The 264,335-nt window shown below is 44.1% G+C and overlaps 6 protein-coding genes across 9 annotated transcripts in view; 4 read left to right on the top strand and 2 right to left on the bottom strand.

Moving 5' to 3' along the window:
- ppa2 (inorganic pyrophosphatase 2) overlaps positions 1-7,021 on the bottom strand; it is a 22,179-nt gene extending 15,158 nt beyond the window's left edge. The window contains exons 1-5 of the mRNA XM_056280084.1: positions 6,688-7,021; positions 3,672-3,736; positions 2,439-2,477; positions 2,284-2,337; positions 773-892 (exon numbers count right to left, since the gene is read on the bottom strand). Of these exons, the coding sequence (XP_056136059.1) occupies positions 773-892; positions 2,284-2,337; positions 2,439-2,477; positions 3,672-3,736; positions 6,688-6,868 (459 nt within the window). The 5' untranslated portion in view covers positions 6,869-7,021. The remainder of the gene's footprint in view (positions 1-772; positions 893-2,283; positions 2,338-2,438; positions 2,478-3,671; positions 3,737-6,687) is intronic.
- Positions 7,022-21,956: 14,935 nt separating this feature from the next.
- LOC130113237 (rho guanine nucleotide exchange factor 38-like) lies at positions 21,957-45,790 on the top strand. Its single transcript, XM_056280799.1, has 4 exons — positions 21,957-22,323; positions 44,919-45,106; positions 45,395-45,512; positions 45,639-45,790. Exons 1-4 carry the CDS (start codon positions 22,107-22,109, stop codon positions 45,788-45,790), a joined length of 675 nt encoding a protein of 224 aa, XP_056136774.1. The 5' UTR covers positions 21,957-22,106.
- Positions 45,791-46,208: 418 nt separating this feature from the next.
- LOC130112949 (rho guanine nucleotide exchange factor 38-like) lies at positions 46,209-52,957 on the top strand. Its single transcript, XM_056280471.1, has 4 exons — positions 46,209-46,386; positions 52,203-52,336; positions 52,565-52,669; positions 52,805-52,957. Exons 1-4 carry the CDS (start codon positions 46,209-46,211, stop codon positions 52,955-52,957), a joined length of 570 nt encoding a protein of 189 aa, XP_056136446.1.
- A 7,281-nt stretch (positions 52,958-60,238) lies between these two features.
- ints12 (integrator complex subunit 12) lies at positions 60,239-65,503 on the bottom strand. Of its 4 annotated transcripts, none has more exons than XM_056280851.1 (7): positions 65,259-65,503; positions 64,813-64,976; positions 64,324-64,485; positions 63,920-64,104; positions 62,752-62,911; positions 62,446-62,598; positions 60,239-61,103 (listed from the first exon to the last, which is right to left on the bottom strand). In XM_056280851.1, the coding sequence occupies exons 2-7, from the start codon at positions 64,966-64,968 to the stop codon at positions 60,531-60,533; spliced, it is 1,389 nt and encodes a 462-aa protein (XP_056136826.1). In that variant the 5' UTR covers positions 64,969-64,976; positions 65,259-65,503; the 3' UTR covers positions 60,239-60,530. The 4 variants fall into 4 exon arrangements, with proteins under 4 accessions (XP_056136826.1, XP_056136825.1, XP_056136827.1 ...); XM_056280850.1 differs by having other exon boundaries at positions 64,813-65,007; positions 65,336-65,503; XM_056280852.1 differs by having other exon boundaries at positions 65,336-65,503.
- Positions 65,504-65,794: 291 nt separating this feature from the next.
- Positions 65,795-169,340, top strand: gstcd (glutathione S-transferase, C-terminal domain containing). The gene is made up of 11 exons (XM_056280620.1): positions 65,795-66,346; positions 67,250-67,702; positions 70,018-70,284; positions 77,495-77,588; positions 139,277-139,392; positions 139,686-139,730; positions 140,075-140,203; positions 152,507-152,640; positions 163,132-163,162; positions 165,803-165,872; positions 168,732-169,340. The coding sequence occupies exons 1-11, from the start codon at positions 65,936-65,938 to the stop codon at positions 168,887-168,889; spliced, it is 1,908 nt and encodes a 635-aa protein (XP_056136595.1). The 5' UTR covers positions 65,795-65,935; the 3' UTR covers positions 168,890-169,340.
- Positions 169,341-185,929: 16,589 nt separating this feature from the next.
- Positions 185,930-224,719, top strand: npnta (nephronectin a). The gene is made up of 11 exons (XM_056280769.1): positions 185,930-186,027; positions 195,547-195,639; positions 204,422-204,541; positions 206,281-206,400; positions 209,289-209,423; positions 210,569-210,691; positions 212,415-212,879; positions 217,829-217,918; positions 219,077-219,175; positions 221,725-221,984; positions 224,343-224,719. The coding sequence occupies exons 1-11, from the start codon at positions 185,940-185,942 to the stop codon at positions 224,451-224,453; spliced, it is 1,704 nt and encodes a 567-aa protein (XP_056136744.1). The 5' UTR covers positions 185,930-185,939; the 3' UTR covers positions 224,454-224,719.
- Positions 224,720-264,335: the final 39,616 nt, after the last annotated feature.

The following is a 264,335-nucleotide window of genomic DNA, read 5'->3' as shown; positions in this document are numbered from 1 at the left end:
TATTTGTATATGAAACTGGTTGTTGGTTTCTGTCATTATGCCACTGTATTGTTTATAATGGTGGGGATGCCTGCACAGTTTAGACTCATTTCATCACTCAGTTGAGTGATGAAATGAAACTATCAATAAACATACCAGATGAATTGATTCAACCTTCTTTTCTTACCTGGATTATTGAGCATGCATCAATATATAAACAATAATCAACGGTAAATTGTCTTCACTATACTCTTCACTCACCTAGTAGAAGACCTGGGCAGATGACATGTAACTATCAAACATGTTTCATGATGTCCCGTCAGTCAAAAAGCAGTTCAAAGCGGTAACGAATGGATCTGCTAACCCTTCAAACTACCAGATAATCACTGCCAATCATCGGTCCTGAGAAGCCTCAATATAAGGTTTTCCCCCCAGATTGTTGGGAGTGGCTGATGACGGGACAGATCAGCCAAATTTATTCTCTAATGTGGGTTAAAATTAAGTAATCACTCTGAATATACCCCTTGAAATAAAAAGCTTTTGGTTAGGCGATGCAGTTCTAGGAACCTGCTAAATTTAATGAGTCACCAAGTGTTTAATACATCCTCAATATTAGTCATTAACAAGAATTAAAGTCAATATAGCCCAAAGACAAATGACAAGTACACACAGACCCAACATCTTAGCATATAAAGTGTTCTTTCTAAAACTGGAAAAAGCACAATCGGGCTAAGAAAGGAACAGAGTTTGATGTAAAAAAAAAAAATCCCCTGACGTTGGACTTTTTCCTCACCTGTGGAAGTGCTCCGTAGTTCCAAATGTAACCTTTGTGAGGAAACACATTGGCCACAAATCGCAGTTTGCCTTTCTTTACATCTTGTTTGATGGGGTTCAGTGGTTCTTTTGTTGCAATCTAGTGCAGCAATAATGAACAAATCACAACATTAGATAAAACAAGCTAATGTCACCTCGTCTTAAAGGCTACGGAGACCCTGATCTGAAATGTTTGGTTTCATACTACATTGCAATAGGATATGTGTGTAGCACTGAACTTGAAAACGATGGCCAGTGGTGGTGCAGGGAAAATCCGAGTTTCAGCCAGAGGAGCCTGCTCAACCAGACACTGTTGGAAAAAACGCCTTCCTGCATAATTTATGTTGTGCGTGGCAAGTTACCCAGGGTAAGTTTTTATAAGTCTATTCAATGGTGAGTAATGGAGTATGGTAACTACTTTTTCAAAGTGTTATGTACACTTTAGCATCATCTGGTTATCTAAGAATTCTCTTTTATTTTTGGTCATATTAGATACAATTTCCGTGGAATATATTATTTATCATAGCGCTTTTTTTTGGGGGGGGGGGGATTTTTCTCCCTTTTTCTCCCCAATTGTACCCGGCCAATTATCCCACTCTTCCGAGCCGTCCCAGTCTCTGCCCCACCCCCTCTGCCGATCCGGGGAGGGCTGCAGACTACCACCCTCCAATACATGTGGAGTCACGAGTCACTTCTTTTCACCTGACAGTGAGGAGTTTCGCCAGGAGGACGTAGAGCGTGGGGGGATCACGCTACTCCCCCCAGTTCCCCATCCCCCCTGAACAGGCACCCCGACTGACCAGAGGAGGCGCTAGTGCAGCGACCAGGACACATACCCGCATCCGACTTCCCACCCGCAGACATGGCCAATTGTGTCTGTAGGGACGCTCAACCAAGCCAGAGGTAACATGGGGATTTGAACCGGCGATCCCCGTGTCGGTATGTAAAAGAATAGACTGCTACGCTACCCGGATGCCCCCATAGCGCTTTTCTGTCTCAAACTCTCTCCATCTCCCCTCATCACTGGGTGTGATCCTGTAGAAAGTGCCAGATGACTGCAGACAGAGCGGTAAGTTTTTGTAAGTCACAAATAATGTCGCTCTAATGTTTTATAATATCATATCATAAACTATGTTGGAAATAAATGTAGCTACATAATTTAACCGTTTGTAGTTAATGTGTTATAGGGGGACTGGAAACAATACAACTTGGACAAACATTATTTTGACATTTTTTTAAGATTTAGGATGACAGAGATCTCTGTATCATACACATTGCCCTGTGGCTGAAGAAATGTTAAGCTAAAACTTGGCACACTGCAGATAGATTAGTGAAAAAATGTAATTTTGGCTTTCCAATACCTTTAGAAGTAAGATTGGAAGTATTTTTTTTAATTTCATTTATAAAAAGCACTTGCTTGCAATGTTTTATGCTAAGTGATAAAATTAGGAGCAAAGAGTTGCAACTCAACAGATATTCAAGTGTACTTACCTCCATTTTAGCATTTGACCATCGGGGTACCTCCACAACCATGTTGAACACCATCTGAAATTAAAATACTGAAGAAAATTTACATGCAATTTGGGCTAAACTTTTCCAACTACTACATTTTTTATGATGTTTATTTATTTTGAGTTTGACATTACCTCACTCTTCTTAAGTTTTTTAGGTGGCACATCATACTCCTATTGCAAAACAAAAGCAATCATCAAATGACAAGAGGTTGAGCCAGACCGAAGGTTTAGTATTATGCTGAACCAAGTTTTACTAGACAGGTACATTACATAGGCTCCCCAGCAGATAAAGGAGAAAAATGAATCAAAATTGAAATAAAAGCAGAATCTATGTCACCCCCAGGCCACTACCCCTCTCCACCTCCAGCAGAGTGCTGCATACACTCCACCCTGGAGCAGATACAGAATATTGCTTTGTGCAACATGACGCAACCCACATTGGCGCCAAGGTGAAAGTATTATTTTTTGCAGTCAATGACAGACGGTGTCTATACCATAAAGTGATGTTGAGTGAGGAGGAGGTAGAGTGGAACAGATAGTGACTACTGTGGCATTATATCAGCGGGCAGCAGACTGTGCAAAAACGTGTAGCTCCAGAGGTGGCCAACATCTAAATGGACCAGATGTTGAGCTACACCCATTAATAGGCAGCAGCTGCAACCATAAAAACACACACCAGTCTCTCTTTTTCAAGCCAGATTTGTATTTATTTTGTGTGCATGACTGATCTTTATAGGAGATTGAACATATAGGCCTGTAACTGAGTATGTTAGTCAGCTTACCCTTACCATCTATGTACACTCTAGCTACCTTATCGCCGGTTATCCCCCTAGCAGTGCAACATATCTGCACAACATTTCTGTGTGCAATTTCTCTTGAATCATAACCTCCATTATCCAGTCTTGTGAATAAGAACAAATAAAAATTGGCAACAATAACAAAATCAACTTAAAGGTAGCGAATACATTGCACATCTGAGATATTACACATAGAACCTCTTAAGACTGGTTGTTTTTCTGTATTATCCGGCAACATACACTAATCCTTGGGGTATAAATTATTTGTCCTGAATGTTTATGAGGGATTGGGTGGGCTTGACCTATTTGGAAGAAGCCATTTTATGACCCAAACGCTGAATAAAGGGCACATTTGCAGACCAGAAGGAAAATTGATTGACTAGAAGTTCTGTTCCGGCTTCCACCATATCTTTTGACCTAACAAGAGTATGCCGGCCAGGTAAAAGGAGAGTATCTTATATATTGTATACCTTTAATTATTACATTTCAGGCAGTTCAGACTTTTACCACACAAGACCATTTTATCAATAGAGGAGAACTCTGAAACCAGCAGCATCATAATATTTACCTGTTCTGTGTCTGCAAAAAGTGGAATGTCATGGAAGGGAGAAATGTATTTTCCTTCAGATGTTTCTGAAAAAAAAAGAAAAAAATCCCTTGAAAACCCCAAACTCAAAATGTTTCACATAATAAAGTGGGAAATCCAACTCAGCTTGTTCATAATAAGGCTGTGTCTTGAAAATCATACATATTTACAAGACATGCAAAAACTAATGTAGCATTATTTGCAGTTTAGGTTATTACATATGAAGATAAACAAATGTTAAAAATGGGACCATAACATACACCTTAAACAGAACTCTACCCCTTTAATATTAATGCCATGTACTTAACTAGATTTAAAATACAGCTCTACCTTTAATCTTTTTATACTAAGAGTAAAATAGGTCAATGACCAAACAGTTAGTCATTGACCACTTGAACTTCGCTTCACTGCAAAAGTCTCAATTCGAGAGAGCAAGCCCATTTTTCTGAGTTGACATCCTGACATTTAATAGTTTTGTAGTTACAGAACAGTTTAACAGCTATTTTTCTCTGTCATTACACCTGTAACTTGTTGGGTTGTATTTTTTTTTCTTCCAAATGGGTTTTTGTGTTTTGATGACATTACTGACACTGGTCTATAATTGAAGAATGGACCACGATGCAGGACAGGTCTACAGCTTTTTCAACAAAGATTTGATGGTAAGGCTTTTTTGTGATGTGCTTCTTTGATTTTGCTCTCCTACCTCTAGATTTCAACCAGGATTTGCACTAAACTCTCATGCTGTTTTACCTGCCACCACCCCCACCCCAACAATTCCCTTCCTAAGAAAAACCATGGAAGTCAGGTGTCTCACTGGGCTGAGCAGACTTCTATGAAGCAATTCACTGCTTATCCAGGTAGACATTCATCCTGGCTTAACATTGGCTGGCAGGTTTCACACACATTTAATTGTTGCCACTCAAAATTCATGGCTTTTGCATGACTTCTCCATAAACCACTGCAACATTTACATGTACACATCTGCAACTTTATAATGTTGTAGCACTCATGACATTAATCCCAGCTAAGGAAATTTGTGATTTTGTCAATATCTGTGAAGAAAAACAATAAAGAGCATTCTGGCACTAAACTAATAGCAAATTATGGAAAAAGAAGTTGTGACTTTTCCCCAAGGCTTTAAATCAATATTTTTTTTCCACAATTTCCAAAATGCTTGTAGTATTTCCCAGATTTAAAGACTGTTCCAGGTTTTCCACGACTGGGGAAGTCCTGCTGGACAGGCCTTGCCTTTTCTCTACACAGGAACATCGAGCCGAACGTCGACAAAAAAACAAAAACATTGCCTGCTGGAATTTGCTCCGCTCGTCATCAAAAACACAGACACGGAACATTTTATTATCCGTTATGGTCCGATGGTAAATCTAACCTGCAGTGTGCAACATATTCAACGAAAGGCACAAAACACAATCGATTATAACTTCTATAACTAGTTAGGCTGCGATGCGCTCTCAGTCCATCAAAAACACAATGGGAGGCGGGTGGGGGATAGGGACCAAGAACTAGTGTGGGTGGGAGCGGGCTACTGTCAATTGTGTTCTAAGCAATTGTGTTCTATGCAAAACTGTTGTAGAGATTTGAAAAATAAAAATAATTTTAAAAAAAACCACACACACACAATGGGAACCTTTGAAGTTATTCCCAGAGTTGCGCTTCCGGTGTGGGAAGACGGTCGCGCGAATTCTCGTTGGCAGCGGCCTCACCCAGTGCCGGTGTCGGAAGATGGCAGTGCGAATTCACATTTGCGGCGGCCTCACCCAGTACCATCCATGCAGTCTTTGCCCACGTCTGCGTCCAAGTTTTGTCTTTCTTTGATGGCAGGGAGAGCTGGCGCTGGATGGGCTGGGAGAGCTGGGAAGGCTAAGCTAACTGCTAGCCCATGTAGACCGGCCGTTCAGATAACACCGAGGGCGGTCCTGGCAGCAGCCTCACCTGGCGTTGACTGTGGTGTTTTTGATGTCGTCCGTGAGGAGTGCGGGGAGGTGTTTCGAGGGTGTCTGGCTGGGAGAGCTGGTGCTGGATCGGCCGGGAGAGCTTGGTCTGCTTCGTCCGGTGGGCCCAGGGACCATGGCCCCCGCTTGGAGCTGCACCTGAGGAGGAAATGCCGAGGGCGGTCTGACAGGACGCGGAAGCGGGGCGAGCAAAGCTAACTGCTAGCCCATGCAGACGGCGGTTCCGACATTCAACCTGGACGTTCCCTTGGACAGAGATTTTTTTTTCTTGGATATATGTGTTAGCTTGGATATGTGTCTTCTTGTAGTTTTTGGGTGTGTTTTTGTCTTTGTGCTGTACTGCTGTGGGCTGGGGGAAACGGAATTTCGTTTCATTTCATAGGCTATACGCAAATGCATGAAGTGAAATGACAAATATAGTGTTCCTGATTCTGAGAGTTGAATCTGTTCATCTGGCCACGGTTCACCTGGATTTCTTTACCCGCGATTACTGAACATGCGTCAAAACGTTTGAAGTTATTTTGTTTAAATAGCTGCCAGACGTGTTTTATACTGATTAGTTTCAAGTTCCGAGTTATATGGCCATACTGTACCATTTATTGTTGAGCTTTTTCTTTTCCTTTCTACCTGGACAGGATGCACGAGACTCTGCCAGCTATGAGGCATGTGACAGCGTGACCGGAAGTGACAGTGACACGTGAAACGCTACTCCTTCCGCAACCTCGTTAGTAGTGACAAGCCGCCGACGGTCCCCCATGGCGAAACAGGCGAGATTCAATCGTTAAAATAAAATAAATAAATTACAGCAAGAATGCCACCAGCTGATGAAAAAATGCATGATGATCCCGATAAACGAATAAGAAAAGTGCAACATTTGCCCTTCGATGGTAAAGCGTCTGACGTGACCTCGATCAATCAATCAAGTTGCATTTTTATACCTCGACGCCGAAAGCGAACTGGCTAACCCGTAATAACCAGAGGACCTCAATGCTTAAGAGGCACTTGTACGAGCACCAGCATTGACTTACTAAAAAAGATCCTGTAGTCGGGGGAGTTCGGGTGTCCTCTCTCCTCCGTGTGATAATGGGCCATGTTTCTCAGATACAGGGGCAGACCTCTGGACTTAAAGAGAAGTTTTGTCTGAGAGGCTGGAGGTGGACGGAGTAACGACAGCACGTATCCGAACGAAGAGCGCAGCACTGGTCTCATTGTGACTATTTCAATTCATTCAGTTCTGCTTCCTGTGAACTTCCCCTTCCGAGCTGATTCGGCACTGTTATCATTCAACGAGTCTATTTAGCACTTCTGGATGGCGCCTTTCAAAATGAAATTGTCGACGACGTACATGTTAAAAAAAAAACAAAAAACATATGACGTGGAAGGAGGGAAGTGCCACAGAAAAAATAATTCGAAGGCATATCTTTATTAAAATATGATCGTTGTTCTGTGACGCTTGTTCTCTGACGCGTATATGTTGTTGCTCACTTTTAATTTGAAGGCAAAATCGTTTCACCGGAAATGTACTCTCTCACCCACTAACTTGATGGCGTTATCAAATTTCACTTCTGTATTCTTGCCACTGCACCGTGAAGGTCAACCTAGTTTTGCTCCAACCTACCTCGCTATAAGAAACCACGTAAGCTCTGGAAAAGCAACACTTTGCTTGATTTTATTTAACCCAAAAGTGACGGACGACGGAAATCAGGAGCTCATTTACAAAAACCAAGCAGGCCTGCATATAGTTTAACATAAGCACAAGGAATTGCTATATAGTTTTCCTGACACAAATGTAACAATTAATTCGGGCCAACTTATTCAACATGCCTAAATCTTGTTTCATTATTATTATTCTTTACTCTTAGTAAGCAGCTTGTCTGTACTTTGCCACTGAAAATGACAGTCACAGGTTCAGGATGAGACATTTCCACTGCATAAGGGACATCATTCTAATCTCGTTGGATGTTTCTTATTTTTATTCCTTTTCTGCAAGATTGAGTAAGGGATATAAAGACACCTTGGTGTTACTTTACCTTGCACCGATTTCTTTTATCCTTCAAGTAATATAGTCTCCATATATTTGTTTTGCATCTAATACCAACTGAAAGCAATCAGTTTTATACTAGTTCTGACAATGCATTAAGATAAAAATCCTGCATTTATCGTACAATAAATAGACCTTGCGCCAGCTGCCTTCGACCTATACTTTGTTGTTTGTTCAAGCAAAAGTTACACATGCTGTGCTGTATCAGGAGGCATGATAAAAGTCAGGCTCCCTGACATCTCCAAGTGCTCTCATGCCCCTGATAGAGACCATTGCTAAAATGGCTTTGATGTGACTTTTGGCGAACTGAAACAAATTCCCTTGATTTCCAATTACATGCTCCGTGTATTCCAACAAACTGGGAGCAAAGCTTTTGAGCAAGAGACGTGTCATTCAGTGGTTTTGACTGCCTCAACTCATGGGATAAGGTTGAACTGTGTGGACGTTTTTTTAATTTTATTTATTTTCCATTTCCCAATTTCCCCTCGGGGATGAATAAAGTATTCTGATTTTTACTCTCTAGGTTACCTTTTAAAACCGAATCAAAGAATTCAAGTTAAGCCAAATTTATTTGTTTTGCCTTGAATTGCAGTTACAGTGTCAAAGGGTTTTATACTCACACGATGAAAAACAGGCAGACTACGTAGACAATGGCTGACCCAACGAACTGAAAGAATAACCGTCATCAAAATGCTTTTAGATAGATTGAACCCAGGGTTCGACATTAACCATGGCCCGAGGCCATAAAAAGTCACTCTGTGGCCACCATATATCCCCAGTAGGTGGCCCCCTGTGGCCACCAAGTCAAGGTTGAATAAAAAAATTTTTAAAAATACCCATCGCCTTTCGTAAACGCAGTGTCACAGTTCCACAAACATCCTGATTCATTCGTGCCTTTTAATTCAACATTCTACGAAAACAGCTAACAATAACTTAATTGTACTCGTCACCGGCTAGCTGCCGATATGTCGGGGCTGCTAAAATATGGGTTTACTAGAAGAACCCCGCTACAATGTAGCGGTTTGGTTATCCACCCATCTAAATCTCCCTCCTCTTCATCCTGCCAGCTAACCGCCTTCCCCCTGCCCCTAACCCCCCCCCCACTCCAACTGCCCCCCCAAATGCTCAGAATGATCTAAAACGCTGAGAAAAGTGGTTTTTAGCCATTTTTAGAAAATGCATATTTTGCATAATTATAATTATTTTAATTTTCTGCTATTTTTCTGGTCCTCTCTGGAACAATACCTACCACCTCCAAAAAAAATGAGGACCATAAGTGCATTTTTGCAAAAATGCATATTTTGCATAATGCCAAAACATTTCTAAGTCCCAGAAATTTTTTTTATATAGGTGAAAAAAATCAAAGATGCTCAGAGTCATCTGAAATGCCGAGAAAAGTGGTTTTTTAGCCATTTTTAGAAAAATGCATATTTTGCATAATTATGCATAATTTTAATTTAATGTTCTGCTATTTTTATAGGTGCCCCTGATCATCCCCAATAAACTCCAAAAAGAATCAAGGCCCCAAGTGCTTTAGTTTGGCCGTTTATAGACTCTCACACAGACACACACCACACACCAGACAAACATTGTGAAAATACAGGAGCAGACTAAGCCTAACGTTACTCAAGCTGCAAACACGATCCCTGCAGAACCAGAAACACAAAAGGTGGACTATGAAAAAACGGAATGGCAACGAAAATTTAGGAGCGAATGGAAGCAGGACTTTAAGTGGCTAGAATACGACACATCTAAGGACGTAACGTACTGCGGTGTGCCGCCAGTTTCCTCAACAAGCCGAGGAGTCTAGCTAATTTTTCATCGGAACAATGCCTTCAGGAAACACCACATCACAAGTCATGGAAAAGGTGGACAACACTTAAGGTGCACAGTTGCACACCTTGCAGTTACATCGCCTGAAAATACACCCATGGGGAGACAAATACGTCAAATGGAGGGTGGGTAACGGGAGAAAATGATTAAAAGGTTCAACATCGCATACTATTCTGTACGCAAGGCTCAGCGTTTTTGGTTTTTACCGATTTTCACCGAAAAATACCCAGATTCTTTTAAAAGGAGTAGATCGGTTTAAACTGATTTCACGCGGATTTTATGTTTCCACGGATCCAAAAGTTCCTTTTCGTGTGAGGTTATGTAACGGTGTCCTCTTGTGGCCAAATTCGGCACGCTGGATGGCTTTGAAAAATAAAAACCGAAAAAATTGAGCCTTGTCTGTGCGTAACAAAATCGCATTCAGTGCTTCCCCTGGGCTTATCGAACTCCATATCAAGAACGGCGTGGACATGGTGCATGGATATGCAAACGACAAAGCCATGGCAAGGTGGGTTGGTTTAATTCCAATCTAGATAGCTAGCTAGCTGGTTAGCTTTATATGCTGCAAATTAACGTAGTGCTAATGCTACTAAGTAGAGCAGCTACCTACATTTATTGGATAAATAATGTAACGTTAGCTACTCTTCATCAGCAGTAGGCTATTGTTGGCTGGCTGGCATAGCATATTTTCTGTTTGTATTGCAGCTAGTTGCTCATAGTTAATGGTGTTAATGTTGTTGTCGGCAACTTTACTGCTATAGATTCATTCCCCAGAATCCCCACATGTTAAAGTTTGTGGAAGACCCCAAGTGCACGACACCAGACAGAGATGGGGTTAGCCGAAAACTGGCGTACTTTATTCCTTACTCGTACAAATAGGCAAATACAGGGAGGCAATGAGCGACAAGAAAAACGGAAAGTCCAAGGGAAAAACTCGCGGGTAATCCAAAAACGGGAACACGGCAGGATGCTAAATAGGATACTAAAACATAAACCAAGGGCTGGGGTGAGTTCGGCGAGAAAGGGACCGTGAGGGAAGAGTAGCTGCTACTGCGAGGAGGTTACAACGCGAACTGACAACGGGCACGTGGGAGGCCACCAAACGTAAGCCCAGCCCTGACGGCTAAGCCCGGCCCTGATGAGCTGATTGGCTGCCGGCGCGGGGTGGGCGAGCCGTAACAGTACCCCCCCCTCCACGGGAGCCACCAGGCGACTTGACCGGCTTGTCGGGATGGGAATGATGGAACTCAGTGAGCAGCCCAGGGTCCAGGATGAGCTAGCGGGAGACCCAGCTACGTTCCTCCGGACCATAGCCCTCCCAGTCCACAAAATACTGGAACCCCCTTCCTTGGCGCAGGACGTCCAGCAGCCGGCGGACCTTCCACTGGGGGTGCCCATCCACGATCTCAGGGGGAGGCGGAGCCGGGGCCGGAGGCATCAGAGGACTGTGGGAGACAGGCTTAACCCGAGACACATGAAACACGGGATGGGTCTTCAAGGAAGCCGGAAGCTTCAGACTCACCGCCGCGGGGCTAAGAACCTTCCTGATCTCAAAGGGCCCGACAAACCGGGGGTTCAGCTTCTTCGCGGTGGACTGAAGCGGGAGATCCTTTGAGGACAGCCACACCCTTTGGCCTGGTTGGTACGTAGGCGCTGGGGACCGGCGTCGGTTGGCTCCCAGACTGGCGCGCTCAGCTGCCCGGAGCAGAGCAGCTCTGGTCACCTCCCAGGCGCGACAACACCGGTTCAGATGGGCCTGCACGGAGGGAACTGCCACTTCCGACTCCTGCGCAGCAAAGAGAGGCGGCTGGTAGCCCAGGAACACCTCAAAAGGTGAGAGGCCGGTGGCAGAGCTGAGCAGGGAGTTGATGGCATACTCGACCCAGGGGAGGAACCGGCTCCAGGAGCTGGGCTTCTTGGCAGCCACACACCGGAGGGCAGATTCCACGCTCTGGTTCATCCTCTCCATCTGCCCATTAGTCTGTGGGTGATAGCCAGAGGAGAAACTAACAGAGGCACCCAACGCCTTACAAAAGGCCCGCCATACCTGGGAGACGAACTGGGGCCCTCGGTCCGAGACGACGTCCAGGGGAAGGCCGTGGAGACAGAACACGTGGCTCGTCAGGAGGTCCGCCGTCTCAGAAGCCGATGGGAGTCTGGGGAGGGCCACCAGGTGCACTCCCTTACTGAAGCGGTCCACCACTGTCAGGATCACAGTGTTACCCTGGGAGGGAGGCAGTCCGGAGACAAAATCCAACGCCACATGGGACCAGGGCCGGCTTGAAGCTGGGAGGGGCTGCAGCAGACCCGCGGGTGCCTGGTGAGAGGCCTTGCTGAGAGCACAGACGGAGCACGCCCTTACGAAGTCCCTGACGTCGATCCTCATGGTGGAACACCAGAAACGCTGACCCAGAAAGGTGAAGATGCGGTGGACACCCGGGTGGCAAGCAAACTGACTGGCATGGCCCCACTGGAGAACCCGGGGCCGGACTGCGTCCGGGACGAATAGGCGGCGTGGAGGGACGTGGCTCGGGGCGGGATGGGAGCGCAATGCCTGCCTGACCACGGTCTCAATGCCCCAGGTATCCACGCCAACCACCCTGGCCTCAGGAAGGATGGGAGTCGGCTCCTCTGTAGCTGGCTCCCTCTTCGGGTGTTGTCGGGACAGGGAGTCTGCCTTCGCGTCGCGGGACCCGGGGCGATAAGTCAGCGTGAAGTCAAACTGACTGAGGAAGCTGGCCCACCGTGCCTGCCGACCATTGAGGCGCTTGGTTGCCCGGATGAACGTCAAGTTCTTATGATCCGTCCAGATGGTGAACGGCTGTTCCGCCCCCTCCAGCCAATGGCGCCACTCCTCCAGAGCAGCCACCACTGCCAGCAGCTCCCGGTTCCCGACATCGTAGTTCTTCTCGGCGGGGAGGAACCGGCGAGAGAAGAAGGCGCATGGGTGGACCTTCTGGTCAGACGCTGACCGCTGGGAGAGGACAGCCCCCAACTCGGTGTCCGAAGCGTCCACCTCTACGATGAACTGCCTCTTGGGGTCGAGGTGGAGCAGGACCGGGGCGCTGGTGAACCTCTCCTTGAGGGACTGGAACACAGAGCGGGCAGCCGGGGACCAGATGAACGGCTGGGAGGGGGCGGTCAGCCTGGTGAGAGGTTCTGCCACGCGGCTGTAGTTCCGGATGAACCTCCAATAGAAGTTCGCAAACCCGAGGAAGCTCTGTAATTCCTTCCGTGATGCGGGATCGGGCCAGTCCACCACAGCCTGGATCTTGCGGGGGTCGGCCCGGGTCTGTCCCCTCTCAACGACGAAGCCCAGGTAGTCAACAGAAGGGGGATGGAACCGGCACTTCTCTGCCTTGACGAAGAGCCGGTTCCGGAGGAGACGTTCGAGTACCCGGCGGACATGCTGGACATGTTCCTCAAGGGTCCTGGAGAAGATGAGGATGTCATTGAGTTATACCACCACAAACTCGTCGCGTTTGTCGCGGAGAATGTCATTCATGAGAGCCTGGAATACCACCGGGGCGTTGGTGAGGCCGAACGGCATGACCAGGTACTCATAATGACCCCAGGGCGTCTTAAAGGCTGTCTTCCACTCGTCCCCCTTCCGGATCCGGACCAGATGATAGGCACACCGGAGGTCCAGCTTAGTGAAGACTGTAGCCTGGGTGAGGGGCTCAAGGGTGGAACTCATGAGAGGAAGGGGGTACTTGTTTTTGATGGTTATCTCATTGAGTTGGCGATAGTCAATGCAGGGTCGGAGGCCCCCGTCCTTCTTCTTCACGAAAAAGAATCCAGCTGCCACCTGGGAGGACGAGGGCCGAATGGGCCCCGCTGCCAAGGACTCGGAGATGTACTCGTCCATCGCAGCCTTCTTGGGGATGGTCAGACTGTACAGATGACTGCTGCGAAGGGGTGCCCCAGAGTGGAGGTTGATAGCACAGTCATATGGCCGATGAGGAGGAAGAGATTGGGCCCGGGTCTTGCTGAAAACCTCACCTAACTCATGGTACTCAGGGGGAACAGAGGAGAGGTCGGGAGGCGGGGCACTAGGGGCACGTCGGGGGGATGGGGCGGGAGCAGCCTGGAGACATTGGGCATGACAGGAGGAGCTCCACTCCATGATGGTACTGGAGGCCCAGGCGATGTGTGGCTCATGCTGTACGAACCAGGGGCGCCCTAGGATCACAGGGACTAACGGGGACTGGATGATGTAGAACCGAAGTCTCTCCACATGGTTACCTGCTATGGTGAGAGAGACAGGGTGGGTGCGTTGGGTGACGCTGGCCAGGCAGCGCTCGTCCAGCGTGAAGGCCTCCATGGGCTTCTCCAGCGTCTCTAGCAGGATGTTAGCCTGGGCAGCAAACTCTGAGTCCAGGAAACACTCATCAGCCCCCGAGTCGAGGAGTGCACCCACCGTGAGCCACTGGTCAGCCCAGGCCAGGGTAATGCTAACTAGATTGTTCTGTGGGGCAGGACGGCAGGAACAGGAAAGGCGGCTCACTAGGATCTCCCGGGGCCCCAGTGAGCCTAGTCTTTTGGCCGAATGGGGCAGCCGCTGATCAGATGTCCCTTCTGGCCACAGTAGAGGCATTGACCCGCCTTGAACCGGGCCTCCCGTTCAGCCGGACTAAGGCGCGTGCGCCCCAGCTGCATAGGTTCCTCCCCCGTCATGGTCTGGGGCGCGGGGGGAGAAACGGCCACAGGGAAAGTGGGACGAGCAGGAGTAGGGGTCCTGTTAGGAGTGTTGGACGACTGGGGAATGGACAGGGATCCACGCAGGGCTCGCTCGCGCCTCCTCTCCCGGACGCATCCGTCGATGCGGATGGCGAGCTTGATCAGGTCCTCGAGGGGGGTGGGCTCCTCCCGGGCGGCTAGCTGGTCCTTGACAGCCTCGCTGAGACCTCTCCGGAAGGTGACCCGAAGTGACTGGTCATTCCAGCCGCTCTCAGCTACGGCCAGCCTGAACTCCACCGAGTAGTCTGTGACACTGCCACTGCCCTGCTGGATACTGCTCAGCCGAGCACCAGGGTCCTGGCCACCGACTGGATGGTGGAAAACCTTCCGTAGTTCCGCCTCAAAGGCCTCGTAGGTGAGGCAGAAACTGGCCTTCATGGACCAGATAGCAGTGGCCCACTGAGCTGCTTGGCCTGTGAGCAGGTTGGTCACATAAGCGACCCGGGCAGCATCAGATGTGAACATGCTGGGTTGGTGCAGGAAGACCAGCTCACACTGCATGATGAACGTGGCACAGGTCTCAAAGTCGCCATCAAATGGTCGTGGGCTGGAGAGGCAGGGCTCCCGGGGAACTGGGTTGAGCCCCACAGGGTTAACCGCCTGCTGGCTTGTTAGGTTACCCACACAGGCCTGGAGGGGCTGGACCCGAGTCTGAAGATCTCTCACCCGGCGGAGGCCACCTCTAGCTGCTGGGTGTGGGAGTTAGTCAGTTTGATCTGTCCGATGACAGCCGCTCGAAGCGGACTGGCCGGTACGCTCTCTGTGTCGGCTGGGGTCGTCATGGTCAGCTCGTACTGTTAAAGTTTGTGGAAGACCCCAAGTGCACGACACCAGACAGAGATGGGGTTAGCCGAAAACTGGCGTACTTTATTCCTTACGCGTACAAATAGTCAAACACAGGGAGGCAATGAGCGACAAGAAAAACGGAAAGTCCAAGGGGAAAAACTCGCGGGTAATCCAAAAACGGGAACACGGCAGGATACTAAATAGGATACTAAAACATAAACCAAGGGCTGGGGTGAGTTCGGCGAGAAAAGGACCGTGAGGGAAGAGTAGCTGCTACTGCGAGGAGGTTACAACGCGAACTGACAACGGGCACGTGGGAGGCCACCAAACTTAAGCCCAGCCCTGACGGCTAAGCCCGGCCCTGATGAGCTGATTGGCTGCCAGCGCGGGGTGGGCGAGCCGTAACACCACATCTACAATGACATCTGAGAACCAACACTGGAGAAGCTGTGCCAAGCCCACTATATTTCAGTTCTTGCGGATTATAATTCTACTGCTTTTTGTAATGTTTTTATTGTACACGACTGACGCCGGGACAATGCTGGGAGGGAGGGAGCAAGCAAGCAAGGGAGAGAGTGTATGAGGCAGAGGGATGCGAAAAAGACTGAACTGAGACTGTGAGAGAATATATGTACCATATGTTTACAAAAACTTGAGTTTTCAATTTAAATAATTATATAAAAATATTAATTCTGCCCATGTATTTTGACAACTTTGGCTACAGTTAGAAGTATGTGTTATAGGTTTTCCACTGCTTTTTATAATGTTTTTATTGCAGGCATGACTGACAGGCACAATGCTGGGAAGGAGGGAGGCAGGGATGGAGGGAGAGAGAGAGAGCGTGTATGAGGCAGAGGCATGGAGGGTGTGTGTGAAAAAGAGACTGAACTAAGACACAGTGAATATGTGTGTACGTTTGTGTGTATGACAGAGAATATGTGTGTATGTTTACAAATGAATTTTTAATTTAAATAAATAGTTATATATTTTCATTTTGTTGATGTTTTTTCGTTTGTTGATGTGTCACAGTGTTAAGTTGTGTTAAATTGCCTTTTCTGTGTTTTTACATTTGGGCCACCAAATGTAGGGGCTTGGCCACCAAATTTAGGGGCTTGGTGGCCCATGGGGCAGGTGCTTAAAAATATTAGCGTCTATCCCTGGAACCCCAAAAGTTCCAATGGTTGTTCAGTGGGAAGCAGTAACTATCATAGCCGTGGGAACATGTTTCAAGTGGGGGGTGTTGTGGGGATGACGTAATAAATGGGGGGGTCCTACTCTGAACACATATGAAAAAAGATCTCAATTATATATGCTGCAAATGTATGTTTTCTTACATGATTACGTTTTTTGAAAATAATACTTTGATGAACATGAGCCAACAACAGCGGCTGGGCACTGGCTCGAAAGCCAAACATTGATGATAAAATAGTGACTACAGACACTGTTACTCGCAAAGCATACGATGATCGCATATACAAACACTATACAACAACAGCTATGCACTGACTATTATGAAAGCCAAATCCACAAAATAATAAACGCATCGACCACTGACGTAATGCAAAACAACCACTGACACAGGAGAAACAACGGCATCTGCTCTCAATACTGTAACGTAGCTCAATCAACGCCCGCTGCGGTATTCGATCCGAGCGCCCACGCGCCTCTGGGCGCATGCGCTTCCGAGAACCTCACGGTCTCACCATTCCACTTCTGACACCAATGTAACATAGCTCAATCAACGCCCGCTGCGGGACTCGACCGACGCGCACTGCATCGCAAGGCTACACCTCTGACCGCTCGGCCGACCGGCCAGTGAGTGTCTTTTAGTTTACAGTAGTCACCTTCTCCTGGAAGCGCGCCCTCGCGCTGTCATTCCACGCTCCGAAGAGACTTCTGAGGATCTGCACGCTTCCGGATCCCACCGCTGCCACCAATGTAGCGAATTAGGGGGGCAGCCCAGGAACCGCCACAGCCGGGACGCGAACCCGTGTCTCCTGCACCACGGGCGACTACGTTAACCAGTCGACTAAAGGATCCGACCCGTTAAGCCAAGGGCTAACGTGTCTACTTATCCGTGCACGTTACACTACTAATAATAGCAATAGTAGGCTAATGTGCAGGCCTACTGTACGCGGCGGTGGTGCATGAAAAAAAATGGTCTTACCTTATGTTGATACTCCGAATGTGTTCTTGCGCTCGGGATTCATACTGATGAAACTTTTCATTATGTCCTGTATATCCAATTGTTCAACAATGTCTTCGTGCACATGCGTGAATGTAAGGCGTGTAAGTCTCTTCTGGGACATGCTGTTCCTCAACCAGGTTTTAAGGCGTCTGAGTGTAGAGAAACTTCTCTCCGAAGATGCAACTGATATTGGTAGGCACATGCAGAGTTTTATTAGTTTCTCTGCTTCTCCAAAAAGAGTTCTGGCTTGAGGATTAAGTTCTGAGAGACCTGATGCAACCTCTTGTACTGTCTTGTGAACAGTCTGTTTAAGGACATATTCCAGCATCTGGAGCTGCAGTTGCAATCGGCCTAGGTCACACACCATGGGTAAATTGCGAGACTGTGCGTCCAGTACTGCCACCGGTTTTCCATTTGCTGTGTCGAGGACAATCTTCTCCCTGAATGCCGCTACTGTCATTCCATCCTGGTCGAATCTCCTGCTGAGCTCAGAGTGAACCAAATCTACGGCCTCGTAAAATGCAGTTCTCCATCTGAACTCATACGTTGCCTGTAGCAAAGATTCAGCCTCTCTGGTTTGACGATACCGGGCAGGTGTTTTGCTTACCCTGGATTCACCTTCGTCGGGCATTTTTTAGACCATTCTGGGTAGCACTCGCTTTTACTTCGTTGATCATACCGGTCACAGCGTTATCAACTCGCAGGGCTCAATCAAACGGTTAACACACTCAATGGCACCGAGAGCAATAGCCTTTTTGTTCTGCAAGGTTTTCACAACAGCTTCGCAAGAGCCAAACAGCGCTTCACATGAGCGAAGGCTGAAAAGAGTTTTGCCTTTGAGTGCGATTATGAAGTCCGGCTACTTTGGCCCCGGTATCCCCTCTAACGCCCCCCTTCAAACGCTCTAGTGTTGCCAGTAAGACATAGTATGATGCGCAACAGCGCTGAATTGCTTTGGTTCGCACACACCATCGCGTTGGGCATAAACCCAGAATGTTAACGATGACGTCTTCACAGCCAAATAATGATTCAAAGAATTGCTTGCGTTTCGCCCACTCTGATAATCACAGCAACACCCTGCACAAAATTTAGTTCTTCTACAATCAGGTCACGTCACGTGCGACTTCCTGGAGTACAAGATCCAGGGGGCGATTGTAACTGTACATACAGTGAGTGTGTGTGGGCTCACTTCTTTCAGCCGGGCCTGAACACCGGACAAACTGCCTGACATATTCGAGGCACTGTCAAAGCAATACCCCTGAAGATGAGCAATGGGAATGTTCAGTCTCAGTAGAATGTCTTTCAAACAGGTAAAAAGTGTCTCTGCTGTAGTGTCTGGGCCGTTATAAAATCCTAAAAAGTCACAGTGTCTCCAGATTCTTGTCAACATACTGAACTGCTCCGCATCGCTGATATCTGTTGTGCCATCAGCTGTTAGTCCGTAAAAATCACAGCCTGATGCAAGGGATACCACTGTCCTTTGAACCAAATGCGCAAAATGGGCGATAATCTTTTTTTTTTTGTATTCTGTTGCTAACCCAGTTGTCTCGCCTCATGAGCCATTCTCTTTCTTTGGGTAAATTATACGTCTGCTCCAGCATTAATTCGCAGAGAATGCCGTCGCGCATTATGTCTCCTCTAAATGGCAATCCCTTTCTTCCGAGAAAAGAAATTGAACGGAACAAAATCTCCACGACACTTCTTGCCGTCTGTTGTCTTTTAGCTACACTATCTGAAAGAAGGGCACTTATTGGCGTTTGCTGTAACCCAGACAGTGTTCGGATAGCATCGGTGTGTATTGGCGATTTCTCGTACAAACTGAATTTAGCAGTTGGTTTACTCCAGTTGGAAAATCCCCTCTCCACAAAATGCCTTTCACCATGCTCTGAAGATACTAGCCTTTTCTACACAGCCTGGAGGCATGCAAAACAAAAAACGCGGTCAGTCTCTGCACGGTAGCGTAGCCATCTCCACTTATCAAACCAGCCAGGTTGAAAAGAACGGGGACAGTTTTCCTCTCCAAAATGCCTACCATGGAAAACGTGGTTACGAGGCTGGCACGGATGCGTTAACGTTGGTTCTTCTGCAGCTGCACTTGGTTTTGAGGCGTTGCCATTAGCTCCCCCCTCTCCTCTTTGCACTTTGGGGGCTAGCGCTAGCTTCATCCCTTTCTTGACAAACGTCAACAACGTTAACGTTAGCTCCGTGCTCTCTTGGCAAATAAGTACTTGGGCTTGAGCTACTACCAAGTATGCTATTGTCCGTGGTCGTTTTGGATGTCGATTTGGGTCTTTTCGTGGGATTCAAAAAGAAGTCCAATATTCGCTTTTGTGCCGCCACAACGTTATTGGACTGACGTAATTTCCGTTGACGTAATTTCCGATCTGTCTACTCCTGACGTAACTTTCAACCGGACTGAAAATGTGTAACATAAGCTCGTCTATAAACCACATTCTATATTAAAATGTCATCAGAATATGAACATAACCAACAAAATTGAACGAATTTTTTTTATTTATTATATTTTTATTTATTGTTGTGGACGTGCAGATCCCCTATCCTCCATCAGGGAGTGCTGCAGCACCCTCAGCACCCCTACTTCCCACGGCCTTGGTAACTATACATGATTGCGCCGTAATTCTTTGGGACGTTTTTCAAACTTTTTTTTTTTGTTAATTGTAACTCCCATATTTTGCAACTACTGCCATGGGCTTTCGCTGTGATAATAAAACGTGAGTTAGCTTGCCTGGTTAAAGAGTAGTTTGATAAAAGGATTCTTTTAGCATTGTTCTTTCAATCAAGACTTTTGTTACAAGGCTTATCGTTTTAAACCTTTGATGTCATGTCAAAGGATTAAGATGATAAGGCTACAATAAAAGCAGTTGAATTAAATTCAAATTGCTTTATTGGCATGACCATAACAAAATACAGTACTGCCAAAATCATTTGTATTGCACGTTAATTTGCCTCTATATTCCTTAACATGTACCTTAATGACTCATCGAAAAAGATATATAGGTACCAAAATAATTATCTGTGGCGTTTGTGGTTTTTGTAACATTTAAGGACGATTTTGCCAACCCTCTCTCTTGAGTATGAGGTCATTGGAAAGTGCACTCCTGCCTTTGAGCAGCCTGTAAGTCAAACCTGAACCTCCACAATCCTTGTTACACCAGGCAGAGGCTCCCTCAGGCATAAGGAAAGACTTGCATAAAAGGAAAAACTTTTTTTGCTAAGCATTTTATGCCAGAGTATTTGACATGTATGTGATTGCGCAATACATTTTTACATGCAAATTCCACACAAATGATTTATATTGATGCCATCACTCATCCTAACTTGTATTTATTGTCTCATTGAGTAGAAATGGAAATTCAGTGAAATACTTAAAAGTGAGAATGGCTGGCTGACTGGTAATAGTGAGGCATAAATGCACATCCTTGCAGCAATCAAGTGGAAGTCAAACAGGTGTCCTATGAGCATACTCCGTGGTGATCTGGAAACACAATATGAGCCCTTATTATTAACCGTGCCTTGGTGGGGAGGAAAATGCATCCATTCATTGTTCTGGGAGGAATGCCGTATCTGGTTGCTATGTCCAGATATGATTGTTCCAGCTTAGCGTTGATGAAATACCTGTCTAACTAGATTTGGCCCTTGATGGATGTGAGCTTGTGATGTTATTACAAGTAATGATACAATGGATAAAGTAAGAAATGAGCTTTGTATCATGTAATGTGTACATTATTTTCTTGATGTATTTTTGATAACGTTTTGCTCAAAAATTAACACTTTTCGGCCAAAAAAACACATAGAAAATAGACTACATTCTTAATAAAATTCTATTTTTTGTAATATAATATATGCACATCATTTTAAATCATGTCCACTGTCACTAGATTTATCTATTCTTAAGATGGAGCTGTGCTATCCACCCTGATGTGTTTTTGCAGATCGTCTACCTGCTGAGACATCTGTCAGGCCATCATGGGGGATCATCACAGGGCATATGTGTGTAGGTGAGAATACACACCTTGACACTTGCTAATATGTCTTTATCTGTAGTCTAAGAGAGAGTTCATAATCCAAGTTAGGTGAAATAGAGTAGCATACATAAAAATAGCTATTTTTAAATATTTTGTGCAGCTTTTGTTTACATTGAGTCTGTGATGTGAAAGTTTCGGTTTTCCGGTACAGAAAAAAAAATTCACGACATGTTGAATCTACATATCTAGCTCTAAGTAGATCAGGTAGCCTACTTATATCATGAGTTAATTAGAGTGATATTGTTTTAAATGGTTATCAGTACACTTTGGTTTTCAGAGCTTTTGATATATTCAGTTTGGGACTCAACTTATTCATTGTTCTGTAAATGATAAACAGCCACCCCCCCCCCAAGTGACATTTATATCAAGCACAAATATGCAAATTGCTCTACATTTGGCACATAGTAAATTGAGATACCGAATTATGCATTGCATGATGTCTCTTGAAAAAACATGAAGACCAAAACACCACATAGAGGTGCTGGGGCCATTACTTTGTCCACCTGTCCTCTTCCACAGCGTCACACTCTCTGTCTCCCTTCCTGGATGTGTATACGTATGCATAGTTGAGCAGTGTAGGGGAGTGGCTACATCGCTCTCCTGTGGCAGGTAGTCAGGGGGAGGGACTAGCTTACCTGTGCACAACTAGTACTCAGTGCACTGTGAACAGTACACCTGTTACACTTCCCACACTTTCTCTCCCTCCTCCTGTCCCGCTCTCTTCCCTTGTTTTTTTTTTTTTAATTTTTATTATTTTATTTTCCCCTTTGGCTGGTACGATAACACAAAAGAGTTGACGGCTTCATCATAACTATGGATCCCAAGGAGGCCAGCGGGCCTGAGAAAGAGAAGGAGAAAGAGAAGGAGAAAGGAATAAAGAGGAGGAACAGGCCCGTGTTCCTGCGCTACCTGGAAAGGAGGAAGACTGACTCGATAGTGGCCGACGACATGGCCAAAGGTGACATCAACCTGGGAACGCTGGTGAGGAGGAGTCAGTCAGACAAGACAGAGTACAGCACAAAACTTAAAGGTACACCAGCTAATGACGCCTCTGGGGCATAAAACTATGGCAACAATCTGCACACACTGAGTACACCAAGTTGAAGATGACATTTTTTCTGACAACTCTCTCACTTCTTTTCTACCCAAAACTGACCGTAGATAATGTATCAATGATATATATCAACGGGCATTCATTCATTGGCCTTTCAATCCAAAGAAGTATCTGTGGATTGAGGGCAAAGAGCCACATACATAGATGCAAACATAAAGAAACACGCACGCATGCGTACATGCATGCACGCACAAGCACACACACGGCCTGCTTGCTCTGGATACTTGGCACCTGTTGTGTTGCTATGTGTTGAGGCCAAGATATTCCCACAGGGATGAGGTCACATATGCAAACCATGCTCCCATCTTGTACACAGTGGAACAAATGTAGAGTAGTCCCCGGCCGCCTTGTATACAAATGCTATGCTACAAGTGAATTTTTAAATGAAGGGCTTTCAAATACATTTTTTAGCAATGAGATTAAGTAATAAATTAGCATTAAGAATGTTTAAGCACAGAGGCTACAAAAGTGTGTGATTCATAGGCTTTGGTTCTTCACATCTGAAGGCAGGAGTTTTAGAGCATGTCACGGGAAAGAGATTTTCATGGCTGGTAAAGTGTCTCATTAAGGCTGCTGACATGGTCTTTTTAATGATAAGGCTGATATCCGCATTCTTGGATAACCGGATTGATCATTTCTTATTGTCTTTTTAAAGATTGGAAATATTGCACTTGAGGCAAAATGAGTCACAGCGCTGTGACAGTAAAATGAGTGACTGCGTACACATAGAATGTAGATATTCTTGTGCCACTAGTTCCTTATATTCTTCCATCAATGAATAATATGCCCCACCACACTACAATAGTCCAACATTGGCGCCCAGTTCACCGCAAGTAACACGATTTATCCATCGCTTAAGATAACAACTTTTCATTTAGTATCACCGTAGCATGATATACCACATGCCCCCGCTGTTTTACTGAAACAGAAGGACTCTACCTATTAGCACTTTCTGTTTTCTTGGCTTGTGCTGCCGACCTGCATCAAAATAAGAGTTGTCAAACAAAACCAGGGGTGTTTTCAGTAAACCAATCACCCTCCCTGCTCTGAAAGGACTTTAGCCTTGCTCAGGCCAAGCGGCATTACAAATTCACTGCTGTATTATCATTGCAAATATTGACATAATGATGACTTCACTGAAAGAGGAAACATGTGAGTTGTTGCTGAGCAGTGAGTTCTCATCTGTCTGTCAAACAGGTTGGTCAAGCCATGAAGCCCCAGTAACCTGACATTGAGTCCACCAACTCAACACAATACTTTTGATTTTCTGTGACATCATTTCTTGTCCTCACTATTATTTCAAAACTAATGCATGACACACATTAATGAAGTTTTCACACAAACTGAGAAATGTATGTGTTAAGGCTTAAGGGCTTGATAAAAAGAGTATGTTTACTTTGTATTTTCATTGTCTGGAAACTTATTGATGACTGAATATACCCACACTGCTCATACATTCGCATTAACTGAATGAAAACGAATAAATAAATAAAAAAGTTAATAAAACTGCTCAACAATATTTTCAGTGTAAACATAACCCCCAGCAAAAGATATATAACATTTATGCATATACCTGAGCTGTGACCCTTTACAGTTTTTTTCTCGACAGCAACACTCACAATTTCCCCGTATATTTTACTAAATATATTCTCAATGTTAAAGTCCATTGTGCTCTCAGCATAGTGACAAGTTCTACCATGTCATTTTTCCTGGTGGTGACACATGATATACTGGGCCTTGTGTTATGAGGCCTTCCGTTAGATCCCTTTCAATGGGCTAGACAGTGAAAGGGGCCTGTATCCACTTTCATGGGAACGCTGTGCCAAAAGCCATACCTCACTGCTGACAGTGTTTACAAATGGGACGACTTTGGGGATTTAAGTTAACCAGAGTTTGATTCCATCTCTCATTGAGTTATGATAGGCTATTGCTATACTGTGATTACATTATAACAATGCAATGGTTTTATATCAGTGAATCTTTTTAATGCCAAGCAAAAGTTGAAGAGTCTTGTCCGCAGGCATATGAATCACTTTTAGACAAACATTTTGTTTTTTTATGAGAAAGTTCTTAGTAAATGACAGGAAAGATTGGAAAGTGATGTATGACAGGGCTGTAGCCAGATTTCAATCCCTGAATTTCTACATGTGTGGTTTCCACTCAGTTCTATGATTCACCATTGGTAGAGGTTTACATACAGTGCATCCGGAAAGTATTCACACCCCTTCACTTTCCCCACATTTTGTTATGTTACAGCCTTATTCTAAAATGGATTAAATTCCTTTTTTTTCTCTCATCAATCTACATACAATACCCCATAATGACAAAGTGAAAAAGGTTTTGTAGAAATTTTTGTAAATTTATTAAAAATAAAAAACTGAAATATTGCATGTACATAAGTATTCACACCCTTTACTTAGTACTTGGTTGAGGACCCTTGGCAGCGATTACAGCCTCAAGTCCTCTTGGGTATGAAGCTACAAGCTTGGCACACCTTTATTTGGGGTATTTCTCCCATTCTTCTCTGCAGATCCTCTCGAGCTCTGTAAGGTTAGATGGGGAGCGTCGCTGCACAGCTTTTTTTCAGGTCTTTCCAGAGATGTTCAATGGGGTTCAAGTCTGGGCTCTGGCTGGGCCACTCAAGGACATTCACAGATTTGTCCCGAAGCCACTCCTTCGTTGTCTTGGCTGTGTGCTTAGGGTTGTTGTCGTGTTGAAAGGTAAACCTTCGCCCCAGTCTGAGGTCCCGAGTGCTCTGGAGCAGGTTTTCATCAAGGATCTCTCTGTACTTTGCTCCATTCATCTTTTTCTCGATCCTGACTAGTCTCCCAGTTCCTGCCGCCGAAAAACATCCATTAGCAAGGTGATGAGAAGTGCCTGGTTTCCTCCAGACGTGACGTTTGGCATTCAGGCCAAAGAGTTTAATCTCGGTTTCATCAGACCAGATAATCTTGTTTGTCATGGTCTAAGAGTCCTTTAGGTGCTTTCTGGCAAACTCCAAGCGGGCTGTCATGTGCCTTTTACTGAGCAGAGGCTTCCGTCTGGCCACTCTACCATAAAGACCCGATTGGTGGAGTGCTGCAGAGATGGTTGTCCTTCTAGAAGGTTCTCCCATCTCCACAGAGGAACGCTGGAGCTCTGTCAGAGTGACCATCGGGTTCTTGGTCACCTCCCTGACCAAGGCCCTTCTCCCCCAATTGCTCAGTTTGGCTGGGCGGCCAGCTCTAGGAAAAGTCCTGGTGGATCCAAACTTCTTACATTTACGAATGATGGAGACCACTGTGCTCTTCAGGACCTTCAAAGCTGTAGACATTTTTTTGTACCCTTCCCCAGATCTGTGCCTCGATACAATCTTGTCTCGGAGGTCCACAGACAATTCCTTTGACTTCATGGCTTGGTTTCTGCTCTGACATGCACTATCAACAGTGGGACCTTATATAGACAGGTGTCTGCCTTTCCAAATCATGTCCAATCAATTGAATTTACTACAGGTGGACTCCAATCAAGATGTAGAAACGTCTCAAGGATGATCAGTGGAAACAGGATGAACCTGAGCTCAATTTTGAGTGCCATAGCAAAGGGTGGGAATACTTATGTACATGCGGTATTTCAGTTTTTTATTTTTAATAAATTTGCAAAAATTTCTACAAAAAGTTTTTCACTTTGTCATTATGGAGTATTGTATGTAGATTGATGAGAAAAAAAATGAATTTAATCCATTTTGGAATAAGGCTGTAACATAACAAAATGTGGGGAAAGTGAAGGGGTGTGAATACTTTCCGTATGCACTGTAGGTTCTGGGCCTTTTTCCAGGTGTTCACTGAAGACTTAACGGTAATGATAACGCGTGAAAACATAGCAACATTTCTATATTATATAATACTCCTTGTTTCTCGTTGACCAGATATTCTAATTGTGTTCCTCTTAAAAGATATCGCAAACTATTTCAATTACACATTTCTTGTGAGTACGAGGTTTAAAGGTCTAGTAATATTTCTGTAAAACATTTACAGTAACGCCTCGTTTTTTTTTCCATTAAAGCCATTAAAGCCACAGTCCTGAAGATTAACTTGAGAGCATATGTCGTTGTTTTTTATATGTTCTGTCGCTGTTATAAAAGCTGATCCACAAATACTCATATAATAAATATCTTTGCAGTTGCTCTTTAGAATAGTTAATAGTTAATAGTTACAGACTTTCCAGAGGAAAAAAAACAATCACATGGCATATAGCATTTTATGTCTTCAACAATGCAGCCAAATGTGGCAGAAAAAAAGGCAGACATCAGTGAAATTGTTGTGGCCAACTAATAGATGTTGGAGACCAAGCTGGTAGAGACCAGCAGATGCTACAACACCAAAAGGTAAAACTTAAGGCCTCTACACACCGTGGACATGACAAATAAACAACACGAAAATACATAATATTTGTCTGAGAATATTTCGCATCAAACATATACTGGTAGCGATACAAATTTGCGACAGAAACACAGCTGTCACAAATTCACTGGACGCGAGGGGTACACAGGCTACGGTCACACATGCGCGAATGCATCGCCTGCCGAGGCGAAATCCGTATTTTGTCTTGTTGAATGTGGGCAGTGCAGGATGTGACGCAACCGGAAATCAGTTTGCTGTTTTGTAGTCCGTTTGATTAGTTGCTGTTGGTCACACGAGTGATTGTTGGTTTTGCGATGGGAAAATGTATACTGAAGTCCAGACAAAGATAAATATACACTACCGTTCAAAAGTTTGGGATCACCCAAACAATTTTGTGTTTTCCATGAAAAGTCACACTTATTCACCACCATATGTTGTGAAATGAATAGAAAATAGAGTCAAGACATTGACAAGGTTAGAAATAATGATTTGTATTTGAAATAAGATTTTTTTTACATCAAACTTTGCTTTCGTCAAAGAATCCTCCATTTGCAGCAATTACAGCATTGCAGACCTTTGGCATTCTAGCTGTTAATTTGTTGAGGTAATCTGGAGAAATTGCACCCCACGCTTCCAGAAGCAGCTCCCACAAGTTGGATTGGTTGGATGGGCACTTCTTTGAGCAGATTGAGTTTCTGGAGCATCACATTTGTGGGGTCAATTAAACGCTCAAAATGGCCAGAAAAAGAGAACTTTCATCTGAAACTCGACAGTCTATTCTTGTTCTTAGAAATGAAGGCTATTCCATGCGAGAAATTGCTAAGAAATTGAAGATTTCCTACACCGGTGTGTACTACTCCCTTCAGAGGACAGCACAAACAGGCTCTAACTAGAGTAGAAAAAGAAGTGGGAGGCCGCGTTGCACAACTGAGCAAGAAGATAAGTACATTAGAGTCTCTAGTTTGAGAAACAGACGCCTCACAGGTCCCCAACTGGCATCTTCATTAAATAGTACCTGTTAGAGCCTGTTTGTGCTGTCCTCTGAAGGGAGTAGTACACACCGGTGTAGGAAATCTTCAATTTCTTAGCAATTTCTCGCATGGAATAGCCTTCATTTCTAAGAACAAGAATAGACTGTCGAGTTTCAGATGAAAGTTCTCTTTTTCTGGCCATTTTGAGCGTTTAATTGACCCCACAAATGTGATGCTCCAGAAACTCAATCTGCTCAAAGAAGTGCCCATCCAACCAATCCAACTTGTGGGAGCTGCTTCTGGAAGTGTGGGGTGCAATTTCTCCAGATTACCTCAACAAATTAACAGCTAGAATGCCAAAGGTCTGCAATGCTGTAATTGCTGCAAATGGAGGATTCTTTGACGAAAGCAAAGTTTGATGTAAAAAAATCTTATTTCAAATACAAATCATTATTTCTAACCTTGTCAATGTCTTGACTCTATTTTCTATTCATTTCACAACATATGGTGGTGAATAAGTGTGACTTTTCATGGAAAACACAAAATTGTTTGGGTGATCCCAAACTTTTGAACGGTAGTGTATGTGTTCACTTAATTGTCTCATCCGTACATGTTATAATAGTTTCATAGACAAATACAGAGGAAGAACATTGGTGTACAAGTTATATTTGTTTGCTAGCTTAGCCAAGTTAAGCTAACTAACAAATAACGCGAAACTGAAATCAGAATTGGGATCATGTTTATTGGCCATGTAGGTTTGCGCATTCATGGAATTTGACTCCGGTTTCGTGGAATCGTGGCTCTCTCTGTGTACGTAACATAGAATACACAACACAACAATCTTCAGATATACGTATACACAAGGATTGACTATATACATCCAAAATAAGAGGCGATAAAGTGCAATGGTGAAGAGAATATACCAGAGATCTCATCTCATCTTCAGCCAGGTTGCGGTGGCAGCAAGCTAAATAGGGCACTCCAGACGTCCCTCTCCGCAGCAATGCCATCCAGCTCCTCCTGGGGGATCCCAAGGCGTTCCCAGGCCAGATTGGACATGTAGTCCCTCCAGTGAGTTCTGGGTCTACCCCAGGGTCTCCTTCCAGTTGGCCGTGCCCGGTAAACCTCCAAAGGAGGGTGCCCAGGAGGCATCCTAGTCAGATGCCCGAACCATCTCAACTGGCCCCTTTCGATGCAAGGAGCAGCGGCTCTACTCCAAGCGCCCTCCGGATGTCCGAGCTCCTCACCCTATCTCGAAGGCTGAGCCCAGACACCCTACGGAGGAAACTCATTTCAGCCGCTTGTATCTGCGATCTCACCTTTTCGGTCACTACCCAAAGCTCATGACCACAGGTGAGGATTGGAACGAAGATTGACTGGTAAATTGAGAGCTTCGCCACAACGGTCCGGTACAACGTCCGCGTTACTGCTGATGCTGCACCAATCCGCCTGTCAATCTCCCGCTCCATCCTACCCTCACTCATGAACAAGGCCCCCTGAGATACTTGAACTCCTTTACTTGAGGCAACAGCTCATCCCCAACCCGGAGGGAGCAATCCACCATTTTCCGGTAGAAAACCATGGCCTCAGACTTGGAGGTGCTGACTCTCATCCCAGCCATTTCACACTCAGCTGCAAACCTCCCCAGTGCGCACCAGAGGTCGCATTCTGATGAAGCCAACAAAACCACATCATCTGCAAAGAGCAGAGATGCAATTCTGAGGTTCCCAAAACGGACACAATCCTCACCTTGGCTGCACCTTGGTGAGGAGGATATACCAGAGATAGTGAAATAAATGTTAGCAGGTTACTTACATACATACCTGAGGTAGATGGACATGACAAAGTGTACCAGTATACGTACAGTGTACAGTACAGTATATACAAATTGGTTGGATTTATTTGACAAGGTTAATCGTTCATTTGAAAGACAGCCCATGGAAAGAAACTTTTTATGTCTGGTTGTTTTGATGTACAGCACAGCGCTGGTGTACAGTGCTCTGTAGCGCCTACCAGAGGGGAGGAGTTGGAACAGGTTGTGACCAGGGTGTGATGGGTCTGCAGTGATGTTGCCTGCCCGTTTCCTGACTCTGGAGGTGTATAAGCCCTGAATGGAAGGCAGGTTGGCACCAATGATTTTTACTGCAGACTTAACTGTCTGGGGCGGCACGGTGGCACAGTGGTTAGCGCGGTCACCTCACAGCAAGAAGGTCCTGGGTTCAAGCCCCGGGGTAGTCCAACCTTGGGAGTCATCCCGGGTCGTCCTCTGTGTGGAGTTTGCATGTTCTCCCTGTGTATGTGTGGGTTTCCTCCAGGGGCTCCGGCTTCCTCCCACAGTCCAAAGACATGTTGGTCAGGTGAATCGGCCATACTAAATTGTCCCTAGGTATGAATGTGTGTGGATGAGTGTGTGTGTGTGTATGTTGGCCCTGTGTGATGGTCTGGTGGCCTGTCCAGGGTGTCTCCCCGCCTGTCGCCCAATGACTGCTGGGATAGGCTCCAGCATACCCGCGATCCTGAGAGCATGATGAGTGGTTCGGATAATGGATGGATGGACTTAACTGTCTGTTGTAGTCTGTCCCAGTCCTGTTTGTTCACCAATCCAAACCAGACAGTGATGGGTGTGCAGGGGACCAACTGGGTTATTGCAGTGTAGAACTTAATCAGCAGTTCCTGAGGCAAGTTGAAGTTCCTGAGCTGGTGGAGAAAGTACATCCTCTGCTAAGCCTTTTGGACGGTTGTGTCTCTGTGCCCACCTTAGGTCCTGGGAGATTGTGGAACCCAGAAATTTGTAGGTTTTCACCACAGTTGAGTATGGTGGAGGGGGGTAGTGTTGGGGGCTCCTCCTGAAGTCCACTGTCACCTCCACAGTTTTGAGCATGTTCAGCTCTAGGTTGTCATGGCTGCATCAGAGAGCTAGCTGTTCCACCTCCTGTCTATATGCAGACTTGTCACCATCCCTTATAAGGCCAATGATGGTTGTGTTGTCTGCAAACTTCAGGAGTTTAACAGATGGATCAGCTGAGGTCCAGTCATATGTGTAGATGGAGAAGAGTAGAGGGGACAGCACACATCCCTGGGGGGTGCCAGTGCTGATTGTCTGGGTGCTGGATGTAATTTTTCCCTGCCTCACCAGCTGCCTCTTGTCTGTCAGTAAGTTTTTAATCCATTGGCAGATGGGGGCTGGTACAGTGAGCCAGGTAAGTCTGGAGTGGAGATATCTGGGATGATGGTGCTAAATGCTGAGCTGAAGTCCACAAACAGGAACTTTGCGTATGTCCTGAGTCAAGGTGCTGGAGGATGTAGTGCAATCCCATGTTGACTGCATCCTCCACTGACCTGTTTGCTCGGTAGGCAAACTGCAGGGGTCGAGCAGGGGGCTGTCATTTCCTTCAGGTGGGCCCAAAGGAAATTATGTTATTAATAAATGTTCCATTTGTTTACGTTCAATGCCCCTCTCCCGACTCAATTACAGCCAGGGACACGGGAAGGTATTTTGAGTGGGGGTGCTGAGGTGCTCTCTATCTAGGCTAGTATTTATTTGCCAAGGAAATATCCATCCCTCTCTCAGTCTCTCGCTCACGCATGCTCACACACGCACGGTGGCACAACGACAGACCCCAGTGCACTCGTACAGTATAACTAAGCACGCACACTGTGTGCGCGCACACACACACACACACACTACAAAGACGTAATGTTAAATATTTTACCAACAATGTGTTGGAATTTACAGTCAAATGAGAGGTAAAAGGAAGGGAAGCTATTCAGAATTAATTTTAGCACTCTGGGATGGATGTAGTAATGTAAACAGCTACATGGTCGATCAAATGACACACACGCATGCCCATCATTTGACATACCAAAATTCTAATAGGCCCATATCAGTTACGCACACAACTACTACTACTACTACTACTTTCGGCTGCTCCCATTAGGGGTCGCCACAGCGGATCAACCGCACACAAACACATCTTTTTCACGACAACACTGCTAGCCGAAAACATGCCATTAACACAGACACAGGATATTCATTAGGCCTACATTAAGAACAGTCTGCGCTGCGCATATCAACTGGTGTAATATCAATAATGTGAAATTGCCTTTCCTGCTAGTTATTATGAATGTCATTTTAAAGTATGCCACTCAGCTCATAGCATTGTCTATTCCTGGCTACCTACATAGCCTACTACAAACATGACATTGACGGTTCTGGCTACAGTCTCGCACGGTCCAAAAAGAGCCTCACAGCTCAAAAGGCCAAAGTATGTTCTTGCTTTTGTAGCTTGTTTGTATAGACCAGATATTTTCGCCCGAGTATCTCCCCTTACTGTCTTAGTCTTGCTCTAGCACCTTCAGTGTCTCCAAAAGGGGTGTATATGAGGAGCAAACCCATGAAATAGCCCTTGTGTGCACAACCCATCAAGTCGGGCATAATGACAGCAAGTTGCTGACCACCTCGTCACTACCAAACGTAGACTGGAACAGCGTCTTACGCTTTGAGGACTCCCCTATCACCACTGAGACATTCCGTACAAAGTTTAGCATGTCTGCAACAACACGAACTCCCCTCGCCACTTTGTGTAACACCAGATCTAGTGAATGGTTACTGCAGTACACATAGAGTTCATTTTGACACTGCTCTTTCAGTTTTGCTTGCACGCCTGAGATGCAGCCTGGCATACTATTAGTAGCACCATCGAAGCAAAATCCCTTTAGACGTTCCAGTGGCAAATTCAAGCGCACAAAATCATCTTTAATGCAGTAAAAAGGGTTTCTCCAGTTGAATCGGGTGCATTATAAAACCCGAGGAATACTCACTGCCTCGAGTTTTGAATCCACATATTGCAGACTACAGGACAATTGCTCTGTTGTACTTACATCGGTGGTCGCATCTGCAATTAAACCATAGAAATAATGCTCTCTCGCTTCGGACATGATTTCTCTTTGAAGAGCATGGGCAAATATTTCCAGTATTTCATTTTGAATTGTGTCCGAAATCCAGTTGTCTCTTCGCTGTAGCCACTCGCGGGATTTAGGCAAATCATATGTCCTCTCCATCATTAGTTTCCAAAGCACTCCATCTCGATTATTATGGCCTCTGAACGGAAGCCCTTCACTGCCGAGGAATCTTATCGATCTAAATATCAGTTCTAAGACAGTTCTGGCAGTTTGTTGGTCTTTCTCAACACTGTCTGTCAGTAGAGCATTAATTGGAGTGTTGTTGAGCGAATCAAGCATCCTCACTGATTCTGAATGTATGTCTGACATCTCGTGCTGGCTAAACTTTGTGGTTGCTTTACGGCAGTTACAAAAGCCTCCTACTGTGAATGAACTCGTCTTTCTATCGTGATGTCTTAATCCCTTCTCTACGGCTTTGCCGCAGGTGAAGCAAAGAACGGTGTCTCTCTCCGTGACACAGTGAAACCATTTCCACCTGTTAAACCACATTTTTTGAAATGACCGCTCGAAGGTCTCTGTTCCAATTCTCCTCCCAGGAAAACGCATATCTGCTCGACAAGGCTCGTCAAATCCTCTCACACTCACCTTAGCTGAGCGGCCTGGCCTGGAACATGTAGCTGCTGAGCCCGCTGAGTCCTGCCGGTCTGTGTTTGCTAACGTTAGCTCTTGGGTGTTAGCAGCCGCTGACCCGCTAGCTGCACTGTCCGCACTGCTAATATCCTCCTGGTGATCATCAGTGGGGAATGGGGACAGTAGAAGTAGGCCGAGGTGCTGCTGCTTTAGCAGCATCTTCTAACTTGGTAGTCCTTGCTGTTTTCACATTTTTAGAATTGAACAAGTCTAAGATTAGTTTTTGCGCCATGTTAAGTTACCTCGTCCGACGGCCGTTTGCCAATCAATGCCTCGTGACTGAGCGTTTGTATCAACATCAGAGTGACAGCGCCGTGAACCCGTAGGTCTGTGATCACTAAAAACTAACGAACACATTTTGATTTTTAAAATCTGTTTTCTTCCCCAAAGCAACATTATTTATTATATCGTTTTAATATATATACACTACCGTTCAAAAGTTTGGGATCACCCAAACAATTTTGTGTTTTCCATGAAAAGTCACACTTATTCACCACCATATGTTGTGAAATGAATAGAAAATAGGGGCAAGACATTGACAAGGTTAGAAATAATGATTTGTATTTGAAATAAGATTTTTTTTACATCAAACTTTGCTTTCGTCAAAGAATCCTCCATTTGCAGCAATTACAGCATTGCAGACCTTTGGCATTCTAGCTGTTAATTTGTTGAGGTAATCTGGAGAAATTGCACCCCACGCTTCCAGAAGCAGCTCCCACAAGTTGGATTGGTTGGATGGGCACTTCTTGCGTACCATACGGTCAAGCTGCTCCCACAACAGCTCAATGGGGTTCAGATCTGGTGACTGCGCTGGCCACTCCATTACCGATAGAATACCAGCTGCCTGCTTCTGCTCTAAATAGTTCTTGCACAATTTGGAGGTGTGTTTAGGGTCATTGTCCTGTTGTAGGATGAAATTGGCTCCAATCAAGCGCTGTCCACTGGGTATGGCATGGCGTTGCAAAATGGAGTGATAGCCTTCCTTATTCAGAATCCCTTTTACCCTGTACAAATCTCCCACCTTACCAGCACCAAAGCAACTCCAGACCATCACATTACCTCCACCATGCTTAACAGATGGCGTCAGGCATTCTTCCAGCATCTTTTCATTTGTTCTGCGTCTCACAAACGTTCTTCTTTGTGATCCAAACACCTCAAACTTGGATTCATCCGTCCACAACACTTTTTTGCAGTCTTCCTCTGTCCAATGTCTGTGTTCTTTTGCCCATCTTAATCTTTTTCTTTTATTGGTCAGTCTCAGATATGGCTTTTTCTTTGCCACTCTGCCCTGAAGCCCAGAATCCCGCAGCCGCCTCTTCACTGTAGATGTTGACACTGGTGTTTTGCGGGTACTATTTAATGAAGATGCCAGTTGGGGACCTGTGAGGCGTCTGTTTCTCAAACTAGAGACTCTAATGTACTTATCTTCTTGCTCAGTTGTGCAACGCGGCCTCCCACTTCTTTTTCTACTCTGGTTAGAGCCTGTTTGTGCTGTCCTCTGAAGGGAGTAGTACACACCGGTGTAGGAAATCTTCAATTTCTTAGCAATTTCTCGCATGGAATAGCCTTCATTTCTAAGAACAAGAATAGACTGTCGAGTTTCAGATGAAAGTTCTCTTTTTCTGGCCATTTTGAGCGTTTAATTGACCCCACAAATGTGATGCTCCAGAAACTCAATCTGCTCAAAGGAAGGTCAGTTTTGTAGCTTCTGTAACGAGCTAAACTGTTTTCAGATGTGTGAACATGATTGCACAAGGGTTTTCTAATCATCAATTAGCCTTCTGAGCCAATGAGCAAACACATTGTACCATTAGAACACTGGAGTGATAGTTGCTTGAAATGGGCCTCTATACACCTATGTAGATATTGCACCAAAAACCAGACATTTGCAGCTAGAATAGTCATTTACCACATTAGCAATGTATAGAGTGTATTTCTTTAAAGTTAAGACTAGTTTAAAGTTATCTTCATTGAAAAGTACAGTGCTTTTCCTTCAAAAATATGGACATTTCAATGTGATCCCAAACTTTTGAACGGTAGTGTATATACTTAAAAAAATAAAATAAAATTGCAGTCAGCAGTAAGGGCGTTCATCCTGCCTGCAGCTCCTCCTCCCTGCAGTTAGGGGGTGCTGCAGCACCGTTAGCACCCATCTTCCCGCGCCCCTTCTTACAGCGTCTCTCTTGTGGGGCAGTTTGTAATTTTCATAAGCAATGGCGTACAAAACCGGCTGGTTAGACACAGCTACAATCAAAGTCTCCTGGCTCACTAAGAAAACTACAGCCAATTGCAGCCAAGTGGGGTCAACAACATCCACTTCTTTGCTATTGGTTGAGGCTGCGAGTTCGCCGGTCAAAGTTCACTAAAGTTTCGCCACTGGAAGCGAATGTTAAATTCGCCCCTTCGCTGGCACAGAATGGAAGTGATCGGGAGGCGAACATTTGCCAGTGCTAATTTCGTGTATGTGTGACCTGTAAAGTTTTGAAATAAAAACTCAAATACCATGAAGTGCATTTTGGGAATCTTTAGAGACACATTTGCATAACAACAACGGTACATCTGCTCGTGCATCTGCTAGCCATGGCTACTAACACTGTTTACCAGCTCCGCTACTTCCAGGCTTAACGTGAACCAAGAGCGTTTCACATCTACAACACTTAACCTAGAGCGCCCTCTTGTGACCAGAATAAACATTAAAACTAACACCAGAAACATTACTAAACATATTACAAAGCATGGAAATTACAACCCTCCCTTCCTTAGATTTTTTTTAACAATAACTATTAACCAGTCCAACTCAAACTTTCTCTTGCATTATACCTTTTAGTCAGTTCAATTTAAAGTCAGTGAGGGATGACAGGGGTCTTCTGTTTACCCTGACTGGGTATCTCTGAACAGGTGACTGTGGCCCAGGGGGGTTAGGGACTAAGGGATCTGGGATTTGTTTAGGGTGGATTTCGGTCCAGTCCACGCCTTTCAAACCACATTGCCGAGAGTGGTGATTTTCAGCTACAGGGAGGATCTTGAAGTGGGATGAGTTTCTGGTGATGACATGGTTATTGTGTTTGGCTGTCACCATGGAGCCTTTGATGGCGATGACCCTGTATGGGTGGGGATTGTAAGCAAGGGCATAGCTTCCCTTCCTTCTTTTGATGACACAGGACCCTGTGGCCTACTTTCACAGCCAAACGAGCAGCATGGCGCATCCTGTAAGCATTGTGTCTCATCCTGTTCTTTGCCACTGCATCTGCTTGTCGTAGCTTTGCATCAGCCTGAGACTGGTAAGGAAGAAGAGATTCAGGCAGCTTGATTCTGAGGGGCCTACCAAACAGCACATCTGTAGGCGCCATTCCAGTTGAGCAGTGAGGCGTGTCACAGTAGTTGCGGGGGAATATGTACAGAGTCTGTTTCCATGGGTGACCTTCAATGTGGGCAGCACGTATGGTCTTTTCAAGAGTACACATGAAGCGTTCAGCCTCAGCATTGGCCTGAAGTCACATCGGAGTTATCTTCCTATACCTGAAACCCAAGTATGTAGAGAAGTCTGCATATTCCCAGCTTTGGAAGGGCGGGCTGTTGTCAGTTTTGACCTCCAGTGGAATTCCCAGTGTAGAGAATATTTTGTCGAGTTTAGGGATCATGGTTCTGGCTGATGTGGACTGCAGAATCTCTACCTCTGGATACCTGGAGTATTCATCTATGACCACCAAAAGGTAATCACCAGAAGTGAATGGACCACAGAAGTCCACACCAATTTTGTTTCCCATGGTGAAGATGGTAGCTCAGACATGAAGAGAGGTTCTTGCGTGTGATGAGGCACAACAGCCTGGCATGGGATGCAACCAGCTATCATGGTTTCTACTTGTCTGTCAATGCCATGGAACCAGACTTTCTCTCTGATCAACTTCTTAGTTTTGACCACCCCCTGATGGCCTTCATGTGCCAGTGACAAGGCCCTGATTTGTAATGAATGAGGGACAATGATCTTCGTGCCTCGTAGCACAGTGTCATCCATAGTGGTCACAGTTAGTTCATCGTTGATTTTCTTGAATGACATTAGAGCAGCAAAATCCACTCCATCAGAAACATCTTGTTTTTTGGACAGTGACTCCCATGAGCCTTCTTTGATGAGTTGAATGGCTTCGCACAGAGTGGGGTCAGTTTTGGTCGCCTCTTGAATTCCACTCAGTGTCATTGCCGTGGGGACAGCATTTGCTGTAATAAAGTTGACATATTCTTCTGCTCGTCTTTCATTGTCTGAAATGTCATGAGAGATATGTGATACTCGTGCAGGGTGGTGTGACATATAGTCTGCTAGGCTGTCCTTACCAGACTTGTAGCGGACTGTGTAGTTGAAAGGCTGCAGATGTAGACTCCAGCGTTCTATACAAGTAGGTGGCTTGGATTTGGGGTTTTTGAAAATCCATTCCAATGGTTTATGATCACTGATAAGTGTAAAGGGTGCTCCGTAAAGGTATCTGTGAAAATGTTCACAACCCCACACAATCACAAGTGCTTCCCGTTCTCTTTGTGAGTGTTTTTGTTCAATGGGGGACAGCGCTCTACTTGCATAGCTTATCACTGTAGCTGGTTCATTGGGGCCATTCCTTTGTGCCAACACAGCCCCAAGACCTACTGGACTTGCGTCAACTACTAGTTTAGTTAGTCTGTGTGGGTCAAAGTAGGTCATCACTGTATCACTTGTTAGACTTCGTTTCATCTCATCGAGAGACCTCTGGTGCTCTTCCGCCCAGGTCCAATGAACAGTCTTTTTTGTAAGTTCTCTCAGAGGTTGAGTTATTGTGGCAAAATCCTTGATGAAAATAGCACTGTAATTTGCCATGCCCAGAAGACTGCGGACCTCACTGGCATTAGTCGTAGCAGCAGTGTCGTGAAGTGCCTGAACCTTCTTGGGATCCAGAGAGAATCCTCCATCTGAGAATGTGTATCCAAAGAAGTCCAGAGTGGTTTGAGCGTATGAGCACTTGGCCTTGTTGAGGGTTAAGTTCTTCTCCCTTAGTCACTGAAACGTTTATTCAAGAGCTAGGTCATGGGCAAATCTTGTTTTCCCAAACACTAATATGTCATCACTTAGGTTGATTACTCCTGAGATGCCATCCAGGGCTTGTTGAATGGCATTTTGGAACACCTCTGCAGCCGATGAAACTCCAAAGCTCAGTCTTTTGTAATGTCGCAGCCCTACATGGGTGGAGAATGTTGTGATATATCGAGAGGTTGACTCTAGTTCTAGCTGATGATACCCACTGTTCAAACCTAGCTTTGAGAAGAACCTGGTTCCATTGAGTGATTGTATCACATCATCTACTGCAGGTGTGAGATGTCATTCTTGTTCGAGGGCCTGATTTGGTATCCTCATGTCTACACAAATGCGCACTGCTTCCGGGTCTTTTGGTTTTGGAACAGGAACGATTGGAGAGACCCAGGGAGTGGGACCATCCACCTTCTTGATGATGTCAAGGTCCTCTAGACTTTGCAGTTCAGCCTCAATTTGCTTCCTTACATGAAAAGATACTCTTCTGTGAGATTGTGTGACGGCAGGGACATCTCTCTTTATGTGCAATTTGACTTGAAAGTTGTTCAGTTTTCCTATCCCCTGAAAGAGGTCTGCATACTCAGTGAGGAGATCATCCACTGCCCTCACATCTGTCTGGTTTGAAGTTCTTGTGGGCTGCTCTGGCTGCTGTGGAGATGTGTGAAGAGCATTGGTGATTTTGATTAGTCCCAGTTGACTGACTGGCAGTGTCATGGCCCAGTAGACTGCCATTACGTTCTTGTATAACATGGAATGTTGCATTTGTGAAGCGCGATTTGGATTTGACCAGTGAGGTGAATTTTCCTAGGGCAGGCAGTGGTGTGCGTGAACCATAAGGAAATATGGGAACTGTGCATTTGGTGAGTGAGGGCTTCTGTCTAAGTCTCTGGTGAGCTGTTTCATCGATGATATTCATAGTTGCCCCTGTATCAAGCATCACTTTTCCGTCGCGTTATATTCAGGCGCCGACACCTACGAGCGGGCTAGTCTGTATCCCAGTATGTGGCTGATCTACGAGGCTTAGCCAGCGTATGCAAATTTCAGGCGCTACAAGATGAAATGGTACATGACCAACTCATTTTACACAAAAACTGTGACAGAATCAGGGACAAACTGTTGCTTGAAAATGATGACCTGACACTAGCCCAGGCTCTTAAGATAGCACTGCAGGTCGAGTCTGCATTTGAATGTGCGGCCAGTCTGTTTTCTCTCACCTCGCTGTACCTGAATGATCAGCCAATGGGTACAACCCAGCCATAGACACAGACACCAACTCCCCTCGCCAGTGCTGTTAGCAGCCCAGACAGTGTACAAGTAGCCTCACAACCCCATGCTCGCTCACAGCAGTGATGTGGGGACTGTGGCTCTCCCACACACAATTCAAGAGCACAACCTGTAATGGGAAAATCTGCTCCAACTGTGGAAAGCTCAACCACTTTCACAAAGTCTGTAGGTCTGCCCCAGCCAGAGCCCACCGACAACACCCAGCCACACCTGCTCCTGCAATAATAATCCATAATGTTAGCTCAGGATGAGTGTCATTTAAAACATGTTCATTGATGACATCACTCTACCTCTCCTTCTTGACATGGGGGCCACAGTCTCACTGCTTAACTTGGCAACTTGGAAATGATTCTTCTCCCACATGCTGCTGGGAAAGCCCTCCATGACCCCACGCAGCTACAGTAATGCTGAAATTGACATTGTGGGCTCTCTTCAGTTGCCCGTGAGGTATGGGGACAGGACTCTGCTGATGTTCACGTTTCACTTGTCACGCCACAGGGCCAATCTCCTTGGCCTCGGCCTCTTCAGCAGCCTAGGTTTCACCCTGTTAGACACTACTGGCACAGAGATTCACACTGCTACCAACCCCTGGCAGCAACAGCACTGTTTGATGGGCTGAGCTGTCTCACTGCCTTCACCCACCAGCCCCTGTTAGACCCAACAGTAACGCCTATCATGCAGCCACTCCACCGCTCTCCTCTGGCCCTGTGCAATGAAATTTCCTCTGAACTACAGTGCATGCTTGATGACAGCAAACTGAGCAGGTGAACACTTCACCTTGGATCTCCAATTTGGTTGTGGCTAAGAAGAAGAACGGGGGGCTGCGCATTTGCGTGGACCTGAAAGCGGTAAAAAAAGCCATAATACCTGATAGATACCCCTTGCCAATGACAGAGGAGCTCACTGCCCAGTTCCATGGGTCGACCATTTTCTCAAAACTTGACCTCCGCCAGGGCTATCTCCAGGTGCCTGTACACCCTGAAAGCCGCAACATCACCACCTTCATTACCTACAAAGGGGTTTTCCGCTACACACGTATGGCTTTTGGGTTGATTCAGCTCCAAGTTGTTTCCAGAAAATCATGGCCTCCATCTTTGCTGGGATCCAGGGCATGGCCATCTACCTTGATGAGATCATTGTCCACGGAGCCACCACCGCAGTGCATGATGAATGCCTCCACAGCATACTTGGTGCATTAGCTGAGCACCACCTCACACTAAATGGTGAAAAGTGCATTTTTGGGGCCTCAGCCATTGAGTATGTGGGGTTCCGCCTCTCCGCTGAAGGTATTGCCCGTTTCACTTGAACACAGAAGCCATCCTACGTGTCCCAGAGCCCACCTCGCCCGCCCAGGTTGCCTCCTTCTTGGGCATGACAGTGTAATATCTCCGCTTTTTGCCGCAGTACTCCGACACAACAGAGCCGCTGCGCAAACTGTAGAGGACAGATGAGCCCTGGCTCTGGACACCAGCCTGCTCTGACACGATGCACTGCCTGAAGTCACAGCTCACCTTACCACCAATCCTGGTGCAGTTCAACCCAGCCAGCCCAACCCGTCATCACATGCGACGCCTCCGCCATCGCCATTGGTACCGTGATGCCCCAGCTGCATGGGGGAGTGGAAAGGCTGATTGCTTTCACCTCCTGAGCATTCAGCCCCACAGAACAGAGGTACTCAGTAGGGGGGTGAGAGGCTTTAGCATGCCTCTGGACCTGTGAACACTGGCACATGTACCTTTATGGATGCAAATTCACCTTGAGGACAGACCATCAAGCGCTCACCACCCTCCTGGCCACATCAGGCACTGGCCACAAACTACTCCGCCTTCACCGTTGGGCTGACCGCTTACAGTAGTATAATTATTGCCTGCAGTTTACGCCAGGCCAGGACAACGTGGTGGCTGACCTGCTATCACGTTCGATCCCCAACCTACCCACACCCCTGGTTCTGGCCTCTGAGCATGACCAGGCAGAGCATGACCTTGTCCAGCTTCTCCACATACCCCTTCAGGGTATGATGACATCGTTGTCACTGATGGAGCTCCAGGATGCCTCAGCAGCTGACCCTGTCCTCTCCTCAGTTTCAACATACTAGATCAGGCAGGGCTGGCCCGCGAAGGTGTCGGATGAGCTGTCTCCCTACTTCAGGATCCGAGAGGAGCTGGCATGCGAGCATGACACTTGTGTTGCCAGAGGCTGCTGCACTGTGGTCCCAAGTGCCCTTCCTGCACGCGTCCTTGCTATGGCACACAAGGGCCACTTGGGCATAGTCAGGCTCAAACAACAATGCTGGGACCTCATATGGTGGCCAAGGATCGACAGAGACATCGAGACCCTGGTCAAGGACTGCACTGCCTGTCTGCTCAGCGGCAAGACCAGGGCTCCAGCCCCACACCCGCCCATGCAGTTCCTGAACTGGCCGTCCCAACCCTGGGAGCATCGACAACTCGACATCTACGGTGAGCTGCAAGGGGTACCACACCACCAGCAATTTCTTGTTGTGACCTATGACCTCCACTCTAACAGCCAAGGTGTTAACTGATATTTTAGACTCCCTGTTCTCATGATGGGGATTGCCCAAGAAAATCATGACTGATAATGGGCCCCAGATGGTCTCACACAAACTGTCCTCCTACCTGGAAGGGAAAGGGATCCACCATATTCGCACAGCTTTCTATAACCCAGCTGCCAATGGGGGGAGGGGTGGTGGTGGCGGAATGAATCAGTCCTTAAAGAACAGAATCAGGGCGCACCTCGCCCAAGGGTGCACAATCAATAACAGCCTCCTCCAGACACTGCTACACTATCATGCCACCCCACATGCCACCACTGGAGTCTCTCCAGCCTCCCTCATGCTGGGACGGGAGCTTCAGCTACCTCTGGATAGGCTCCACCCTGCCCTGGCCTATACTCCAACTCACCCAGTTCAAGCCACAGTCAATACACATTAGAACTAGACGAAGAACTGGTTCAACTTGACATGACGAGCCAGGCCTCCTGCCATTGTCACTTACGACTGGGTCCGGATCCGATGACCTCACTGCGACAATAAGCTACAGTCATTCTGGTCAGATCCTGTCCAGGTCAGCCGACAGCTCAGCCCAGCCGCATTCAGGTTCATGGATGGCACTCGCTGGCATGCTAGCCGCCTGCACAAGGTACAGGCCCCTCTTGGGCCAGGATTGGGTGCAGCCCCTACAGTAGCCCTACCAGTCTCACAGCTTGACACCTCAGCATCCCCAGTGCCTCTGCACTGTGACACCTTAGCCCCTCCTATCCAGCTAGGAGTCATGGAGCCAAACTCTGAGGCTAGTGCTGCACCTGTGCCCCACACAGTCCGTGCACGTACCCGGCCTGTGCACCTGCGTGACTTTGTGACCGAGTATCACACTTAGGTTCTTGTGTGTGTGTGTGTGTGTGGGGGGGTGTTATGTCTGGCATTGCTGCAACAATACCATGTTTCGATCCAGTTAAAAGTTTTTACGAGTCATGTGAGTGAACGTTGTGAGTTGTGTTGTTTGATTGAAGAGTACGCCCCGACTAGAGCTTCGCCTGTTGTCTTTTTTTCCACAACATAACACCACAATTAATTACCAGTATTGCCATTAGTGTCAGCGAATTAAATAAAAATGAAAATCACTGTAACTTGACAGTTCGCATGCTAAATTGACAGTATGTATGAATGTCAATGTGTGTGTGCGCACGAGTGCACATGTTTGTGTGTTTTCCTGTAATGAGCCAACACTCTGTTTAGTATATCCTCCTGCCTTGTGTAAAATGCCTGTGTTACAAATACAGTAAAATAAAGGTCTTCTTCAGGACTAGAGTATGAGGAGACTGGCAGTTTCTTTGTCTTTTTTTAATTATCATTATTATCATTATTATTGGCAGGGTGTTTTGATGAGTTAAATATTGGACGAGATATAATGCTACTCTTTTACAGTCAATATTTTGTCAGAGTCGCAGGTATTGGCTGGACCAGGGCTTGAATTCCAGACCTGCGTAGACTTCCCCTCTCTCTCTGTGTCTCTCCAAATGAATGGCATATCATTTGCAGATTTTTAAATTTGCCATACCAGGCATCTGAATCTTTCATACACGTTGTGCTGTGTATGAATCTGCGGAAATGTACAGTAAGCACCTGTGTTGTAGAATTCACTAGACTGCGTATAGTATATCTGTCATGTATATATGTGGCGATGCACTGAACAAGCAAGTAGATCGATGGACTTTTAAGGCGGAGATTGGAAAAAAATTGTGTGTGGGTAGATGTGATTGTACATACAATTCTATACTCATGTAAGTCTTGTCTGTGTCCCGACATACGCAGACGCTTGTGTTTATCAATGTATGTAGAATCCCCCCACCCCCATCTCCACCACATCTGCCTCCACCCCAGCAGGAACAGATGGAATGCCTATGCACGCTTTAGCATTACATCACCAAAATGATTAGTTCCGTAACCCGAAACGAGCCTTGCCTCTCTCTCTTGCTCTACCTTGCTCTCTCTCTTTTCATTCCCCCCAGAGAAGGAAGTGGTGCGTGCAGGCGATTAGGCGGTGAGGAAGCATCCAGCATCCCTCTTCCCTGAACACAGACTCCTGCCTGCCTTGGCTGTCATGCAAAGCACAGAGGAGCCAGAGACTGATTAGGCTACAGAGCGATTAAAAAAAAAGAGTGAGAGAGCTGGGGGGGGGGGCAGAGAGAGAGACGCAGAGAGAGGGGGAGGGAGAGAGAGAGAGAGAGAGAGAGAGAGAGAGAGAGAGAGAGAGAGAGAGAGAGAGAGAGAGAGAGAGAGAGAGAGAGAGAGAGAGAGAGAGAGAGAGAAAGAACCTGCCTGGCATTTTAATTGAGGCCTTTTTGGCGTTCAGTCAAAAATAATGACACTGGTGTGAAATAGCAGTGGCTGTCTTGAAGTCAAGGAAAATGTTAGGGAAGATGTTAGGTTTTCCCAAGCATGCACAGCCATGAGAGGGGTGTGTGTACAAAATGTTTGCGCAAATGCATAAGATGGAAAATGCATCACTTTCAGAACTGCAAATTTGAGCAGAATAAATCAAATAGGTTTAATTTATTGTGACCTTTAATTGCTAATAACCTCATCAGGTGTGCAGCTGTGCATGCTGTCTGTGTACGTGTGGATTTCATGAGAATTAATCAGGAACAAAATCTATCACCTCTAAGGTTTAATTATGCATTTTTAATCTTATAACCTTACCCCTGTTTCCTCAGAGAGAATGACGCCGCATGAGCTGTCATCCACTTCCTCTCCAACCCCCCCTGACCCTGAGGAGGTGCGCACAAGAAAAATGAGCCGTAGGGCAAAGGTCATCCAGGAGTTAGTGCAGACGGAAAAGGACTACTTCACAGACCTGGAGCTGTGTATCAGAGAGGTGGTCAAGCCTCTCAGAGGTCTGCAGGTAGTAAACCATTTTCTGTCTGAGAGAAGCAGCTTGATGATGTGTGACTTCAACCCCACTTACCTGTTCAGACTATTACCAGAGTTAAAGACAAAGTAGTGGTATTTGAGGTATGTTATTGGTTCCCTAAAGGAGAAAATCTGTATTTTTTCCCCTCTGGTGGGGGATATCATTGGCTTTTTACCACTGCGGATAAAGCAGTCCTTACCGTCGTTTTTTTTTTTTCGAAGAAAATAATAAAGCTGCTTGATTAAATTCAGATTTTTGTATACTCTCATCTCCTGTCAGGTGGTGGATGTTGACAGGCTGTTTAGCAACATGGAGACAGTGAGTGAAGTATCTGCAGCACTCCTTCAAAGACTGCAGGAGGCCACTGCTGAACCTGACCCCGATACAATTATTATTGGTAATGCCACGATACTCACATCATCCAGATGCTTATTGTAGAAATTACTTTACTTTTACAAATATGTCTTATACATGGACAGGTCCAGCTCTAAATCTAATGGCTTTTTCTTTTCTTTATATAAAGGGGAAGTTTTCATCCAGGCCAAGGCAACCTTGGAGGACATTTATAAGATTTATTGTTACCATCACGATGATGCTAATTCATTACTAAAATCATATGAAAAGGAGGAAGAATTAAAGCAGCATTTCATCAAGTGTGTATTAGCCCTGAAGTAAGTTAACTCAGCTCCTCCACACTTATATCCATCAGAATAACTTTATGCTCACTATATTGTTTCCATTGTTCTGGAGATCCTAACTCACTATACATAATGGTTTTTACTGTGCTTTCTTTGTATTTTCTTACAGGCGAATTTATGACCAAGAGTAAGTACTATGTAACATCATATTAACAGTTTTGAAATTGTATGTATTTATTATACTATCTGTACAGCCTATACCCATACTGTGTAATGATCTTAAACCCATCTAACATGGCTGATTAGCTTTGTTTTGCCATCTTTTCAAGATTTTTTTTTGCATTATAATTTATGCACCAACATTCTGTAGTTCATCACAATCTTATCACGTAGGCTATATTTAACTTAGCATACTATTTTTTATTGACTGCAGGGGGAAACCCAACCTGCTGGACATGGGGTCACTTCTTATCAAGCCGGTTCAGAGAGTAATGAAGTACCCTTTGCTACTTGGAGAGTTGTGGCAGGCCACACCCAATGACCATCCAGATAATCGGCCACTCCTGGAAGCTCTCACCGCCACTAAGATCATCAATGTTAACATCAACGAGTTCAAGAGGCGGAAGGACATAGGTGAGAATCGATGATGGTGTGTTCTTGGGTATTTATCATCACCAAGGGAATCCTTCATCATTTCTGTCTGTCAATAACTTAAATAAATTCCCATGTGTGTGACCATGGCTCAAGGTTATAATGAAGTCTTTATGCAGGACTCTTCTGCCCTCGGCTATATGCCCCTACATAGCCTAGACAGCGAGCTAAACCAACGGCTCCAGTAAGTACTCAGGAGACCGTGTTGAGTTCTTCAGAGCTTTTACTGAGAAACCATATTTTGTAAAACTGTAACAGAGAAAAAAAATAAAGATATTGTAACGTGCATGGATAAGTAGACACGTTGGTCCTTGACAAACGGGTCGGACTCTTTAGTCGACTGGTTAACGTTGTCGCTTGCGGAGCGGGAGACACGGGTTCATGTGGCGGTTCCCGGGCTGCCCCCCGAATTCGCTACATTGGTGTCAGAAGTGGGACGATGAGACCGTGAGGTAATGGGAAGCGCGTGCGCCCAGAGGCGTGAGAGAGCCTTCCCAAAGGAGGGGGGTAGTGTAACGTGCATGGACAAGTAGACACGCTGGTCCTGGACTAACGGGTCGGACCCTTTAGTCGACTGGTTAACGTTGTCGCTTGCGGAGTAGGAGACACGGGTTCACGTGGCGGTTCCCGGACTGCCCCCTGAATTCGCAACAATATTTTAACAGACTATTCTGTGTAGACATACATAAAACACACATCAAATCATTACATTCTTCTCTTTAACCTATGTAAGCCATTTTCTTAATAACAGGTAAGCTGTGGTGGACACGTATTGGGGATAGAATTCACCCCAGGAACTAAGGGTTAAGTCAGGGTTGCCCTGGCAGGTTAACGCAGGGTTAAGTTATGGTTGTTCAGCCAGTTTTCTGGTTATTCTTGCCGCCTCCGCTCAGTCGAGCTGTGGTTTTGTTGTCTCTCTGATTTACCGTTGATTAAAGAAAGTTGCCTACACGGCTAAAGTGTGAACCTACGGTCTTCTCCGTTCCTTCGGCTCTACACTGGTGACCCCGACGTCGGTTTTCGGATAAGTTTTCTGAAACCACAAACATTATGGCTACGAACGCCGTTGCAATTAAACTGCTGGAGTTTTGGGAGTCTTCCGCGGCTACATGGTTCGCGCAGGCTGAGGCACAGTTCGCGTTCAGAGACACAACAGCAGACGAGACCAGGTACTACTACGTAGTGGCAGCGCTGGGGGGCGCTACGGCTTCCAGGATAAGCGGTTTCATAACCAACCCACCGGCCGATGGTAAATATGCCGCACTTAAAAATCTCCTCCTTGAAACTTGTGAACTGTCAACAACGGAGAGAGCACGTCGCCTCTTTGCAATTCAGGGCTTGGGAGATGGCAAACCATCGGAGCTAATGAGCAGGATGTTAAATCTACTGGGTCAAGAAAAGCCATGTTTCCTGTTTATGAAGCTGTTTCTGCGGAACATGCCGCCCCACGTCCAGACTGCGCTCGCTAACTCCACCATCACTGATCCCCGTGAGCTGGCAAAGGAGGCTGACCGATTCTTCGTCGCTACACAACGTTCCTCCCATGCCGGGGTGCTGGCTCCTACCTTCACTGGCCCCCCGCCGACATCGCGGGCGTGGCCCGACGGTGGCGCCACAGCGTCAGACCGCTACAAGCCCTCTGGACTCTGTATGTACCACGCTCGATTTGGTGCGAAAGCTAAACGGTGCCGTTCCCCCTGCAACTACAGGCCGACGGGAAACGAGAAGACCAACATTCAGTAGTGGCCATGAGTGTTGGCGATACGATGCAGGCTACTCTTCATCCTCGACACCATCTCCGGTCGGTGATTTCTCTATGACACGGGCGCACAGAGAAGCGTGCTCCCTGCTACTGACGTCGACATCATGGGCGGGGAGCGGGGCCCCCAGTTGGTGACGGCTGACGGCAGCCCTATCCACACCTACGGCGTGCGGTCTGTAGAACTGTGTTTTGGTGGACAACGCTTCAGGTGGGAGTTCGTCATGGCCAATGTAACGCTTCCCCTCCTCGGAGCTGATTTTTTTGTGCGCTTACGGTTTGCTAGTGGACATTCAGAACAGCCGTCTGGTCGACGCCTTAACCTTCTCCTCCTTCGCATGTACGCGGGGGGAAGCGGCCTATGCAGGTCTAGCCAACTCTCTCTCAGAGGCAGACAAGTTCAACCGCCTCCTTGCTGAGTTCCCTGACCTCACCCAGCCTACCTTCTCTGCACCCACTGCTAAGCATGGGGTGGAGCATCACATTGCTACGAAGGGGCCCCCGGTCTACGCCAGAGCCAGGCGTCTCGACCCCACCAAACTCGCCATTGCCATGTCTGAGTTCGAGCACCTGGAACGCATGGGGATCATCCGCCGCTCTAACAGCCCGTGGGCGTCCCCACTCCACATCGTGGCTAAGTCTGATGGAGGTTGGCCCCCATGCGGGGACTACCGCCGACTAAATGACGCCACCACGCCCGACCGCTATCCTGTCCCGCATATCCAGGACTTTTCTGCAAACCTGTCTGGCAAACGCGTCTTCTCAAAAGTCGACCTGGTCAGGGTTATCATCAAGTTCCCGTGCACCCCTCGGACATCCCCAAGACAGCGGTGACTACCCCATTCGGAATATTTGAATTCCTACGAATGCCATTTGGACTCAAAAACGCGGCCCAGTCCTTTCAGCGGCTGATGGATTCAGTGCTCCGTGGCCTTCCTTTCATCTTCGTCTATTTGAACGACATACACCTGTCCCATCTTCACGCCCTCTTCACACGCCTCAGCCAGCATGCGGTGGCGGCATTTCCGCGCCCCCAAACAGCTCGTGCGCTCAGGGAGTTCATCGGGATGGTGACATTCTACCACCGCTTCATTCCCCGAGCCGCCTTTATCATCCGGCCACTGTACGAGGCGCTGAAAGGCATGTCCCCCAACCAGGCGGTCGACTGGACAGCAGAGCGGGACCGTGCGTTCACCGAGACTAAAGCTGCGCTCTCCCAGGCTACCCTGCTAGCGCATCCTTCACCCACAGCGCCTATTTCCATAACCACGGATGCATCGGACTATGCTGTTGGTGCGGTTCACGAGCAGTGGGTGGGGGGGACTTGGCAGCCTTTGGCCTTTTTCAGTCGCCAGCTTACACCCCGAGAGCGCAAGTATAGTACTTTTGACAGGGAACTCCTCGGTCTCTGGCTCGCCGTCCGGCATTTCCGGTTCCTGCTAGAGGGCCGCGAGTTTACTGCGTACGTGGACCACAAGCCCCTCACGTTTGCCATGTCCTAGACGGCCAAGCCATGGTCCGCTTGCCAGCAGCGACAACTCTCCTACATTTCGGAATTCACTACCGACATCCAGCACGTCGCTGGTAAGTCTAACCAGGTAGCTGACTGCCTCTCTAGGGCAGTGATTGGAGCGGTCCACCTAGGCCTGGACTATGCACAGATGGCCGCTGACCAGGCCACGGACCCGAGCATCCTCCGTCTCCGGACCTCCGACACGGGGCTCCGCCTGCAGGACGTTCCTTTCAGCGACACAGGTGTCACCCTCCTGTGTGACGTCTCCACAGGACAGCCCAGGCCCATCGTCCCGGACAGCTGGAGACGCCCCGTGTTTAAAGCTGTGCACGGCCTCTCTCATCCAGGTGGTAAGCCATCCGTGCGTCTGACCTCTGCTAAGTTTGTGTGGGAGGGACTTAAGAGAGATGTGAAAGCGTGGGCCGACTCGTGTGTTGCCTGTCAGCGGGCTAAGATACACCGCCACATTAAGGCGCCCCTGGAACGCTTCGCAGTGCCGGAGAGACGATTTGACCATGTCCACGTCGACCTGGTTGGTCCCCTACCCCCCTCCCATGGGTTCACCTACCTCTTCACTGTGGTGGACAGGACTACGCGCTGGCCGGAAGCTGTTCCCCTGGCATCCACGACGTCTGCTGATGTGGCCCGGGCTTTTATTGGGTCGTGGGTCTCACGTTTCGGTACGCCTTCCGACCTTTCATCTGACCGCGGGCCACAGTTTACCTCAGAGCTATGGAATGCTGTGGGTGAGGCTCTGGGCGTCAAGCTTCATCGCACTACCGCCTACCACCCTCAGGCGAACGGCCTATGTGAGCGCTTCCACCGGTCCATGAAGGCTGCGCTTCGGGCTACTCTCAAGGACTGCAACTGGGTCGACAAGCTCCCATGGGTCATGCTGGGCCTGCGGACCGCCCCGAAGGAAGACCTACAAGCCTCCTCTGCGGAGCTGGTGTACGGCACGCCGCTGCGAGTCCCAGGCGATTTCCTGCCCAACGTAACGCGTCCCTGGTCAGCTGTGGACCAACGAGCCTCCTTGCTGGACGGGGTCAGAGCTTTCACACCCGTCCCTACCGTCCAACACGGCGCTCCGGTGTCCCAGGTGCCCCCAGGTCTGCAGTCAGCGGACTACGTGTTCATCCGTCACGACGCACACCGCCCCCCTCTGCAACCCCCTTATGACGGCCCCTTCCGCGTCCTGGAATGGGGAACTAAGCACCTGGTGGTGGATTTTGGGGGCACGGCCGAGCATGTTTCAGTGGACCGAGTTAAACCCGCACACCTGGACTTGACGCAGCCGTTGGAGTTAGCCCAACCTCCTCGTCGCGGTCGTCCCCCGGCTCCGCCCGTGGAGGCCCGCGCTGCCTCTTCTGCTCCTCAGGCCGACCTCCACAGGCCCGCGTCAATGCCTCCCAGAAACACTCCGGCCCCTGTTACCCGGAGCCGCCGCGGACGGCCTGTCGTCCCCCCGCGCCTGCCTGACTTCGATTACTAGGGCGAATTCTGGGGGGCTCATGTGGTGGACACGTATTGGGGATAGAATTCACCCCAGGAACTAAGGGTTAAGTCAGGGTTGCCCTGGCAGGTTAACGCAGGGTTAAGTTATGGTTGTTCAGCCAGTTTTCTGGTTATTCTTGCCGCCTTCGCTCAGTCGAGCTGTGGTTTTGTTGTCTCTCTGATTTACCGTTGATTAAAGAAAGTTGCCTACACGGCTAAAGTGTGAACCTACGGTCTTCTCCGTTCCTTCGGCTCTACAAAGCCATACATGTAACGGTAAAATAATTCTGCCACGCGCGCGGCTAACATCTAATGACATTCTTGGTTACGGTAAGTTAGCAATCAGTTAGCTCATGCTATCCGAACATGTACATGCAGTGTAAAAGGATGAAACTCGATTCATTTATCTACATAAAGCTAGAATATATAACAAAACTTCATTATCTAGCAGTGAACTTACAGGTTATTCCGTGTAAGGGCAGTAGACGAAGGAAAAGACAGACGCACGTAACACTATCCGTCCACTCCGTATGCTCGAACTTAAATGGCTTCCAAAACACAATTTACTTGTAACGTAAGCTTTTCTACCACTAGGTGGGAGTATTGACCACAGAACTGGGAATAACGTCAGCTTCCTGACACCGGTAGAGCATTAAAGCAATCGTTTGCTAAATCTATTTTAATTCTATCAATAAACGAACTAATGACTATGAAAATATAATATGAGGGACAGAATAAGGACAGTGCCAGTTGTGATGCATTGCAAGCTCTCTGCTAACCCATCATCTCAATATCAATATTCCCATTTCAGTGTTAGAAATGCCACCCTGGGCTCCATTAAAAGACGAGGCATGGGGTCCGCTGGCCCCGTCCGTGTGATTTAGTGCAATATCGCTTTTCAAGTCTGAAGCAACCCCCGGTTTGGGACCCCATGAAATAAATGTGCTCTACATTGTTTTGCTCCACTAGCTGTGCCCCTGTTTAGTAATATTTAAAGTTTGGTTGAATTAGCGACATCTTGCTGTGTTTCAGTCATGAAGTATAAGCGGACAGAGGATGAGGGGAACCTGAGAGGAAAACTGAACAAGTTCAACATCCATTCTATTCGGAAGAAGGGCGACAGACTCACTGGCTATCTCAAGATACTGACTGGAGTTGAACCACAGGTAAAATACATTGGAAAGAGGCATGTGTCTTAGCTTAACCCGAACTCAACCGCACCTACATAATGACTGTGTAAAGGACATACAAGTGGCCGAGCCTGGGAACTTTAACCGAAATGAAAAATGTCTTTTAGCCATAGTTTGGATACTGTGGGTGTTTGGAAGGTCAATATTTGTTGGAGCAGGAAGTGAAAGGCACAAACAGTTAAAAGTTAGCTTTCATTTCCATAGGTGAGGGATGAGGCATTTGACAAAGCGGAGAAGCTCTTCAGAAGTCTGGAGAAAGCAGTGAGACAGCTGGTCAAGAATGTTTCCTGTTACCTGCAGCACACCCAGGTCTGCCCCCCCCCTAAAAAAAATTACATACAAAAAAATGTCTGTTATCCTGAACTGTATGTGATTTCATACTGTGTATGATTATGTGTGTATGATTTCTATATTTTCTATATTAATTTACATTTTTCCCCACAGGAGATGGTGTCTGTAGCCATCCAGAACGTCCAGGACCTGGAGAACATTATTAAGGATCCAAACAAAATTGACACAAATGGTTCACTGCACAATAAGAACAACGACCCATATAAGCACTTTGTAAGTGTGATGCTTGGTTGTAATAAGCAGTAAAGCTTGGTTATAACAAACAAAGCACAGGTAGTATTCGTTTTGAAGTGTCTTTCTTCCATCTCTGATACATGATTTATCAGGTCTGTCTCACTTCTGTCCTAGTTGTGCCCTCTTTTGACCTTTCTCCTTATCCCTTTACCTCTTTGTATGTCATTAGAAATCCAGCTATAGCAAGCAAGCAACATTTTATTTATATAGCACTTTTAAAAATACACAGTTACAAAGTGCTTTACACCAAATACACAAAGTACAAATAAATACATAAAATAAATTGAATGAATATAAAACACGGCATTCGGAGTAACAGACCAAGCTAAAAATGAACCAAAACAGAAGGCAGGGGAAGGGATCTATAAAAAGGCTTGCCTGAAAAGATGGGTTTTTAGAAGCCACTTAAAACAGTCCAAAGATTCAGCAAATCTAATGGATTGGGGAAGATTATTCCAGAGGCTTGGGGCTACAACTGCAAAGGCCCTGTCACCTTTTGTTTTGCAGTTGGAATGGGGGATGGATAAAAGACTGAGGTTTGAGGATTGGAGTGATCAGGAGGTAGAATGAGGAATGAGAAGATCAGAAATGTAACTGGGGGCAAGATCATGCAGTGCTTTAAATGTAATCAATAAGATCTTATAGATCATCCTGAATTTTAAGGGGAGCCAATGGAGGGATGCAAGAATAGGGGTAATATGGGACCTATGGCTAGTTCTAGTTAGTAGTCTAGCAGCTGCATTCTGAACCAACTGTAGACAATTTAAAGCAGCTTGGTTGAGGCCAGAGTAGAGGGAGTTACAGTAATTTAGATGGGAGAAAATGAAAGTGTGAATTAATATTTCGATATCCTAAAAGACAAAATATTTCTGATTTTTGCAATATTTAGTAGCTGAAGAAAACAGGATTGGATAAGCTTAGTAACATGGTGATCAAAAGACATATTCTGGTCAAAGATGATACCAAGATTTTTAGTGGTAGGTTGGATGTTTGAATAAAGTGGACCAATAAACTGATCAACTGCAGTGGTAAAGTTCTCAGGACCAATTAAGAGAACTTCAGTTTTGTCAGGGTTTAGATGGAGGAAATTAAGGGACATCCAGTCTTTGGTGGCAGCTAAGCAATCATGGAGGGAGGACAGTTGATTCAGGTTATTGGGTTTGGCAGAGAAATAGATCTGAGTATCATCGGCATAACATGTCTTGACGTGACAAAACAAATGACCCAGAGGAAGCATGTATAAAGAGAAGAGGATTGGCCCAAGGACAGACCCCTGAGAGACTCCACACTGTAGGGGAGCTGACAAGGATATACAAGATTGTTAATACAAACATTAAGATATCTATTAGTCAGATAAAAGCGAAACCAATTTAACGCTGTACCAGAAATGCCAAACCTGTTCTCCAACCTATCAAGTAAGATGGCATGATCGATGGTCAAGGTAGCGGTTAAATCTAGGAGAATAAGATTAGAGTGTTCACCTTTATCAGCATGCATAAGAATGTCATTGGACATGCTTAGTAATGTAGTCTCAGTATTATGCTTGTGACGAAAGCCAGATTGAAATTTATCGAAAATGTTATGACCCTCAGTCAGCTGCAGAATTTTGTCCACAACAATTTTTTCAAGGATTTTGGATAAAAAATAAAGTTGGGGTTGTGTTAATAACTGGGACAGCCCTGGAATTATATGGAGCTGAAAAATTAAGGGCAGATGTACACAAATCATTAAACCAACTAACTTCGTCATTAATGTTTGTGAAGTGAGGAGGGCAGCTGGCCAGATCGGAAAAGTAACTAGAAAACATGGCTATTGACTGCTTGTTAAAGATGGGTATAGGTACTTTTGTTTCTTCTAATCTAGTCACCCCTCTCTTCTGTTTCTCCAGTTTTCTTAGCTGATCTTTTTGAAAGAATCCTTCGCTCTATAACCACTTCCATCCTGCCTTTGCTTCTTGGTGGACGGCTCAGTTTCTTGTTCTGAAATAACTGAGCCTATGAAAGAGCACCACACACCAACAAGGCAGAACTACTGAAAACCGCTCATCAACTTTCAGCAGCTTTACTTGCTTAACTTAACTGCAACAACAAAAAATGTGTATGTTTTCAAAGAAACTGCATAATCATATCTGGCTGTGTGCTTGGAGCATAGTGTAGGTAGTTTCATTCACTTATATTTCATACTGCGTTTAAGCCCTTACAGGTACTTTACTCTGACTACAACAGTTGAGATATGACTCAAGTTCATAATTTCTAACTGTTTGCTGAAACTTTTCCACCACACTAGTATGCATTACTATACATGAGTGTGATCTGTGCTTGTATGTAAATCAAAAACTGCAGCAATGCTGGTCTTCTAATATATATTCAATCATGTTTGCACACCTTTTTATACATCTCATTTCTTTTTGAAAATCACCAGAAAGAAAAGATGGAGCGCCTGGTTCTCGCTCCTCTCTCCTCTCTTCAGGGCATGTTCACCGCACCGCAAAAGCTAATCCAAAAACGTTATGACAAACTGCTGGATTACTGCAGCCGCTTGGAGCGCTCCTCCTCCTTTTCCTCCCCTTCCTCCTCCTCCTCGGGTACCACTTCTCCCTCTCCGTCACTAGTGTTAGAGGACCAGGGGCCTGCAAAGAGGGATTATGAAGCTCTCAATGCCCAGTTGGTGGAGGAGTTGCACAGGTTCAATACGGCCACCTACACCATCCTGACCAACTGTGTGGGCTGTCTAATGATCCTGCTGAAAGGACTGATGGACACAACCCTGCACCACGCTCCATCCATAGAGCAGCTACCAGTGAGTGTCCCTCGAGTGACAAAAAACATTTGCCACAGTTAGTTCACCAGCTATAATATTCGTTACGAAAAAGTCCATGGTGGTCATTAGATTGCCTTTCGAGTTATTTTGTGTTCAAAGTGAACTGTTTATTGTTTTTCAGGCTCCATTGTCAAACATCAGTGAGGTGCAAAACAGCATCATGGATGAGCTGAACAGTTTGACTTTTGTCAGGGATAACGCACAGAAGCTAATGGAACGCAAAGTCAGTTTTGAGAGACGTGACAAGAAAATAACGGTGAGCCTTATTCAGAGAAACTGATTGACAGATCATTACAGTCCTGCATGTCAATGTCCCAATACTGATTTAATAATGTGACACGTTCATTAATAACTGTATATTTTTACAAATCCCTAATCAGTTGTATTTGCTGAAACACCAATTCAACCAGGACAACACATTCCTTGAAAAAAAAAAAAAAAAAAAAAAAATATATATATATATATATATATATATATATATATATATATATATATACACTATTGTATTAAAATGGCATTGTAACTTTAAGCTTTGGTGTTGAATGGATTTGCTGTATATGGACTGCACCTATAAAGCACTAAAACTATCTATAACATAGAGCATGATCCCCCTAACACCATACAAGCAGATCCAAACAGGTGGCAAATGGGGTGGAGGTGTTTGAGCAGCAGTGAAGCAATCATAAGAGCTGCAGCATAGACACACAGCAGAATCACAACTGAAGCAGGGGCATTTGTGATTGGTGCATAGTTAAAACGTAGTTTAATATGCGGCTGAGGCAAACTCAACCAGCAGTCAGCGAGATTATCCTTACTGAACTTGCTCTGCCCATATTAAACATAAACCCCATAGTCCCACATAGTTCAGTGAGTTCTTAAACAGGATTCACACCAACCAGAGCCAAGTTGTGATTGTATGAGGTGTTTGGCAACACCCTGCCACCTCTTTCAGCTATCAGTCCCCTTGTATGTTTATGGTGGTGTTTGCATGTGCGCACACACATTTGTAGGAATGTGTGACTGCACCTGAACACGTGTTGGCAGAATTGTTTTTGCACAGATACGTTTGAGAAACTAAAATTTTAATAAAACCCAGGGAAGCTTGTTACTATTCGCCTCCTCCCTCTCCGTTTGAATGCTCTTTCATGCTGGCAACACATCATACAAGTACAATTCCCTGTACACAATACTGTCTCTATCACTCTTTAAACACACACACCACCACATACCCCTTGTCCCGTCTTGTTCTTTCCTCAAGATGCCGGAGGTGCAGCATCAGACCGAGGAGGAGCGCGCCTGGCTGCTGGCAGAATATCCACCAAGTTCTCTGTTTCAGCTCAAGAGAAAGTGTAATGGCTGCCAGGAGCAGGACCTCAGCCTGTTGGAGGGAGAGCTGGTGGCTCTGCTGGAAGACTCTGACCCACTGGGCAGCAGCAGCCGCTGGCTGGTCCACACTGGAGGCAAGTTTGTTTATTTCATCAGTTGGATTAAGTTATCACGCAAAAGCAAGGTAACTTTCAACAAACATTCCTCTCCTGGGTGTAGTGTGTGAATATAGGAACGGTATTTCTTTGAGGACTTAGGCTATGTTGACACACCAAACGTCACTTCCTGACACTGACAAGTCAGTCAGCGAGAGGAGAAATCCCCAGGGGGTGTCTGTGATGCTGCGGTTGTTCATGTCTCTTTGCCTGCCTCTTGAGACGGGTGCCTCACAACAGGAACTCCCCAGCAGGTCCCGCGTCTGCTCACAGTGTCTCGCACCTGCGATACCAACCTGTTTGAAACAAACTGCTGCACATTGTAAGCAGCGTTACTTAGAGTAGGCTACAAAGCATCTCCCTTGGGGCATTCAGACAGAGAAATGAGACTGGCTTCGCTGTCTGTATATATATATGTGTGTGTGTGTGTGTGAAGCTCTGGGAGAAATGTGCGTATGTTTCTCAATGTGACAATACACCCTCCACATACTTGTCTTATCCACTGGGATTACATTAATTCCTAAGGCGTTATTTACCTTGCAGCTGATATCAGGGCTAACGCCGTAACAGTATCCAAGACAACGTAATCAAATAGTCTCCAATCTAAACACTGTCAGCAAAAGAATGATAGATACAGTTGCACATGTTAAGCACACAGTCATCCTCTGAAGCAATATACATAGTATATGTGTATCAAAGGAGTGTCAGGTGGGCAGTTCAACCTACTGCAAAAAAACAAAAAGCATATTCAATGAAACTAAGCCGAAGGAACAAAGTAGGCTCAGTCACGATCATATGATGTTTCTAAGCCTGAAATATCCGTTATTTGGCTAACAAGTTTCGGCATAATATTGTGTATTTGCAGCCATAGTAGGTGAAAGGCTGGCTTGCATAACATATTCTGTGTTCAGCATAAAAAGGTCCACTTTTACCGGGGGGGGGGGGGGGTAGAGAGACCCACTTCCTTTTAGTAGGTTGACACAACCCTGATACACATGTGTTCTTTCAAACCAGTCCAGGCAAACAATGAACAACTCCACACTTGTCCTGTGCACAATTTGTCCTGTAATTAGTTAAAAGATAACATGTGGTTTCCCAGGGAGGCAGGAACTCTGTAATAACTGTGTTTGCATGTCCTTGTCAGGTACCCAGGGCTATGTCTATTCCACTTTCCTCAAGCAATACAACCCGCTGAGGGACTTGAACCGGTCAGGACTAGCCTCCACTCAGCAGCAGCAGCAGCAGCAACAGCAGCCGCAGCCGCAGCAGTCAGTCATGGTGGATGAGGACTTTGACAACATCAGTCTTTTCGTGTCGGGCAGCGGGGGCAGCAGCCTCCACAGCTTCAGCCTCCACACCACCGACAGCTGCTCCACTATCTCTGGTCAACAGGAGGAGCTGGAAAGCCCGCAGGACATGGAGGACAACCTGGAGGCAGATACTCAGCAGGTGTGTTGGTGGTTGTCCTGTGTGGGTGAGGTTTCCTTACTCACACAGTGCCGTTGTAAATATCCACCTGACAACAAAAACAAAAAGTAGAAAAACAAACAAAAAACAAATAGGTAACATGGCCTATCAGTCTCTCGCTAGTCAACACTGAGACCACTCAGCATGGTGTTCAGTATCTGTTATCTACAGGTGCAAAGCCTGCTGATCACTGCACTTATGCATATTTAGTCTAATAAAACCACATGAAATAAAGGATAACTTATATCCAGATTTGCTAAATGCAAGGGTAGAAATTCAGTAAATAGTTCTCCACCTGGGCATGCCAGTAAATAAATGAATAAATGAACAGCACTGTGGCGGAGCACCTGATAGCTTTAGTGTCTGCCGCTATACTGGATGGAGATTATGTGGACGTAAATTACATATATAAGGTGACAAGGCATATAAATGTCATTTTCTTCCCTGTGTCTTTGCTTGCTGTGACAAGGATGTAGGCCCCGGGCCATCGTGCCGTGACACAAAGTAAATGAGCATCGGCAGTTTACAGCCAGTGAAAAGTTTACTCAATATACCGCCTCTTCTGTTAAACAGATAAACAGCGCCACCTTATGGATTTACAAAGGGATGCATGAAATGCGTCTAATCCATGCCTCAAATTGTGGGTTTAAGTAAAAAAAGAAAGAAAAAAGAAGTAAAGTATCCTAACTTTATTGCAGACAATTCTATCTATAAAATGGAAAGTCGTTTTTTAAATCTATTTTCATCTGATCCATATCTACCCCCCCCCCCACAGTTCTATGCTGTATATGCATTCCAAGCCCGCTGTGACCAGGAGCTGACCCTGCATGAGTACCAGCATGTACGCATCCTCCAGTTCTGTGACCTGGGAGGCAATAAGGACTGGTGGTTAGCTGAGGCTAATGGCCAGAAGGGATATGTTCCTGCCAACTACCTTGGCAAGATGTCCTACGCATAAATGGTGTCTGGATGGCCCTCTGAAGAAAATCAGATCAGACATGTTTTTTGAAGAAAGGTACCCACTTACCTGATCATACATTGAGGCTTTTTCAATGTGGGAAAATGGAGGGGCACAATTTTTAGATTGCTGCATACCGGCTATATGAAGAAGTCTTGCACTAGGAAGTGTTTGCCCTCATTATCAAATGAGACCCATGATCGTTGATCTTAAAAGAATAGTGACAGAGATAATTAATCATATTTGGGCCACTGTGCTCTGCACTTTGTATTGTCAACTACAGTGTTGTTAAAAATGTGAATGGATGTTGACCCGATATGAAAGGTTATTTACATATATGAAGTAAATGATTTGAACACTTGAAATTAATGGCGCGATAGACTAATATCCCTCAAAGTGTATATATATATATATAATGTCAGTTGTGCAATGAATAAACATGTCCTCATAATATTGTAATTTTTCTTTGTTGTTTTTATGTTCTGTAAACTCATTCAGTCACAAAAATCTGCAAAGAGATGCAATGCAAAAAAGGTCATAACAATAGCAGTGGTCGTTATATATGAAGAAGATATTTAATGGTTTTTCATAAAAAGTGACAGTTGCTTTGTCAATCATTACATTTACTGGGACATAACGAAGCACACAAACTCCAGCAGCATTTAAACAAAGCAAGATTCAAGTATTGATCTGGATGGTGACTCATTCATTTACAGAAGTCCTTGACATCTGTAAATGGATTAACCACCATGACACAATGATACACTCTCATCCTAATTCCATACATCATACACCCTAAACCTGAGGCCTTACTGTGTTCTGTCTTCACCACTCTTTGTTGGTTTTTCTTCATCACCACTCATTTCTTCAGTTTTTTCTGTGCTGCCTTCTTCTTGACCATTTGCAGGCGCTTCAGGGCGTTGAGCTGCGACTCTTGGGATGTGGGTGCCTTGTCACCAACAGCAGCCTTTGACCCATTCCCATTCCCATTTCCACCCCCATTGCTCCCTGAAGCACCATTCCCAGCTGTGCTTGTTTGGGACCCGCTAGGGGAGCTGGCCCCTGATGACCCAGACACAGACGCCTTCCCTTGGCTTTCTGCGCTGGATGAGCGATTCAATGTCTGCTTACCTAGCGTAAGGGGTGGAGGGGGTTTCAGAGGCACCTGGCTTGAGCCGTTTCCGTTGTTGCCTCCTGTCATCTTGGTACTTCCAAGTCCTGACTTTGCTCCTGCTAGCCCAGATAGGCCCACAGATTTCTGGGTGGAGGGAGTTGTGGTGGTCTTGTTGTTACCACTGGGACCTGAAGAACTTAATTTGGAGCTAGAAGAAACAGAGGGAGTTGTCTTGGCCCCAAAAGCAGCCCAGCCGGTGAGGCCACTGCTTGAGGAGGACGAGCTGGTGATGCAGGGGTTGGTTGATGTTGTGGAAGCCTTGACAGACAAAATTAATTGGTTACCATTAGGGCTGTAACTAACAATTATTGTCATTATCGATAACTCTTTTGATTATCTTCTTTATTAATCAATTAAACATTTAGTCTATAAAATAATGTCATAAACAATGTCAAAAATAATAGCAAATACCCATCACAAGTTCTCAGAGACCAAGGTGATGTCTTAAAAACTGTTAGTCTGACCAGCGGCCAAAAGAAAACCTTAAAAGTATTCATATTATAATGATGTAAATCACAAAAAGACAAGTAAGTCTCGGCATTTGTGAGGTTGTAATAAGCAAATGTTTGGTATTTTTGCTTGATAAATGACTAACACGATTAATTAGTAACCAAAACAATAATCGATTTATGTTCTATTGATCAACTAACTGATTAGTAATACTCTAGACTACACAATATCCTGATTAACAGACTAATCGTGTCATCACTAGTTACCATTGTGAAATATCAGTACAACACAAGTTCTAATTGTTAGTTTGTGCGATTGTTATTCATACTACCTTTCACCCTCATTAGTGTAAAAAAACAAAAACAAAAAAAACAGTGACCAAAAAAGTGTGCTTTTCTGTCAACTTTAGCTACCAGGAACCACCAGCAGAAGGCTTGTTTTTTCTTGATATGAGGTGTCAAGCATTGCAATTTCCAACAAATCCATTTTAGACCTTCACCTCTGATGTACTTAGTAAAAGGTGCTTATTGTGAAAACAAAGCAATATTTTGCACATCCAGTATATCAAGTTATGTTCATGATTTAAATGTGTAACCTCACAGCCCAAAGGCTTGTTGAGAATGCAGAAAGCTAACAAACCCCCCCCCCCAAAAAAAAATTACCTGACTTAAACATTAGGTGTGTATCTTCGATACTGTAAAGGGAAACAGTCACTGTGGTAAAACTTTTACACCCATGCTGTGACTTCTTAATTCATGTAATAGCTAATTTTACTGCCTTTTTGCTTAAGAGAAAGTCATTGCCACTCCTTACTATACACTGCATGTCTTCTGCCATCATGTTGTGCAGTGACCCAAAGTTTGTGAACACCTCTGCTCAGGTTAGAGTACAAATAAAACCAGGTCACCTTTTAATAAAATAACCAGCAAGCAACAGCATGTGGCTGGACAGTGACTCTTTTATGATTTTGTTGATCAGTGATGAACATTTATGGCACGTTCTTGCCCACGTTTATACATTCAAGTTAGCTGCCACTGTCAGTGCTCAAGCAATAATATGTGCTTTCACTTAAGAATAACAAAATACCAGTGTTGGCTCTGCTGATTTAATCCCAGGTCTGATATAAAGGTCAGGGAACTTTAATACCTACCTTCACCTCTGTTCTTTTGAAAGCTTGAAAGGTGCTGGCTGTGTCGGGCTTTGCTTTAAGCTCAGTCTTTTTAACCAGTGTGTCTTTAACAACAGGGGCTGTTGATGCAACCACAGGAGCTGGCTTCTGTGGAGGTTTCTGGGCTTTCTGGGCCTAGTGCAACAAAGTACGAAAAAAAAAAAAACAGCAATTGAAGTGATTATATAAAAAAAAAAACTTGATTCTAATAATATAACCCAATATCTATCTGCTTTGGATTATAGTTCACCATTGCTTAGGTAGCCAATAATCATGTCTATTTCTCACCATGCGTTTCATCTGCCTAGTGCAGCGAGCACAATACCACACCAGCCGGGGGTCATTGACTTCTTTGTCTGTCACCTGAGGCTTGTGACAGTCCTGGTGGTAAAGGTTATGACACTCTTGGCATTCCACCAACTGGTTTCCCATAGTTACGGTCATCTGCCTGAAGTGATGACATAGTATTTTATCATGATGTCAGTGACAAGTTACATATTGATTAAAAAATGTTTAATGATTTGTGCATGAAAACCTCAAACGATAATACGCGAGACATCAGGAGATAGATTTCAAATGCTGTGTCATGGGGTCAGCAGCAGCTTTGTGTCAGCCTTGAGATATATGTAAATTATAGTGATGAACAGTTGTTAGTAAAATGGTCTGACCAACAGCAATAGAGACTCCGTGTCGGGCAGACAGTTTCTTACGTACAGTGACATAGCTGCACCATCTGTGAATGATGTAAAGGCATACATCACCTCCATGAGACTTCCCCGTTGCCTGTCTTTCCTGATCCAGCCAGAATACCAAAGCCATTAAATCAATCATCGAGCCCCAATCCAAGTCAATAAAGAATTTTGCAAAGAATGCTGAGACAGGTATTCCTGTACTTACAATGCTGATCGACACCCAATATATCGCAGCAATTTTATTCCTTAAGGACTGCATATTTGCCAGGCTGACCGAGGGAAGGGTTTTTTTTTACTGTAAATTTCCCGATATGATTTCAATCCGATTATAGATTTCTGTGTGAAATTATTTCCTATATTGTTGAATCAGTATGATCAACTTAGCTCTGGCATTTCCATTGTTATCCAAGGAGAAATTTGGGTGTATACTGGATTCTGTTGGTCTCCTAACAGTGAGGGCTCAGTACAAAGTTGACAATGGTTGCCAAAAACTGAGGGCAACAAAAAAATAATAACAAAAAAAATCAATGTCTAAATGATCTAAAACGCTAAACATTTATTAGATGAAAAGGTAAGGACGGACTCATAAAAACTTCAAAACCAGTGTTGAAACAAATGTTTAAATGTTAGACAGTTAAAATTCAAACACACCTGATGCTGGTCACCACAAAAGCAGTGCCCCACCTCAATTTTTGAGAATGATTTCACTTAGTAAGCCTGCTCCTTAATTTATTAAGCTATTTGTTGCAATTAGCAACGCTTACCTGCAAACCACACAAGCAAGACCCATTTCCATGGCAAAGTCATCAGCATTGGTCTCATCATAATCATGTATGTTCGGCAGAATGAGGTCTTTGCTTGTCTGAACAGTAACTGGAGAAGAACGGTTTTCCTGTTTCTCTAAGCGAGGCTTTTTTGGAGGGTCAACCTCACCCAGATCAACCCTGACCTAGGGTTACAATGACAAAGAACAGGTAAGTTGTACTTATGTATGTCGATGATCACTGGCAGCTAAGCAGCATCAATGTCAAATTTCAATAATCTTATGATATTTATGACATTATAAAGATGTTATATATCTATGATACAATGTTGAATTTGCATTAAGTGTCATAAGGTTATAATTATATCTGCTAGTCCCTGTAGATATATAAAACACAACCAGTACCTTTTCAGAGGGTCTTTTCTCTGCCTCCTTTTTGCTCTTCTCTGAGCTGCTGGATTTACTGCTACCGCTGGTGTTGCTGCTTGAGGAGGAGCTGGATGAGGACTTGGAGTCCTGTTTGCTTAGGCTCAGTTTTGACACTGAACTCTTGGTCACCTCCATATCCTAGAAATATACAATGTTCATGACTAGAGAAGCCAGATTAGACTTTTAAGCCTAAAATGAAGTGTCAAATTCACAAAAGTAAATATTTCAATTAAATAAGACGTCAAACGTTGAAAATGCATCTGTACAATCAGGGTCATCGTGAGCAGAGCATGTATTGTTATAGTGTTGTTATTCCAAGGCTGAGTTAAGTATACTTAGGGAGGCTGAGTTAAGTATACTTAGGGAGCCACGAAACCGAGTCAAATTCCATATATGTGCAAACCTACATGGCCAATAAACATGATTCTGATGTATCAGGACAACGACGCAGATTAGCTCCTTTACCTTGAGAGATGAGCGGTAAGACGAATCACTGCCTCTGGCCAAGGACTCATCCAGCAGAGCTTTGAGTTTCTCAGCTGAGTCTTTACTTTTTGAGTGGAGGTAACTGAGCCCCTTCAGGAAGATGGGATCCAATTCCAGACTGACGGTTGCAGCCATGGTTTAAACTAGTGGTGAGTAATCAGGAACCAAGGAAAGCTGAATCAGTCATGAAATGTTTTTGTTAATAAACGTTGTGTCCAAATGAACTGAATGAACTTTCTTTGATTTTCTAAACTGGAACATTGAGCATGCATAAACTAATCATGAATGTTAGTTTTGTTCTTTTCAAATTCCACCTATTCTGGGATGCGTCTCCACTATACACACTATACACACACCTACTTAAGCTCGTTTGCTACGACCGGTTTGTAGCACCGACACGGCAACGAAGGAGTTAACTGACTTACTACCGACCAGCTATCAGAAACCGCCGTATATCTTTGGAGTGTTCGTTGAATTTTTGTTAGTCGTTTGGTTATATTACCTTATATTACGCTACCCGTAAACCTGATTTTTTTTCCTAGAACGAATATGTTCGTTGTGACAAGAATAAAAATACACGAAAGAAGACCAAAAGCGCCAGAAAAGGGATATGGACCTGCTCGGGTTACAGCGATTTTCCTCCTTACAATCTGTGCAACTGTCAAATTCGTCCGGGCAAATCACAAGCCCGGGCAAACGTATTTCTCACTCGTACATTTTGACGTTATTTAGTTATATGCAGCAAATGTACGATTTTTAGTACGAGGTTGATTATAATTTATTTCGCACAATTTATCCAACATTTTCACAAGCTTTTCTGACTTTGGTTTCATGGGTAACGTGTGAATCGTCAGCTGACGACTGGTGGCACAGTAGAGGTCTCGAGCTCCCTCAGAAATGGGAAAGAAGAAGAAGAAGAAGAAGTAAGAGGAAGTGGTTAAAATAAGCACAACGCGTTTTAGCCAGAGGCGTGCTGTCCGCACCGCAGTTGCTGTCGTAAGTGTTCAAAAGACATTTTAAACCCTGGAATCAAACCACACGTAGTTACAAGGTTTCCCGGGCTTGTCGTATACAGATAAGGGATTTGCAGAACAGATTGCAAATGAAGCAATCCGACTCCGAACGGTCCTCCCTCTATCTAGAAGTTTGCACCGACGACGAAGAGCCGTCTCTTCCTCTGCACACTTCCATCGCGCTGTTTCTCCTGTCGTACTGCGAATGCAAGTCCTTCAATGTGCTTCTGGTCACGCCGGCGCCTGTCGGCCCTCACACACTGAGTGGTCGCCTACCGCAGTCCGTGGACGTCTCCATCATATCCTCCGATGACGCGCCCTCGCTGCTGAGGGGTTGTCGTCTCCCTGCTGTCATGGATGGGACGGCGAGATACTGCAGGGCCGGACTCGCGGTGGTGCTTCGGCACATCATCGCCAAAACCGCCGAGGCTGACCCCCGCAGGAAGGACGTGGTGGCATTGCTCGGTTTCAAGAACACCTGCCTGAAAGCCTGCGCTGAGGTTAATTAACATACTTCAAACTACTTTAAATAGGGCTCATGCAGTCTAAGCAATCAGCATCGATTGCATTTGCTCAACGTCCCTTTTTGTCCCTTTTAACCCTCTTCTAAATAAATGCGTAACGTGAGTTGTAAACCTCTTTGCTCCTAATGACCCTGTTTCCATGGAACCCCCCCCACACACACACACACACACAGGAGCTTGATAACCATGTCTGGCTGTCAGTCATCGCTACTCCATACTTACTCCAGTGCAGTTAGTAGCTTATTCTGTTTCCCCACAGAAGCATAAAAGTGGTTTAAAACATTTGCAGTCATAGTCGTCTTCAAATATTTACAAAGCAAAAATCATTATTTCCTTCTCCCCATGAATAACAACCAGGAGAGCATGCCATCTACAGAAAGTTAAAAGGCAGTTATATTTGCACAATATTAATACATGCTTGGTGTTATTTAGAAAGCTGAATAATTATTAATTTGATTTATTATTTTTATAATATATTTTTATAATTTATTTATTTTTAATTTATTGATCTTTTGTGATTGAAGCTTTCAATGACTTACTATCACCTCAAGAACCCCTAGCAGTTCCCTGAGGCCCCCTTCTGGGCCCTGCCCCCCTCATGAGTATCACTGCAATAGATGATACTGTCTACTTTAGCAAAGCATCCTTTAGTGAAGTTCCTTGTCTGCAGATAATTTGGAGCATCCTGCTTAATTGCTCTTGGCCTGGAAACGTGGTGTCAAGCTATAGGTTTCTGAAGTCCATTTCTAAAGGATACTGTCACAATCTTTCAGCCATGAATTTAGCATTTACCTTTATTTTAGAAAGTTTTCAGTAAAGGTGTCACTATGTTTGTCTGTAAAAACTTACATGTTTACACGTTTTCTCCTGTTCCATCAGGTGAGCCAGTGGACCAGACTGTGTGAGCTCGGTATTCCCTCAGCAGTTGAAGAACACCTGAGAAATCCTGGGGAGCAGTGCACACACCTCCCTCCCGCTGTTCTCCACCTGGAGAAAAAATTAGGGGAGCCAGTTAAAGTCCACAATGATGACAAAATTCGCAGACAAAAACTTCGACAGCAGAAGCAAAAGGGAGACGGAGAATCTGCAAAAGGCCAAGAAAACTCGGAGTCCCAGTCTGTTCTGTCATCACAGGGCCATGATGGGCTTGAGCTGAGAGCCGCCCTGGAGAAACTGTTTGTGGGTGCAATTCCACATCCAACCACCAGGGAGAACTCTGAGATTAGAAAAGTGAAGACCACAGACCTGCCTTTCCTGGAGCATGTGTTTGCAGAAGGGATGTACTTCACTCTGACTGATGTGGTCCTGTTGCCGTGCATCTACCGCTACCTGGTAATTGCCGTTGAGTTTCTTTTCTTTTTTTTATGGATGTTCTATGACCTTGGTCTTGTTTAGAAATTGTATGGTTCAAGACCTTTTGCAAAAAATGTGTCTTTCTGCTTTACCAGAAGTGAGGATGCCTTTTCATGCTCATTTATAAACATGATGGTATCAATATTACTGCATCAGAGGCTAGTGAGAATTAGGGCTGCACGATGTATCGTTTCAGCATCATCATCACGATGTACGCGTGCCCTGTAGTCACATCGCAGGACGTGCGATGTGAAGTAAGGCAAATTAACTCAAACACCTCATCCTACAACTTTTTGCTGCTTGATACAAACGGAAAACTCGCATGGCTCTCATTTTCCATGACAAATCTACAAGAGAGGTCTGCCTGAAATGACATGATTTACTCCCATTTAAGGGTTCTTGGATACACAGTTTGTTGCTAGTGAATGACATGCAGGCTCTGCATCCATAGCGAACCACCAATCACAATCATTCTTGATCAGTTTATCAAACAACCAAAGCAGGCCCCACTAGTTGTCAACCGCAACCGGAAAATGAGCGAGGAACAGGAGAAAAACACCAAAAAGTTAAGATTTGATTGCAAAAAGAAAAGCAACGTCAGTTGGAGGTACTTTAGAATTTAAAATTATTTTTAAGACTAAGTGGTTTTTTTTTCTTCCGATTTTGGTGAAATGCAGACTACATATTGTGATTTTGAACTGTGTGTATTTTGGAACGTTTATCAAATCAGTATCAGGATGCACATTTGTCCACTGTTGGTCCTTCTCTGCCTCCTGTGCACTGGGCGCGGAGTTTTCAGCTCTCACGGTAGGATGGCCACATATTTACACACTACTCTTCAACAAAAACCAAAATCGCTACAATTCAGCTTTTTTAAAATTATTGTCAATGTAGATGCACCCCCCTACAAAATCACCCCCATCATTCTAGAATGATTAATTCTTTCTAGATAGAACTAGTCATGTCATCTGGTGAAAATACCTTTATTTTTTCATATCGCAATATACAGCACGGGAAAAAAATATTGCAATGTGAGTCTTTTCCGATATCGTGTAGCCCTAGTGAGAATGTATTATTCTAGAGCTTCCAAAATTTGTCATAGGCATATCTATAGTTTACACTGAGCTGTCATTGGTGGTCATCCAAGGCAGTGTTTAACATAATAAATAGTTGCACACACAACTGCAATCTGACATCAACTCATCTAGAAAGTCTAATTTAGAGACATGCAAATCCATGCTAAGCTGGTGAATTTGACAACTGACCTCTCCCAAAAGGCCGGTCTTTTATTATGTTATTTTCAGATCATGCATGACTTATGATGTTGACACTTTGATCAGTTTGAGCATGGAGGGCACCCAGTGCTTTTCAGATCCACACAGGCAGAAAATGGAGTCAAAAAGAGTGGCTGCATCAGACTTGGCTCAGGCTCTACTTCTCTAAGGTGGTCCAGAGCCACCTGGCAAAGGATGATAACACAGCATGGGAAGGGTTCTATTCAAATCCAGCCAGCAGAAATACATTTCAAGGGCTCCACTTTCTGAGCTCATTCCTGCTTGCAGCAGATAAAAAACATCTAGTTTGCGTTATTGACCTTTAGAATCCTAAGTACTGAACTTAAATTTTGTCATTAATCTTAAAGACAAAAGGTAATCTTTATGGTCATCTAAATAGTCAGTTACATTGTTTTTGCACATTTTACACTGTATTTAACAGAGAACAGTGTGCGCTGTGGTTGTTTAGTTGTTTTTATGGTCCATTTTATTATAAAAAGTGATTTCTGTGGTATTGAGCGGTAATGCTTCAGTCTCATGGCAAAGAGGGACTCAATTTCCCCTTCACCCCCCAGCCTTTTCCAACTGTCTCTTGACTGTGAACTGTGTTGAACTGAAGTTCTCACAATGAGGCCTTTAGTGGTCAGCTGTGCTCCAGTGGTTTTCAGTTTCACACTCAGCCTAGCGTGTCTCCTGTCAACGGCTGTCGCTGCTGTCCATGGGCATAAGGAGCCAACAGTGATCCTTCCCATTCCATCCAGGTTAATTGTGGCAGTTAGATGTGTTTCACTACACACTGTCTACTCTCCTACCCCAAGACAACACACACACCCCTATTTTGATGTTTTCCTTATCCTTATGTGTGTGTGTGGGGGGGTGGGGTGGGGGGTGGGCAGTGTGATGGTTGGGTGATGATTCTGGTGGAACATCTCGCTTCACTGGAGATGACACTTAACCCACTGCACCTTTTCTTTCTTCATTGTTGTGAACTAATTTTCTTCCCCTCTTTCTCTTTCACAGTGCTCCCTCAAAGCCCACGCGGCTAGCACTCTGTCCCAGCTTCCCCTCCTGCTGCGCTGGTATGGCCGCGTTCAGGAGGTCCCTGGAGTTCTAAAAGCAGCCCAAGACTGTAGGATGGTTCTCTCCACTGTCCAAGCCCCCGGGCCCTGCCCCAGTGCCCCAGCTGCAAAGACAATTTCAGCTGGCCAAGTGGAGCAGGGAAGCCTTGAGAGGACAACGGACGTGCCCTTTGTTGGTGGCCCCAGGCCGACAATGACTAAACTTAAAGTAAATTAATACTTTATTTATTTTGCATCTTTTGTAGTCTGTGCTGACAGTATGCCTTCTGGTGGGAGGTTGTTTGCTGTTAATGCACACACACACACACACACACACACACACACACACACACACACACACACACGTACATAAACTGTGACTTTATTGCCCCTATAAGAAGAATAAGGAACAGTTGTTAAACAGTTGCTGATAATTTTTTCCCTGTAATTTAACACTCTCATTCTCTGCTAGCAGTTACACTAGAACGACCGGGATTTCACTCCTACCTAAAACAACCATGGGCGGTGGTTTTTAAACTCTATATTCTGTCAAGATAAATACCCAGTTGAGATATTAATGTATTGCATATGTTAGTATGTCGGTTAGGAAACAACTCACACCAAAATTAACATTTCAACAACTATAATACTATTTTTAAACAATTTAAACTTCAGAGAGACATGGTCGAACTTGAAGAGCAAAATTGAAAAAGTGAAAATATTACCTGAAAAACCAAATGGAAAACACATATTGCTAATCTAACAAATGTAACAAGGCCTATAAAACGTGAAATGTAAAAAAAGAAATGAAAATAACCATTGAAACAGTCTCAAACAACAACCGGAACTTTAAAAACTACTAGAAGAACCACGGGTGGTCATTTTGACCATTGTTGGTTTTTAAACCTATATTCTGTTAAGATAAACACCCAATTGCAATATTAATGCATTGCATATGTTAGTATGTCTGTTAAGAAACGACTGACACCAAAATTAATATCTTAACAACTTTAATACTATTTTTTCAAACAATTTAAAATCACCGCTGTCCAACGCCTGTAAATACTGCAGTACCTCAGTGGTAGTCATGGTGCGTCTGAAACGGCGGCTGTAACCAGATATGGGAAATAATGAAAAATCAAGTTTAAACTATTACTCTGCACTGGAGAACGCTAGTGTGTTTCTAGGACAGAGCAATGAACTTCGTGAATGAAATGATATGACCAACACATGTCATAAATAGTGACTTGACGCGCAAATTACGAGCCATCTTTTTGACTGCTCAGGGAACGGCAGGTCTGTATTTTTTTTCCACAAAGTTATAGAACTTTGAAAACCCAAAACCGTCAAAATGGTGGCCTTGGTTGTTCTAGTGTTAAACTTTATTTCACAATTTTTTTTTGTGGCTTACAACAGAGTCAAGTTAAAAGTAAAATTATTAAATGTGTGACTGTTGAACAAGTGCATGACAGTGATAGGCTGTCCATATTTTTTTCCCAAAGATTATTGAGCACCTGGCTCTGTTTGTTTGTTTATGTTTCTTACACAGGTAATTGGTAGAACTATATGTCCCCTAGTAGTGATTTGAATAACAAATGTGATTTTTTGAGCCTTTTCTTTATAAACAAAATATACATTGCTTTTCTTATGCCCTAAGTGCATCATAGAAGACAGTTTTCTAATCCTGTTGGACCCTTTGGAGCAGTAGTGCCGAGAGTGCAGTGTAAGCTGTTCATAAGAGGTGCAGTAAAAACAGTTAGTCTAATTCATTAGACAGTAACATTATATCCCAAGCCAAAGCAATTCATATATGTAAAAACCTCAGTGTGAAGAGTGGTTGCCAGTGCCTTTTGCATAACAACTCTTCAATCTCAAACTATAGCTCCCATAGGAAGCATAGAAACTTGCAGCAGCACTAAACAGACCCAGTCACATATATGCGTAGTTGTTTTGGCTGTATAATACACCAAAAGTTACCCCTGCAACAGTAAAGGGGATAGCTCCTCCAGCAGGAGATGCACAGGCCCAGCTGTTCAGCCCCCCAAAAGCTGAAACTTTCTACTGTTGTCTTGGTTCGGGAGCTTTTCCCTCTGAGTAAAGATAAATCCGTGATTTCCAGTTGGCAAGCATCTCTCAACAATATGATATCCAGTTACAGGAAGACAGGAAAGGAAAGGAGGAAAAAGGAAAGGAGGAGGAATGTGGAAGGGGTTGTAAATGTACGTATCACGCAGTGGGAAGACGTTCAGTCTACCATGGATCTATACAAATACATGTTTCTGGTTTCTGTGCAAGTGTATATAAATGGATAGATTGTAACACACACACACACACACACACACACACACACACACACACACACACACACACACACACACACACACACACACACACACACAATGACCATCATTCTTTCTTTGCCCAGATGGATTACAATAACTGGCTGTATGTCGCCATCGTCATGTCTGCAGTGCAGCTGTTGTAATAGCTTAGCCAAGGTGTCGTGTGCGTGCGTCTACATGTCTGTGTACACATGTGATTTCCTGTCTGCCTGTCTAAGGTATGCGTGCATCTGAGGTATTGTGTCCCAAAGAGAGGTCTGCACTCAATATTGTGATACCCTGTCCTCTACTGTCAAGGGTGAAAAATGGTGCCAGTCTCATCTCTACACTATCCACCACAGCTTAGTGCAAAGGGCTTTGAACTTCTCCTCTTTCTCACTTGAGTTAACCCACACTAATGCATTCCATTCAAAATGGCTGTCTACATGGCTTTCACTCTCACCAAAAGTACTACACTTTACTCCATAATGCATAAACTCAACCAGCATTTTTCTCCTTTCAAAACCTTTAGTACACGCAGGAGGCAAGGCATTATAGATTAGTGAAGGTGACATCAGCTCATCAACTGTTCAGGCTTTGGCTCGCTCCACTCATCACTCTAGCCAGGCTGCGCTACCCAACACCAAAACTTGACAGCCACAAGGTTCTTGTTCACGCTAGTCACTAGTCAAACTGAACACTACTTCAGTTTGCTATATGCAGACTGAGTTTCCTTCCAATACAGCCAACCATAGTGCACCAGCCCATCTTCCTTTCAGGAACCCCACACCGTCTGTCAAACCCGTAGTCAAACCCCAGTTCTTTCACTTTGGGGACCACAGCCTGTTATGCCGCCAGCTCCCAGAGGTCCAGCACCTCAGCCAATGATGTTGCCTTTTACTGTCAGTACTCTTTCCCAACTCGGATTTATTCTGTTCCTTTGCATGACACCTCCCAGCCTCCTATGTTATACGTCCCTGAGACTGCGCAAAGTTAGAGCCTGCCGCCACTGGCTCAACGTGTCTTAGCCTTCCATCAACACAGTTCCCTCTCTGACTTACCTTGTGGTTGCAACAGAGCCTTCATATGTTCAGTCACACACCCTGATGAGTTCCTATATCCAGCCATAAACTGGTGCCTTATCTCCTTATGTGCAGCACCAAGCTCTAGTGCTGCCTTCCAGCAGTAACCCTTTATGATTCCACTTACCACAAGTCTCAACTTGGAGCCCTTTGTTCCCCAAATTCATACATGATGATTCCCACAATTTACCATGCTGAAATAGCCCTGACTAATCTCTTTCCCCAAGATGAGTCTGAGCAGCACAAATATCACCTCCTATTGGATCACTTAAAGTTGGATACTGCTCAACACCTTTCCCTTTCTTATGCCATCAGCCCAAATCCTTATACCCATGCACTGGCTGCCCTCCAGCAGCACTATGGCTGACCCCAGTCAGTTATTGCTGAGTGAAATCAAAGCTTTTCAAGACTGTCCACTACTTTATGTTGGAATTTTGGTACCTGTGAACTGCTTGCTGAATCTTGAGTGTTGGAGACAGTCCACGTGACATCTCATCAACTCAACAGCTGTTCAGCTTTTGGATCACTCCACTCATCAGTCTGTCTAACCAAGCTGCATTCCCAAACACCACAACTAGATAGCCTCAAAGTTTCTGTTCCAGCCACCAGGGTGGACGCCCTGGAGGACACTGGCCACCCCTTCATTCTCATGCAGCAGCTCCTTGACACGGCAAGACGGCGGCTGGGACCAGTCCCAGAAGACATCAATGATGTCATCCACCAAGTGTTACTGGAGTAGTTTGTCACCTGTCTGCCCCTTGCGACCACCGACGGGGTCCAGTGACCTCGTCCTGCAGGCCTGGCCAGGGCCGTCGCCCTAGCGGAGGACCATCTCAGGTTTCCCGTCCGGGACTGCATGTGGCGAGCCAACAGTTCGCCCCATTCCAGCTCAGAGGAAGAGCTCGCACATGTCCGCACCCACATACGCGCGCACCCATACACACATCTGCACCTACACACACATCCACACAGCAGCGCATAAACCCCAGCCCTCATCCCCGGTCTAACTCCTCCCTCTCCCCTAATCCACAGGGCCCAGCTTCAGCCTCTGAGACAGGTTATACTGAGTGAGTCGCGACACTCTAACCAGGCAAGAAACTACTCAATTATTAGTACTGAAAGGCCACCAGGAACTGATCTTCAAGGCTGCCTATCACAACCCCATGGCAGGTCACATCAGTTACAATAAAACACTGAACCGAATAATGTTCGAATTTACTTGCCGTGCATTCACGGGGACGTGCGGTGGTGGTGTGCGTCTTGCCAGGAATGTTAATTGGTAATCCTGCCAGCCACCCTAAATGCACCATTGCGCCTATTACCACTGACGTCCCATTTGAGCGCATTTGCATGGAACTTGTCAGGCCATTAGATTGCAGTGCACAGGGATAACCCGCTTCGTGTTAGTCATAGTGGATTACGCAATGCACTATCCTCTAGCTGTGCAATTGCACAACATCTTGGCTAAAAGTGTTATGCAGGTGCTGTTTCATGTAATCTCCCACGTCGGAATCACGAAAGAGATTCTGATGGACCAGGGCACATCATTTACATCACGTACACTATGTGAACTATGTGAACTATATGAATTATATAGGGCATAAAATTGATCTGCATGAACCTGTATGACTCCCAAACAGACAGGCTCGTAGAGCAATTTAATAAGACACTCAAAAACATGATTCATAAGTTCTTGCATGAGGATAGCTGCAATTGGAATAAATGGTTGGATCCTCTGTCATTTGTAATGCGGGAGGTGCCCCAGGCCTCCACAGGGTTTTCCCCCTTTGAGTTGCTGTTTGGCAGAACGCTGAGGGGTGTGTTGGACCTGATTAAAGAAAGCTGGGAGAGCAGTCCAAGTGCCAGTAAAACCAAAGTACAGTAGCTCGGGGGAGGGAGGTGTTGGCCATTGGCCGGATATGGCCCTGGCCTAAGTCGGGTGGTGGGGGTATGTGGTAGTGGGGTGTGGTTTAGCCTCTGCTGCAAGTGTAGCGAGAGAGGGGGCATGGGTTGTAGGAGAGCAAACACGATAGCGAGGCTGATTAGTGATCATCCTCATATGTGCCAAACTAACAAACTGCCCTTTATATTATGCAGTGAAGCTGGGTCCTGGACTCATACACTGACAACGCAAGCAAACACAGGCAAAGCAGAAGGAAACAGGGACGAGACAGAAGGAGATGAGACAATGGCGGATAAAAGAAAGAAAGTCTCCAGCACTGCTGAGCATCAGTCCATATAGCGTGTGGAAGACATTGAACTGTGTAAATAGTATAAATAAAATAAAGCCTGTGTTTCTACTACACCATGTCTGTCCTCCATCTCTCAACCCTGTAACTGGTACACTTGCCACACACCACTAAGCAGAGAGGATCTTTTCTGTATCTGTGATTTATGCCTCTTTAAAAGAACACAGACCGGCTGTTTACACCATTAGTCAGCAGTACAGTAGGGTTCCCTTTGGTGAGCTTGTTTGTCAATTGCATGAAAAATGTTACATGCTCAGGGAAAGAAGCTGTTCCTCAGTTTATTGGTGCGGGATCGTATTGTCTTGAACCGTTTGCTGAACAGTGTTTCAAACGGAGTGTCCCTGATGATACTGCTCACTTTCTTCCTCAGTTGACTGGGATAGATGGGAGCTCCATCTATCCATAGGTGGGGGTTTTGGGAGCTCCATCCTGATGCGCTGGGCCACCCTCACCACACTATGCAGGTTCTTTTGCTCAGTGGCTGTGCAGCTAGCATACCACACAGTGGCACAGTTAGTCAGGAAGCTCTTGATGGTGTGCCTGTAGAAGTTTAGCAGCAGTTTAGCAGCTGGGCCTGTTTCAGCTTCCCCAGGAAGAAGAGTCTTTGTTGGGCTTTTGTGACCAGCTGTTAAGTGTTGGACATCCATGTCAGCTGTTCTGACACGGTGACTCCAAGGAACTTTAGGTTTTCCGTGCTTTCCACTGCTTCTCCATGAATGTGGAGGGGGAAGTGGACTCTCCTTTGTTCTCTGGAAGTCAATGACTATCTTGTTTATTTATTTATTTTTTTCACAAATTTCATGATTGTTAATCTTTTTGGCATTTCTTTTTGTTTTGTTTTGTTTTCCCCCCCACCTTTTCTCCCCAATTGTACCTGGCCAATTCCCCCACTCTTCCCGGTCGCTGCTCCACCCCCTCTGCCGATCCGGGGAGGGCTGCGGACTACCACATGTCTCCTCCAATACATGTGGAACTGCCAGCCGCTTCTTTTTATCTGACAGTGAGGAGTTTCACCTGGGGGACGTAGCGCGTGGGAGGATCACGCTATTCTCCCAAGTTCCCCCTCCCCCCTGAACAGGTGCTCCAACCGACCAGAGGAGGTGCTAGTGCAGCGACCAGGACACGTACCCACATCCAGCTTCCCACCCACATACACGACCAGTTGTGTCTGTAGAGATGCCTGACCAAGCCAGAGGTAACACGGGGGTTCGAACTGAAGATCCCTGTGTTGGTAGGAAACGGAATAGACCGCTACGCTATCCAGATGCCGGCATTTCTTTTTATGTTACCCATTTCTGCTTTTGTAGAACAAGGCCAATCAACAAACTGCTCACCATCAATTTAAATTCACAAACAATATCAATGTAACTGTCAATGGCATCTTCTGAAATAATATGATTTATATATATCTATAAAATGATTTAACCGATTCACCTGCCAATGCACTCATTGCACCTAACCCACACACCTACTGTGTCCATCATCCTGAAAATAAGAGACTAAATCAATCAGACCTTGAGAAAATGTATTAGTCTTACCCTGGCTGCTCCAATTTTACATTTCTCAAGTTTTTTTCCCAAAATCTCCTGAATGTCTTGGAACATATCCCATGTTGGTGAAACACTTTCCCTCAAATACAAAATTAGCTCTAGGAAGTGAAAAGGATTTGTTTGATATAAGCATGGGCAAGCTAACAACACAGCATAAAAACAAGTTGGAGCACAGGGCCACCTGTAGCAGCTTTAGAAGACGTTCTGTTAAAACCAGTGTGTTTGTCCATCACTTAGGAGCGTGGTATTGAGGCTGTCTTTGTCCCTCATCCTTGCCCTATGTGGGCTATTCCATGGGACAACTTACCAGGAGCTGTTAACCCCACTGAAGGTAAAAACAGACCTCTATTTTGTTTCATTTTTACTTTTTTTCCCCTCTCATTTGTGTTTTTGCCTTTACCTTTTCGTAACTTCAGCTCTTGCAGAGCTTTTTTTTCCTTATCTCCATTCTTTTTATTTCTTTGTGTTTACCTACTTTTTGTAGAGCCCTGACCCTCATTCATTCATTTTTTCCCCTCCTTGCATCTCTGCATCTGTATGCCTTTCTAGCCCTCATTATTTCCTGCTTTCTCTCCATTGTGAGGTCAATGTTGAAACAAATAAATGTACAAAATTAGATTTGCATAAGTATTTGGACGAAACATCTTGTGGTATTACAGCGGAATGATTCTCAATGACAGCTTGCTCCTGTCCCCTCAAGTGTTATCTCCCAAACTCACACATGGTAGATCTTTAACCACTTCAGCCTCACTAGGCTGATTTTTTGCCCCAAATGAATATGAAATAAGTTGCCTTGATATGTTATCCCCTATGCTGTGTCTGGACAGAGCGTTACTTGTAATCATTAACCCATGTTTATATAATGTAGTTAACTCCGTGTGGGCTCTAGGCTGCTAGCATACATAACATACCTGAGGAGGATGGGCCAACGAGAGATTAACTATGAGCTAGGCAGTCAAAAACTGCATTTCTCCACCTGTATTTGATGCACTTTCATTAGATATTTCAAAAGATTGCTTGTGTTTCCACCATACATGCAAAAGACTTGTTGCACCATTTTCAGCATCGAATTTAGTGAAGTATAACCACACTTTTGACCGTTTAGTTCTCTCTCCACCATTGTCGCTAAGAGCAGGCTCTGTGATACGACAGGATCTGAAAGAGAGATCTCTCTTCTGGATTTAGAATAGCGAAAATGCATTGTAGACAAATGTCTTAATCTTTTGCAAATTAGAAATGGAGTTGGTGAGTTAAAAAGTGCAAGATAACGTTTATGTAGCCTAAATAAATTAGAAATTTAGTTTTCTTAATATTTCCAATACTGATAGCAGAACTGTTAATGTCGGAGCTTCTCAATACTATGATCTTTAATAATTTAGCACTGATGCCCATTTAATACCGGGCTTCTGTACCCATCCCGACTGTTCTCCCCAGATCTAAATCGTCGTTAGAGAATTTAGTCTCTGGGTTGCGAGATTGGAGCAAGTATGGCTGCCAATCATCTGGCAGTGCTCAGGAGAGCAAAAGTGTAGCGACTACTATCAATGAAAAACGCCGCTAAGAGGCTAAGTGTGGATCTATGATGTTCAATGTTCATGATGTTCCTTTTACACACACACACACACACACTCACACACACACACACACACACACACACACACACACATATATATGTATATATATATATCGTTTTTTCCGAAACCGTCAGTGGTGTTGATAGAAGTGCTCAACTAATGAGGAGCGGGATATCAATACAGATGTAGGAAAAACTGTTTTAATACATTGCAGTACAAGCCTGTTTCGTGCGTCGCGCACTCATCAGCCGCTAATGTGATTCAACAAAGAACACACCAGTTCTTTGTTGAATCACATTCTCTCGCTCTCTCTCTCTCTCTCTCTCTCTCTCTCTCTCTCTCTCTCTCTATATATATATATATATATATATATATATATATATATATATATATATATATATATACATATATATATACAGTGCTGCTTGAAAGTTTGTGAACCCTCCAGATATGGTCACTGTTTTTGTAAAAAACATTAAAATAAGCTTATTACACATACATCCAAATCCCAATTTGTAAAGCACACCTTCCAAATAATGGACACACACACAAAAAGAGATATATTTTCATTATTTAATTCAACAAAGGTAGTTTATTTCACAAAAACTGAAAATTTAACATGTGCAAAAGTATGTGAACCCTTGTATTAGTAGCTTGTGGCTCCTCCTTTTGCAGCCATTACTTCAACCAAACGTCTTCTGTAACCACTAACCAGTCTCTCGCATCTGCTTATGGGGCTTTTTGCCCACTCCTCCTTGCAGAACTCAGCCAGTTGAGAGAGGTTGGAGGGACATCTGGTATGTACCAACTTCTTCAGGTCTCGCCACAACATTTCAATTGGATTAAGATCCGGACTTTGACTGGGCCAATCCAGAGTACGAATCCTCTTTCTCTGAAGCCATTCCTTTGTAGTTTTGCTGGAATGCTTTGGGTCATTGTCTTGTTGCATAATCCATTTTCGTCCCAGCTTCAACTCCCTGACTGATGGCAGGAGATTCTGGTCAAGAATTTGTTGATATGCCGGAGAATTCATGGTTCCTTGGATAATATGGAGTCGTCCAGGTCCAGAAGCAGAAAAGCAGCCCCAGACCTTCACATTTCCACCACCATGCTTCACTGTTGGGAGGAGGTTCTTTTCTTCATATGCAGTGTTGGCTTTTCTCCAAACATGTTGGTTTTAATTGTGACCAAATAATTCTATTTTGGACTCGTCTGTCCAGAGAATGGACTTCCAGAAGGCCTTTGGTTTGTCCAAGTGCTCTCTGGCAAAGTTGAAACGGGCAGCTTTGTTCTTTTTTGAGAGCAGAGGCTTCCTTCTAGCAACCCTCCCATGAATGTCATGGCTATTCAATTTCCGTCTGATTGTAGACGCATGCACATTTGTCCCAGATGCTACCAGAGAGGTCTGCAACTCTCTAGAGGTGATGTGTGGGTTGGCCTTTACCTGATGTATTATTTTTCTGGTGCTTCTGGATGATAGTTTTGATGGGTGTCCACTTCTAGGCAGAGTTGCTGTCATGTTGAAGGCCCTCCATTTGTAAATTATTTGTCTTACAGTGGATGGATGGAGCTGGAATCTTTTGGAGATGGTCTTATAGCCCTCCCCAGACTGATGGGCTGTCACTACCCTCTTCTTCATGTCCTCGGATATCTCCTTTGCTCTCGGCATTGTTGATTTGTATGGGACCACAGTGGTTTGGTTGGTTTCCTCTCTCTTTTAATTAGTGCAGGCCAAACCCTTTCCCAAGGATGTCTCATTTCATTGGTCTGCTTAAATGATTAATTAAGCACCCAAATGTGTTTCACCTAAGTCTGTTACCTGCTTGACTTAACCAATGCAGCTGGGGGTTCACTTACTTTTGCACATACACTAATTCCATGTTTCATGTAGTTTTTGGGCTACTTAAACAAGTCCCGCTAAACAAGTGCATGCAACTGATAAACATATATCTGACATTTCATACATAAAAACTGGTGATGATAGAATAAGAAAATCATGGTAAAACAACAGAAAAATCTAAACTGCTCAAGGGGTTCACATACTTTCAAGCAGCACTGTATATATATATATATATATATATATATATATATATATATATATATATATATATATATATATATATACACTACCGTTCAAAAGTTTGGGATCACCCAAACAATTTTGTGTTTTCCATGAAAAGTCACACTTATTCACCACCATATGTTGTGAAATGAATAGAAAATAGAGTCAAGACATTGACAAGGTTAGAAATAATGATTTGTATTTGAAATAAGATTTTTTTTACATCAAACTTTGCTTTCGTCAAAGAATCCTCCATTTGCAGCAATTACAGCATTGCAGACCTTTGGCATTCTAGCTGTTAATTTGTTGAGGTAATCTGGAGAAATTGCACCCCACGCTTCCAGAAGCAGCTCCCACAAGTTGGATTGGTTGGATGGGCACTTCTTTGAGCAGATTGAGTTTCTGGAGCATCACATTTGTGGGGTCAATTAAACGCTCAAAATGGCCAGAAAAAGAGAACTTTCATCTGAAACTCGACAGTCTATTCTTGTTCTTAGAAATGAAGGCTATTCCATGCGAGAAATTGCTAAGAAATTGAAGATTTCCTACACCGGTGTGTACTACTCCCTTCAGAGGACAGCACAAACAGGCTCTAACCAGAGTAGAAAAAGAAGAGGGAGGCCGCGTTGCACAACTGAGCAAGAAGATAAGTACATTAGAGTCTCTAGTTTGAGAAACAGACGCCTCACAGGTCCCCAACTGGCATCTTCATTAAATAGTACCTGTTAGAGCCTGTTTGTGCTGTCCTCTGAAGGGAGTAGTACACACCGGTGTAGGAAATCTTCAATTTCTTAGCAATTTCTCGCATGGAATAGCCTTCATTTCTAAGAACAAGAATAGACTGTCGAGTTTCAGATGAAAGTTCTCTTTTTCTGGCCATTTTGAGCGTTTAATTGACCCCACAAATGTGATGCTCCAGAAACTCAATCTGCTCAAAGAAGTGCCCATCCAACCAATCCAACTTGTGGGAGCTGCTTCTGGAAGCGTGGGGTGCAATTTCTCCAGATTACCTCAACAAATTAACAGCTAGAATGCCAAAGGTCTGCAATGCTGTAATTGCTGCAAGTGGAGGGTTCTTTGACGAAAGCAAAGTTTGATGTAAAAAAAATCTTATTTCAAATACAAATCATTATTTCTAACCTTGTCAATGTCTTGACTCTATTTTCTATTCATTTCACAACATATGGTGGTGAATAAGTGTGACTTTTCATGGAAAACACGAAATTGTTTGGGTGATCCCAAACTTTTGAACGGTAGTGTATATATATATATATATATATATATATATATATATATATATATATCCAGGTTTGACAAGAGAAGCATTATGTTTCCAATTTTAATTCCTCTATTTATTTTTTTTAAATAAGCAGACAATATTTACACTAGTATTACAAGTTCCATTCTGTTTGGTGCTGAGTTTGAACAAATGTATTTATATCCACCTAATACTATTACAACTAAATTGCTGTTTTGTTCCTTATTTGGTTTGAATTCACTCTACATACATGCAGAAGTTGTAGTCAGTTATAGTTATCCACAGGCCATTATGAATCTTCTCCACACATAGCTAATACTATAGCAGCTGTTTATTCAACAACCCTCCCCCCTCCGAACACCCCTCCCCCCCGTACACGCACACACACACACACACGCACAAGCACACACACGCACATGCACATGCTTTCCCAACCCCAAATGTGAACGGAACAACTGTTGATATTGTGGGTAGCGTGAGCGCTCTACAGTATGAGAGTCATAGAGAGGAAACGGATTTTGGTTTTCTCTCTCATGTAGCCTCTTTTGTAGGTACTTGAAAAGTGGGTAGCTCTTATGTTTGTGTTTCAGTACAGTAATTAACGAGGAGTGGAGACAAGAGGCAGTAATTTTATCCTGAATCCCAGTGTGTGGGCTTTCTGTCTGCGCCAATGCGCTCGCTCTCTCTCTCTCGCTCTCTCTCTCTCTCTCACTTGCTCGCTCTCTCTCACACACACTTCGATGCTCACGTACATTTTAAGCACACCTTTGCATAAATAGACAATAACCCCTTCTATTGAATAGAATTTGTGCCTATACAAAAAGTTTGTTGAAAGGCGGTGCACATAAATTATTGTTTTCCTAACATATGCCCACAGTAAAAGCAAAAGACAGACAGGATTGCTTTGCTTTGAATTATTATCCAAATTAAATCACAAAGGTTGCAAGATTACTTTTCTTAAATGAGATGTGGTTTTTGTGCCATTTTGATATCCTGTCCAGACCTTTGAATGAAATCTACATAGCTGTTGCATTTTGCTGTATGTGCTTTCTGTTTGAAATTTTGCCTAAGATGGAGCGCATCACTGGACAATAATTTTCATGTCACACCACAAATGTTCAATGGGATTTAAGTCTGGGCTTTTGCTGGGTCATTCCCGGATATCAACCCTTTTTTTTGAGCCATTTAGTTTTTGCTATGCGCTTAGGATTTATTTTGGAATATACATCTTAACCCTAAATGCAGATCTCTTGCTGAATGAAACTGGTTCTCCCTTAAGTGTTCAACCGCCCTAAGTTCTCCCACACAACTCCCCTGTGCAGCCTCTTAGGTGGACCCCCGCATGAATGCGACCAAGTCTAATATGAACTTGTACTTTTCAAAAAGAAAAGGTTTGCTATGCGACCATTTTGGTCTAACTCTAACCTGTCTTTATTTTCATAATATAATAAAGCTGGGTAAAACATTTACACTCACACGTGCAACTCAAATCTACGGTTGACTCAGATCGGGCAGCGACAATAATATGCAACACTTCCTGTGATGACTGCAACCTACAAACCTTGAGGAAGTTGTTCCTTTGTAACTTTCACATTGTTTTGGATTATCAAAACTCTTTTAATAACGTTTGACCATGTTGCCACCTGATCTGAATCAATCGTAGATGTTAGTCGTGCACCCACATGGTTGATTAGATCAGGCAGCAACAGAAAGCAGTGTTGGTCGAGCAAGCTAGAGAGTGAATGAAGAGAGGGACCGGCGATAGCGAGAACATTTTTCAAAGGTTTTGAATCCCCGCAAGCACAAAAGGTTCTTCATCATACAGGGCGGTATGGTGGTGCAGTGGTTAATGTGGTCACCTCACAGCAAGAAGGTCCTGGATTCGAACCCTGGGTTAGTCCAACCTTGGGGGTTGTCCCGGATTGTCCTCTGTGTGGAGTTTGCATGTTCTCCCCGAGTCTGTGTGGGTTTCCTCCAGGTGCTCCAGTTTCCTCCCACAGTCCAAAGACATGTAGGTCAGGTGAATCGGCCGTACTAAATTGTCCCTAGGTGTGTGTGTGTGTGTGTGCGTGTGTGTGTCGGCCCTGTGATAGACTTGCGGCTCGTCCAGGGTGTCTCGCCGCCTGCCACCCAATTAGTGCTGGGATAGGCTCCAGCATCCCTGTGACCCTGAGGAAGGATAAGCGGTTTGGATAATGAATGAATGAATGAAAGGTCCAGTAATATGCGAGAATAGCGGCAGACAGATACACACACAAGCACACATGACCAAATGCATAATCCCCTCCAGGCTATCTGCCTGGTGGGGATAAAGACAATACAATTATCTGTATATGCCACTAAACTGAACTAAGAGCACGTCTTCTATGCTTCAACATTTGAAATGGAAGCTTATGGGATCCACTTAAGAGGCACCACATGCAAAGTAAGCTAAAGCTGCTGTTGGTTCCTTCTACCAAAATGATCAATAGTTTATAGCCACTACTGTACTATGCTTGACGGTTGGGATGCTGTTACATGGTTGTAGAGCTGTATTTGGTTTGCACTGAATATAGTGCTTTGCTTTCAGGTCAAAGAGCTCAACTGTAGTCTCATCAGACTACAAAATCTTCCTCCAAAAGGTCTCAGATTTTGTCACATGGCCTAACCAAGCTTCACGTGTGAATTAATGTTGTCCTTTCTCAGAAGCATATTCCTTCTACCCACTCTCCCAAAGATGCCAAATCTGGGAATTTCTAGAGACTCTGATCTCTGGAAAACTTTTTCCATTTGAGTCGATGAGCTGTGCAGCGCCGTGACTGTTGTAGCTGGTATTTTGGTGACTTCTCTGACAGTTGCTCTTTTTATCTGGTTGTAGTTTAATTGGATGGCCTGATCTTGGTCATGTCTAGATTGTGCCACATTCATTCCATTTTGTTACAGTACACTTTTCTTTGCTGCTAGGAAGGTTCAAAGTTTTGCCAACCTTTTTATAACCTTCCCCTGCTCTTTGGCTCCTAACAACTATGATGATGATATTTAATGTGCAATTGTGCAGCTGAAAAAAATGGATTGGAAATCAGCATAGGTGTACCTTGTTTAAGTATTCAGTATGATCTCTCAAACTGAATATACCTGGAATTTAAGTGAACAATGCAAAGGGGGTGAATGCTTGTTAAGTTTCTATTTTTAATACAATTCAGGAAAATGTGAATACTTTCATTTCATCCTAAAATGATAGAGAATGACTTCAGCGGAAGTGGGGAAAAAATCCCATTTTAACTATATTTTGTTTTCACTTTGCACAACAAAACAAGAAATAATAGGGTGAATAATACTTTGTGAAGCCACTGTATAAGACTTTACCTCATGTAACCTCTTATGATTTGGATGATGGATTAAATGAAATACAAAAAGACATAGGCATCTACAACTCACAGTGGAACAAAAGGGTCCCTTTTCATTCCCAGTTGTTTGTTTTGTTTGCCCTGTGACTGGTGTTGTTATTACATTGGGATGGTATGCAGACAGGTAACAAGCCATGGAAAGACTGGGGCCATTGTATAGAGCAACTGATCTAATATCACCACCACTTCTCTTAATAAACCATAATGAGGAAGAGTCTGGTGGTAAGGTGGCGAATGAAGGAACAAGGGAGCAGCAGAAGGATGAGGTGCGTGACAACCGCAGATTGCGAGATGAAATGAGGAGAGACAAGTGACATCTAGAAAAAGCAAAAAAAAAGAAAAAAGAATGAGATTTAGAAGGAGAAGTTAGACAAAGGAGTGTTTGAAGAGAGAGGGGGATGGGATGGTGGGAACCACATAGCTTTCATGCCTGAGACATGTTGGCATTCAGTGCTCCGGGCTTGTTTTGGTACAAGAAGATGAGTTGAGGTTCCACGTCTTTGTCTAAGGTTGCCGGAGAATGACAGAAGTTGAGACGCTGGAGTGAAAACATGGCTCCATGTGTATGTGTTTTTTTTTTCCTTGTTTCTTTACATTGACTACAGCTCAAATAAGATTGAGATCCCATAAGAAAAAAAAAATCCCACCTGACAGCTAAGAAATAATTGGTTGTGTACTAGCAGGAATGGGAAAAAAAGCTAAATGTATTCACAGCCGCTTTTGTTGTCCTCATTTTTGGTGCACTTCACGCTGTTCTGATACCGAATTTGTTCTAAAACATATATTGCGGACACAGCCATATGCCCAAGTGAAAACAAACGGGCCCCGGGTTGTCACAGTGAAATCTTTGATGAGTTTATTAATGCGAACAGAAGAACAGAGAAGACCGTGCAAAGTTCAGCAGCGTCAATGCTTCTGCTAGATTTAATTAGAGTGAAACGGCATGAAAACCTTTGTTAAACAGTGTTGCTGCAGCTTAACTGAAATTTCGGTAATGCTTTACATTAAATGCTTGTATTAAGTTAGTGTTAGGTAGGTAATAAGGCCTGTAAATGACCCACATAATTTTGTCATAATATTTTTTATTATTATTGATTTGTATGGTGCTCATTATTGATTTGTATTTGGTGCCTAAAGTACAGTCCTGATTGATATATTAACAGCGAACTACACTTCCTTTTGTTATGTGACCTTTATTTTGAAAAACTCTGGTCTCCCATGATGCTGTGCGCTGCTGCGAGAAAACGGCAGAACAAAACTGAAAGTTGGACACGATGGTCATGTTTGCTATGCACAGAACGAATTCACAACTTATAATTCATTGATCATCATCATTTATTTAGCACCTAGCTGGAAGGCGAACAGCTCTTACGGTGGTTCTATGGTGTGTCTACGGTGTGACTAGTAAAATGCTGCAATAAATGGTCTGATACCGCACCATGGACCCATCAGTCGTTATTGGAGTGCATCGTCTGAATAAAGTCCGGCTGGAATGCTACAGTAAGAGCTAGCCTCTTTATCAACCCCGCCACCACGCTGCCAGAGGAGGTCTATGAGGACGAGTCACGGAGCTAAGTTGCTACTAGTCTACAAGGGACAATTCATCAGGCGTCTTGGCACCATTTCATCGGGCAACTCGGCACCATTTTACAGGTCTTCTAGACAAAGGAACTCTACTCTCATCAGGCAGCTGGCTTGAAGGTTGGTGTGACGGTCAGACTCTAAAGGTATGGAACATTTCATTGATTGATAAGGAACAATTCATCTTCACTGAGAACATTGATAAACATATGGTTTGAGAAGAAAAGGTTTAAGAAGAAAAATACATCAACAACAATGGACATTTATTGAATTTGATGTTTCTCAATGTGAAGCTGATGGGACTTTATAGAACAAATAAGTTCACACAAAGTAACAAGTGAATCAAGTGACTTTGTTTATTGACTGTTATTATTATTACTATCCATTTACTGATCATCCTTCCTGTTGACTGTAAAAAAAAGGGGGAAAATGTTTAATGCATGATTTATACAGTCTGAATGATAACTCAATGTTGTATTCAGTGGAGAGATTGATATTATAACCTTGCAGTCAGTAATATAACAGTCAGCCTACAGTAATAGGCTCTAGTCCTCTAAGCAGTCTGTAGCTATACCAGGTTCTCTGCTCCTCTCTTCGGGTAGTCTATGGGCTATAGTAAAGGCAAACAATTCATTACATCACATTTATCATGGCAGAATTGAATATGACCGAAACAGAGAATCCTGCCCCACAGTCAGAGCTAGAGAATCAGATAAATAGACTACAGCTTAAAATTAGTAAGCTACAAGAGGCTCTCAACGAAACGCTAGAGACTACCGAGATAGAACACTTAGAGAAGGAAATTCAGACTAAGGAAGAAACACTAAGTAGCCTCCAAAGTCAACTTGAAGAACAAAATGGGGATAGCCTCCGACGCTCGACTCGAGTGAAGATCTCGACTCCTAAAATGCTTGAACTGCAACAAGAGGAGGTGAGGAAGAAGGAGAGAAAGCTCCTTTCCGCGTACGAAAAATGGAAGAGTCGAGCTCGTGAGTCAAGAGAGCGGCTAAAGAAAGACCTCAAGGAAACTGAGCTGGCATCTCTGCTTGATACTTTGGAGAAGGATAAAGAGGCTGTGTTGAACACCTATAATGACATACGAGGTCACTTCACACCCTCAGCCGAAATGAGAAGCCGTGTTGATGCATGTGAGGCAGCTACAACAGAGATTAAGAAAATCGCCTACGAGAGGATTGTAGACATCGATTTAGATTTTGATGCAGAACAAGCACAACGACGTCTCAAGGAGCTACTCAAGGGCGGCTATGCGCGCTCAATCTATGGATCCACTGTCTCAAGAGTGTCAAAGTCAGTCCACAGCCAAGAAGGCAGCACTTTAACAGTCAAACGTGTGGACGCGGCAGCAGAGCTTGCAGCAAAGGAAGCGGAGTTCGAAGGGTTGCTTGAAGAAGATAAGCAAAGGGAGAAGATACAACGTTTGGAGGAGCAACAAAGGACACTAGAGGAGCAACGAAGGACGCTAGAGGAGCAACAAAGGTGGCAGCTTGAAGTGGAAAAATGCGCTCTTGAACGTCTACAGGCAGAAAAGGACTTAAGGGCTGCACGGGCCAGACTTCAAGTCTATAACCAGGGAACATCACAGGGTGGCAGTGTCCACTCTAATGATCCTGAAAGAAATCTTCACGGCTCCCCAGCTACCAGCAACCAAACCCTCAATATAACAGCATCGTCACCTGACGTAAACATGTCGTCCCTCGACCGGGCCCTCCAAGATAGTATAGCCCTGAACAGACTTCCAGTGCCAGAGCCATCGGTATTTAATGGCGACCCCATTCAGTTCATTGAGTGGAGAACTTCATTCATGTCACTCATTGACTCAAAGGCCATCTCCTCAGCAGACAAGCTTTACTACTTAAGCGGCCCAGCTCGTAAGACACGAGCTGGGCCGGCGAGTCTTACAAGGACGCATGGAGCAAACTGAATCACCGATACGGACAGGCCTTCGTCATACAGAGAGCCTTCAGAGACAGGCTCACAAAGTGGCCAAAAATCCAACCAAGGGATGCAGAGGGACTTAGAGACTTTTCCGACTTCTTGAACGCCTGCCAAGACGCAATGTCTCATGTGAAGAGCCTCGAAATATTGAACGACTGTGAAGAGAACATGAAGCTGGTCCACAAACTGCCAGACTGGGCAGCATCTCGATGGAACAGGAAGGCTACGGAAGCCTTGGACAGGAATCAAGAATTCCCCAGCTTCAAGGACTTCACCACCTTCATGGGAAAGGAGGCAGCGATCGCATGCAATCCGATCACCTCACCTTATGCCTTACGCAACCCCGAGTCTAGCACAGCAAAACTGAATAACAGGGACCCTAAGAGGAACAAGGCGAGTGTTCTGAGTACGCAAACTGAAACGGACGGTGACAAGCAAAAGCCAGCCAGCGCAAAGGAAAAACCCCCCTGTGCGTTCTGCCAAGACAGTCAACACGGGCTACATGCATGTCCCAAGTTCATCGCCAAGACTCTGGAGGAGAGAAGAGAATTCGTGAAAGAGAACAAGCTCTGCTATGGCTGCACCAAACCCGGCCATAGCGCGAAGGACTGTCGACATAGACATACCTGCAACACCTGCAAAGGCAAACACCCCACCTGTCTTCACAATGACAACCACGTGAAAAGGGAACCGTCTGCAGCTCGGGAAAACACTCCCCCAAGCAACGCTAATGAATCAGAAGCTGCCGCGACTGCAATGTCACATGCTGTCACGACTGGACAGTCTACCAACACATCGATGATTGTGCCCGTATGGGTTTCGTCCAAGAACAACTCAGGAACAGAAAAACTTGTCTACGCCCTGCTGGATACACAGAGTGACACCACATTCGTCGACGAGGAAGTGAGCAGCGTTCTAAAGGCAGAGTCCTGTCCAGTGAAACTGAAGTTAACGACAATGATAGGACGTGACAGTATCGTGAAAAGCCAACGAGTCTTGGGGCTTCGTGTGCGCGGTTACAGATCTTCCCTCCACATCGACCTTCCTCCTGCCTACGCTAAGGACGGTATACCGGTGAACCGCGCCCACGTTCCTACAAGTGAAACAGCCAGACAATGGAATCATCTCTCCGCAGTCGTAGACGAGATTCCACCGCTGCAAGATTGTGATATTGGTCTTTTAATAGGATACAACTGTGCGAGGGCAATGGCACCAAGAGACGTAATAGCAGGAGGAAATGAAGAGCCTTACGCAATCCGAACTGACCTTGGATGGAGCATCGTGGGTTGCTCTTCACCGCGCCTTGACACTCCAAGCGTGGCGAGACAGTGTTTCCGGGTAGCTGTGAAGGAGCTCCCGCCAGTCACCCCTGCAGATGCTATTCGCATTCTGGAGTCCGACTTCAAAGATGCCAAGGAGGATGAAAAGATGGTGTCCCAGGAAGATATCTTGTTCCTGGACAAACTCAAAAACGGCATCCAGAAGAACAGTCAAGGTCACTACGAAATGCCCTTACCTTTTAAGGGGAGACCCAACCTACCTGACAACAAACAGCTTGCCATCGTTCGTCTCAGCCATCTGAAGAGGAAGCTGTCAAAGGATGAAAGATACAAAGAACAGTACATCAAGTTCATTGAGGATGTCATAGAAAAGGGTGACGCAGAGGAAGTACATGATGATGGGAAGGAAGGAGAAAAATGGTACATACCTCATCATGGTGTCTACCATACCAAGAAGCCAGACAAACTGCGCATGGTATTCGACTGCTCTGCCAAATACAAGGGAACCAGTCTAAACGATCATCTGCTCACCGGACCCGACTTGATGAACAATCTCAATGGTGTTCTCCTTCGCTTCCGACTGCATTCCACTGGGTTGATGTGTGACATAGAAAAGATGTTTCACCAATTCCACGTGAGCGAGACGGATCAGGATTACCTGCGCTTCCTGTGGTGGAAGAAAGGAGATCTCAGCACGCAACCTCAAGAGTACCGAATGAGGGTGTATATCTTCGGTGCTGCCTCATTGCCTGGTTGCGCAAACTACGGCTTGAAGTACCTGGCTACTGAGAACAGAGACCTATACCCCCTTGGTTCACAGTTCATTCTGAGAGACTTTTATGTCGATGACGGTGTCGCAAGTATGGACAGTACAGAGAAGGCTATTCAGCTCGCTCGAGAAGCCAGAGAACTTTGTGCCCTGGGTGGCCTTAGACTCCACAAATTTGTGTCCAACGACAGAGCTGTAATAGAAAGCATACCGTCATTTGAACGTGCATCAGAAATCAAAGATCTTAACCTTACCTTGGATGACCTACCTTCAGAAAGAGCGTTGGGGATCCAATGGCACATCGAGTCAGACTGCTTGAAGTTCAACATCAATCTCAAGGATCAACCTGCAACACGCCGAGGTATACTGTCTACGGTTGCCTCCTTGTATGACCCCCTAGGGTTTGTCGCCCCATTCTTGCTCATCGGAAAGGGAGTACTGCAGGAAATGTGCAGACATGGAACGGGTTGGGATGATCCTCTGACTGATGAACTTCGCCCACGGTGGGAGAGATGGAAAAATGACCTTACCAACATGGAGAAGATAGACATTCCCCGGAGCTATGCACCTGCAAACTTTGGGAGGGTCACCAGACAGGAGTTACACCACTTCTCCGATGCAAGCACGACTGGCTACGGACAGTGTTCATGTCTTAGACTCGGAAATGAATGGAGGTTGGGTAGAGTTTTAGAGACTGTAGATAGAGATGGACTGGTTAGGAGGGTGAAGATCTGTCTAGGGGATAGAAACCTAGGCAAAAAAGGTGAACAGCTCACCAAGCAGACAGTGCTTGAACGGCCAGTTCAAAAACTGGTCTTGTTACTAGATAGTGACTAGTTAGTTACTAACTAACACATGCCTTGCATCTCTTGAGATGCGTTTTTTATTTTGTTTTAAAATACTTGACGCTCCTTTCCCACGATACTTATGGTTTATGGTCATTTTGAGTTGAGAAATCATTTTTTTTTGCTTATGCTTGATTGTCTATATTCAAAACATTAATGATTTGGTGGGAGTGTAAATGACCCACATAATTTTGTCATAATATTTTTTATTATTATTGATTTGTATGGTGCTCATTATTGATTTGTATTTGGTGCCTAAAGTACAGTCCTGATTGATATATTAACAGCGAATTACACTTCCTTTTGTTATGTGACCTTTATTTTGAAAAACTCTGGTCTCCCATGATGCTGTGCGCTGCTGCGAGAAAACGGCAGAACAAAACTGAAAGTTGGACACGATGGTCATGCACAGAACGAATTCACAACTTATAATCATTGATCATCATCATTTATTTAGCACCTAGCTGGAAGGCGAACAGCTCTTACGGTGGTTCTATGGTGTGTCTACGGTGTGACTAGTAAAATGCTGCAATAAATGGTCTGATACCGCACCATGGACCCATCAGTCGTTATTGGAGTGCATCGTCTGAATAAAGTCCGGCTGGAATGCTACAAGGCCCTTATAAGTCCTTATAAAATGCTGATCAATATTATGTGTTAACAAGACTAACATGCCAGATAAATGTTCCTGGTCCCCGGTAAGTGTTAATAATAGCATCATAAACACCCTGAGAACAGGATAAACGGTTTGGGTAATGGATGGCTGGAAAGACGTTTTTGGCCACTAGGTGGCGCTTAAAGAAATATGCAAAACCTACTTTTTCCACACTCGTCTTAGGCTGTAGCGTCCAAGGACTCTAATGATTAAAAGTTAAGAATTTTGATTCACAAAATGCAAAAGGTATGACTTATAAGGGCCTTACTACCCATTAACTAATGCTTATTATAGTCTTAATACGTAATAATGTTAAGACATTTATAAGGGCCTTATTACCTATTAGCTAACAGTCATTACATGCACTTAATGTAACGAGTTACTGACATTACCTACTGCCTCGTAGAAAAACATTGTGTGTGTCATGTTAATACCATGGGAATGGCCTAGCCCACGCTGTTCAGCACTCCGCTCACTGCCAGGTTTGACAAACTACACTGTGAGATGCAGCAAAGATAGAATGTTTGTCCAAAAACAAAAAAAATGTCCAAGATCAACTTTCAAAGGCATTAGACTGTAGTCAGATATGTCTGTCTTTCTTTCATTTCTTTTACTTTGTTTAAATTACTTTGTTTGATTCAGCCAATTTTCTGATCCGGCTGTTAAATATATTCTAATCCAGTAAAGTTGTGTCAAATTCATCCACTAGAAATCTTTAATTTGTTTTAGCAGTCTGTATTTGCGCAAATTCCTTCTAGACATTTTGTCAGGCTCGTCTTGATTGTGGTGTTATTTAGCCTGTCAAGGTGGCGTTTCACCTTTATTTTCAGTCATTTTCATGATATTTGATAAGTTTTCATTCAGATTGGCTTTTCACAGGTTATTTATTTATTTGTTTTACTACGTTAATTAATCCCCGTGGGGAAATTTTTCCCCGGGGACCAACTCCAGTTTGTCTTGCCATGCCTTGGTCAAGGGCACAGACAGGAAGGAGTATAAGCTCTAACATGCATGTCTTTTTGATGGTGGGAGGAAACCGGAGCACCTGGAGAAAACCAACCGCAGACACGGGGAGAACATGCAAACTCCACAAAGAGGATGACCTGGGATGACCCCCAAGGTGGGACAACCCCGAGGTTCGAACCCAGGACCTTCTTGCTGTGAGGCGACAGTGCTAACCACTGGGCCACTGTGCCACCATTTAGGCTGTATTTGTAGTCTGGTTCTTAGGTCCAAACCAACCAGGGGGGAAAAAATACTTAGTTAGTTTTCTTAATTGATCCACTGAGGTTTCACGCTGTCACTGTAGACAAACCAAAGTCAAATGGACCAAGGGGTAACTCGTTTCAATGGCCACGTTTGGTGACACAAACTATTTTCTCGTGACAGAAATTGCCGCTGTTAAAGCATCTACATATTTTGTTCCTCTAGACCATTTTAAAAACCTGCAGGACCAGGTTGCCTTTTTGCAGTGGCTACTCGGCTTGTCTGTCGTTCATTAGTGTGATGGGGGAATCATCAAGATTTCACTTTTTTCCCATTGTACAATGTGACACACTAAATGCGCAAGACAGCCACAATCATACAGTGTGTGGAGGCCTTAAGTCACTCAGTATTGTTCTATATTTTCTGTTATTTTCTTTAATTTAGTAAAGATGTCACTGACATCTTTGTCAGTGTCACTGACATCTGAGTCGACTTCGGATGAGCAAACAATGGCAAAAAATTTTGTTCGGACGGAATACAAATTAAAAAAAAGGCTGATACATTTCAGCTGTTGTATCAACTTTGGTTCTGTGTCTGAGAAATGGAGAGACAACTGAAAGCCACAAGAGGATTTTTAAGCATCTCAAAATCATGATGAATTATAACATACCTGACCTGAGAGCATGATCTGTAGACTACTGGCCAAGTTGGTTCTGCCGTTTCAGCTGCGTGAGTTAGTTTGGGGAAAGTGGGGAAGCCCGCTCTCCCCAAAACGTTGATAATGTATGTTTTTTTGAAATGTACATTATCAACATCTGGATTGTTTGGGCGTCTGGATAGCGTAGCAGTCTATTCTGTTGCCTACCAACACAGGGATCGCCAGTTTGAATCCCTGTGTTACCTCCGGCTTGGTCAGGCGTCCCTACAGTCACAATTGTCTGTGTCTGTGGGTGGGAAGCCAGATGTGGGTATGTGTCCTGGTCGCTGCATTAACACCTCCTCTGGTCAGTCGAGGCACCTGTTTGGGGGTAGGGGGAACTGGGGGGGAATAGCGGGATCCTCCCACGTACTACGTCCCCCTGGCGAAACTCCTGTCAGGTGAAAAGAAGCGGCTGGCAACTCCACATTTATCAGAGGAGGCATGTGGTAGTCTGCAGCCCTCCCCGGATCGGCAGAGGGGGTTGAGCAGCGACCGGAATGGCTCGGACGAGTGGGGTAATTGGTCGGATACAACTGGGGAGAAAAAGGGGGAAAATAAAAAACAACAAAAAAACCCTTCTGAATTGTTTTACATTGGAGCGCTCGTATTGTTTTAATACTCCACTTCAGTTCGAGGTGGGTCTTTAATGGCTCAAATATGATGTACTGTGCAGCATTTTGACCCTCTGTCCTGAGTCCTGATGATTATTATCCCTTGTATTCTCTGCTGACACCTCCACCCTCTCATATCGTTGCGTTTGACTGGTCATGAATTAATATGCTTTTCAGTCAAACACAAACAAGGCACCTAGTCCGAAGACTGCTCTCACTATTTACCATTGGTCATGCTTATAGCAATTTGTTTTATCATCTGTAATTCAAGCATATTATATATTAACAGGATATAAATGTATTTCATTACACCCGATATGCATGCAAATATGCAAAGTTCCTATAGACTCCCTTTTTGCATAGGTGACATACAAAGATGCACATTATAAATCTGTCCCATGAAGCCATACTATTTTTCCTGCATTTGGACCATTTGTGTCTTGGTCACTAGTTACAAAATGAGTTAAGGGCAAACATGGCCATGGGAAATGAAGCAGTATAAAATACTTTATCATAATTATGCTAGTAAAAGCATGTGACATTTCAGTTGTTCAGACCTTCATCAGACATGAAATCCCACTGAACGGGCATTGCAAATACGATGGCGAAAACGGCCAAAGCCCCAAGTTTTGAGTTAGTCTCACTGCAGTTGTTTTGTCTGCCAGTCCAGATGATATTGATCACACCAACCCAAATGAACTTGACTAATCGGACAAACACACCAAGGTTCATTAAAACCATACCAAGTGGCGTCCGGGTGGCGTGGCGGTCTATTCCGTTGTCTACCAACACGGGGATCACCGGTTCGAATCCCTGTGTTACCTCCAACTTGGTTGGGCATCCCTACAAACACAATTGGCCATGTCTGGGGGTGGGAAGCCAGATGTACGTATATGTGTCTTGGTTGCTGCACTAGCACCTCCTCTGGTCAGTTGGGGCGCCTGTTCGGGGGGGGGGGACTGGGGGGAATAGCATGATCCTTCCATGCACTGTGTACCCCTAGTGAAACTCCTCACTGTCAGGTGAAAAGAAGCGGCTGGCGACTCCACGTGTATTGGACGAGGGGGCATGTGGTAGTCTGCAGCCCTCCCCGGATTGGCAGAGGGGGTGGAGCAGCGACCGGGACAGCCTGGAAGAGTGAGGTAATTGGCCAAGTACAATTGGGGGAAAAAAGGGGGAAAATACAACAAAACAAAAAAAACATACTGAGCAAAGGTATCATCGCGTTTAAGAGTTTTTTCTTGTTTTCTCAACGTGAGATTGCTGCCACCCCTGCAGCAACATCTTAAGTCAATAATTATATTTCATGTATCCTTTGGCAATCCATTGGAGTGCCTGAAGCAATCATGAGAAATAAAAAAAAGTAAATAAATGTGGTCAAGTTATTGACCTGCACATCTGAGTTGCATCAAACATTTTTATAGATTGAGAATATGAGCTTAATTGAATTTAATATGAGGCAATATCCAAATCAAGTGGTTCTCAAACTCTAGCTGTATTTGTGTGTGTGTGTGTAAGTGCGTGCTTGCATGCGTGCATGTGTGTGTGTGTGTGTGTGTGTGTGTGTGTGTGTGTGTGTGTGTGTGTGTGTGTGTGTGTGCGTGCTTGCATGCATGTGTGCATGTGTGTGTGTGTGTGTGTGTGGGTTTCAAGTCAAGTGTGTTCATATAGCCCTAAATCACAGTCACAGTTTCAGAGGGCTTCACATTCAGGTTACGTTCTCCAAAAAACAACATATAAATACAGTGAAGGACAATATATGGCATGTTTGTATATAGCTGTGTTTTAGAGGGTTTGATCTGTGTTTTAACAAACTGATCAGGGAAAAGAGCAAACTTAAGATAGAGGAACCAGACAGATAGAAATGAAGGCTGAAGACATGGAGAGCGGGATGGAACGAGGTCTACTTGCAAAGAGGCGCCTTTCCCATGATGACCTGTCTCGGAAAAGGGCTGTGTCAGTGGGTAAATTGATGATGACAGATTGGGTCGATGGTTTTCCTCTACATACACAGGCATTGTACACACACCTGCTGCACTGCGTACAACCTTGTTAGATTCCATTTACTTTTTTTCCTCCCCTTTTTCTCCCCAATTGTATCTGGCCAATTACTCCACTCTTCCAAGCTGTCCCGGTCGCTGCTCCACCCCCTGTGCTGATCCAGGGAGGGCTGCAGACTACTACATGCCTCCTCCGATACATGTGGAGTCGCCAGCCTCTTCTTTTCAATTGACTGTGAGGAGTTTCACCAGGGGGTCCTAGCGCGTGGGAGGATCATGCTATTCCCCCCAGTTCCCCCTCCCCCCCGAACAGGCGTCTTAACCAACCAGAGGAGGCGCTAGTGCAGCGACCAGGACACATACCCACATCTGGCTTCCCACCTGAAGACACGGCCAATTGTGTCTGTAGGGATGCCCGACCAAACCGGAGGTAACACGGGGATTCGAACTGGTGAGCCCTGTGTTGGTAGGCAATGGAATAGACCGCCACACCACCCAGATGCCCTAGGCCACACATGTTGATTAGTCTGTAGCAATTATTGTACCACAACACTAGTCCTGTTTAATAGCAGAATTATAGGATCACGTATGACGCAGATTGATATCAGCAGACTTTAAAAAAAACATTTCTACAAACTATGATGACCAATTTACTGGTTTGTGCTTGCATCTTTTGCAGCCACTGCCTTTAACATCTGCACAATTAGCTGAGGATTTAACTAATTACAGGAATTACTAATTTTCCTCTCAAAAATGAGAAATAACATGTGCATGGCTCTGTCAAATGGTGCCGCTGTTAAATGCTAGTAAGAACAATTGTTTTAGTAATCTAAAGGCAAAACAACAAGGGAAATATGCTGAACAATTCCTAACGTACAAAGGTCAATGTGTTGAGCTATGGTAAGAATAAAAAAGCTGCCAAACCAAGTAGGGTGAATTGACAGGACACATCAAAATACTTGAACTCGACTTGTGTTCACTCTGAAGCAATCACACACACACACGCACACATTAGATATGCCATTTAAAAAATTTGTCTTTATCTATGTGAACTAATATTTACAAACTTCAATTGATTTCTGATTGACTTTAGTATGTAGCCATGATGTGACACTGAAAAGAAAAGAAAAACTAAATTTGTATCCTCTCCCTCCTTAGAAAAGCAAGTAAATACCAACACTGTATCAGCTCAAATTAAATATTAATTTGTACAGCCCTGAATCACAGTTACAGTCTCAGGGCTTTATGTTCACACTCTTACAAATGGGACGATACAGTAGACGACAATGGACATCATCCTCTATTCTTAGACTGTTGATTAAACTGCAGCTGAATAAAGTTCACTGACCAACCGACACCGGCTAGATACAAAGAGACTTAAAACCTCCGGATTATGCAGCTCTGGATGATGGAACAATCTGGAAGGCATTCCTAGTTTGGAAGGTCAGTTATTAAAGGGCCTGCTGCTTGAAAAGGAGTATAAGGATATAAAAAAGGGGGATAGGGATATAACATTTCTATAGAAAGAAGAGATTAGATAGGTTTTAATGGATTTGCAGCATATTGTTGTAAGTAGATACTTAATCGAAAGCAACTAAATTGGTGTGTTTTATGAATCATATTGTCAGGAGTTGTTTGGGATTATCTCTTTGTTCCACATGCCGGAGTCAGGTAAATGCCTGTTTAAACTGGGTTTATACCAGTACAAAGCAGAAACAGATTCCAGAATCACCCCCTTCATTCAATGATTGCAAACCTTTACAGCCTTCAAATTTGGTTCTTGAAGATAGACAGTAAACACTGGATCTGGCACACGTAAACGGGCACCCAGCTTTGTTACCCCCAATTAGAGGGATAATTGGCACTTTATTTCCACTATTGCTATTCAAACACATCTAGACCCCTTGAGGGGCTCCACAGAGTTTCACTCTTTGCAGCAATGTTTTAGAATTGCGCATTTGAATGCAGAGCCATTGGCTGCATTCATGATGGGCTTTTTGCAAATGTCACAACATGAATATTCATCTCTCTCTCTCTCCAGTTCTGTTTTGCTCAATAATTGCTGGTGAGGCATAAAGAAACTGGCATGGAGGGGAGAGGAAACTTGCCTGAAGCTCCTCTAGCTTTCAGTGAGTTTTGGATTACACTTTGGTTCTTCTGCCATTTCATTAGAGTCTTAATTAATTACTAATCAGTGTTTTCTGCCTAACATGAACAGAATGTTAAACCTGATTTTTTATTTTTTTTTTTGCCCTCAAGGCCCGTTTTCTCATCAAGCACAGTTAAAGTCGCTGTGCCCTAGGGTCTAGAGATCTTGTTTATTTGAAGGGAATCGATGAAATTCAGAGACCTTACCAACATTATAAATTTGCCATTTTATTATCTCATGTGGAAAGACTCCACAAGCACCCTAGCCAGTTTGCCTGTAATTTTCAAAGGAGATTGGCCTTGCTTAGAAATGAAACCAAATGTCAGTTTAGGGATCCCCCACTCACTGCATGGCACTTTTGCCTTTTCATTCATTATTGCTTTGACTCATGCTGCAGTCGGTCCACCTAAGCTCTACTTTTCTATCCAATCTCTGATTTAAAGCTCTTGGAGTGACACAACTACTGCAATAGTACTGGCACAGACTCGTTCTGTTATTTCTTTCTCCGTGTTAATGAAATACCCCCCCCTTTTCTCCCCAATTGTAATTGGCCTATTTTACCCTATTTTCCAAGCCGTCCCGGTCGCTGCTCCTCCCCCTCTGCCGTTTTGGGGAGGGCTGCAGACTACCACATGCCTCCTCCGATACATGTGGAGTCGCCAGCCACTTCTTTTCACCTGAAAGTGAGGAGTTTCGCCAGGGTGGACGTAGTGTGTGGGAGGGTCACGCTATTCCCCCCAAGTTCCCCCTCCCCCCTGAACAGGTGCCCCGACCGACCAGAGGAGACGCTAGTGTAGCGACCAGGACACATACCCACATCCAGCTTCCCACCCGCAGACACAGTCAATTGTGTCTGTAGGGACGTCCAACCAAGCAAGAGGTAACACGGGGATTCGAACCGGTGATCCCTGTGTTGGTAGACAACGGAACAAACCACTACACTGCCTGGACGCTCCATGAAATACTTTTTTTAAGCTTTATTTGTGTGTGCCAACTTTCTTGCTTTCATGTATTTGTTTTTTGATAACATGAAAGATGAAAAATCTATCCATTCAACCACCATACAACCTTATCCTTTGCTATGTAATCCAGCCCCTCCTGTGGGCCCCACAGGCATTCCCAGGCAACCTGGAACAAGGATCTCTTCCGAATTGGTTGCGCTCAAAGCACATTTAAAGTAAGTTACCCAAAGAGGGTATCCCTTCCAGATGCCCAAATTACCACAGCTGGTTCCTTTCAATATGCAAAGCGGCTCTACTTTGAGGGGATTGTTGAACTACTCACCCTCCCACGTGTGGAATGAACATTACAATCCCGTGGAGAAACTTCAAGTCTAACACCTGTATTTACAATTGTATTCGTTCAGTCACCAGTAAATTAGCTCAGCTTAATGACCTAGCTTCCTCCTTACCACAACAGTTGAATACTGCATCACTGCAGCTTAATGTCATGGTCTATTTTACCTCCAATTGTAAATAAAAACCCAAGATATACTCACTATTCTGTCCTACGTGTTTGTGTCCATGTATAAACAGGCCGACAGATAGCCAACATGAAGAATCCCAAAGAAATACAGAATCCCGGTCCAAGTTGAGGAACTTTACTGAAGGGCTTTGAGAATTCAACCTTTTTTGTAAAACTGTATAGGGGGGCAATACAGAGAAAGAATGTTTCAATAAACATTGCATAAATTATAAAATGTTATCACATGTCTATGACATAACTTAATAACACATGTAAATAACTGCACATGACTGCATGTAAATAATAATTGTAGGCTACATAACTGCATGTAAATAGCTGTACGTAGCCTAGGAATTACGAAATCACACATGACTTATGAACTAATTGTAAATAATGTACGTATAACATAGATCAGTATGCTATAATATAGGCGGAATATGGGCAGACAGAATAACGTGACATTTCTACCATGGAGCTGACACAGGTAACTAGCAACCGAAAACCTGGCTGGCTAACTAGCTAACAGAAAATGGGAGAAGCTAACGTTACACATAGCTATTTTCGTATTAACATGAATACAACGACGTTCTTATGACGGACATCATCAATCATTTAAATAATGTCGCAACTGAACTTACAGACGATGCGCTCCAAGGCACAAACGTAGATAGAAGCAATAAACACAGGAGCTGGGCAAACATATGAAACTCCCCATGGAAAGCTGGACTGTACTGTTACCATGACTATCAGGCAGGAAACTATTTCCTGAATTTAAGTCACGTGAGGAAGGCTAGAGGGAGCAAATAAACTTCAAAATAAAAGTACTCTTCTCACATTCTAATAAAGTAACGTCACACTCCCCGCCTGGTATAATTACTATACCACTACCTTAAACTAACATAAGGAGCATGTCCGGAGAACACAAACTAACTCAATCCATATCCTTAGCAGGCATGAGTAGGACTGTCTCAGAGACAGGCCTCAGGAAGGTCTTTGTAGATCCATATTTTGTGACCTTGAGCTCAGTCTTCCTGACCTTTCCATCCTGGCCCGGGAATGTCTTGTTAACAAGAGCCAGGGGCCACTTGTTCCTCGTCATTTGATTGTCCTTCAGCAACACTAGGTCGCCCTCCTTGGCGTTAGGACGCATGTCCTGCCACTTGCTGCGACTTTGGAGTGTGGGGAGGTACTCACGCCTCCATCGGTGCCAAAAGGTGTTGGCGAGATGTTGCACCTGCCTCCACTGCTGGCGGTGGAGATCCTTGCTGTCGAAGGTCCCCGGAGGGGGAGGGAGAGTACACACCTTTTGCGTCAGTAACGAAGCAGGGGTCAGGAAGAAGGGAGATTCTGGGTCCAAGGAGATTGGTGCGAGGGGCCTGGCGTTGATGATTGCCGTAACTTCTGCCATTAAGGAGACAACACCTCATGAGTAAGGCGTGATTGGCTGGTTTCCCTGAGCATGGAGTCAAGAATACGTCTGGAGACTCCAATCATACGCTCCCAGGCTCCTCCCATATGGGAGGAATGAGGAGGGTTAAAGATCCATGAACACCCTTCCTCACCCAAGTACTTCCTGACGTTGGGCTCTTCGGGATCTGTGAGGAGCATATGCAACTCCTTGCAGGTGCCTGTAAAGTTCGTACCACAGTCAGAACGAATCTGCTTCGCAGGGCCTCTCAGTGCAAAGAACCGTCGTAAGGCATTGATGGAACTTGATGTATCCATCGATTCGATGAGTTCGATGTGCACGGCACGTGTGCTCATGCACGTGAAGAGGACTACCCACCTCTTGCTGTTAGCTTGACCACCACGGGTTCGTCTTGTGGTGACAACCCAAGGACCGAACACATCGAGTCCTATGTAGGTGAAGGGTGGCTCTGTGCTCAGACGGTCGGAGGGTAGGTCCGCCATTTTCTGTTCGGCCGTCCTCCCTCGAAGTTTGTTGCAAACCACGAATTTGCAGAGGATGCTGTTGATGCACCACTTGGCTCCAACGATCCAGAATCCTGCTGTGCGGATGGACCCTTCCGTGAAGATACGACCCTGATGTTTGACTCTCTCATGGTAATGCCTCACAAGGAGCGTCACGATGTGGCTGCGAGCTGGGATGATGACTGGGAACTGTTCTCTTGTGTCGATTGCTGCATGCTTGAGCCTTCCCCCTATCCTCAGAAGACCATCTTCATCCACGTAGGGGTCCAGCCTCCTTAGAGGACTGTGTTTGGGAATACTTTTCCCAGCAGCCAAGCAGGTGAACTCTTCTCTGTAGGTCTCTCTTTGCACACAGCTGATGATGATAGTCTCTGACATCGATAGCTGTTCTGCCGTGCAAGGCTTTGTGGGACCGGTACAGGTTTTGAGGTTGTCTTCCACAGCAGCTATTTTGAGCTCCAAGATGCGGGTTAGGGATGCGATAGCTCGCACAAGAGACTTCCATGAGGAGAACCGCTCAAAGTGATGAGATCCCAGGTTAGCTGGAGGGACGGAGAGAGTCGTGGCATGAGAACGTACCTCAGTGTCAGAATCCGGGTCGACGAGTTCGTGAGGCTCCTCTTCAGGAGTGTGAACTCCATCAGGCGGGGACAGGAAAGGGGGTCCTGTGAGCCATGTAGTGTTTGTTAGCTCGGCGGCAGGTACCGATCGGGTAGCATGATCCGCTGGGTTTTGAGCTGTGTGGACGTAGCTCCACTGTTCTGGTTTGGTGAACTTCCTGATTTGCTGCACTCTGTTGCAGACGTACACATAGAACCACCTGGTCTGGTTGTATATGTACCCTAAGACAACTTTGCTGTCTGTGTAGAACCGCATCGTGTCTACACTGATGTCCAACTCCCTCTCCACCAGCTCTGCCATTTCCACTGCCAGCACAGCGGCGCCAAGCTCAAGTCTTGGGATAGTATGAGCGGACGGAGGCGCCAGTTTCGCCTTTCCCAGGACAAAACCGACATGACACTCTCCATCACTGTCGATCACCTTGAGGTAAGCTACCGCGGCGATAGCCTTCACTGAAGCGTCAGAGAAGACATGGAGCTCATTCCTTTGCGCGGTAGATAGGGTGGTGGGAGTGTAGGCTCTTGGTATCCTGATGTCTTTCAGGTCTTGTAATGAATCTTTCCACATCCTCTATTCTGCTTCCTTTTCATCTGGTAGAGGGGTGTCCCAGTCGAGAGCTTCATTGCAGGTGAGTTCTCGCAGCAGAAACTTTCCCTGAATGACGACTGGAGCAACGAGACCGAGGGGGTCAAACAAGCTGTTCACCGGGGCTAGAGCACCTCTGCAGGTGAAGGGCTTCTCTGTGGCCGTTGCTCTGAAGGTGAAGATGTTGTGCTTGAGTTCCCAGCTGAGTCCCAGGCTGTGTTGGATGAGGGTGGAGTTATCGTCGAAGTCCAAGTTTTGCAGTCCCTTTGCAAGGTCTTCTGGAGGGAAGGCCTCCAGGACATCAGAACTGTTTGACGCTATCTTATGGAGTCTCAGGTTTGAGGCAGCAAGCATCTCCTGTGTCCTTTTCAACAGGTCGATGGCTTCTGTGGCTGACCGAAGCGACTTGAGGCCGTCGTCGACGTAGAAGTCGCGTTCCACGAAGTGCTTGGCATCCATTCCATGTTCCCTGGAGCCATGTTCTGCTGCTCGGTGAAGTTCATAGATGGCGACAGCTGGGGATGGTGAGTTGCCGAATACGTGGACTTTCATGCGATACTCGACAACCTCTTGATTGGGGTCGTTGTTGTTGAACCACAGGAAACGCAGGAAATCCCTGTTGTCTTCTCGAACGACGAAGCTGTGAAACATCTGCTCGATGTCTGCTATGACAGCCACTGTTTCTCTTCGGAAGCGCAGCAAGACTCCCATCAAGCTGTTGTTCAGATCCGGGCCGGTAAGTAGCACATCGTTCAGGGAGATGCCGTGATGTTGAGCGCTGGAGTCGAAGACAACCCTGATCTTGTCTGGCTTTTGAGGGTGGTAGACGCCGAAGATAGGTAAGTACCAGCACTCACTTCCCTCCGGTAGTGGTGGGGCCAACTCAGCCTGGTCGTAATCAAAGATGTTTTGCATGAAGGTGACGAAGTCGGCTTTCATCTTAGGCTTTCTTTCCAGGGTGCAGCAGAGAGAGGTAAGTCTGCTGAGAGCTTGGTCTCGATTGTTCGGGAGCCGTCGACGAGGGGATCGGAATGGGAGAGGCGCCACCCAGCTGTTGGTGTCGTCCATCACCATCTCTCTGTCCATGAACTCCAGGAACAGACGATTTTCAATGGAAAGCCCCACTTTGTCGTCATCTTTAGTACTCTGGAAGATAGTGCTGCTTAGGCTGCAGTCATCAGGGACTGGGGTGTCATGTTTGACGCTGTAAGGAGGAGAGGTGCTGTTCTGTGCTTTGGAGCTGAACCTTTCCTTGACCTGGAGACGGTTGGGGCACGGAGTGAGGAGAGATGGCCTTCCATTTTCGAGCACGCTGGTGCGATAGGAAGTCACAGCTGCTGGCTTGTGGGCTGAACCCAGGCACACGTCACCTATAACCACCCAACCCAGGTCTAGACGTTGGGCATAGGGGGCGCTGGGAGGACCATTGCGTTGCTCCCTGACTTTATGGACCTGAAGGATGTCGCGTCCCAGAAGTATCAGGATCTGGGCTTCAGGGTCCAGGCGAGGGATTCTGCGAGCGATGGACTTCAGGTGGCTGTGGTGCTGTGCAGCTTCTGGGGTCGGGATTTCTGACCGATCGTCAGGCATATGGTTGCACTCGATGAGTGTTGGAAGCGCCACACTTATTTTTCCATCCAACGACTCCGCCAAGAACCCTGTGGCTCTTCTTCCAGATGTCTCGGTGACTCCTGCACATGTACGCAGGGTGTATGGTGAATCTGAACCTCTGATTTGGAAGAGGTCGAAGAATTCAGACCTTGCCAGAGATCTATTGCTCTGGTCGTCCAGGACGATGTAGACGTTAGTAGCTCTGTCTGGGTGTGCTTTGGGGTATACCTTCACCAGGCAGATTTTGGCACAGGATGTGAGGCTTTGGCCTCTGCCACAGACTTCTGTGCATTTAGAGGTGACTGCTGGTGGAGGCGCCTCCTCTTCACTCTCCCCGTCATACTCTGAGGTGGGGTCCTTGTCTTTTTTGTCCCACGGAGGAGGTCCAGGGTGGAGCGCCGCTATGTGGTCATTGCTCTCGCATTCGCTGCACTTCAAAGTTGCCTTACAGTTCTTCGCCAGGTGAGTTGTGGAGGAGCAACACCTGTAGCAGGCACCATTCTCTTTCAGAAAGGCTTTGTGCTCCTCAAGAGGCTTGCTTCGAAAACCCCGACATTTCTTTAGAGGATGGGGCTTCTGATGGATGGGACATTGTTTCCCAATGTCGTCAGGCTTGCTGCTCGAACTGCGTGACTGAGAAGCTGAGCGGTTTGTTGAGACCTCTGTCTTGTGGGTGGAGACATGCCTTTTGGCGTGTCTTGATTCCTTTTCTGATCACTCATGTTTTGAGGACCCTGAGGAGGACTTGTTGGACGTTTTCAAGGGAGCTGAAGGGAGAGTAAAGCAGGGGTCGTTTCTTCTGCATGCCTCGCTGCAGATAAAGTCTGCAAAGAAGGTGAATGGGGGGAAAGAGACATGGTGCTGCTCTTTGTACTGGGAACCCTTAGTTATCCACCTCTCTTGTAGACTGTGTGGCAGCTGATCAACAATCGGGTTGACACCCCTGGCAGTGTCCAGGTACGAGAGCCCCGGCAGGTAGCCCTCATACTTAGCAGAGTCTAACTCCATCAGCAGGTCTCCCAGTTCCCTCAACTTTACGGGGTCTTTCTGAGAGATTTTTCTCTAGCCTCTCGAAGAGCACTCTCTCGATCACTTCAGGGGAGCCATAGCACTCTTCTAGGCGTTCCCAGACAAGTTGTAGGCCCACTACAGGGTTTGCGATGTGCACAGAGCGAATCCTTGTAACGTGCTCTGAGGACATTTTTCCTAACCACTTTGTCAAGAGGTCGAGCTCCTCACTGGCAGTTAAGTTCAGTCCTTCAGTGGTGTTGAAGAAAGAGGACTTCCACGCCCAATAATTTTCTGGGCGCTCGTTGAACTGGATGAGACCAGAATTCACAAGCTCTCGGCGCACCAAGTACCTCGCAATGTCATTCATACCAGTCGTGTAATCACGATGTGGCTGCGGTGAGGCTCTGAGAGGAGAGTGGTGCAGCTGAGCAGGAGGAGGCTGAGGAGGGGAGAGCTGAGCAGGATGTTGGTGATGTACTGCAGGTGTTGACCTCGCAGGTTGCTGTGCCGGAGCTGCAGGCGCTGACCTTGCAGGTTGCTGTGCCGGAGCTGCAGGCGCTGACCTCGCAGGTTGCTGTGCTGCAGCTGGCATCGACCTCACAGGTTGCTGTGCCGGAGCTGCAGCGCTGACCTCGCAGGTTGCTGTGCTGCAGCTGGCATCGACCTCGCAGGTTGCTGTGCCGGAGCTGCAGGCGCTGACCTCGCAAGTTTCTGTGCTGGAGCTGCAGGCGCTGACCTCGCAGGTTGCTGTGCCGGAGCTGCTGGCGTTGAACTTGCAGGTTGATGTGCTGCAGCTGGCGTTGTGGTTGCAGGTTGCTGTACTGCATGAACATCGTTCGTGGCTGAGAGGTGAGTGGCTCTGAGCGGCGTATATCGTTCAAGTTCTGGGGGCTCCTCGTAACTAGTCTGTAGCTTAGAGTGGTGTTCGACGTAGTCACGTGTGCGTTGAAGGCTGTTGCTAACCGATTTGTATCGACTCTTCTCGCTTCCCTCACGATCTTCAAGTTCATCCGCTTTTTCGAGAACTTGAGCTTCTGCTATAGCTGCCACTACCTCCTTCTCATGCCCCAATGTTGATAACTCGGCGGCTATTTGAGCTTCTTTAACTTTAATGTCAGCTGCTAGACGAGCCTCTTCTAATTTCAGGTGAGCTGCTATACGGGCCTCCTCTACCTTTAATTCAGCTTCCCGTTGACCGTAGGATGCACGTGCGCGGGCAGCTTCGACTTTGGCGCGAGCCCTGATTGCAGCTTTGCCAGTTGAGGAGGTTTTAGATCCAGATGATGAGGCGGAATGTAGAGATGCAGCGTCAGGTGAGCGGTCCTGTTTCGTCTCATCGACTTCAGTGTTTCCATTGGTTACGCCGTTGTTCGTCATTGTTTATTGATCCTGTTGCTGTAGTGCCCGCCGTGAAGTCGTCTTTTTACTATTCTGTCCTACGTGTTTGTGTCCATGTATAAACAGGCCAACAGATAGCCAACATGAAGAATCCCAAAGAAATACAGAGTCCCGGTCCAAGTTGAGGAACTTTACTGAAGAACTTTGAGAATTCAACCTTTTTTGTAAAACTGTATAGGGGGGCAATACAGAGAAAGAATGTTTCAATAAACATTGCATAAATTATAAAATGTTATCACATGTCTATGACATAACTACATAACACATGTAAATACTGCACATGACTGCATGTAAATAATAATTGTAGGCTACATAACTGCATGTAAATAGCTGTACGTAACCTAGGAATTACGAAATCACACATGACTTATGAACTAATTGTAAAAAATGTACGTATAACATAAATCAGTATGCTATAATATAGGCGGAATACGGGCAGACAGAATAACGTGACATTTCTACCACGGAGCTGACACAGCTAACTAGCAACCGAAAGCCTGGCTGGCTAACTAGCTAACAGAAAATGGGAGAAGCTAACGTTACACATAGCTATTTTCGTATTAACATGAATACAACGACATTCTTATGACGGACATCATCAATCACTTAAATAATGTCGCAACTGAACTTACAGACGATGCGCTCCAAGGCACAAACGTAGATAGAAGCAATAAACACAGGAGCTGGGCAAACATATGAAACTCCCTATGGAAAGCTAGACTGTACTGTTACTATGACTATCAGGCAGGAAACTATTTCCTGAATTTAAGTCACGTGAGGAAGGCTAGAGGGAGCAAATAAACTTCAAAATAAAAGTACTCTTCTCACATTCTAATAAAGTAACGTCACACTCACCCACCCCCCATATCTGCATGGGACAAGTCACAACTTTTTCAGATGACATGTATGAAGTTTTTTTTTTTGTGCAAATTCAGATGCCCTGGTGTTAATTGTAATTGCCATTAAATAAGTGCCTAATGATTTGATTAAAGTGCCTGAAAGAGGTCTATTGAGAAATTCAGTTTAGTTATGCAACTTACCATTTTAATGCCGCAATGAACTTGTGATGTGTGTGCATTTGATAGCAAATCTGAAAATCTCTGCCTCTTTCCCTCGCTTCCTTCCACATGTGTTGTTGCATCAGAGACAGCTGTTGGTGTGTCTCAAGAGCTCTGACCAGAAATTAAGTGAAGAATTCCATATGAAACGTGGGAAAAGTCCTCCTATTTATGTGCGCTCTGACAGCATGCGGCGTTTTGACTGGCAGGAGATCAGGCATACGCCTGCAGCAACGGACAAATGTTGGTAGAGTCTGCAGTTTCTAAAAGCCAAAAAATAACCCTATTAAGACATATATCTACAGGAGTGTGTATGTGAGTGTGTGGGAGTGTATGCTTTGGGAGTCTGTGTGGATGGATGTAAGATGGGGCTTTTTATTTGAATGCATTTGACCATTCTTTCCTGTGTTTTTTTTTCCTATTTAGTAGGGTGGTTCATCTTTCTATGTTCTTGTATTTTTTTTACCTGCTTTCCATCCTTCCTCTTTTATGTCCTTTTTCTTGCTGCCCTTCCTTGTTTGTTTCTGTCCCTCTGTTTTAGTTTGCTGGTTTGTTTTTCTCATCCCACGTCCCAGTCTGTTGCTGCTCATTCTGTTTCAGCCTCATGCAGCACAAACCGTTCTGACTCATGGTTTTTATTTTCTAATAAACCACATTTTCACCTCATATTGACAACAAGTTTCAGACAAGTTGCCAAATTCAACCAAGACTCAGATGTGTCCCTGTGCTATTGCTTCCTCATAATGTGTCCCTTGTCATGAAAAATAGTTGTTACTTTTTATTTTAAACATTCAGTTTTCAATATTGAGTTTATTTCTCTCTAAAGGGAAACAATCAAACAGGAGTATAAAAACATGAAGGACATAGAACTAGGATACAAATATACATAAACCCAGTGGTGTAGTGAAGTATATGCAGGTATACGTAGTATACCAGCCTCTTTGTCACCTCTTTTTTTTATTTCCCCCCCCTTTTTTCTCCCCAATTGTATCCTATCCAGCCAATTACCCCACTCTTCCGAGCCGTCCTGGTTGCTGCTCCACCCCCTCTGCCAATCCAGGGAGGGCTGGTGACTCCACATGTTTCCTCCAATACATGTGGAGTCACCAGCCGCTTCTTTTCACCTGACAGCGAGGAGTTTTGACAGGGGGACATAGCACATGGGAGGATCAAGCTATTCCCCCAGTTCCTCCTCCCCCCCGAACAGGCGCCTCGACTGACCAGAGGAGGCGCTAGTGCAGTGACCAGGACACATACCCACATCCGGCTTCCAAACCCACAGACATGCCCAATTGTGTCTGTAGGGATGCCTGACCAAGCTGGAGGTGACACAGGGATTCGAACCAGCGATCCCCATGCTGGTAGGCAACGGAATAGACCACTACGTTACCTGGATGCCCCTACCTCTGTTTTTTTTTTTACAGTATAATAACCAACCTATTATCCAAAAAGCCATTGAAATATATAGAGGAGTATACCCACTTTCTCCTTAGTGATCTACCCATCTAGGTCGCAGTATGCCCACCGCCTCAGTGACCTCTACATCGCTGCATAAACCATTCGAAAGCAGTGTCTAAATACGTACAAAGTCATCATCATTACTACCACCTTCCTCCATTCATACTGCAGTGAGCATTAATACACACCATAATCATAGTTGATAATACAACTTTATCATCTAGCCATAGTTTAGTGGGTTGATGGTATGTAGGAAAACAGAATTTGCCTTTGGTGGTCTGAGCCTATAGCCATGAAGTAGGAACTTGAACTCTCCATAAAGGGGGTGGAGCGGTCATTTATTTTTCATGTCCTTACCCTGGATGATTGCCTGCTTGCAAAAAATGTTTTGTGTCTGAGCCAGTCTGACACCAATAATTCTGTCAGCCCCCTTCACTACATTTTGTAACCGATTTCTGTTGTCAGTAGACAGATAACCAAACCAGACAATAAGAGAGACATTTTGTTGGCTTCTCAGACATACATGTCTGTGTTTTATCATTATCCTTCCCAAGTGAGCAATACAATAGAACCTTTCGGTCTAACTAGGGTGATGTTTTGTGTTGCAAACGTCATTTTTGAGTCCTGTGTGTACAGTAAGCTGCACTGTTGTTGTGTTAGATCTCCTGTGCCCACAAGCACTCTGGCTGCAGGAAAAGCCTAGAAATAGATTTTCATGTGTGTCTGGGTGTCTGGTGTTGTGCAGCTCACTGTTCCAAGGAGCTTGCACCAGTAGTTCCTACACCCTTATGGTGTCTGCTTTCACAGCCATACGGGTGAATTGTCATAGTCTGTGTGGGCGGGTAGGTACGTGCATGTGTGTAGGTGTCAGTCATATCTTTTTCTTGCATGGACCTCAGCGCATTCAAAAACAAACAAAAGCCTGTAGCTGCAGGCATTTCCACAGCCTCGGATACTCACATTCTGAAGTCAGTGTGGTTCCTAGCAACATCCAATGCTGTAAATGTTGGGCATATAAAGCTGAGAACATTTTGGTTATTGATGGTGTTCATGTCATGTTCATTCCCTTTAGAAAGAACTTAATATTAAAACCATTGGTATTGATATTTCAGTTGTTATTTTGTTTAGAAGGCATAGCCGAGAAAAGAAGCTGACTCTGTTGGCATTTGTAGAATCAGAGTAACGGTGCTGCACTGAAGTGTTGTTTTGTTTCAAGTGATGGAGTAGGACCGAACAATGATAAATCAAAAATCCTGTTCCAGTTGTCCGAAGGGCATGCTTAGCAGATGTGACCTATTCACAATCCTTTGATTTCTTGCTCTAACTCCTTAAGAAGTTACATACACACACCGGTCTAGTCATTTACAAAATAGCTATCATAACGAAACCGATCCATATCCAGACAAAGTGGAGCTTTTCCTTCACTAACAAAATTGTGTGGTGCAGATGGTGCTAAAGGGATAATAATTGGAAATTTGGGCAGATTAGATTGTTTTTCATTTCCCCACTCTTTTGGGGAAATGGGCCGTTTGAATTCCATCCCTACTAGTGAGAAGACACCCAGTCAAAATGACGACAGAGCTTTATCTCCATCACCGGAGGGCCCCTAGCTCTGGCAGCTCAACCATTGTCTTGTCTGCATGAGATTCAGCAGGGCCAGGGAGAGCCGCTGACTGGAGCCCGGCCGCTCCTTACTTATGCTGGTTTTAGCACAGCAAGACCTGGGCTTACACCCATGCAGGGTGCAATTTTGCACAATGGTGACTAGGCAAAAGATCATGACACAGCCCTTTCAAAGACGGTAATGTTTTGTCATTTTAGTCAGAGACATTGATAGCTCTGATAGAAATGTACTGAGAGGAAGGGGGAAAAAAAGAGAAAGATGCATTTAACAACAACAAAGTGGTTTCTGTTGGCTGGGTGGCAAGGTTTATAATGGAGTCCTTCCCCCGGGTTTTAAATGAGCTGAACTTCTCAGAGATCAGTTGTAAAGATAATGTACAACAGGTGGGTTTAAATGTTTTGCACACCTCATTTATTTTCGGTGTTTTTTTTTTTTCATTCCCTTGTTCAGACCTTTTCATCATTGACTCTTTTTCTAAATGCCCATAGTGGTACCAAACTGTTGAAGAAATGACGCATAATCACTAAATACTGTACATTATAAAAAGAGAGTACACAGTGCTTCTGCCTGCCTTTGGTGGTCTTACCAGATCTGATCCTAAAACTAGATCAAAATATACTACTAACATAACACACTCAGCTGTAACTAACATATATCCTCCATTATTATCAAGTTAAAGCTTTAGGAATTGGCTCTTAACAGTGCTTTTGCCTAAAGCTATGTCTAGAAATGTTTGGGTAGACATTCCAGGGCTGTTGAAGGATGTGCACGGAGAAGTTTTTTACTCCTCCATTCGTCTTTATTACCTCACTACTTTAATTTTTCTTGTCACCACAGTCTTATGCAAAGAAAGAAAAATTACTGACTTCTCATCTGAAATCAAACATTTTTGCTTATACCTTGACAACTGTAGTGGTGTTTTAGTATTTTGAATTTTTTTGGGATTCTACCTGAGAAAATCCAACAAAAGCATTGACTGCATTTTGGCTTGCATATTTGCTTTGATCTTGCATGGATTTCCTTATGAAAACTGACATGCCTTATGGCCCCCTGTTACGCTTTCTGGTCTTCCAAACTGATGCATGCATTCATACATTTTTATTTGCCCCCATAAAACAGTTATTTTGGTTTCCTCAACGGTAGTAATGAGGGGATTTCTGCGATGCTGGTTAATAATTATATACACTGCCAGCGAAGTGTTAATTAGTCAGTGCACCCTCTATATATACAAGATTAATTCATTTGTCCTTTACTGTCGAACTCCCTATTAAATATCAAATGATTGTAAGCGAACTCTTTGCTCTTGTGCTTATGTCTCTGCAGTGCCAGCAAGGGATTTCACATTTTCAGTTGCAGACAAGACACTTGAATAGTCTGACATGGGTATTTTCCAAGGTAATAATAAACCCCTGCCAACTAGATGTTGTTTTAAGTGTAAACATAGATATCTGCCAACATCTTGTCACATAAGCAATGATATTGAAAGTGTCTTTACCTTGATGCAATCCTTTGATGAGACATCATCCATCTTTCTTCACAGATACTATATCAAATGCTTGTTTCTTGGGAAATGAGTGTTGTGCCTTACAGCCAAGGTTAGACAAAACATGACAATATATGCAAATTTTGTGTATTTTCTTTATGTAATTTGGTGTCTCACATTGGAAAAAGGGTGATGTGCTTTTATGTGACGATTAATTGAGCTGTCAGGGCTCATTTCTGCAGTTTAGTTTATCCTAGTTTAATTCAGAAAAGCATTTATGCATCAAATTAAAGTGGTTACACTCGATAGTAAAAATCTTATGCAAATTTTTCTTGCCAGCTAATTTACTGCAAGGTCATATTGATCTAACCAGCTGCACAATGGAGAAACATCAGCAGTTTTTATACAAAACACTGCTCCTTTGCTGCCCAAGGCATTACTGACCCATGACCAGATATACGACCAGATATATGACAGATAAGGAACTTGCCCCTTACTAATTTCACAGTTTGGAGGGTTCACTACTAGTTCAGCAGATTCCAGACATTCAGGCTACTGTCTCAGGTGCTTGATATAATCTTATCAAATGGAACACTAGGCTACTTCATCATCAGTGCAAGTGAAAGATGATTTATCCAGAGTGTTCAATGCCCTCACAATCAGGGTAATTTCAGAGGAATTTCTGAAATGTATCAATGTTTGGAAAAAGCTGGTATGGCTTAAATGCAGTTGTTTACGTGACAGTCCAGGGTTGAAGTGTCTAAATATATGACTGTATTTCATCTGTTGTGTGTGGGCACAATTCAACCATATGCAAATATAAACTATCGTATCCCGATCAAAGTTACAATTACTCTACGGAGTCGTTTGTCTTGCACTGTATATTATGCCCATACAGGCAGTGTGTGGAAATGTATGCTTGCTTTAAACCATCATCCATCTGCTGTGTAGCCTAAATATATTAATGTATAACTTCACTGTTTTTCCTTTTTTTATCCCTGTAATAGAGTTAAAACAGGACAACCATTTGTGTTAGAGTATGTACTCTGTGGCAAGAATATAATCATCTTATGTGAAATTTGAAAGTGTTAACAAGACTCACACATTATCATCATTTAGGTTGTCCGAAACATGGGCATTACACTTTCCCAAATTATTTTGAAAGGGTAGTATTAAAGTGGTGGTATACGTTATTGACGTGTTCACTGACTTCACACTGGACAGATCCCTTTGATCATCAAGCAAAGTTTTCCACACTATATATGGAATAAATTCTAAATCAGCTTATGGCGCCTTCAGCTTTTATGGTCCTACTCTGGAATTTTCTACCACATGATTTTAGTTAGGTTTGAAGTATGTGGTTAATGGGTAAAACTTTTATTTTAGAATCAGTATTACTATTGTTAGTCCGTTTTTAATAATAATAGTATCTTATCTTATTGCCTTTTTAGGGTAATACCTTCTTGCCTTACATTTTTTTTATCTTTTATCTTATCTTCTATATTTTTATATATGTAACACCATCTTATATGTTTTGCCTTTTTTTGTTGCTTTTTATCTTGAAGCACAGAGTCTATGCCTGTCGAATGAAATGTGCTATATAAATTAATTTGACTTGACTTGAGCCACATCTATTCATTGAGGATTGAAGAACTTGCGTAGCAAATTATAGCATTCTTTGTTGAATGGAACACCGGGGCTGGCCTTTTGAATACAGTTGTCTCAAAAAGTGCCACTTAGTAGCCAATCAGTGCTTATTAGCTTTAATACTTTAATATTGCAGGATATCTACACCTACCCGCTATGTTTGTTGACTAGTTTTTACCAGTTAAAAGCTGTAAGCCTGCACAGTGTGGAAAGAGAATAATAATCCTGACAATTTCAAGGAAAAAATGGATTTGAAAGCATAGCTATACTTTCGGAAAATAGTAATGTATTGTATATATATATATATATATATATATATATAAAATCAACACAGATCCAGGAAAAAAGTTTTAATACATTGCAGTACAAGCCTGTTTCGTGCGTCTCGCACTCATCAGCTGCTAATGTTTTTTTCACAAAGAATCATACAGTTTACGCTACCCAGCGTCACGCCCCTAATTTTGGTTGGACAGCGACCAATCAGATGGGGAAACATTCAAATTATAACAACCAATCATAACAACCAATGGGGTAGGTATATACATACATACATACACATACACACACACACACACACACACACACACACATATATATATATATATATATATATATAGATGTAGATGTAGATATGTAGATTAGATTTAGATGTAGATTAGGTGTAGGAAAAAACTTCAATACGTTTCAGTACAAGCTTGTTTCGTTCATCACACACTCATCAGCTGCCAATGTGATTGAACACAATCCCTAAAAAAAAGATATATGTATGTATGTAGTATGTATGTATATATATAAATAACTTGAATTGTTTATATTAACACTAATGACTGTCAAAGTTGGCTGATGCATGCAAAATCATACCTGCTGGCTTATGCAGGGGTCATGCACATTTTACTTCAGAGGCAAGATGCATTACATTTTCTTCCAAAACAGGGCAAAGAAGGTTTTTTTTGTGGGAGAGGGTGATATATGGTTAAAAATAAATCATTTGTGGTAGTATGGCAAAGCTGTTGCCTTTGGGGTGCGTTTTCTAAGTGGGATGGAATAAGTGCTCTAAAAACACATTTCACCCTGTTATGGGAACAAGACAATTGAACAGAACCTGTTTTGCACTTTTTTTAAATTTTGGCATTTAGTAAAAAAAAATTATAAAGACCAAAAAAAGAAAAAATGTCATTGTATTACACAAAATGTTTATCGTATTTTTGAAAAACAAAGTTTCAGTTAATTCCAGCATTCTCTCTATGGCCAAGTTGTATTATTATAAAGGTAACTAGATCTGTCTATCTGCAGCCTTGCATGACTGCCTGAAAAGATATTTTGAATGACATGCATGACTATTCCAGGTTTTGCATGGCTAAGAAAACAATCAACATAATCAGAATCAGAAATACTCAGAAATTGGGTCAAGTTACAGTTGCTCACATTCTAGAAGAGAAAATATTTGTAAGCACAAGTGACATTATAAGAAAAATAAATATTAAAAACGTGTGCATAATATTACAATATATAACTATATATAACTATATATATATATATATATATATATAAAACTATATATAATCCAGTTAGTCAAGTTTTATATATATATATATATATATCGGGGGGGTTTTCTGAAACCGCCAATGGTGTTGTTATAAGTGCTCAACTAATGAGGAGCAGAATATCAATACAGATAAACAGGCCTGTACTGCAATGTATTAAAACTTTTTTCCTGTATCTGTATATATAAATATATATGTGTGTATGTATGTATATATATATATATAGATATAGCTATAAATAGGAAATATGTAAAAATATCTTTAGCTCTTACTATCATATCCAACATCCATCCACCTCGTACCTAACAGACTCCAGTCCCATCTAGATGAGACCACTTTCCAACGTGTGATTGAGTTCACGGATAAGGCTCATCTAGCGCAACACAAAAGTCGAAAACCAGGCAGCAAAATAAGTTCAACCTGATTCGTTCACACCAGAGACATCAACAGACAGAGAGACGGATGTCAGACACAGGCCGACATGTGGACAAGTGGGGGAAGAATCTGTCCAACAGACAACTCACCCAAGCAGAGAAAGACATCCTTGCTAAAGGGCTGAATTTTGCTGTCACGCCGAGGCAAATCTTGCTAGCGGAACTGATCACAGCCACGGAATCGGTGATCCGTAAAAACAATATCGCGGAAGTGGAGCAACTGCAGACAAAAGTTTCAGCCTGCCTCAGCAATACGAAGGCGCTGCCATCCAACATCAGTAGAGATGAGAGGAATGCTCTCACGACTCTTAGTAAGGACAATAACATCATCATCCTTCCAGCAGACAAAAGCAGATGCACTATTGTATTAAACCAGACAGATTATCATGAGAAAGTTATGATGTTACTTAGCGACATGAATACTTATCAGCCCCTGAAACGAGATCCAGGCAGTGGTTACAAGAAAAATGTGGTAGATTGTCTGAAGCTGTTAGACCAGGACGATGCTATTGGCAAAATTTTGTACCATAGATTATACCCAGGGGAAGCTGCACCTAGTCTGTATGGTTTACCTAAGATAAATAAACAGGATGTGCCATTATTGTCTATTGTTTGTTTGATTAACTCAGTGACCTGTAACATCTTTAAGTTTCTGTCATCTGCTCTTAACCCGTTGGTAGGCAGTAATGAACACTATGGATTTTGTGGATAAGGTGAGGGACATCATTATGGAGGGAGATGGAACAATGGTCTCTTATGAAGTTAAGTCTCTCTTCATGTGCATTCCTATTTCTGTTGATGAAGCAGTAAAGGTGGTTTGTATGAAATTACAAAATGACCCCACCTTAGCAATAGGACCACCCTTAACACTGACCAAGTGTGTCTGCTCCCGAAGCTGTGTCTTCAAGAGAGATCCATGCAGTGGGTACAAGAAAAATGTGATGGATTGTCTGAAGCTGTTAGAACAGGACAATGCTATTGACAGAATTTTGTACCACAGATTATACCCAGGAGAAGCTGCACCTAGGTTATTATGATTATGCCACATTATTATGGAGGGAGATGAAACAATAGTCTCTTATGAAGTTAAATCTCTCTCTTTACGTGCATCATCCTGCTTTATCATCCTGTGGATGAAGCAATGGAGGTGGTCTTTATGCAATTACAAAACGACCCCACCTTAGCAATAAGACCACCCTTAAAACTAACCAAGTGTGTCTGCTCCTGAAGCTGTATCTTCAGTCCACATACTTCACATACAGAGGGCAGTACTATAGGCAGAGGCATGGTTGTGCTATGGGATCACCAGTCTCACCAGTAGTGGCCAACTTGTATATGGAGGAACTGGAAAAGAGGGCTCTGATGTCCTATCCCGGGACACCACCTAGCCATTGGTTCAGATTTGTGGACAACACCTGGGTTAAAATTAAATTTTAGGATGCACCACATTTCACCAACGACATTAACTCTGTGGACAACCACATCAAGTTCACCAAAGAGGATGTGAAAAATGACAGGCTAGCCATTTTAGACTGTGAAATTGCAATTGGTGATGGGGGACATTTGATTGTTGATGTTTACCGTTAACCAACACATACTGATCAGTACTTAAGGTTTGACTCTCATCATCCACTGGAACACAAACTAGGAGTCATCAGGATGCTGTACCAATGAGCTGACAACGTCCCCACCGGCACAGCGGCCAGGGAAGGAGAGAAATCCCACATTAAACATGTCCTGGTTAAGTGTGGTTATCCTAACTGGGCATTTGTTAAAGCCAAGAAGATGCCCAAACGGTGCACCAGCCAATCGAAGAGAGGAGAAGGACAACAGCTGCCTAAGCATAAACAAGCGGTGTTTCCATGTATGACAGGAGTTTCGGAAAAATTGAGACTCGTATTTTCCAAGTACTGTGTCTCATTTGCTTTCAAACCCCAAAACATGTGCCAGAAATTGGTCCACCCCAAGGATCAGGTCCCCCACAGGGGTCATCACCGTGTCGGCTTGTGATGGACTTTTTGGTCAAAATGCGATTTTTACCATGGACATACAAAATTTGAAGTGGTCAAATATTACCAGAAATACATAATTGCATGATAGACCTTGCAATGTGCCATAGTACATACTTTAATAAGCTACATGATTTTAAAATGATAGTATTTCTAACATTAAAAAAGAGTGCCCTACCTTGTTATGAAAACTTGGAGACTGGAAAGTCAGCCATTGTGTATGGGCAGGTGGCAAGCCTAAGATAGGCATCAATGCGGCATACTCCAAGTCTATTTTGTGTTTGAGATTTAATAGCATTCATATGACTGAAACCTCACTCACAGCTGCAGGTGTCTGGACTTAATGTGAGCAGGTGTATTGCAGGTTTGCTCAGTTCATTGTACTCCTTGCTGTTCTCAAACAGGTGGCACCAGAATTTACAATGTCATTGTTGCATTGGTCAGACATGAATAATGTCTTTATGCCATCATCTTCACAAAAGACGAGGTTCTGTGACTGCAGTTCGGGAACAGACACATGTTTTGCGAACCTCTGCATGATGTTTGCCATATCGCTGTCTCTTGGTTCAGGTGATCAAGAAAGAGCATTTGTTTGACCAATTCTCTTTCTGGGAATCTTGTCCGGAAGCACTTTGTAGCCTCTTTGCATAGTTGACTAACGTGATGTTGAAGTTCAGTATCTCTGAATCTGAGAGATGGGGTTCACATTTACATTCGTCAATGAATTCGTTCAAACACGTGTTTGGAATTTTCAAGTCTCTCAGATCAATAAATTAGGTGTCATCGTTTCTGTTAAACAGGAATGGGTTCAGAATTACATGCATGTATTTCTGGATGTTATTATAGGCAGAGCACAAACTCACGTTCTCCTGTAGTGCCTCGTTCATTCTAGCCAGCAGTGGCAAAATCCAGTTAAGAAACAGTAAGTACATAATTAATTTGGGATTCTGCAGCATGTCACCCAATGTACCGCAACTTTCTCGATAGCGAACAGAACCCTCACTTCCATTTGCAGTGCTCTCAAAATATTGTACAAGGCTGGCTCGAAGGTCCACAAAGTGCTCTACACAGGCTGCAAGGCTCAGCCTCCGAATTTTTTTTGTAAGTGACTAGGTGGCTGTATTCTTACTCATTTAAAGCACAGATGCGGCAGAACTCCATCTTTCTCACTGGGCCACTAAAATGTGACAATGTAGCTTTTATAGTGTCCTCTACAAAGACTGGTGTTTCTTTTTCTGCATCTCTAGACATTAGCGCCTGTCTGTGTGTCATGCAATGCTGCACAAACAACTCTCCAAATTGCTGCTTTAACTTAGCTGCGACATTGCCCTCTCCCTGCTGGTTATGTCCGAGCATCATAGCGGCACCATCTGATATAAAACCGACTAGCTTTTTGGCTGGATAGTTCTCACGATCAAAATGGTCAATGATGTCCTTAGAAATGTTGTCAACACTACATTTCTCTGTGATTTCGAGTAGGCTCAAAAACTCAGTCTTAATTTCTTTGGCCTTGATATCCACAAATCTTTGGAAAATCAATAACTGGGTCTTATCAGTACAGTCGGTGCTTTCATTGCACATTACATGCACGAAAGGAGCTTCCCCTACGCTAGTTAGACTGGCAGCTGCCAACTTCTCCTGTATTTTTTCTGTGTTTCTGGCTACAGTTCTAGCACTGCAGTGGAGCCTGCTGAACGCAGACGATTTCAGGTCAACCTTTTTTGCAATTTCTTTGAAAGTGTCACCCGCTGTAAATGGCAGTTTTGTTTTACCAAGTCTAAAAGCTAAAGTGAGGTCATTTTCCAGTTCAACTTTCTCTTGACTGACAAAGCTTAGTCATCAGCTTAACTTGCCCCGTCCTGCCCTCTTTTGCCTTGCTAGCAAACCGCTTCTTTTCAACAGAAGACACCATTTTTGTACGTTTCTTGCACCATTTCTCACTGTGGTCCCTCGCTGCCGTTGACTTTAGCTGTTTCATTGTCTGACTACACCTCATACACTCCATCAACCTATCATCTCTTAAACCCCCCCCAACCCCCCAAAAAAACGTCTTTCTCCCACGAAGGATTAAAAGCGCATTTGGTCATTTTCAGGGGCTGTAACACTAGCTAGCTATCTAGTTAGCGACCTGACTCACAGTGGAAGAATGCGTGCAATTGCATGAGTTTTACATGTTAATGTGCATGTCATTCTGAATGTTAACATGATGTAACCTAGGTTACTGTTGTACTGTGGCCAAACTAACTTATTAGTCTCAGCAAACATTAGATTGCAATAATTTTCTTGTCTAAATATTGACAATTTATATTATCATGGGGGAAAAAAAATAACAGACAAGTCTTGCCACGGACATGTTTGTCCGTGTACAGACAGGTTGATGACACCTGGTCCCCCGGCACAAACAGCAATATAGTGTACGCTGTTAAGTAACAGGAGGATTGCTGTGAATTATACATTGGGGAAACTAAACAGATGCTGGCCAAGTGGATGGCACAACACAGGAGAGCTAATGCGTCAGGCCAGGACTCTGCAGTCTACACCTATCTACAGGCCAGTGGCCACTCTTTCAAGGATGAGGATGTGCACATCCTTGATGTGGAGGAATGCTGGTTTGAACGAGGAGTCAAAGAGGCCATCTATGTGAAGAGGGAACAACCATCACTGAACCGGGGGGGCTAAGAGTACATCTGTTGCCATCTTAAAATGCTGTGATTGCAGCCATTCCCAAATCCTCTATGAATAGTACACATTGCCATTGAAAAGTCACAGCAATTTGCATGTGAAACTGATCGTTGGTTTCGGTTGTTATGCCACTGTGTTGTTTATAAGGGTGGGGAGACCTGCAGTCAGTTAGGACTGAAGAGGTCACTTAGATGAGTGATTAAACGTTTCTCAATAAATGTTGTGTCCAGATGAACTGATTCAGCTTTGTGTGATATATAAGAATATGTGCAGAATATGAATGCAGTACTAATTAATACAGTGTAAATATGCACCAGAGTATTGCACAGTCTAAATATTTGTCTCTGTGTTGTAGTCATCTGCTGCAAAATGTAAAGATCATACCCGAAGATATCCCAGTACTGATGTTGACGCATTCTAGTCATATTTGGGGTTTTTTATCACTCGGGGCCATTCTTTGCACTGTTCAACAACTGTTGATAATCGGTGGTATCTTATGCTTACTCCCTCCTCTTTCTTCTTTCTGTAGTTGTTGCATCTAGGCATGATACAATGAGAAGGCACGTGTTATGTCAATAAAATTAATCCAATTCAATTTATGTCATTGTTCAGTTTTCTGATCGAAAAGTGAAGATTTTAAAATGCCATTCTTTGTACACAGAGCCACAAGAAACGCACAACTCCAGAAGCTGGGGGGGGGGGGGTTGGGAGGATGTGGGGTTTGGGTGTAAGAAACTTGTGCGCAATGCATCCTGGTGTATCTAGGCACTGCTGGCATGGCTCCGCAACCAGGAGATCTCAGATTTCTCAGTCAATATAGCATGCACTGAGGAATTTATTGCTTAGATTGACTACATTTGCCATCAACACTGATTGGACAGCCACATAAGAACTGTCAAAATATCCCTTTAACATCATAATTAGATGTGCTCTGCTGATCTTTCAAACCTACCCTCTTTACGTTAAAGCTTTATAACAGCATGTTTTCTGTCAAGATGGTAACAAGGAGATCCTGCACAGTCCAAACATAGGGCACCATGTTCCACAGCTGTATGTTTACATTCTGATCGATTTGATGGACCTGTCATATATAACCTTGGGTATTTCTGCAGCATCAGAGGCAGAAAAAGAGAGATCAAGGTTTATTTCCAGAAGTTGTAGAGAATGTCTTTTGTCATCTTAGTGGTATACATAGCACCCATTGACTGGATCCTTATTCTCATTTGATGGACAGTCATGGACAGACTTGACTTCCAGATAGGAAGTCAAGAAGAGGACACAATCTGGGTGGAATTCATGGATAAAGGTAGCTGGAGTACTTTGTGACAAAAGAATGCCATTGAGGGTAAAGGGCAAAGTATAAAAATCAGTGGTTAGGCCTGCCATGCTCTATGGTATGGAAGCAGTGACAACAACAGAGAGGCTAGAATCTACATTACAGGTAGCAGAGATGAACATGCTGTGTTCGTCCTTGGGAGTGACTAGAAAAGACTGGAAGAGAAATGAAGAAGTGAGAGCTCTGTTCAAGATCAGAGGGATGGATGAGAAGTAGAGAGAGAGAAGACTGAGATGGTTTGGACTTGTACAAAGAGGAGGCATAGACTATGTAAGAAAGAAGGTATTAGACCTGGAAATACCTGGCAAAAGAAAAAGAGAAATGCCAAGGAAAAGATGGAGAGACCAGATAGAGGAGCGCATGAGGAGGGTTGGACTGTGGGAGAGGAAAGCATCAGACAGAAAGCTATGGAGGGCAAAAATCCACTGTGGCAACCCCTGAGAAACAGGGAACAAGCCGGAAGAAGAAGAAGATGGACACATAGCCCCTTTTCCCTTGTTTGAGCAAGGGGTTCTGTCAAAGCAGAGTAAACTAGTTTGAAAAGCCTGAACTGCTGTTCTGTATGCCAAGAAATCTTCTCACCCAATTTGGCATTGTGCCAATATTTTCTTGTAGAACAATGTCCACACCCCTATATGTAAATGCTACCAACACATACACACTCGGCTTTCAGACCACATTAACTTCTGAAAGAAGGTTAAACAGTAAGGGCTTTCTGAAGGGAACATTGCCATCATAAGCACCATCATATTCCAAACAAGGGAGCCTGTCAGGAGAATATGGTAGTGTGAGCTAGACAAGGATTTGTTTACATTTTCATCAGCAAGATCTTCCTCTCTGGTGACCAGTGTACATTACATAGCTAAATATACCCCATCTCTACTGCTCTCATGTGTCTTGGGTTTGCTGAAGTGTCATCAGATTGGGATAGGCTGTTGTAAATAGCATAATTTTTTAGTAATGTATTTTGAACATTTTAAAGGGATATGGATACATAAATATAAAAACAGCCCTTACAAAAGGGTCTTATTTTCTGTGCTAATTCATTTTAATTTTATCTTAATCAAAATAGAGTTTTGATTGTATCAAGAAGTTTTTAGTTTGTAATCATTGAATCTCTTCATGAGTGTTCATTTGTAATTCTGTTACTGCTTGTCTACTCTGCCCACTTGGCCCTTATTACATGTCTATCCATCCTGGAAGAGGATGCCCTCTTCTTGTGCCCCTTGCTAAGGTTTCTCACATTTTTCCCTGAAAAAGGTTTTTCTGTGGAGTTAATCCTCAGCTAAATTGAGGGTTAGGTTTTGTTTCAGAGAATGTAATGTGAATGTGACGTCAACATGAAGCCTTCAGGGTCCGTAAATGTGTTATAGGGCTATACAAATAAACTTGACAAGAGGGACTGTAGTACTTAAATCAGGCCTTGAACTTGAGCTTATTTTGTCTCGCTGGTTGTCTATGTTTATTTACAGTTTTTCTCCGTTGCTAAACAGCAATCCTGAAATTACTAGCTACACTCTCAAAACAGTGAGTTAATACTCAGGCTATTAGCTCATTTGCCCATAATGCTATCTAATTTCTGATTGCTTTAACACAAAATGCAAATTTAAAGCAGAATTCACAACCCTGTAAACACAAATGTCATTGACACAAAGATCACTGAAGTAGGTTTTGCTATTGCTTCAAAATCGATATTTTTTTCAATTGAATGTTATCACTCTCAAATACAGATATACATACTATGTTCATTGCGCAAATTGTTACACGCTAAATACTAAAAGCAATCAGTACAATGACACTGATGTGGATAAAATGTTGTGGCCAAACAAAGGAGAGACTGGATTACCAGTGAGATGTTAAGTCGAATTTAAAGTATCTTTACAGTATTTGCTTTAACCTTACAGGAGTTCATAAACACTGTTTTGAATACTGTAATATACTTTTCAGGAATTGGATTTAAGCAACTGAGAAAAACTGTAATTATATTTTCTCGTGTAATAATTGTGCTGTGTGCTCATCCTAGTCTAAATAAGAATCTTGGAGAGAGAAAAAAATAATGCCTGGCAATTGCGAAGCACCCACATATCTTGTTTTTCTTTCCCTCATTCTTCTACATCCCCAAACAATGACAAAAAGACAGTCAGTATTTGAAGGCATGATTTGGCTGACCTATTACAAAACTTTCTTATGCTGGTTCATTTGGTGCTGGTGAGATGACATTTTCATGGTGGTAAATTCGAGACTTGTTGTAAGAGTTGGAGCTAGTCATACATTTTCTGGAAAATTGTAGACCTCGAGCAATTCTCACATTAAGTAGGGTTGGGTATCATTTGGATTGTATTCCGATTCTATTTATCGATTCCACTTCTTAACGAGTCTCAATTTCGATTCTTTGAGGGGCGAGGTCAAAACAGGTCAAATGCTTATTTCACAGAATTTTTTTAAACCATTTACACAAGTATTCATCCATATTCACAATTGAATTCATACATTTTATGGAACCAGTAAATTAATTTTATACAGTTTAATTTGGTTGCTGTTATTAAATGATACGATTCTATAATAATCCGTTCATTCTTTTTTCATTCACTTTACTGTAACTGTAACACTGAATCAGTCTAAAAAACAATTAATTAACAGTTTAGGGAGCTGCAGCCCATTTGGGTGTTGACGAGAGAGGAGTAGGAACATATATGTGCGAACGTTCATCTACAAAAAAATACAGTTTTTAGCAATTCGATCAAGTGTAGCTAGTTTGCTGTTAAGAATAAAACAAACGTTATTTAATTTTTAACTTTCCCCGATTGCGACGAGGTGCCTAGGGTTGACTGAGGAGGATGAGGCATATGAGGGAGACCGGTGAACACGCCAAACGGTGCAATTGTTGATTTGTATACCATGCTGGCGTTCCGGTTTCCGTTTCTGTTTTAGTCCGAGTAGTATTGACCAATCACGTTTGAGTAGGCGGCGATTTCTAAAGGAAGATGCTTTGGTTGGATGTTGGTCCGTTGGGAGCGAAAGAGACGGAATGCATTGGCCGAAATGTAGTTTGGACCTAAAACACCTAGAAAAATGTCGATGTTTGTGTATTGTCCGACTACTTGTGACTCAATTCAGTCGTAGACGTCACTTAACTCCAACTCCATTCTCGCGTCTCGAGTTGCTAATCCGACGGTAAAATGATGGACACACAGAAGAGGAAGTCTTTATAGGAAATGATAGCGAGCAGCCAGCAGCTACACCGGAAGCCCCAAAATATTGGCCATTGGCCCTAGAGTTAAATGGTTCCGAGATTGGTGTTTTGTCATATTAGTAGTGCATCCTCTTTTGTACAAAATAGGTTTGGTGCAGGTTTTGCACTGTGCTGACCCATCATTTTTTTCAAACAAAATGAAGCCACACTTTTGAGCGCTTGGCGCTGTCCATGATGGCACACGGCTCCACCCAGACTCGTGTGCTCGCTACTGTTATTGATCTTCCCACAAAACAAAAAGAAAACGCATCGCTTTGCACAGCATCGTCCAGTTGAGAAAGGGCACCACTGTGTAGTTTAGGAGACGGGAAGACATGCATGCATTCAACTCGTATGACTATAGAGGCAGCCGCGCAGACGGATAGCTAGGTCCAGGTACTGAAACTAGCGCGAGTGAAATTTGTCTAGGAACCGTTAAGCAGCATAGAAATTGAAATGTCTTAATGATTCCATTGGAATCGGCATTTTGTAACTGGTCTAACTTGGAACTGGATCTCGATGTCCAACCCCACCCAAGGAAGAGTGTTGAATGCCTCTAGAAAGATGGGAAATTTGGATGAAACCCAACCAATAAGTTTTCCAAGCTGCAGCCATTATGATATTCTTAGCTTCATTAGGATACCAAATGAAGCATGAATGAAGGGTAATTCAAATCATACCTTACACAAAGAAACTTATCCTTAAACTGATATTTTGTCCATAGCAACATGTTGTGCACATGAGGGTGGTGTGTTGGGTACAGAGACAACCCTACAATCCAAGGACCTGGGCTGAATTCTTCGAGTCACCATGATAGTGAAGTGTCATTGAGCCAGACACATGATCCTTAACAGCTGTTGTGTCACTGACTGTGCACTCTGGCTCCACTCTAGCTACATGCTTGGCAAGTGAAAAAGACACATTTTTGTATTAGGATCAATCAAAATGATACAAATTTTTTGTATTAGGATCAATCAAAATGATACAAATTTTTTGTATTAGGATCAATCAAAGTGGCGGCACAGTGGTTAGCGCGGTCACCTCACAGCAAGAAGGTCTTGGGTTCAAGCCCCGGGTAGTCAAACCTTGTTGGGTCATCCTTGGTCGTCCTCTGTGTGGAGTTTGCATGTTCTCCCCGTGTCTGCATGGGTTTCCTCCGAGGGCTCCGGTTTCCTCCCACAGTCCACAGACATGTAAGTCAGGTGAGTTGGCCATACTAAATTGTCCCTAGGTGTGAATGCTTGTGTGTGTGTGTGTGTGTGTGTGTGTGTGTGTGTGTGTGTGTGTGTGTGTGTGTGTGTGTGTGTGTGTCTCTCGGCCCTGTGATGGCCTGGTGGCCTGTCCAGGGTGTCTCCCCGACTGCCGCCCAATGACTGCTGGAATAGGCTCCAGCATCCCCGCGACCCTGAGAGCAGGATAAGTGGTTCAGCTAATGGATGGATGGATCAATCAAAGTATCACACATTTTCCTAATTAAGTGCTGTTCATTTTCAATTTGTAAAGACAATTTTACAACCCATGTGGTGCCACTATGTGCCAGACCGTTTAAATTCAGAGTTAAATTCACTTTAGTTCTTAGTTCATTTAGACTTTTAACAGTCTTTTGAATTTGGACTGAATTTGACTTAATCTTATGTTTAGACTTTTATTCATTTTAAATTCATTTGAATTGAAATTTAACCACACAGTTTTTAGTCACAGTGGTAATTTACAGTCACATGTAATAAAGTTACCAAAAACACAGTGGAGTATATTCAGTAGCTATACATGTGATTTTGTTTTTTGTTATTATGATGGAAAGGATAACAGAACAAACCAAGTGCCCACATCACTCTTTTTATTTGGTGTTGTATTAGTGTTAGCAAACATTTGTTATTTCTTATTTTATGGGGTTGGAATTGAGATGCTGAACCAGGGATTTATAAATCAATAAAAAGAAGTGCTAATATCACAGATATCCACACATATTTTTATTTTGACCTTTCTGTTCATCATCTCACCATGTGGCTAAATTAGGTTTTTTGACTGGGGTTCTGCATAAAAATATAGGTTCTTGTAAACTTTAAACAACTTTAAAAAGTTTGTAGCATCTTTTAGTCAAAAAAAGGATGTCATGTCTTTTTGTCCAAACCTTTATAAAGCACAGAACAATTCCGAAGGGAGTGCTTATAGAAAAGTGGAAAGTGAAGCATTAAGGCATAATTTCAAACACGGGGAACATTGTGCCATCAAAATTACTAAGAATTGGGGCATTTGGGTGGCGTGGCGATCTATTCCTGTCTATACCAACACGGGGATCGCCAGTTTGAATCCCCGTGTTACCTCCGGCTTGGTCAGGCATCCCTACAGACACAATTGGCTGTGTCTGCGGGTGGGAAGCCGGATGTGGGTATGTGTCCTGGTAGCTGCACTAGTGCCTCCTCTGGTCGGTCAGGGTGCCTGTTCAGGAGGAAGGGGAACTGGGGGGAATTTCGTGATCCTCCCACGTGCCACGTCCCCCTGGCAAAACTCCTCACTGTCTGGTGAAAAGAAGCGGCTGGCGACTCCACTTGTATCAGAGGAGGCATGTGGTAGTCTGCAGCCCTCCCCGGATCGGCAGAGGGGTTGGAGCAGAGATCGGATGGCTCGGAAGAGTGGGATAATTGGCCAGATACAATTGGGGAGAAAAAGGGGGGAACCCCCCCCCCCAGAAAAGGATGTCATGTCTTTTTGTCCAAACTTTTATAAAGCACAGAATAATTCCCAAGATAGAGCTTAGACAAAAATAGAAACTGAAGCACTAAGGCATAATTTCAAACATGAGGAATATTATGCCATCAGAATTACTGAGAATATTTGTAAGATGGACTTGACCTTTCACCAGGGAGCTGGTACTGCAGTACTCTCTTCAAATATCTAGTGCACAGACTAACAACCTTTCAGTAAAAACCAAAAACAATTGTTAAATCACTGGAGGCACAAGAACACGATTGAATGAAAAAATAACAAAACTGAAAACTGTTTAGACATGAACCTCTGATATTTCAGCATTTAGGTTAAGCCTGTAAAATGACATTTAGCAAGATGCAGTCAGAACCTTTTATGTCATAGCCCGAAGTTATTAATTGTTTAATTGCTCTGAGAAACTTAAAAATGCCTCTCTGTAGATAATCTGAATGCATAGCTGTTCCAATTATTTTACACCTTATGTATGGGTCATGCAATTTTGTATGGTAAGGTTGCCATTTGCTTAAAGTACCATGGTTACTGTTATAATTGCAGTGTTCAATCAAACTGAGCCATTCAGCAAGTTTAACCCTTTAACAGCCAATGTGACATACACATACATCACACCATTTTTAAACCCCCAGTAAAATGTCTGTATGTTATCAATGATGTTCCAACTTTATTCATTAGTGCCGATCATATTGAAATTTTAAGTAAGCGCAAAAAGTGACAGCTCGGTGAATAGTTACTTCCATTAAATGGTGGCTTTTTTCCTATTTATTATAAGACTAGTTTCTGAAATTTAATGCATGCAAAACACAGATAAAATTTCAGTAGCATCTCATGTAAAATTTCTGGATACAGCATATTACCATTGCGGTGTTATAACATTCATAAATGTGCTGTGTTAAAAAAGTCACATTGGACATAAAGGGTAAGCTGCCTTGAGTGAAAATACATTAAAAACTAAAAATGTTGCCATATAACACTTTTTGAATCCTCGTTGAAATAGCTGTGCCCAAAATGGCATCCAGACACCTGACGAAGAGGGGGCATAGTAAGTGCAACGAGTCATCAGGTGATTGTAGCCTATTTTATTTTGTTTGGTTTTATTTAAGCATGCCTGTGTGAGCTGCGCTGCAGGGGAGACAGGCACATTGCGTGTTCTATAGATTTATTTGGAGAAACAAATGCAGGCCTCAAAGTGATTTAATCGGCTTTGAAGCTGTCATCCCTTTGGCAGATGAAACTTCCCTCATTGGGATACGTTAGCGACGGAGAGCGGACGAAGCAGGTGTCAACAGAAGAGACTGTGAATAATATTCTCAATTAGACTCACCGTGTTTTCCTTTTTATTCGTTCATGTGCCGACCAAAGGAGCCATGAGTTAAACAAAACTTTACTCTGAGTTGTTGGTATGCTATTTAATTTGAACTGCAATTGAACCGCTCAGTAGGAGACATTTGGTGCTTTCCCCACAGCAAGGCCAAATGGTTCTGAGCACAGAAAGGAACCATCCCCAATGGCATTTCCTTTAGCGCATGGCAGTGGTTTCAAATTGTGCTCATTTCTGGATTTTCGGCACCATTTATTGACCTTGCTCAACGCCAGCCAGATCATGCTGGTGGAGGGGGGGGGTGTAATGACGTCAGTATTCAATGATTGGTTTCATATTCACATCACATCCAGTGATGCCTGATACAGCCTGATACAGAGTTGTTATCTTATGGCGTTCCACCGATGCCCACAGCGCATACTAAAATGCCAGTTCATACTGACACATCATATGGACATTACATAGATGGATGCCATTGCATGGCATAATTTGTTGTGATAATTGTAGTTTTTCTGTGGGACTTCTTAAGTCTTGATTTCAGTGCCACCGCTAATAAAAAAAACACAAACCATAACTGTGTACATGACACCTTGCTGGCATAGCGTGGCATGCAGTGGCTTCATTACAGCCTCAGCATGGTAGTGGAAAAAGGGTACCTGTTTCACCAAGGGGAGCAAATGTTGCAAGGCTTACCACTGTGCTTATAGAGAAAGTGTTTCTCAACCTCTGGGTCGCTGCCCGTGCTCTCAACCAAGGCCCTAAAATGTCCTAAACTTGATCTCACTCACACACACACACACACACACACACACACACACACACACACACACACACACACACACACACACACACACACACACACACACACACACACACACACACAAGGGGTTCTTCATAATGCATTTTATATAAGTGTTCACAAATTTAACAGTTTTTCTTGCAGTTTATGTAGATTTCAATGTTCACATGGCAGTTATCAATGTTTGAACATGTTCTGAACATTTCTAAAACAAAAAAGTGTTATTAAGACTACAGTGAACATTCTTTTCATGTTTTGTGGCCTTAAAATTGTAATACTAAAGATTCCCAGTTTGCATCGCTCAAAGTCCGTGACATTTTTACCACATTTTCATAAATACTTATGGGATTTTTTATTTACTACTTTATTAATCCCTGTGGGGAAATTCTTTCTCTGCATTTAACCCATCCTAGCTGTGTAACTAGGAGCAGTGGGCAGCCGCTGTGCAGCACCCGGGGATCAACTCCAGTTCGTCTTGCCATGCCTCAATCAGGGGCACAGACAGGAGTATTAACCCTAACATGCATGTCTTTTTTGATGGTGGGGGAAACCGGAGCACCCAGAGAAAACCCACCACAGACACGGAGAGAACATGCAAATTCCACACAGAGGACAACCTGGGATGAGGTTCAACAACCCCAGGTATCGAACCTAGGGTCTTCCTGCTGTGAGGCGACAGCGCTAACCACTGGGCCACCATGCAGGAATGACGAATTTAAAAAAAAAAATCTAGTTTTTCCCCTTATCCCAACCGATTAACCAAATGGCATACGGCCGGAACTCTTGTCGAATAACTCTCCTGGCTCACGTTTCCACAGGAAGGAGATAGTCGTAACACCAGCTTCCTTCAAACTCGTGTCGGCTGCTCTCGCTATTTTACACGCTGAAGCCTCGCATGGATTACATCACCTTCAGGCCGCGAAGGAGGCGTAGGGAGAATGCTTTCAGTTGCTTGGCTGCAGGCGCCCGGGTGGGCCAGAGGGGTCGCTGGAGAACGACGAGTCCCCGAACACTACACCGATCTACACCCTCTATCCCTCGTGTAAGGGTGGCCTAATGAATGCCTTACCCCGTGGACGCTCTGGCCGTGACCGGTTACGGCGAGTCTGGGATACGAACTTCCCAGCCACATGACGAGCGGGTTGCAAGAACGGCGGTTTATTCCGCTCGGCCACCAGAACGATTGGAATGACGAATTTAAAAAATGTTTTCCAGAAATATGTTAGGTAGTACTAATCGTGGCCTAATTTTCAAGCAACAAAAAAAGGGGTGTGGGCTTTATGGGGTTAAAGCCCACACCAAAGTTGTTTTGACACAGAAGCAGATATGGCAAACCAAGCTTGTTAGAGGACAATTACCAACAGATACTACACTGGATAAAACACACAACCCCGTGTTTTGTTTTGTTTTTTTGTTAAGCAGTGGGAAAGGAGCTGACACAACAGTGCTGGTGACTGGAAAGTAAAATAATAATGGATTACATTTATATAGCGCTTTATCTTGACACCCAAAGCGCTTCACAGTGAAGGGGGGAAACTCACCTCAACCACCACCAATGTATAGCATCCATCTGGGTGATGCACGGCAGCCATTTTGCACCAGAACCCTCACCGCACATCAGATTGAGGTGGAGAGGGAGGAATCATTGAGCCAATTACACAGGGGGATGATGAGGTGGCCAGATGGAGAGAGCCAGGTTGGGAATTTTGCCAGGACACTGAGGAACCCCCTACTCTTTACGATAAGTGCTATGGGATTTTTAATGACCACTGTGAGTCAGGACAGCATCTCCTACAGCACAATGTCCCCGTCACTGCACTGGGATTTTTTTGTTGTTTTTTTTTTTTTATTAGGACCAAAGGGAATACTGCTCGCTACTGGCTCACCAACACCACTTCCGGCAGCATTCTCATTTTCCCAGCAGGTCTTCCATCCAAGTAGTAGCCAAGCCCACACCTGCTTAGCTTCTGTCATGCAGCAGAGCTAGGGTACATGTTGGTATGACTGCCAGCCACAAGGTAAGCAACATGATGGACAATTCAAAGTGCCTCCATTTCGAAACTGCTGCTCCAACCAGCTACTCCATTTCTGCAGCGATTCAAACCCCTCTAAATTACTTTCACAGCACTAATCAGCCAGAAGCAGTGACATGTGATCCCAGTACCCTGGTTTGTCAAATAAACTCAGCCCAGCACGTAAATAAATACTCAGTGCATCTTATTTAGAGATCAGTTAAAGGTTATGCTCTAGAAGCAAACATTGTGATGTTTTGTACATATGTGATCCTGTAACATAAAACTTGGTTTGAACAAAAACCTATCTTTGATTCGAAGCTTTACCACTGCCTAACCAAACAAGCTCCGATATCTTTGTGAGTGGGAGAGATGGGCAAGTTGTTAAGTAATGACTCACTGGCAAGGAACACAGCTTGTTAAAAGAACACAGCTTATTAATATTCCTCAAAGGGTAGTGAAAGCACTGACATTATCAGAAAACAAATGTACAAGCATTACAGTAGCATAATTGTTATTCAGTGTGATTTCTTAGTTGCTGAAAATCGTTGTCACAAAAGAATTTGTACATGTTCTCATTCTGTGTTTTAAAAGAGTTTGTGCTAACAGTAAACTGGCAAATTGTTTTTCACCAGATGTCTTTTATTTCATGGTTAAAAGTGGGCTTGTTAAAGGTTAAAGGTGGTTAAAGGTTGTCATTGTTAAAGTAGGGCTATCAGCCAGAGGCAATTCCAGATTATTATTTTTTTATTGAGGGGGGGCTGTTTTTCGGGGAACAAAATTTACTTTATAATTCTTGCAAAAGAACCTCTTTAAAAGATAAATGATTATTTCCATACAGGAAAGGTACATTTGCTGAAATTTTTGTTTTATCAATTTTCACCTAGAATATATGAACTGGGTATTATATAGGTTTCAGTATAACCCTATAGGGACCATACAGACACAGATAGGAACAACTCAATAACAAATTGTACACCTGGAAAATATTTTGAGGTCCCGACTACACTGTATTACCGCTGGTGCAAAATACCTGCATATAAATTTCAAACTCGATCCACATCTGTTCATTTAAATCTGAATTGAAAATATTGTGTTGACTCAACTTTATCTGTTTATTCTGTTTTATGAATTTTATTATTTAATTGTAATTTGCATCATTGGCTCACTTTTTATCTTTTATTTTTATGTTTTTATGCATATTTCCCTCTATCCATGTAAAGCAATTTGCAATGTTTTGTTGAGAAAAGTGTTATTAATTAGTTAGCATAACGTAATTATTAAGTTATTATATAGATATAAATAAATAAGACATAGATCTAGCAAAAGGATCACACTTAGTGTGAACATACTAATACGTTATATAATGTGCGGGCCACTTGAGCCAGCAGCTTTACGTCAACTTCTCCAAAAGCTGCATTTTCCCCGTTCAAACTACAACACGAGACCACCGTTTTCCGATTCATCCATTTTAATGAGTGATTTTGAAAAGATTAACTTTTGGTCATTGAAAATGCTGCCTTGGCTGTGGGTGGAAGGCCAAAACAGATAAGGGGGAAAAAAAGATGTTTTCAAATTTATGTGTCTTAATGTGGACACTTGGCTACTATCTAGTTGGCACTTGCTCATTATTTGGTTATGCTATTTTTTTCTTCTTTTTTTTTAACAAACTTTTAGTCTTGTAATGTTAACCATAGCCCATTTACATCATTTAACATGAAATCACTGAAAAAGTTAGCTAATATTCTCTCTCAAAATCATGGATAAATTTATAACTTATAAATCCCATCAGTTTCACTCCTAATTCGTGAATGCAATAAAATAATATGAATGCTTTTTTTTTTTTCATGAATCTTGCATGAATGCAAAAAAAATGTATAAGAAATCCGATTCTGAATACTGTGCATTACAATATTGCACTGAGGAAACATAACAAAGCGGCACGGTGGTGCAGTGGTTAGTGCGGTCGCCTCACAGCAAGAAGGTCCTGGGTTCGAACCCCGGGGTTGTCCAACCTTGGGGGTCATCCCAGGTTGCCCTCTGTGTGGAGTGTGCATGTTCTGCGTGGGTTTCCTCCGGGTGTTCCGGTATCTTCCCACAGTCCAAAGACATGTAGGTCAGGTGAATCGGCCATACTAATTTGCCCCTAGGTGTGTGTGTGTGTGTGTGTGTGTGTGTGTGTGTGTGTGTGTGTGTGTGTGTGTGTGTGTGTGTGTGTGTGTGTGTGTGTGTCGACCGGCCCTGTGATGGACTGGCAGCCTGTCCAAGACTCCACCATCCCGTGACCCCAGTTGGGATAAGTGGCTTGGATAATGGATGGATGGAAATCACATCAGTCTCTCGTCCGTCTCTCAAATTGCCATGCTGATTCTTTGCTGTCTGTGAGCATTTGCTTCAGGTCTGTGGTTAATGTGATCTCTGAGACAAAGTGGCATATGAAATGTCAACAGCCACTCCCATCTGCAACGCTACACATTCACAGTTTGTTCCTCCACTAATAAAGCTGCATACCAAACATTAACAAGAAAGAAAGTTTGGAGGGAGGGGGCAGTAGGGGGGCTAATCATATTCCAGGTGTGGCCCCACCCAAGTCCACCCTGTACTCTTCTTCTGGTTTAAGGGCATTTTCATAATAGATACGATTGCTTCGTACCATGCCTGAGTATGACCCCCCCCCCACTCCCCTGCCACCCAGCTTTCACATTAGTAATGTTGTTCCGTACCCAAGTACACTTGCGTGTCTACACTCTCCGATACAGCAGGTGACGGTATGCACCTATTTGGTTTGCGATCCGCCAGTAAACACAAAGAAGAAGAGAATACTTTAGGCCATTTTTTTTTATAACCAGAAATGAGGCACTGTAGCTGGGGAGAGATGCAGACACCTCCGCTATGGTACTTTAAGTCGTGCTTTCTACATTTTTTTCCTACATTCTTACCCAGAAATGAGACTCTTCTTATGATGTCACATAGCAGTCCACTTCCGTGTTTTGTCACTGTCAGGATGCTTCATGTGTACTCATTCATGGCCATTCTGTCAGAATGGGCATGAAGGAGTGCAATTTCAATAGTACGGCCGTTGTCGCTCATAGTGTACTGTTTTCTGTGAGCCGCTGATTCTTACAAACTCCTCAGATTTTCCAAATATCCAATAATGTGATTTCCCCCTTTCTATAGCTGTGAAACTTGCAGTTCATTTCACAATTTTACCGACACAGTAAAAACAGAAAAATAACTCATTGGAAAGTCAGCCTGTTGTAGTTATTGAGTGCCAAATGGGTCTGGCTTAGAGGATGAAACAAAAATAATCAATTGTCCATGTCAATCATGTTTAATCTTGACACAAAGTGACAAAGAGAACTTATAGATATAATTAGAGATATTATCATAGATGTTTTTTGTACATATTGTTTATTCAAGGGAATCTCAAAGCAAAACAATAAAGATTCAAAATGACCTTGCATTGTGTGTTTCATGGGGTCATTTTGACTGCCCTGTAACTTCGCAGGTTCTTCACTGCAGGTTCTGACTCCTTCTTTGTTCATATCGATGTGTTGTTGAATTTGTCTGCTGGACACAAATAATGATGCATATGAAATATTTATCTGGAACTGGAGGAGGGATTTTTAGGCATTTGAAGTGACTCAGTGGTTGAAAATTGCCGTCCTCCCAGACATACTCTCCCAAAAACAATAAAAAAGGAATGAAGCTTAGGGCTAAGTCCGTCATTTCTACTGGACAATGGTTGGCTACTCTGCTACCACCCGCTCATTCTTACATAGATTACAGGTTTAATCTTGAGTTATGGGTTGACCTTTCTAGAATCAAAGGCATGTTCGTGGAGAAATGCTTGAAGTCGCACACAAGCACACTCACACAACAGACAAATTAAACTTTGCATGCTTTTATGCAAGGCAGATAGACCTTTCACAGTGCAGTTTTCTTTTGCCTGTTTTGTCACTAGCACTTGTGTGTCTGACCTCATCTCTTAATTTCAATTTATGGGTACTTTTTCTTAAGATGTGCGCAATTCATCTCTGTAATCTTTTGCAAGTGCTGTACATCCTTTGGTGTGGCTCCATGCACATGTTTGTGAACATTTGTTTTTGCACCTGTACAACAGCACAACATGCCCTCTAGACTAATTGTTTGGGAAACCCCAGCAGATAATCATCTTTCCCATACATAGACATAGGCCTGCTATGCTCTCAGCATTGCCTGCCACGGAGGGAAATTCGATAACATTTGAAAGTGATCAATTTCTATTCTATTGAGGTGCCATGGTTCAATTGGCTTCCCTCACAGCAATAGTCAAGTAAAGTCAAGTCAATTTTATTTGTATAGCCCAATATCACAAATTACAGATATGCCTCAAGGGGCTTTACAGCAACACAACAACAACAATACACAGCAATACACAGTGCTTGTTTGTATCTGTCGGTCCAAGCCCCTTCTGTCCCACACAGAAGATTCAAGTGCAAGAATGTTATATTCCACACAATGAAGGAACAGCTGATGGCTGTTGGTTTTGCAGTTGCCATGAAAGATGTTTTTGTTTTTTGTTAAATGAGCTAATATTTGTAAAATAATATTTGTAAATTATTTAATTACAAAACAGACATTTTTTAACCTTTATTTGTAAAATTTTATTAGGAAACAAATTTCAAACCACCATAATTTACAACCTTTAATTGTTGTCAAAGAACGGAAATCCCAGCCCTGACTTGCTCCACCACCACCGTGATGAAGGCCAAAGTCTGTGGGAGACAAACTTAAACCCTGACATTCAGGCTGCAGATAATTTCCCCGGATTCAACTTTGGCCATTTGCCCTTTTCCCATGCATTCAATGGTAACTGTGTCTAAGTGGTTAAGATTTTAAACCTCCCTTTTTTGCAGTATTAGTTTTTTCAGTGTATATTTTGACACATCCCAAATTTACATTTCTGCACTGTATATATTTAGTAACATGCCAAGTCTGACACGATTCTATTTAAAATCGCAGACCTATTCAGAGTGCACAGAAAGGGTCCTAATAAGGAGACTTCTCAGCACCTTGACTACAAAGCAGCACAATCAACATGAGCTACTCATCTGAGCAAAGAACAGAGTGGTCAATATCTTCCCACCATTTCTCTCCTTGTAATAACATCCCTCCCTTCATTTTCTCACTCGCTACCGCCGAGATAACATACTTAATAAAAACTAGTAGGAGAGTCGAACCATGGCAATATAGAGGTTCCATATCTGTGTAGATCCGACAAGAAAACTCACCTTCTTTCCAACCACATTATCATTCATCAGTTCACAGAAGACTGAATGGGGAGGGGCAAAGTAATGTGTTTTTGATATTCCAACCATGTGGATGAGATGGCACAACTCAGGGATGAATGAAATGCTCATCACTGTAGATTTATAGACCGGAGACAACTTCGGCACGGCATGTCAGCCAGTCATTGCAGATGTGGCGTGCTGGAATGCCAGAGTGGGAGACACAGGAGACGGAAGTGTGCTTTGAGTTAATGGAATACATAGTGTGTCTTTAGTGCCTGCAAAATAGCTGAAGGTTGTCCTCCTGCCACAGAAAAAAAAAAGGAAGACACTTTTGTTTTGATGGTTTGGAGGGCCGTCAGTGCTCTGTTGTCAGAGAGTAGCAGGAAGCATGCTGATAAGCCAATGGAGACCTTTTTATTTGGGTGTCATAATTGCTAATGTGTACAATTCTCATGCATATCAGAAGTCAATATATTAATCAGAGAAAGATAAACTAAAACGTGTTACAAAATTTATGATCCAAGTCATACTCAAATCAACTGTAACTACATTAAACATTAACCACCTGTTTCAGGTTTGCCAACAACCAAAGCTTTTTTTATTCACAATTTTCATATGCTAAGGGCTTCTATAACAGACTTGGAGAGTGACGAATTGACTCTATAAATGATTTTCCTTTAACTCCACACTTTAGATTCTGATTCAGTGAGAACTTTATGTGCTCTTCTTTAGGCAAAATGTCAGACGCCCGTGCAATGAGGAAAAGGCAACAGCTGAATAATTTGGTTGCCATGGTAACAGAGCTTGCCAGGCCTGGATACACTGTTGTGGATTTCTGCAGCGGAGGGGTACGTGTGTTTACCCAAATATCCATCAATGCCTGGCTGTGGGTAATTACACAAAGCAGACCCTCTCCTCATTAGCTTGTGCTGGAAAGAACTGTTTCCACCTCTTCTTTCTGCTCTTTGCATATACTCTTATTTTCAGATCTGGGTGGTAATTACAGCCATGAAAATACATGTTACAGCAGTAGCAAAGTTTGGCTAATGGGTCAACATTTGGTTGGGAAAAGAGTAGCAGCAATCACAGCCCTTTTGATGTTCTCCATAATGCTTTAATGCTGATTTTCTCTGTGTCTCAGGGGCATGTAGGTATTGCTCTGGCCCACACTCTTCCCTATTGCCAGGTAATGTTTTGTCAATGTTACTTACTGCCTTGTTTGAGTAAAACAGTGTGTTAATATTTTAAAGCATGATATAACTGACATAAAAAACAAGAGATGCTTTGACAGTATGTACTGTACTTCATCCAAGCCTTATTAATATCTTTCATGTAACGCTGTCTTACTCATGTCAAAGTCTTTGGTCAGTCTTTTCTCATCTTGCTAAACACAAAAAACCCACCAAAAACAAGGCTTCATCCAACCTAATTTTCAGAATTCATTTTATATTGTGTCATTGGATGTGAAGTTGTATGTAAAGCTGTTTTGAAAATTAATGTAAATGTATTCTATGTTATTGTCAACTTTAGGTGATCCTCATAGAAAACAAAGAGGAGTCCTTGGTAAGGGCCAAGGACCGCAGTGCTGAGCTTGGTCTGGCCAACATTGGCTTCATTCAGGCCAACTTGGACTACTTCAGTGGACCGTTTGACATTGGGGTGAGCACCAACAGCATTATTAAACCAAAACAGATATCCAGGTGGCATGGCGGTCTATTCTGTTGCCTACCAACCCTGGGATGGCCGGTTCAAATCCATGTGTTACCTCCACCTTGGTTGGGCATCCCTACAGACACAATTGGCCATGTCTGCGGGCGGGAAGCTGGATGTGGGTATGTGTCTCGGTCACTGCACTAGCGCCTTCTCTGGTCGGTCAGGGCATCTGTTTGGGGGGGAGGGGGAACTGGGGGGAATAGCGTGATCCTCCCACGCGCTATGTCCCCCTGGCGAAACTCCTCACTGTCAGGTGAAAAGAAACGGCTGGCGACTCCAGATGTATTGGAGGAAGTATGTGGTAGTCTGCAGCTCTCCCCGAATTGGCAGAAGGGGTGGAGCAGCGACTGGGACGGCTTGGAAGAGTAGGGCAGTTAGCTGGGTACAATTGGAAGAAAAGGGAGGGGGGGGGGTTATACCGAAACAAAACAAAAACAACAGCTTTAGGCTCGGTTATAGTTATTTTCCTACTGTAGAAAAACTGTGTTAATGCTTTTTATGGCAAATGATAATATATTTCACAAACATAAGAGATCAGAAAAGAAGAACATGATATTTCAGTGCTTTTTTTTAGCATCTCTGCAGTTTGTTGCAGAATATGTCTGTCATTCTCACTTTATTTTCCAAGAACTAAAAATGTCAAAATAATTTTCTGTTTTTTTTTTTGTTTTTTTTTACTACAGATAGCTAAGCCCTTTTCATAGCTAAAATTACTTTATTTAGTTAAATGTCACCATTATGTTCAGCATCCTTTTTCTACCTTGGTCATCAGTGTAACAGCTTGAAAATATGTTACCATTGTGCAAAGTATAGTATATGATAATTTTCCAGCTGAAAATGTTAGACAAATGTACCCTTGATGGTATTGAAGAGTACGTCTTCCCTGCAGAGCATTGAAAGAAGAAAATGGTTCTTTCTTTCTTCAGTTAGTACTACAAACTCAAGAAACCTTACAAAAAATGCCTAAAAAAGATTATTGGTCCACTTTCTAAGAACAGATAATACCCCTAAAAGGTTAGATTTCAGTTATTGCTTGAGGTTTAGGAATCATTTGGGGGAAAATTACTTGTAATAAAAACAAAAATGGTTTCTAGCCATTTCAAAGTGTGCAGAGTGAGTCAGGCCATATTATGCCTCCATTAATTAAGTCATTGTTTTTACACAGCAAATTCTGCAAAAAAATAATTAAAGATAAATGTGGTTAATTGTAAACGACCATCAGCTGTAACAGTTTGGACATTTCCCTAGTGTTTCCTTCACAGGAACCCTCAGTATAGTTAATCCAATTTAACTTGTTACACCCAATACTTGGTGGTGCAGCCCAACTGCAATTTTAAACTTCCGCAATCCCTCCCCTAAGCATTTGACTCACGTCAAAACATAATTAATGTCATTTCAGATCAAATAGGTTTTTAGTTGTTGTTTTTAAATTGTTAGTGTTGCATCTTTCTCAATTCGATCTGGCTGTGTGGCACAAAATCATGCAGCCAGTTATATGCTTTCCCTCCTAGGCATGTTAGAAACATTCAAATGTCTGCCTGCTGCATTAAGCCCAGCTACAAGGAAAGGGCTTTGCAAGTGGCCTTAAGTTTATTCCCACTGGAACAACTGGAATAAATATGTAGACACTGTAATTAGAAGTAGCTATTGTTTCAGCCTAGACACTCCAGTGAGACCCTCTCCTCTTGGTGAAGAACAAACTGCACAGAACATTATGTTTGCCAATGTGTGGAGGAGTGAGTTTTGTAACTTAGTCACTGCATATGCATGCACACGCACACATGCACAAATGCAAGAACACAGACACACACACGTATAGCTTGTTGTCTCTCTGCCACATACTTTCAGTAGATGAATGACATAATATTAAGATTTATTCAGAAAGCAAGCCCTCATATTTGTCAGTGCTTTTGCTAAGCTTGTGCCTTCATGGCACAGAGATGTTCCTACCTGCAGGTACTGCCCATCAAACTGACTTTAATCCTGATGTGTATTATATACATGGCCCAATTTTTTGTCGCATTCATTTTATCCATTCACGTCAATCACGTTTTCCTATTAGTGTCTGCAATCGTGTTTTAGCATGAAATGCACCAGGTAAGAGACAGGTATCAGAGCTCCACTAAGGATGCCGTTAGTTTACTAGGAGGTCATCCTCTCTCCCCCATGGGATAAACACTGAGTCAAGCGAGGGGAAGCTGTTGAGCCGTAAGTTGATTTGGACTTAACTGATCTGAATCCCATTTATCGGTCCTACTTAATGGTCTATTTCTTTGCAATTGATTGTCTCAATTGATCCTTTTTTGTGTTGATTTGCTACCTGTCCCTGTGCTCTGTCTTGTATAAGTATTAGTATTGAACGTTGGGACTAATGTCATTTAAGGATATCCTGTTTCACTTTCTAGATGAGCTCTGCTAATCTAACTTCACCCTTACGTGAAAATGGTGAATACACCAAGCTGACTGTATTGAATTTACCTTTGAGTAAGTGGATCTTTTGATGATGTCTTTATGAAGTGTTTCCTTATAAGATTTTAATCCACAGAAGGCACTTCTGTAGGTTTGATTTAGGTTTGTCACTCAGAATAATGTCAAGTCTGCTTTAGAGTTTGATCGACAATAACTTTTCCCATTTCAAAAACATATGAGAAAATATTGAAGAAGTAATAAGCACCCGCCCATTACATATGGGTCTTGTTCTTTCCAATGCCTAGATATGATGCAATGACTTGAATAATAAGTAAAAAACACAATCAAAACACCCCAGCTTCAGCCACTGTTAGAAACTACCAGTAACATTGCAATCTCAAAAAATAATCTAAAATATGCTAAAACTCTTGTTTGTGATGGACACTATGGCACATTTCCCTTCCAATAAAAAAGAAAATGGGGAAATGACCTCAACAAAAAATATTGACTTCTGGACCCAAACTAGTTCACCCAAACTAGTAGCACATGGACCCAAACTAGTAACACATGTTTGTTTTTTTTGTGCCCCCCCTCCCTTTCTCCCCAATTGTATCTGGCCAACTACCCGACTCTTCCAAGCTGTCCTGATCTCTTCTCCACCCCCTCTGTCGATCCGGGGAGGGCTGCAGACTACCACATGCCTCCTCCGATACATGTGGAGTCGCCAGCTGCTTCTTTTCACCTGACATTGAGTAGTTTCACCATGGCGATGTTTAGGAGATGTTTAGGAGAGATGGCAGTGGGGTTTTTAGCTAGATTGTTTAACACAATCTTGGAAAGTAAGAGGATGCCTGAGGAGTGGAGAAGAAGCATACTGGTACCGATTTTCAAGAACAAGGGTGATGTGCAGAACTGTAGCAACTATAGAGGTATAAAGTTGATCAGCCACAGTATGAAGATATGGGAAAGAGTAATAGAAGCTAGGTTAAGAGGAGAGGTGACGATTAGTGAGCAGCAGTATGGTTTCATGCCACGAAAGAGCACCACAGATGCGAGGTTTGCTTTGAGAATGTTGATTGAGAAGTATAGAGAAGGCCAGAAGGAGTTACATTGTGTCTTTGTAGATTTAGAGAAAGCATATGACAGGGTGCCGAGAGAGAAGGTGTGGTATTGTATGAGGAAGTCGAAAGTTGCAGAAAAGTCTGTAGGAGTGGTGCAGGATATGTATGAGGGAAGTGTGACAATGGTGAGGTGTGTGGTTGGAATGACAGATGGGTTCAAAGTGGAGGTGGGATTACATCAAGGATCGGCTCTGAGCTCTTTCTTGTTTGCAGTGGTGATGGACAGCTTGACGGACAAGATCAGGCAGGAGTCTCCATGGACGAGGATATTTGCAGATGACATTGTGATCCGTAGCGAGAGTAGGGTGCAGGTTGAGGAGAGCCTGGAGAGGTGGAGGTATGCCCTGGAGAGAAGAGGAATGAAAGTCAGTAGGAGCAAGACGGAATACCTATGCATGAATGAGAGGGAGGACAGCGGAATGGTCAGGATGCAAGGAGTGGAGGTGACGAAGGCATATGAGTTTAAATACTTGGGGTCAACTGTCCAAAGTAATGGGGAGTGCAGGAGAGAGGTGAAGAAGAGAGTGCAGGCAGGGTGGAGTGGGTGGAGAAGAGTGTCAGGAGTGATTTGGGACAGAACAGTACCAGCAAGAGTTAAAGGGAAGGTTTACAAGATGGATGTGAGACCAGCTATGTTATATGGTTTGGAGACAGTGGCACTGACGAAAAGACTGGAGGCGGAGCTGGAGGTGGCAGAGTTGAAGATGCTAAGATTTTCACTGGGAGTGACGAAGAAGGACAGGATTAGGAATGATTATATTAGAGGGATCGCTTAAGTTGGACGGTTTGGAGACAAAGCAAGAGAGGCAAGATTGAGATGACTTGGACATGTGTGGAGAAGAGATGCTGGGTATATTGGGAGAAGGATGCTGAATATGGAGCTGCCAGGGAAGAGGAAAAGAGGAAGGCCAAAGAGGAGGTTTATGGATGTGGTGAGGGGAGACATGCAGGTGGCTGGTCTGACAGAGGAAGATGCAGAAGACAGGAAGAAATGGAAATGGATGATCCGCTATGGTGACCCCTAATGGGAGCAGCCGAAAGTAGTAGTGAGGAGTTTCACCAGGGGGATGTAGTGCATCGGAGGATGATGCTATCCCCCCCAGTTCCCCCTCCCCTCGAACAGGCATCCTGACCGACCACAGGAGGCGCTAGTGCAGCGACCAGGACACATACCTATATATATGGCTTCCCACCTGCAGACACGGCCAATTGTGTCTGTAGGGATGCCCGACCGAACCGGAGGTAACACAGGGATTCGAACTGGCGATCCCCGTGTTGGTAGGCAACGGAATAGACCGCCATGCCACCCGGACGCCCAAGAGCACGTTTTAAGAATACTAACATACAGCTCATTACACACAAAATGACTCACAGGACACATTTAATACAACACAAGAGTACCATTAAACAAAGAGTTTAACAGTATTCACTGGCTAAGGCATACATACACACACACACACACACACACACACACACACACACACACACACACACACACACACACACATATCGCACATGTGCTTAAAACTACTGACAACTAGTTCCATACATATTATATTTTATATTACACTCTGTCTACTGGTGCTCCGCTTCTTTGAAGAAATCACTACAACTTTCCACTTTTCCCATCTCTGTGCTTCTATAAGTGATAAATCATCCTTCTTATGGGCAGCACTAACTATTGCCAAGAAAAAAAGCCCTCCTAACTCAGAAGCCAACTCTCCACATTAAAATGGTTGAATGCTCGGTGCACATCTTCCACCATTATAGCACAAGTCAGCTCGACACAAGAATCAAACCAAACCACTTGAAAAGATTTCTGCATCACTCCTTTTGTCTGTAAAAACTGTCAGTGAACCAGAGTCTCGACTTCCCGACACTACACACAAATACACACCATGTGTATATCACGCCCCCCCCACTACTGCATCATCATCTCCCTTCAACACAAAACAAAACAAAAAAATTACTACAGCACATTTAATTGTTCTCTCTTTTCACTTATTAATTCATTTTATCTGTCTATTCTATTTATGCTTTTGCAAGTATTAATAAAGATATTTCTATTTTTTTTAATTGGTCTTTATCTGCCCTTTTATCTTTCTCATATCTTTTCCCTCATCCTACTTACTTATCCACAAAGTAATTTATCATTTTAGCATACTATTCTTTACTAAAATACAATTATCAATGATACAAACACATCCAGAGAAATGTGGTTTTAATCAACATGACCAAGTACTTTTGTCATTTCTTTTGAAAAGGACCACTAATTTATTTTATATCATTGGGAGAAATGGGAAAGCAAGTCTGTGTGAAGAGTCTGTGGTGATTCCCCACCAAATACAGAGGAGATTATCTAGCTGGCCCTCAGTCTCGTTGTATTTCAATTAATGAGCGGTGTGGCTCCTCAGTGAGAAGGACTGGACACAGGTGAACCTCAACATGCACTTGGAAAATATTTTCTTGTTTATTGATACTTTATATTAAAATCCTTTGCATCCTATTTTGCTTTTTAATATCGAGGAGGGGTGTAATAATCAGTTTCAGTAAAAACTATTTTGACAATTGTATCAGAATCAGAATCATGTTTATTGGCCATGTAGGTTTGCACACACATGGAATTTGACATGGATTTTGTGACTTCTTGGGGTACAAATATTTTAATGTTTACTTTGGATGTATGGCTGTATAATTAATGACTGTGGAATTTCCATCCATCCATTATCCAAACCGCTTATCCTGCTCTCAGGGTCGCGGGGATACTGGAGCCTATTCCAGCAGTCATTGGGCGGCAGGCGGGGAGACACCCTGGACAGGCCACCAGGCCATCACACAGGGCCCATACACATACACACACACACACACACACACACACACACACACACACACACACACACACACACACACACACACACACACACACACACACACACACACACACACACACACACACACACACACCTTGGGGCAATACTTTCCGGATGCACTGTATATCCATTATCCGAACTGCTTATCCTGCTCTCAGGGTCGCGGGGATGCTGGAGCCTATCCCAGCAGTCACTGGGCAGCAGGTGGGGAGACACCCTGGACAGGCCGCTAGGCCATCACAGGGCGCTATATATATATATATATATATATATATAGCGGTTTTTTTTCCAGAAACTGTCAATGGTGTTGATAAGAGTGCTAAACTAATGAGGAGCGGAATATCAATATAGGTGTAGGAATTTTTTTTTTAAATACATAGCAGTACAAGCTTGTTTCGTGCGGCGCACACATCAGCTGCTGATGAGTGTGCGATGCACGAAACAAGCTTGTACTGTTATGTATTTAAAAAAATTGCTACTTATACAACTGCATCAGGAAAGTATTCACACCCCTTCACTTTCCCCACATTTTGTTATGTTACAGCCTTATTCCAAAATGGATTAAATTCCTTTTTTTTCTCATCAATCTACATACAATACCCCATAATGACAAAGTGAAAAAGGTTTTGTAGAAATTTTTGCAAATTTATTAAAAATAAAAAACTGAAATATTGCATGTACATAAGTATTCACACCCTTTACTCAGTACTTGGTTGAGGCACCCTTGGCAGCGATTACAGCCTCAAGTCTTCTTGGGTACGAAGCTACAAGCTTGGCACACCTATATTTGGAGTATTTCTCCCATTCTTCTCTGCAGATCCTCTCGAGCTCTGTAAGGTTAGACGGGGAGTGTCGCTGCACAGCTATTTTCAGGTCTTTCCAGAGATGTTCAATGGGGTTCAAGTCTGGGCTCTGGCTGGGCCACTCAAGTACATTCACAGACTTGTCCCGAAGCCACTCCTTTGTTGTCTTGGCTGTGTGCTTAGGGTCGTTGTCGTGTTGAAAGGTAAACCTTCGCCCCAGTCTGAGGTCCTGAGCGCTCTGGAGCAGGTTTTCCTCAAGGGCCTCTCTGTACTTTGCTCCATTTATCTTTCCCTTGATCCTGACTAGTCTCCCAGTTCCTGCCGCTGAAAAACATCCCCACAGCATGATGCTGCCACCACCATGCTTCACTGTAGGGATGGTATTAGCAAGGTGATGAAAGGTGCCTGGTTTCCTCCAGACGTGACGTTTGGCATTCAGGCCAAAGAGTTCAATCTTGGTTTCATCAGACCAGAGAATCTTATTTCTCATGGTCTTAAGAGTCCTTTAGGTGCTTTCTGGCAAACTCCAAGCAGGCTGTCATGTGCCTTTTACTGAGCAGAGGCTTCCGTCTGGCCACTCTACCATAAAGGCCTGATTGGTGGAGTGCTGCAGAGATGGTTGTCGTTCTGGAAGGTTCTCCCATCTCCACAGAGGAATGCTAGAGCTCTGTCAGAGTGACCATCAGGTTCTTGGTCACCTCCCCGACCAAGGCCCTTCTCCCCCGATTGCTCAGTTTGGCTGGGCGGCCAACTCTAGGAAGACTCCTGGGGGATCCAAACTTCTTCCATTTAAGAATGATGGAGACCACTGTGCTCTTCGGGACCTTCAAAGCTGTAGAATTTTTTTTGTACCCTTCCCCAGATCTGTGCTTCGATACAATCCTGTCTCGGAGGTCCACAGACAATTCCTTTGACTTCATGGCTTGGTTTCTGCTCTGACATGCACTGTCAACAGTGGGACCTTATATAGACAGGTGTGTGCCTTTCCAAATTATGTCCAATCAATTGAATTTACTACGGGTGGACTCCAATCAAGATGTAGAAACATCTCAAGGATGATCAGTGGAAACAGGATGAACCTGAGCTCAATTTTGAGTGTCATCGCAAAGGGTATGAATACGTATGTACATGCAATATTTCAGTTTTAAATTTTTAATAAATTTGCAAAAATTTCTACAAAACCTTTTTCACTTTGTCATTATGGGTTATTGTGTGTAGATTGATGAGAAAAAAAAGGAATTTAATCCATTTTGGAATAAGGCTGTAACATAAAATGTGGGGAAAGTGAAGGGGTGTGAATACGTTCCGGATGCACTGTATATATATATCAACAAATAGGGAGCAAAATAATCCAGTGAGTCAAGTAAATTCTTTATGAGACAGTACGAGCCTGTTTCATGCCATATTGACAGCTGATGATTGCTTATTTGTTGAGCACTTTTCCTACCGTTGAGTGTTTCTTTAAACAAAGTTTTATATATATTTATATATAATTTTCATACTTATCACATAACGCAAAGTAGAAATTCCATTGGATTCTAATTCCTGTTCATTTAGCCTATTTGCTGTATAAATTAGCTGAAATCAAAATTCAGATTATAAAATCTAGATTTGATAATGTAACCAATTTTTTCTTAAATTTAGATGGGCTACTGGCTTCCTCTGGAGGTTCAGCAGAAATTTGAATGCAGCATGCATTGCATTGCATTGCGTGCAGATTTCCAGTTAGAGCTTGATATGCGTCGCGTCTGAGTCGTGTCCCACAGCTTTTTGAAGCATTTGCAATCCTCTCCAAAACCCTCACATTGGCACTGCCAAGTCTTGAGGGGGTCTCAACTCCCACTCCATGGCATTGCTGTAAAGCAGACATATTGAATAGGGTGCCCTGAATCTGGACCCTGGGGTGCAAAGTGACAACTCTTTGGAAGACAGGAGTGATAATGGCGTTTGAGATGACCTGTTAGGTTGAGTGGACCTAGCATCAGCTTGCAGTAGATGCCTTCACACAATAGGCCATGTGGCTATATTCACATCAAGTTGTTAATACTTTATGTTTTAGTTAGACAAATAACAGAAAATCTAAATAACTGATCTACTTGAAAGTAGAAGAGATACATTTTAACTGCATTTTTTACCGCTTCTTGGACACACTGTGTGAGTATTCAGGATGCAGCTTTGCAGATGAATCACAAAATAATAATTGTCTGCTGGAATACAGAGAGCCTCAAGTGAAGTTCTGTCCTTCCTCTACATCCACAGCATACCCATAAATACCCTTTATAATGCACAGTATCCTAAATCAATAGCAATCTTGAGGTGTGGTCTGTTTCAACTCCTCAGGCATCAATACAGTTTGTTTGTGCTAACTCCATGAGTCTGGACCTTTGAGAGCACAGATCTAATGCAGAGTCACAACCCTCCTTAGATTATCAATGGGAATGCTTCATAAGTGAAAAAAATCCACCTGTTTTGACCAAGAACAAATTATAAGAAAGTTGGCATTTAATTCTCCTCAATTGTACCATCCCAGTCGCTGCTCCACCCCCTCTGCCAATCCAGGAAGGGCTACAGACTACCACATGTCTCCTCCAATACATGTGGAGTCGCCAGCCACTTCTTTTCACCTGACATTGAGGAGTTTCACCAGGGGGACATAGCATGTGTGAGGATCATGTTATTGCCCCCAGTTCCCCTTCCCACCCAAACAGGTGCCCCGACCAACCAGAGAAGCTAGTGCAGCGACCAGGACATATACCCACATCCGGCTTCCCACCCGCAGACATAGCCAATTGTGTCTGTAGGGATGCTCGGCCAAGCCGGAGGTAACACGGGGATTCAAACCGGTGATCCCCATGTTGGTAGGCAACAGAATAGGCCGCTGCACTACCCAGACGCCGTTATTCTTTACTTTTCCCTTTGTATCAGTTTGCGTGTTTACCCATCCACTCCAGGCTGCGGTTTTAGAATCTCTAAATTGTTGGCCAGTAGGTCTGAGAATTTAGTTGTGCCATGTGCCATTCATTAACTAAATTTGCAAAATTTCAAATTGAATTTAAATTTCAAATTGAATGATATGTATCAAGTCTTTTTTTGTCAAAATTAGATGCTATGTCTTTATGATATAATTATAGGTACTATGTGTATAGCAATATGTATCAGTAAGTCTCTGATAAGTCACTCTGGATAAAAGTGTCTGCTAAATGGGTAAATGTAATGTAAATGTCTATAAAATTTGAAATAATTCTGTAATCAGACAATGCTCAACTCATTATTGTAAAATATTTCATCATACTCATTTTTCATCTCATCTCATCTCATGTCATCATCAGCCGCTTTTCCGAGGTCAGGTTGCGGTGGCACCAAGCTAAGTAGGGCACTCCAGACATCCCTCTCCCCAGCAATGCCCTCCAGCTCCTCCTGGGGCATCCCAAGACGTTCCCAGGCCAGATTGGACATGTAGTCCCTCCAGTGAGTTCTGAGTCTACCCCAGGGTCTCCTCCCAGTTGTACGTGCTCAGAAAACCTCCAAAGGAAGGCACCCAGGAGGCATCCTAATCAGATGCCTGAACCACCTCAACTAGCTCCTTTCTAGCAGCAGTGGCTCTACTTCGAGCTCCCTCTGGGTGTCTGAGCTCCTCACCCTATCTCTAAGGCTAAGCCCAGACACCCTACGGAGAAAACTCATTTCAGCCGCTTGTATCCGCGATCTCACCCTTTCGGTCACTACCAAAAGCTCATGACCATAGGTGAGGGTTGGAACAAAGATTGACTGGTACATTGACAGCTTTGCCTTCCAGCTCAGCTCCCAATTCACCACAACGGTCCGGTACAACATCCGCATTACTGCTGATGCTGCACCAATCCCACTGTCAATCTCCTGCTCCATCCTACCCTCACTCGTGAACAAGAACCCGAGATACTTGAACTCCTTCACTTGGGGCAACAACTCATCCCCAACCCGGAGGGAGCAATCTACCATTTTCCAGTAGAGAACCATGGCCTCAGACTTGGAGATGCTGACTCTCAGCCCGGCAATTTCACACTCAGCTACAAACCGCCCCAGTGCATGCTGGAGGTCGCATTCTGATGAAGCCAACAAAACCACATCATGTTCAAAGAGCAGAGATGCAGTTCTAAGGTTCCCAAAACAGACACACTCCTCACCTTGGCTATGCCTTGAGATACTGTCCATGAATACCACAAACAGAATCAGAGACAAGGGACAACCTTGGTGGAATCCAACACCCACCGAAAATGTGTTTGACTTTGTGCCAAGAATGCAGACACAGCTCTCACTTTGGTTATACAAGGACCAGATGGCTTCTAGAAACTGCCCCAGTACCTCATATTCCTGCACAGAGTGCCCCAGGGTGCACGATCATAAGCCTTCTCCAAGTCCACAAAACACAGACTTGCTGGTCAAACTCCCATGCCTCCCTCAGCACTTCCACAAAGGGAAAGAGTTGGTCATTTGTTCCACGGCCAGGATGGAATCTGCATGATTCCTCCTGAATTCAAAGTTCAACAATCGATCAGAGCCTCCTTTCCAGCATCCTTGAGTAGACTTTCCCAAGGAGGCTGAGCAGTGTGATGCCCCAATAATTGGAGCACACCCTCCGGTCCCCTTTTTTTATTGGCATTTTATTTAGCATTGGGGTAGGGTGCAATGCAAGCCGGGCAGCAGGCAAAAGCAAGGGCCGGGTGTGCCAACTTCCAGCATTGCAGACTGGTCCTCAGGACGTGGAATACTAATTTTTATAACTACATTATCACAGTCCATTCATTTCATAATAAAAGGTATTTTTCAAAATGGCTTCGTCCAAAACATTACTATTATTTCACAATGGCTCTTAACTGAACTCAGTGCAGCTTTTAATAATGGATCATGTACAGCTGTTACATATTTTATGTGTTTTAGATATATGGACTGTATGGATTGCTGTCATGTATTCCTTATGCATCTGTGGTTACTGCTTTTACCTGACTGCTCAACAAGTTTCCAATCAAGACAATATTGATTGATTGATCGATGTTTTTTCTCCTGCAGGTGGCTCTCCATGCATGTGGTGTTGCAACAGACATGGTGATGGAGCACTGCATTCAAGCAGGGGCAGCCTTCGTGGTCAGTCCTTGTTGCTATGGCTTCATCCAAAATACGATGAAGTTCACCTTCCCGAGGAGGTCTGTAACTGATCATCAATGTTATTTCTTTAGGTTTATTTCCCTTTGTCCAAACATTTGCCTTTTCTATGTGTGACAAAGGCATTAGCTTTTTGTCATCGATCAGCTCTTTAATTACAGCCATTTAGCCGATGCTTTTATCCAAAGCGACTTACAATAAGTGCATTTAACGTAGGAAATCAGGAGAACTACAAGTCATCAGAGGTCATAAGTGCATCTTCTCTCTAAACAAGCATCTAAGAGCAAAACCAGTGCTAAAGTAAAAGCGGAAGAGGATTTTTTTTTAAATGAGTGAATACAATAAGTGCTAAGAGCAAGTAACAGGGTAGTAGTTCTTGAAGAGGTGAATTTTCACCTGCGCAGCGACTCCACTGTCCTGACAGCAGTTGGGAGTTCATTCTACCACTGTGGGGCCAGGACAGAAAAGAGCTGTGACCGGGTCGATCGGCAGCACGGGCCTCTGAGCAACAGGGCAACCAGGCGTCCCGAGGCAGCAGAGCGAAGTGGTCGGGCGGGGGTGTAGGGCTTGACCATGGCCTGGAGATAGGAAGGAGCTGTTTCTTTCACTGCCCTGTAGGCTAGCACCAGAGTCTTAAACTGGATGCGAGCAGCTACCGGGAGCCAGTGTAGGGACATGAGAAGGGGAGTTGTGTGGGAGAACTTAGGGCGGTTGAACACTAGACGAGCTGCAGCTTTCTGAACAAGCTCCAGAGGTCTGATGGCCGACGCCAAGGTGCCAGCAAGGAGGGAGTTGCTGTAGTCCAGCTGGGAGATGACCAGAGCCAGGATGAGCACCTGTGCCATCTCGTCGGTGAGGAATGGGCGAATCCTCATGAAGTTATAGAGGAGAAATCTGCAGGAGCGAGCAACCGATGCAACGTTTGTAGCGAACAACAGTTGGTCATCCAGGATCACACCCAGATTCCTCGCAGTCCGAGTTAGCATCACCACGGTGTTGTCAATGGTGGTGGCCAGGTCTTGGTGCGGGCAACCTTTACTCGGGAGGAACATCACCGCTGTCTGGTCCAGATTGAGCTTCAGGTGGTGTGTCGTCATCCACTCCAAGATGCCAGTCAAGCACGCAGCAATGTGTCTCTACTTGTGTGTCAGAGAGAGGGAAGGACAAGATCTGCTGGGTGTCATTGGCATAACAATGGTAAGAGAAGTCATGCGAGCGAATAACAGAACCCAGAGATGTCGTGTACAGGCAGAACAGGAGAGGACCCAGAACCGAACCTTGTGGAATGCCTGTAGTCAGTCTGCGAGGCTCTGACACAGATCCCCTCCATGTCACCTGGTAGGAGTGACTCGTCAGGTAGGATGCAAACATTGAGAGTGCAGAGCCTGTGACACCCAGCCCCTCGAGGGTAGAGAGGAGGATCTGGTTGTTCACTGTGTTGAACGCAGCTGACAGGTCCAGCAGTATCAGGACAGAGGAGAGAGAGTTTGCTCTCGCAGAGTGCATCGATTCTGTCACTGCAAGAAGGGCCGTCTCTGTTGAGTGACCCACCTTGAACCCAGACTGGTTGGGGTCCAGGAGGTTGTTCTGGTGGAGGTACAAAGAAAGTTGGTTAAAGACAGCACATTCGAGAGTTTTGGATAGAAAGGGTAGAAGGGAAACCGGTCTGTAGTTTTTTATGTCAGAGAGGTTAAGTGATGGTTTTTTGAGAAGGGGGGTGACTCTAGTAGTCTTGAAGGCAGATGGAACGGGTCAAGGGAGCATGTGGTGGGGCGACTGGATGTGATGAGGTTGAGGACCTCGTCGGGGGAGAGGGGAGCAAGGTGGGATAGGGAGGGATGTGGAGAGTTGAGGGAGGGTGCAAAGGGTGGGCTAGTGCAAGGAGCGCTAACCGGGTGGTGAGAAAAGGAGGATCTGATGTCTTTTACCTTCTTGTCAAAGAAGTTAGCGAAGTCATCAGGGAGAATGGAGGAAGTAGGAGGAGGTGGGGGTTGAAGTGTAGAGAAGGTTTCAAAGAGTTTCTTAGGATTAGAGGCATAGGATTGGATTTTAGAGCGATAGAAGGCAGCTTTAGCCACAGAAAGGGAGGAGGAGAAAGTGGAAAGAAGAGATTGGAAGTTGAGAAGGTCCTCTGGGTGTTTGCCTTTTCTCCATTTGCGCTCTGCCACTCTTAGGCTCTGTCTGTCAGTACGTACTGAGTTGGACAGCCAAGGGTCAGGTGGCATTGGGTGTGCAGGCCTGGAGGTGAGGGGACAGGTGGTCAGACAGCTAGAGGGGAGTAACAGAGGATTGGAAATAGGACAGTGTCTAGTAAAGATAAGGTCCAGCTGGTTGCCGGCCTTGTGGGTAGAAGGAGAGGGTGAGAGGTGAAGGTCAAAGGAGGAGAGGAAAGAGAGAAGAGGATCTAGCTTGTCAGTGTGGATGTTGGAGTCACCAAGAAGGATAAGTGCAGAGTCATCATCAGGGATGTGTGAGACAAGTGTGTCAAACTCCTCCAGAAACTCACCAAGGGGGCCTGGTGGGCGGTACACAACCATAATGGTGAGTTTGACTGGATAAGAGACAGTAACAAAATGAAATTCAAAAGAGGGAGGAGAAAATTGTGGAATGGAAACAAGAGAGTATTTCCATTTCAGGGAGATTAGCAGGCCAGTACCACCACCCCGCCTCCCAGAGTACACATCTGACAGAGCTGCGGGTGTGGTAGTGTTTTCTGGCATGATCCAGGTCTCAGTTAGGGCAAGAAAGTTGAGGGAGAGCAAGGATGCGTAGCCTGAGATAAACTCAGCTTTCGGCACCATGGACTGGCAATTCCAGAGCCCTCCCATCACCACTTGCGCAACGTGAGTAGAGAGAGTGGGATAGATGTGATTGATAGAGTCACAGCGCCTAGGAGTGCTATGCCAACCCCGGAAAGAGGGAAGGACAGGAATGCGAAGGAAACACATAGTCTATACTAGGTCCACAAAATACAGACGACTGACCGGATCTAAAAAGCACAGTCCTTGCTTGACGAAGTCTTGGCTTGAAAAAGTCGCGCTTGCCTTTGTTCACTCTAGCCTTCTTTCAGCCTAGACCTGTTTGCCCTCGGCTTGTTTGCCTGACGCATAGTAGCAGTGGTTTGTCTGCCAGGAGTGCAGGTAACACCCTGGCCACTTAACACCCAATTCGCCAAAAAGCTAACATGAAAGTAGGCTTATTGTCCAGAAACTGGTCACTTAAGTAAAACTCTATCAAACCTCACACAAAACTATTACAACTGCAAACAGCAAGTCACCAAGGAATATATTTATAAGCTAAAAGGATAACTAAGTCAAAACAACTAGGAAACAATAAATATTTAAGGACACACTAAGTGAAAAACAGCTACAGCTAGAATAAGATCCCAGTAGTTCCCACTAGGAACCAGCAGCGGATCTATAGAGAAAAGGACTAATACTCGAGCAGCTGGAATAAGACTAATACCAACTTGTTAAGCACGAAAGATGATACGTACTCTATTCTAGATGAACCAGCAATTCAGAATCACTCCAGAAGTTAAAATGCACACTTTACTTCCTCTGTGTCTTTATGACTCTTGTCTGTTTTTCATCACTTGTCTCTGCCTTTCTGTCATTTATTCTCGACCCCTTTCTCGACCACCTACTCTCTCTCTCTCTCTCACTCACACACACACACACACACACACACACACACACACACACACACACACACACACACACACACACACACACACACACACACACACACACACAAATACAAATAACCTCACAAATGCACACACACGCACATGGATGCACGCACACACACGTGCACACACTCTCTCTCTCTCTCTCTCTCTCTCTCTCTCTCTCTCTCTCTCTCTCGCTCTCTCTCTCTCACACACACACACACACACACACACTTAGTCATTTTATCTTGCTTCCCTATCTGGTGTTTACGTGTTGTTTCTCATCACACCATTGACAGATTGGTGCAACAGTGTCACATTGCCCTTCAAATCCACCTTACCCCATTCAGTGCTGGCTGTTCTCTTAGAATAGGGTTCCCTGCACAGGGGCTGCCACATTTTAGACTACTTGGTACAAATTGCTGCAGCTGGAATCACAGATCTTGAATAATATCCAGTTCAAAATTACTTTTGCTAATTGTATTTCATGCTGAGAGATATAAACAATTAGTTTAATATAAATAGGATGCGTCTCCCTGACACATGATCCTAGATGCATAGTGCTGGAGGGAACAAGTGCTTTAAGAGTGATGGGGGGCTGTATCTTAATGGTATCTTATGTATCTTAATGTTTATTTTGCAATAGCAGATTATTTGCAATTGTGTAATGTATCTTAATGTTTATTTAGCAATAGCAGCACTCTCTAGAGCCTAGGCCAATGGAACTGTAGAGGCATATGTATCATTAGACTGGAGTATGTTAGGAGTTTTGGACACAGAGCACACATATACAGACCTGTGTTATATGAACTGAGTACCAATAATATTACAGCATCAGATTGCATGCCCTCAACTGAATGTAATGGTGCCTTGAAAAGGAAATTTAGTGTCCATTACAAATATACACTGCTCAAAAAAATAAAGGGAACACATAAGCAATGCAATGTAGCTCCAAGTCAATCACACTTTTGAGATATCAACCTGTCCAGTTAGGAAGCAACACTGATTTGTGAATCAATTTCACCTGTTGGTAAATTGTCTAATTTCCACCAGGTGGAAATTAGACAATTTGCAAGACAACCCCTATAAAAGGAATGGATTTGCAGGTGGTGGCCACAGACCATTTGCCTGTCCTCATCTTTTCTGGCCGATCTTTGGTTAGTTTTTCATTTTGCTAGTGCCCTCACCACTAGAGGTGGCATGAGGCGGTATCTGCAACCTACAGAAGTTGCTCAGGTAGTGCAGCTTATCCAGGATGGTACATCAATGCGTGCTGTGGCAAGAAGATTTGATGTGTCTCCCAGCACAGTGTCCAGAGCATGGAGGAGGTACCAGGAGACAGGCCAGTACACCAGGAGACGTGGAGGGGGCCGCAGGAGGACAACAACCCCGCAGCAGGACCGCTATCTGGTCCTTTGTGCAAGGAGGAACAGGAGGAGCACTGCCGGAGCCCTACAAAACGACCTTCAACAGGCCACTAATATGCAGGTTTCTGCTCAAACAGTGAGAAACAGAATGCATGAGGATGGTATGAGGGCCCGACGTCCACAATTGGGGCCTGTGCTCACAGCCCAACACCGTGCAGCCCGATTGACCTTTGTCAGAGAACATCTTGGTTGGCAGATTCGCCATTGGCACCCTGTGCTCTTCACAGATGAGAGCAGGTTCACACTGAACACATGTGACAGACGTGAGAGAGTCTGGAGACACTGTGGAGAACGTTCTGCTGCCTGCAACGTCCTCCAGCATGACCGGTTTGGCGGTGGGTCAGTGATGGTCTGGGGAGGCATATCCTTGGAGGGCCGCACAGACCTCTACGTGCTAGCCAGAGGTACCGTGACTGCCATTAGGTACCGGGATGAGATCCTCAGACCCATTGTCAGACCATATGCTGGTGCAGTGGGCCCTGGGTTCCTGCTCATGCATGACAATGCTCGTCCTCATGTGGCCAGAGTGTGTCAGCAGTTCCTGTATGTCGAGGGCATTGATGCTATGGACTGGCCTGCACGTTCCCCAGACCTGAATCCAATCGAGCACCTCTGGGACATCATGTCTCGTACCATCCGCCAACGCGATGTCGCACCACAGACTGTCCAGGAGTTGACCGATGCCCTGATCCAGGTCTGGGAGGAGATCCCTCAGGAGACCATCCGTCGTCTCATCAGGAGCATGCCCAGACGTTGTAGGGAGTGCATACAGGCACGTGGAGGCCACACACACTACTGAGCCTCATTTTGAATCGTCTTGAAGAATTTCCACAGAAGTTGGATCAGCCTATGTTCTCATTTTCCACTTTGATTTTGAGTATGATTCTGAATCCAGACCTTAATGGGCTAATGATTTTGATTTCCATTGATCATTCTTAGGTTATTTTGCTCTAAACACATTCCTCTGTCTAATAAATAAAGATTTTCAGCTGAAATATTTCATTCATCGAGGTCTATATTGTGTTTTTAGGTGTTCCCTTTATTTTTTGAGCAGTATATATGGGTTTTCACATACATGGATTTACTCTCATCATTTTTTTTTCCTACACAAGTGCTTTACTTCTCCCAGCTACTTATTTAATACTGAAGGGATGCGCCAAAAAAAACAACAACAAAAAAACATTATGCAGGTCTAAGAGACAAAAAATTTATGTTTTCTCTGCTGACAAGTTATACACTAGCATGGTGGAGGATAACTCACCTGACCATGTCAATTTCCATTCTGCTGCTTTTAATGTTTTCCCCTTGGGTCATGTCTCAAAGAATCCTGTATAAAATCTGCAGGTGTAAGCAGCATTCCAGGCAGGTTCCAGGTTTTTAATGAGTTAGTGTTTCTGCTGGGAAGTCCCTTACTCAAGTTAAATGAAACTCTTCTCTATGAGTGCACTGACCAGCCAATGACCCCAAACTCCCCCCCAACCCACTCACCGATACTCTTCTCAGTACTGTTTAGCATTATAAACATTTTCTTTCAACACACCTTCATATTAATGGTCTCCTTTCCCAAGGAAAAAATTGGTGAATGCAGAAGAAGACTTGAAGTGTTGTTTGCCTTAATAAGCACTCAGCCCGCCATGAAACATATGTTCTGTTTAACTGTCGAGATTTCCCAAAAGACAACAAATGCTATGCTGTGCCTGACATAATTAGCATACATGTGACACAAGAAACATATAGTAGCGAATTCAGGGGGCAGCCGGGAATCGAACCCAGGTAGCCCACACCACGGGCAACTGCGCTAACTAGTCAACTAAAGGGTCTGACCCGTTAGCCAAGGGCTACCAACTCTTGTTATACGTGATCGCTACGCTACCCCCCCTCCTTCGGGAAGTGCATCCCCATGCTTCAGCATATTAGCTCCCTCACGCCTCGCGGCACATGCTCTTCCGATGGCGTCACGGTCGCATCATCCCAACTCTGACACCAATGTAGCAAATTCAGGGGGCGGCCGAGAATCCGCCACAGCCAGAAATCGAACCCGGGTATCCCAGACCATGCGCGACTGTGGTAACCAGTCAACTAAAGGGTCCTGTAGAATGACGAGTGGTCAGACACCGGAGAACGTTTAACAAGTTTATTGATTGGAACAACAGAACTCTTTGTATGTAACCGGCAGACTGACTGCTGACGTACTTCCTGTAGCAGTAGTAGGCCGTTACCTTAGTACGGTGGCTGTTACATGTCAAACGTGTTGGAACAAATACAATGTGCTACATCCTTTCTCTTTAGCTATGCTTCCAATACTAACAAATAATAATCTGCAGGCAAGTACAACAATATAGTCCTGGCCATTACAGGTAAGTATGAAATAGAATGAATATGAGTTCAAATGTATCTAAATCCTAATGTCTTGTTGTATGCATATAAACAAACCTTTTTTTTTCAACAGCCGCTCTGATTGTTGTCCTTATACTGTTCATTGCATGTATTTTCTGTTTGGCTTACAAACGCGGCCTGCCCGTGTGATTTATGGGCCATCAACTGATTTCTGGGTGGGCTGGAAAGTCTTCTGAACAGTCTTTTGTTCACTGGTGTCACTGCGAGTTTTGCTGAGGGTGCCTCTCATGAGAGACGGGATGATTGTCGTGTCCATGCTGGTCAGTTGGTTGTTGGAAAATGATGCTGGGGTCACTGAGGTAAATCTGTGGTGGTGGTGGTTCCAAGACAGGAAGAATGTGTTTCCTGTTTATTCTGTACTCTCTCCCTTCTGATTGTATGATGTAAGTTCTTGGTTCTTGACAGACACTCTTTACTGTACCCATTCGGTCAAACCCTTGTGGAGCCTGCAACCTTACTACATGTCCCTGGGCCAATGACTGAAGCGGCCTGCTGGATCTGTCATAGCAAGTCTTTTGAGCATTGCGGTTTTTTTGTAAGCTGTGCCTTGATCATACTGCTGTTCTTGTCAGCTGGAACCAGCAAAGTTTTGCAGATGGGGAGGGTGGTACGTGTCTGTCTTGACATAAGTCGTTCAGCTGGTGAACCAAGTGTCTGTTCACGTGGTACATTACGAAGGTTGAGCAGGTTCAGGAAAACATCTGTTCCATCTCGGCTGGACCTTTCCATCAGTTTTTTGCACTGTGCACAGCTCTTTCAGCTAATCCATTAGCCTGAGGGAACTCTGGGCTGCTGGTCACATGGATGAAATCCCAGGTTGAAGCAAACTCTTTACAGCATTGGCTTGTGAACTGGGCCCCACTGTCTGAGATTACTTTGTGTGGGATTCCATGAACTGAGAAATGTCTTTTTAGTTTTCTAATCACAGTGTTGGATGTGATGTCACGAAGCAAGTCAACTTCAAATCATCCGGAGTACGAGTCGACCAATACTAGGTGGTGCTGGCCATTCCACTCAAAGATGTCTGTTGCTACAGTTGACCATGGGATGTAGCTTGAGTGGCTCTTTGTGTTGGGGTGGTTTTATGCTGTTACAGACAGGGCATGAAAGTGTTCTCCTCTCAATATCCTTTTTCATAGTGGGCCAAAACACAATGTCTCTGGCTCGGCGTTTCATTGACTCTGTCCCGGGGTGGCCTCTATGTAGGATTGTGATGTAGTCCCTTTGTAGTGATTTGGGGATTACTGCCTTTGGACCTTTCATAACGACACCATCTTTGATCGTGAGCTTGTCCCTGAATATAAAGTACTGATGAACATCTTCTGGCAGTTTGAACTCCTTTGTAGGCCATCCATGGTTGATAGTGTTGCATATTTTCTGAAGGGTTGGGTCCCTTTCTGTGTGTTCCTTGAGCTCATCTAAACGTGGAGAAGAGATGTGTCTCGCTGCCATGACCTCAAAATCTGTCTTTTTGTTGCTGTGCTACTCGGTGGACTGTCTAGGGGCTGGTGACAACGTGTCAGCAAGGTACATTTGTTTCCCTCTTTTGCAGATCAGTTCAAAGTCATACTTTTGTAGTCTTTGCATCATACGTTGCAGTCTGGCTGGAGCTGTGTGTATAGGCTTGGATAAGATAGTGACTAGTGGTTGATGATCTGTTTTGATTTGGACTCGCTAGTCGTTGAATTTGGAGCATGCGAACACCACAGCAAGAAGCTCCTTCTCTATCCGCGCATATCGCATTTCCGTTTGTTGCACTTGTGACACTGCTTGCCAAATGCTGGGCATTTGTCCCGTTTGGCCTCGTGGCTGCCTCCACAGTTGCCACAGTTAACTATGGGCTGAGTTACATGTTGTGTGTATTTTTTCTGCTTGACACCACGTGACTGTTTTTCCTTTGTTTTGTGTTGCAAGCTGTCAACATTTGTTGAGTTTTGCCTCGGTGTAGCCAGTGTCTTTGTGTGTTGCTCTGTCATTTCATGTATCTGACATATTTCAACTGCTTTGGCTAAAGTCAGTTCACTATCACGCAATACAAGTTTTCACGTGCTATCATTTACTATGCCACATACAAGTCTGTCTTATTAATTCGTCATGCAAAACTCCAAATCTGCAGCTTTTTGCTTTGTTTTTTAAGTCATTGATATAAGTTTCAATGGTCTCACCTGATCTCTGATTTCTCGTATTGAACTTATGCCTTTCTACTGTGACATTTATTTGAGGATTGCATAACTCACGGAATTTCCTTTTTAGGCACTCCTGATCCTCTCTTGATTCAGCGGGGACAATTATGTGACGATCGTCTCCCACACCCTCAGTCACGGCTGGCACATACACAAACGCCGCTCCCGCTCAATGGCTTCTGAGCTGGCCAGGTTCAATAAGATGAAAGTTTGAGTACGAGCCGGTTTATCTGAGCACGCAGCTTCAACAAATATGTCGTAATCCTGTTCAAAAAGTCCCCAGTTCTGAGCAATATTTTTGTCAAACACCAATGGATCTGGTTTACGGAATCCCTCTGCCATGATTGTCTCTTTGAGTTTCAGTAATTATTTTTCTTCTCAGCTTCTGTACGATAGCTTCCATGCTAGCCAGCATTAGCCATTAGCCTTCAATTTGAGGAACGTCCTACGCTGATCGGAGTGTGTTACCTTTCAAACTTTTGTTTTCCTTGACACGTCGTTCGATGAGACTACTTCCACGTCTTCTGACACCATGTAGAATGTCGAGTGGTCAGACACTGGAGAACGTTCAACAAGTTTATTGATTGGAACAACAGAACTCTCTGTATGTAACCGGCAGACCAACTGCTGACGTACTTCCTATCACAGTAGTAGGCGGTTACCTTAGTTCGGTGGCTGTTACATGTCAAACGTGTTGGAACAAATACAATGTTCTACAGGTCCAACCCGTTAGCCAAGGGCTAGCCACTCTAGTCATCTGTGATTGTTACTATATGATAACTGCTCCTACATCTGATAGTTACATCATCAATGAATGGCAACAAGATATCTTAAATTGTTGTCTTCTTTTCACAGCAAACGCTTCCAGGAGGCTCTGAGTTACAAGGTATGCCTTCTTAATGTGTTTCACTTCCTTTATTGCATTTCTGAATTATTTGCACATTGTTTCAGTTTCAAGAGCAGAATATTGAATTAAACGTAATCTTTTTAGGGTTATTACTTCCAGTTCATTTTATCTAATTGTCACGTTGATAGCAAGTTTTCCTCTTCATGATTTGCAGTCTATTTTAAACCATTTTCCCCATTAGAGTCTCAGTTGAGGTCTTACTTTGCTGAAATGAAAAATGTCTCTACTTCACTTAATTGCAATATGTTGGGATGTTGCAGAAGCATAATGGACTCTCAAAGACCTATGCAAATGCTTGGTATTCACATGCTTGAACTGTAATGGAATGACACTTTGATGGTCAGTGGTTTCAGCAAGTGAGAGGCAAAAGTACATCTTCTTACCCACTCATCGACACAGAGCAAACAGCATATTTTATATTTTAGTTCATTTAAACTGAGCACTGGTCATATTTACATCATTTTTCATGTTTTGCTGTTGATATTGAATGGTGAAAGCAATGTGTTGACATTCCATAATGAAATAATAGATATGCATAATTGTAAGGTGTTTAGCAGTGGTGACACCCTGGATAATTATAATGCAAAACCAACAGAAATGTTATTTTAAATATTTAAATGTACCAACAGTCCAAAAACACCTTACATTGATATTTTTAGCATGCCATATATAAGTAAGTATGCAACTTTCTATACGCGTAATCCCATCTTTATTTTCAATTAGTTTCTTTTCTCTTTGGAAGCCCACATGCTTCTGAGATCACTGTTCTCTGGCCTGTATGCTGGAAAAAAGGATTTGACAAGGAGTTGAACAATGGTCGCTCACAAACCTCCAGTCTCACAAACCTCCGCTCTCCTAATTCCCTATCGTTTAACACAGACATGGCTCAGCACTGCACTGGAAAGGACAATCCCACAATGATGTATGGGACCTGTCAGTGGCCCATGGGGTAATCAGTTCAAAGGTTGCTGCAGCGCCTGGGCATGGCAACCTCTAGCTAGCTGTTTATATGTCACAGCATGCCACAGCTTGTAGATGGATGAAAAGGAACTTGGATGTATTGTTCTGTTTTATTGCAACTATGTATCTAAAAGTTGCTCAAAGATGAGCTCCCAAATGTTTATCCGCATGGCAGGAGAAACCCATGTTACCTTTAAACAAGCATTTTCCACATTCTCCTATCACTCCCTGTGGTTTTATTTTACACCAACACAGTTTGTGTTTGTTTTACAGGTAACCCTGTATCCTCTTTGTTTCTATCCTCAAACCCCCAGCTGCTACTTAAAAATTAATATTGCAGGGCATCCAGGTAGCATAGTGGTCTGTTCCGTTGCCTACCAACAGGGGAACACTGGTTCAAATCCCTGTGTTACCTCCGGCTTGGTTGGACGTCCCTACAGACACAATTGGCTGTGACTGTGGGTGGGAAGCCGGATGTGGGTATGTGTCCTGGTCGCTGCACTAGCACCTCCTCTGGTCGGTCGGGCGCCTGTCCGGGGAGGGGACTGGGGGGTTAGTGTGATCCTCCCTCGCGTTACGACCCTCTGGCAAAACTCCTCACTGTCAGGTGAAAAGAAACGGCTGGCAACTCCACATGTATCAAAGGAAACATGTGGTAGTCTGCAGCCCTCCCTGGATCGGCAGAGGGGGTGGAGCAGCGATCAGGATGGCTCTGAAGAGTGGGGTAATTGGCCAGATACAACTGGGGAGAAAAAGGGGGGAAAAAATCAACACAAAAAAACCCAATATTGCAATCAATTGCATTACAGTGAATCACCATCATATTCCTAGAGCTAGTTAAACAGGCTGACTGTACAGCGACAGTGTATAGCTGAAATAAAGAGCTAATCAAATGAGACATTGGTGCTCATCGCTATCACTGACTACCCATTCTGTGGCCTTATTTCTGCTGTTGACCCCTTGGAGTGAAGAATGGATGCAATCCGAGTGGGAGCAGGTTAGCAATAAATAGCTGCTATCCTGGGCTGCCTGTTACATGAACCATAGCAAGAAAAAAAAGAAGCACAGAGAGTAGATATCAGTTCTTTTATAAATAATGGATTTCTGTTCAATTTGCCAGCTTCCCTTCAGAGTTTTAGGGGAGGTTTTATGCAAAGAATCATTTACATATATGATTTGACAACTAGTTCTAAATAAAGGTTGAACGTATGCATTTTTAATGATAAAATTGCTTTTTTGTAGTTTTCTTCAGGTATAAATATAATTACATAATTATGTTCTTGATTGTTCTTATATAGTATTTGTTGCCTTATTTCTGCCATGCCATTTATAATTGGAAGAGGCTATTTATGTTATCTTTTAAAATGAATGTGTTTTATTTGTTTTTATGACTCATGTGCAACGTTGCACCTTTACACACGTGTAAATGTACAATGTTAGAAATACCATCTTTGTCAAATTTAAGAATTTACCAAGATGTTTGCTGGAATGGTAGCATGGCTATCTGTCAGGGTATATTCCTCTATAACGTCAAACTTACACAGAGTTGTAAGTTGGAGGTTATAGAGGAATTTGTCCTACAAACTGTGCTGTAGTCCTTACCAGCGATAATGACAACTGCAGCTTAGAGCTGACACTGTGTTCTCTTCCTTGGTTCAGGAGCACATGGTTCTCTGCCGCTTTGCAGACCAGACGGCTATCCAGCTCCCTCCTGAAAGACGTCTCATAGGTACTTGCGCTCTAGTCTCATGACCTTAACCCTTCACCTTGTTTATCACCAATCTCTCAGAAAGCTCATGTATATCATCTTTCTTTATGTTTATGTATAATTATATATAATATATTATTTATTATAACATATTTATTTATTTATTTTCATAGTAGTCTCGTTATTTGACTCTTAACAGAAATATGTGGACTTGTACAGTGTGCCAGGGTTACAGCAGTTGTCACATTCAGAAAAGTTTTTTTTCCTGACCGAATCATCAAGGCCTCCGCTGTACATTTACAACACAACGTTGAAGATATGAAGTATAAGGATTTTCTCCTCACACTGATAGCACTCTTATCAAACTCTCTCTCTGTATCTGAGGAGGCTCCCCAATGCCTCATTGCTCTGAAGCCTACTTACATGCACTTGACACCACCTGTCACAGCTTCTCCTGCTTTACATCAGTCTTCAGGTCCCGACCCCTCCTACTTACAGTTCCCTCAGAAGCTATTCAGTCCCCTTGCATTTTGTTCCTGTTATACCACCAAATTACAAGGCATGGTAATTTTTTTTCCATCTCTCTCTGCAACACATTTATGAAGCAAAAATATTATTACTCAAGAGCAGTTGGGTATTTTTTAATTTTTAATTTTTTTCAAAAATTAGACATTTACTGACAATTTACCCAATTACCAAAGCACCATTCTGCCTCGCCACAACCACCCAAGCTTTTCTGTCCCTCCAGCTGAAAAATAAACCTCATAGTATGATGCTGCCATCACTAATGGTTGGGATGGTGTTACTTGGGTGTTTTCACCAAATACAGCATTTTGCTTCCAAGCCAAAGACAACGCACAGCTTCTGAAGTATTCTTAAGTATATATTTTTAGTCTGTTTTAAATTAAGTTTTATAAAAAGTAACAAATCATCTTAATGTCAAATTGCTGATAATATGAACACTTTAGGGGCGTCCCGGGTGGCGTAGTGGTCTATTCCGTTGCCTACCAACATGGGGATCCTGGTTCGAATCCCCGTGTCTCCTCTGTCTTGGTCAGGCGTCAATACAGACACAATTGGCCGTGTCTGCGGATGGGAAGCCGGATGTGGGTATGTGTCCTGGTCAATGCACTAGCGCCTCCTCTGGTCGGCTGGGGTGCCTGTTTGGGGGAGGGGGAACTGGGTCGAATAGACCACTGCACTTCCGCGTTCGAACATTAGAGCGGGGGGAGTTAGAGGGGGATAGAAGCCGGCAAGTTTGAACATGGTTTAAATGGCTAACTATGTCGCTACGTTGGCTGCTGCGGACAAGAACCGATATTTGCGAAAAATTCGCAGTATCGGTGGCCAGTGTCCTTTCAATCGAACAGGGGAATGGGTTAATAACCCCACTCATGCGTTACACCCTGAAATGATAAAAGGCAAACATTAAATCGCACATCATGACCCAGAGCAGCCATGGGGAAAAGACATAGGAACTAGGCTACATTTTCACAAATGTCTGCATTTTATTCAATTATTACTTTTTACTGGATTACACACGACTGCATACAATTATGCATGATATACTACTCAATAAGGATGACAATAATAATGTGATAACAATGTTTGCATTTTAACTGGGTAAGGGAGAGCGGGGTAGTTACCCCTTGTTTCTAGGAAAGATAAACAAAATTGAGCATGTGACCAAATATTCAGGGGGGAGGGACCATTTTATGATTTTTAATGGATAAAAATACATATGGGTTTGAAGAATGTGATCCCATTCAGACAGGTTTAGCTAACTGTGGAATTCCATATAGCCGCCGGCTCAACCTGCGCCAGACCAAACTGTTCCAGGGAGGGAGAGAGAGGGGAAGGGGAGGAGGTGAGGGAGGGGCCAGAGCGGGTCTTAGAAAATATGAGTGGAGGAGGGAAGGCAAGGGGAGGGGAAGAGGGAGATGAATCAACCTACCCCGCAACTGAGTTTCACATCTAGCTGCTACAGTGTAGCTAAAGGGAGTCTGGCGAGGGAGACTACAGTGTAGCTAACATTATGCGAGTTGTAGCCTAGCTAACTCGGCTACATCTCGTTCAATGTAGCTAGCCTATTACACTGACTAAATTCGTTTTCCCATCTGGGCCCACTAATGTATTGGCATTCTAACTTGACATTTTGGTGATCATAAAATGTAGAATAGACGTAACCTATTATTAGCTAGTTAAACTAGCTAACACTACCAGTGATGAAGTGCAGACCGCAGACGTAAACATGTTTGCTAACAGGATCCCAAAGTTGCCCATCCTTGTCTTTCCTTCAGATCGCCTGGAGCCATTTCAATCGTTTTTCTCCCTCCTTCTGCCTTTTAGGCAATACAAAAAAACGAATATTTGGGTTGTTTTTCTTGTTAACAGTACAGTCCACCACACAGCAACGTTTGGGCATCGTAGCTACGGCTAGGCTGCGTATCTAATACAGTGCGGCTTGGCGGCTTGGGTTTTCTATCCCACTCTCCTGGCGTCCTGTTGTCAAGGTACCCGGAAGTGTTCCGGTGGTCTATAGCATGATTCTCCCACGTGCTACGTCCCCCTAGTGAAACTCCTCACTGTCAGGTGAAAAGAAGCGGCTGGCGACTCCACATGTATCGGAGGAGGCATGTGATAGTCTGCAGCCCTCCCCGGATCAGCAGAGGGGGTGGGGCAGCGACCGGGACAGCTCGGAAGAGTGGGGTAATTGGTCGGACACAATTAGGGAGAAAGGGGGGGTGACCATTTAATGTTTACTCAGAGCTTTGACTTGAGCACTATTATCACTTGAATAGTTTGCTGAAATAATGTACATTTAGTATGGTTTTGTTGGATATTAAAATTTTGTTATTTTTCATCTGGGTTCCTCTCTAGGTAAACAGTGCATGGGCCTGGTGGACTTGGATCGTTCCTGGGCAGCAGAGGCTCATGGGTACTCAGTACAACTGATGACCATGGAGCCTGAAAGCTGTTCGCCAAAGAACAACATGCTGGTGGGTGTGGCCAGAGAGAACGCCACAGCAGAGGAGTAAACTGTCACTCATTGCTGGCAAACTTGGAGTGCTGCAGAATCAAGAAGACTGTAGATTGAAGATTGTTGATGGGATCAAAGTTGGCCAAGTAGCTGGGGTGTTTAATAAGGACTCCAGAGATAAGGTTCCTTTTAATCCACATCGGTGACTTACTTTTTGTCCATCTGTTTATAAGTAACATCTGTTTAGTTGTCTTTTTTTCCACCCCTTTTTCCTGATGTATGCTTGGGAAGGATAACAGATGTTTGGCCTTTTGATCAGTCATTTGGAGTGGTATTACAGCAACCTTCACCCTGTAGTGTCTTTTAGGGGGCACTGCCATAGATGTTAAACTAAGACAGGGGTAAATACTTAACGAAATCCCGTTCCCTTACTATGATCCCATGTCAAAGTCTTTACTTGTGCTCTCGTACTGGCCACATAGCTGTGGTTTAAGAATTAAAAGCTACAATCCTGGAGATTTACCTGTAGAGTCATGTCCTTTTTTGAAACTCTCCATTGTGACATACTTTAGGCAATTGCTAACCCAGGAATATCCAAGTCATGAAAGCTTTTGTACCTACTAATTTTAATGGCTGACGTTTTGTAGGACTTTACAGGGAAAAGTAATGTTTTGTGTACTGGATTCCACTTTGTCAACTAAGCAGTCATATGTGGGGAAACAAGACAGGAAGTAGCAAGTTGTGGCTAACAATCCTGCAGATATGACAAAGCTCGTAGACAACCTTTAACAGCAGATACTACAACAACAATAGCTAAAACTCAGGTTCATCCATGTTTTTTTATTCAGCGATGGGAAGGTGTTAACACAACAGCACTGGCAGCGGTTTCATTTCAATCAGATCCCTGAGATTTAGAGTAGTCAAACACCAGTGAAACCACTGGTATCACCATAGGTTTCAGCAAGAAGAACATCGATCTTCAGCATTGTAGCTTTATGCTTCTCACAAACTTTTTTTATCCCATTTCTTGCTTTGCTCAAATTGTGTGATATTTATTTTCTGCTCAAACAAATGCAGTAGTTGAAGGAGTTGCATACCCAAATTAATGCATAATGTGTCCACATACCACACGAGCACAGAGTACAATTCAGTCTCTGCAATAGAATTTAGCAGTCAACTCCCCATGTTGCCAGGTATTAACTGGTATTGAGAAAATCACATCTTGAAATTCATTTGCAGTCTGGGTTGAGATGGGGAATTACCATCATATGGCACTCTTCAGTGCGTGTGTGTGTGTGTGTGTGCACGCGGCTTTTGTGTATGTTTATATGACAGTGAGAGAGAAAGGAGTGGAATTTTGATTAGTGATGAAATCACAAGTTAACACAGCGTCTGTCATGGCTCCATGGGAAGGTTCTGCTTTTTTTCGTGAAGAGCAAAAATGAATGATGTATGCTTCATGTAACACGTTCAACAGCAATGAATATTTTATGAGTTCAAGACCACAGAAAAGGTCACTGTGCTTGATTAGATGCACTGTGGTAAGAACCCACTGGCCAAAAATAGTAAAATATGGTCTTTATCTGCTATCATCTATACCGTGGAGTCACTGGACACACCATTAGCCCTTATCCTATTAGCCTCTCAGATGATAATCTGATTATTTGGTCTCCTCTTCATCTGTTACTCTACATAATTTTGTAATGACAATATATTAGAGCTGCTTGAGAAAACTGGGAAGGTTGCAGCTTTCCCTCCTCCAGCGAAGGGATAAAGGAGGAGAAGAGGCCTTTTCCAATCTTCAGCTCATCCAAATTCTTCAAGCAGAGCCAATCTATCCTGGGGTGAATGTCCAGAGACAGAGCCACTTGCAATGACTGGGGTTATTTCAAAAGGAAATATTTGACTCGCTATCCATGCCTATGGCTCTGCCCATGTACACATGATATTCGAGCATGTAGGCAGAACCAAAGGAGAAAATTAGATGGTGCTGCTCAAAGTTAGCTTAAGAAGGTACGAAGTAGCAAGCATCTTTTCATTTGTAGAGGAAAGGAAGCTGAGTTGCTGAGCTTAGTTTTATGAACTAGGCAAGTGAAATGTGAGGATGTGTATATAAAAACATTTCTTGTGTAAATGTACCTTTGTTCATTTTGCAGTTGTTATTGCTGGTGTCAGCTTGGTGCTTCATATTTGGATCAGATCACAATTGCAGCTATGATGACACTGTTCCTCCCAATATGTTTTATGTTCACCGTAACACACACACACACACACACACACACACACACACACACACACACACACACACACACACACACATTAATTGAAATTAGGAGTCAAGACTTTCAGGTAGGTTCCTGTGTTGAGCAGGGGTGTGCTTTGGAACAACTTTTTTCTTTTTTCAAACTACAGTTGTTGGCAGCTGATGAGTACGCAACACATGAAACAGGCTTGTACTGCTATGAATTAAAGTTTTTTCCTACATCTATCTTCATATTCCGCTCCTCATTTGTTGAGCACTTATAACTAGTGGTTAGTGCTGTCGCCTCACAGCAAGAAGGTCCTGGGTTCAAACCCCAGGGCTGTCCAACCTTGGGGGTCATCCCAGGTCATCCTCTGTGTGGAGTTTGCATGTTCTCCACATGTCTGTGGTGGGTTTTCTCCGGGTGCTCCGGTTTCCCCCACCATCAAAAAGACATGCATGTTAAGGTTAATACTCCTGTCTGTGCCCCTGACTGAGGCATGGCAAGATGAACTGGAGTTGGTCCCCGGGCGCTGCACTGCGGCTGCCCACTGCTCCTAGCTACCCAGCTAGGATGGGTTAAATGCAGAGGAAGAATTTCCCCACGGAGATCAATAAGTAGTCAAATAAAAATTTAAATATCTATATCTATCTATCTATCTATCTATCTATCTATCTATCTATCTATCTATCTATCTATCTATCTATCTATCTATCTATCTATATATGGAAATCAGATCTCCGTAGTCTTTTCTGTCCTATGGCGACATGCTTGTTCTTGTGGCATATGTTTTTATATTCACAAATTTACGTTCAGCACACGGCATAGCCAAGGGATGGTCTGGTAGGTCATTTGACCTACCCCCGTGTGTTCAGTGAAACAAATCTAGGTATGAAATACGCTCATAGTCAATACAATATGAGTTTTTTAAGGCCAAAATATCCATTATTTGGCAATCCTTCCACTGAATTACAAGTTGTAATACTGAAAAGTATGTATGAAATGCCAGTTTGCGTAAGGTATGCTGTGCTTGGAATAAAATAAAAGTCCACCTTTTGGAAAAAAAATAAAAAAGACCCACTCTTTTCGCAGGCTGACTCCAACCCTGCAGTATCAGTGGAGGTAGCTCATTTTTAAGTACTAGAAATTAACACGGTACCCAGAAATCATTCATGTGGTGAAAATGGAATCAGTATGATTAATTGGTTCATTCAATCCAAATTGTTGCTGTTCTTTTGGTTCATTGGAAATGCAGGTCTCTGTGCTGCAGTAGAGACGTATAAACAAATCACTGACAGGACTGTAGTGCATGCTGCACACTACTGACAGCCAGCATCCAACGGCTCGTTAGAAATCCAAGCAAAACTTTCATCTCATGGTCCATTAGTAATGGTGATTGTGTTTGGTTATTATGTGGCGTCCAACCTCCTTTTTTTTTACGTTGACTCATTGCTGGAGAAACGTTTCATCGATGGACTTGGGACTCTTGAGGCAGACACGTGGCTTACAGTTTATCACAATCCAGAAAATGAGACAGGCTCTTATGATGCTGCCGCCACAGACACAGCCAGTCCATTTCAATAAGACTTGGAGTGTGAAGTGCACCTGCGTTTCAGCGCTGAAGGAAACTAAAGAAAATCAGATGTGATCCCAAGTCAGCGTGAAATAACTAACATCAGAGACCTTATCCATCCATCCATCCATCCATCCATCCATCCATTATCCAAGCCGCTTATCCCAATCAGGGTCGCGGGATGCTGGAGCCTATCCCAGCAGTCATTGGGCGGCAGGCGATGAGACACCCTGGACAGGCTGCCAGTCCATCACAGGAGACCGTATTCAGACCTTATCCAGTAAGGAAAAAATGCCCCGTTTATGATATTGACACAAACCCAGATAATCAGGCTGAAATTGTAAACCACGTTGACGATTTTCTCGTCATTTCCAACGTATAGTTGTTAAGGATAATCTCACTGGACTGAGGCTTTGAGTACTTTGGTCCATTCATTGTGCTTTCTCCCATTTATTGCACACTTGTCTCAAGTGCGCGAGCACCAAAACTGGTTTTCCCCGCGTGGGCAATGCACCTGCGTGCTTCGGCTGGTTATGGAGCTTCATAACGTTTCCGAAGAAGGCACGGCGTAACACTTCACAGTCCGTACTCACTTATGTACGGGTGCGCAATGTGGAGTGTTACGGTAGGCTTTTGTGTCCTCTCCATGCACAAGTCCCACAATGGGCTGCTGGAACCTCATTATAGATCCGTGCTCCGAGACGGGTGCTCTTCATTGGACAGCCCAGTCCTGAAGTTGTGCGGAGAGAACAGAGAGAGAGAGCTGTGCGGTCTCCGCTGCAGACCGGTAGAGTGCACTCCGTACCACTCACGCCTGCAGGTCACTTCTGTACGGGCGGCGGACTGCGTGGTCACACTCGCACCTGAGAAAACACCGCACATGGCCGTTTTCTAGGACGTCGGGCAAAGCTTTCGGAACTGGGACGTGAAACTGAAACGCGCGCGCGTGTGTGAGAGAGAGAGTGTGTGTCTGTCGTTGTTTGGGTGTGCGACTGTCCCACCGCGACACCTCTGGATTAGGGCGAGTGTGAGCGCTGTGGTGCGCACTCCAAATCATGGAAATATGGATAAAGTTCATGTTGTTGTACGGTTGCTTCTTTGGAGCAAGAGCAGACTTTGATGGCAGGTAAGCCCTCTATCTCTCTCTCTTTCTCTCTCCTCTTTACATACACCGATAACGCGCTGGCTATAAGATTAGTGTGGCTGTATGAAGCGACACGCATTATATCACCACGGTGTAAGCTGAGGCTTTTTGTTTTGTTTTGTGTGCAGACTGAAGCTCTCGGTTAAAATGTTGAGCACTTCCAAATGTGCAGTGTGATTGATGTGAAAATCAAACGTGCTTGCAGCTGAATATCCTCCAGCCAAGTGAACTGTTTGAAGTAACTGCGTGCATAGCCGTAGCCGTGGCTGCGCCGTGTGTTACAGCCTACTTTTACCTCTGGAGTCCTCCAACATACTCCCATCCACTATTAACACCCTTCGATTCGGTCGGTACACGTAGTCACAAACTAGCCCAGCAGCTCCACCAAAACCCCGTGGCTTTTATTTAACAATGCTGGTCGCTCGCGCACGGTAGTAGTTTTGCGCCGACAGGATCTGTTGCACGAGGAGCTGTAAATCAAAACAAGGGCTCGTCAGACATCTCGTGCGTTTTATTTGGCTTTATCTTACTCATATATATGTGCGTGTGCGTGTGCGTGTGTGTGTGCTTCCATTGAGTAAGGCCACAGACAGCACGTTGCCCGGCGCTTCTTGTTCCAACATGCATCCGGCTCAGCTCGTGCATGCAGCCGAAGCCAAAGAATGCGAGTACGGGAGATTTGAACCTGCCTGTAGGTGCAGGCTATACCTGAGGTGGACAGAACGAATTACGATGACACACACTGCTTTGATTTTTATGACGAAGTAAGGAGAGAAAACAAACCTCAAAACAAACACTGCTTGATGTGTATTGTGCATATTAAAAAACAAACAAACAATAAAACCCAACAATTCTCCCTTGTTCCACATTTCTTTAGTGCGGTCTGAGGAGCAGCTCTCGAGCAAAGTGCATCGTACTTGCAGGAGTGCAGCACATGCTGCTTTTCTGTAGCTGCACTTTAACATCTTGGGCTTACAGGTTTCAGCATGGTGAATGTGTGGCGAGGGAGCGAGAGCGGAAACATTCTGGATGTGGCGGTAATGTCCTCTGTTATTCGGGTGTACTTGGTGCTATCATTGGACAGACACCGCCGGTAACAGAGCTTTCCCAGCAGAACATTTCCCCATCTCTCACATTTTACAATGGAACTCCAGTCAAACGCACATTTTTTTTGTTGTATATTGTCAATCAAAACAGGTGCTAAACAACACCCGCTCTTTCCTTGTAATGTCACTATTATCTGTACTGAGATACTATCGTACACCCCTCTGTCCTTCCATCTGCCTGTTAGTTGATGCTAAAGTGTTTTATCTTGTATTTTCTCCACTTTTAACCCTGCTGAGCTCTCTGCATGCATATGGTCAAAAGTATTTGGATACCCAAGGTTTTGACTTAGAGAGAGAGAGAGAGAGAGAGAGAGAGAGAGAGAGAGAGAGAGAGAGAGAGAGAGAGAGGGAATACATAGTTTTAGTTTCTGCATTGTTTTATCAGTGACATTTCAGCTTATCAGTGTGATGAGTTGGCCTCTGATGAAATGTGTGGGACTTTTATTTCCTGCCATGCCAGTGTGAAATGTGCATTTACATTAAGCCACCAGCAGCATCCTGATCATTAGTATTGTCTCTGCTGATGGAGCGCCTTGTCACAATGGTCATTATACACCAATTTTCATGGGTATAAACTTGCCCTGGCTTGGCCCTTTGCATCAATATTAACTCATTATCGAAATATCCCCCGAGAACGAGTGCAAGCAAAAAGCCATTTATTATCTCAGTCTTTGTCACTTATTGCCATTTTGAGAAGGTCCCTTACAGGCTTATCAATCTACAGTTGAAGGAGCCGTCACAGACATCAGTGCAGTGATAAGGTCAATGTGTCCTCACAAAGTCTCATATAAAGTGTCTATTACTTTCTTCCGTGGGAAAAAAAAACTTTTATTACCCACTGCATCATGCCTTTGTCCATCTGAAAAATGAAGGACAGCAGACTTACTGTGGGGTATTGTGCAAAGGACACTGTGCCCAGCTGGTACACTATTCTAGGTCACTTGGAAAACGCATGAGTAACAACCCACGGTGGGCATTTTACCCTTTGAGCCCAATGCATTGCTTTCAAGTAGCACATACCAGTCCTCCCAAATAATACTCTGTAGACATCTGGGGGAAGAAACAACTTTTTTTGGGGGGGGGATCCCCCTTTATCTCCCCAATTGTATCCGGCCAATTACCTCACTCTTCCGAGCTGGGGAGGGCTGCAGACTACCACATGCCTCCTCCGATACATGTGGAGTCACCAGTTGCTTCTTTCCCCTGACAGTGAGGAGTTTCACCAGGGGGACATAGCGCGTGGGAGGATCACGCTACCCCCCCCCCCTACGAACAGGCGCCCCTACCAACCAGAGGAGGCACTAGTGCAGCGACCAGGACACATACTCACATCCGGCTTCCCCCCTGCAGACACGGCCAATTGTGTCTGGCCCAGGTAATATGGGGATTCAAACTGGTGATCCCCAGAAACACATTTTTAACTACCTAGTGTTTCAGCTGTCTTTGTTGTCCACAGTCCACATCAAACATGGACAACATGAATGACAAGATTGTTAGATTTCAATTGTTGTTGATGACAGTGACAGTCGTCACTTGCCCAATTTGACCAGCTATGGACTGGTAATGAGGGGTTTAAAAAGAACACCGGAAACCCAGATAGCAGCCGGATGTGGGCCACTTCAGGCAATGATGCAGCGCTGATGGCCTTCTTCTGGCCCTGACAAAATGGATGTGAGCCTGAAGTTGCCCACATATATGATAGCAAATATGGCCCAAATATGCCAAATCAAATGTGGGTCTTATTTGGTAAAGATGCGGTGCTCTCGGCAACATGTAATCTGGATGTGACCCTGAAGTGGCCTATGTGGTAAATGGTGAATATGGCCCAAATATCACAAAACAAATATGGGCCACCTTCGGCAAATATGTGGCACATGCAGCATTACTATAGCTTGGTTCTGGCCCATATCTGGCAAACAGGAGCAGACCACCCAAGTGCCATCATTCCATGTAGTATGTGGGCTGGATGAAAGTGTTGGTGTGGGACGGGTCTGAGCCACAGCAATTTTGCTATCCGGGAATGGACCATCTCAATCAGGTAGCCCAGCACAAAAATACAAATTGTAATGAAAAGTTGAAATTTAGGATTTTATTTGGCTAAGAACCAATATATTGGATAGCAAAGCTATTGAAAACAATATGCAAGCTAGTCAAACTCCAGTTGAAACCGTGTTTCTTTACACACGATGCATCATTACAGTGCAGTGGAGATGGACGTTGGCCCAGCCGTGCAACCCTGAATGATCGGGCAGTGTCAGGTACCGTAATTCCTCAAACTAGCATCGGTGTGAAAAAGTCTTTCACAAAATCCCAGTGTTTAAATGTGAGGTATGTTAGTTCTGACAGGTCAAGGTAAACATGCAGCCTATGAAAGGGCATGCAAAAATCTGCATTCTGGATGTGCACAATGTATGCAAAAACCATGTATTCTGGGCTGCCAAATATTCATCCCTATTGTATTGCACTAAAACTGTAGTGTGGAGCTGATTGAAAAAGCAACTGCTTTTTCTGCAAATATTGGTGATAAAGATGGAAAACACAACATATCTAATCATGTCTAGTCCCCCTTCATTTTTGCCAGCTCATTATAAACAAAGATGTGATGATGGATGCAATCATAACACAGGATGGGTATGATGGGTCAAACGTAACTAAAATGCAGCAATTTGCTGTGTGTGTGTGTGTGGGTGTGTGTGTGTGCGTGCGTGCGTGCGTGTGTGTGTTTGAGATAGGGGGCTACCCAGGAAAATGCTGGAAGTGGAGATGTGAAAAAGGTCTTAGGATTTAAGTGTAAGGTCTTAGGATTTAAGTGGCTTTGGTTAGGTCTAAAGTATGCACCATATGAGAAAGAACACCACCCAAATTCCTATTCCGTATCAGAGAGCCTGTTTGTTGCCCTGCCACTTGGTATCTGTACATGCAACGTAAACATACCTCATGCAACGAGCTACATATTTAATCTGCAGCATTATTTAATTTTAATTTCAGCCTTTATTACATGTTTTCTTGTTATTCCTTCATCCTCTCACAACCAAAATAAACCTTGGGCTGTGGGATGCATGTGTGGGAGGGTGTTAGTGAGCAGTATTAATCCACATTCAAAGTTGGGGTTTTGTTGAAATATTTACTGCGTAGTGAAAAAAATAATATGTAGAATTAACTTAAATTGAATCGAATGATTTAGAATAGCAATGTTTATGTAGTGTATACTGTATCAAGGACTGGATTTAAACATGGAGTTGTGAGTTAATTCCTGCACAACCAAGCAAAGAGATGGCAGGAAGTGCCAAGAATAGGACGTGGCAGATTTGCAGCCAGTTGGCTTTGCACATTGTGTAATGCATTGTGCATTGTGTCATCTCTGCACTTAATATGAATAAGCTCGTGGTTATTTGTTGAAGGGATAGAAAAACGTAATGTAAATACATGCAAGGTTTAGTTTATTGTGACATTGAGAGCTCATAAGAAAGGGTATGGTTTTGGTATGTCTGACCATTTATGAGAAGGTTGTGGGTGTTTTTGTACTGCTGTGCTAATGCCACTAGGAGGCACCATGCTGTTTATTAGAAGAGTGTAGCGTGTCATCAACTAGGCGCGAAGGCAAACGGTGCAGGAGAACGGTTGATATAATGGCCTGCGATCCCAGTGCTTCGACTTTTTTACTTTTTTTTTCGATTTCCCCCCTTTTTTCTCTCCAATTGTCAATCGTACCCGGCCAATTACCCCACTCTTCCGAGCCGTCCTGGTCGCTGCTCCAGCCCCTCTGCCGATCCGGGGGAGGGCTGCAGACTACCACATGTCTCCTCCGATACATGTGGAGCCGCCAGCCGCTTCTTTTCACCTGACACTGAGGAGTTTCGCCAGGGGGAAGTAGCGCGCGGGAGGATCACGCTATTCCCCCCAGTTCCCCCTCCCCCTCGAACAGGTGCCCCAATCGACCAGAGGAGGCGCTAGTGCAGCGACCAGGACAGCGCCGTGTATAGAGAGAGTCTGGCCAACTGGCTACACGGGCGCCATATTGCCTACCAACTGGTAGGCAGCCCCATACGTGCGGTATTCAAAATCGCGCTCGCTTCATGATCTCTCAAGCTGCACTTTCAAAGAAATAAGGGAAAGTAGAGGTGGGATGCCAGGTGAGGTTGGGTGTGAACTGCTTTTCAGCTCACACCCCACCAACAAAGGTAGATTACATAATCAGTCAGGCCAGCTGAGCCCAACGGCTCAGTCACACCTTCTACCAGTCATATAGCACATGCCATTGTGGAAATAAGAGATTATGGTATTTTCTGTACACAATTTGATATTTAATGATGCACAATGTATTTTGCATCATTCCATGTTATGGGGAATACCAGAAATTGCGTATGTATATTGTATCATTGAGTACCAAAGAGTATCATTAATTTTGAATTTTCCAACATTCAGTCAAGTATTCTGAGTATCAAAAATTATGTATTTTGCATCACTCATTATCAGTAGTTAGGATACCAGAAATTATGTCTTTTCCATCATTTCAATCCTAGTTTCATAGAACCAGATTTTTTTTTTTGTCACTGTGCACCAGTAGTCAGAGTAGGTGGTTTAACGCCAGATCAGGAGCAGAGGCTATGGTAATAACGTGTTTCACTTTTTCAGTCCATGATGAAGGTGATGAGATCAGGAAGAAACCCACCAGCGGTCATAACACAGTCACAGGCACTGAGCAGGGGCCTCTGCTGCATACATATAGATTTTAACCCAAAGAATTTACTCCAGAGACTGTAGTTTTTATCCACTACCCTACTGGTGTGTTGGGTAAATTGGTGATCAGTACCAGTATTACATATTTTGCAATGTTCCGTAGGCTATTAGTGAATGATGATGAGAACTACTATTAGGGACTCTTGAGAAATATTAGGCCTACCTGTTTCGAGGTTTAGCCAGTGCAGCGTCAGTTCTGTATCGGGGCTCTTGTCTAGTTTAACTCAACACTACCCACACACTGCCTCGGCTCAGGCTGAGGCCTGTCACTCAATCACTCCCATATGAACATCTGACACTGTTTACATTTGCCTGATTTCTGTCAAAGGTTATACACGGCTTGGCTGTGCTATACAACTGATTTCCACACATCAATACCTTACAGACTCTCTGATTACTCTAGGGAAGTTAGTTTATCGAAAAATCGTTAACACTGAAATGAACTCACCGAGAACAAGTAGGAATAGGCTTACCAGCATGCGAATCTTCACGGTCCAAACTGTCCTCATTTGTGCATCCTGTGGAAATCGATGGATCATACGGCCTTGTCCCGGCCGAATGGAACAGCCCCAAGCCGCACAACACATAATTTCTCCATCAACTGCTACAAATCGGCGAGAAATGGGCCGAAAACGCAGGAAAAATCATTGGAACGTTGACAGAGCCAGACATCGGTAGGCAATATGACGCCTGTCAAGCACGTGACAGACTCTCAGCCAATCACAGCGCGTGTTGCAAAGATCAGAGGATGGCCAGACACTCTATGCGCGGCGCTGGACCAGGACACGTACCCACATCCGGCTTCCCACCCACAGACACGGCCAATTGTGTCTGTAGGCGTGATTTTTTTCGTACCCGTTTTCCGGGAACTCTGCCTCTGATTGGCTAGTACTCGTTGCCTCCGTTGGTTAGGTTGGTTAAGGTTAGGGTTAAGGTGGGGTTAGGGATAGGGTTAGCCAATCAGAGATAGAGTAGGGGCGGGTCTTCCCGGAATCCAGGTGGGAAAAATAATGAAAACGGGTACGAAAAAAAATCACGCCTGACTGCAGGGACGCCCGACCAAGTCGGGAGTAACACGGGGATTCGATTCGGCGATCCCCGTGTTGGTAGACAATGGAATAGACCGCTACGCTACCCGGATGCCCGGTGCATTGAGTTTCTTTTTCTTTCTTTTTTTTCAATTTCCCCCCTTTTTCTCTCCAATTGTATTTGGCCAATTACCCCGCTCTTTCTGAGCCGTCCCGGTCGCTGCTCCACACCCTCTTTGCCAATCCGGGGGGCGCCCCGACCGACCAGAGGAGGCGCTAGTGCAGCTTCGAGTTTTGTTATTTTTTTCCCAGCTTCGAGTTTTACCCGTTGCGCGCAGAGCCTACGTGACATCAGAGCGTTTACGCAAGCGAGTACAAAAAAATCATCACTGACGTGGGAATTCTGCTTAAAAACTGACTTCTGGAGACAGCTCTTTTAGGTGTGTGCTCTTTATTTTCAACCATTTGCATGAGTTCTTTATATCATGATCTTAATTCTGTTTTTACCATGTGTTTCCTTTTCCTTTAACTACCATAACAGGAAAAAACAACCCCCGTATCATGTTGTGCATTAAAATGATCTGTGGTAATCCACAAACAGATCTGGTACCAAGTTCAACAGGTATGGCTCATTACTATGTCCGAAAAACATGATGACTCTATGTACATGTAGGTGCATTAAGGTGAGCCTGGCAGGTCGGAGCAAGTCTATCTGTCAAGTATGCTACAAATCTATCACTAAACACCCACTGGTGTCAGTGAGGTGAGCACAATCCAAAAGCGTGTCCTTCATGCAACATGGATCAGACATATAGGTAGAAAGCTAGATTGATACATTGTCAGACAGACACATAATGATGCCATTGGCTGAGCACTTCTCTTTTAAGACACTGACGGGTTATCACACAACGCTCATCCCCAAACGATGGATGGAGTCACCTCAACTCTCAGTCAACGAAGATTAGCCTGCTCAGCGCCCATTAGCCAAACAATGAAAGAGGAATGGAGCCTACATGGCAGGCCTCACTCCCCCAGGATCTACCGGGAGAGCACTGTCTAAGAGTTGGTGCTTTCGACAAGGTGTCAGCCAGCATGTGTGAAGGGTAATAATCATCTGCTTGAGTTCTCCTATGGCTTAGTGGAATTTAGGATCAGTATTCAGGACCTGGAGAGTCATAAATACAGGCATTATGCTCACATCCATTTGATATGCCAGTGCTCAGTTCAGCACAATGTCACTGGGCCTCGAGGTTTTTCAAGATGTTTTATTCTTCTTCTTTTTTTTTGCACTCTCGTTATGTTTCTAATAATGACAGCATAACTGATGGAAGGTATTACACCCAAACTGTAGCGCTCGGTGTCCTACAGTGCCCAACTGCTTATAGCATGTGGAAGGCAGAGAGATGCAATGAGAAAAAGTTGAAGTCAAACAATCACAGCTGAAATCCTTTTCACCATATTCACTCCCCATTGTATGTATGTATGAGGAAGACAGAGAGAGAGAGAGAGAGAGAGAGAGAGAGAGAGAGAGAGAGAGAGAGAGAGAGAGAGAGAGAGAGATATTTGATTGAATAATTCAGGACCTGTTGCATCTTATGAGACTCCTCTCCCAGTGCACCAGACCTTCAGGACCTCCCTCACCCTCACTTTCAATGGCGATGTGTTCCTCGGCTCACACGCTCCTCTCCTCGTTGTATTATGAGATCCATCTGCATCTCAAACCAATTTCACTCATGCAGAGACATCTGGCAATATGCCTTTATATTAGCTTTATTTTCTGTTGAAATGCTCCAGCCTGACCAAATAGCATCAACCCAAAGTTGGCGAGTCATAAATAGCTTTCTCAGATAACAGGGGCTATATGGGTACGGTTAAAGTTCCCCGAATTAACTATCAATGTTTCAGCAAACCAATTTGCTTTAGTTTGCTCAATGTTACTCCCCCCCTCCCGTGTTTGCGCTCGCCATTTGGATAATTCTCACTTGCCTGATCTGCAAATTATATGGATATCTAATACAGGACCTAATTTTTCTTTATTCAGAGAGATTCGTGTGTTATTTAATTGTGGTTGGTGTACTGTTGTGGAACAGCAGCCGCCGTGTGTATGTGTGTGTGTGTGTGTGTGTGTGTGTGTGTGTGTGTGTGTGTGTGTGTGTGTGTGTGTGTGTGTGTGTGTGTGTGTGAGACCTGTAGCACTATGTAGGAGATCCTAGCCAACCACACACAACCACCATCTACAGCTCTCCTCTCCTCTTTCGATATGTACTATTTCTCCTGGACTTGCCGGTCTGACCGCCCTCCTATCTGCTATAGGCAGACAAACATTTTCTCTGGAGCTGCCACTCTCACTTAGCATCCTCCATCAGTTTATTTATTATTATTTTTTCCCCAGTGAGGTGATTGGCAGTGGGGGCAAGCATTAACATTTCCTCATCTTGGCAAAGAGACACTAACAGGCAGGGATAGCGGCGAAGGGATGTGCCCTGAATACTGAGCAAAAGCCTCAGCCTCTTGTGAAGGCACAAGAGGAAACACCCATTGTGTCACAAAAGTATTTTCAAAAGCTTTTTGCATTCTTTTTTTGTAGATGAATTGGACCCCCCCCCTTCCTCACATCAACCCCCAACCACTACTTGCTTAGGAATCATTTATGTGTAGATTGAAGCCTACACGGGACACATTTAGGACCACTCCAGGACATCCGTTTGTTTTGCATGACCGAGGCATGCGAGGCTCATGCAGCGTGCATGAGTCTGAACACTCAAGCAAATGAAAAAAAATTAGCCACAGTTTCAATACTGCTGAAGTGTTGCCAATTTATTATAAAAAAAATTTCATTATTATTATTATTAAGTAGCACGGATGATCAATTGAAATACTTTAAAAATCATCTGGCTTGCCCTTGCTCATAGGTATTTGTTTAATTGGAAGATAGATTTTAATATCACAATCAAGGCCTCTGTTTGTTGATTTTCCATCAGGATCGTTAAATGGACTTATTCTTCCTCCCCATTCATTTTCAAAATGGGAGTGGCCTCTGCCGGTACAGATTAAAAGGTCATCCGCAAACAAACAAACAAACAAACAAATAAATAAATACATATATTTCTCTCTCTCTCTCTCTCTCGCTCTCTCTCTCTGTGCTGAGCAGAACACGCTGAATAAAGACACTGGGTGTGAAATAAATTTTAGTAAAATAAAGCATCAACCTTATCTATTTTATTTTTTTATTTTTCGCAGCAAAGATACAACGGGGGGTGTTCGGGTAGCGTAGCGGTCTATTCCGTTGCCTACCAACACAGGAATCTTTGGCTCGAATCCCCGTGTTACCGCCAACTTGGTCTGGCGTCCCTACAGACATAATTGGCCGTGTCTGTGGGTGGGAAGCCGGATGTGGGTATGTGTCCTGGTCGCTGCACTAGCGCCTCCTCTGATTGGTCGGGGCGCCTGTTCAGGGGAGAGGGGGAACTGGGGAATGGCGTGATCCTCCCACGCGCTACGTCCCTCTGGCGAAACTCCTCACTGTCAGGTGAAAAGAAGCGGCTGGCGACTCCACGTGTATTGGAGGAGACATGTGGTAGTCTGCAGCCCTCCCCGGCTCGGAAGAGGGGGTGGAGCAGTAACCGGGACGGCTCGAAAGAGTGGTGTAATTGGCTGGGCACAATTGGGGGGGGGGGGTACAGTGGTTTTTTTTTTATTGTTATCCTTCAAATCAAATTGTTTCACAATGATTATCTGAGACATCCAGTCCCAATGTAGCATTTGGGATGTCGGATGACGGTGTTGACTGTTTGACATTTAAAGCAGGGTTGAGACACACATTGCCATAGACATGAGGAAATGCATGCAGCAGGATCTGTCTCGCCGCACTGGCAGTAATGGGAATGTGGCCTGTTTAGATGTACCGTGAATGTCGATCTGATGCAGGTCTGATGCAGAGGGAAACGTGTTTTCCGTTCGGGTCCGTCAGTCTTCCAGTACGTCTCCCTCCCGGCATCAGACGAACCAAAATGATTTGATATGTTATCAGTTTTACTCCTGGGTTGCAAGAAATGTATGCTATAATCCTGCAGATGAAGTTGCGATATATAATGTTAAATCCTTACCCAGGAGAGCGCTGTTATGTTTTACAGTCACCTCACAGGTTGCAAAGGTAAATAAACTGTTTAGATGTTATTGAGTGTGTGCATAATGTGCAAAAGGCCTGCTCAGTTTTAAGGGCTGATAGGACTGACACTTGTTTTTCTATACTGTAAAGAAATGCCAAAGTTAAATGGATGAGTGAATAAACAGCTAATCTACAGTAAAACTAAATTAGTGTTTTAGAGGTACTGTAGCTGCAGTATTGTGAAATCCACCCCTACTGTCACACGGGATTTAAATGGCTGCAATTGTATTTATCGTTTTCCAGGGAATAAAAATAGGATCATTTATGTGTTTAGTGAGTTTGGGTTATTGGGTCCTCCATACCGTTTTCATAGTTACGTACACACTAACAGTGCTTATGTACAGAAAATATCATTATGTGAATTTTTTTTTTAACAGAACCTTACATCATGGACTTTCAGGCATTGTTATTGTGTATGTCTGTCTGTCTGCCTGCCTGCCTGCCAATCAATCAATCAATCAGCCTGCCTATCTATCTTATCTATCTATCTATCTATCTATCTATCTATCTATCTATCTATCTATCTATCTATCTATCTATCTATCTATCTATCTATCTATCTATCTATCTATCTATCTATCTATCTATCTATCTATCTATCTATCTATCTATCTATCTATCTATCTATCTATCTATCTATCTATCTATTTATGTCATAGGTGTTTAATGGTTTCTATGTATTTTGGCTTTTATGTGTCATCGGAGGCCAAAGTTGAATTCTGGTGGAAGTTTTTCATGTTTATTTTGCTGTGTTTTTGGCTGTGTGAGTTTTTGTTTTGTTATAGCTTTTGGAAAACAGTGTCCTTCAGGAAAAATGCGCCGGCTGTTTTCAAAACCTGTCATACCAATTTAAAATTCTCAACAATACGCAGTTAAGCATGCTGACAACTGAAGGCAACATACTTTAAGTCGGCTGTAAAAGCTGCACTCCGCGGAGGTCTTCGCATGACAACTGCATCGCATACGAGGAGGATGAAATAAATCCCCAGGGCCGAGGCCTTTCTCCCCACACATCAAACAAAATGGACGGCAACCCTTCTTTTCATTAGAGCGTTTTCACCGGCAATGAACTCGTTTTGCTCTCCTCTCACAGGTGGCCGCGGCAGATGGCCTCATCCAACGGTCTGTGTCGATACGGCGCCAGGGTGGACTGCTGCTGGGGATGGACACGCCGCTCTTGGGGACACTGCCAGCGTGAGTACCACTTTGCCTGCTGCTGCTGCCGGGGCCAACGGGAGGCTAACGAGGCTGCCAAGGTTTCTAGCGCGGGGCCGCCGAAGCCGTTAGCCGGAGCACACTCGAATGCCGTCGCAGTGGCACGGGGGTTTTGGGCGGGAACTCACACAGGCATAGACACGGTCACGTTACGGACACGCACGGGCTAGATGAGCGTGAAGCCAATCTTCCGGGGGAAAGATTGGTTTTAACCAGGGTGGTTGCTCTGGAGATCGACTCACCTTCGTTTTCACTCTATGGGTGGTCATTGTTAGGAAGAGACTGTTACTGCAGAGCGACACGTTCACAGACATAGACGAGGAAATAGTGATTGACTACCACTCTACAGCTGCCTGTTAAGAAAGGTTGCGTACAACCAAAAAAAAAAAAGAAAGAAAAGGAGCCGGCTGTGAACATACTTTTCATTGTACAGCTCTCAAGTCAAATACACACACATTCACCGGCTCCATCTAGCCGTCAGCATCAGAGGATGTGTGAAAATGTTACTTTTGGTTTAGCACCACATCAAACCGCCGGCGTGTTATAAGATTACCTGCAAGTTGAGATGTTAATTTGACACATTCTTAGAAGTCTTTTTATGCTTTCGTGAAGAGAGATTGTTCTTCTGCTCTCCTGTAATGCTGCCCAGAGAAGTGTGAATATATTAATATGGGTTTCAGATCTGGCAAAGGGCCCAACAAATGTGGGATTCTCTGCATGGCCGGGGGGGTGGGGGTGGAGGTGGTGCAGTCGTCGCTTTGCTGTGAATGTAGGGTGTGGAAGGAGGGTTGTAGCACTCACGGGACAATAACACTGCATGCCAGGTCTGCCCAGCGACCAGCCCACATAACACACGCTGATAGACAATAACACCATTTCTTTCTCACCCCCCTCTAGAGTATTTGTGTCTTAAGCATCTGTGTGTAATTTGTTGCTGTTGTTGTTTTCAGCATTTGTTCATTTAAACTTAATTATACTCATCATGCTATGCCACAATTGCTTTTATTTAAACTAATTGTTTAATTGTTGATTTTTTTATGGGAAATGTGTCACATACCGCTTGCTTGGTCCAAAGATGTACGTGCGACCAAATGTGAAGGATTGTTATTTTTCTCTTACATAGGATGTCCCATGTTCACATCCTTCATTGGCCCAGTGTTTTTCTTCTTTCCCAGTCGCTGACCTCGAGGTCTTTGTTTGTTACTCTCTGCAATTCACATTGCGCTTCATTTTCTACTACTGTCAGACATCTTAGCCTGCAGCCTTTACATGAAAAGTCTGCACTTCATCCGTTTTCCCTTCATTTGTATTTGTAACAAGGTATGCTAAATTTATGTAATGATATGATAATTTTATTCTCTCATGAACTCCTCGTTTGAGAAAAACATGTCAGGCTGTGGATTCTTGAATCACACCACAAAGTGCTGATTCAAATGGGCTTGCTTTCATAGATTATAAAAATGCAGATTTTCGTTTTGTTTTTTGTTTGTTTTTTCTTGCAAGAGCGATATGTGCACAGTAACAACAGCCTGCCATTACCTGAAGACCTTGGTGTTTGAGCTAAACCATTTGCAACGCGGTGATAGAAGCAAAGCACCCTTATTTCCATCGAGCTACTGATTTGTGTTGCTCGCTGGTCCGAGGATGAACCTGGTGCCAGACTCAGCAGGGTTGTTGGCAGGAGCCAGCTAATGAAACAGCTAATGTTTCCCGGCTCATCTGGAGTTGGCTCACAATCCGACAGCTCCTCACAAAGTTACGGATTAGAGCAGGGGAAAAAAAGGATTGTATTGTTGCAGAACCACAGGAGGGCACATGCTTATCCTTTTAACCATTTAAAATACAACTCATTGGATTAACACCCTCACCGTAGACACTGAAGACTGTCCGGCCTCCCTAAGGACAATTTGTCATTGTCATGTCAGGGGACCGAGACACGATAATAATGTCATTGATGACATGTTTGTGATAACAGGTCAACGTGGGATCAAATACAATCGCTTCTAATTTATAAAAAAAAAAACGTTTGTGATGGACCTGCTAATGTTTGGTCAGCAGCAGTATGTGAACATGTTTCCTGTGTTTTTCTGGAGTCACACACATTCTATGTTTTGAGCATAAACAATATACAACTGTTGGATTTAATACACCACCTGTTTGTTTTTTAAACATAATAATTGTGCAAGTTAAATCACCACTGTTCACCCAAAGACCTGAGCACACAGCTGTATTCTGCTCAGTAGAAACTATAATCAGTATTCTATCAAGACAACCAGTCGCTGACTTCATTCTTAGGAGAGAGAGATGGGGAATATGAGTGTGTGTGTGTGTGTGTGAGAGAGGAGGTTTATAGTGATAGTGGATTTCAGGTCTTGGTAAGCTTGTATGGCGATGGAGAAGATTAGATTGGACCTATTGGGGTTTTGAAGCATTCTAGGCTGCAGTTAGTTAAATGATTAGTGTGGGTGACTGGCCTGGCCTCTGCGAATGAAGAACTTCATGCCTTGATTTCTAGGATCCCACAACTGAAAGCCGAGATACAGAGAAAGAGGAGGAGAGAGAAAGAGAAATAGAGGGAAGAGCCAAAAAGGGAATTTGGAGATGGGAAGAACAGAATAATGAAGAGAGAAGGAGGTGTACAAAGAAATTAGTGGTTTGGGATAAGAGCCACTTGGTTAGTGGAAGAATGCTGAAAAGAAGGCAACAGGAGAGCAAGAGGAAGATAAAGGAAGAGAGCAGTGTGTGAATTAATGGTCGTCCGAGCTCCACTTGTACCATGCTGGCATAACATACAAGAGACTAAACCACACTTGAGTCAATTTATGCAAACCAGATGCCTCCATGAACATTTTGCAGCTTCCATTTGTTTAACATTTGCATTGCTAAACAGCTAGTGATACATATGCAGCAACCTTGCTAAATCGTAACAATTTATCTTTCCCGCCCCTGACGAGGATGGACCACAACGTAATCAGCAGCTTTATCTCACTGGCCAGAATATCCTCATAACCTACTTATTCAGCCATAACATGATCTCAGCCTGAATAATTTTAAAGTGCTGCATCCATAAAGGGTATAAGATATACACTACCGTTCAAAAGTTTGGGATCACCCAAACAATTTCGTGTTTTCCATGAAAAGTCACACTTATTCACCACCATATGTTGTGAAATGAATAGAAAATAGAGTCAAGACATTGACAAGGTTAGAAATAATGATTTGTATTTGAAATAAGATTTTTTTTACATCAAACTTTGCTTTCGTCAAAGAATCCTCCATTTGCAGCAATTACAGCATTGCAGACCTTTGGCATACTAGCTGTTAATTTGTTGAGGTAATCTGGAGAAATTGCACCCCACGCTTCCAGAAGCAGCTCCCACAAGTTGGATTGGTTGGATGGGCACTTCTTTGAGCAGATTGAGTTTCTGGAGCATCACATTTGTGGGGTCAATTAAACGCTCAAAATGGCCAGAAAAAGAGAACTTTCATCTGAAACTCGACAGTCTATTCTTGTTCTTAGAAATGAAGGCTATTCCATGCGAGAAATTGCTAAGAAATTGAAGATTTCCTACACCGGTGTGTACTACTCCCTTCAGAGGACAGCACAAACAGGCTCTAACAGGTACTATTTAATGAAGATGCCAGTTGGGGACCTGTGAGGCGTCTGTTTCTCAAACTAGAGACTCTAATGTACTTATCTTCTTGCTCAGTTGTGCAACGCGGCCTCCCACTTCTTTTTCTACTCTGGTTAGAGCCTGTTTGTGCTGTCCTCTGAAGGGAGTAGTACACACCGGTGTAGGAAATCTTCAATTTCTTAGCAATTTCTCGCATGGAATAGCCTTCATTTCTAAGAACAAGAATAGACTGTCGAGTTTCAGATGAAAGTTCTCTTTTTCTGGCCATTTTGAGCGTTTAATTGACCCCACAAATGTGATGCTCCAGAAACTCAATCTGCTCAAAGAAGTGCCCATCCAACCAATCCAACTTGTGGGAGCTGCTTCTGGAAGCGTGGGGTGCAATTTCTCCAGATTACCTCAACAAATTAACAGCTAGAATGCCAAAGGTCTGCAATGCTGTAATTGCTGCAAATGGAGGATTCTTTGACGAAAGCAAAGTTTGATGTAAAAAAAATCTTATTTCAAATACAAATCATTATTTCTAACCTTGTCAATGTCTTGACTCTATTTTCTATTCATTTCACAACATATGGTGGTGAATAAGTGTGACTTTTCATGGAAAACACAAAATTGTTTGGGTGATCCCAAACTTTTGAACGGTAGTGTATATAAGATATTCAAACTTCTTATTCTCTCTCTCTCTCTCTCTCTCTCTCTCTCTCTCTCTCTCTCTCTCTCTCTCTCTCTCTCTCTCTCTCTCTCTCTCTCTCTCTCTCTTTGCTCTGACTAGGCAGTCAAAATACATTGAGCCCCAAAAAATTTACAGATTAAGTTGTTGTTTTTTTCTTCGTTAACACAGTATGGTGATGTTAAGGGGGAAAAAGTCAGTTATACCTGGATACTTGACTATTATCATCCTTTTAAGTACTTTACATGCATGGCTTCTTAATTAAAATCTGACATCAAATATGATGACAAATGCAAAAATATTCAATATAAGCCACTGTCTCACCTTTTTTGGTGAGTCAACTTTGCACAAAGTAGCTTCAGTATCACTGCCATATGAGATAGGTCGTGCTTTGTGTGAACCTTCCCGAGTCTTATGGATGTAAGGACTCCACGGGCATTCAGATTTGCTTCTATTCAATGCAGTTTCTGTTTCCGAGAAAGGATTAGGTCAAGACTTTTGAATTAGCAATTGGACCTAACAAGTGAGTGATGAAAGTTGTAAAAGGATACCCGGCTCCACGAATTCACTTCATCTTGATAGTCTCTGTGGTTTCCTGTGGTTTTCTTTCAAGACTACACAGCTCTGTTTTCAAACGCTTGTATTAGCTGTAATGAAATACAAAAGGAAGAATAACCTGCTGAAGATAGGGACGAATGTTGGGGGTATTTTCACTGAATTTACGCAAATGCATAGTCATGGAGAAATCTGTTGCAAGTCAGGCAGTTGCAATAATTATTTTTACATCGAAGGAGGCGTGGTGTCCTCATATTTCAGGCCATCAGATGAATTTGAATTCAGAATTATAAACCTGTTCGCTGCACCTCATGCTAATATTTTGGGAACTGAATCTATCATGTACTATTCATATCCCTTAACCATGTGAGCGGTGCAGAGCCAGTCGTTCATATCTATTAAAAGAGAAAATGTCATTGAAGTCAGTGGTTGTCTTTAGCCACCGATTTGATCATCAAATCCACATTGGGTATGCATCTACCAGCAAGAGTGTAATTTGCACAACAGGAATATGTGTGACTCCAGACAATTTGTTTTTGTTTTCTTTTTTTTCCCTAGGAATGTTTGCTTGTCAAAGTGTCAAGGTGTTGCCTTGTCACATAATGTTCATATCTTTTCCTCTAAAAGACTAAACATGCCTGCAAACCCTCTATGTCTGGCCATTTGTTTTACAGCTCTCTACGCCTTAACGCACAGAGTAGTCGGGATAAGGTGCCAGCCCCAAGGTTAGCTTGACATGTTTCTTGAAATAATCTTCCTAGATGTGTGTCCTTAGGGCACATCCTCTGAATTGGGGGTTCACTCCCTTATTTATAGACTCAGTCCACTTCCCCCCCAATACCGCTTATGACTTATACCCCTTTGGCAGGGGCCATCATCGTCCCTCTGGCTTCACATCCCAGTCAACATCTTGCACGCTCTACAGCCACTGTTTGCACTAATAACTCTTATCTCATACATTTTATAACAGGATTTACATGAAAAACCTTCCAGTGTGAGATTTTGCTGCCCTTTTACCCTCCATGTTAGAGGATTATGAAACATTTAAGAACTAAAAAGTCGAGAAATGTTCTACACAGGAAGTACCATGTGTACAAAGAATAAGCCTGGTACACTTGCAAGCACTGTGACATCTTGATTTGTTGAATGAGGAAAAATTAGAATTTTAACGGTTTTTGTATCTTCCACAATACATCCGATCAGTGCTTTTATTCACACGCAATATTTCAAAGATCAAAATGTCTTAATGGAGAGGTAATATTTTCCATCAGCTAGTTTCAGACATCTGTATTTTTGCTCATTCACAGTAGCATGGCGGTTGGTAAAAAAAGAGCCGTGTGAAGTGACCTAGAAATATCAGTATTATTGCATGGGCAGTTTTGTGACCACTGGTGTTAACAAGTGTGAATGGGTGTCATCAGTAGGCATGCTGGTGGTATTCATGGAACTATGCTCTGATGGTATTCATAGGGGCTATGTACGGCCTTCCAGCTGCTACAGCCATTTTTAGTTCTTCACGTTGTTTGATGTGGTTAATGAAAACTGGCTATTCCCCCGATCTCTCTGCCAGGTCCGAGAACTCAAAATAACCCATGTCACATTGGTAGAGTCAGGGAAGACGTACTTCTGAGCATGTATATATCAATTTCTCTCCCTAGCAGTAAAGCAATGGGAATTAACAAACCAATGAATAAGTTATGAAACAGATAGATAGAGCGATAGAGTGATAATGAATTTATAATGGGAAAAAAAACCCCATTCACTTGACTCTGCTGTCTCTAATAAATTCTGTCACTTCATTATAATAGCTGGGATTCAGCTATTATAAAACCATTATAAAACCAGGGCCCGATAGGCGTCGAGAGGCTTTTAGAAAAGTGCAGGTTCTTATTCACTGCTTACAATATTTATTAAAATGTCTTTACGGGACATATTTGTGAACTTTGAATGCTCAGAAAATCAACACACTGCCCGATATCCCTGGTCCACTAACAATGTGAAAGTGTGGAATGAGTCTGGCAATATTATCATCTGTAGTGAAAGGATTCCTTACAATACCTTTGTCTCTTCGAGTTCAATAGCAACAGTGTTATGTACTGAAACATGAGGAGCTGCAGGCCAATTCAGCCAATGCACAGCACAACCATAATTCAGCCATCCATTATACTGTATATTCTCACTTAATCGAATTCAGGGTCACGGCGGGGGCTGGAGTCTATCCCAGCAGGCATTGGATGGAAGACAAGAAGACAGGACGACAACCTTGATGGGTCACCAGTCCATCACAGCCCCCCCCCCCCACACACACACACACACACCGTCACTCACACCATTCACACCTGTGGGTGATTTAAGAGATACCAATTCATCTAACTTGCCTGGACAGTGGGCGCAAACCGGGGTACCACCCAGGAAACCCACACAAACAAGAGGAGAACATACAAATTTACGCTCAGATGGGCTGAAATTGAACGCAGGGCTCAATCACTGTGAGGCGACAATGCCATAACCGCTCAAGTCTCCGTGACACACCCAATCATAGTATCGACAGAAACACAATTAAAACTGAACAAATGGTGTAGTGGTCTATTCTGTTACCTATCAACACGGGGATCCCACTTTGAATCCCCATGTTACCCCCGGCTTGGTCGGGTGTCCCTACAGACACAATTGGCCGTGTCTGCGGGTGGGAAGCCGAATGTTTGTATGTGTCCTGGTCTCTGCACTAGCGCCTCTTCTGGTCAGTTTGGACACCTGTTTGGTGGGGAGGGGGAACTGGGGGGAATAGCGTGATCCTCCCACGTGCTACGTCCCCCTGGCGAAACTCCTCCCTGCCAGGTGAAAAGAAGCGGCTGGCGAATCCACATGTATCAGAGGAGGCATGTGGTAGTCTGATCAGTAGAGGGGGTGGAGCAGGTTCGGAAGAGTGGGGTGGTTGGCCAGATACAACTGGAGAGAAAAAAAAAGGGGGGGGGATTAAAAAAAACCTGAACAAATGAATAGACATTTTCAAAAGTATTTACTGTAGAATATAATGTTTGCTTTTAATATGCTCTTGGTAAATATCGTCTTGGATTTTTCTTTTTTTTGGTATCAACCTCATTTACTTCAGGTACACGCACCTCGGTTCCCTGTGGCCATGTTTAAGTAGCTTTACTCATTCGCAAAAAAAAAAAAATCATTGAAACACAGGATGAAACTGTTTGATGTTCTTTGGAAGGTGCCGCTGACACATTTATACCCTGCAAACACTGTAATTGCCTCATCGCAAATAGAACTTCACCCATTTAGCCATATTTTACAGAAACAACAAAATGGATGAGCTTGCAAACAGACAGTCTGCCTGCCTTGCTTTAACTTGCTCTCGTTGTCTCCGGCGCGCTCCCTTCCTCGATCCCGTTGCTGTTTTAGAGCGCCTCCCCCCACCATTGGGATAATTAAGTCCTGTGATTGCCCTGTATTATGACAGAATTAATGAAGCTTTTAATGAAAATTAGTAACGCTTGGCTGAGGCCCCATGTATCAAACATGCTTCGTGGCGAGCTGCAGTGAACATAGTCAGATAAGCAGGGCAGCAGCTCAGACTCAGAAAGGCCACAGAATTTGCCCAAATTTCCTGTCTCTGCTTGGAGGCTTGAATAATCCACACACACCATCTTATCACTATCCATGTACACCATGTAGAAGCTAAATGCCATCCCACTGTTACAAGATTAAGGTTTTTATTACTTTAATTATTCATATAGTTCTTTCAAAAAAATCCCTAAAAAGGAAATATAGTTTGCCATTTTAATATGCATTAACTGTTTTTCACTACAAATATCAATGTTGCATCTTAAAGCCAGAAAAAATCCCATGTTTGGCTCATGAGCAGATTTCGAGTCCATCATTAATCACTTACGGCGAAGAAGGATTAATATCAGCAAGAAAACACGTTTTTTTGGGGGGGGGTTCCCCAACTTTACCCCACTCTTCCGAGCTGCTCCACCCCCTCTGCCAAGCTGGGGAGGGCTGCAGACTACCAGATGCCTCCTCCGATACATGTGGCGTCGCCAGCCGCTTCTTTTCACCCAACAGTGAGGAGCGTCGCCAGGGGGATGTAACGCATGGGAGGATCACGCTATTCCCTTCAGAACAGGTGCCCTGACCGACCAGAGGAGGCGCTAGTGCAGTGACCAGGACACATACCTACAACAGGCATCCCGACCGTAGACACGGCCAATTGTGTCTCTAGGGATGCCCGACCAGGCCATAACACAGGGATTCGAACTAGCGATCCCCATGTTGGTAGGCAACGGAATAGACTGATACACTACCTGGACGCCCCCAAGGAAACAAGTTTTAAACACGCTTGAAAAAATCTAGTGGTGCACACAGAGTCAAGATTGTCATATGACGTAAACATGTCTGCCACACATGGCGATGAGTGGTAGTGGCGCCAACAAACAGAAAGACAGAAAAACACGCTTTTCTTTGAGGTGGGTAGCATAGTCTTATTCCCCTGATGCAGGGTAAACAGATCATTTATAGCAAAGAAGTGGGGAAGTCAAAAAGCTGTAGAATTAAATGCTTTGTCATACTGATCTGATAAGTAGTGTGCACTCATCTACCTCTTCCTCTTGGAACGCTCCCCAACAGCTTTGTGCCAGCCTGGCTGCAAACACGGAGACTGTGTGGGACCCAACAAGTGCAAATGCCACCCTGGTTTCACTGGCAAGACCTGCAATCAAGGTAAGCTCTCACTCATAGTGGTAGCAAATTATCAACTCAAGTCATACTTTGCACTCTGTGTTACTTGCTGATGCCTTGTTAGGCGTTGAAACAGAAAAATGTTTTCAAATGTTTTCAAAAATGTTTTCATTTTGAACATTTGACAATATAAGATGCCCTAAGTGGCACCCAGGCCTCTTGATGTAAAAATGTTTCATTTGAAAATCACTGCCCCAAGCAGTGGCAGGGTAACTATTGTCTGTTGTGTCCAAATGTACACAGAACCAGAAACCAACTCATTAATATTTCCACTCATCCATGGAGGGAAAGCAGGTTCGCCTCAGGCAAACTGTGGTTTGATGGTATAATCACAAAGGAAAGCGAAGAGAGCTGATTCAGCTCAAATGGAAATGGCTGGTGGGGCCATGTTGAATGATCTTGGTGGTGCATCCTCTCCTGGGACGATAACATCTCAATTACTGACCCGAGATAACTTGGCCCGCATGAATGCAACCGATCTTGTTGTGAGGGCAAGTCTGCATGTGTGTGTGTTTGCACACAGTTTGCACGCACAAACACAGTTTTAATGCATTTTAGTGAGCATGTATTTTTGCAAACATGTTGGGAAATGAAAAAGATGGAGCTGCCCAGTTAGCTGTAGCTTGATGTTCATTCAAGTAAGCTTGAAAATACCTGTGGAATTCACGCCCTAAAATGGGAATAGGATAGCGTGTAATTAAAAACGTGAAGTGGGGGGAGGTAAAAGCCTTTCCGGAATGTTCCAAATGACTCATCCTGCATTTCTGGGCTATAGGTGGCTCCTGTCTGCCTCGCCAGACAGCTCAACTTTGTCTTAATCTTCAACAAAAGGGACTGAAAAATTATCCCCATCCCATATCCAACTACAATAGACTCCACTGCCAACAGTTTAGACAGGCTTATCTGACAGAGTTGATGCCAAGCCATTCCAGGACATGCTTCTGAGATCAAACTTTACTTTGAATCAGCCCTGGAACCCCCATTTATCAATTAAGTGCTGAACATTTTGCAGAGTTTCCTTTAATGGTGAGGTGTGTGTGACGGACTTGCCCTTTCAGACTCTTCCAACTGAGATAACCTTGTGATACTATGGAGCAGCTTTAATTTTTCAGAAGTCAGAGAGTAGATGGAGGGTAGATCCTCTAATATGGTTTCAGCCTCCATTAAACATCAATTGGCCCTCAAACGTGGGCTATGCAATACTGTGAGTGCAAAGATAATTTAAAACATCTGTTTCCAAACAAAGCCATATGGCGTGTATCTTTTAGCCGTCAAAGCTCCAACCCTCTTTCCAAACAGCACTGCTTTCAGTACACACCTTTTGAGAAAGCAAATAGAGAATAGTGTTTTACGTAATGTCCAGTAACATAACTACACAAGCACCAAGGGGAAAAGTACTGTTATTTACGGTCAGTGATAGATGGTGATTATAGCTTAATTGGTATGATGTCAAATGAGGAAGAGTTGGATTTGCAGATAGTGGCAATGTTCATCATCAGCTAGAAGCAGCCAATGCAAAAATGTCTTTCTTATCTTTTCTTATTTTATCTTGTCTTATCTTTTCTTATTTTGTCTTCTTATTTTGTCTTCTCCTGTCAAATGCCATCTGTCCCGATCCATCCTGTCTCCTGTTCTGTCCCCCGTCCTATGCTACGGACTTTTCTGTAATGTCTTCATATGTGTTAGCTACCCTAACAATAACTTTTCCTGCAACTATGTTAAGACATCTGCTTAAACTGGCTATTATAGGGAATGAGCTATCTCATTTCAAATACAAAAAGGTTCATCTAGGGGCATTTGGGTAGCATAGTGGTCTATTCTGTTGCTTATCAACACAGGGATTGCTGGTTCAAGTCCTTGTGTTACCTCTGACTTGGTCAGCGTCCCTAGAGACACAATTGGCTGTGTCTGTGGGGGGAAAGCCGGATGTGGGTATGTGTCCTGGTCGCCGCACTAGCGCCTCCTCTGGTCGGTCGGTCGGGGTGCCTGTTCAGAGGGGAGGGGGAACTGGGGGGAGTAGCGTGATCCTCCCACGTGCTATGCCCCCCTGGCGAAACTCCTCATTGTCAGGTGAAAAGAAGTGGCTGGCAACTCCAAGCATGTGGTAGTCTGCAGCCCTCCTCTGATTGGCAGGGGGGTGGAGCAGTGACCGGGACAGCTCGGAAGAGTGGGGTGATTGGCCAAGTACAACTGGGGGGGAAAAAAGGGGGAAACCCCCCCCCCCCCAAAAAGATTCGTCATGTCTATATGCATGCTCAATAATCCAGGTAAGAAGATCACAGAAAGTTGAATCGGTTCATCTGGACACAACGTTTATTGAGAGAAACGTTTCATCACTCATCTAAGTGACCTCTTCAGTCTCAACTGATTGCAGATATCTCCACCCTTATAAACAATACAGTGGCGTAACGATCCATAAAGACATCATGTCCAGATGCACTGATTCAACTTTCTGTGAAAAAGGTTCATCCTTTCACCATACATTTAGACCTGTTCAGACTGTAGTCTACAATAAGGAGAACATTTCATATGTTACCTTTAACCTTTAATGTGATGGTCAAATTTTCATAGGAGTCTTTCCTTTGTGCATGATTACATTTATTTAGAGGACTCAAACAGACCACTTTAATTATTTACCCTCTGATTATAGGCTTGCTTGTCTGACCTGGACCAAACCAGAGGCTAACTGCTCCCCCCAATAGTTTATGGGTTGGGCTTCCATAAATGGAGAGGCAAATGATGATGGCAAAATTGATTTTCAGAGAGGGAAAGGAAACAAATATTAATGCATAATTCATGCAGCTGCTGAATTGTATGGGACTTTGTACGCAGGCAAATGTGGCATATTCACAGAAACCTTGAGCAAGCATGTACTCACAAACAATGCACACAGATGACACGGTGAGACAGAAGCGCGCACACACACAAACACACACACACACACACACACACACACACAGTCACAGGAAGCAGAAGACTTGGGGCATTCTTTGGCTCTAAGTGGGAGGTGAGGACAGATATGTGACCCTGAAGGCTTTCAGATTAACATGAGTGTTAAAACATTTTAGGGACAGCAGTTGAACTGAGCGAAAACAAACACGAGGAAACATCAGTGATTGCAAAAAAACACAAGAAACACAAGTCTGACAGATACTACATTTGTTATAGCAACCTCAGACCCAGAACCGTATTTTCCACCTGCAACGTTTTATGCACCGAAATAGGGAAGGTGAGATTTATGTTTTATGGGTCAACTTTCAGGTGCAACCACTTTTCATGGGACAGATAGTTTTACCTCGGGTATTTGTTATTGGCCCTTTGTAATTGATTTCAACTTTGATTTATGTCGCTTGCATCACTGTTCCCGTGTACCGAAACCTCGGTATCTGAATGGGGGATTGTGCTCCTGTGTATCTGACTGTTTCTTTCAGGAGATTAACGCACATCCAAATCTAACGAATCACAGCCAGAGTGTTTTTTGTCTCTTCTATTTTTGAGAGCAGCTTTAATTTAGACGAAGCTCTCTGCCTTTGGAGCAGATGAGCAGATCGTACATCTGTCATTGAGCGCGGCGTAAGATAGATGAATGACCTCTCGCTGAACAAATAAAGTCATTATAGGGATAATCCATACGACAATTCACCGACACTCTCCCCCTGTGCTGTTCCATTCATTTTTAGAGGATGATTATTTCATGCAGGTGGATTTAATTATCCATAGCTCAGCTGCTGCTGAAAATGCTATTTAAAGTCTTAGCGGAGAAGTGATTTCTCAGGCGTCGGGAGCAACGCAGCTGTAATGAAGACGAGCACACTTAACATTTACTGTCTCCTGAGGCGCTCCCCCCCCCCTTTCTTGCCACGTACTATTTTTCATCAAATATTATCCAGCACCCCGGTTTGAGTCGGGCACACCGTTCTACCGTGCTGTATCTATTCTCAGATTGTTAGCTAATATTTCCCGCCAACCGCTGGTTTATTTTGACAAAGTCGCCCTCATTTTCCAGTATCAACAGTGTTCAAGGTGGCTTCATCCTGCGTTTTTGATTAAATTACGTCCACGCTCTAATTTTACACATGCATGCTGGATTGGTTTCCATTGAAAACTAATCCCCTGCATCTGCTTTTTCTGGCTGTCTGGTGTGTCTCATTTCATGTCAAAAGCAACAGATTGGAGTATTTCAACATCATGTAATTGCCATCATAGCAGGAGCAAGACACTTCAGTATGGAGTTTCAACCGCCTATCCTTACTTAATTATACTATAATTACTTACAATACTGTCTGCGGCTATCAAATTCAGGCGGCATACGACAGGTGTAAGGTATTGTGAGCTTCATGATGTGCAATGGAAAAATCCACATAATCCTTTTTGCCCTTTGGCAGCACTATAGAGGTGTCATTATACTACTGCAGGTTGAACCACCATCCTCAGCTATGAAATCCTCATTTCATCATTTCCTCTCCGTTTGGGATTATTAGTGGACAAGGCTCATAATTTATTCAAAAGCGTACTTTGCTGAACAAGGTTGGCAGAAATGAGCATAGTAGGTGTAGGAAATGCGTAGTCTGGATTACCGGAATAAACAAAAATATGGTTGATTTTTTAATTTTGATTTTTTTTTTGTCATTTGAAGCTTCCAACAAGATTTGGAGGTGTCTGTATTTTCGGGTCGGTTTGTGGTACGTAGGTGTTGTTAGATAACTGCCAAACAAAAGGCTGCAGAAGGAATGAATAGACTGGGAAAGGGTGGGTGGGGCTCAGAGAAAAGCGTGTGTGTGTGTGTGTGGGGGGGGGGGGTCTTAAACCTGACGTGGTTGCAGCCAAGCCTTGGTTTAACTGTCAAAATGGAGACCTCCGTCTACGTTTGAACTTCCAGATACAGAGATACGGGAGGGTGGATGGTCAGAATCCATGCTGGCGGCTGTCTAAAACCCTGAAGATGCCATCTTCCAAAGTGAAATCAAAGCTGAAGATCAGAGCAAACAGGAGAGGAGAGGCAGAAACTTTCTCTTCTTCCACTGGGCCCTCTACCCCCCCCCCCCCCGACAGTTTTTCCCGACAGTCAGCTCTCATGTCTAATTCCCACAAGTTTAATCCTCTTTGCTGCATAATGTTCTTCTTTACTTTCAGGAATGTGGTGTGGTCAGAGGTGTTCTAATCCGATGGTTGCTGTTTTTCAATCTCACTACATTCTCTCCCTCTCTCTCTTTCTCTCTCTTGCCCTCTCTTGCCCTTCACTATTTTGTCCAAACTAAACCCTCTGATCCCCCCCCCCCCCCATCCCACTCACCCTCATTCCCTCTCTCTCTCAAGAAGAAGAGCGGGACTATCTCGCCCCACCAATGTGGGACAGTCGCCTCCCTATTTTTCTTCCTGTGGACCGTCAGCCGGCAGGGGTGGTGATGGACGGTGAGATCGATCGATCATAAGAAAACCTCTCCCTCTGCCACAAATGCCCCCCTCTTTCCTCCCGGTCTTGGCAACCGCACGCATGGCGTTGAGCTGTGTGGAGAGAGGAGGGGTGGATGTCCTTTCCTACTACTGTCTCATGCTCTTTCTCCCTTCTCCTGTCAGAACGGATGCCACCCAAGACCAGCTTTGCCTGAATACCAAGCATGCAGATCCATGCCATGTGCCTGGCCTATGAGACTCTCTCTCTCTCTCTCTCTCTCTCTCTCTTCTCTCTCTCTCTCTCTCTCTCTCTCTCTCTCTCTCTCTCTCTCTCTAATTCTCTCCGTTTGTTTTCACTTTGTCCTACCTCCATCTGAACTAGTTGTCTTTCTTATGTCAGCACCAAACGGCCATGGTGCATTTTTCACTCCCCCCTTGCTCCTCCTTCTTATTTTCCCAAGATTTTATACCTCTATTTTAGACCATTTTAAAAAAAAAGAACAACAACAAGTAAAAAAAAAAAACCAAAAAAAAAAAACGGCGTAGACACAGCCCTCATGTCCTCGCCATGATGCCTGAAATGAAATGATCAGTATTCTGATCAGTGTTATCACCTTTAGAGACCGGCACATCCCTGAGAAAGAGTCCCCTGATAATCTCTCTCTCTCTCTCTCTCTCTCTCTCTCTCTCTCTCTCTCTCTCTCTCTCTCTCTCTCTCTCTCTCTCTCTCTCTCTCTCTCTCTCTCTCTCTCTCTCTCTCTCTCTCTCTCTCTCTCTCTCTCTCTCTCTCTCTCGCTCAGTGATAAAGCCAAGCGGGGAATGTAGCGTAACATACCTCAGTGGAGTCCATCCAGTAAATCAGTCCAAATGCCATCACTTATGATGTGTCTAAACAGTACATTTACACCCCAGAGGGTTTCTGCATGAAAGCCAGCATAAGGGGGCTCCCTGCAGCCCTGCGGGCCGTGTCAAATTGTCAAGTGGTGGTCGTGTCTGTGTCTTATCTGTTTTTTTCAATCTCTTGCCATCTACAGTATGTCCCCTGTAACGCCTGTCTTTTTTTTTCCTCATGTGAAGAAGACCCTTGCTGTGTCTTGTTCGGCATGTGCAGATGCTCAGCTTTCACTGTCTGAGAATGTGACCATTGCAATACCCCCCACCCCCATTTGCATTTTTAAGCTGTTTTTCACTTTCACAGGCAACTGAGAACCTGTTTTTATTTTTCTTACCTCAATGTCAGTGGAAAATGTTATCTTTGGTAACTTTATTTACAGGAATGAGAACGTTCTCCATCTTCTGAATCCAAGACTTACCATCTACATACCGTCTTACTGAAGAACTCATTCCGCTGCTTTAATCATCAGTTTGCCAATGATCAAATGAATCTCATTTTGCTGGAATAACACTGCTATTCTGCAGTAATAGCCAGTGGCTTCCTATTTAAGGGAAAATTAGAAAGTGATTGAAGCATAATTAGACACTGCAGGACTGAGACAAGCCCCATAGTTTCTAGGTGCATTGTGCGATGCCTGGAGTAAGCTTTAGCACTGAATAAATTGCAACAATCGTTATGTTTCCCCTGACAGCTCCAATTGTACTCCTCCATAGTTGTAAGGTTCTATCAAAACAAATATATAATTCTTTGTATTTTTTTTCAGTCTCACCCTTCAAGAAACATTTGTAAAAGCCAAATTGTTCACAATTTTGGCGGCTGTGTGTCTCACAGGTTTGTGCAAAGTTACAGCCTATACCCAAGTTTTGAGTTCTTAAACCACTACACCCTTACATGCCATTACAGCAGAATTTATTGCTCGAAATTGATTGTAAACCCAGTGGCACTTGGAGGAATTTTACAGACAGACGGGCCCCTTCCTGCATCGCCAACCAATCGCACAGCTAACATGACTCAGACCAGCCGTTTACCCAGTTACCATTAACACGGGGGTCGGGCCCGCAGGCATACAGTTTGACTGGGTGGTGTCACTGCCGTTGGTGTCTATAAATCTTTGGCATCTGTGAGATGCAGGTGTCATGCGGTGTCCGAAGAATGTATTCCGCTCAGATCCCCGGAGCTAAAGATGGAGCTATTTACAGTGTGGCAGGCCAAAGCTAAAAATGACCCCTCAGTTAGATAAACATCTATTTGTGACGAAGGTCCATTTGTGAATCAAATTATTGCTATGCCCTTGAAAAGCAAAGAGTATAATGCACTTATATATGACTTGAATATTTTGGACGGTGTCAACACTGCAACTTGTTGGGTCCTTTCTGATTTCACGGCTGTGGATAAACATTACTTGCCTCAAAACACACACACACACACACACACACACACACACACACACACACACACCCCATTGTGTGTGTGTGTGTGTCTGTGTGTGTGTGCGTGCGTGCATGCATGTGTGTGCTTTTTCTATCCCAATGAGGATAGAAAAACAAGCACACACACACACACTCTTATACCTAGGTTCTGATACTCCCAAGAGACCATATGTTTAAATGAGTACATCTGAAATACAAACCTGTTCTCTTTAATTATCTCCTATCACAAAGTAGTACAATATTTGATTATTTTATGTATGCATGTCCTATGTAAGTCTGTATATACTGTATGTATGTGTATATGCGTATGTATATAATATACATATATGTGTATGGGTGTATGCATGCATGGATGTATGTATGAATGCCTGTGTTTATCAATTAATTAATTATTAGAATGATTATTCCGAGTAAATCTACAGAAATATTAAATCAAGGAACATTTTCAAAACCTGGAGCCAGGGACTTTGTATTTACTTGAGCGTCATACAGGTGCTTTGCTCAGGGCACATTCTTTCTCCCATAAGCCCATGCTGTTAGACACCAAAACAGGAACTGTTCTTAAGTAGCCTTTTCACATTGTTGTGAGCATGCCTCTTCTGTGTCTATGACCATATAAAGATACAGGAATTAGACACATTTCACCGTCAGAGGTGCTGCCAATTGAAATATCACCGCAGTGGTGTCACCAGATTGGAGTCTAAGGGGGGAGCTGGAGAAAATAATAACATCTTTTATTGTGAGCAGGTAATGGACAGGTTGGCCGTTAACACTTCCTGTTAGATCATAAAAAAGGATGCTTGTAAGGGCACAGCAACCCTTAATTTTCCCTAAGCTTTCCGCAACCCCCCCCCCCACACACACACACACACGCACTCGCACTCGTCAAACCAACTGGTAAATGGATGGGAGAGGCTGACTGTGGTTGACCCTGTGGTCTTTGCCCCTGAAGTAATTTCACGACCGTCTTGGCACTTCAGATCCTTCCCCTCTGTATCTTGTCTCTCGCCTACATCCAACATCTGTCGTCTGTCTCTGTCTGCAGACCTGAATGAGTGTGGGCTGAAACCAAGGCCCTGCAAACACAGGTGCATGAACACCTATGGGAGCTACAAGTGCTACTGCCTGAATGGGTACATGCTGATGCCTGATGGGACCTGTGGAAGTGAGTCATTCTCTCTCTTTCTTTCTTCTCATATATATATATATATATATATATATATATATATATGATTCAAGTAAATTCTTTATGAGACAGTACAAGCCTGTTTCATGCCATAAGCAATCATCAGCTGTCAATAAAGTTACACGAGAAAGTACATACCATTAACTGCCTCGTCATGCACATCATGTGCACAACATCCAATGGGGAAGGGAGAGGCGCCTACATTCAAAAATCCAAAACACGTGATTGCTAACGGTCAAGTAAAGGGGGGGGGTTGGGTTGGGTTGCATACAAGGTTAATGGTATATGTCTATTGGTATGATTTATTTTGCTCCTTATTTGTTGAGCACTTTTCCTACCATTGAGTGTTTCTTTTAACAAAGATATATATATATATATATATATATATATATATATATATATATATATATATACACATACATACATACACACACACACACATATATATATGCATACACACACACACACATATATATATACATATATACACATATATATACATACATACATACATACATACATACATACATACATACATACATACATACATACATACATACATACATACATATTCAGCTATCTCAGAAAGTTCTCTACACTTGAATGCAAAGTGCCCGCTTTGTGCCTTCACAAAGCCATGTTGCGATAGTACATATGCTCTGATGAATTACACTTCCTGGCTCATGTGAGCACCTTTGGCACCCGCCTCAGAAACCTTTGATAGAATGTTTTGATTAAAGCCCCATTTTAAGCCACCTCATCTGCAGCGCTCCAGGCTCTGAAGGACCCCTGTGAAGAACCTTAAGAGGATTAAAATAGAAAATCTGAAAGAAATCCAAGTTTCAGCGCTTCTAGTGAATGCACACAGTTGTTATTGATTGTCCTGAGGCTCTCATAAGAAAGTGCCTTTACATGTCTCCGCGTTATTGCTGCCTCCAAGTGCCAATAATTTACACCTGTTAACTGTTCCTCCCTCACCTTCCCATTTGGGAAGGACTTGACCCCGGGTCGCATCTTAATTGCTTTGTGCCTCTATAATCGGAAGAAAGGTAATGTTCCCTTATGTAGACTTGAACATATAGCTACCTCACACCGGAATGGCATACTTCAGCTAGTGCTGTTGTGTGACAATGGTCTTAAACAACCTGCTTGTCTTACTTTCCACACTTTCGATGCTTTGATCGATAAAACACTGTTGCATTTAATCAACCTGGTCTGACTCATTCCTCAAACTCCACTCCCAGGAGCTCGCAGCAGCTGAGACAGTGGCAACATCCCCCGTGTTTAATTTCCTTTTCAGTGTCTACAGTTATTGATAGTGACTAGAGGAAAATCTATTCTAAAAGCTCTTTTTATTTTCGGGCGGACTTGAACTGCCCAGCTGAACCAGTGGTGCCTTGATGGTGGAGAGAGATGGTGTGAGCAGATACAGCAGGATGAGGTGAAGGTGAGAAAGGGAGATTTGCACAGGCTAAGATACCAGCAGAAAAAGACCTAGTCGGAGAGGACTCTAATAATGGCTCATTGTGTGCCATTCTGTTATCTGAATCCCGGGATCATCTTTGCTAATACCAAGACGAATGGACTTCAGACAAGCTTTCTGAGTTGAAGGACCTGACCCTTGGATGTTGGATAAGAAGAAGGGGGAAGTGCGTGCGTGCGTGTGTGTGTGTCTGGGTGCATGCTAAATTGTGGTTCCTTTTATTTTTCAATGTCAGATGCACGCACATGTGGAATGGCCAACTGCCAGTATGGCTGTGAGGTGCTAAAAGGAGAAGTCCGATGTCAGTGTCCATCACCAGGCCTACAACTAGCACCAGATGGAAGAACTTGCGTGGGTATGTCCTACTTTCATTAAACCTCCACAGGCTCGAGGAATTTGGCCTTATAATACACTACTCGGTGCCAGGAACCACTCTTATAAGGCAAAATAAGAGAGAAAGGTTTTTTTTTTTCATCCTGTCAGCGCCTGACTTGGTTGTACGTTGATCAAATGCAACTGTTTTGGCAGCGCGACAGAGGCAACAGAGGAATTTGGACCATCAAAATATGATTCAGAGTAATGGGTAGTAGAGTGGAAACTCATGCAGAAAACATAGCAGGATCCCTCTTTCCTTTAAGCATGGAAAGCGACAAGAGCATGGACACAAACAGTCTTTTTTTTTTATCATTCTTCAAATAAGGTTTTTATCCTGCTTGCAACACCCACATTGATAGTCATTTGTTCATTTTAAAAAAGCTCTGTGCAGCATTCCTTCTTTAAGTAAAGAGGGAGAAGTTACGGTAGTTAACACAAAAATGAGATGCTTTTTCTGCCTGCCTATCAGTTTATCTGTACGTGACCCACCTCCTCAGATGGGTAATTTGCTGACGGAGGGGGACAAATTGAGGCAGTTAACCTGTGTCAGGTGTAAGTACAAGCGTCTCCATCTTAGCTTGCTCCACTTATAAAGACATGCAGTTCCACTTAGCAGAGGTTTGGCTAATTGGGGCTGACGTTTGGATGAAGACAGAAATCACTGATAGAAAATAATGGAGCAGAATGTGTGGATGTGAGTTCACAAAAAAAAAAAAAAAGTCACGGCTAGCAATACCCTCAGTGGCCTGTTTTGTGTTTTCATTTGGTTCAGTTTACAGAGACTATGGAATAAGATGCAGATGGTTTAAAGAGGATTTATCTGACAGAGAGGGAGCTACAGTCACATTAGAAAGGTCAAAGACGGATGGGAGAGTTTCAACCGAAAGAGATTTGATGATTCAAGCAATAGTTTTGACAGATTGCCTCATGCTTTAATCTCAGTTTGTTGATATTATTTTTTACATTTATAAACAGGCTAAAAACTTGTTTTCTAGGCCTACATTAAACTATAAAGGGTTTCCAAGCATGATTGTGTTACTGATTTGTGGCTTTGTCCAGCTAATTTCTAATTCGAATCCCCTAATAGTATTTTCTCATTACCTTTTGCACACTTAACATCAATTACACTTCACATGACACGCACTCTTAGCTATAATATGATTACTGTTTAGTAGGCTGAGATGCATGCAGGTTGACACATGAATACATCTGCTAGTTGACGACTCTCTCTCTTTGGATAAAAGTGTCTGCCAAAAGAGCAAATGCACACAATGGAGAGCCCGGTTATGCTACCACACTTAATTTTCAATGGGACTTGAGTATTTAATATTTGCACAGTCGTCCCTGCTGGTGGGTGTCTGATTTAATCAAGACCACTGCAGCTTCATTTAACATAAATTCATATGAAGAGCCATTTATTTATTTTTTAAACTTTTTTAAGTAGTTTCTTCAAGAGCAATCAAAAAGTAACCATGCACTTAAGTTTTTAGTGAAAAAATGAAAGATTTATGAAAACTGTATGGTTTCACTCCAGTGAGCGTAATCGGTCTTGGTTGACATCAAAGGATTTTTTTACAAATACATCTAACATATGATTAATGTATTCTATTAATAATTATCATTAATGTGTATTGTATAAATCGTTAATATACGATTTTATGACAATATTCCACCCTTGCTGGTTGAAATCCATCACAGGTGTGCAGTTTTTCTTTTTTCTTTCTTTCTTTCTTTTTGGATTTTTTCTCCCCAATTGTACTTGGCCAATTACCCCACTCTTCTGAGCTGTCCCGGTCTCTGCGCCACCCCCTCCACCGATCTGGGGAGGGCTGCAGACTACCACATGCCTCCTCCGATACATGTGGAGTCACCAGCCGCTTCTTTTCACCTGACAGTGAGGAGTTTTGCCAGGGGGATGTAGCACGTGGGAGGATCGCGCTATTCCCCCAGTTCCCCCTCCCCCCTGAACAGGTGCCCCGACTGACCAGAGGAAGTGCTAGTGCAGACCAGGACACATACCCACATCCGGCTTCCCACCCGCAGAAACTATAGGTGTGCAGTTTCGAATGCTTACGTGCCCAAGCATGATGTCAACAGACATCACACCTGCAAAAAAAACAAAGAGACCGAATATGAATGTGACCCACTGATCAGAGAGCAGATCCCAACCAACCACTCCCCGTTTCCTGTCGGTGCTAGCTAACACCGACCCAACCTCACAAAAAAAATAAAATAAATAATAATAATTTTTCTGAGGATTTCTCAGAGAAGATAACGGGGCAGAGCACAGCTGATACTGGGATGTGATATTACTCTGAAAAAAAAAACAGCGCTTATTTAAGGTAGAGAACTCATTTTGCATTTATTCCCCCTTATTTCTCCAGGTGGCCCAAATACCTCTGTGTTTTTGAAGTAGTTTTTAATCACAATTCCCTGTAGGATTCAACCCATTCTACAGGCAATAGGCAGTTCATAACTTAATGACTTTATGACAAATCTTCCAGCCTGTAGTCCTCTAAATGTTAATCCTTATGTGCCCTGGACACTTGGAAAAGCTCTTTAAATAATTGAAAAGGGGTTGTGTGCATTGCCTAGCTCCGTGCAACAGAATGCATAATCTGCTTTATTTATAAATGAATAATAACCACTGAAGGGTAAAAAAAATACCTCAGATATAATTACCCTGTTACGTTTGTTAGTCTTTGTTTTAACCTGGTTTAACATGGGCCAATGGGGCAAAAAAAATGCGTTTATTTTTTTTAACTATAAATGTTACCATCCATAAAGACGATACACTTGCAAAACGTGTATTTGGGTTAAACATGTTCCTCTCAGCATCATAATAACGGTGCTCTCTCTGTGTCTCAGATGTGGATGAGTGTGCAACAGGAATCGCGGTGTGTCCCAGGTTCAGAAAATGCATCAACACCTTCGGGAGCTACATTTGCAAGTGCCATGAAGGATTTGACCTGCAATACATCAATGGAAAATACCAATGTACAGGTACAGTAATAAAGCCCCCGTCAGACAAACGGTCCAAAGATAGTCGTTTTCTTTAAATGTAAGCCCTTCTTTGTGAACTGGTTCAAGTATTGCAATCATTGTTTGTAGATGTAACTTAAAGTGAATTAGTTACGCCAGATAACGCAAACACATAATCTGCATATATATAAAGGCTCATAGCTGAAAATTTGATATTTCTCTGGAATGCCTCTTGACAAAGTCAGTGTTTTAACCTTGACTCACACCAAGTAAACAGCATCTGCAAGACTACCCACACACTTTTTTTTTAATGCATTTATTTTTTATTGAGAAAATTTAGTTGTGGTTGTTTTTCCTCAGAAAGCATTTACTGGGCGTCCGGGTGGCGTAACGGTCTATTCTGTTGCCTACCAACATAGGGATTGCCAGTTCGAAGCCTTGTTACCTGCGGCTTGGTCAGGTGTCCCTACAGACACAATTGGCCATGTCTGCGGGTGGGAAGTCGGATGTGGGTATGTGTTCTGGTCGCTTCACTAGTGCCTCCTCTGGTCGGTCGGGGTGCCTGTTCAGGGAGAGGGGGAACTGGGGGGAATAGTGTGATCCTCCCATGCGCTACGTCCCCCTGGCGAAACTCCTCGCTGTCAGGTGAAAAGAAGCGGCTGGCAACTCCACATGTATCAGAGGAGGCATGTGGTAGTCTGCAGTCCCCAGGTCAGCAGAGGGGGTGGAGCAGCGATCGGGATGGCTCGGAAGAGTGGGGTAACTGGCCAAGTACAACTGAGGAGAAAAATGGGGAAAAGTAAAAAAAAAGGAGAAGAAATCATTTACTTTTGGGATTAGCAACCAATAACTCCTGGTACCCAGTCGGAGTCCAACATCCAGGAGAGGATCTAACTAAGACCATCTCAGCACTTATTTAATGAAGTTCCAAAACTCACAAAATATCAAGCTGGCACCTTGTAATCCTCGCTGAAATGGATAAAAGGAATTACGTCTATCATATCCAAATCTATTTTAAAGCTTCTTAAACATTAAACACACATGCGTGCACAAACACATGCACACACGCATGCACACACACACACACACACACACACACACACACACACACACACTGTCTTACATACCATGGCTGGATCTTGTTATATGTTTCGACTGTGTTTCAGATGTGGATGAGTGCAGCTTGGGACAGAGCCACTGCAGCAGCTTGGCCACCTGCTACAACACACCAGGCTCATACAAGTGCAAATGTAAAGACGGCTATAGGGGAATGGGTCATGACTGCAAACGTAAGTATTTTAAAAAAAATTGTACCGGGCCCCCATGTTCCCTTTCCTAAAAGGAGAGGGGCCTCAACTTTTTTTTTTAATTCCTTTTTTCCCCTTTTTTATGTGTGGAAGAAAATAGGGAAGAGGGGGAAAATAGCCTTGCAACCACAGAGCAAGGCTTGAAATTCCTCTCTTTGTAATGGCTGTCAATCACTCCTTAGATTAACCTGCTCTCTCATCGTGGCTAGCCTGAATGAACGTTGACTCCATCTTGACATCTGCTCATTTGGCTCCTAAAACAAAAGAGAGTTTGCTAACATTTAAAGACGTGTGTGATGTTTTCTTTTTCAGTAGTTTTTTTTTTTCTTCCTCAGGGCGAGAGCCTAACAGACAGCTCAGAAGTCTGTGTGTATCTGTCACTAATGCTTAAGCAGAGGCTCGGTGATCAAGAAGTAATTCACGAGCGTTATTTGCCACAGTCGCTAAATTATCTAGCAGAAACAAGTGCACACTGGCCTGTATAGTATTACCTCCTGGCACTGAGCACTGCACAACCATAACAATGGCATTTAAATCATTCTGTCGCCTCTCCCTTGGGTGTGAGGTGGAAGGGCCATGGGGCTGTGGATCAAATATCCTATTTGCAGATCAAATATCAAAGCCCAGCTGTAATTCGAGAAAACACGACTCACTTCAAACCAGTTGCCTTTATCCACTCTCATTCCTCACTCGTGAAGTTGCTTTGCGCCACTGCTCCTGACTTGGAGAATGTGCAGGGGCACAGAAAGGAGGCGTAACTACGATGACAACCGCAGAGCGAGGGTTATCTCAAGGGCAAGACTGTTTCTTTGCACAGAGAGATCACTCCTCACAAAGAAGAGCTTTAGCCAGGTGCTGGGAGGCTTTGGTGGTTAAGCACACAAAGAAATACTAATCGGTACATGCACATGAAAAGAGTAACAGAATCAAAGAGCAATATTTATTTTACACAAGTGGAAAATACTGCTGACAACAGCCTGATAATGACTTTTCTAGGTATGTCTAGCGTAATACTTTGCACGAGATTTTTGTTTCAGTCAAGATTGAGAAACCCAAAGTTTAAACCCAAATTTCACTTAATTAAAAACAGGAGCACTGGAAGCTCTGGAGAGACTCTATGAAAGAGTTAGAGCAGCTCCAGATCCTATGACCTTATATTCCCGTTTCCCTAGCTACATAGACGCGGCACAGAAAGCTTTGTGTTTTTTCAGATGCATCAAACATAGCTATAGCCGGTGTAGCCTACTTGAAGACAGTCTCTACAACAGGGAAGAGTCATGTAGGATTTGTCAGGGGAAAATCAAAGCTAGCTCCACATCCAGCTCATACAGTGCCCCCCGCCTTGAGCTTTGTGCAGCTGTCTTGGTGACTGAGGTGGCAGATTTAATCAAAGATGAAATGGACATTGACATTCATTCAGTGAAAGTCTTCACAGACAGTAAAATAGTGCTGGGTTTCATTCATAACACTCACACCGATTTTACATCTATGTGTCAAACAGAATCACATGAATCAGAAAGTTGTCTCATCCAGACCAGTGGCATTACATCAACACCGAGGACACACTGAGGAGGTCTGAGGTTACGTTTCTGAGGATGGTGGTTTCCCCTGAAAGCTGTATCTGGCCATTGTTGTCAACCACCATCTCTATGCCGCATTAATTTTTAAGTGTTCGTATTTCAGTTCTCTACCTGTTTCATTACAGCCATTCCTAAGGTGACCATTGACCCCCCGAGGCCAGGAAAGCTGCCACCAAGTCATAACAACCGCATCCCCGACTCAGACCACAAGAGGACCACCACAACCATCCACCCACAAGTGACTGCCAAGAGATTCTTCCCCGTTATTCCCAAAATTACAAGTGCTGCTACCACCACAACTACAGCAACAACAGCAACCACAACCAAAGCATCTCTCCCTCCAAAGAGGGTCAACCCCGCCTCACGCAAGCCAATGGTTCCCACTCGAAAACCACCCGTTCACCCCAGGAGACCACCAGCACCCACAAAGAAACCCTACATCCCGCCAAGGCAACTACCAATCACACCAGCACCCCCACCCAGACGCAAAACCCCACTGGTGCCCACCAGAGCCCCAACCGAGCAAGAGGTTACTCCAGTGGACAACACTATCCAGAAGGAGGTCACCAAACAGAGAGGGGATGTCCACAGTAAGGATGTGCTTCTGTGCTGTTTTTGTTTGTTTTGTTTTTTTTCTCTAATGGTTTTGATTTTTTTAGTTTTTTTTTTTCTTGTACATGCTACTTTTCTTTGATTACTGCAGTTCTCTTGACAGATGCTTTCACCGGCAAATCATTCATCTTCATTACAAGTCCTCTGACAGGTGTCAGCAAACCAAAGAGGACTGAATTTGCATATACTATAAGCGTGCCGTTCTGCTTGATTCTGAAACATTACAGAACCAAGTCAGAGCCTGGCAAATCAGAGGTAAAGATGTCTTGGCAGATTAAATGCATCTCAGCCCATTTTAATCAGAAACACTTAAATATGTGGATGCCATTGATCCGAGCTGCAGACAGACAATTTCACATAACATCCAAACTTTTTCTAAGAGTTGATAGTCTTGCAAGCAAACTGTTGTAAAATAAGGCACAGTAGTTCATCGATATTTAGTTGTTGGTGATTTTTGATTGTTTGACTGTACTCTTAAGACATGATTTGACCTTGGCACAGGTTTACTGAAATAGTCCAGCTACAGCAAAAGGACTCACATTTTTGTAAGATGTTGTTAAAGATACCATCTGGTCCTTAAAAAAATAAATCATATTCGGCGTGGGAGCAAGGGCTCTCATTTAAAGCTTGTAGGAACAAAAAATAAGCCGAGAAAACGTAGATAAGAGATCGTGAAAGATGTCACGTCAAAACAATGAAGTTATCACGATAAGTTATCAACTTGCCGGTTTTTTATGCAATTAATTTTCTTTGTTGTCTATCGGTCATCCTCGCCATGATTTGGGCTCTTCGTTTCTCCAGATAACATCTCTCGTGTCTTAGATGGCTGTTCATATCAGAGACCTCAGAGGAAAAACAAGACGATATAAGGTCCTCTTTCGCTATACCACTGCTTATCCTTCAACTGCCATTCCTTTATGCCGGTGTGACAGGAAAAGAGTGGTTTCGTGTCCCTGGATAGCCTACTCAAGCATACAAGCCATCACCACAGCCCACGTTTTCTGCTGGAGGAAAAAGTGTGCAGAGCTGCTAATGCATGGACCACAGCTTCGTGGGTGTGCGTGCAGCAGTCATTCAGGATGTTTCAATCTAATAGTGTTATTATCACTATTCAGGGAGAAAAGGGATTCTTGCTGATTGAAATTCCATGCTAGTCTTTTGTGCAATTATAATCATGTCCTTGGATTGCTTACATTCAGCTTGTGCAGAAGGGAAGTGAAAACAAGAACCCCTGTCTGTTGTTCTCTTCAGATCTAAACAATCCTCTGTGACTCAATGACTCCTTATTAGTTAGTCATAATCTTCAATTATCTGTCCAGGTGTTGATGCTGATACCAGACCCGTACTAATATTTAACTTGAATTTGGTCAGTAATATTGACGTCCCAATATAACTGGAGTTCGATTTCTAATAGAGCCAAAATATAAACATATATTGGGTGTCTGGGTAGCGTAGCAGTCTATTCCGTTGCCTACCAACATGGGGATTGCTGGTTCGAATCCTCATGTTACCTCCTGCTTGGTTGAGCGTCCCTACAGACACAATTGGCTGTGTCTGCGTGTATGTATTCTGGTCGCTGCACTAATACCTCCTCTGGTCGGTCGGGGCGCCTGGTCGGGGGAGGGAACTGGGGGCAATAGCATGATCCTCCCATGTGCTACATCCCCTGATGAAACTCCTCACTGTCAGGTGAAAAGAAACGTATCGGAGCAGACATGTGGTAGTCTGCAGCCCTCCCTGGATCGGCAAAGGACGGAGCAGTGACCGGAATGGCTCGGAAGAGTGGGGTAATTGGCCAGTTACAATTGGGGAGAAAAGGGGGGGGATATAAACACATATGTTACTGCAAGTCATTTTGGATGAATGTGAATGCTAATGTCCGCGGTGGTGTAGCGGTCTAAGCATCGGCTTTGTGTCGATGCAGTTGCCCACTGGGGACTGGGGTTCACGCCCCGGTCTCGTCAGATCTGACTATGGCCGGACTCGATGAAGCAGCAATCATTGGCAAAACGCTGTCTTCGGGAGGGGGGCGGAGTCGGCTTGTGTTCGTCACGTGAATGCGTCTCTGTGTGTGTCGGAAGAAACAGTGGTTCGGCCTGGAGTCGCCTTGTCACGAAAGTGGGGAGGTGGTCTCCTTTGAGACTGCCGGCCGGAGAGATGCAGTTGGCGAATGCATGCAGTACGAGGGTGGGTGTTTGAATTAAAATAGGGATCGATTGGCCACTAAATTGGGAGAAAAAAGGGAAAAATCAGAAATAAATTTTAAGAATGTGAATACTAATTGCCCATACAGAATGAAACAAAAGAATTCAAGTTTAAACTGGCAAATTTCCATCGAAATCGCTGATGCTCACATCCATCTTGCCTTCATTGTCTATGTTTGGGTTAAGACCAAGTTCCCTTGACATATAATTGTGTGGAAAGATGAACCAGCGGAGTAGAGAGCAAGAGGGGACATATTGTCTTTCCAACTTACCTTGCCAGATGGCATCACATAATTAGAGGGAGGGAAGAGACGAGAAAATTACATTAACACCTGTCTGCGTTACTTGTAAAAGACATCAATCTAATTACCACTAAGCTATAACAGAGCCGGGGCTCAGAGCTCTCTTAACATGTTTTGAATATGACGGGAGGAATAGGAGCGACAACCTCGAGTAAATCAGATAATTACATTGCGTACTATTAATCTAGCGAGGCCGTTAATGACTGTGCATTTTGTAAAGGTTGTGTTGTTTGTTATAGGCTCGTGTTGAACCACATGTGCGTTTCATTGATGTGAGTACAATGCTTGAAAACGACTGAATAAATCTTATCAGTAAAATGCTAGTTGATAGCAACACACTGAACAATGCAAAGCAGAACTGAAGTGAGGTAATGCACGCTTTCATTGTGTCCCGTTTCTTTCCCAACAGCCTCTCTAAATGACAGGCAGAGAGAGTGTTTGGCTTTTAGATCATGGCTTGTTTGCTCGCCTGGTTAGCAGGACAAAGGTAAACTCGCTTGTGCTTAGCCTTTTTCAACATCTCAAATATTTGCCCGGGATGAACAAGAGAAGGTCGAGATGTAAGTAAAAACCTAGAGTGGTAAATACTGAAAATCCAATTTATGAGGCTGTTGAACACAGAGGGTAGTCTGAAGAAATGCTTATGTGCGGTCATATGCTCCTAACTGACAGGGTCACGTGAAAGCTGAAAGGGACACAAGCGATGACGTGGATGCAACACGTGGGACGCCATTGAGATCCCTCATAGCCAGTGGTTGGTTATACGGTGACTGACACAATAGCTTTTAACCCAAACATGTTAATGGGAGGTGGCACGGTGGCACAGTGGTTAGCACAGTTGCCTCATAGCAAGAAGGTCCTGGTTTCGAGCTCTGGGGTAGTCCAACCTTGGGGGTCGTCCCGGGTCATCCTGTGTGGAGTTTACATGTTCTTCCCGTGTCTGCGTGGGTTTCCTCCGGGTGCTCCAGTTTCCTCCCACAGTTCAAACAGATGTGGGTCAGGTGAATCGGCCGTACTAAATTGTCCCTAGGTGTGAATGTGTTGGCCCTGTGATGGCCTGGCGGCCTGTCCAGGGTGTCTCCCTGCCTGCCGCCCAATGACTGCTGGGATAGGCTCCAGCATCTCGTGACCCGAAGTCGGATACGCGGCTTGGATGTTAATGGGATGGACTTTCCCTCTATCAAAAAAAGGTCAGAGAAACATAACATCCCCCATTGGGTTATGACTGCATTGGCAGGGTACACTAGGGGCAACTGCTGGGCCACTAAGGAAGCTAAGTGTACTTTATTATTCCGCTCCAAGCCAGGAAACATAGACGGTAATTCAAATTTTTTTAGCCGGCCTCCTTTATTTAAGGCTCAGACGCGCACACACACACACACACACACACACACACACACACACACACACACACACACACACACACACACACACACACACACACACACACACACACACACACACACACAACGAGACGGACAAAAATACACAGAGCTGGATGCCCAGGATTGTCGGAGTGCCTGGTGTAAATTTATCCTCTCTGTTTCCAGAGTCCCTAGACTGCCAGGCCATGGCGCAGGGTGGTATGACCCAGCATGGCGATGGCCCTATCCAATAAAAAGTTAACTAGAAGAGTGCATGATGAGCACTGAAGGGGAGTCATAGGAGTCAAGTGTAGATTGGAGCTCTCGGTACTTGTGGAGTAAGAGCAGCAATCTGATTAAGATGTTGGCAGTGATCCTAATGATAGCTCGCCGCTGGAAAATATATTGAAATAGCATAGCTAGGTGTTTTACTTTCTTTGATGACATACCATTTATTGCCTTATGGAGCTTTATTGACGATTTTTTTAACAACATAACTGAAAGTAATCATTTTGATAAAGGTAACGTGATTGGAGAAATATTAATCCTACACAGGAGGACTGATGGGTAAAAAAACCCCAAAAAAAACCAGGCCCCACTTCTCCGTTGGTGTAAGAGGGAGAGGGAGAGGGAGTGGTGTGCTGCCATAATTTGTCAGGCGTTGCATCAGAAACAGATGCAGGGTCTCCCTGTTGTTTGTCGCTCACCCCGTTCCTCTTCTCTCTATAATTCACTTTTGGCTGTTCTTTAATCTTTAATCTCCCTCATGTATGTTAGTTTCCATAGCTGTCAGCACAGTGTCATCAACCCCTGATGTAACTAATACGGTTGTTCTTGCATCTCTCTGTGAACATGAAAATCCAAGTTACACTTGGTGTACATGTGTAGGGAATGAAAAAAAATGGCATCAATTATTTCATCTAGATGGAGGTGGCTCCATATTAATTTTCACCGTTTAAATGAAGCCATGTAATGTCCAGAGGTAAGGATGGCCGCAAGCCCGTCACGTCTTTGCTGATTCACTATCTAAACCTCTGCCTCTCGCCCTTTTCCTCAGTTCCAAGAAACCACGGCCATAACACCGTCCTGGGCATCGACTTTGACATTGAGCTGGGAAACACAGCGGATGAAGCAAAGGACGACCCAGGTAAACAGAGTGTTTGACGGAGACGGTCCAAAACAGTCCCTGTCATCCTTCGGCGGGGGGGGGGTGTCGTCGAATCGGGGCAGATGAGAAATGTTCACAATAGGCATAATTAACCTGAGAGTATGTTGCTGCAGCGCTGCGCTAACAGCGGAGGGGGCGATATGCTAGTGACCACATGTGTTTTGATAGGCCCTTCACCCTTTACCAAGTGTGCGTCGCCAGACTTTCACACTACTCACTTTAAGGCTGCTTGATTGCCTGAATACTAACAATTCCATTTACTCATAATTACTGAACACATTCCATTGTAATTATTGATCATTTTAACTGATTGCTTGCGTTCTTGATAATTGCGAATTGCGTATTGGCATAATGGATGATAATTACTTGACTCATTGAGTGGTTCATTTAAAAGTGTGTAACAGCTTGCACAAACTCAAGATCAAATGCAGAGTATATGATGTGGAGTTTGTACTCTACAAAAACAACATTTATCGTGAAAAGCAGCAAGTATGCTATTGTGATTTATTGATGTCAGTCTTATAAAATGTAAATTGCCTAATGGTTTGGCTATGTGCTTGTTTTGGCTCGCAGCACATCATGGGCTATGCAGCGTGATGAGAGAGGGAGTATTTATTGGCTTAGAAAATGAATGGAGAAGTGCTTCTTAGAAACCCATTTTAAGGTCAAAATTATTCTAGTTTCAACCTTCCAATCAATCTGGGGAGCAATGCCTGGATGAATATGAGGAGTTGTTTTCGCTTGTGTCCATTCACTGTTATCGACAAGGCAATGCTTCTGGGACAGAAATCTTTTCTTCACATTAGATTGTCGCCCGCTGACATAACCAGGATTTAGTTCACCATATGGCCTATGGCTTGTGCAATCTCACACACACACACACAAATACAAATTTCAGCAATTATACATCAGATTTATTTAGCAAAATACTGTAAATACTTCGAATTCCTCATGTTCACATTTTTCATCGTATTGTCATGTGCACGGCTGATGTTCTCATCTCCATCAGAGCAGGCTTTTGAAGGCCTCTCGCTCCCCATGTTGTCAAATGCATGCCAGGAATGCTCATCGTAGCCATGACCTGGAAATCAGCGGTGTCCCTCCACTTTGTGAAAAGCTTGTTTTAATTTTCCACAGAATCTGGCTATCTGAGCTGCTCCTTCGATAACGGTCTTTGTGGTTGGATCAGGGACAGAGATGGTGACCTTCACTGGGAGACAACAGCTGATCCATCAGGTAATTAAAGATACCAGCGTCACTCACTGATATCTTGGTGAGAATTGCAAATGCTCATGTTTTCATGTTTGAACCCGTTCTGTTATTTCTGTTCCTTTGGGGTTTTTTTTTTCTTTCTATCCTTTATGGAGCCTGGCCCTTGATTTTGCCTCCAATTCTGTGGGCAAGTTTGTGCATTTGCAGCAGGGAACAGCCATCCATCCATCTATTATCCAAACCGCTTATCCTGCTCTCAGGGTCGCGGGGATGCTGGAGCCTATCCCACTATCCCAGCAGTCATTTGGCGGCAGGCGGGGAGACACCCTGGACAGCCCGCCAGGCCATCACACAGAGCTGACACACATACACACACACATACACACACACACGCACGCACACGAACACGCACACACACACACATGCACGCACGCACGCACGCATACACACACATGTACACACACACAGTGGATAAGCAGGAACATTACCTTTTCAAATTTCACTTTTATCTTTTTTTATTTTTGGAATTTTCCCCTTTTTTTTCTCCCCCATTGGATCTGGCCAATTACCCCACTCTTCTGAGCCATCCCGGTCGCTGCTCCAGCCCCTCTGACAATCCAGGCAGGGCTGCAGACTACTGCATGCCTCCTCCGATACATGTGGAGTCTCCAGCCACTTCTTTTCACCTGACAGTGAGGAGTTTCACCAGGAGGACGTAGCACGTGGAGAGGATCACGCTATTCCCCCTCCCTCCTGAACAGGCGCCTCGATCAACCAGAGGAGGCGCTAGTGCAGCGACCAGGACATGTACCCACACCCAGCCTCCCACCTGCAGTCACAGCCAATTGTGTCTGTAGGGATGCCCGGCCAAGCTAGATGTAACACGGGGATTCGAACTGGCAATCCCCGTGTTGGTAGGCATGGGAGTAGACGACTACGCTACCCGGATGCCCCAGTTTCACTTTATCTTAGCTTCAGTTTATTGTTCATGGTTTCAGTTTATCATAGCTATGACAAATCAAAACATCACTGTCGTTTGCATCTTGCTCACGGAATTATACTTCAAAATCAAGGGCATGGATGTGAGGATATGGATTATCAATCGGATGGTATGGTTTGCTAATTTGTGGGCACAGATTACTCATTTGAAGATAAGGATTTCCGCAAAAACTTGTTTTTTTCTGCTATGTGACCGCTCCCAGGCTCTGTATCTTTCTGTTCACACACACGGTTTGTAAAATGCCACATTTTAATCAGTAATGGTTCATGAGTATCAGTTAGGCTCCTCGGCTGGGTAAGTATTATATTTGCAAAAGTACTTTTAAATGTTGAGTATCAGTGCACTATTGCAGCCACGTTTGGGCTGACTTACTCACGCTGATCCTCTCATTGCAGCCTTTGTAATTCACCACACGTCATTCTCATTTCAGCCTACCCTCGCCCAAATGGCTGGGATCCCTAGGGAAGCACTGGAGTTGAACAGATTAAAACCCACTCTTTGACAGGCTAAGAATCCAGTGCTTGTCATTCTACATCAGGCAGCATTTTGGTTTTGGGTCATTCAACATTTTGCTTCATAAGACACGAGTAAAACTGCTTATATGTGCTTACGCATACACGCACCTTGTCAGGAGGCACAAGCTTTTCCCCTGTGTTTATTCGGTTGTGAACGATACTTAAAGAGTTGGCCAATCAGTTCTTTTGATATGAAACGACTTACAATCAATCAGTCATACCTGTGAGGGCCCGACAGTTAACAGATGTGTTTGATAAGAAAAAAAAGAGCATAGGCATAAATCAGCCATTAGCTAAAGCTCAGCGCTTTTCATTAAGCGTTTTATTTCTAAATCTGCTCGTACCTTGCCCACTTGGCATCTGTTGCATTCCTTTTCTATCCTGCCAGAGGGATTCCTCCTTTCAGTGCTCTTCTGGCATTTTCTCCCATTTTTTCCTGTGAAGGTTTTCCCATGAAGACTTTCCTCATCTGGACGTCCGGGTGGCGTGGCGGTCCCTGCAGACAAAGTTGCCCCCCCCCCCCCGCGCGTCCTCTGGTCGGTCGGGGGGGGGGGGACTGTGGGAAATAGTGTGATCCTCCCACGTGCTATGTCCCCCTAGCGAAACTCCTCACTGTCAGGTGAAAAGAAGCGGCTGGCGACTCCACATGTATTGGAGGAGGCACGTGGTAGTCTGCAGCCCTCCCTGGATCAGCAGAGGGTGTGGGGCAGCGACCGGGATGGCTCGGAAGAGTGGGGTAATTGATCGAATGCAATTGGGTTAGAAAAGGGGGAAAAAAGATTTGCCTCATCTGAATCAATAGTTTAAGGATAGAGGGTTTCATTATCGCGTCTTACCTGCATGTACAGCACTTTGACACTCTAACTGTGATTGGGGACTATAAATAAATAAACCAGACCCGATTTAACTTCCTATTACAAACTCTACACCATGTTCTACAGTTTCACACTCCATGAGCACAACACAATCCACCCTCCATTTTACACGCAATGTATTTTAGTATATCAAATCAATCTTTTCATTTGTGCAGAAATGATGTGGTATCACTTTCTCATCAGGTGGCCGGTACCTCACTGTTCCTGAGGTAGGCAATAAGAGGAGTGGACGGGGCGCCCGCCTGGTCCTGCCACTGACCCCGCCGTGGAATGACGGCAATCTGTGTCTGTCATTCCGCCACAAGCTGGCCGGACACCATGTGGGCATGCTGCAAGTGTTTGTGAAGAAGGGGAAACAATACAGTCCAGCGGTTTGGGGGAGGACAGGAGGAAACGGATGGAGGCACACTCAAATTACGCTATGGGGAACGGGCTTAGAAAGTGTAAGTACCACAATAAAATGTCCATGAAATGTAATCACAGTCCCGTTCAAACTTTAGATTTACATTATTGTAATTTCTTTAAATGTATAGTAATATGACTGCTGGGATAGGCTCCAGCATCCCCATAACCCTGACAGCAAGATAAGCAGTTTGGATTGGATAATGGATGGATGGATGAATGTATATATCTGACAGCAGTCAAGAAAAAAAAAAAATATTTTCATTCTCAGAGAAAAGCATTAGGCCCAAATATTGGATATGTGTGAATTACAGATTAGTTTTAAAGGAAAACTCTGTTGTTTTTTAACCTAAACTCTATTTTCCTATTGTTAGGAGTCAAACCGAGTGATGGGTAGTAGAATATTTTCTGACTTAGTATTGATCAAGCTAGCATCTGCCAACCACTACGCAATGTAATCCTTCGGGGCAATAGTGCTCACCAAAATAACGTCCACTAAAAGAGCTTTTTTTTTTTTTTGCACCAACAGAACCAGAATGTTTTGAGGATTGCCTAAAAATATCATGTATAAATTGAAAAGACAATCCCAATACAGTCATTTAGAACAGATGTAGACCTATTTAGCTGTTTCGTTTTTGAAATTCTTTCCAACACTCTGATGCTTTCACAGTTGTCCTCTTGCAACAACTGTCTCCTCATGGGATTACAGAGCTAGACTGCTGCGCCGGGTTATAAACAGATTAATATCAACATATATACACCGATCAGTCAAATCGGTGTATATATGTATGATATATCGACATATACACACCGATCAGTTATTCACTTACCACTGACAGGTAAGTGAATAACATTGATTACACATTGATTACAATGGCACCTGTCAAGGAGTGGGATATATTGGGCTGCAAGTGAACAGTCAGTTCTTGAAGTTGATGTGTTGGAAGCAGGAAAAATGGGCAAGTGTAAAATCTGAGTGACTTTGATAAGGGCCAAATTGTGATGGCTAGACGACTGGGTCAGAGCATCTCCAAAATGGCAGGTCTTGTGGTGTGTTCCTGGTATGCAGTGGTCAGTACCTACCAAAAGTGGTCCAAGGAAGGACAACCGGTGAACCGGCAACGGGGTCATGGACGCCCAAGGCTCACTGATGCACTTGGGGAGCAAAGACTATCTAGTCTGGCCCAAAGCCACAGAAGAACTACAGTAGCTCAAATTGGTGAAAAGATCAATCCTGGCTTTTATAGACAGGTGTCAGAACACACAGTGCATCACAGCTTGCTGTGTATGGAGCTGCGTAGCCATAGACCAGTCAGAGTGCTCATGTGGACACCTGTCCTGAAAGTGCCTACAATGGGCACGTGCACATCAGAACTGGACTATGGAGCAATGGAAGAAGGTGGCCTGGTCTGATGAATCATGTTTTCTTTTACATCATGTGGATGGCCAGGTGTTTGTGCATTGTTTACCTGGGTAAGAGATGGCACTAGGATGCACTATGGGAAGAAGGCAAGCCGGCTGAGGCAGTGTGATGCTCTGGGTAATGTTCTGCTGGGAAACCTTGGGTCCTGGCATTCATGTGGGGGTTAATTTGACACATACCACCTACCTAAACATTGTTGCAGACCAAGTACACCCTTTCATGGCAACGGTATGCCCTGATGGCATTGACCTGTTTCAGCAGGATAATGTGCCCTGCCACACTGCACATTGTTCAGGAATGGTTTGAGGAACATGATGAAGTGTGCAAGGTGTTGCCTCGGCCTCCAAATTCCCCAGATCTCAATTGAGCATCTGTGGGATGTGCTGGAAAAACAAGTCCGATCCACGAAGGCCCCACCTCGTGGCTTACTGGACTTAAAAGATCTGCTGCTAACATCTTGGTGCCAGATACCAGACGACAGCTTCAGAGGTCTGGTGGAGTCCATACTTCGACAGGTCAGAGCTGTTTTGGAGGCATAAGGGGGACCTACACAATATTAGGCAGATGGTTTTAATGTTTTGGCTGATCAGTATATATAGATGTATAATCTTCTTAAATTGATATCATGGTTATGGCTCTTTAGATTCCTCTCATTACATTCTGAGGCTGTTAGTGCCAAAAAGAGAGCTCTTAGTTTACGTCATTTGGCGAGCGCTATTGCCCCAAAGGATAACATTCCAGCTTGGTGCGCAACAGTCGGCCAACGCTAGCTTGCTCCATACTGGATCAATATAAAAGATTCTGCTACCCGTCACTCGGTTTGACTCGGTTTAACAACTTGAAAATAGAGCTTAGTTTAAAAACACCAGACTTTTCTTTTCATGTGATAGATCATTTTTAATCATAACGCTGAAATCTCCTAATTCATGACTGTCCTCCATCGAGGGGTAATGCCACTGTGCTGCTTGTTCTCCAGGTGATCCTGAAAGGGGAGCGTGGGCGAGGTCGGAGCGGAGAGATGGCCGTGGACGACATCACCCTCAGGAAGGGCTCTTGCACAGAGGAGCACAATCTGAGGAGACTCTGACTGACAGAGCAGAGAGAAGCAAAAATTAATAACCAGAACATAAGGTGGAAACACCTCGAGGAGACCAAACAGTGATCTGACAGCCCCTTACTCTGCCAGGGTTCTCACTCATCCCTACAGCCAGTCAGCAAACAGCATAAAAAAAATAATAAAAAAAAGGTGCATCCATGGATCAGAGTGCATTTCTCTTTGACTGTATGTGGATAAGAAGACTGAAACAAATCTCACCGGAGTACCCCGGTGACACACTCCTCTTTTCTTATCGATTCTCCTCTCACACCATCATCCCTCCTTCTCCAACACATGCATGTGTCTCCTTACCATGGAAACATGTCTAGCCCACCACAGCCCAACTGGCTTTCCAGTCACATTGCTGATAGGCCCATATACCTTTTATTAGCTTCCACACTTAGTAAACTTGGATATCTTTCAGGGGTGTCCTTCGTCTTTCTTTGAACCTTTAATCATCATAAACCATAGCTGCTTTTTTGGAGTGTGCTGAGTGATGTGGAAATGAATTATGTGATTAGACGGCACACATTTTCATTGAGAAAAAATGATATGTAAAGGATCAAATTATGTTTGTTCCCTGCTCCTGATCCAGGTCACCCTTCAAACACAAACAAAGTCTGTTTCAAACAGTATAAAAACAAAACAAAAACAAACAATACAAGCAAACAAACTGAGAGTAACATACTCTCAACAGGACAGCAGGCCCATTAAGAATTTAAGTCGGATTTAATCGCTTCTCTCTGTCTGTCGAATCTGATTTCGCTGAATATCAAGAACATATACAACATCACCCTTAAGTCTGGTCTTGCTTCCTCTGAAAGGAAGACGCAGCTCAACTTTTGTTCATACACTTTCAAATATCTACATTGTAGTGGAGGGTTAAAGAATATCTTTCTTTTTTTTTACAGTTACTTATTAGTCAAGACCCCATCAAGTTGTTTTAACACCCCACAATTGTGTTTTTCAAATACTTGAAACGTGTCACATTTGTATTTTACACAGAATCGGTGTATGATCTCTGAGACTTGCAAATTTTCAGTTACTTTCTATTCTGCAGTATTTGCTTTGTTATATTAAGTGCAGTTTGTTATACAGAGAATGGTATCATCTACTTTTTAGGCTCTCAAAAATTGTATTATTGTAAATGTAGTTGCGTGTACATACTCTAAAAGAATATCTATTATCATTATTATGCTTTGTGGTTTATACTTAATGTAAGATCGGCATTTAAAATGAATGTTGTTTCAGGTTTTGATTAAATATCATCTATACAAATGGACACCTTGTGCTGTGCAAGGCTATGTTTACAGTTCATAAAAAAAATGTTACGGTTAATGTTCACGTATGGTTGGTAATATTATGTCTGTACTCTGCATAGCATATAGTTGCTTACAGTATGCCGTGATGATGAAGGGCCTTGGCTGAAAATTCAAGATTTTCTGTATGTGTAGATGCATTCACTGATTTCAGATTTATTCAGTCAAGTATGTAAATAAAAATGAATTTGACTGAGGCTATTTGACATAAAGCATTTCAATTTACTCTTCTGCCTGCTGTCTTGGTAGCTGTCAGTGATAATTATGTTCCACTCATTTCTTCCTAAAGTGCATGGAATCATTAAAAATATTATATCTCGGGGTGCCCCGGTAGCATAGCGGTCTATTCCATCGTCTACCAACACCGGGATTGCTGGTTCGCATCCCTGTGTTTCCTCCAGCTTGGTAGGGTGTCCCTACTGTGTCTGCGGGTGGGAAGCCAGATGTGAATATTAGTCTGGTCAGTTAATGGCAAATATGGGGTCAAGGCTGCAAAAAGTCATTCACATTTGAGCCAATGTTTTTCTGTTAATTTAGGGTCCAATAAAGAAAAAAATGCAAGGAGCCCAAAATTTTAGGTGGGGGAAGTCTCTGAAATGGCCACGCCCACTTTTTAGGCCTGGAAATCAGTATCTCGGCTCCTGAATGTCGCAGAGAGCTGATCATGGGCTCAAAAGAAGCAGAAGCACCACATTTATATAAGCATTATGAACAAACATATACCCCAAAACCTTTACTTTTTCAGGTATTTACAAAAAACTAATTTTCACTGGTCACATACATGGCCACGCCCACTTTTTAGCCCTGGGACTATATCTCAGGCTCAGCTCTCGGAGGTTGCCCCGAGTTGATATTGGGCTCAAAAGACGTGGAAATAACTATTTATATTAGTGCTCTGAACAAATATACTGTATGCCCTAAAACCTTCACGTTTTGAGCTATTCATGAACATGTTCTTTTTTCCATTGAATTGATCAGCAGCATGCAATCAACTTTAGCCAAATCTGTGCAAGAAGGCTATACAGTTTGTTTGAGTAAAAGTGTTACATCTACTCATGGAGTGCTAGTATTCAAGTTGACTCTTTGTTATAAGAGGAGGAACCCAGTAACCACCAAAGAAACAAAGCAAACCATGTGAGGTCCAAAAAAATCTTTATTTTAACCTCACACATCCCATCAGACTGGATTCAAACACTTGCTGAGGCACTTGCAATAAATGAGACATTTCATCCCTCTGCCAGCACAAGAACATGAGGTACACTTATTAGATCTGCAACTACACACCCCTGTTACTTGAGACAATGTATCTCTTGTGGAAACTGTGCTCCACTTGACGAAGAGTTCCTCTCCTTCGGTAGTCCAACCCCATTCAATGACAGGGGGACAAGGGAGTTGTAGCAGGCTGTTTCCCCACAGCCATCCTGCCTGGAATGTAGCTCTCAACAGATGCTGTAGAAGCGCATCCTGACTTGGGGGAAGGTCTCTCAGCTCATCATTAACTGAGTGCTTGAACAGCTGGAATCTGAGCTCATCTATACTGACACAGTTGTACAGTCCAGTCTTGTTGTACCAGCTCATTACCCAGGGCTCAATAACTTCCATGCTTTCCTTAACTGTCTAGGGCAGCAACTTAGTCCTCTCAAAGCAGCAGTGAGTTCTGTGGACTTACTGTGGTTTATCCAGGCTTTGTATTGAGCAGTCTTTGAGTGGCCAAAGAAGGCGCTCACAGAATCACAGCCACTAAAAGAATGGAACACAGGCATGGCATCGGCCACATCTCCACCAAGCTTCTTGTGTGCTTCTGTGATTGAGTAGAATTGGCGTTTGCCAGGAACTGCAAAGTCAACTATAAGTTGCAAGTCATTACATACTGATAGGAACTGTGTAGTGAACCCTAGTAGGATGACTACCACATCGGAGTCGACTGTTCTAACTGTAACTGACTTGATCCCCTTGTTTAGCATGTGCATCACATGGCAAACGATGCGGTTGTCAGCCTCCTCAAGCATATCTATGCTGTCATAAAGCTGGATCTCGAAGCTTTCGCCGAAGTTTGCAAGCACCTTTCTGCCGTAGGTGATGCTGAACTCCTTGTCCCAGTTCCACGCTTGTGCCTGAGCAATCCTGGCGAACATTAGATTCAGGGCTACTTTGTTGTCTACATTAGACAGAAAAGCTTCAAAGAATTGCTTAGATTCTGGCATGGTGTCATTCTCACTGAAAGCCATCTGTGAACTACCTGCTGATCCCCGGTTCTTCCTAGTCGCAGTCTTGATACTCATATTCTGGTAGAGGTCAGCCACAATGTCAATACGATTGGCTTTCTTCTCATGACCGATCCTGGCAATGCTGTTCAACACTTTGATTACAAAGTCTTGGAATGTCATGCCTTTGGTGAGAGACTTTGCCATGATTCGTACTTGCACAGACAAATCTATCACAAGTCCTTCTGAGGATGTAGATTGAACTTGTACACCGATGTCCTTAAGAATTTGAGACTTTTGGCTATGATAAATATCTCCATCCTTTGTTGACAAGGCGTCGGGTAAACCTGAAATTGAAATGAATAGTTAAGCTAAGTGTAACTCTTGGGCTTACTGTCAAATCAATTAACTTGAATGTGAAATTGAATCAATGAATATCACTGTATTAAAAATCTGGTAAGACTTAAGTAACATCTAAAATATTTGAATAACTGACTTTACAATGGTGAAACAATTAGTTTCACCTGTGAATTCACCACCAAATAACTTCCTTGTCTCTTCTTCTCTTGATCTGCAGGCCTCCTTCAGCTTTGCAAAGGTTCCTTTGGGTGGCTTGATTGCAGGGCTAGCGAGTTGGACTTTTGCACATGAACTTGGGAGTTTCAGGGCATTTCGTGAGATGGTTGCATTGACATCCTTCTTACTTAATACAATTCGCTCCTGCACAAACTGGTCATGCTGAGTTTTGCCGACTGTAAAGACAAAACTGGAGTCTTTACTTATGACATCTGGGAAGGGAATGGATGAGTTCAACCTCATGAACTGAGCTTCATCGAACGGGTTGGTAAGGATACCCTGGTACACCTTGAGTGTGTGGCTTGAAAATGTTTCCTTGAAGGAATCCAGCATTTCTTTGTGCCCGTGTGATGGATCTTGACCTTCGACCTCATCTAGGTAGCGCTGGATTTCGGGTAGCGCAAGTTCGAGTTTCCTGAAGAACTCTTGATCTTCCCGATTGATGATATCGACATATCCAGTGTCAGACTTGATGACCTTTATGTTATGTTCCTGCTTTTGATCACATGCAATCTTTGAGAATGGGTTGTCTCTGGTGTTTACTGTGAAAGAGCCTGAAAGAAATTCCTTGAACAAGTATGGGTGTCTCCATTTGAGCTCTTTGAGATCCTGAAGAAACACTGATGCCCATCTGGCATAGTGTGTATGATCAAGTGCAAAGAAAAGAGGAATGAGCTGCTCAAGTGCACTGATCATCATGATGAAGTTTGCCTCTCGAAAGGATCTTATGAAGATAAGAACCTTCTTGATTGTGTCAACAACATTGTTCCAGTAGTGAAACATAACTCACTGATATGAAGGCCAGATGAGGCATGCATGTCATATTTTGGCAAATGTTTACAGTAAACTAGCTTTACTGAAACATGTGCACTTCTGCTTCCTTTCCTGTAGAATCAACCACTTGATAAACAAACAGCGCCAATTTGTAATTGTGGTCAGAGGCGGCATTACATCCCAAGTGATAAGAAGAACCACAGACAACTAAGATATTTTCTAAACTCATGATTCGTGTGTGTATTGTGCTTCATGCTTTATAACATAGGCAGCGAATGAGATTCATGTCAAATATAGCTTTTTACAACCTTCAGGAGCTGATACGTGAAACGTGACCAGTAAAAATTAGTTTTCTTAAAATATCTGAAAAAGTAAAGGTTTTGGGGTATATGTTTGTTCATAATGCTTATATAAATGTGGTGCTTCTGCTTCTTTTGAGCCCATGATCAGCTCTCTGCGACATTCAGGAGCCGAGATACTGATTTCCAGGCCTAAAAAGTGGGCGTGGCCATTTCAGAGACTTCCCCCACCTAAAATTTTGGGCTCCTTGCATTTTTTTCTTTATTGGACTCTAAATTAACAGAAAAACATAGGCTCAAATGTGAATGACTTTTTGCAGCCATTTTGCCTTAACTGACTAGACTATATGTGTCCTGGTCGCTGCATTAGCACCTCATCTGGTCGGTCAGGGCACCTGTTCAGGGGGGAAGGGAAACTGGGGGAATAGCGTGATCCTCCCACATGCTCCGTCCCCCTGGTGAAACTCCTCACTGTCAGGTGAAAAGAAGTAGCTGGAGACTCCATATGTATCAGAGGAGGCATGTGGTAGTCTGCAGCCCTCCCCAGATCAGCAGAGGGGGTGGAGCAGTGACCGGGACGGCTCAGAAGAGTGGGGTAATTGGACGGGTACTATTGGGGAGAAAAAGGGGGAAAATGCATTTATATAATATTCTTATTGTTCTTGGTGCTATAGTGAATCATTACAGTCCTCGATTTTACATCACACATGTAATGTTAAGATTACCTGGCTATAGGAGATCAATGAGTGGTGCATACTGTTAGAAGTGATGGGGGTTATATTTGCCTTTTCCCCTCTTCCTTTTCTTACATACTTGGACTGGTTTTCATTGAGAAATGATTGGAGGTTTGGTTAAGCAGTGTTTATAAGAGGACGTCACTGTGAGGTGCGGGTGCATCCCCTGGAGTTAATTAATGGCAGCAGTTTGCATACATGCGCCTCAGGATACTGTTCATGACACTACAAGTCCACACCTTTCCAGCTCAAGACCATCAAACCTAAACTGAAATATCATACCAAGATGGAGTCCACTGCTTACGGGAGCTGAGACCCATATGGTCGAGACCTTGTCGGAGGGACCTGCTAACTGCTAGCCTGCTACCTCGGTAAGCTAGCCCAACTCTCGGCTATTTCTCTGGTCTTAGAAATCAGCCCTTCTTCCTGTGCCTTACCTTGTGTCCATCTTCTCTTCACACTCCAGGTTAGGACTAGTATTGCATGTTTAACCCTTAACCCCTAGACCCGACTAGTCCATAACAATACTTTTTTTTATCTTTCCTTGATTATCTGAATAATCAAGATAACAAAACAATATATCTATAATTATAGCATTATAAAGATGCAGAAGTCCTTTATTTACATATATTTTGAGCAAGGACCTACTCGATGACATTTTAATCATCTTTCGGACTTAAATCGACTTTGGAATCCTGGAGTCTGTATTTAAAATGAGTAAAACATCTTTAATTCAGCGTCTTGTCAAATATTGACAGTAGAGCCAATTTGCGCCGCTGTTCCTACAAAAAAACTTGATTAACTTGAGTCACCCATGTATACGGTTCATGAGCTTTCCAGGCTCTTTAATATACATCTTGCGGTTCTATGAGCTACTCACTTGTAAATTTTTCTGTTCCTTGCTTAAGAGCAAAACAATTTTTCTTTGCATATGTTTATTTATATTCTCTTGGTTACAATGAAACTATGGATCTTACAACAGCAAATTCACCCTTACCCTCAAAAAATAAAAATAGAAATGAAAATGAAAATAAAAAAAATCAGGCTGAGCATGCATTACAAAAATCTTAATTTCTGGTGCATAATGCTGGATAACACACTGACTGGAAGTAAGAATAAGATACTTTACTATGATCCCCCAATAAACTTTAACAATAAATCTGTATGCCATAATGACAAATTTTTACACTTGAACTACCTTTACTGTGTGTCCGGAAAGAAAGAAAGAAATACAGTCTCATTGCCTAAGGTGTGCCATGGGACTGCATAGGATTTATATTTCTTTAGTCATCTAAAGGAGTAAGTGTATTTTCCTTCCTTTTACCTGGGGCAAAAGGAAGGTAGACAGCAAAGAAAAATACCAAAGGAATAATATTATGCAAATGTCCTTCTCCTTCTTTGCTATAGTCTTCATGGCCATGTCACCTCTTTATTCATATGGGAATTTTTAGAGGGTTTCATCCACAGTGTTCTTCACATCAGCCCAACAGAGGACACTCATGCATGGTGATCAGGTAGAACCTGCTGCAAGGAGTGCAACAGCTACATAACCTTGTTGATTTAGCATTGAGCAGATTTATCCATGGCAACTTGACTGTAAAATGCTGGCAGTTCAGTCATGATGGTAAAAACATGATAATTTATCTTGCTTTTTTAATCAGCAAGGAACTCCTTACTCCTTTTGAGAGCGACATAACAACCCACAGTGCTAATTTAAGATGATGACGATAACCTTTCAATGATTTCAACAGAAATAAATGCTCTGTCTCTCACACACAAATCACACAGGAAAATTCAAAACTTTCCCACGTTCTCTCGCTCTCTCTTTTACTTTCACAGACATACAGTACACACCCACACACACAGAGATAAATAATGATTGATTGGTGTGTATAAAGATGTGCAAACAGATAAGGCTGTGAGGAATTGTGCATACGCATACACATAAAATGAATCAGGTCTTTGCTTGTTGAGATGAGCAGCAGTTAAGATAATGAATATCTCCACATAGATCACTTTCCAAAAATCTTCTCACTGACTTCTCTTTAAATGTCCAAACCAAATTTGTGCTTTACTTTACCTCAGGGCAGACCTATTTGGGACAGAAAGGCCAAGCAAACAATGTATTCGTTAAGCCAAACTGCCCAGGTCTTTCCAGAGATGTTCAATGGGGTTCAAGTCTGGGCTCTGGCTGGGCCACTCAAGGACATTCACAGACTTGTCCCAAAGCCACTCCTTCATTGTCTTGGCTGTGTGCTTAGGGTCGTTGTCGGCTTGAAAGGTAAACCTTCGCCCCAGTCTGAGGTCCTGAGTGCTCTGGAGCAGGTTTTCATCAAGGATCTCTCTGTACTTTGCTCCATTCATCTTTCCCTCGATCCTGACTAGTCCCCCAGTTTCTGCCGCTGAAAAACATCCCCACAGCATGATGCTGCCACCACCATGCTTCACTGTAGGGATGGTATTAGCAAGGTGATGAGAGGTGCCTGGTTTCCTCCAGATGTGACATTTGGCATTCAGGCCAAAGAGATCAATCTTGGTTTCATCAGACCAGAGAATCTTGTTTCTCATGGTCAGAGTCCTTTAGGTGCTTTCAGGCAAACTCCAAGCGGGCTATCATGTGCCTTTTACTGAGCAGAGGCTTCCGTCTGGCCACTCTACCATAAAGGCCTGATTGGTGGAGTGCTGCAGAGATGGTTGTCGTTCTGGAAGGTTCTCCCATCTCCACAGAGGAATGCTGGAGCTCTGTCAGAGTGACCATTGGGTTCTTGGTCACCTCCCTGACCAAGGCCCTTCTCCCCTGTAGGCTCAGTTTGGCTGGGTGGCCAGCTCTAGGAAGAGTCCTGGTGGATCCAAACTTCTTCCATTTAAGAATGATGGAGACCACTGTGCTCTTCGGGACCTTCAAAGCTGTAAAAAATGTTTTGTACCCTTCCTCAGATCTGTGCCTCAACACAATCCTGTCTCGGAGGTCCATAGACAATTGCTTTGACTTCATGGCTTGGTTTCTGCTCTGACATACACTGTCAACAGTGGGACCTTATATAGACAGGTGTGTTCCCTTCCAAATCATGTCCAATCAATTGAATTTACTGCAGGTGGACTCCAATCAAGATGTAGAAACATCTCAAGGATGATCAGTGGAAACAGGATGAACCTGAGCTCAATTTTGAGTGTCATAGCAAAGGGTGTGAATACTTATGTACATGCAACATTTCAGTTTTTTATTTTTAATAAATTTGCAAAAATTTCTACAAGACCTTTTTCACTTTGTCATTATGGGGTATTGTGTGTAGATTGATGAGAAAAAAAAGGAATTTATCCATTTTGGAATAAGGCTGTAACATAACAAAATGTGGGGAAAGAGAAGGGGTGTGAATACTTTCCGGATGCACTGTAGGTGAAAACATCAAAGATGCTCAGAATCATCTGAAATGCCGAGAAAAGTGGTTTTTAGCCATTTTTAGAAAAATGCATATTTTGCATATTTATGCATAATTATGCATAATTTTAATTTTCTGGGATTTTCCCTTACTCTCTGGAACAATACCTACCACCTCCAAAAAGAATTAGGATCATAAGTGCTTTAGTTTTCGGTCCCGCTATCTACACTAACTAACACACACACACACACACACACACACACACACACACACACACACACACACACACACACACACACACACACACACACTAACACCACACACACACACATTACGAAAATATATGAGTGATTAGCAGAAATATATAGTATGGCATACAAGATTTACAGGCCCAGTATTTCCATTCTTCCATATTTAACAAATTATTTGTTCATTATCCAAGCCGTTTATCCTATTAGGGTCGCGGGGTGCTGGAGCCTATCCCAGCGCTCATTGGATGGAAGGCAGGGAAACACCCTGGAAAGGTCGCCAGTCCATCACAGGGGAGACACACAGACAGACACATTCACACACATTCACACCTAGGGGCAATTTAGTATCTCTGATTTACCTCACTTACATGTCTTTGGACTGTGTGAGGAAACCGGAGCTCCCGGAGGAAACCCACGCGGACACGGGGAGAACATACAAACTCCATACAGAGGACGACTTGGGATGACCCCCAAGGTTGGACGACCCCAGTGATTGAACCCAGGACCTTCTTGCTGTGAATTGTCATTTTATTTTATTTTATTTCATTATAAATTGTTATTTAACGAATCACAATGAAAAAAAAACCCAAAACAACAAAAAATAACAATTTAAAAAAAGATATACCCGAAAATTCCAACAAAGCCATCCAACAACCCACCCATCCAAATAACCTTAATGATCAATTAATTAAAAATTCTATAGTACAGTAATGTTACTGTAAAACTCCAGTATGGAGTTAATTAGACATAAAAGGGAAGTACAGAGGACCAGGTAAATGAATACATTTGACCAGACAGATGAGTCTCATTCAGGAGGCAACACAAACAGGCTGTTAAATATGAAATGAAAGGTTGCCATTTCTTAGGGAAATGATTTGAGTGCATATTTAATTTTTTTCAAGGCTCAAGAAAACATCACATCCTTTAGCCAGGCAGACAGAGATGTTGAAGTAGGAAATTTCAAGGCAAGAAGTATTCTATGATGCATCAAGAGTGGTAAGGCAATAATGTCCTTTTCTTTAGTGCCAAGTAACATAGGTTTTGCTGGCAATCTAAAAATTCTCAGAAGAGGGCAGGGTTGTACCTTGATCACTAGAACTTTAGTTAAAATATAAAAAACATAGCACCAAAAAGCTCTAAATTTGGGACAAGACCAAAACATATGTAGTATGGCTGCTTGTGCACAACCCCAATGGTTGCATCTTGAGTCATGATGTGGAAATATTTTAGCTCACCTGCTTTTACTAAAGCACATCCTACGGACAACTTTAAACTGAATAAGACTAAGTCTGACACAAGATGTAGAGGTGTTCACCCTATCCATTGGACCTACCCACCAATTCTCTGTTAAATGAATCTCCAATTCACTTTCCCATTTAGTTTTATTTATAGAAAAATTATCAATGATAGTCATAATCTGATAGTAAATATTAGAGATCAGTCCCCTCTGAGTTGGATGTGTTTCAGGTAGTTTTTCCCATAATGTCTTATATGGGAGGTTAGGGTATGAAGTGAACTATTTCAGTACAAAGTGACAAATCTCAAAATATCTGAAGAGATTTGAAGGGTCCAGATCATATTCCTTACATAAAGTGTCAAAGCTGGAAAAGTGGTCACCATCATAGAGGTATCTGAAACACATCAGTCCACTTCTTTGCCACTGTGAAAAGGTCATTTCCACTGTAGAAGGTGGGAATAGGTGAATATAGCTAATAGGACCCGGAGAGGAAGTTGTAAGAAATTTAAAGTGAAAGCGAAATTGAATCCGAATTCCAAGAGTAGTAAGGACAATTGGGTTAGAAGAATGGCAGAATGGTCTTATTGGAAGAGATGAATATACCAGGGCAGGAAGAGAATCTGAATGGCATGACTGAGCTTCTAATATGCACCAATCTGTCTCAGGAGCATTAACCCAGAATGATATTTTTTTGGATGTTAGTTGCGCAGTAATAAATACATTTAGGAAGAGTGTTGGGGGAAAACTGCTCACTCTCAGCACTTTACCTGCCCAGAAAAAGCTCAAGATAGCCTTATAAATAGAATGGAAAAATATTTTGGTTAAAAAAATTGTATGCATCTGAACATGCACAGGAATTTTGGGCTTATATTCATTTTTACTGAGAGTAAGGGTAGGCTATTCCATCAAAGAAGGTAATTTTTAATTTTCTCAACCAGGGGAGTAAAGTTGGCTGTATGTAGAGAGGCAAGACAATGGGTTATATTAACACCAAGGTACCTAAAACCTGAGCTGGCTAAACAAAAGGGTACACGGTTGTTGAATTTGACACACCAAATCATTTATTGGGTACAGTTCACTCTTTTGAAAGTTTAATTTGTATCCTGAGAATGAACCAAAATTCATTAGAATCGATTTATTCATAGGAAAGGATACCACTGGGTTATTCACAAATAACAAAAGGTAATCTGCATACAGTGACACGCGATGTTCTGTCCTAATTTGCTGTAATCCCTGTAACAGTAGAGATGTTTTCAAAGCAATGAATAGTGGTTCTAATGCAATTGCAAAGACCAAGGGTGACAGCAGGCATTCTTGGCATGTGCCTCTTAACAACAACATGGGTAGCCTATTTAACAGGCTTTTTAGCCAACCTTTATTTCTAGGAGTATCAACTGATACAAAACCAACCAGGTCAACTTAGAGGTTGATCATAGGCAAGCTACAAACTCCAATGGCCAGTATAGGCATTATTCAGGTCTATGTGAATCAGCTACAGTATGATCACATTTATCAGCAACCGAAGACCTTAGCCTACTAGCACAGTATGCCAACATCAGTCCCATATTTGTTCAGTCTGTTAGGTCAATTTATGAGTTTAGTTACTCATGCTTCAGCCATCATGGACATGTTGGTCATATAATTTGTGTGCCTCATCCGCAGGGTTGGAGGAATCCCCCTTATAGTCAATCTTTACCACAGCAGGAAGCAGGAAATATCATGCGAGACTTCACTCCTTTATGGTAAAGAAGAGCCTTCATGGGGTTGATTATTCACTTCTTTTGACAGTGGTGCTGTAGTCTAGGTAGAAGATGACCCCCCCCCCAGTAGTTGAGTTTATCTTGACTCACTCTCCTGTTAATAGTGAAATTTCACTATCATAGGTCTTGGTTTGGAGTTGGGCCCAGAGCACGGTGCACTAAGACACTGCACCCAGTCCAGTTGGCAGAGTGGGAAATCGCTTCCCAAGACCTCGGCAAAAAATACCGACATGAATTTCCCTGGATGCTTTCCCCTGTTGCCCTTCCACTTTTTCTGCCAATTTGATCACTCTCAGGTTGCAGCCCCTTGATGTGTTTCAAAGATCATCCATTGTGTCAGCAAGAAGTTATTTACTGTTTTTTTAGTGAGTCACACATTTCTTCAAGGACGACAATTCTGTTGCTGTAGCTTGATAATGTTACCTTGAGGTCAGTAATCTGACGGCCGTGATTCTCTCCAGTTTCACATACATGTATTTTATTGACAGTCTGCTAACGGAGCCACGGCCTTTTTTTTAACAATATTTTATTAGGAAAAGAATGTAACACAAAAGCACAATCACAAAATAAAATATATTTTCGTATTTTACAATTTCAAACCCGCTTTCCCTCAAACCAGGGCCCCTATGAGCCAACTAGATGATTCACCCCCCACAGTCCTCCTTGATGAAATTGAAACAGCACATGAAGCATGAAATCAAATCGAGCATTCAAATACACAGCGACACAAGCAAACAAAAATTAAAAATCATAATAATACAGACATATAAACAAACACTAGAAAAGAAGAGTTGGTAGTTGCTGACATTCAGGCCAATGCTGGATGTTAAAGATCTGAAGCTCAGGAGGTAAAACTGATAAGACACAGCATACGCACTACTGCACACACAGAGCCTTCGTATACCCCTTCATATACAGGGATCTTATATGGGGGCCGTGTGGCAGACAGGCAGCGAAACCCACGCCCGATGCAGGCAGACACAAGGCATACCAGTACTGCGACACTATACCAGGGGGAAGCTGGGCAACATAATTGATCAATGGTCTCCATTAAGAGTAAAATCTATCAGAGGAACCTCTCAGTGTAAATTTAATTTTCTCCAGTTTTAGGAGAGACAGAATATCGAGCAGCCAGGATTTAAATGGAGGTGGTAGGGTGGACTTCCATAAAAGGAGAATTTTCCTATGGGCAATCAAGGAAGTGAACATGATAATGTCTGTTTGGGTGGTTGTTGTAGTGATTTTGTCAGGATGTCTACCAAAAATAGCTACATGGGGGGAGGGAGGGATTTCGATTTTTAAATTTCTGAAAGCACATCAAAAAATGATTGCCAGAATTGACTCAATTTGGGCATGATCAGAACATGTAGATCAGATCACAAAGGGCTTGTGTGCATCTATTACATCTATCATCTAGTCTATCTGGATAAGATCTGGACAGTTTAACCTTGCTATAATGGAGTCTATGAAGTACCTTGAACTGAATAAAGCTAAGCCTGGCACAGCTGGAGGATGAGTTGACAGCTCTTAGGGCTTCTTCCCACAAATGATGAGAGAAGGTAATCTGCAATTCATTCTCACAATCAGTTCTGATCTTGCTAATGATAGACTCATCCACTGTGGATAAGAGGCCATAAAAGTGGGAGACATGGCCCTTGGGTTCTGGCTTTAAGTATAACGTCTACGCCATCGGGGGATGGGATTTAGGGGAACTGGGTGGAGTGGTTTCCAGCAAAATCCCGTAGCTGAAAATATATATATATCAAAAAAAATCAGAGCTGCCTAAATCGAAAGCTGCACGTAATTGATTAACGCTGGCAAACAGGCTGTCTATATATGTTTTCCAAGCGGTGGATGCCTTTCCTTTTTAGAGAGGTAAATCTAGGGTCGATTCCAGCTGGCAAAAACAAATGATTATTGCAAGAAGGGGTCACCTGGGGGAGAGTGAGCCACCCAAAGTGACGCCTAATCTGTGCCTAGATTCTCAGAGTGCCGATCACAATGGGGTTAGATGTATACTGCAAGGGGGTGAGGGGAAGGGTGCTGCATGCCAAGGCCTTGGGTGAAGATGAAGAGCATGAATCAGCCTCAGTCTGATACCAGCTACTCTGAGGTGAAATAAACCAGAGCATGACCTTGTGTGCATTGGTGACCCAGTAGTAGCCAAGGAAGTTGGGTAAGCCAAGTCCACCCAACGACCTGTCTCTGTGGCAAAGTTCTACCAATTCTCACATGCTTACCAGCCCACATAAACAAGGACATAATGCCATCAAGAGAGTTGTAAAACGATCTAGGTAAAATGATAGGGAAACATTGGCAAACATATAAGTATCTAGGTAAAATGTTAATTTTGATAATCTGTACCCTTCCCGCTAAAGAAAGTGGTAGATGACTCCCCCTCTGTAGGTCAGATTTGACTGTTGCCATTAGTGCCGTAAGGTTTTGTTCCCATAGTGAATGAATGGATCTAGTAATAATGATGCCCAAGTATTTAAATCCCAAGTTAGATAGTTTGAAAGGTTTTGACTACGTTGGTAAATCTGCAGCCAACTGAATGATAGGGAAACATATGCTTTTTTATATATATATTTAATTTATAACCCGAGAGCACACCAAAAGATTCCAAGACTGAAAGAATATGAGGGACACTAGTCAAGGGTCACGCACATATAAAAGCAGGTCATCAGCATATAGCAAGACTCTATGTTCTGTACCCCACCTCCGGATGCCCTTAAGCCCGCTCTCTGCCTTTAGAGCAATTGACAGTGGCTTGATAGCAATCGTGAACAAGAGCGGCGATAATGGACATCGCTGGCACATCCCATGGAAGGGGGGGGTTCAGAGCGGTGGGTGTTTGTACACGCTGATGCATGAGGGGAAGAGTAAAGTAACTGAATCCATGAAACAAAGCCTTCACTAAAGCCGGGCTGTCGTAGTGTAGCAAACAAATAGGCCCACTCCACCCTGGCAAAGGCTTTCTCAGCATCAAGAGATATGGTCACCTCTGGTTCAGTATAGGGAGTGTGACTGATGCTGAGAAGTCTTCGTATATTCGTGAAGGAGTGCCTCCCCTGAATCCCATCTGATCTTCCGAAATGATTGAGGGCATAACATATTCTAATCGCTGAGCAAAGACTTTAGCTAGTATTTTCACATCAACGGATAAAAGTGAGATTGGGCGATATGATGCACAGTTCAACGGATCCTTGCCTTTCTTGAAAATCAAAGAGATAGAGGCCTGTGTAAGGGTAGGCAGCTACGGCATCATTGATCGTACTTTTGAGGTCATTGACCAACATGGTGCGCAACTTTTCCAGGTCCGCAGGGAGAGATGATGGGTCACCGGTAGTTTTAGCTATCCTGAATTTCGTAGCTGTCATCTTCAAGAGGGTCCAACTGCAGCACCTCAGACCTTCCTCCACAGACCTCTCTCCTCAGGCCCCTCAGACTTTGCCTCTGATTGTTTAAGGTTAATGTTAGGGTGGCGTTAGGTTTAGGGTCACCCAATCAGAAGTAATTTATTCATCAGGATCCTACTACTAAACCCACTGGCTCACAGAACTGGGGCCTCATGAGGGAGGTCATGCTCAACCCCCATTGGCTCACAGAACTATGGGGCCTCAGGAGGGAGGTCTGAAGTTGGACCCTTCTCGTCATCTTTCCTGGTGGTGTGGTGGTTCGTTCTTCTTTCTCTGTCCACAATTTATGACTCATTTCATCTCAGATTTAAAGATGAAGAAGTATAGGCAAAAGTATCAATGTGATTTTTAAGATGAGATATGTAAAAGTAGCAAAGCACAGAAGCCTCGCTTAAGCACGTCTACCTCCTTCTCATGCTAACCGGCAGTACGAGGGTTCTGTATTTTAGCAGAGTAGTAAAAGTCTGCTATCAACTTCAAAATCGTCAAGAGGCTGCAAGAGAATTCACTACCTAAGAACTGAGATTATGTTAATATCAGTATTGTTGAATTTGAAGAGGCATTTAATGATACTTAAGTTTATGTAAATGCATTTAACTCTGACTGACTCCCTTTGCTAACCTGTTATTTGCCATTACTGACCTGCCAATCTGCATCCCTGTTTTTGTGATTGTTGGAGTTATTAGTAAAATATATGGGGCAAATGAATGTCACTTAGTTCTCAAATCTAGCCAGTCAAATCCAGTCTCTGTTTGATGGTCCATTATACGGATATTGTAGAAGTAAAAAATTCTGGCCATTTAATGGCATTTTGTTCCAGTGATGCCAACTCTAATCTGGCTCCCAGCCACAGCAACACCAGTCCCAGCACCAGTCCCAGCACCTAGCCCAGTCGAGTTTTGCCTGTTTTCCTATTCACCACCAGCAATCCTATATTTCACTAATCAACTCCCTGCAGTATTTCTATCAGCCCTTTCCCCACTATCAGTGCCACATAATTTTAGTGTGCTCACCTAGTCCATTTCTGCCTATATTATCTTCAGACTTGTCTGTTCTGCCTGCCCCTTTTGCACCACAGCCTGGGTATTGTTCAGCCATGTATGACTATCTGCCTGTCTACTGATGAACAAGTGTGCCTGCCTCTGGACTAAAGCACTGTTAATCAAGTATCTGCTTGAGTGTCTGCATTTGAGTCCTCCATATGAAAGCCTCACATTTTTCAGCCTGCACTGGGGCTTCTTATGTCTAATTCTTAGACATCTGGCCACAAAGGCCCTGTCACTTAATTTGAGGTTGACAAGGGGTCCCTATCCTGTTTTTTTTTTTTATTTTGGCAGTGAGGCTACCGTTTTGTCTATGTTTGAATTAAGGACTGTACCTTCAAACTAGCTTTAATTTGAAGCGTCAGAATGGTATACCAAATAAATAGTGCTTTTTTCCCAGTTCAGTAATTTCCCAATACACGCTACATACTATGCTATTGTACAATGGGGTCTAACACAAAAATATCAGCAGACACTCTGATTTAGCGTCAGCAGCCTTGTCAGCAATGACACACGAAAGAGTTGGTCAGTGGGTGCCCTAAAAGGCAGACCCCTCTATAGGGGAAGGATTGACACAGTAAAAATACAGTTAGAAAAACAGATTTTGACTAAAAATTAATGACTCATGCTAATGATTGAAAATAAAGACTCATACAGCTAGATTTTCCTCCCCGAAAGCAGAATTTATGCTTCATGGGTCATTAAAACTGGTTTAACCACCCAGAGATGTCCCCCAACTTACTTATATAAATGCTTTGATGTCATGTTGGCTTCACACACAGTAAGCATTGGGGTCACAGGCCATTACATCAACTGATTTTTTGTACACAATTTTCTTCTGCTAAAGGACACTCAGAAGAATTTGTCCTCACTGTCTTCTAAGTCACCTTCTGTCATCTTGTCTGCAGAAGTTGATTTCAGCTTACGTGTTTTGCCCATTTTCTAATGAAAAGCAACACCGGTGGAGTTTCTCAACATTTAGACTACATGATGGCACACATCACTCTTCCATCAGACTGTATGACGCCTCCTGGAATACAACACCTCCGCATTACAACAGCGATGCAAAAATGCTCACAACTTTCTCATAAATGGTCAAACATGTCTGAAACATTTCTAATGCACTTTCTATATTATAAACTATGTGATAGGAATGTATTTACAATAAATTTACTATCCCTTTAACTTAGAATTGATGCCTCCACAGATTGAGCACAACTGCATTTAGATGACACTTCTTACACACAACATCACTGAAACACATTATTGTGTATTTCAAACTAATTCCTATAAAGATTGTAATGCTATCAAGAGAACTTTTATTTAAAATAAATAAAAAATAATTCTCTAAAATACAATAAAATGGAAAGCTGATAAAAATCAGTTGACAAATGTACTGTATTATATCACTTTAGTTTGCAGGTCTAATCTGTGAAAAGTAGATATAATATACAGTATTACATTATTTTATTTGCAGGTCTAATCTATGCAAAGTCAACTGCAATTAGCAGGTAAATATACAGTATGACATTAATTTAGTCAAATCAAGTTTACTTGTATTACCTTGTGAAAGGGCTTTACAATCAGTACAATAATATATGCTATACAAGTACAATAATATGTACTATGACATATAGTATGTACTATACTATATGTCATATGTAATATACTGTTGTAATATACAACAGTATATTACATATGACATTTACAGTCTAATCTGTAGAAAGTAGGCCAAAATGATTTGGAAAATAACCAGTAATAGGCTGCGATGATGCTGCGTGTATGAAGATGACGGGTCAGTTCAATCTGTGCAGCATAACCTCAAACTTTAAGGGAAAAGCCTTTTGGAAGGTCAGTATAACATCTCTTCAGTGGCTCAACAACACTGAACACGTGACCATGGTTTACAATATCTTCCTTCAAGGTTATAAACTACAGATAAATATTTGAATGAATGCTAACAATAACTTCTTCCTTTAGCTTTCTTTATCCTTTGTGACTGTATGAACAATTTATTTGGTTACCAATTCGACACCTGCCTCTTGTTTTTTTACAACAAATACTGTAGTTTTGCAATTTCTAAGAGAATCCTTTAGAAATTTGGTTTCTTGTCAACTCTACTAAAATCTCTTTCTCTCTCTCTCTCTCTCTCTCTCTCTCTCTCTCTCTCTCTCTCTCTCTCTCTCTCTCTCTCTCTCTCTCTATCCATTTGTCTCTCAAACATTTTCTGCACGCCTCTGTTCTCAGTCTGTTCCCTGTCATTTGATGATGTTTGTGATTGAATCAGATTTGAGCAAAAGGGTGAAAACGTCTTCTTTTCAGCAAATGCAAAGTTTCATTCCTCATGATGAAATAGAAGGCCCAAAAAATCAAACATTTTCAAAGTATAAACTGCAGACAGCTTATCTATAAAATGAGTTTTTATTGACTAAAAAAGAACACACTGTGGTTGACACTTTAATTTTCTAAGGATGATTGTTCCCTTTTGACTTACTTTAAACTTACGGTTGCTTCAAATAGTTTTGTATATCGAGATATAAGAAGGACACAAAATGGAGCTAAAATGTTTATTGTTTTCAAAGTAAGTAATTAAATCTTAAAATCAATTCTAAAATAAACGGGATGCGAATGGCGCTCGGCTGAAAATGAGGGATATGCGATCTCTCCTCATAGATCCATTTATCTATTTAGTCATTTAATTATTCATGTATTCAGTCGTAATCCTTAATTTTAACCTAAAGGTCCTTGAAATTAAAATGTTTATTTTCGAGGACAGACCTCGCCAAGATATCACACCACAGCTTAAAAAAATATACTTTTTTAAGTTTATATAACTTTGTTAAAAGAAACACTCAATGGTAGGGATAGTGCTCAACAAAAATTGACAGCTGATGATTGCTTATAGCATGAAACAGGCTTGTACTGTCTCATACAGAATTTACTTGACTTTTGGATTTTACATATATAGGAAAAAAAACTTTTGATACATAGCAGTACAAGCTTGTTTCGTGCGTCGCGCAGTCAACAGCCACTAATCTTTTATATATTCAGTCATTTATTCATTCACTATCCAAATCGCTTATCCTTACTCAGGGTCGCGGGGATGCTGGAGCCTATCCCAGCAGTCATTGGGTGGCAGGTGGGGAGACACCCTGGACAGGTCGTATATATATATATATATATATATATATATATATATATATATATATATATATATAGTGAAATATATTAAAAACAAAACATATTAAAGACATCACTAACTTTTTTCAACAATAAACCTAATGACTTTAGTGATTCGTAATTGATAGCTAAGCAAGGCTAAGCAACCTTTTTGACTTGCTTGTCAAAACTGAAACCAACATCAGCTCGTTTTAATAAACGTTCCCTAAGTTAATGCTTACAACATTTCAGATGCATTATGGGCCAAAATGAACTAAATCATCTGTGATGGGAGACTACTACATCCTCTGGCATGCATATTAGGTTTTTGTTATTCATTTATCTATTTATTTTTCTATGTAGGTGCTCATCCTACTGGCATAAGGGATGATCACATCACATCACATCACATCACATCACATCACATCACATCACATCACATCATGTCCTCTGTGTTTTTAAAACACCACTCTGAGGGTGTAGGACTACAGGATGTTTTCTTTCCAACATAAAACTTTTTAATTCAGGACCCAGTCCTGTAGCCTGGAGCAATATCTCTGTTGAGAAATTAAATAAAAATTTGGCCAACTTTAAACACCAAAGAGATCAATGTGGTCATGCTGTTCTATGTTGATGCAAAGTGGATTGTCATTAAGGAGCTTGTGTCTCAAACAAAGGGCCCGCTTACGTGCACTGTTGTGTCACAGGACACGGAGACCTTGCCTTTCCGGGCCCTGTCGTTTTGCTGATCATGAACTCTGACCTTTTGGTTGGGGGTGAAGTGGTTGAAGGGATAATGAGGTGGCCAAGGTTAACCTCTGGAGTCGTTCAAATAGCTTTTTCATTACTTTTCTTTTTGAAATAACACTGCAAAACTCCACTGAAATCCTGTTTTTAAATAAACAAACATTGTAAGTGATGAAAAATGTGATTGATTTTTCCATTAATGCCAGTGTGTTATTACAATGAATGTTTAATGTCTTGTCAAAATCATGAATAAATGAAGGGTTTTATTCTGAATTGCTCAAGAGTAATGTCTATGGTAGCTAATGGCCTCAGTGTAGTGAGTTTTACCTCAAAGCCTGCAATTATTTAGTTTGTGACACATATTTCATAACATGTAAAGGAAAAATTTTTAGCTGATCTTCAAGTTTAGGTTTTGTAATTAAATGTCATGTCGACATATGTTGAGAACCCTTCATGGTAAATTTGCATTAAATGGAAATTTGCATACAGCATTTTCTGTCCTGGAATGTTTTCTCACTTGTTTAGTTTTTAAGTATTCCTATGAAATCATGTTGTATGTTATAAAACATCCTGTCAGCTGCAAACCAATGCACATTTCATTACAAATTCTAATTAAAATAATTTTTCATAAATGTAGCAACCAAAACCAGTTTTATTTAACTCGGCAGTATGTGTTAGAATCATATGTGTCGTGTATGAAACACTAATAATGTTCTAAGCTGTTTAAGCAGATAACTGGAAAGTGCACACGGCAGACTTATGACAGTAACGTAGTATATTTATTATTACACTGTAACAACCTAGCTATCCAGAGTAGAGCGGAGTACCAAGAGAGCGCCCTGGTGGCGATTCTGCCTTATATACTATTCAGGAACAACCAATAGATGACCTCCACCTTATTCAGTACCAATCACATTGATCTGTGTATATTCAAAACTAATAAAACCACACTGGTTAATATTCTGTGTTGGGAACACCACAGCTCCTCCCCTGTAAATTCAAACTTCATTTTTTTTCTAGGATTCTACATATCCTTTTTGCTCTTAAGCTCATAACCATGTACAGTATTTCTTCAACAGTAACCATACATTACATTATAGATTTCTTTTTTTTTTCAATAACCAATCTGCATGTCAGTCACAAGTTCAGTCTATCAGGAGGAGGTCTGTCTCTCACAGGACGAGTGTTCCTTTCCACAACTGGCGGTGGTGGTTCTACAGGTCGTTCTTCCACAACCTGTGGTTCATGATGTTCTGACACATCAGTGTCTGCATTGAAATCATCAATCTCCCAAGAGGCTCTATCACAAGAGTTCATTTGAGTTTGATTTGGATTTCCCTTGACACCCAACATCTGGTTCACATGTCTTTTCACACAATTTCCATTTACTTCAACACTGTATGTGACAGGACCCAACACTTCACTTATAACTCCATTCAACCATTTCTCCCCTCCCCTGTAATTTTTTACCAACACCTGTTGACCAACCTTAAAAGACCTAACACGGGGAAGATTTAGTTCAGACTCAGTCTGCATTCTCTGAGAGAACTCTGGTTTGATAAGACACAACCTGGTTCGCACCTGTCTTCTCAGAAATAGCTCAGCTGGGGTCTTTCCTGTCTTAGTATGGGGTGTGTTTCTGTACCCAATCAGAAAATTTGCTACACAGTGCTCAAGCATCATACCACCAATGGCTCTATTCTTTGCAAAGGATTTCTTAAGATTTTGGACTAATCTTTCAGCTAAACCATTACTTGCAGGATGGTATGCAGGTGACTTGATGTGTTTTACTCCATTTTTAGTCAAAAATGACTCAAACTCTTGCGATACGAACTGAGGTCCGTTATCAGTTACAACCTCTTTAGGCAACCCATAAGCTGCAAATAAATTTCTCATTGCTTCAATTGTCTTAGATGTAGTAGTAGTGGTCATGGGAATTATCTCTGGCCATCTAGCATAGGCATCCATCACTACTAAAAACATCTGCTTGTGGTCCTCAGCAAAATCAAGATGTACTCTTTCCCATGGACTCGAAGACCATTTCCATGTATGTATCGGTGTGGTAGCAGGCATACTACGCTGCTGCTGACAAATAGTACACTGATTCACTTCACGTTCAATACTGTCATCTAATGTAGGTCACCAGAATAAACTTCTGGCAAGGGACTTCATTTTAACTATTCCCCAGTGGTGCTCATGTAATTCCGACAATAGCCTGTCTCTTAGTTTATCAGGCACTACCACACGGTAACCCCATAATAAACAATCATCCTCAATGCTAAGCTCTAATTTTCTCTGAAAATAAGGCTTCAGTGACTCATCCTGTACATGTTTAGGCCATCCAGTTAACACCAACTGTTTAACCACTCTTAACACAGGATCTCTGTCTGTTTCTTTGGCTATTTCTCTGGCAGTAAGAGGTAAGTCTTCCAGGTAAGACACTCTGTAAATTGGGTTTGACACCACATCTACACTACCGTTCAAAAGTTTGGGATCACCCAAACAATTTCGTGTTTTCCATGAAAAGTCACACTTATTCACCACCATATGTTGTGAAATGAATAGAAAATAGAGTCAAGACATTGACAAGGTTAGAAATAATGATTTTTATTTGAAATAAGATTTTTTTTACATCAAACTTTGCTTTCGTTAAAGAATCCTCCATTTGCAGCAATTACAGCATTGCAGACCTTTGGCATTCTAGCTGTTAATTTGTTGAGGTAATCTGGAGAAATTGCACCCCACGCTTCCAGAAGCAGCTCCCACAAGTTGGATTGGTTGGATGGGCACTTCTTTGAGCAGATTGAGTTTCTGGAGCATCACATTTGTGGGGTCAATTAAACGCTCAAAATGGCCAGAAAAAGAGAACTTTCATCTGAAACTCGACAGTCTATTCTTGTTCTTAGAAATGAAGGCTATTCCATGCGAGAAATTGCTAAGAAATTGAAGATTTCCTACACCGGTGTGTACTACTCCCTTCAGAGGACAGCACAAACAGGCTCTAACAGGTACTATTTAATGAAGATGCCAGTTGGGGACCTGTGAGGCGTCTGTTTCTCAAACTAGAGACTCTAATGTACTTATCTTCTTGCTCAGTTGTGCAACGCGGCCTCCCACTTCTTTTTCTACTCTGGTTAGAGCCTGTTTGTGCTGTCCTCTGAAGGGAGTAGTACACACCGGTGTAGGAAATCTTCAATTTCTTAGCAATTTCTCGCATGGAATAGCCTTCATTTCTAAGAACAAGAATAGACTGTCGAGTTTCAGATGAAAGTTCTCTTTTTCTGGCCATTTTGAGCGTTTAATTGACCCCACAAATGTGATGCTCCAGAAACTCAATCTGCTCAAAGAAGTGCCCATCCAACCAATCCAACTTGTGGGAGCTGCTTCTGGAAGCGTGGGGTGCAATTTCTCCAGATTACCTCAACAAATTAACAGCTAGAATGCCAAAGGTCTGCAATGCTGTAATTGCTGCAAATGGAGGATTATTTGACGAAAGCAAAGTTTGATGTAAAAAAAATCTTATTTCAAATACAAATCATTATTTCTAACCTTGTCAATGTCTTGACTCTATTTTCTATTCATTTCACAACATATGGTGGTGAATAAGTGTGACTTTTCATGGAAAACACAAAATTGTTTGGGTGATCCCAAACTTTTGAACGGTAGTGTACATCAGGCTTCACAGGTAATCTTGATAAAGCATCAGCATTGCTATGCTGCTCTGACTTCTTGTACTGGATTTCGTATGTATACGCTGCCAAAATTAAGCCCACCTTTGTAATCTAGCAGCGGCCAGTGTTGGCACACCTGTTTTAGGCCCCAGAATTTTCAACAGTGGCTTGTGGTCTGTCAATAACAAGAATTTCCTTCCATAAAGACACTCATGGAATTTCATAACTCCAAAAACAAGACCCAGTGCCTCTTTTTCCAGTTGAGAGTAATTCTGTTCTGTTTTAGTTAACATTCTGGATGCAAATGCGATAGGTCTCTCACTTCCGTCTTTCATTTTGTGGCTGATTACAGCACCAACTCCATAAGGAGAAGCATCACATGCTAGTATGATATGTAACTCTGCATCAAAATGTACTGATAATTTATCTGACTGAAGAAACTTCTTTGCACTATCAAATGCACTTTGACATTTCGCTGACCATTCCCAGGTTGCATCTTTATGCAGCCATGCTGTCATTGGCTGAATCAGAGTAGATAGATTAGGGATAAACTTCCCATAGTAGTTTAACAGAGCTAAGAATGACCTGAGTTCAGTTACATTTTTCGGAACTGAAGCCCTCTGAATAGCATCTGTCTTTTCCCTCATTGGATGTATGCCCATGGCATCAATGACATGCCCTAAGTATGAAACGCTGTTCTGCATGAATGCACACTTCTCTCTTTTAACCCTGAGATTGTAAGTTTCAAGTCTGCTAAGCACCTCTTCCAAGTTAGTCAGGTGCCATTCTGTATCTTTTCCAGTAATTAAGATGTCATCTAAATAACAGATGACCCCTTCCATGCCCTGAAGAACCTGATACATAATCTCCACATATGCTCACACTATCATCCTTTTTAGGCACACAAACTATTGGAGCTGCCCACTCACTGTAATTAATGGGTGAGATGACACCTTCAGCTTCCAATTTTGCCAGTTCTCTCTCTACGGCTTCCCTTAATGCATAAGGCACGTTTCTAGGCTTACAGAACTTGGGCACAGCATCTGGAACTACATGTAGTCTGGCTTCAATACCTTTTAACTTGCCTAGCTCAGGTTTGAACACTGATGCATGTCTGGCACACACATCATCCACTGTATCAGGAGCCACTCTGTTGACTCTTGCCCAGTCTAGCTTTAATTGACTTATCCAGTCTCTGCCCATTAATGCAGGACCTCTTCCTTTCACGACTAGTAGTTCTAGCTTTTCTGAGCCTTCCTTGCATTTCACCTTTGCTGTGAATTTTCCTATCAATGGCAATGATTCTGTTGTGGTTACACCGCCCCGAGCTGCCTCCCCGGCACGTTCAAGCCACTCCCCCAGCTCGGACGTGCCGGAAACATCCGAGCGCTCGGCTCGCGCTCTGAGACGAGCGCTGCACTGCACCAGGTGTTTGCCATCATCCATCAGGCACACCTGTGGCAATCAGGCAGCCTTCTACAAGAAGCCTCCCAGAACGTCTCTCAGTGCTTCGACGTACTGAACCCTGCGGTAAAGTTCTGACAAGCCCTCCAGCGTTCCTTGCATTCTGTATATTCCCCAGTGTCTTATCTTCGTGTCTCTGTTTCCTCCCAAGACTCTCCCTCCGCGATTTCCACGGCTCCCCGCGTCTCCCTCGTCCCCAGCGACCTTCACGTTTCTCCCCGGACCTCTCCTGCGATCTCCCCCCTTGTCCCTCTATCTGGACCCCTCCTTTCGGACTCGACTTCCCGGATCTCGGACCTGGACTTTCTCGGACAACCCCTCTTGGATCACGGACTGGACTTTCTCGCCAGGTTCACGCACACTTTTTCAACACCTCCTGGTTATTTACATACCACACCACACATTGGCTAAAAAACACTCACACATAGTTATTCACGCAAACCACGGGACACCACACATAGTTTATTCACACATCCCACTAACAGAACGCCTTTTTTCACCATACATTTCCCTCCCACAATAAAACCTCCCTTTTGTAGCTTTTGAAGTCATCTCGTGTCTGTCTGTCTTGGGTTTCGCCACACTGGTCAGGTTCTGGTGCGCGAGCTTAACAGAACGTCGAAGCCATTATGGACCCAGGCAAACCCAAGGAGCGGACGGTCCCTGTGACGCCCCAGAGCTCCGTCCCCCTAGAGGCAGTAGTAAGAAGTCACAGTTGCCAACTTGCCTCTCTGCTCAGAGCTTACTACTGCCTTCACCCGTGTCACCGGAGAAATCAGCGATCTTCAGTCCGGCTCCCAGGCCGCGACGAGCACGTTAGATGCCCTCACCGCGCAGATCGCTGCACTCTCCACAGCGGTCTCCAGGATGAGCGACCACCCTGCCCTGGCCTCGGGCTCGGCCTCCGGTTTCCCCGTTCCTGGTCCCGACGTTCCCCCTCCGAGTCAACCCCCGGTGCGAGCCTAACCTCCCCTGCCCCAAGGCCTTCGGTGGGGAGTTCGAGCTGTGCAGGGGTTTCCTTGGTCAGTGTGAGCTCCTGTTCAAACACCAGCCAGCTAGGTATAGGACAGGAGAGACCAAGGTAGCCCTTGTCATGTCCCTCCTCACCGGCAAAGCCCTCAGCTGGGCCATAGCGGCGGTAGGCCATACCGAGCAGCTCGCCTCGGACTATGGTGCCTTCCGCCGCGAGTTCAATCTGGTGTTCGACCACCCAGCTGACGGGCAGGACGCTGCCGGCCGCCTCCATTCCATCCAACAGGGAGCCAGGTCGGTGGCTGATTATTCCCTGGTAGTCTGGTCAGTTAAGGGCAAATATGGGGTCAAGGCTGCAAAAAGTCATTCACATTTGAGCCAATGTTTTTCTGTTAATTTAGGGTCCAATAAAGAAAAAAATGCAAGGAGCCCAAAATTTTAGGTGGGGGAAGTCTCTGAAATGGCCACGCCCACTTTTTAGGCCTGGAAATCAGTATCTCGGCTCCTGAATGTCGCAGAGAGCTGATCATGGGCTCAAAAGAAGCAGAAGCACCACATTTATATAAGCATTATGAACAAACATATACCCCAAAACCTTTACTTTTTCAGGTATTTACAAAAAACTAATTTTCACTGGTCACATACATGGCCACGCCCACTTTTTAGCCCTGGGACTATATCTCAGGCTCAGCTCTCGGAGGTTGCCCCGAGTTGATATTGGGCTCAAAAGACGTGGAAATAACTATTTATATTAGTGCTCTGAACAAATATACTGTATGCCCTAAAACCTTCACGTTTTGAGCTATTCATGAACATGTTCTTTTTTCCATTGAATTGATCAGCAGCATGCAATCAACTTTAGCCAAATCTGTGCAAGAAGGCTATACAGTTTGTTTGAGTAAAAGTGTTACATCTACTCATGGAGTGCTAGTATTCAAGTTGACTCTTTGTTATAAGAGGAGGAACCCAGTAACCACCAAAGAAACAAAGCAAACCATGTGAGGTCCAAAAAAATCTTTATTTTAACCTCACACATCCCATCAGACTGGATTCAAACACTTGCTGAGGCACTTGCAATAAATGAGACATTTCATCCCTCTGCCAGCACAAGAACATGAGGTACACTTATTAGATCTGCAACTACACACCCCTGTTACTTGAGACAATGTATCTCTTGTGGAAACTGTGCTCCACTTGACGAAGAGTTCCTCTCCTTCGGTAGTCCAACCCCATTCAATGACAGGGGGACAAGGGAGTTGTAGCAGGCTGTTTCCCCACAGCCATCCTGCCTGGAATGTAGCTCTCAACAGATGCTGTAGAAGCGCATCCTGACTTGGGGGAAGGTCTCTCAGCTCATCATTAACTGAGTGCTTGAACAGCTGGAATCTGAGCTCATCTATACTGACACAGTTGTACAGTCCAGTCTTGTTGTACCAGCTCATTACCCAGGGCTCAATAACTTCCATGCTTTCCTTAACTGTCTCGATACTAGGGCAGCAACTTAGTCCTCTCAAAGCAGCAGTGAGTTCTGTGGACTTACTGTGGTTTATCCAGGCTTTGTATTGAGCAGTCTTTGAGTGGCCAAAGAAGGCGCTCACAGAATCACAGCCACTAAAAGAATGGAACACAGGCATGGCATCGGCCACATCTCCACCAAGCTTCTTGTGTGCTTCTGTGATTGAGTAGAATTGGCGTTTGCCAGGAACTGCAAAGTCAACTATAAGTTGCAAGTCATTACATACTGATAGGAACTGTGTAGTGAACCCTAGTAGGATGACTACCACATCGGAGTCGACTGTTCTAACTGTAACTGACTTGATCCCCTTGTTTAGCATGTGCATCACATGGCAAACGATGCGGTTGTCAGCCTCCTCAAGCATATCTATGCTGTCATAAAGCTGGATCTCGAAGCTTTCGCCGAAGTTTGCAAGCACCTTTCTGCCGTAGGTGATGCTGAACTCCTTGTCCCAGTTCCACGCTTGTGCCTGAGCAATCCTGGCGAACATTAGATTCAGGGCTACTTTGTTGTCTACATTAGACAGAAAAGCTTCAAAGAATTGCTTAGATTCTGGCATGATGTCATTCTCACTGAAAGCCATCTGTGAACTACCTGCTGATCCCCGGTTCTTCCTAGTCGCAGTCTTGATACTCATATTCTGGTAGAGGTCAGCCACAATGTCAATACGATTGGCTTTCTTCTCATGACCGATCCTGGCAATGCTGTTCAACACTTTGATTACAAAGTCTTGGAATGTCATGCCTTTGGTGAGAGACTTTGCCATGATTCGTACTTGCACAGACAAATCTATCACAAGTCCTTCTGAGGATGTAGATTGAACTTGTACACCGATGTCCTTAAGAATTTGAGACTTTTGGCTATGATAAATATCTCCATCCTTTGTTGACAAGGCGTCGGGTAAACCTGAAATTGAAATGAATAGTTAAGCTAAGTGTAACTCTTGGGCTTACTGTCAAATCAATTAACTTGAATGTGAAATTGAATCAATGAATATCACTGTATTAAAAATCTGGTAAGACTTAAGTAACATCTAAAATATTTGAATAACTGACTTTACAATGGTGAAACAATTAGTTTCACCTGTGAATTCACCACCAAATAACTTCCTTGTCTCTTCTTCTCTTGATCTGCAGGCCTCCTTCAGCTTTGCAAAGGTTCCTTTGGGTGGCTTGATTGCAGGGCTAGCGAGTTGGACTTTTGCACATGAACTTGGGAGTTTCAGGGCATTTCGTGAGATGGTTGCATTGACATCCTTCTTACTTAATACAATTCGCTCCTGCACAAACTGGTCATGCTGAGTTTTGCCGACTGTAAAGACAAAACTGGAGTCTTTACTTATGACATCTGGGAAGGGAATGGATGAGTTCAACCTCATGAACTGAGCTTCATCGAACGGGTTGGTAAGGATACCCTGGTACACCTTGAGTGTGTGGCTTGAAAATGTTTCCTTGAAGGAATCCAGCATTTCTTTGTGCCCGTGTGATGGATCTTGACCTTCGACCTCATCTAGGTAGCGCTGGATTTCGGGTAGCGCAAGTTCGAGTTTCCTGAAGAACTCTTGATCTTCCCGATTGATGATATCGACATATCCAGTGTCAGACTTGATGACCTTTATGTTATGTTCCTGCTTTTGATCACATGCAATCTTTGAGAATGGGTTGTCTCTGGTGTTTACTGTGAAAGAGCCTGAAAGAAATTCCTTGAACAAGTATGGGTGTCTCCATTTGAGCTCTTTGAGATCCTGAAGAAACACTGATGCCCATCTGGCATAGTGTGTATGATCAAGTGCAAAGAAAAGAGGAATGAGCTGCTCAAGTGCACTGATCATCATGATGAAGTTTGCCTCTCGAAAGGATCTTATGAAGATAAGAACCTTCTTGATTGTGTCAACAACATTGTTCCAGTAGTGAAACATAACTCACTGATATGAAGGCCAGATGAGGCATGCATGTCATATTTTGGCAAATGTTTACAGTAAACTAGCTTTACTGAAACATGTGCACTTCTGCTTCCTTTCCTGTAGAATCAACCACTTGATAAACAAACAGCGCCAATTTGTAATTGTGGTCAGAGGCGGCATTACATCCCAAGTGATAAGAAGAACCACAGACAACTAAGATATTTTCTAAACTCATGATTCGTGTGTGTATTGTGCTTCATGCTTTATAACATAGGCAGCGAATGAGATTCATGGCAAATATAGCTTTTTACAACCTTCAGGAGCTGATACGTGAAACGTGACCAGTAAAAATTAGTTTTCTTAAAATATCTGAAAAAGTAAAGGTTTTGGGGTATATGTTTGTTCATAATGCTTATATAAATGTGGTGCTTCTGCTTCTTTTGAGCCCATGATCAGCTCTCTGCGACATTCAGGAGCCGAGATACTGATTTCCAGGCCTAAAAAGTGGGCGTGGCCATTTCAGAGACTTCCCCCACCTAAAATTTTGGGCTCCTTGCATTTTTTTCTTTATTGGACTCTAAATTAACAGAAAAACATAGGCTCAAATGTGAATGACTTTTTGCAGCCATTTTGCCTTAACTGACTAGACTATGGAGGTAAGGATACTCGCGGCAGACAGTGGGTGGGATGACACTGCGCTCAAGAGCGCGTACAGGAGGGGGCTGAGCGAGCCCATCAAAGATCTTATCGTTCGGGACCGCCCTGCCTCCTTCAACGAGCTCATCACCCTCGCCCTCCAGATGGACGAACGGCTGCGGGAGCGGCGCCAGGAACGCGCCCCGCGCGCTGGCCCCTCCCATAGACCAACCCCCGTCCGTCCTACCGGTGCCTTCCCTGGGTCAGCGTCCCGTGGGCTCTCTCCACCCTCACACTCCCCCTCGCAACCCTGGGTGGCTTCTGGATCCAGGCCGGAGGAGGAGCCCATGCAGTTGGGTCGGTCACGGCTCCCGCTGGAAGTTAGGGAGCAGAGGATGCGTGGCCACCTCTGCCTCTACTGCGGGAGGTCGGGCCACTATATCAAGGCCTGCCCGACTCGCCCAAAAAGACCCGGCTCACTAGTGAGGGGTGTCTTAGTGAGCCTGACGACCCTTCCTCAGCCCCAGCCCAAGAAGGAGCACAACCACCTTTTTCCGGTCAGTCTCACCTGGGGTAACCGCTCACTGTCTGTTGGTGCACTCCTGGATTCGGGGGCGGACGAGTGTTTGATGGACACCTCGCTGGCCCGGCAGGCCGGCATTCCACTCGTCCCCCTAGACACACCCCTCACAGCCCAAGCCCTAGATGGACGTTCACTTGGTAAAATCACACACAGCACTGCTTCCCTCACCCTCACTCTTTCGGGTAATCACGTGGAAGCTATCCGTTTCTTGGTTTTGCACGCTCCCACAGCGCCCCTGGTGTTAGGAAGACCGTGGTTGGAACGGCACGATCCCTACATCTCTTGGTCTACTGGGCGGATTTTGGGTTGGAGCGTTGCGTGTCATGCCAACTGCCTTCGCTCCGCCCACTCCCCGTCCAGCGGCCTCAGACCCGTGCCTCCTCCCACGGATCTCACTGGTGTTCCTTCCATTTATCACGACTTAGCCCCTGTATTTAGTAAAGAGAGTGCACTTTCCCTCCCCCCCTCACCGTCCCTATGATTGTGCCATAGATCTCTTTCCCGGGGCCGCCCTTCCCACCGGTCGGTTGTATAACCTCTCCGTCCCAGAGAAGGCTATGCGCAATTATATCAGAGTCCCTGGCCTCAGGAATCATAAGGCCCTCGTCTTCCCCGGTGGCGGCGGGCTTCTTTTTTGTGGCAAAGAAGGAGGGCAGCCTGAGGCCTTGCATAGATTATCGAATGTTAAATAATATCACGGTGAAAAATAAATACCCACTCCCCCTTATGAGTTCCACGTTCGAGCCACTCACTCACGCCACGGTGTTCACGAAGCTGGATCTGCGCAGCGCGTACCATCTGGTGCGCATCCGGGAAGGGGATGAATGGAAGACGGCCTTCAACACCCACCTAGGGCACTTCGGCCTCACCAACGCCCCGGCCGTCTTCCAGGCATTGGTCAACGACGTGCTCCGGGACATGCTGAACACGTTCGCGGTGGTGTACCTGGATGACATACTCGTGTTCTCCAGGACTGAGGAGGAACACCACCAGCATGTCCGCCTGGTCCTCCAACGGCTGCTGGAGAACAGGCTCTTCGTGAAAGCCGAGAAGTGCGTGTTCCACTCCGCCTCCGTGGAGTTCCTTGGCCACATCGTGGAGAAGGGGCTCGTCCGCACTGACCCCAGGAAGACCCGAGCGGTGGAGGAGTGGGCACGGTCCACCAACAGGACGCAACTCCAGCGCTTCCTGGGGTTTGCAAACTTCTACCGGCGCTTCATCAGGGGGTTCAGCCGTGTGGCCGCCCCCCTCACTGCACTCACCTCCAACCTCCGCCCCTTCTCCTGGACCTCGGAGGCGGAAGCCGCCTTCTTGGCCCTGAAGAGGCTGTTCACAACGGCTCCGGTGCTCGCCCACCCGGACCCGTGCAGACAGTTCATCGTGGAGGCGGACGCATCGGACACGGGCATCGGAGCCGTCCTCTCCCAGCGGTCGGAGGAGGACCAGAAGATCCACCCGTGCGCCTTCTTCTCCCGGCGTTTCAGTCCTGCGGAGAAGAATTATGACATCGGCAACAGGGAGTTGCTGGCCGTCCACGCCGCCCTAGAGGAGTGGAGACACTGGCTGGAGGGAGCAGGGCAGCCGTTCATCGTATGGTCCGATCACAAAAACCTGACCTACGTACGGACGGCTAAGAGGCTCAACCCCAGGCAGGCGTGCTGGGCTCTCTTCTTCAGCCGGTTCGACTTCACCCTCACCTACCGCCCGGGCACCAAGAACATCAGGGCAGACGCCCTCTCCCGTCTGTTTCCCGAGGGGTCCCCTGACGCCCCAGACACCATCCTTCCCCCGGCCCGGGTGGTGGGTGCCGTCACCTGGGCCATCGAATCAGTGGTGAGAAGGGCCCAGCGCGCCCATCCCGACCCAGGCAATGGACCCCGGAACCGGCTATTTGTGCCTCCCTCTGTCCGGCCCCAGGTGCTGGAGTGGGGCCACTCCAGCCATCTTGCCTGCCACCCCGGTGTCTACCGAACGGCGGCCTTCATCCGCAGGGGTTTCTGGTGGCCCACCATGGAGGCCGACACCAGAGAGTTCGTGGCAGCCTGCACCACCTGCGCCCGCAGCAAGGCTCTCCATCGCCCTCCAGCAGGTCTCCTGCGCCCCCTTCCTGTCCCCGGCCGACCTTGGTCCCACATTGCCTTGGACTTCGTAACTGGCCTCCCCGTGTCCCAAGGCAATGACACCATTCTGACCATTGTCGACCGGTTTTCCAAGGCCGTCCATTTTGTTGCCCTCACCAAACTCCCCTCTGCAGCCGAGACGGCGGACCTTCTCGTCTCCCACGTCGTCCGACCTCATGGGATTCCCCTGGACATTGTCTCTGACCGTGGTCCCCAGTTCACTTCGAAGGTATGGCAGGCCTTCTGTAAGGGGATTGGGGCCACGGTCAGCCTCTCCTCCGGGTATCACCCCCAGACCAATGGGCAGGCAGAGCGGGCCAATCAAGCCCTGGAGGCGGCTTTGCGTTGCGTTACCACCAGCAACCCCGCCTCCTGGAGCAAGTACCTGCCCTGGGTGGAGTACTCGCTCAACTCCATGGAGAGTTCGGCTACCGGTTTGTCCCCCTTCGAGTGTTCCCTGGGCTATCAACCCCCTCTGTTCCCCCATCAGGAGTTGGAGGTGGCGGTCCCGTCCACGAGGGCCCATCTCCGCCGATGTCGGCGCGTTTGGAAGACCGCCCGGGCCGCTATGTTGCGAGCTACAGAGCGGGCCCGGCGCAGCGCCAACCGGCGGAGAATGCCGGCCCCGGCTTATCGACCTGGCCAGAGGGTATGGCTCCTGGCCCGGGACCTGCCCCTCCCTACCCTCAACCGAAAGCTGGCTCCCCGCTACGTCGGTCCCTACACCATCGACCGCATCGTCAACCTTTCGGCGGTGCGTCTCCATCTCCCTACCTCACTCAAGATCCATCCCGTCTTCCATGTCTCGCGCGTCAAACCGGTAGCCACCCCCCAGGGTCCGCGACGGTGGTGACATGGTCTGGGATGTCGACCAGCTGCTCGCCGTACGCCGCCGGGGGCGTGGGTACCAATACCTGGTGGACTGGGTTGGCTATGGGCCCGAGGACCGCAGCTGGGTTCCCCGGTCCTACCTGGCCGACCCCGCACTCCTGGAGGAGTTCTATCGGGCCCACCCCAACGCCATCGGAAGGTCGCCCGGTGTCTCCCGTAGGAGGGGGGGTCCTGTTGTGGTTACACCGCCCCGAGCTGCCTCCCCGGCACGTTCAAGCCACTCCCCCAGCTCGGACGTGCCGGAAACATCCGAGCGCTCGGCTCGCGCTCTGAGACGAGCGCTGCACTGCACCAGGTGTTTGCCATCATCCATCAGGCACACCTGTGGCAATCAGGCAGCCTTCTACAAGAAGCCTCCCAGAACGTCTCTCAGTGCTTCGACGTACTGAACCCTGCGGTAAAGTTCTGACAAGCCCTCCAGCGTTCCTTGCATTCTGTTTATTCCCCAGTGTCTTATCTTCGTGTCTCTGTTTCCTCCCAAGACTCTCCCTCCGCGATTTCCACGGCTCCCCGCGTCTCCCTCGTCCCCAGCGACCTTCACGTTTCTCCCCGGACCTCTCCTGCGATCTCCCCCCTTGTCCCTCTATCTGGACCCCTCCTTTCGGACTCGACTTCCCGGATCTCGGACCTGGACTTTCTCGGACAACCCCTCTTGGATCACGGACTGGACTTTCTCGCCAGGTGCACGCACATTTTTTCAACACCTCCTGGTCATTTACATACCACACCACACATTGGCTAAAAACACTCACACATAGTTATTCACGCAAACCACGGGACACCACACATAGTTTATTCACACATCCCACTAACAGAACGCCTTTTTTCACCATACATTTCCCTCCCACAATAAAACCTCCCTTTGTAGCTTTTGAAGTCATCTCGTGTCTGTCTGTCTTGGGTTTCGCCACACGGGTCAGGTTCTGGTGCGCGAGCTTAACAGATTCCTCACTGTAGGTTTTCAGCACACAATTTGCAGGACTAAGTTTCACATCTTTAAACCTGCGTTTAAGTAGAGTTTCAGATATCACTGACACGGCTGCGCCAGTGTCTACCTCCATTTTCACCCTTGTACCATTTACACTGACATACACATAGTAGGGTTTCACAATGTCACCTTTACCCGTGCCCATTGCAAAAAGTTCAGCCCCTCCAATGTCTGACCAGTGTCAATGTTCTGTACAGCATCCACCATGCACCTTGTCGGCACACAGCAGTCATCTCTGGCACTGCAGAGCTGAGGCTGGATAGGATCTCCATCTGCCCGAAGACTGTGAGCGTTGCAAACAAGTCTTCCCTGCTGCTTGATAGCGCTGGAATTTGTACATGTCTCGTGCTTGAGAGCGTGGCAACATTCCAAATGCATGGTCCCTTTCGATGCCTTGCCATAGCTTCCTTCTTTAGGTGAACGGCATGCTTTTGCGATGTGTCCCTTTTTCTTTCACTGGTGACACTCTGCGTCCTTGAACCTGCATTCATCCGGTCTGTGGCCTTTTCCATTGCAGCGATAGCAGGGCTTTCCGTTAGCTGTAGACTTTACCTTAGCCTCGCTATGCTTTATGTTAGCCTTCTTTTCCACCACATTAGCTTTATAGCCTTTCTGTGCAAACTGTTGCGTACTGTTGCCTTTTGTTACCTCAAAAGAAAGCGCCATTTCAACTGCGAGCTGTAACGTTAAGTCTTTTGTGTGAGCAGCATTGAGTAACCGATCTCTTAGCTCACTGCTCTTAACTCCACAGAGTGCTTCATCTAAAAATGTTCCAAATTTGCATGTGGCTGCTAACTTTCTCAAACTTGCAATGTACTCATTGTTTCGTTTTCCTTTTGGTTTCTTCCGTGAAACTTGCATCTCTCGGCAATAAAGTTGGTTTTCGGGATGTAGTGCTTTTCTAGCATTCCCACCAGTACTTCATATGTTTTACCCGATGGCTTATCTGGCGCACACAAATCCATCAGCAAGCTATGCGCCCTTTTTCCTACCACCGTAAGAAATACCGCTTTGGTTTTCTCATCTCGAGTGTCCAATCCATTTGCTGCGAAGTACCGCTCTAACCGCTGGCGATAACTATCAAAACTTTACTCACTTTCCTCGAAGTGGAAATCTTCTGGCATACCAAATGCCATCTTCTGTTCGACGGTCCTTTCACTCACCGAACGTCTCTCTGGTTGTTCATCATTGACTTCTGCCTCGCTGGAGCTGCTTGACATGCTAACTCTGTTATGTATGCACACATCGACAGTGCTGCATTTGATTTGGTGCTGTTCTATTGTGCTGGGATCGATTGGTGATGCCTGCGGGCTCTGGGTTGTTTGATCGGGTCTGCCTTTGATGCTGTGTCAGTCTAAATAAAGAATGCCACGGAGAGGTTGTGTCGAGCGACAGCGCTGTGTCCTGACGTGATTTCTAAATACAATATTGGCGACGAGGATGGCTGATATCTCTCTCCCACCACCTGCCCCCTTCCTGGCATTACCTGGCGAGCCTCCGGTACCATGGACTCGCTGGCTACATAGTTTTGAAAATTACATCATCGCCTCAGGGCTCGACGACGTGAGCCAGGCTAGGAAGACGGCTCTGTTGCTTCACTGCTTGGGAGCAGAGGGTCATCGTGTGCTCGGGACTCTGGGGAACGTCACAAGCTTTGCCGAAGCTGTGGGACTTATGAGCACCCATTTCGCTGCTCCACAGAGTGCCCTCCTTCGGCGATTTATATTCCGTCAGCGACACCAACTGCCTGGTGAGTCTGTGCGGCAGTACGTAGCTAATTTGCGAGGGCTAGCTAGCTCATGCAAGTTTGGCCCGCTTCAGGACGAGATGGTTCGCGACCAGCTAATCGAACACACCAACAACGCAAAGGTGCGTGAGACTCTCCTGCTGGAAAAAGATGATCTGCTGCTGTCCAGAGCAATTACCATCGCACTACAGGTTGAGGGAGCAGCTGAGTGTGCTGCTATGCTAAATACACAGCAAGTGGCCACCTCCAGTCAAGCTGCCAACGACTCCTCCCTCTACTCACGGCTGCCCCTCGGGACGCAACCCAGCCAGAGCGAGGCGGGCGCCGACTCCACTGGGGACGTCTTGCAACTGCAACGACGGCGTTCTCGGCCCCGCCCTCAACAGTCCTGTGGTAACTGTGGGTCTCGGTCTCATGTTTCAAGGGCTCAGAACTGCCCTGCCCGTGGCCAGACATGCCGTAGCTGCGGTAAGCACAATCACTTTGCCAACGTCTGTCGATCTTCCCCGGCTGGGTCAGAGGGCCACACCCCCCAGTCTTCAACCGCCGTCATTCACAAGGTGAGCTCTGCGCCAGTGTCATTCAAATCATGCACAGTCAACATTAATGATGTGTGCATTCCCCTGCTGTTGGACACCGGTGCAAGTGTGTCTCTCCTGAATGTTGATACCTACAGTCAATTTTTCGGTTCACTGCCACTGTCCGCACCCTCAGCTGTCCTCTGTGGGTATGGTGACTCCAAAATCGATCTGGTTGGCTCTCTCCAACTGACTGTCCGCTATGGAACCAAGCTGGTGCCTAATGCAGTTTTTCATGTGGCACGCCGTGGGGCCAACCTGATGGGCCTGGACCTGTTCTCCGCTCTGGGGTTCTCCCTCTTAGACACAAGGGGGGCAGCAATCCTGACTGTCGCCACACCTTGGCAGCAGAAGTGGCCATCGCTGTTTATGGGGCTGGGCTGCCTCTCCGCCTTCACCCATCAACCTCTCCTCAACCCTGCTGTGAAATCTGTCATCCAACCACTGCGCCGCATCCCGTTGGCTCTCCGTGATGGGGTCTCCGCCGAGCTGCAACAACTGCTGGAAGCTGGCATCATTGAACCGGTGGACGCGTCACCTTGGGTCTCAAACCTCGTGGTGGCTAAGAAGAAGTCGGGGGGCCTGCGTGTCTGCGTCGATCTACGTGCAGTAAATAAGGCAGTGGTCCCTGATAAGTATCCACTGCCCACCTCAGAAGAACTCACTGCTCAGTTCTATGGCTCTGAGGTGTTCTCCAAGCTCGACCTCAGACAGGGGTACTTACAGGTGCCCCTCCACCCCAGCAGCCGAAACCTCACAGCCTTTGTGACACATGCAGGAGTGTTTCGCTACACCAGGATGCCTTTCGGTCTCAGCTCCGCCCCTAGCTGCTTCCAGAAAATCATGGTCTCCGTGCTGGCTGGCATACTGGGCGTGGCCATTTATCTGGACGATATAGTGGTACATGGGCCCACCAGTGAAATCCACGACAAGCGCCTTAACATGGTCTTCGCAGCCCTGTCCAAGCACAAGCTAACTCTCAATGCTGAGAAATGTGTCCTCTCTGTGCCAGCCATCGACTTCGTGGGGTTCCGGCTGTCAGCGAGTGGTGTAACTCCACTACAATCCAACGTGGACGCCATTCAGGCCATCCCTGAGCCCAGCTCGGCCGCCCAGGTCGCCTCCTTCCTGGGTATGACAAGTTACTACCTGAGGTTTCTTCCCCAGTACTCTGCGACCACAGCCCCCCTGCGCCAGCTGCTGCATAAGGACGAGCCATGGGTGTGGTCAAAGGCATGCAGTGACGCTGTGCGTGATCTCAAGACTCAACTGACTTCACCACCAGTGTTGGCTCACTTCAACATCTCCAGCTCCACCTTTGTGACCTGTGACGCATCAGCCACAGCGATAGGGGCCGTGCTGTCTCAAACCCAGAACGGTGTGGAGAAGCCCATTGCCTTCGCCTCCCGTGCCCTCAACCTGACCGAGCAGCGGTACTCCATGGGTGAGCGTGAGGCGTTAGCCTGTATCTGGGCTTGTGAAAGGTGGCACCTCTACCTCTATGGCCGCTCCTTCACCCTCAGGACAGATCACCAGGCCCTGACAGCGCTGCTGTCCACATCTGGGACAGGCCACAAACCCCTGAGGCTGCACCGCTGGTCTGACCGCCTCCGCCAGTACAACTTCAGCCTGCAGTTCACCCCAGGCAGAGACAATGTTGTCGCCGACCTGCTCTCTCGCTCTGTCTCCACCCCAGCTCCACAGACGGACACTGACTGTGTGGAAAAGGACATTGTCCAAATGCTACACACACCCCTCCAGGCCACTGTCTCTCTGCAGGAGCTGAGGGCAGCCTCCGAACAGGACCCTGTCCTCTCCCAGCTCCGCACCTACATCCAGAACGGCTGGCCTCACAAGGTCCCAGAGGAGCTGGCTGCGTTCGCCCGAGTCAGACAGGAGCTC

Source organism: Lampris incognitus, chromosome 5 (genome assembly GCF_029633865.1).
Source record: "Lampris incognitus isolate fLamInc1 chromosome 5, fLamInc1.hap2, whole genome shotgun sequence".
In the NCBI taxonomy this organism is placed as follows: domain Eukaryota; kingdom Metazoa; phylum Chordata; class Actinopteri; order Lampriformes; family Lampridae; genus Lampris; species Lampris incognitus.
Note: the sequence above shows the minus strand (reverse complement) of the source record. Positions and strands in the feature narration are given on the sequence as shown.

What these genes read in the sequence shown, in the direction of transcription:
- gstcd (XM_056280620.1), top strand. Translation starts at nt 65,936, where the DNA reads ATGAAGCAATCCGACTCCGAACGGTCCTCCCTCTATCTAGAAGTTTGC. An exon ending in AGCTGTTAACCCCACTGAAG is followed by an intron (nt 77,589 to 139,276) that starts GTAAAAACAGAC and finishes GCTCTTCTTTAG; the next exon opens with GCAAAATGTCAGACGCCCGT. An exon ending in AGGAGGCTCTGAGTTACAAG is followed by an intron (nt 163,163 to 165,802) that starts GTATGCCTTCTT and finishes TCCTTGGTTCAG; the next exon opens with GAGCACATGGTTCTCTGCCG.
- ints12 (XM_056280851.1), bottom strand. Translation starts at nt 64,968, where the DNA reads ATGGCTGCAACCGTCAGTCTGGAATTGGATCCCATCTTCCTGAAGGGG. An exon ending in CTTGCTTGTGTGGTTTGCAG is followed by an intron (nt 62,912 to 63,919) that starts GTAAGCGTTGCT and finishes TCATCACTTCAG; the next exon opens with GCAGATGACCGTAACTATGG. An exon ending in TCAAAAGAACAGAGGTGAAG is followed by an intron (nt 61,104 to 62,445) that starts GTAGGTATTAAA and finishes TTGTCTGTCAAG; the next exon opens with GCTTCCACAACATCAACCAA.
- LOC130112949 (XM_056280471.1), top strand. Translation starts at nt 46,209, where the DNA reads ATGGGGTCACTTCTTATCAAGCCGGTTCAGAGAGTAATGAAGTACCCT. An exon ending in CAAGAGGCGGAAGGACATAG is followed by an intron (nt 46,387 to 52,202) that starts GTGAGAATCGAT and finishes GCTGTGTTTCAG; the next exon opens with TCATGAAGTATAAGCGGACA. An exon ending in GTTACCTGCAGCACACCCAG is followed by an intron (nt 52,670 to 52,804) that starts GTCTGCCCCCCC and finishes TTTTCCCCACAG; the next exon opens with GAGATGGTGTCTGTAGCCAT.
- LOC130113237 (XM_056280799.1), top strand. Translation starts at nt 22,107, where the DNA reads ATGGATCCCAAGGAGGCCAGCGGGCCTGAGAAAGAGAAGGAGAAAGAG. An exon ending in GTACAGCACAAAACTTAAAG is followed by an intron (nt 22,324 to 44,918) that starts GTACACCAGCTA and finishes CTGTTTCCTCAG; the next exon opens with AGAGAATGACGCCGCATGAG. An exon ending in CCCCGATACAATTATTATTG is followed by an intron (nt 45,513 to 45,638) that starts GTAATGCCACGA and finishes CTTTATATAAAG; the next exon opens with GGGAAGTTTTCATCCAGGCC.
- npnta (XM_056280769.1), top strand. Translation starts at nt 185,940, where the DNA reads ATGGCCTCATCCAACGGTCTGTGTCGATACGGCGCCAGGGTGGACTGC. An exon ending in ACAGAGAGGGGATGTCCACA is followed by an intron (nt 212,880 to 217,828) that starts GTAAGGATGTGC and finishes CCTTTTCCTCAG; the next exon opens with TTCCAAGAAACCACGGCCAT. An exon ending in TGAAGCAAAGGACGACCCAG is followed by an intron (nt 217,919 to 219,076) that starts GTAAACAGAGTG and finishes AATTTTCCACAG; the next exon opens with AATCTGGCTATCTGAGCTGC.